General features: G+C 44.5%; 2 protein-coding genes and 1 pseudogene across 7 annotated transcripts; 2 read left to right on the forward strand and 1 right to left on the reverse strand.

The window, feature by feature from the left end:
* Positions 1-16,061: 16,061 nt before the first annotated feature.
* Positions 16,062-188,493, forward strand: BAHD1 (bromo adjacent homology domain containing 1). Of its 6 annotated transcripts, XR_014466180.1 has the most exons (11): positions 35,064-35,266; positions 65,775-67,371; positions 80,501-80,871; positions 82,050-82,209; positions 83,535-83,611; positions 89,763-89,854; positions 134,581-134,721; positions 171,426-171,581; positions 184,635-184,747; positions 185,029-185,099; positions 186,920-188,493. XR_014466180.1 is itself a non-coding variant. In XM_083166236.1 (8 exons), the coding sequence occupies exons 2-7, from the start codon at positions 65,883-65,885 to the stop codon at positions 134,717-134,719; spliced, it is 2,328 nt and encodes a 775-aa protein (XP_083022362.1). In that variant the 5' UTR covers positions 35,064-35,266; positions 65,775-65,882; the 3' UTR covers positions 134,720-134,721; positions 171,426-171,666. The 6 variants fall into 6 exon arrangements, 5 of the variants coding, with proteins under 5 accessions (XP_083022360.1, XP_083022362.1, XP_083022363.1 ...); XM_083166236.1 differs by lacking the exons at positions 184,635-184,747; positions 185,029-185,099; positions 186,920-188,493 and having other exon boundaries at positions 171,426-171,666; XM_083166237.1 differs by lacking the exons at positions 171,426-171,581; positions 184,635-184,747; positions 185,029-185,099; positions 186,920-188,493 and adding an exon at positions 135,127-136,700.
* LOC146049675 (lamina-associated polypeptide 2-like) lies at positions 68,222-76,837 on the forward strand. The gene is made up of 2 exons (XM_083166238.1): positions 68,222-71,487; positions 72,267-76,837. The coding sequence occupies exon 1, from the start codon at positions 69,920-69,922 to the stop codon at positions 70,634-70,636; it is 717 nt and encodes a 238-aa protein (XP_083022364.1). The 5' UTR covers positions 68,222-69,919; the 3' UTR covers positions 70,637-71,487; positions 72,267-76,837.
* On the reverse strand, positions 159,471-159,682 carry LOC146050930 (U2 spliceosomal RNA; annotated as a pseudogene).
* Positions 188,494-212,723: the final 24,230 nt, after the last annotated feature.

Here is a 212,723-nt window from a genome sequence, read left to right on the forward strand (position 1 = left end):
GGGAATCAGAAAGCCTGATAGGTGGTGGGAGGTTGTTCCAGTGCAGGGGGGCAGTGCGACATAAGTCTTGGCGACGGGAGTGGGAGGAGGTGATTAGGTGAGAGGTCATGCGGCAGTGAGCGGCCGAGAGAAGATGGGAGGGAGTGTGGATAGAGATCAGTGAATAGAGGTAAGGAGCGGTGGAGGAGGAGAGAGCCTTGTAGGTGGTGGTGAGGAGTTTAAAGAGAATTGGGAAAGGGGGATGGGGAGCCAGTGAAGATATAGACAGAGGGGGGAGGCGGAGGTAGAACGGCAGGATAGGAATATGAGCCTAGCAGCGGTGTTAAGAATGGATTGGAGGGGGCGAGGCGGCGAGAGGTACATAATTCTAGTCCAGTGATACTACTGGTGCATAACTCCAGTCCAGTGATACTACTGGTGCATAATTCCAGTCCAGTGATACTAATGGTGCGTAATTCCAGTGATACTACTGGTGCATAATTCCAGTCCAGTGATACTACTGGGTGCATAATTCCAGTCCTGTTATACTATTGGTGCGTAATTCCAGTCCAGTAATACTACTGGTGCATAATACCAGTCCAGTGATACTACTGGGGCATAATTTCATTCCAGTGATACTACTGGTGCATAAGTCCAGTCCAGTGATACACATGGTGCATAATTCCAGTCCAGTGATACACCTGGTGCATACTGTAATTCCAGTCCAGTGATACTACTGGTGCATAATTCGAGTCCAGTGATACTACTGGTGCATAATTCGAGTCCAGTGATACTACTGGGGCATAATTTCATTCCAGTGATACTACTGGTGCATAAGTCCAGTCCAGTGATACACGTGGTGCATAATTCCAGTCCAGTGATACAACTGGTGCATAATTCCAGTCCAGTGATACACCTGGTGCATACTGTAATTCCAGTCCAGTGATACTACTGGTGCATAATTCGAGTCCAGTGATACTACTGGTGCATAATTTGAGTCCAGTGATACTACTTGTGCATAATTCCAGTCCAGTGATACTACTGGTGCATAATTTGAGTCCAGTGATACTACTTGTGCATAATTCCAGTCCAGTGATACTAATGGTGCATAATTCCAGTCCAGTGATACAGCTGTGTAATTCCAGTTCAGTTATACTACTGGTGCATAATTTCAGTCCAATTATACTACTGGACCATAATTCCAGTCCAGTGATACTACTGGTGCATAATTCCAGTCCAGTTATACTACTGGTGCATAATTCCAGTACAGTGATACTACTGGTGCATAATTCCAGTCCAGTAATACTACTGGTGCATAATTCAAGTCCAGTGATACTACTGGTGCATAATTCCAGTCCAGTTATACTATTGGTGCGTAATTCCAGTCCAGTAATACTACTGGTGCATACTTCCAGTTCAGTAATACTACTGGTGCATAATACCAGTCCAGTGATACTACTGGGGCATAATTTCATTCCAGTGATACTACTGGTGCATAAATCCAGTCCAGTGATACACGTGGTGCATAATTCCAGTCCAGTGATACACGTGGTGCATAATTCCAGTCCAGTGATACACCTGGTGCATACTGTAATTCCAGTCCAGTGATACTACTGGTGCATAATTCGAGTCCAGTGATACTACTGGTGCATAATTCGAGTCCAGTGATACTACTGGGGCATAATTTCATTCCAGTGATACTACTGGTGCATAAGTCCAGTCCAGTGATACACGTGGTGCATAATTCCAGGCCAGTGATACAACTGGTGCATAATTCCAGTCCAGTGATACACCTGGTGCATACTGTAATTCCAGTCCAGTGATACTACTGGTGCATAATTCGAGTCCAGTGATACTACTGGTGCATAATTCGAGTCCAGTGATACTACTTGTGCATAATTCCAGTCCAGTGATACTACTGGTGCATAATTCGAGTCCAGTGATACTACTTGTGCATAATTCCAGTCCAGTAATACTAATGGTGCATAATTCCAGTCCAGTGATACAGCTGTGTAATTCCAGTTCAGTTATACTACTGGTGCATAATTTCAGTCCAATTATACTACTGGACCATAATTCCAGTCCAGTGATACTACTGGTGCATAATTCCAGTCCAGTTATACTACTGGTGCATAATTCCAGTACAGTGATACTACTGGTGCATAATTCCAGTCCAGTAATACTACTGGTGCATAATTCCAGTCCAGTGATACTACTGGTGCATAATTCCAGACCAGTGATACTACTGGTGTATAATTCCAGTCCAGTGTTACAGCTGTGTAATTCCAGTTGAGTTATACTACTGGTGCATAATTTCAGTCCAGTGATACTACTGGTACATAATTCCAATCCACTGATACTACTGGTGCATAATTCCAGTCCAGTGATACTACTGGTGCGTAATTCCAGTCCAGTGGTACAGCTGTGTAATTCCAGTCTTGTGATACTACTGGTGCATAATTTCAGTCCAGTTATACTACTGGTGCATAATTCCAGTACAGTGATACTACTGGTGCATAATTCCAGTCCAGTAATACTACTGGTGCATAATTCCAGTCCAGTGATATTACTTGTGTATACTTCCAGTCCAGTGATACTAGTGGTGTATAATTCTAGTCCATTGATATACAGTAGTATCATAGTTCCAGTCCAGTTATACTACTGGTGCATAATTCCAGTCCAGTGATACTACTGGTGCATAATTCCAGTCCAGTTATCCTACTGGTGCATAATTCCAGTCCAGTGATACTACTGGTGCATAATTCCAGTCCGGTGATACAGTATCATAATTCCACTCCAGTTCTACTACTGGTGCATCATTCCAGTCCAGTGATACATCTTCATAATTCCAGTCAAGTGATACAGCTGCTTAAATACAGCCCAGTGATAAAGCTGCATAAATACAGTCTAGTGATACTAGTGATGCATAATTCCAGTCCAGTGATACAGCTGCGTAAATAAAGTTCAGTGATACTACTGGTGCACTATTCCAGTCAAGTGATACAGCTGCTTAAATACAGCTCAGTGAATAAAGCTGCGTAAATACAGTCCAGTGATACTAGTGGTGCATAATTCCAGTCCCAGGGGCAAATGCAGGATTTTCAGAAGGGGGTTTCCAGAGGGGCAGAGCAAAGCACGGAGATGGACACTTAGGTGACCCATTATATGCCGGGTCAGTTAAAGTATTATAGATAGACCAAATGTATATAAATAATAATAATAATAATAATAATAAAAAATATATATATATTTAAATATATATATACATAACAGCAGTGTAGACCCCTGGGCATAGCAATGTATTGGGGCCCCTACCTATCCTCCAGCGGTAGGGGTGGGGGGTACTATGAGCGGAAGCTTTGATGTCCCGCGGGTGGTAGGGGGTATTATATCAACCGCTCAGCATGTAGGGCCTGGATCAGTAATTTCAACTAATTACCCCTTTACTGCACAGATGGTGGGAGATGAGGTGGGAAAAGGGGGCATTGGGCTGAATGAAGGGGGCCTGATACATAACTTCCAGGGTGGTAGAGGATGTTTAATACGCAGAGAAGAGGTGTATACAGTAGTGGAGTGGGCTTATTATTCATAATTTTCTGGTGGGAGGACAGCTTGCTTGACTGCAGATATCTCCAGTTCCTGGAAATAGATTTCTTACCTTTTAATGGAATTAAAAACTAGAGAATCCCACCTACCAAATGGTATTGGGTACTAGGGGATCAGATTTCAGGAGGCAGAGCAATCTGCCAATGAGTATATAAAACTACATACCAGGTGTGTGGAGCTGGAGCAGTAACCAGCTGCTGGAAGGCTGATATCTCTGGTTATGGGAACAGTAGAGACACGAGGCTAGTGTCCCTCAGAGTGGGAGAGTCCCAGCTTTTGGAATATACCCTCAGCAAAACTATAAGTCAGACAGAACCTGAAATATCTGACTGGGAAGAGCAATTAACAGGCTTGGATGGGGTCCACTGCTTTGAAGTCAGATATCTCTGGTTCCCCAGGGCCAATTTTTAAAATTCTTGTACCCATGGAAAGAGGGGACCCTCCGCTTTCAGACTAAGGCCCTCAGATTCCTGGGGGGTTTTCTGGGTACTCATAACCCCCCCCCCCTGAGTGCGCTACTGAGTCCAGTGATACAGCTGCGTAAATAAAGTCCAGTGATACTAGTGGTGCATAATTCCAGTCCAGTGATACAGCTGTACAATTCCAATCCAGTGATACTGGTGCATATTCCCGGTCCAGTGATATTACTGGTGCATACAGTAGTTCCTGGACAGTAATACAGCTGCATAATTCCAGTCCAGTGATACAGTTGCATATATGAAGTCCAGTGATACTGTAGATGTGTATAGCAACAGAATCACGACCACACATGCAGCATGAATGTAACACAGGTCTTTACTCAACATGATGCAGACACTAAGTAAAAGTGACATGAGATCAACAGGAAGTAAGTCCCCTCAGCATGATCTCATCTCCCAGGATGCAGAGCATACATTTACATCCCCCCTTTTAAACTGGAAGGAAACAAACATGAATGAAAGAAATACAACAATATTAGGTGTGAGTAAAAGAAAATATATAATACACTAAAGTCCTGAAACTTTGGGTTGGGTTTGGCACTCAGCCCGATCTGGTAATGGCATACTGGGAACCTATAGGTATGTCCACTGTGACACCAGAGGGCTCTACTACTTCAGGAGTGGCCTCTGGGGAGGGACTGTCCATGTAATGCGGATCATCACTGACATTGGTTGCAGCTGTGGTAGAAACTGATGAGTCAGGCTGTGTAGAGCTTTCTTCAGGTAGACGTAACAGATGACGACGGTTGTGCTCATAGAGGGCATTATCAGACTGTACCACGTAGCTATTTGGACGACCTGCAGGATGCTGAACCACTGCCATTCTGTCAAATCCTTGCTCGGTTTGCATGTGGACTGGCTGGCCCTGAGACAGTGGTGTGAGGATACGAGTTCTTCAATCACTCAGACACGGAGCAGATGAAACCAAAATACGGTTTATTTTTATCACAGCACACACAAGTAGATAAAGACAGGAGCAAGAGGCAAAATGTAGCATAGAAACCTCCAGGTAGCAGTCTAAGTCCTTTTTAGCATCACAGTTCCAAATCACAAAACTATCACTTATTCCACACAGCAGTGATAGCCGAAACCTGTGTAAATCCACACAGCACGGACGCTCCACACCAGAGCTTAGTAGGATGCCCCCCCCTGGGCAAACAATGTGTTCCACAAGATCCAGTGGTGGGTATGACCCCTGAGCCAGGATTGCGACTAACATGAGGAGCCGGCATGTGTACAAGTCATTTTAAAACCTTCTAATTTCCCACGGTACCTGAACTATCAGTGGACTTGCACTGGGTCCGGATTGGTGGATTCAAGAGTCAGGTTTATCCCCCCCTTCAAGCTGCAGCTGTCCCTCTGCTGCTGCCCCCCTGCTGGGTCCGGTTCCAAAGAGTCTACTAGAGTCCAGAAAGGCACAAAGGAGTGTAAATACAAGGAAGGTAATTTGGTTATGTCCTGATTACCCCCTGTGGACATAACCTTCCTGTAAATAGCAGGGGAATTGGATCCCCCCTGTGGACATTTCCTGTCTGATCATATTTGGGCAATATACAGTCTAATCATATGGTTCCGGAAATACACACAGATTTGGGGAATAGAACAATCTACGGAGAGGAAGAGGGTACAGACGGACTAAAAAGTACATTAATCACTACACCTAATAAAATATAATAATTACAGTCTTACAGTGAGTCTGATACCCTCACAAGTGGTATGATGATCTGTCATGAGAAGCTTTGGCAGCCATTCTGCACTTTCTGGTGGTCAGGGTTGCAGGAGCTGCTTTGCCATTGGGATGCCTGTGCAGGTGCACCATGCTAATAGGCATTGTGCAAGTGATGGGAGTCCATCTTGTGGCGTGTTTCTCAAGTTTGGTAGTGCCAAGTATATGTCTGATCCATCTTGTGCACACTTCTCCATAAGGTGCTTTGCAGAGCGGACTGCATTCTCCGCCAACCCATTGGACGGTGGATAGTGCAGACTACTAGTTATGTGCTGGAAGTCCCATGTGTTCACAAAGTCCTTGAACTCTCTACTCTTGAATTGCATGGTATTATCAGTGATCAGCTGTTGTGGGTGCCATGTGCTGCAAAGTGTCTTTTAAGCTTTACAATGACCATATGACTTGTGGTGCTGGGCAAGTAGTTTATCTCAAACCATCATGAATTGGAGTCAACTAGTAACAGGTACTCCTTCCCCCTCCATTCGAATAAATCAGCTGCCAGAATGGACAATGGAAGATCAGGAATGTCATAGAAACAGCAGATAAGAACCACTTGGCCCATTTAGTCTTCCCCTTTTTGACCTCAAACCATATTTGATCCTTATTTTTTTGTAAGGATATCAATATGCCTATCCCAAGCATTTTTACATTGTACTACTGTATTTGCCTCTACCACCTCTGATGGGAGGCTATTCCACTTATCCACTACTCTTTCTGTGAAGTTATTCTTCCTCACATTTCCCCTGAATCTTCCTCCCTCTAGTGTCAGTGCATGTCCTCGTGTTCTGCTGCTCCTCTTCCTGTGAAGAATGTCTCCCACCTGCACCTTCCTCCCCCTAGTGTCAGTGCATGTCCTCGTGTTCTGCTGCTCCTCTTCCTGTGACTAATGTCTCCCACCTGTACCTTGTTAAAGCCCTTGATATATGTGAAAGTTTCTATCATGTCTCCCCTTTCCCTTCTCTGCTCTAAAGTATACATATTAAAAACTTTTAGTCTTTCCTGGTACGTTTTGTGATGTAGGCCATGCACCATTTTAGTTGCCCTTCTTTGTACAGTCTCTAATGTATTTATATCCTTCTGGAGATATGGCCTCCAGAACTGAACACAATACTCTAGGTGAGGTCGTACCAATGACCTATACAGTGGCATTATTACTTCTTTCTTTTTACTGCTAATACCTCTCCCTATGCAACCAAGCATCTGACTTGCCTTCTTCATTGCTTTGTTACATTGCCTACCTGCCTGTAAGTCCCCTGAAATAGTGACACTTAGATCCCTCTCTTCCTCTGTAGTTTCCATTATAGTGCCATTTATACTATATTGAGTCTTTGGATTTCTGAGACCCAAGTGCATGGAGCAGCATGTCCTGTGGCTGGTGTGGACGTAAAGCACTGCAGGGTGCACAAAGGGAAACAGCACGGTTAATGTCGCCATACATGGAGGGCCAGAATGTTGTTTCATGGGCCCTACACCTGGTGGCCTCCAGACTGGCATGGCCCTGGTGCATCTGCTGGGTATACTGTAGGATGTTTGAAGGGCAGCCGGGATCAAAAAGCGATGACCTCGCAGGATACCATCAGACACGATGAACTCATCTCTCATACAGTAGAAGGGGTGAAGACAGTGCGGCAGTTCTTTAGAAGAGAATGGCAGCCATTGAGGGTCATGGCAGAGAGACACTGGGAAGGATCATCCACAGCTCTTCCAGCTCTTCCACCTCCACAGCCATGACCTCATAGTCATCCTCTGCATAGTTCATGTCAGTAGTCGAATGATAGGCTCGAGATAGAGCATCAGCAACGTACATTTCCTAGCCTCGCTTGTATATGACATCCAGGTTGTACCGCTGCAGATTGAGCATCATGCCTTGAATACGGGAGGAGGCAGAGTGGATGGGCTTCTTCAGTATATTGATGAGTGGCTGATGGTCTGTTTCCACTGTGACAGGATGGCCATATATGAAATCATGGAAACAGTTGCAGGCAAACACAAGTGCCAACAATTCTTTCTTAATTTGTGCATACCTGGTTTCAGTACTGGTGAGGGCCCTGGAAGCAAAAGCCACTGGCCTGTGGTGTTGGAGGCATACGGCCCCTAGACCACTCTGTGAAGCATCGGCGGAGAGGACAACTGGGTCATGCACGTTAAAGAATTGCAAGACCGGTGGATTTGTCAGCATGGTCTTTAATCAATTAACAGCAGCTGTGTGTGTGTCCAGCCAACACCATTCTGATTCCTGGTGGAGCAGCTGCCGCAGAGGCAGAATGATTTCATTGTATTGCGGAACAAACAAGTAGTTGGTCATCCCCAGGAAGTGCTGTGGTGCCTGTTGGTCAGCTGGAAGCAATATCTGCAGGATGGCAGTGACCTTATTCGGGTCTGGTTTGATGCCTTGACTGGTGAGCACGTGGCCCACGTATGCCACTTCTCTAACTCTGTCTGGTTTGAGCTTGAGGTTGAAAGCACGGGCCCGTTCAAGCACCTGGCGCAGTCGCTGGTCGTGTTCTTCCATAGCACGGCCCCATATCAGGATGTCATTCAAAGAGACAATAAAATAATAAAGAAGCCTCTTTGTCTCTTATTTTAGGAGTTGTAATAGATGCTGACACTGTATTCTTTGTCTTGAACCGGTAATAGATTCCCATCCCCACTACAGTATATACGATCAAGATAATATGAAGCAAGTCTCACAGCATAGGAATGTCTATTTACCAACAGACACCAAATGAGGAGGGGGCGGGTGGGGGAGCAGGACCCTGAAACAAAGATTCAGTCTCTCTCATGTATTGATCTAAAAGATATGGAAACTGTTTATGCAGGTATACAGTGGCGTAGCTACAAATTTTGCTCCCCCCCCCCAAACCCCCTTATACACCGCTCACTTCACTCAGTGTAAGTGGTGTGTGCCCCCCCTCCCACAGTGTGAGCAGTGTGCCCGAGTGTGAGCCGTATCGCCCCCTTCCCTCAGTGTGAGCCGTGTCCCCCCTTCCCTCAGTGTGAGCCATGTCCCCCCTTCCCTCAGTGTGAGCCATTACCTGCAGTGTGAGCCATGTCCCCCTCCTTCCCTCAGTGTGAGCTTTGTCCCCCTCCTTTCCCCTGTGTGCTATCCTCTCATCCCTTTGGGTCACGTACCATTTATTTTCGATTGGCAGCACCCACTGTTGCTCTCCTAAGTCCATTTCAGTGACAGCGCGGCACCTCCTCTCTGCTCTGTCTCTCAATCTGCAGCTCTGGACTCTTCTATTAAAGCAGTTGGGGGGGACAGCCGGCAGATTTCAATCATAGCAGCAGCCAGGGACCCGGGAGTTCAGCGCCACACTGCCTCCCTGCTGCAGCTGCGCGCAGAGCCAGCCTGCTTCGGCTTCCCCACAGAAGTGAGGCGGGGATTTGTTTGTCTGACATGACTGCACGCGGCCAACTCGCCTCCCGTGCTCTGCCAAAGCACAGGCAGCGGCATGCAGCAACATGTCAGTCAGTTGGATTGTCAGTGCACCGGGCGGTTTTGATAGACAAGCCTTGAGAAAGATAGCTTGTATATCGAAACCGGTCGGCCATAGACTTTTTGATGCAGAAGAGGGACTCCACCTTGAGGGATCATAAGGACTGCGGGGACACCTGTGTTTGAAACATCTTGTGCCTTTATGTCTACCCCACTTGGTGAGAGTCCGGTCTGCTTTGAGACCTTGATGTTTTGAATATTTTATTTGGTACTTGTGGACAATCACGGCTCCCACGATGTGCATCGCATAGCAAAAAAATCGCATGCGATCGCATGCGTTTTTTAACAGAAAAGCATCCAAATGCATTGAAATTAGTATCAAACATGTTCAATGGCCCCCAAATGTCATTTTTGAGGCTGTACCATCCCCACTATCAACGCAAACCCAAAGCGTGGCGAGCGCAGCGGTACGCGTCCTACGACCTTTTCATACCCCCACTATCCACATCGGCGTGGAGTTGATAATAGAAAGTGTGGTGAGCGCACACAGGTATCCGCGTCCCCTCGCGGGCTTCACAGGTGTCCGCGTCCCCTCGCGGGCTTCACAGGTGTCCGCGTCCGCTCGCCACACTTCGGGCTCGGTGGCTCGCTGCGCTCGCCACACTTTCTATTCTTGACTCCACACCGACGTGTATAGTGGGGGTATGAAAAGGTCGTAGGATGCGTACCGCCGCCCCTCGCGGGCTCGCTGCGCTCGCCACGCTTCAGGTTCGCTGCGCTCGGCACGCTTCAGGTTCGCGTTGATAGTGGGGGTGGTACAGCCTCAAAAATGACATTTGGGGGCCATTGAACATGTTTGATACTAATTTCAATGCATTTGGATGCTTTTCTGTTAAAAAACGCATGCGATCGATTGCATGCGATTTTGTAAAAATTGGTTAAAACTGCAAAAATCGCATCCAATCGCATGCCATCGCATGCCACTATATATGGCATGCGATGGGAGCCGTGATACTCCACAAGTACCGAAAGCGGCTAAGAAAAGGTATATCCCTTAGCTCAATAGTACAGTCATTTATGAAATCTAATTAGTGGGTTGTCATTATTAAAACCTAGGACTGGGTGTATATTCAAAGCTGTATTAAAAAATAGCAAAGATTGGATGTTTGGGGCTATCCATACACACTGTCCAAGTATTGGATGGCACAATATCCATATGTGGTAACATACACTGCTCAACTGCCTTACAAGAAAATCATATATGCATGATACAACATTGTAACTTAAAACACTAAAATAGGACACTCTTTCTACTTGCAATATATAGATAACAGTGAAAGCAAGCAGCGAGTAACACACAGAGATACTGTTTGAGCGGGGACAATAGCCGGCAAACAGAAAGCGGCTAATAAATCATATGTCCCTCAGCCAATACAGTTATGTGAAAGCTAATCACTGTGTTTTCATTATTATAACCAAGGACTGTATGTAAATTAAAAGCTATACCAAAAATAGCAGGGATTGGATGATTGATATTATAAAAACCGACAGGGTTTTTTTGAGCACTAGGGGCAAGTATGCTGTGTTTTGTACAGAATGCTGCCCTCTGGTAGAGGGTTGCCGCCCTCAAATAGGAAAGCTTTACAAAAAGGAAAACCAGTGGGCGCCTTCTGTACACTAAAATAATTTAATAGACAATACACAAAACATAAATCACAAAAGCATAAAACAATAACTTTTCATGCATGCAAAAAGCAAAAAATATATATTAAAAAGCCATTTCAATGCGATTGCATAGGGGTAAAATATGTAACAAATAGTTACCAAGTCCTGATTGGATGGTGTGGTTGCTGAGGTAGAACCGATGTTACAGTCCCGCAGTTGGTATGGATTTTTTCCAAAAAACACAATGGTAATGTGGGCAATGTTGAATAGATCCCAGATTGGATCGAATAGGGGCCATCATACCTCTTACTCACTACCCTATGTGGGATGCCCAATGGTGGTTAGTGGTGTTGAGCTGTTAAAGCTGGGTGGCACTGTCTCCCACAAGATGGATACTTGTGGGAGACAGTCAGGCAAGTTACTTTGCGGTGTCCAATATTATGCAGCTGCTGCTCCGGCCAGCACGCCGATTGCAGGTAGAAGTACACCGGCTCCTGTGCTTGTACCTCCTTATTGCGGTGAGCATGTACTCGGCTCTCATGTAAGGTCATGGTAAGACAGTCCTCCGTGTGTGCGGCAGGCTGTGGGGAGATGCGCTGTGTCAGCTGGGGATGTCTGCAGCAGGGATCGGGTTCTTGGGGGAAAGACGCGACCAAATAGCTGGTTGATGTTGCCGGTCAAGTGCCGCTGGTGTGCCCCACAGACCCTTAGCTGCAATTGCTCATATAGTACTCCTCACAAAGACGCGTTTCGCCGCGCTCAGGCGGCTATGTCAATTCAGGAATCTGAACACTGTCCAATTATCGGATAACACGACATTTATATGTGATAATATACGCTGCTCTACTACCTTACAAAAATCATCCATGCATGATAAATTACTGTAACCTACAATACTAGAAACACATTGGGGCAGATGTATTAACCAGCGTTAAGTGCAAAAATGCACTTAACGCTGGTTAACTGGGGGGGATTACGTCTGTCCCTAATGTATTACTAGCGCACCTAACGTGTTACGAGTTACGCTCGGCGGGGCTGTCCCTGCAATCCCCCCCAGGGATTAACGGCCGGGGCGATGTATTAACAGCCTTCAAGGCGTTAATTCGCCCCGGCCGCTTCGCCAGCTCAGGGCTAGCGTTGTCCTATCCCCCACTATGGGGACAACGCTAGCCCTGCGTCTGGCTTGGGCTGCGCTGGAGATCTCGCGGTTTTTGCGAGATCTCGCGCATGCCCAGTAAGCCGGGCAGGGGGGTGACGGGGAGTGCGCATGTGCGGGGCGGCGAGGGAGCCGATAAGGAGAGCCGTTAACGCTGGGCATAACGGCTCTCCTTATCGGCTTGGGGGATGTTAATACATCTCCCCATAACGAGTGCCCGCTTCTCCTCGTTATGCAGGAGAAGCGAGACTCGTTATTTCACAAACGTTACAAGGACAATGATACATCTGCCCCATTGAACTTTAACAGATAAAAGTGTGATATATAGAAACCTTATGGAAGGCTATTTAGCCTAAGTGATATGAGTCAAAAATAAAAGATACTTTCTATTGCTACAAATATAGAAAAGTAACTATTGTCTCTGAGAAAATATTCAGAGACAAAGTATCCATATAGGACACCAGAGACAACATACAGGGAGAATTTAACCCTGCAGGACAGAGTCGAGCGATGGTCATTTTTTGTTTTAAATCTTATTTCTACTCTATATTTCCTTCTAATATATTTTAATATTTCACTGATTTTTTTGAAAAATTATTAAAGGTTAAATTCTCTGTACCATTTATTGACTTTCAGTGCACCTACATTATACTTTCTTTTCCTGTTTATGTTATGTGTCTGTATCTAAGTAGTAGGTAGCACCTCCAACTGTCAAATTGTGGGAACACTATCCCTGATAAATACCGATATTGGAGGAGATAAGAAAGTCTCGTTATCAAAAGACTTTTCTGTGTATAAATATAAACCTACCTTGAAATGGTGACAAGTGTAGAAAGAGAACCTTTCAATGTATTTCGGGGCTTGTGTATGGCTTGCAGGTAATGAAATGAGCTATTTCACTAAATAGCCTGCAGCATAGGTTAATATTGCAGTCAGGTGTATGTAATTTACTTGTATTTGGTGTTAATTAGCAGACCCAGGGCGTCCGTACTCAGACGGAAAGTCTAAAGGTGGCCATACACACGCAGATTTATCTTCAGATCTGTCTGGTTGGAACAAAAACATGGTTATGGATGAGTGACAGTTTGTCAGTTTTCCAGCATTTCCAAGCAAATGGTCAACTGTCATTTGCTCTCATCCATAACCATTTTTTTATTCCAACCAGCCAGATCTGAAGATAAATCTGCGTGTGTATGGCCACCTTTAGAGTGGTATGGAGCACTCTTTAGAGTCCGCCTGTTTTGGGCCAAAAATGCACCGTGCGCTTGCTGAGCAAGGCGGTTGCCCCTCTGTGCAGTTTCAGTACACACCCCCGTGTACACCCAGGTATACGCCCAGTTTTGTCTACTTTTCTGGCCTCTCCCCTAAAAACGCCCACATTACGCCCACTGTGACCGTGTGCTTGCGGACATGATTTTTTGCTCGGAAAGGTCCGCTCGTGAGTGGAGTACTGTCGGCGCACATGCGTATAGCGCAGAAGAAAAAAATCTACGTTCCGTCCGAACGCGGTCCGCCCGCAACAGGCAGAAAAAGGGCCAGAATCACAAGTGAAATAATTAGCTCCACCTGTGGGTCTGTTAAAATGTGTCAGTGAGTAATTAGTATACCTCTGCAGCAGATTGGTCGAATGGAAAATGTGCACTGTTGGTAGCTCTCGAGGACTGGAGTTGACTACCACATCTATAGTAACCCATATGATCTGTCAAGACAAAATGCATTTTTGTGTATACCGGTAATTGGTTTTAAATGACATTTTAAGTTGCAATTGTGAAAACGTTTTGTTGTAAGTGTTCTGCATTATTCTGGTATGATAGATAGATAGAGGTTGAGTATCCCTTATCTTAAATGCTCGGGACCACGAGCATTCCGGATAAGGGATTTTTCCGGTTTTTGGAATAATTTTTTTAGGCATACTTACCTGTCCACTGGTGGTGCCCCGACGGTGCCTCGGCTCCCACGTTGTCCCCCGGCGTCCATGGCAGGCCTTCAGCACCATCTCCGGCGTCTCCAGCGGTCCCAGGAGTGCATCGCGCGAGTTCCCAAGCGTGCTGGTGATGTCACCGGCACACACTCGCGCAATGCACTCCTGGGACCACTGGAGACGCTCGAGAGGATGCTGAAGGCCTGCTGTGGACACCGGAGGACTTGGTAAGTCTAAAAAAAGGGTTGGGGGCGGGGGGATACATTTGAATTGTTCCAAAAAAACACGGTTTTTGGAGTAATTCGGATATGGGATGTACGGGTACGGGATACCGTACCTGTGTATATATATATATACTGTATAGATAGGTAGATAGATATATCATCCATCATGGCACTGGCATGCTACTTACATATTTCGCTTGGATGTTCTTACATTTTCCATACCCTTCTATAGCATAGCACAGTGGTTCCCAAATGCGGTCCTCAAGGCACCCATTCGTGCAGTTTTTAAGGATATTCCTACTTGTGAACAGATGGTATATGCAGACTGACTGAGGTACAAAGTCACCTGTGTCTAAGCATACCTTCCAACATCTGTGTCTCGCTAATCGGGACACTCGTGAGGTGGAGCTGTGTGTGCACCAAAAGGGGGTGTGACGTATGGAAGGGGCATGGCCACATTGGATGTCATGGCCTCAGGCCACCCCCCCCTTTTTAGCCCATCTGCATCACTGAATAGACATCTAATCCCCTTCAGGCTGGGGTGGGACTCTTAACTGCCCCCCTGCAGCGGGACACTAGCGGCCCCGAGCAGGACGTCCCCAACAAATGTGATGTTCCCGCAGAGAGCAGGACAGTTGATGGTAGGGTCTAAGCATGGATATTATTAAAACCTAGACTGTTGGGGTGCCTTCAGTACCATATTTGGGAACCACTGGCATAGCCGAATTACTCTATATTTACAGTACTGGCACTGTTTGACACTCTTATATACATTCTTCGTGTGAGCTCTTATACAACCTCTGTGCAGCCCTCCAGTCCTATATAGTCACAGTGACACAGTCTCTGTATGTGTCCTTCTTATATACAGCCGCTGTGAGACCCTCAGACACATACACTGGCCCATATTCTGTCTCACTCGCAAAGGCAAATTCCTTCTCAAATGGACAAAACCATGTGCACTGCAGGTGGGGCAGATGTAACATGTGCAGAGAGAGTTAGATTTGGGTAAGTTATTTTGTTTCTGTGCAGGGTAAATACTGGCTGCATTATTTTTACACTGCAATTTAAATTTCAGTTTCAACACACCCCACCCAAATGTAATCTCTCTGCACATGTTACATCTGCCCCACCTGCAGTGCACATGCTTTTGCCCATTTTAAGAACAACTTTGTACTGCGATCAGATCTGAATAAGGGCCACTGTGTGTAATCCCTTCATACACAGTCTCTGTGAGACCCTCAGACACATACACTGTGTGTAATCCCTTCATACACAGTCTCTGTGAGACCCTCAGACACATACACTGTGTGTATTCCCCTCATACACAGTCTCTGTGAGACCCTCAGACACATACACTGTGTGTAATCCCCTCATACACAGTCTCTGTGAGACCCTCAGACATATACACTGTGTGTGACTCCCTCATACACAGTCTCTGTGAGACCCTCAGACACACACACACAGTGTGTAATCCCCTCATACACAGTCTCTGTGAGACCCTCAGACACATACACTGAGTGTAATCCCCTCATACACAGTCTCTGTGAGACCCTCAGACACACACAGTGTGTGACTCCCTTATACACAGTCTCTGTGAGACCCTCAGATACACACACAGTGTGTGACTCCCTCATACACAGTCTCTGTGAGACCCTCAGATACACACACAGTGTGTGACTCCCTCATACACAGTCTCTGTGAGACCCTCAGACACATACAATGTGTGTGACTCCCTCATACACAGTCTCTGTGAGACCCTCAGACACACACACAGTGTGTGACTCCCTCATACACAGTCTCTGTCAGTCTGAGGCGCTGCCATCAGTGTGAGGAGCCTGTCTCTTGCACTCCTCTCCACCTCCCATCTGGATGCTGCTGCCTCTCACTCCTCCTCCCTACAGATGGCTGCTGCTGCTGCTGCTGTTGCTCTCCTCCTACCCTCCTCTCTTCGTGTGTTTTCTTTTAATGCAAATTGATTCTTGGGAAAATCCAGGATCCCCGGAAAGATGGCGCTGCCAGGCTGCCTCCGGGATATGCCCGACTGTCACTGCCTATGTGTCGGGTAAGAACCAGAGACTCCATGTAGATTTGCTCTACCGCTGCTGTAATAATGTCTGTAGACGTCCACCTCTACATCCCGTTTTTCATGCATGCAACAACCCTGGCACCACCATGGCAGATATGTGACATGGGCATGACAGGCGATCGTCCCGTGGGGCATGTGATGCCAGGGCTTACAGTGCGCTAATTCATATCAGAATATAATTAGCCATGTTCCTGGGGACTGTACTGAAGGGTGCTTTGGCCGGAGTACCTCCCACAGGATGGATGGGGCACCCTTGGGTGGCACACACCTGTTACCACGCGATCTGTGCGTGTGTTCTGCATGGTGGCACAGTCAGTGTTGTGGCATTGTGTCCTTGCAGGATGTCACCTGCACTCTGCCGTTCAGGGCTTGGGTAGGATGATGGCACAGAAGATCCGCCTGGCACTGGGTGCAGGCTGTGTGGTGCCAGGTAGAAGCTACATTATGTGGTCTTGGTGCTTTGTGAATGCAGACAACATGGGGATTTTAGGGAAGGCTGCCTGCTGCACACAGTATGTCAGAACAGGTCAAGCATGGTCTTGTTGTTGGATAGAAAGGATTGGGCCTGAGGCTGCCGATAACAGACATTAATGTCCCGGGATTCGGGTTATGCACTCTTTTGGCCTATGTGCCAGTCTAAGAGCAGGCCACAAACCACTTATGTAGTGCATGTGGACAACCCACCCCTAGCCCTCACACCCTCACCCACCCCTCCCCGTAATGTCACCTGCCCGCCTCTGTTTACCACGAGGATATGGAAATGAAGGGGTTAACACGACCCCTCCACTTATTTATGCGTTTATAGTCCAGCAACTGGTGTGATGTCACATGTCATTAAAGGTGTGTCAGGGACTGTGTGACGTCACTTTGTGGAGTAACCTCTCAAGTGCTAGACTGCTCTGCACACCTTGTGGGGATCACTGACACTGACATTATTCATTCATGTAGTAGAGAGCAACATCCGTGTCAAATGTATCATTGGAAAATGAAAGTAACACCAGATTATTCTGAAATCTTGTTTTAAAAGAAAGTTATTTGGATATACAGAATTGAAATGAGATGAATATTTTATGCTTTAACAGTTTCATTGCTGGTCTGTGTTGTCCAGAGAAGTTTGCTTAGACCAAGTTTATGGATCAAAATGCAAAATATTAGCTGCCAATTAAGTTGAACACTATGGCTCGGAACTATGTAAAAACCGGACCCGGACTACACTCCGGACCGCCGGACAGGACATCAAAATCTGCAGTCCAGAGCTTGTAGGGTCCGGTCTGGGGGGTGTCCTGTCCGGGGGGTGTCTTGTCCGGGGGGGGGGGGGGCCCTGTGATAGCTATCACCAGGGACATGGGGGGGAGGGGAGATTACAGCCTCCCCGGGTGGTCCGGACCGTCCGGTTTTTGCTACATGCCCGGACCATACAGGGAGGCTTTATTCTACCCCTCCTCCTCTACCTGGTGACAGGTGTGACAGGCAGCCCCCCAGGACAGGACACCCCCGGACAGGACATGGCTCTGTTGTGTGCAATAAAGTAATTATTATTCAGAGAGTAATTGAATTTTGTATAAGCCACTATTTATTAACAATAATATACTTAAGAAGATCATAGAAATGTAACTAAAGTAAATTTTTAGTAGAGCAAATTATTCGTTCAAAATCTGATTCATAATTTGTGACATGCCCGATAAATGCTAATTGACTCATAAAATACTGTACTGTATATGTAAATAGTCTTTTTGCAGTTCATCTTCCTACAAAATTATATGTATTTGGAGTTTATTCCTGTCTAATACGGCCTACACACATGCCGATATTAAGGCATTTTCTAAGCGATTTTGCTTAGTTTTGCAAAGTCGCTTAGCAAATGCCCTCACATCGGTGTATGTGTGGGGGCTGTATCGGCATCCGTGCGCGTCCCCGCGCGTCTTTATCGGTGGCCGAGATTGATGGACAGTGTCCATCAATATCGGCATCGGCAGTGTTCTCCCACCGGAGAACACTGTCGCTGTCCGCTCGCTTAGCACACAGAGCTGACAGCTCGCTCTGTGTGTGGGCTGTCAGCTCTGTGTGCTAGGCGATAGCGGCGCAGAACAGCCCGACCTAGCATAGCTAGGTAGCCCTGCACACATCGGCATGTGTGTAGGGCCCATAAGAACGCAGTCTGTTTATACATTTATTTTATATCATGTAATCTGTATATTTAAAACACTTTGAGCTGAACTGGGAGAAAATCTCTCTATAAAATTATTATTATGAATTTATGGAAAAATGTATCATAACAACAGTTTTGGCCAAACTCTGACTTTTTTAAAGCGGCAATCATTTACAAGGCAAAACCATGCTTTATAAATGATCGCCTCTTTAAAAAAATTCGAATCCCCGATTAGGCAGTGCTGTCGCTCAGCACACAGAGCTGACAGCCTACACACAGCACAAGCTGTCAGCGCCAGTGTTCTACGGTAGAGAACACTGAGGACCAGCGGGATTGATGGACACTGCCCATCAATCTTGGCCAGCGATAGCGAGGCACCGGGGACGCGCATTGCTGTCGCTGTAGCCCTTACACACCGATATAGGGGGATTTTCTAAGTGACTTTGACAAACTAAGCAACGTTGCCTAGAAATTGCCTTATATCGCCATGTGTGTAGGCCCTATAGACTTGGAGCACGTTCTATAGCTCCAAATGCGACAACATTGACCATTCTAATGATGCCCTAGCGATTTGTTAAATAAAAATAATTTTCTAAAAATTGCCCATTAGATGGTGCAGCACCCACTGGGCAGCATCATAATGCCATGCGTACACTGCCGGAAACCACCTACATATCTATACATTCTTAACATTATATCATTTTCATATACATTCTTAACATCATATCACTTTCAGACGCTGGGAGGAGAGCCGGAGAGTAACCCTCCCTGTGCGCAGCTACTGAACTAATAGCCTGTGCCATGGACAGCTCCTCCCACAGCTCGCTGTCTCTGTACCAGGGAGCCTCCTTCTGCTTCCTTATCTCTGTGAGTGATGCCAGAGGTCTGACATACCAGATTCCAGCCCCTGTGCATTTTTTTCCCATAAGATGATGCTGGGCTGCTCTCTACAGCGTATAAGCCAATTGAATATTTATTTTTACCGCAACTTTTTTGAAATTTTTGAAATAAAAAAATATATTTAACAAATCACTAGGGCATCATTTGAATAATCTAAAGTTAAAATTTGCATCACATCCAGAAACATAGAAAGCGCTCCGGGTGCCCTCTGAAGTGGGTAACTTATTTTTTGCTAACTATTTATTTATTTATACAGTTTCTTATATAGCGCAGCAGATTGCATTGCGCTTTACAATTGGAAACAACAGTGATTAAACAAACTGGATAGATACAAACTGACATGGAGGTAGGAGGGCCCTGCTCGCCATCTTACAATCTATAGAGATATATAGTGATCAGGGGACGGCAGGGTGCTAGGGTTCTCCATCTTTGGGGATGGGCCCGAGCCACCGATGTCACCATTGGTGGGGGGTGGGCCAGACACGTCAAAGTCACTGCAACTCTGCTAGAGAGCACCAGGCATCTGTGGCGGGGACGGACAGCAGGCTGTTCTAGCAGAGTGATGCTAGAGGGGCACTAATATATAAAGTGAACACTAATAGATATATGTATAACCTTGGCCTGCATGACACTGCCCTCCTCTGGTTGTCCTCCTACCTCTCTGACCGTTCCTTCTCTGTCTCCTCTTGTGACTCCACCTCACCACCCCACTTCCACTAACAGTAGGGATCCCCCAAGGGTCTGTTCTTGGTCCTCTCCTTTTCTCTCTCTATATGTCATATTTAGGTGTACTCCTTAGCTTAATCTCTATGTTGATGATACTCAAATCTACCTTTCATTCCGTGACCTTTCTTCTGCTCTCCTTACTCATGTCTCTCTGCCATCTCTTCTTAGATGTCCCAGCGCTTTTTTACACTTAACATGTCTATGACTGTGCTTATCATCTTCCCACCGTCACACAAAATCTCACCTTCCACAATCTCATTGTACTAGCAATCTCTAGCCCTCAAGTGCGCTGTCTTGGAGTGATCATTGATTCCCTCCTCTCCTTAAAACCACACATTCAGCACCTCTCGCATACCTGCCCTTTCCATCTAAAACATATTTTCAGGATCAGACCCTTTCTCAAACAGGATTCTACCAAGACTGTTATCCACTCTCTGGTCATCTCCAGACTGCACTATTGTGATCTCCTCCTATGTGGAATCCCTGACAAAGGTCTCTCTCCACTCCAATCTATCCTTAATGTTGCAGCCCAGCTCATCTTCCTCACCAAACAAAGTACATCCACCTCCCCTATTCTAAAAGACCTTCACTGGCTTCCCGTCCCTTTCAGAATCCAAATGAAGCTTCTCACACTCACTTACAAAGATCTCACCTACTCTTTTCCCACTTATATCTCTGACCTTATTTGCCTTTACACTCCCATCCATCCTTTCTGCGCTGCATGCTGCCTTTCCTGCCAACTGATTACTCCCTTCCACTCCTACCTCAAAGACTTTTCAAATGCTGCTCACTAGCCCTGGATTTCTCTACCACACTCCCTCAGACTCTCCACCTCCAAGACCCATTTCTTCATCAGACCCAGACAAATCTCACCTTAACTCTCTGTTTTATGCTTACTGACCACCCAATCTGTGTCACTCCTGTTTGTCTACTCTCACCTCATATGCGTTTTCCTTCTCTTACTTAACCATCTTTGATGGCACTTAATCCTGCAGTTTTTTTCAACGCTGAAACTTATTTCAGTGTCCTCTGCTGATGCAGCTCTGGATATGTACCCTGTAATTGTCCTTTATTGTATTCAAATGTAACTCACTGTTTTGCGTATTTGTTTATGTACTCTGTAATTGGGCACTGTGGATCCTGTGTGGCACCATATAAATAAAGTATAATAATAATTGTATATTTATTGTAGCATGGACAGCATATTTCCCATGAAGGTAATGTGGACGATCCAGTCCAGGTTTTAGAGCAGCAGCAGGAAAATTAGATACATTCCAGGTTTTCTAAACCGATGTGATCAAGGTTTGACAGATTAGCAGCACCTGTGGCTTCCTGTTATATGTGTGTCCAGGGCAGGATGTCACTGCTCCCATTGCTGAAAAGCAGCTAGGTGATGTGACAGTAATGTAATTTTACGTTAGGTGCTTTGGACTGTACCCTGACTGTGAAATCTGTGGAAAACCCTGCAATGCTTTAACCTTGTTTGCCGAGCAGTTAACCCGGTATTCAATTTAACGACTACACAATAAAGACCCAGACTTTATCAGGGGATGTGATCCCTTGTCACTATATATATATATATATATATATATATATATATATATATATATTCCAGAAGGTGGGCGGCACTCAGATAAAGAAAAAATCACACAAACTCCATAAGGCAAAAAGAAATGTGTATTAAAGCGCCAAGCACTTTCGGGGTTGCCCCCATCCTCAGGGCACAAAATACACGGGAGAGATGAGAGAGTTGCTGAATGCATGCTTTTGAAAGTTCCCTCGGAGTGCCACTGCTTGATTTCTGTCTGTACTCATTGTATCCGGAGGGCACCAGGGCATTTACCCATATTGTGAGAGTACCGGCCGTACATCTCTGATTATATATATATATATTACCCAATTGTCGGCACCTAAAACTTATATATAATGTCCATATATATGGTGATCCAATATTCAGTGAAGCAAAGAGAAGTTCATCCAATATTTATTTGGTCCTTCAACGAGTTGTCATAGGCAAAACAGCAATATAGAAATGCCCCAATGCGTTTTGTCTAGACAGACTTCTTCAGGGGAACAGTATTAAAATCTTTCAATATGCATTGATTCTCTAGAAAATTCTGATGGGAAAGCTGCTAGCCTTCCATGTAGGAAACAGAGGTTGTATTGAAAGACTTTTCTTTGCTGTTACCATTCCGGGATGCACTGATATCCATCCTTATCAATGGTATTGGTAAATAGCCTCACAGGGAAAGGTTTGTTTGGACGTATCCAAAAACTCCCATGGTTTTTTACTTATGCAGGATGATTATCCCTTATCCAAATATCCGTTATCCAAATTACTCCGAAAACCAAAATATCCAAAATATACTTTTATTTTTAATTTTTTTTTGGTACTTGTGTACTAGCACGGCACCCACGATATTTGGTTGCACTACATATAATCGCATCGCATCGCATGGCATACACCCAATGCACTGCGATGTGATTTAAAATTGTATAAGCCCCCTATACGATGTTTAATTGTATAAGCCCCCTAATGGGGGCTTACAATGTTAAATGCATCCCCACGCCACCCCCACTATGAACGTGACCCCGAAGCGTGGCAAGCGCAGCGAGCCCGCGAGGGGCGGCAGTACGTGTCCTAAGACCTTTTCATACCGTCACTATCCACGTCGGCGTGGAGTTGATTTTATATAGTGTGGCGAGCGCAGCGAGCCACCGAGCCCGAATCGTTGTGAGCGCAGCAAGGCCCGCGAGGGGACGCGTATTACTTTACGCATATTACTTAACATGCAAATAGGCGTATTGAATATCTATGGACACCAGGAATTCTCCTGGTTCCAGGCGTACTGATCTCAATGACTCCATCTTGAAAAGATCCACCCATAAAAGCAGGTTTAGAGATTTCAAGTTTAGAATGGGTTTGAATGACTGATCCGGTTTGGGCACTAAGAAGAGAATGGAGTAAAACCCCTTTCTTTCTTTCCTCCCGCGGCACCGGTACCGCCACACCCTTTTCGAGGAGAGATCTCGCCGCCCCCATAAGGGCTTGTCTTAAGCGAGCCCCTCAGGGTAAGGACGTTGCAAGAAATCTCCTTGGAGGAGACCCTTTCAAGTTGATCCTTTATCCCTGGGAAACTACGTTGAGAACCCAGGCATCCTGACTCGATAGGGCCCAAGCGTCCCGGTACTGCAAAAGGCGACCCCCCACTCCGAATTGAGACCGGGGAGCCTCCAGCCCGTCATGCGGAGGGCTTCTCCTCCCCCTTAGGAGCCGGCTTTTTTTGCAAAGGCACCAAAACGGGATCTGGAACCTTTTCCTTTCCCAGCTCTGTATCTCCCTCTTCCTCTGGAAGAGCCTCTAACTGCGATGATCAAATCATCTACACCAGGGACAGAGACATCAACATCTGTCTGATCCCACACTATCTCCTCCAAACATTCCCCTTCTTCCACTGATCCCATATTAGGGACAGGAAGGGAAGAAAATGACAACCTGGGAGAACCCTCAGATTCCTTAATAAACTGCTCCATAAGGGTATTGTTTAATGTTTGCACCCCTAGAGGAGTATCCTGCATCACCTGAATAAAGGCAGGGTCCCCTTGAGATGGGGGAATTCAGCCCATAGACAACTGAGAGGATGACAATGGTCTGGGAGATCTCACCATTTCATCTCTCTGCCTGTTTAACACCTGCACTAAGGCAGACACAGATTTTCCCAAAGCAACTGTCCACGCCGGCTCTGGTTGCTCAGCCCTCTGGGCTTGCGCTCCACTGGGCACAGACTCACATATAGGGCAAATATCCCCATGGTCCATCTGTTCAGGGGTTAATTTTAAACCACAAAATCTGCAGTTATCCACCCTGGTCAACACTCCCTCCCCAAACACCACAGCATCACACCTTTCAGTCATGTTAAAACAACACAGTGAAAATAAGCCAGGCGTCAGTACAAAGTCGATATACGTGGTCCCGGGGATGGCGTCGCCTCAGGAGAAACACGATCACTCTGTCATCAGGATATATCCACTCCTTCCAGCTACGCACCGTGCAGTAGAAAGGGCGCCAAACAACAGAGTTAGGAAAGAGACCAAGTCCCTGCTACAGTAGGGAGTCCGGGTTTTAGCACCTTTTCTCCCCCTGTAAGCCGCTCCCACTGAAGGGGTGTGGGATATTTGCCCGACAGTCGGGATTCCGACAGTCATCGCTGCACTCGCCACGCTGCGGGCACTGTGGCGAGCTGCGCTCGCCACCTATTTTATTCTCATTCTATGGGGGCCGTGGACCCCCACGAGGGAGCAGTCGGGATTCCGACATCGGAGGAATGACTGTCGGAATCCCGACTGTCGGGGAGCCGTCCGGCACCCCACTGGAGGTTTCTCTGATTCCTGTGACTCCCCTTCAATGAGGATCACATGGAATTGCCCAGCTCTGCTGAGCTCCTGTACCAGGCTGCAACCTCCAAAGAGTTCAGCTTGGAAACCCTTACAAAATGGCGGGCGCCATCACGGGGTGCCCGTCACCCAAGATCCCCCCCCTATGGAGGGAGCCAGCTACAGGGTCCCCCAGGGTCCAGAAGAACCCCTCCAGTGAGGGATTCTCCAGCGCTGCACCGACAGACCAGACAGTGTCTCTTGGTGCACAGGGAGCTGACAGGATGCACTTCTGTCAGCCCCTGCTGCGCTGTCAGTGTGAGAATTCTCACACTGGGCCTTATTCTAGTTCACTGTTTCTGACAAAATCCTTCTTAGATGGACAAAACCATGTGCAATGCAGGTGGGGCAGATGTTACTTGTGCAGAGAGAATTAGATTTGGTTGGGGTTTTACTTCAAAGGGAGATCTATATTGCAGTGTACAAATCAGTCAATATTTTCCCTGCACCGAAACAAAATAACTCACCCAAATCTAATTCTCTTTGCACATTTTACATCTGCCCCCCTGCAGTGCACATGGTTTTGTCCATCTAAGAAGGATTTGGTCAGAAACAGTGAACTAGAATAAGGCCCACTGTGCCTGCACTAACGAACGTGAAACATTAATAAAAAACAAACACCCTAGCTAATCTCTCTATGGCTGCTCTAGCAGCCCTTCAGCATAGCACCCACTCCAGTGAGCACCTAAAACGAACTGAAGATTGCTGGGATGCAAAAGGGAGGAGCCTGCCTCTCAAGTCTTTAGCATAGGTGCCTGCATCCTTCGGACCCTCCTACATCCCAAGGTTGAGCTGTGTCACCAGGATGAGTGAAAGAGAAAGGAAAATTGGTCCAGCTGCGGGAGCAAGTGGACTTCTCCGCATGCCCAGTTTACAGAGGTCAATGCCTTTGTGGGCCAGCAGGTGGGCAAAGCAGTGTGGCAGATGGAGGTCAGATCGCTACATAGAGAACGTCAAGCCTGTCGGCGGCGGAGTAACAGCAAACTAACGATTACTCCCCTCTGCTGGACACGCAGACCACGGCGCTTATGGAGCGTGGTCCATTCCAACCTTCATAAGGCGGCAATCAGAGCCGTTGCCAGGCTCTATGGGAGGCAGTTAAGGTGGGCAATGAAAGACAGACAAATACTTTGATCCGGACGAAAGGGGGCGAAGTGGCACATGGGCACATTGTTGTGGTGTAAGGGAGCGTCTGTTAGCCCTGGCATGATAGCGGTACATTTCAATACTTTGGGAGAAGTATAGTCTCTTGATTGGAAGACAGTGGGGTGCACTGACATGGCAGGGGCGAAAGAGCACTGGCAGGTGGCATAGGTTACAGGTATGGCATCATCCGTAGGGGGCCCAGCAGAAAGCGCTGGAGTGGCAGGAAGAAGGGGCAGCTGAGGGTTTTATAGTGAAGGGGGGGCAGCTGAGGTTTGCAGAGTCTCCCTCGGTAAGGGGCCTTACGACAGTCTTCAGCTGTCGACGGTGGGTGCCAAGGTGCGGGTGATCTGTGGGGCTGGCTTTATAGCGGGTGCCCCATCATAAATCAGTGAGCATCATTGACAGGTGTTGCCTTGCCCACTGTTCTCTGTCCTCTCCCTGCAAGTGTAAATAAGGTTATGAGAATAAAACTGTGGCCAATGATTCAATCCCATATACTGTCTCAAAGTATGATTTCGCCTTGGGGGGGGGGGGGGGGGGGTATTGTATTAGAGTTGGTTTAGCAGGGATGCAGCAGACCGCCCTCTCTCCTTTATTCTGGTGGTATGACATGCTAGTGGTAAATAGCGTGCATGCTGGTTGTATGACATGCCAGTGGTGAGTAGCTGCATGCTGGTGGTGTTACATGCTAGGGGTGAACAGCGCACATGTTAGTGTTTTACCTGCTAGTGGTGAGTATCCTGCATGTCAGTGTATTACATGCTAGCGGTGAGTAACCATATGTCGGTCTTGTATCCTGCAAGTTACTGGTATTACATGCAAGATGTGAGCCGCAGGCAAGCTATTAAATACTGGTGGTGGGTATCCCACATGCTGCAGTTATAACATGATACTGGCAAATATGCCACATGTTAGATAAAGCTGCTTCTTATTAATGATCCAGCTTGGTATTCAAAAAATGTTGATATCAAAACAATTACATTAGGTAGGATCATTTAATTATTATTATACAAAGAAAAAAATATCCATTACATAAATCTCAATTGTATTTTGCCTGTGCCAATCCGATTTTAGTCATGAAATAGGCTGACAAAGGGGGCATAGGTCCCAGATTTAATCTTTTTTGAATAAGTAGCTGGTGTCTTGCAAGGGTTAAAGAGCGTTTCTCAAACAATATGAATATTGAAACCAAATCAGAGGGGGGTCACTTGCATATGACCCACCTGCAAATGACTTTGACCAACAAGGTTTTGGGAAAAATAGGGCACTAAAGTGGGCATAGGTACCAGATGTCATCTTTTGGAATAAGAAGCTAGAGTCCTGCAAGGGTTAAACAGCGTTGGTCAAACAATATGACACTTGAAACCCACAAAGGGGCATCACTTAAATATGACCCACTTGCAATTTCTTTTGACTAACAAGGGTTTGGGCACTAAAGAAGGCCTATAGGTCCCAGATGTTATGATTTTGAATAAGTAGGTGGTGTCCCTGTATTCTGATGGTCAGTACTCCGACATCAGAATCCCGACTGTTTTAATGCCCGAGTCGGAATCCCGACTGACAGGGGCTATTCTCCATTGTAGGGGTCCACGACCCCCATAGAGGAAGAATGGAACCTGTGGTGAGCAAAGTGAGCCACCGAGCCCGCAAGGGGCTTCTTTGCGCTTGCCCCCGTCGGAGCACCGCCAGTCGGGATTCCGATGTCGGGATACTGACCGTCGTTATCCCGATTGGCGGATCACCGTCCTGCAGGGGTTAAACAGCATTTGTCAAAAGAGACGCTTAAACTCCACACAGGGGGTCACTAAACATATGACAACAGATACTCCTGGAGAGGGGCATGTCGGGAGGTATGAGCACAGGGGATGGCAGGTATTCATTCAGAGGGAAGTGCAGGGGCAGAGCATCGTGTCCTCCTGGAGAGGGGCATGTTGGGAGGTATGAGCACAGGTGATGGCAGGTATTCATTCAGAGGGAAGTGCAGGGGCAGCGCATTTGGAGAGGGGCATGTCGGGAGGTATGAATGCAGGTGATGGCAGGTATTCATTCAGAGGGAAGTGCAGGTGCAGAGCATCGTGTCCTCCTGGAGAGGGGCATGTCGGGAGGTATGAACGCAGGTGATGGCAGGTATTCATTCAGAGGTAAGTGCAGGAGCAGAGCATCGTGTCCTCCTGGAAAGGGGCATGTCGGGAGGTATGAACGCAGGTGATGGCAGGTATTCATTCAGAGGGAAGTGCAGGGGCAGAGCATCGTGTCCTCCTGGAGAGGGGCATGTTGGGAGGTATGAGCACAGGTGATGGCAGGTATTCATTCAGAGGGAAGTGCAGGGGCAGAGCATTTGGAGAGGGGCATGTCGGGAGGTATGAACGCAGGTGATGGCAGGTATTCATTCTGAGGGAAGTGCAGGGGCAGAGCATCATGTCCTCCTGGAGAGGGGCATGCCGGGAGGTATGAGCACAGGTGATGGCAGGTATTCATTCAGAGGGAAGTGCAGGGGCAGCGCATCGTGTCCTCCTGGAGAGGGGCAGGGGCAGAGCATCGTGTCCTCCTGGAGAGGGGCATGTCGGGAGGTATGAACGCAGGTGATGGCAGGCATTCATTCAGAGGGAAGTGCAGGGGCAGAGCATGGAGTCCTCCTGGAGAGGGGCATGTCGGGAGGTATGAGCGCAGGTGATGGCAGGTATTCATTCAGAGGGAAGTGCAGGGGCAGAGCATCGTGTCCTCCTGAAGAGGGGCATGCTGGGAGGTATGAGCGCAGGTGATGGCAGGTATTCATTTAGAGGGAAGTGCAGGGGCAGAGCATCGTGTCCTCCTGGAGAGGGGCATGTCGGGAGGTATGAACGCAGGTGATGGCAGGTATTCATTCAAAAGGAAGTGCAGGGGCAGAGCATGGAGTCCTCCTGGAGAGGGGCATGCTGGGAGGTATGAACGCAGGTGATGGCAGGCATTCATTCAGAGGGAAGTGCAGGGGCAGAGCATCGTGTCCTCCTGGAGAGGGGCATGCCGGGAGATATGAGCGCAGGTGATGGCAGGTATTCATTCTGAGGGAAGTGCAGGGGCAGAGCATTGTGTCCTCCTGGAGAGGGGCATGTTGGGAGGTATGAGCACAGGTAATGGCAGGTATTCATTCAGAGGGAAGTGCAGGGGCAGAGCATGGAGTCCTCCTGGAGAGGGGCATGTCGGGAGGTATGAACACAGGTGATGGCAGGTATTCATTCAGAGGGAAGTGCAGGAGCAGAGCATCGTGTCCTCCTGGAGAGGGGCATGCTGGGAGGTATGAACGCAGGTGATGGCAGGTATTCATTCAGAGGGAAGTGCAGGGGCAGAGCATCGTGTCCTCCTGGAGAGGGGCATGTCGGGAGGTATGAACGCAGGTGATGGCAGGTATTCATTCAGAGGGAAGTGCAGGGGCAGCGCATCGTGTCCTCCTGGAGAGGGGCATGTCGGGAGGTATGAACGCAGGTGATAGCAGGTATTCATTCAGAGGTAAGTGCAGGGGCAGCGCATCGTGTCCTCCTGGAGAGGGGCATGTTGGGAGGTATGAACGCAGGTGATGGCAGGTATTCATTCAGAGGGAAGTGCAGGGGCAGAGCATCGTGTCCTCCTGGAGAGGGGCATGTTGGGAGGTATGAGCGCAGGTGATGGCAGGTATTCATTCAGAGGGAAGTGCAGGGGCAGAGCATGGAGTCCTCCTGGAGAGGGGCATGTCGGGAGGTATGAACGCAGGTGATGGCAGGTATTCATTCAGAGGGAAGTGCAGGGGCAGAGCATTGTGTCCTCCTGGAGAGGGGCATGTTGGGAGGTATGAGCGCAGGTGATGGCAGGTATTCATTCAGAGGGAAGTGCAGGGGCAGAGCATCGTGTCCTCCTGGAGAGGGGCAGGGGCAGAGCATCGTGTCCTCCTGGAGAGGGGCATGTCGGGAGGTATGAACGCAGGTGATGGCAGGTATTCATTCAGAGGGAAGTGCAGGGGCAGAGCATGGAGTCCTCCTGGAGAGGGGCATGCTGGGAGGTATGAACGCAGGTGATGGCAGGTATTCATTCAGAGGGAAGTGCAGGGGCAGAGCATCGTGTCCTCCTGGAGAGGGGCAGGGGCAGAGCATCGTGTCCTCCTGGAGAGGGGCATGTCGGGAGGTATGAACGCAGGTGATGGCAGGTATTCATTCAGAGGGAAGTGCAGGGGCAGAGCATGGAGTCCTCCTGGAGAGGGGCATGCCGGGAGGTATGAGCGCAGGTGATGGCAGGTATTCATTCAGAGGGAAGTGCAGGGGCAGAGCATCGTGTCCTCCTGGAGAGGGGCAGGGGCAGAGCATCGTGTCCTCCTGGAGAGGGGCATGTCGGGAGGTATGAGCACAGGTGATGGCAGGTATTCATTCAGAGGGAAGTGCAGGGGCAGAGCATTTGGAGAGGGGCATGTCGGGAGGTATGAACGCAGGTGATGGCAGGTATTCATTCAGAGGGAAGTGCAGGGGCAGAGCATCGTGTCCTCCTGAAGAGGGGCATGCTGGGAGGTATGAGCGCAGGTGATGGCAGGTATTCATTTAGAGGGAAGTGCAGGGGCTGAGCATCGTGTCCTCCTGGAGAGGGGCATGTCGGGAGGTATGAACGCAGGTGATGGCAGGTAGTCATTCAGAGGGAAGTGCAGGGGCAGAGCATGGAGTCCTCCTGGAGAGGGGCATGCTGGGAGGTATGAACGCAGGTGATGGCAGGTATTCATTCAGAGGGAAGTGCAGGGGCAGAGCATCGTGTCCTCCTGGAGAGGGGCAGGGGCAGAGCATCGTGTCCTCCTGGAGAGGGGCATGTCGGGAGGTATGAACGCAGGTGATGGCAGGTATTCATTCAGAGGGAAGTGCAGGGGCAGAGCATGGAGTCCTCCTGGAGAGGGGCATGCCGGGAGGTATGAGCGCAGGTGATGGCAGGTATTCATTCAGAGGGAAGTGCAGGGGCAGAGCATCGTGTCCTCCTGGAGAGGGGCAGGGGCAGAGCATCGTGTCCTCCTGGAGAGGGGCATGTCGGGAGGTATGAGCACAGGTGATGGCAGGTATTCATTCAGAGGGAAGTGCAGGGGCAGAGCATTTGGAGAGGGGCATGTCGGGAGGTATGAACGCAGGTGATGGCAGGTATTCATTCAGAGGGAAGTGCAGGGGCAGAGCATCGTGTCCTCCTGAAGAGGGGCATGCTGGGAGGTATGAGCGCAGGTGATGGCAGGTATTCATTTAGAGGGAAGTGCAGGGGCTGAGCATCGTGTCCTCCTGGAGAGGGGCATGTCGGGAGGTATGAACGCAGGTGATGGCAGGTAGTCATTCAGAGGGAAGTGCAGGGGCAGAGCATGGAGTCCTCCTGGAGAGGGGCATGCTGGGAGGTATGAACGCAGGTGATGGCAGGCATTCATTCAGAGGGAAGTGCAGGGGCAGAGCATCGTGTCCTCCTGGAGAGGGGCATGCCGGGAGATATGAGCGCAGGTGATGGCAGGTATTCATTCTGAGGGATGTGCAGGGGCAGAGCATTGTGTCCTCCTGGAGAGGGGCATGTCGGGAGGTATGAACGCAGGTGATGGCAGGTATTCATTCAGAGGGAAGTGCAGGGGCAGAGCATCGTGTCCTCCTGGAGAGGGGCATGCTGGGAGGTATGAACGCAGGTGATGGCAGGTATTCATTCAGAGGGAAGTGCAGGGGCAGAGCATGGAGTCCTCCTGGAGAGGGGCATGTCGGGAGGTATGAACGCAGGTGATGGCAGGTATTCATTCAGAGGGAAGTGCAGGAGCAGAGCATCGTGTCCTCCTGGAGAGGGGCATGCTGGGAGGTATGAACGCAGGTGATGGCAGGTATTCATTCAGAGGGAAGTGCAGGGGCAGCGCATCGTGTCCTCCTGGAGAGGGGCATGTCGGGAGGTATGAACGCAGGTGATAGCAGGTATTCATTCAGAGGGAAGTGCAGGGGCAGAGCATCGTGTCCTCCTGGAGAGGGGCATGTTGGGAGGTATGAGCGCAGGTGATAGCAGGTATTCATTCAGAGGGAAGTGCAGGGGCAGCGCATCGTGTCCTCCTGGAGAGGGGCATGTCGGGAGGTATGAACGCAGGTGATGGCAGGTATTCATTCAGAGGGAAGTGCAGGGGCAGAGCATCGTGTCCTCCTGGAGAGGGGCATGTCGGGAGGTATGAACACAGGTGATGGCAGGTATTCATTCAGAGGGAAGTGCAGGAGCAGAGCATTGTGTCCTGGAGAGGGGCATGTTGGGAGATATGAACGCAGGTGATGGCAGGTATTCATTCTGAGGGAAGTGCAGGGGCAGAGCATCGTGTCCTCCTGGAGAGGGGCATGCTGGGAGGTATGAGCGCAGGTGATGGCAGGTATTCATTCAGAGGGAAGTGCAGGGGCAGAGCATCGTGTCCTCCTGGAGAGGGGCATGCTGGGAGGTATGAGCGCAGGTGATGGCAGGTATTCATTCAGAGGGAAGTGCAGGGGCAGAGCATGGAGTCCTCCTGGAGAGGGGCATGCTGGGAGGTATGAGCACAGGTGATGGCAGGTATTCATTCAGAGGGAAGTGCAGGAGCAGAGCATCGTGTCCTCCTGGAGAGGGGCATGCTGGGAGGTATGAACGCAGGTGATGGCAGGTATTAATTCAGAGGGAAGTGCAGGGGCAGAGCATTGTGTCCTCCTGGAGAGGGGCATGTCGGGAGGTATGAACGCAGGTGATGGCAGGTATTCATTCAGAGGGAAGTGCAGGGGCAGCGCATCGTGTCCTCCTGGAGAGGGGCATGTCGGGAGGTATGAACGCAGGTGATGGCAGGTATTCATTCAGAGGGAAGTGCAGGGGCAGCGCATCGTGTCCTCCTGGAGAGGGGCATGCCGGGAGATATGAGCACAGGTGATGGCAGGTATTCATTCAGAGGGAAGTGCAGGGGCAGAGCATCGTGTCCTCCTGGAGAGGGGCATGCTGGGAGGTATGAGCACAGGTGATGGCAGGTATTCATTCAGAGGGAAGTGCAGGGGCAGCGCATCGTGTCCTCCTGGAGAGGGGCATGTCGGGAGGTATGAACGCAGGTGATGGCAGGTATTCATTCAGAGGGAAGTGCAGGAGCAGAGCATCGTGTCCTCCTGGAGAGGGGCATGTTGGGAGGGGGTATGTTGGGAGGTATGAGTGCAGGTGATGGCAGGTATTCATTCAGAGGGAAGTGCAGGGGCAGAGCATCGTGTCCTCCTGGAGAGGGACATGCCGGGAGATATGAGCACAGGTGATGGCAGGCATTCATTCAGAGGGAAGTGCAGGGGCAGAGCATCGTGTCCTCCTGGAGAGGGGCATGCCGGGAGATATGAGCGCAGGTGATGGCAGGTATTCATTCAGAGGGAAGTGCAGGAGCAGAGCATTGTGTCCTGGAGAGGGGCATGTCGGGAGGTATCAGTGCAGGTGATGGCAGGTATTCATTCAGAGGGAAGTGCAGGGGCAGCGCATCGTGTCCTCCTGGAGAGGGGCAGAGCATCGTGTCCTCCTGGAGAGGGGCATGTTGGGAGGTATGAGCGCAGGTGATGGCAGGCATTCATTCAGAGGGAAGTGCAGGGGCAGAGCATCGTGTCCTCCTGGAGAGGGGCATGTCGGGAGGTATGAGCACAGGTGATGGCAGGCATTCATTCAGAGGGAAGTGCAGGGGCAGCGCATCGTGTCCTCCTGGAGAGGGGCATGTTGGGAGGTATGAACGCAGGTGATGGCAGGTATTCATTCAGAGGGAAGTGCAGGGGCAGCGCATCGTGTCCTCCTGGAGAGGGGCATGTTGGGAGGTATGAACGCAGGTGATGGCAGGTATTCATTCAGAGGGAAGTGCAGGGGCAGAGCATCGTGTCCTCCTGGAGAGGGGCATGTCGGGAGGTATGAGCGCAGGTGATGGCAGGTATTTATTTAGAGGTAAGTGCAGGGGCAGCGCATCGTGTCCTCCTGGAGAGGGGCATGTTGGGAGGTATGAACGCAGGTGATGGCAGGTATTCATTCAGAGGGAAGTGCAGGGGCAGCGCATCGTGTCCTCCTGGAGAGGGGCATGTTGGGAGGTATGAACGCAGGTGATGGCAGGTATTCATTCAGAGGGAAGTGCAGGGGCAGAGCATCGTGTCCTCCTGGAGAGGGGCATGTCGGGAGGTATGAGCGCAGGTGATGGCAGGTATTTATTTAGAGGTAAGTGCAGGGGCAGCGCATCGTGTCCTCCTGGAGAGGAGCATGTCGGGAGGTATGAGCGCAGGTGATGGCAGGTATTCATTCAGAGGGAAGTGCAGGGGCAGAGCATCGTGTCCTCCTGGAGAGGGGCATGCCGGGAGGTATGAACGCAGGTGATGGCAGGTATTCATTCAGAGGGAAGTGCAGGGGCAGAGCATCGTGTCCTCCTGGAGAGGGGCAGAGCATCGTGTCCTCCTGGAGAGGGGCATGCTGGGAGGTATGAACGCAGGTGATGGCAGGCATTCATTCAGAGGGAAGTGCAGGGGCAGAGCATCGTGTCCTCCTGGAGAGAGGCATGTTGGGAGGTATGAGCACAGGTGATGGCAGGCATTCATTCAGAGGGAAGTGCAGGGGCAGAGCATCGTGTCCTTCTGGAGAGGGGCAGAGCATCGTGTCCTCCTGGAGAGGGGCATGTTGGGAGGTATGAACGCAGGTGATGGCAGGTATTCATTCAGAGGGAAGTGCAGGGGCAGAGCATCGTGTCCTCCTGGAGAGGGGCATGTTGGGAGGTATGAGCACAGGTGATGACAGGCATTCATTCAGAGGGAAGTGCAGGGGCAGAGCATCGTGTCCTTCTGGAGAGGGGCAGAGCATCGTGTCCTCCTGGAGAGGGGCATGTTGGGAGGTATGAACGCAGGTGATGGCAGGCATTCATTCAGAGGGAAGTGCAGGGGCAGAGCATCGTGTCCTCCTGGAGAGGGGCATGCTGGGAGATCTGTTATTGGTGTGCATTCCTATAAGCACAGGTAGCTTGTTGTCATTTGCTGCTCCCTCCATAATGCAGGACAGCGTCCGTGACGTGACGGTAGATAACAAGTGATTTTTGCGAGTTTCCCGGGAGGGCACCGGGCCGGCACTGTGCGAAATAGTGTGTGACAGATGCATTTCCTGTGACCATAGATCGCTGGCGGCAGACAGTTGGCTCTGGATGCTCATAGAGGGGGTAACACTACGTGACAGGTTAACGGGATGACTATACAACGGAACACTCGCGCATCTATCTCCTGGGTGTGGGAGCCGGGCGTTGAGGGCGAGAGCCACCCACGGGTCGTTATTGGAGGGCCGTCATACTGCGTTTCCCTCCCCTATTGGCCACCTCTCGAGGGTCACCCAGCTATTGGTTGCCTGCTCCGTCCCTTATTTTTTCATTGGTCAGTTCCACCGTCCGTCTCCCATTGGTCAGTGTAGTTGGGAGAGCGACCGTAAACGATTGGCCTGACATTTTTTCATGCGCATCCATTGGCTGCAGGGGGCGTAGCAGGAAGACACCATAGTCATTACAAGCAGCGGCGTAGCGGATCCCGGAGGGCTCCGACCCTCCCTTCGCTGTCACCCGCAGGAGCCTCCCACCAGCACCTCGCCTCATCGCCCCGGCAACCGCCCCCCGTCAGAGCGACGCCGCCGTGTGGTGTGGTTCAAGCGTGACAGGTGAGCGCGTGACAGCGGCGTGGGCGGGAGTGTGGTGACAGCACGAGGGACCCACGACACCCGGGATGGGGGGGACAGCAGAAGGGGGTTAGATGACATTAAGGTGGGCCACGGTGTACGCATTTGGGGGAGAAGGGGCGAGGCTGAGCAGTGGTGGGGCACCAGGTGGAGGGATGGGTGTCTGTGGCAGGTGTCACTCCCGGAGGGGTTGCCAGCAGCTGGCTGGGCGACACGCACTTACAGCTGGGCTATAGATCATGCGGAGGGATGGGAACAATTGTGTCCTTCTGCTACAAAGTTCCCCTAACAGAGTCTTTGTAAATATTCCCATATATTGTGCCATGCATAGGGGTAGGAACCATCTGCGTATCATGACTGGGGCAGCTGACATTGCCCCCTCCTTTGAGCCTTACACAGATATTGGGGCAGCTCCTGCACCCATACAGATGGCAGACACCCTCTGCTAATAGGTAGCTGCTGTAATGTACATGGCACTGGCTTTATCAGGACTACAGTTCTTTAAACTTTCAAAGAACTATAGATCATGGCCACATGGCATTTTGTTGGCATGTAATCAGTTAATTTCTTAATAATCTAGTTAATAATTTAGATAAAAAGTAGTATTATTAGACTAAGTAAAGGGGGATAAGGGATGATAACTTATTTTTCCCATGGTTTGTATTCTTACTACAGTATGTGGTTATTTTTATATTTTGCACTGGTTTTTAGTTTCTAGTTGTTTAATAATGCTGTATAATAATAATGCTGATACCGCCTAACTTGTGTATAGCATTTTTTTTTTTATGTTTGAGCTTTTGGACTAGATCTACGATCTGAAAGTTTATCAATACCGATGATCAACGTTTTTGGTCAATGTATTGAAAGTGGCAACAGAAATAAATGCAAAACCATTGTTTAAAACTGCAAGAGAAATGCTGTGAATGGCTCTATTTCAATGGCTTGAAACGTGTCCCTTGGGGGTTAAACGGGGTTGAATTTTGAATGGTATTAAATGATTTTTAAAACGGTTTTCACCTGCAATGTGAAAGGTCTCAAGGCTCAGACCCGTTTTAAAGTCCCATTTAAGAATACCGTGTCATTACCTATTTCTGCAATGTGAAAGCAGTATGACCTTGTTCTACCTGTCATAATAGAATGCAGTGTTCTCCCCCAGCACTGTTTTTTTTTCGAGCTCAGCATTGCCCTGGCTGGGCAGAGTGATGCGCATGGCCAGGCAGATCAGTGGACTACTCAGCCAAGAGGTCAGCGGCTATTTAAAAATGTATGCTCTTTCAGTCACAAGGAGTGGCGTAACTATAAATGTAGCTCTCCCCCTGCCAAAAAAATTGTGGCGCCCCCCTCTTCCCTTCTTTAGTAAAACATGACAATGGTGCAGACTGGTTACCTGGACCACTGTGTGCCGCCATGTGTAGTGCTGCAGATCCCCAGGAGTGACGAGCGCCCATGCGGTGTAACAGGGAGGACATCCCGTCCTCTGACATACTATAGCCTTCTGTCACCAGCCTCAGCTTCCAAGGACTGACCGGGGATACTAGAGAAAGTGTGTGCAGGTAATGACACCGGCTGCCTCCAGGGGCAGAGGAGTACACAGTTTGTTGTCACTCAGTAGTAGGCCACCCACTACTACTGAGTGACAGCAAACTGTATTCGTACAGGACAGCAGGTATTTTTCAGTGCGCCCCTGAAACCGCTGGCTCCCCCAAGCCACTGCTGAGGCTGCCACACCATAGTTACGCCACTGGTCACAAGCCAATCAGACCTCACATTCCTACAGCTAATCAGGAGCTCTGATGCCGCTGACCTGCCGGTTGAGTTGTCCACTGCACTGCCTGGCTCCCTCTCACGGCGCCAGGGCTTCCCTCTCACAGCGCGCTGTCTCCCATCTCACTGGGGCTCCCTCTCTCTGGTGCGGTGAGGGGGATGGGTAATCCCCCCCCCCCCCCATGGCATTAAGCATGCAACCCGTAGCAACGAGCATGTAGGTAAGGGACACTTACGTGGCATAACGTTACAGCCTGAGGTATATGTAATGGACATTCTGGCATGTGGTACAATAGGTATTACAGCATGGCATAATGTGTAATGGTCATTATGGTGTGTGGCATAACGTGTAATGGGCATCACGGCATGTAATGGGTGTGTGGCGTGTAGTAGGCATTACAGTGTACATTTTTGGTGCGCATACTGTCCTTATTTTTAGTGTGTGTATGGTAGAGACTTTTCTTTTTTTAAATTGCAGTGAGTGCCAATAGGCAGTGATAAACACACCTCTCTGACCGTGCAGAGCTCCACTTTTTTCTATTGCGAAGACCCCCACCCAACTACTTCTTGATGCCACACGACTCAAAAATACCTTTCTCTAAGTTTTATTTGCTTTGTGTTTCTAAAATGTTTCAACTTTATTATTTGCATAAGTGGTTCCCAAACTGTGTGCTGTGGCACCCTGGGGTGCCTTTGAACACCTGCAGGGGTGCCCTGTGTTGGTGGTCGAGGACCAATTCAAAATAATTATGGTCAATGTAATAGGCAAAACCAGTGCTGGTGGCTTCCAATAAAAAAATATGTGGCCAAACAGAAGCAAATCCTATCACTGTGATCAGTATGAAATCCCGGTGGTCGAAATACCCAGACCGGAAACCCGACTGCCGCAATGCTGACAAGAAGGGGCCGTGGATCCCCCCCCCCCCCCCCCCCCCCCCCCTGCGGACTTGCTTGCCTCTATAGGTGGGAGAAAGTGCCAGCATTTCGACCTCCGGTATTTTGACCGCATCCCCTATCACTCGACGCACTACTGACCCTAAGGATGACATATAAACACAATTTACTTAATTTAATTTATTTTTCTAAATTATACCACAACAATTTTTTGGGCCATGGGGTGCCACAACAACATTTCTGATACTATAGGAGCCATGATTCAAAAATGTTTAGGAACCACTGATTTACATGACTCTTCCAAAGGCTAATTACATTTTGTGCTGTGTTATGTGAAAGATACAAAATAATTATTCAGTATAAACGTGGTAATAGTCATATGGCCATATACTGTAAAATGTTACATTTTTTTTTTTTGTATATTTTTTCTTTTTAGTCTTTCAGCTAGTCGTGTTGTTTTTCGCCTGCACCTTTTGGTTTATTGCTTTGTCTTGTTTGAAACCCAACAGACATTTCATGGTACTACATAAATGCATACGTTATTCAGTAGCTTTACTTTATAACAATTCCCTGGGTGGAGTGTGACATCTATAAACCATGTAGAAAGAAAAGGTTTATTGGTCAGGCCAGTGTTTGCCTACTTTGTTATTCCCAGGTTTGAAAGGAATATTGGTCATGTTAATGATCTAAACAAAGATTTTGTTACTGCCTATGTTTTCTAGGCATAAATGCAATTCTCTCTCCCTCTCTCTATCTCTCTCTCGTAGTTTCTACTTTGATCAATATGATGGGTATTGAAGTGTTTGTGCCAGCAGCTGCCAGTGCCAGTCCCCAGACAGAGCAGTTCAATTGTTGTTCTGTTCATGCGCAAACAACTGCCTGCGCTGACATTTTTTCTCTTAACCCCACCCCTAGCTAGCAAACAGAATTACCAAAAAATTACAGATTTTGGTGCCCAAATGTAGTGTTCATTCTAGCACCCGCTATCTTTGAAAACCCATGCAGTTTCTGTTCCCTGCCTGGAGTGTCGCTGTCTGCTGTGTGTGCCTAGCACAGGTCTGGTTTGCATATCAGTGCTGATATACAGATCACACTGCTAGAAGCACTACAGCAAATAGCGCCACCCCAGGCAGGGAAGAGGAACTGCATGGGTTTTCAAAGATAAGGGGTGCTAGAATGAACACAAATGGCATGTTTCATGTTGCTTGGGTTTATTTTACCTTGTAAAATGGCAATATAAGGAGGACCGTCACTATTCTGTCCTTAAAGACACAATTTAATTGCTCCTTATGTGCAGTAAAATCTATCATCCATTTGAAAATAATTTTACTATAATGCTTCCAAGCCCCTTAGCGTAAGCAATCTGAAATGTGATCTTATTTGCACACAAATAATTAACAAATATTAACTTTTTCCACTTAGTTTTTGAATAATTGCACACTAGAATATCATAATTTATTTTCAGTCTTATTGTATACAGCAGAAAAAATATATAAATTCCAGGCATGTGACAAGGAACTGGATTTGCCCCCCCCCCCCCCCCCCCCCCAATATTTTATGATTGAAAGCCACAAATACTGGTTTGGCCTATCACACCGATAAATTATTTGAATTGGTCCCATGCCATCAGCCTGAGGCACCCTGCCCGAAAGGCTATCCGGGGTTCTACTGCACCCATTTTGGGAACCATTGTGTTATTCACAAAACTTCTATTAATTTCATAGTTATTTTTCTGTATTTACAGTTTGTTATATAGCGCAGAATATTCTGTTGTGCTTTACAACTGGAAACAAGTCAGCCGTATTCAGAGACGCACACACAAGCCTAATTATTGGCACTGTTTGTGTGACTAGGTATTTCATCCACATATTCTAAAGGTAACCCAATGACACTATAAAATGTGCTACAGTTTAATATGTATGTCCTATCAAGACAATGTATTGTATTGGAATCTATTTCAATGCTGTCAATTTAGAAACGGAGTACCATTAGTGATGTGAATTGCGCTGTGGGGTGGGCTTGGTTTAGTTGCTGTGGCGCAAGGTTAGTATGTAAAGGAGGTTAGTTACACAGAGCCGCAAACTGGGTAGACCGGGCAGTAACTCAGATTATTTGTACAGTGGAAAATGAGCATTAATCAAGGTGATTTTTTTTTTCATTTCGATGTTGTTGTTCATAAGATTATTCATTTAAAGTGTTCATATCAGAAACCATATATCAAGAAAAATGTATTTATTGGCTGCTGATAGATGTGCTAAATTATACAGACTGTCAGGTATATTCTGGAATGCTCTGATTCTTGTTTTGACTTGACAGTGTTGTATAGTTCTGTGATTGCCATAGGTTTTCTCACCCTTGGTATGTTTATATTCGGGTACCGCAGACATAAGGCCCATACACGCTGGACGATTTTGAGCTGAAAGCTGCTCAAACTTGGAGTTTTGAACGGCTTTCAGCTCAAAGCCACCCAGTGTTTACGGCCCGGGGTAGAGCGCTGCTGTGCGCTCTCGCATCATCGCCGGGAAAGCCGCTCATCTGCTGGTACCGTATTACCAGCAGATGAGCGGCTTTGTGGACGGCTTAGCAAAGCCGCCTGCCCCCGCTGACAGCACTGGGCAGGGGGAAAGCCACCCAGTGTGTATTGACCTTTTAGGCATACTTTTATATTACACTCATCATGGCAATTGAATTCATTTATTTTGAATAAAGTTTTCTTAAGTTAAAATATATATAATTTTTAATTAATCATTGCAACCTATTTCCATGAATTATTCTGTATATTGGGAGTGGCCTTTGTACTGAGAGCGGGATCATTGTAAACAGCTACTTAATATGGCAGGTGATGTGGAAAACTGTGAAGGTGTTGGAGATTGTAGTGAAGATATAGTAGCTGGTTGTCTCCTGCTTGCTTGCTATGGAAGCTGAATTAGATACTGATTACATTGAAACTTACCAATACTGGGGAGACACATACCTCCCAGCATGCCCCTCTCCAGGAGGGACACAATGCTCTGTTCCTGGACTTCCCTTTTTTAATGTATGATTGCCATCACCCATGTTAAACAGGTTAATTGATAAGAAAGGTGTTTAAACACAGATGATGGTAATCATACATTATGAGTGAAGTCCAGGAACAGAGCATTCTGTCCCTCCTGGAGAGGGTCATGTTGGGAGGTTTGGCGATGCGAGACCGAATCCTGGTAAAAACAATTATTTGCAACTAGCGGTGACTGCAGTGCAGACACTGTAGTGCAGGGGGATCGACCGCTTTAACATACATGTGATTATGTAATATATTTTCTGGCTAGTTCTCCCGGGATCTGAAATCGGCTTCATCAGCACTGCAGCTGCCTTCGTTTGCAACCCATCATATCTTGTACACTTTTATATATGTACAGATATGCTCATAAGGCAGCAAAGAGAAACCAAATAGTGAAAGTGGCGCTGGATTCCTGTTCTTCCACTTAAAGTGCCCTCAGAGATGGTCAGTCGAGATTGTATGGGCAGGAAAAAAAGAAAGAAAGATATACTATATCAATAAAAGTCAATGGACTAAGCGGTAAGTGTGATGGGAAGGCATATAGGTGAATGGGTTCCCAGGTAGGTAACTCGTACCATTACTCACTCGAAAGTGATATGTGTACCAACATATAAAGGTATCTTTATTAGGGTCACCTCCGTGTCGATATACGTCTATAAATCAAAGGCGAAGATGCGTACCGTACTCACATGTACGCACGTAGTGTTCCTCCTATCAGGGTATCTTTAGGGTTCAAGTAGTAGTAGCCCAGACACCATTAGATATATTCTCCAATCCAACCCGGTATATAAAGAAAAGTAGGATTGTCTCAGTAGGAGTATTTTATTAGGGTAGGATAAGTGCAAAATAATACAGCCTGTATTACCAAGATGAAAAGTAAAATGGGACTATACCTGAGGGAGCGGTGTATGGCCACCCACCGCTAACCAGGAGTTCCAATGATACAGGTAGATAGTTGCACAATCCCTCTCCACCAACGCGTTCGACAGTCTAGCTGTCTTTTTCAAGGTAGGAGACTGACCGTGACCAGTGGAGGTATTTATACCTGTGGCTAATGACATAAGGTTCACTCCCCTAAACAGGGAGGGGATAAAACCGGAAGTGTCCGGAAAACGTATTATATGGTATTCTAAGGACCACATTCCGCTCCTGGTGTAAGTGGAGACTTAAAGGAAGTAAAACACTGAATAGTGTTTATACAAATGTGCATATTTATGCAACACAAAGTAAAGCAGAGTTAAAGACCCCCGTCCCGGAAGCGGCAAGCGACACGCATGTGGACCGCATGCGTCGCTTCCGCCGCCGGGTATCTCTGGATGTTTAAAACGCGGCGAGAGGTGGGCGGTGAGTGACCCGCATGTGGACCGCATGCGTCTCTTCCGCCATCTACTTCCGCCGCCGGGTGTATTCCGATGTATTAAACGCGATGGGGGGAAAGCGGTGAGTGAACTGCATATGAAACACATGCGTCACTTCCGGTATTCAGTAACTCCCATCACATGGGGACAAGGGCATAGGGCTGGACCGCACAATGGAACGCACAGCCATGACTTCCATTCCCGGAAGTCTGGCAGCGTTACCCAATATCTTTCATGGGCAGGTCTGGCAGCATTTACCAGTTCCATAAACAGACATACAGTAGGAGCAAGTTTCATCTTTGCTCCTTTGGCCATGGCTAGCCATGTATTGCAGCTGAGAACAATAGAATAGACATGGCTAGCCATGGACAAAGGAGCAAAGATGAAACTTGCTCCTACTGTACTTAGTGTGGGAGATGTGGGCATTGATGTATTAACGCACCACTCTTCCTCTTAATGAAATGTATATAAGTATTAAAGTGCAAGGTAGCAGATTATTGCACATGGATATAATAAATATATATGAATTATTATAGAAAAATACATATATAAAAAATACATATATAAAAAATACTAAAAGCCACATATAAATACCTACACTGTTACAAAAAAATGCATATGATTAAAAACACATACACAGAATACAGGACTATAAAAACCACTTCAATTCAAAATCAGAATTCAATCCATGTGGGGACAGAGTATTAAGGTCATAAATCCACCTCATCTCTTTTTGTGCTAGACGGCAATCTTTTGTATTGTCTCCAATTGTCTTTAATCAGTTCCAACCCCCAAAAGCCTATAATCTCAATTGGTGAGCCATGGTGATGTGTCTTAAAGTGCATGGAAAAGGGGTGGTCAGTGAATTGTCTCTTAATATTACGTATGTGTTCTGCCCACCTTATCTTAAGGGTTCTTGTAGTTTTTCCTACATACAATTTATTGCACGAACACATAATTACATATATGGCATATTTGGAATTGCACGTCATAAATTGCTGGATTTTAAAATTCTGATCATTTAAAAACAGGTCTGTAGTTTTCTTATCTGTGGAGCTGCATGATTTGCACATTTGGCAGTCCCCACTTCTATAAAGACCTTTGCTTCTAACTGAGCCACCTATAGGTTTACTAGTGAAGGCACTTGACACTACTTTATCTTTTACAGTTGGTGCCCTACGATAAATAAAACGAGGTTTATCAGATAAAAAGGTGTTTAAAACCGGGTCTTTCAATAAAAGGTTCCAATTCTTGTGAAAGACTTGTTCTATATATTTATCATGGCTCGACTATTGTAAAATAATCGGGACGTTGGAGTTAGTGATGACTGGTTCATTTGGTCCCTTTGGGGCTAGTAAAACATCCCGCGGGAGTTTCTCCACTTCTTCTAGGGCGTCATCAAGTATTCTTTTCTTATAACCTTTATTCAGAAATTTTTTCTTCATAGTGGCACTGCTATACTCATATGTCTCTGTCTTTGAGCAGTTACGTTTTAAACGGATACATTGACTCTTTGGTACCCCTGTTAACCACCGTTTAAGGTGATTGCTACTGGGGTCAATATAGGTGTTAGAGTCAGATGGTTTTATGTAGACAGAAGTTTCTAAATGGTTATTTTCCACATAAATATTTAGATATAAAAAGTTCAAAGTTATTTTACTAATGTTAAAAGTTAATTTTTATATTCAGTTGATTGGAATTTAAAAAAGTACAAAAAGTGTTTAAAATAGACTCTTCCCCATTCCAAATAAAAAGTATATCATCAATATACCTCCACCATTTGACCAGGTTTGCCCCCCATTCATGGCCCTGCCATACCATAAGGTCCTCCCAGCGTGCCATGAAGGTATTGGCATAGCTGGGGGCAAACCTGGTCCCCATCGCAGTTCGAATTTCTTGGTTATAAAAGGACCCATCAAAATTAAAATAGTTGTTATGCAAGATAAAATCAATGCCCTCTAAAATAAAATTCTGGAGGTTGGGATCCATGTCAGTGGTTACCATGGTATTCCTTACAGCCTCAATACCATCACTATGATTAATGATAGTATAAAGTGAGGTAACGTCTGCCGTTACCAGGTAGCAGTTGTTATCCCATTCTACCTCTTTGATTTTATTTAAAATATCTTTGGTATCTTGCAAGTAGGATCTGTTGCTGATGACCAACATCATGCCTGTTAGATGTTATAGAATTAGTGCCAGCAATTATAGGGCGTCCTGGAGGGTTATCGAGGCTTTTATGTATTTTAGGCAACATGTAAACCACTGGGATCGAATAATCCTCTTTAATCAAAAATTCTGCAGTATCTTTAGTTAAAGTGCCGGGTACTTGTTTCCTAGCACGGCCACAACGATTTCTATCGTGGTGGTCGTGTCGGAAAAAATCGTGTCGGTCGCGCCGGGTGCATACCAAAACGCACACGACGCGACCGACGCGATGTACCCGATTTCTCCATAGGCTTCAATGTTAAAATAATTTAACATTGAAGCCTATGGAGAAATTGGGTCCATCGTGTCCATAGGGTTCAATGTTAAATTATTTTAACATTGAAACTGAGTCCATTTAACATAGGAAAAAATGGGAAAAGGGCCAATATGGGCCATTTCTCATTGGGTATGGCCCCGGCATGTGTGTGAAAAATAATGGCCCCCCATTGTGGCCGCCACCCCCACGATTGACGCGAACCAGAAGCGTGGCGAGCGCAGCGAGCCCGCGTCCTCCGACCTTTTCATTCCCCTACTATCCACGTCGGCGTGGAGTTGAGAATAGATTAGTGTGGCGAGCGCAGCGAGCCCGAAGCGTGGCGAGCAACGCGAGGGGACGCGGATACCTGTCAAGGCCGCAAGGGACACCCCTCGCCGGCTTGACAGGTATCCGCGTCCCCTCGCGGGGCTCGCCACACTAATCTATTCTCAACTCCACGCCGACGTGGATAGTAGGGGAATGAAAAGGTCAGAGGACGCGCACCGCCGACCCTTGCGGGCTCGCTGCGCTCGCCACGCTTCGGGTTCGCGTCAATCGTGGGGGTGGCGGCCATAGAAATGGCCCATATTGGGCCTTTTCCCATTTTTTTTCCTATGTTAAATGGACTCAGTTTCAATGTTAAAATATTTTAACATTGAAGCCTATGGACAAATCGGGTCCATCGCATAGGCTTCAATGTTAAATATTTTAACATTGAAGCCTATGGAGAAATCGAGGGCATCGCGTCGGGCGCGCATAGGCTTCAATGTTAAAATATTTTAACATTGAAGCCTATGGGGAAATCGTAGGCATCGCGTCGGTCGCGTCGTGTGCCTTCTTAAGGCACACGACCGACGCGATGTACCCGAGTTGTGCTTTTTTCAAAGGAAATCGCGGGCATCGTGGTCATCGTGTGCCTTAAAGTTAAGGCACACGATGCCCGCGATTGTGGCCGTGCTAGGAAACAAGTACCAAAGTGCCTAATTCTACATATTTATCAATCAGCAATTTAAAACTCTTAAAAACTTTGAGAAGGGTCCGTCCGTAATTTCTTATGTTTTTCCGTCTCTGAGCTGTTTAAAAACTTCCTCCATATATCTCCATACATTTCCCCCTATCTAAAATAACGACCCCTCCGCCTTTATCGGCGGGTTTTATAATAATGTCGTCATTGGTTTGTAGGGCTTTTAGTGCTTCCCTTTCTTTGCCAGATAGATTATGTTTGTGGGCGGGGAGATTATCTTTCAGAGAAAGTAGTTCTTCATATACTATTTTCTGAAATGTATTTATAAAACATCCCTTGATGTAACTTGGATTAAAGGTTGATTTTTTCTTGAAAGGGGTTATAGTAAGAGTTTGTTCATTAGGGTTATCAGCCTCTGGGGTATCTTTTAGGGCAAAGAATTTTTTCAAAGAGAGTTTTCTTATAAACTTCTCCACATCTACATAGAGGTCGAAAAAGTTCACATGGTTACTGGGACAAAATTTAAGACCTTTCTCTAAGACTGCTGTCTCTTCAGGTGTGAGAATGTATTTACTCAAATTGAAAATTTTAGTACCCAGATCTGGATCCGTGGGAGAGGTCTCAGTACATCTTGAGGGTTTACTGGTGCGTTTTTTTTTTTTGAAAACATAGATTCAAGTTGATTTATATCTGAACGGGTCAGTGCTATTGGGAGCATCTGCATTGTGTCAAATATTTTGGGGGAAATAATCGAATTGATAATTGCCAGTCTGCCTAATAATGATACAGTGAGAACCTTCCAAGCTGTCAATTTGGTCGAAATGGCAGCTATAATTTTAGAAAATTAACGAATATAATTTGGTCAGGTCGGCACTAATTTGAATTCCAAGGTATTTAGAGTGTGATTTGGTGAAGGTAAAAGGGATCTTCAGGTGCTGTAGAGATGACTGGTTTGCTCCCCCCAAAAGTAAAATATCCAATTTAGAAAAGTTCACCTTGTATCCCGAGACTTCTCCGGAATCTATTTAGCTGTAGCAATGCAGGGATGGATTGGGAGGGTTTAGAAAGAAATATCAAAGTCTCATCAGCGAATAGTATGACTTTTAGTTCTTCTGAGTGAATTTTTTATACCATGTACAAGGGGGGAGGATCTATTTGTGACTGCTAAAGGCTCAAATGCAATTGCAAAAAGCAATGGTGATAAGGGGCATCCCTGTCGGGTGCCTCTGCCAAGCTGAAAGTATTGAGAGAACTCCATTCCAAGATATAGCTGATTTGGGGGATGAATAAATAGTTTGAATTACTTAAATGAATTGGGGGGGGGGGGGGGGGGGGGGGAGCGACCAACTGTTTCAACTGTTTTTAATTGCCCACGATACCTCTTCAGTAGTGATCAGAGCAGTCAGGGATATTCGCAAATGGTCTGGGATTTGTGGGAGGGATAGTGAGTGCCAAAAAGCTATATACTGTTGTAAGGGAGGGGGTGAGGAAGAGGGGGGTAAGTCCATTGATTCATTCCCAGAGGTCCGAGGAGGCGAGTATAGCCTCATGTAATAATTTCGCAACACCTCTGCTATTTGCTCATTGGAATCCGTGGCAATACCATTGTCTCGGAGCAGTGGGTGTACAACTGTTTTTTGTGTAGATACATGAAATAGGTTAGTCAGCATGGACCCCACTTTATTGTCGAATCTGTAAAATTTCAAATGTACATTGAAGAGATATTTACCTCCCTGGGTACAGAGATATTCTTCAAAGTGCATTTTGGCTGACTGGTAAGTTAGCCTAGACTCCTGAGTAGGATTTTGTTTTAAAGCCTGGAAGGCCTCAGTGAGGCGCATTTGAAGATCTAGGTATTTTGATTTCTGCTGCCTTTTAACCCTAGAAATGTAAGCTATCATTTCCCCCCCTAATCACAGCCTTAGCTGCTTGCCAAACATTTGTAGGATTGGAATGCATAAAACACTCATTTTCAGTAGAGTAACTCTGCCATGTGGATAACAATTTCTTACGTAATTCCTGCGTTTGTGAGATGGGAAGGGAATCTCCAGCTAGGTTTAATATGGGACGAAGTAGATAGTTCTAAGATTATGGTTAGCAGCCCATGGTCTGATAGGACTGGTGGGTGAATATTAGCGGCTTTAATATTCGGGAAATGAGGATCTGCAAACAGAATATAGTCTATTCTTGACCATGTGCTGTGGGTAAGGGATAAACAGGTGAATTATTTTTTGGTGGGGTGTAAGGACCGCCATGCATCAACCAGGTTGAGCGTCTTGGTAATATATGGCACTCCGATTTTTGGTAACAAAATATGGTGTTTAGGTGGAGGAGATCTGTCCTATTATGGTCACTGTGCTGACTGTAATTAATTATGCACTATTATGGCCTCTGTGCTGACTGTATTTATGCACTATTATGGCCTCTGTGCTGACTGTAATTATGCACTATGATGGCCACTGTGCTGACTGTAATTATGCACTATGATGCCCTCTCTGCTGACTGTAATTATGCACTATGATGGCCACTGTGCTGACTGTAATTATGCACTATTATGCCCTCTCTGCTGACTGTAATTATGCACTATGATGGCCACTGTGCTGACTGTAACTATGCACTATTATGGCCTCTGTGCTGACTAATTATGCACTATGATGCCCTCTCTGCTGACTGTAATTATGCACTATTATGGCCTCTGTGCTGACTGTAATTATGCACTATTATGGCCACTGTGCTGACTGTAATTATGCACTATGATGCCCTCTCTGCTGACTGTATTTATGCACTATTTATTTTTTTACAAAATAAATTTTATTAGAGATGTAATGAATACAAAGAATTGGCACCACAAGAAAACCTATGCAGAGGTTTCATAATAAAAATAAAAATACTAAGCAGTACACTTTACATATTCTATAGACAATTATTTTGTTTTTAAGATATTATTATGTTGCAGTAATAAAAACTAGTAAAGTAAGAGGAAAAGTAAGAAGAAGGGCAAAGGAGGGAGAAAAAGAAAAGCGAAAAGAGGGGGAGTTGGGTAGGGTGGTAATAGAAAAAGGATCCAACCTGGCTGGACAATATAATCACCGGAAGCTCATGCAAACTAGCACAGGGTCATTTCTCAGGTCATTTAGTGAAAAGCCGGTGGGACATTGAAGTAAGTGGTCCAGGTATCCCAGGCTTTAATGAATTTTGGACAAGAGCCTTTCAAAATGCTGGTAATGTTCTCCATAGAATGAATATTCCAGATATTTCAGCCAATGTCGGGAGATCCGAAGATCTCCAATGGTCCGCAATACAGGATCTGGGTGCGAGAACTATGAGTGAACAGTTTAGATGCCTCTGGGATATCCATGGAAAGGAGAAAACAGCCAGCCTTGAAGGGAATATGTATAGATAAAATGGAGTTAACCAGAGCTGCTATATTTTGCCAGAGAGGGATTAAAACCAGACAATCCCACCAAATATTTAGAAATGTGCCATCCATACATTTACATCTCCAACAAAGGGGGGAAATCTCTGCATTCAGTTTGTTAAACCTGACTGGGACATAGTACCACCTATTAAATAATTTGTATGCGTTTCTTTCAATCTTGCACATATCGAGCTAGAGGCTATGTTTGTGTAAATATCGGACCATTCATCTTCATATAGCGTCTCCCCAAATCACGTTCCCACGCCCTTTTCATGCGAGTCTCTGGTGTTTGAACTATGAGGCAACAATAAAAGGTGTAGAGAAGAAATACGGCATTTAGTGGATGCTTTACGGAAAACTAGGTCTTCTACTGAAGAAAGGGGCCTAGCAGTGATTTATGATATGTCCGAGAAGTGGGTCTTCTCAGTTAGCACAGTGACCATAACAGTGCATTATTACAGTCAGCACAGTGACCATAACAGTGCATTATTACAGTCAGCACAGTGACCATAACAGTGCATTATTACAGTCAGCACAGTGGCCATGATAGTGCATTATTACAGTCAGCACAGTGACCATAACAGTGAATTAGTCAGCACAGTGACCATAACAGTGAATTAGTCAGCACAGTGGCCATAACAGTGCATTAGTCAGCACAGTGACTATAACAGTGCATTATTACAGTCAGCACAGTGGCCATAACAGTGCATTATTACAGTCAGCACAGTGACTATAACAGTGCATTAGTACAGTCAGCACAGTGACTATAACAGTGCATTAGTACAGTCAGCACAGTGACTATAACAGTGCATTAGTCAGCACAGTGACCATAACAGTGCATTAGTCAGCACAGTGGCCATAACAGTGCATTAGTCAGCACAGTGACTATAACAGTGCATTATTACAGTCAGCACAGTGACTATAACAGTGCATTATTACAGTCAGCACAGTGACCATAACAGTGCATGATTACAGTCAGCACAGTGACCATAACAGTGCATGATTACAGTCAGCACAGTGACCATAACAGTGCATTATTACAGTCAGCACAGTGGCCATAACAGTGCATTATTACAGTCAGCACAGTGGCCATAACAGTGCATTATTACAGTCAGCACAGTGGCCATAACAGTGCATTATTACAGTCAGCACAGTGGCCATAACAGTGCATTATTACAGTCAGCACAGTGACCATAACAGTGCATTATTACAGTCAGCACAGTGGCCATAACAGTGCATTATTACAGTCAGCACAGTGGCTATAACAGTGCATTATTACAGTCAGCACAGTGGCTATAACAGTGCATTATTACAGTCAGCACAGTGGCTATAACAGTGCATTATTACAGTCAGCACAGTGACTATAACAGTGCATTATTACAGTCAGCAGAGAGGCCATAACAGTGCATTATTACAGTCAGCACAGTGACCATAACAGTGCATTATTACAGTCAGCAGAGAGGCCATAACAGTGCATTATTACAGTCAGCACAGTGACTATAACAGTGCATTATTACAGTCAGCAGAGAGGCTATAACAGTGCATTATTACAGTCAGCACAGTGACTATAACAGTGCATTATTACAGTCAGCAGAGAGGCTATAACAGTGCATTATTACAGTCAGCACAGTGACTATAACAGTGCATTATTACAGTCAGCACAGTGACTATAACAGTGCATTATTACAGTCAGCAGAGAGGCCATAATAGTGCATTATTACAGTCAGCACAGTGACCATAACAGTGCATTATTACAGTCAGCACAGTGACCATAACAGTGCATTATTACAGTCAGCACAGTGACCATAACAGTGCATTATTACAGTCAGCACAGTGACCATAACAGTGCATTAGTCAGCACAGTGACTATAACAGTGCATTATTACAGTCAGCACAGTGACTATAACAGTGCATTATTACAGTCAGCACAGTGACTATAACAGTGCATTATTACAGTCAGCAGAGAGGCCATAATAGTGCATTATTACAGTCAGCACAGTGACTATAACAGTGCATTATTACAGTCAGCACAGTGACCATAACAGTGCATTATTACAGTCAGCACAGTGACCATAACAGTGCATTAGTCAGCACAGTGGCCATAATAAGGGCATAAAACAAGTTAACTGTGCTGCTATTGATTAGGATCAGCTAAAGTAGTAACATGTTTAACAAAGAAATAGTGCTACAAAGTGAAAAAGGAGAGCAATTCTAATATATACACAATAGGAGTTCCCCATGGAAACCAATCGGCTTTGAAGTGCATTCTATAAAATTCTTTATTATGAGGGATTGAGTGTGTTTGAATGTCCGCAAAGGTGAGAAAGGAAGAAGTTTGGGAAATATCATTGAGATATATAATCCCACTTTTCCACCAATAACCTAAAGAGTTTGGGGAACACCCCGGGGCGAAAGCTGGGGTTGTTAAACAATGATACCAAAGGGCTAGGGAGGAGAACAAAATGTAATTGTCTATTGGTCGCGTCCCAGACATCAAGAGTGTGAGAAATTATGTACTGCAGGTGGGGCAGATATTACTTTTTTTACTTCAAAGTGAGATCTATATTGCAGTGTAAAAATAAAACAGCCAGTATTTACCCTGCACAGAAACAAAATAACTCACCCAAATCTAATTCTCTATGCACATTTTACATCTGCCCCCCTGCAGTGCACATGGTTTTCTCCATCTAAGAAGGATTTTGTCAGAAAGAGTGAACCAGAATAAGGCCCTCAGTCCCTACCCAAACCCTCTCTGATTTGGGTCTGTTCCAAAGGACACATTGTGCCAATCTCGCAGCTAGGTAATAGGATTTAAAGTTTGGGACCCCATGCCGCCCTCCGATGAATGTCTCTGAATTACCAAACTGTTCACTCTAGGCTTTTTCTTGGACCAAATAAAGTTCATAAATGTTACGTTGAAGGAGCTTAAAGACATTTGGAGGAAACCGTATCAGTAGGGTTTGAAAATAATAAAGTAGTCGCAGTAGTAAATTCATTTCTCCTTCATACTTCATGGCAGCCATTACATTGGGTTCATCCCTTTCTCTCTCTCAATTAGACAGGTAGTTTTTTTTCTCCTCTGACCATAGTCTTTTTCCTGTCTCCTCTGTCTGTAAACAGGTAGTTAGGTTAGCTAATCCAAAGGAGACAAATTCTAAAAAATACCTGGCAGCGTGGGGATGGCGGTGCCTTGTCCTTTATATATCCGGGCCGGCGGCATGGATAGCTCCAGAGCATATGGGTTGGCGGCGCCTATAACCCTGAGGTAAAACAAGCAGTATGGCTTGGGGACTCACCACGCTCATATGTCCGTGTGGCGGTAGCGGGACGCTCGTGGTGCAGTCCGGAGCGGAGGGAGAGGCGTCAGCAGCAGGTCAGCAAAGTTACAGTTCCCGGCGTGTGTTTGGCTATTACGAGCTGCAGACGCCGGCGGAAGTGACGCGCGGCTTCCGGTGCTCGCGCACGTGTGTGCGTTCCACGAGCGGCCGCGTGCGTTCCAAATACCAGAAGTGCCGGTATTTATAGCACCTGGTCGGTGTAACAGGCGCTGCTGCTGTCTGGCTCTGAGGAGTCAGTGTGTAAGGTGTACGGAGCACTGCACATTATGGAGGATGCCTCTCCCAAACCAAATGTACCGCTGCCCAGGTAAGTCCTCTGTGAGGACTGGTTCTGTTACTTTTTGCTGAGGTTAGGAAAGTTAGTTAGTTCTTTCTTTCTGTCGTTTTAGTGTGCCTGTAATTGCAAAGAAGAAGTCAGCCAAGAAAAAACTGGATAAAATATGCCCTGAATGTGACAAGTCATTTATTGGGGAGGATGTTTTATGCAGAAGTTGTTTGCAGAAGAAAGAAACTGTTTCAGTATCTAATCAAATCGCTGAACTTAGAGAATGGATGGAAAAGAATTTTGTGTCAAAAAAGGAGTATTCTGGCAACAAGAGGTCTAGGTCTCAGACCAGTTTAGACCTGGATGATGATGGTGGCTCAGCTGTTTTAGGTTCTGACGATAATGATGATGGTGGTTCTACTGCTGAGTCAGGGGAAATCACTGAGGAAGAGCGTTTATTTGATTTAGGGTTAGTGGAAGTAGTATTAAAAAACCTCTACAAAACCCCTAATTACAAGCAACCTGCAAAATCTGAGTTGGATACCTTGTTTGAGGACAGGTCGAGGAAAGGCCGGTTCTTCCCAGTCCATAAAGTTGTTAAAGACATTTTGGCCAAGGAATGGGGTAATGTGGATAAACGAGTAGGTTCCTTTAAAAGGGTTGAGAAGATGTTTCCTATTGAGGATGAGGACTTTCTAAAATGGAGTAACATCCCCAAAATAGATGCGGCAGTTTCCGAGGTAACTACTCGTACAACCATACCGCTAGAGGACGGTGCGTCCTTAAGAGACCCTATGGAAAAGAAGATGGAAAGTGCATTGAAGCGTTTGCACATATCCACTGCAGTGACAATGAAGTCAGGGGTAGCCATAGCCTCACTTTCTAGAGCTTTGAGAATTTGGTGTGCGAGTTTGCAAGATGACCTGCAAGACAGAACGTCTCGTGATCAAATGAGTAAAAGTCTGGCACAAATCCAGATGGCCATAGACTATATTTGTGAGGCATCGCTAGACGCTTTGGATTTCTCGGCCAAGTCTCTGACATCAGGAGTAGTGGCCAGGAGAGCTCTTTGGCTGAAATCTTGGGCGGCAGATTCGCACTTCAAGAAAAAGTTGGCAACACTTCCAAATGAGGGATCCTTCCTATTCGGAAGTAAACTTGACCTCATGATTCAAAGAATGTCAGGTGGCAAATCTGTGAGGTTGCCACAAGATAAGAGGGGTAGGTTTCAATCATACTCCAATAGGCAGTCTTATAGACAAGCCAGGTAGGCCATTCCGCGACCGATATGCTGCAGGTACAACGCGAGCATTTTTTCGCCAATACATCAAGAAGAGATGCGAAAGTTCTGCCGCAAGCCAAAAGCAGTGACGCCAGAGCTCCCATGGAACAAATTCCAGTAGCAGGAAGGCTGTTGGAGTTTGCTCATATATGGGCGCAAAACATTACGGACAAATGGGTGCTGGAGATAGTGGCACAAGGTTACCGTTTAGAGTTTCTTTCAAAGCCAAGATTGGCAAAATATTTAAGTTCAAGAATGCCTCTACAGGAGTCAGAAGAGGAGGTTTTAAAACTGAGTTTGCAAGCTCTTGTCGACACAAATGCGGTCGAAAAAGTCCCAGAGGTAGAAAGGGGACTAGGCTATTACTCCCGTCTGTTTGTAATAAGCAAAGCATCAGGGGGGTTCAGAACTATTCTCGACTTGAGAAGTTTAAACGATCGCCTAAGAAAGAAAAAATTCCATATGGAGACAACCAAATCGATCCTAATGGGGATCAGAAGAGACGATTTCCTAGTGGCAATCGATCTAAAAGATGCATATTTTCACATTCCAATCTTCCCAGGCGACAGAAGATATCTAAGATTTGCCATAGGAGACAGCCATTTTCAGTTTACATGTCTGCCGTTCGGCCTCACCTCATCACCCAGGGTCTTCACAAAGGTGCTAGTTGTCCTAATAGAAAGGTTAAGACAAAAGGTGTCTGTATGGGCGTATCTGGACGACATATTGATAGCAGCACGCTCCATAGAAGAATGTATGGTAGCACGAGATCACACTATCAAATTTCTTCAAGATCATGGGTGGATGATCAATTACGAAAAGAGTCGACTCGTTCCTTCCCAGTGCATTCAATTTCTAGGCATCCTGGTGGACACGGTGTCTTATCAAATATCCCTCTCAGAGAAAAGGTGCGAAAAAATCCAGCAGTTGATCTCACGGGTCAACAGCGAACCTCGCATATACCTAAGGTCCGCAATGAGTTTACTGGGGATGATGGCCTCAGCAGTGGATGTAATTCCTTGGGCAAGATGGAGGATGAGGCCACTCCAATGGTTCCTTCTAAGGTTCTCCAAGAGTCACGTGTCATTAGACCAGTTAATAAAAATCCCAGAGGCAGTAAGAAAATCTCTGGTATGGTGGAGTCACGAGCAGCTGAGGGAAAGAAAAAGAGCGCTAGAAAGCCCAACGTTCGTAGTGATAACCACGGATGCCAGCGCCTCCGGTTGGGGAGCACACGGATTAGGCAAGTCATGCCAAGGAAGGTGGTCACTGCCAGAAAAGAAGTGGTCTTCAAATCACAGAGAATTGAGGGCAGTGTGGCAAGCAATGAAATTCTTCGTGGAAGACATCAAAGGGAAACACCTTCGGGTGTTTTCAGACAATATCACTACGGTCTCTTATATCAACCGTCAGGGGGGTACAAGAAGTCAGGTGCTGCTGGACGAAGTAAGAAACATAATGTCTTGGGCAGAGGTAAACCTTCAGTCTATCTCGGCTCTGCATATTCCAGGAGAAGAAAACCAGGTGGCAGACTACTTGAGTCGCAGTACATTAGTTTCAGGCGAATGGGAACTAAAACAGTCAGTCTTCCAGTTAATCGTGGAATACTTCGGCATGCCAGAAATAGACCTCATGGCATCATCAGTCAACAAAAAGGTCCCTCGGTTCTTTTCAAGATTCCAGACGAAGGGGTCGTGCGGGATCGATGCCTTGTCACAGAGCTGGGATTATGCCCTAGCCTACATATTCCCACCCTTCTCCCTTGTGCACAGGGTACTCTGGAAGATCAGGACAGAGAAATGTCAAGTCATCATAGTCCTGCCCTTTTGGCCCAGAAGGGCTTGGTTTCCGATGCTGGAGGGCATGGCAGTAGCAGGGCCTCTGTTTCTGCCAGTGTCACTGGATCTGCTGTCCCAGGGACCAGTCAAATGCCAAGACCCTCAAAAATCATCATTGACGGCGTGGAAATTGAGAGGCAGCAATTGAAGGAGAAGCATTTGTCAACAGAAGTAATTGAGATATTGCTCCAAGCAAGAAAAAAGGTGTCATCAGAGATTTACTATAGGGTCTGGAAGATCTTTGCCAAATGGTCTGAAGGGAAGTTTCAATTTCCTAAAGCAAACATAGCGCAGGTCTTACAATTCTTATGTGATGGTTTCAGCAAAGGATTGGCAGGGTCCACGCTAAAGGTGCAGACATCAGCATTAAGTGTGCTATTGGATCGTAAGCTTGCGGATCATAGTCTGATAAGGAGATTCTTTCAGGCTATCAAGAGGATTCGCCCGAAGATTCGGTCTATGATTCCACAATGGGATCTTAATTTGGTCCTGAATGGTCTCATGTTACCGCCATTCGAACCATTGGATAGAGCGAACCTCAAATTCATGACGTGGAAAGTAGCCTTCCTGGTAGCAATCACCTCGGCTAGAAGAGTCGGAGAGCTTCAAGCATTAAGTATACTAGACCAATATTTGAAAATTTTTCTGGACAAAGTGGTCCTAAAGACTAAGCATTCCTTTCTGCCAAAAGTTGTATCATCTTTTCATTTGAACCAGGAGATTATATTACCATGTTTTTATCCAAATCCGACAGATAAGAGAGAAGAAAGGTTACACACGTTGGACGTGGTCAGAGCTATTAGAATTTATTTAGACAGGTCTGCAGCGTTCAGACAGTCAGAAAATCTGTTTGTGATTCCGCAAGGGGCGAAGAAAGGATTCGTTCCTGCAAAACAAACGATTTCAAGATGGCTCAAAGATGTAATTGTTTTTTCCTACAAGAAAGTGGGGCGTCCAGTCCCTGAAGGTATCAAGGCACATTCCACACGGGCAGTGGCGGTATCATGGGCAAGAGAGGCAAATGTGTCAGCCAGAGAAATATGTCAGGCAGCCACGTGGTCATCTCTACACACGTTCTCTAAACACTACGCTCTGGATGTGGCGGAAGTGCGGTTTGGAGGTGAAGTCCTGAGGCAAGCCTTGGCCTGAGGTATTGTATGCCCTCCCTACTGCTTTGGTACATCCCAATGTAATGGCTGCCATGAAGTATGAAGGAGAAAGCAAGGATTATACTTACGATAATGCCTTTTCTTCGGAATACTTCATGGCAGCCTATATTTTTTAGCCCTCCCTGTTTCTGTTTTTTCCCTAGGACATGGGCGGAGACATTCAAAAGACTATGGTCAGAGGGGAGGTGCTCAGTTATATAGGTTATGGAAGAGGAGGAGTCTGGTCCTAGGGGAAAAAAACTACCTGTCTAATTGAGAGAGAGAAAGGGATGAACCCAATGTAATGGCTGCCATGAAGTATTCAGAAGAAAAGGCATTATCGTAAGTATAATCCTTGCTTTTGGTAGCATTAACTCTGCCTATCCAAGAAATATGATAACCACCCCAATAAGTCTGATCTTTTTGTAGTCGAGCAATTAGTTTGGGATAGTTAGCCTAATATAGTTGCCAGTCATTTTTTGTAATAGAGATGTTGCCTATGCCAGCGAAAATCAAAGGATAGTGCTAATGTATCTTTGACATTTTGTGGGATATAAAAGTCCAGTACTTCTGTTTTTTTTGTGGGTTAGTTTTGTAGCCTGATACAGCTCCAAATTCTTCAATTTCACGAAACAAATGGGGAAGGGAGTGGGTTGGGTCAGAGATCGTGAGCAAAACGTTGTCTGCGTAAAGAGAGAGTGGACGGAAGACAGTGACCCGGACAGCAGGCTGGGCACCACATCTCTTCCTGGACAGCGGGAGGGTAAGCGCTCTCAGTGAGAGCTCAAATCGCTGTTCTGTTTGTGATCCTGTGGGTAGCGGTCACAGTGCTGGCGTGTACACTGCCTCCCATAGTACGCATTCCACTAGACCACCAGGGACTGGAAGCGCAGGCTGGAGACAGTTATCCACAGAGGGAAACTGTCCTCCATTTTAAGATAGGCTCCATGTTACCGGTGGGGGAAGTCAAGCATAGGAGGAGGTGGTGCCCGCCTACGGCCCCTCCACCCAGCTTTAGGTACCAGTTCACCTCAGTGCTGGATGCCTATTTGCTGCAGATTCGTACTTCCAGCTCCTCTCCCAGATTCTGGCAGCCATCTTTACCGCTGTGCAGACCCTGGAAGGCTGAGCGCTGCTCCCCTGTAAAAATGTTTCCTGCTGACAGGTTTTTACAAGCATTCACTCTCACTTAGCCTCTGGTTAAGGTGGTGGACATAGTGCATTATACAGTAGCGGGTGTGGACTCTCTCTCTCTCTCTCTCTCTCTCTCTCTCTCTCTCTCTCTCTCTCTCTCTCTCTCTCTCTCTCTCTCTCTCTCTCTCTCTCTCTCTCTCTCTCTCGCCAGTGAGGAGCACCAGCCAGCATCCCCAGCACTGCGTTCATGTTCTTCATGGCGCAGTGGGGTTGTCTGATCAGGATGCGCAGGATGGCCTGTGTGTTACTTGCCATATTCCAGCGACTCATTCCACCCCACAGTCCCAGCAGCCCCCATGGGCAGCTTTTACACAGTTACTGGGCACTTTAGTGGATAGACTGTCACCCGCAGCGGGCCCTGCCCCCTCACCTACTCATGCAGTTCAGACACCCCTCTGTGGGTGGATTCATTGTCTGAGACCATGCTTTCTTTAACTCCGTCTCTGGCTCCTCAGAAAGCTCCTAAGGGGATTGCTCAGGGCTCTAAAAGGCCCAAAAAGATTAATCATCTCAGTCTACATTAGTGACATACCACTGATTCTTCGGAGGGGGAAGCTGATAATGATGCGGACACTTCAGATGGTGATCCTGAGGTGAGGTAGGCGGCTAATCTGAGGAGGATGAGACCGCACCAGTGGCGCAGAAAGTGGGCATATTTAAATAACGCAAGGTGATTAAAGCTGAACTACCACATTTAGATCACTTAATGGGGATTAGAACAGGGATTTGTAAAACCCCAGGAAAGAAATTCCCAATTCCTAAAAGGATGACCAGTTGATACCCTCTGCCGGTGGAGGACTGTAAGTTGTGGGAAACTCCACCCCCAGTGGACTCCCATGTGACCTGGTTGGTTAAACCATCGGTGCTACCAGTAATGTCGACTGCCTCCTTGAAAGACATCACTGATAGGCGTTTGGAAAAGTGTCTGAAATCATTATTTTCCCTGGCAGGGGTGGTTAACAGACCGACTATTGCTTCGTCCTTGGCCGCAAGGGCCATTCAGGACTTGTTAAAGGTGATAGAGGATGAACTTTCTGCGGATGCTTCTGAGGAATGATCTGCATGCCTATCACATGTGCATCAGGCTGTGGCATACATTGCGGAGGCCATGATTGATGCTGGACAATTAACTGCTAAAGTGTCAGCGGTATCAGTGCTTGCCAGACGCATCCTCTGGTTGCATTCTTGGAAGATGCACATGGAGTCCAAGAAGGCCCTGGAGGTTTTACCCTTTTGTAGCAGAAGTACTGTTTGGAGAATAGCTAAACAAAGTAGTAGCTTCTCTGGCCGCAGCCAAGACTGCATGTCTACCCTCAGCCTCTAAATCTTCTCTGCCTAAGGTCCGTTCCTTTCGTCCCACGGGAAAGAGTAAGGGACAGGTGTTTGGCAGACAGTCTGGACAATCCAAGTCTATGAAGCCCAAGCAGAGACAGCCCTGGGCAACCAGACAGGCTACTCCCAAACCAGACAAGCCCACCATCTGACGGGGCGGGCCTCCCCCTGGGGGATCCCTCGGTGGGGGGCTGGCTACTCTTCTCGGAGGAGTGGCTCAAGACGTCATCAGACGCTTGGGTGAGAGAAGTGGTGACCCATGGCTACGCCGTATCATTCAAAGGGCGCCCCCAAAGCAATGCTTGCCCACTAGTCTACCCAGAGACCCACAGAAAAGGTCCTGTTTACAGCTGGTAGTGGAGTCCTTACTACAATCCTAGGTAGTAGTGCCTGTACCTTAGCATCAGCGAGGCCAGGGGTATTATTGTACCTTATTTTTAGGCCTGAAACCAAACGGGACATTCAGGCCTATACTAAACTTAAAATCACTGAACAAATCAGTAAAGGTTTCCAAGTTTCGCATGGAGATGCTCAGGTCCATTGTACTGGCGATGGAACCAGGGGACTATATGGTGTCTTTGGACATCCAGGACGCGTACTTACTGTACATGTTCCCATTGTGCTGTCCCACCAGAAATTCCTGCGTTTTGCGATTTTTGCTAGACCATTACCAATTTGCGGCCCTCCCTTTTGGGTTAGCCACGGCCCCCAGGGTCTTTACAAAAATTGTGGCATTGATGTCGGCATCTCTGAGACGGCAGGGGGTCAGAGTGCTCCCATGCTTGGATGACCTGCTAATTCTGGCCAACTCGCAGGAAACCTTGTTGAACCATCTTTAACTGACACAGAGGGTCCTTCGGTCTCACGGTTGGTTAATAAACTGGAAGAGATCAGCTCTGGTGCCTTCCAGACAGATGATACATCTGGGAGCCCTGCTGGACTCTCATGCCCAGAGAGTGATCCTTCCTCCGGAAAAGGGACAGCAGGTTCAGGCAAGAATTCAGAGTTTTGTTCGGCTACATCATGCAATGAAAATCCTGAGCCTGATGGCTTGCACTTTTGACATGGTCTAATGGGCGCAGTTTCACTCTCGCCCTCTACAGAGACTGATCCTAGCCCCATGGGACGGCCTTCCCCAGTCTATACGCTCTCGAATGATTAGCCTAACTCAAGAAGTGTGAACATCTCTTCAGTGGTGGCTGTTGGACTTCCATCTGAGCGTGGGAAGACCCTTTTGGATCCCACAATGGGTGATCCTTACTACAGAAGCAAGCCTACAGGGTTGGGGAGCCGTAGTAGAATCCCGATCCTTGCAAGGAAGGTGGTCCTGGGAGGAGTCCAGGTTGTCCATAAACCTGTTGTAGCTACGGACTGAATTCAATGCCCTTCAGTTGTCCCAGGATCTATTGCAGGGCCAAAATGTGCAGATAAGGCCCGATAATGCGACCACGTGGCCTATATAAACCACCAAGGAGGCACAAAAAGCATTAAAGCAATGAGGAAGGTATCCAAGATCCTCCAGTGGGCCGAAAGTCATGTGCTGGCCATATCGGCGGTATTCTTGCCAGGAGTTCTGAACTTCCTGAGTCCCCAGGACAGTTACGCGGGAGAATGATCCCTGCACCTGAAGGTGTTCTCACAAATAGCCGAGAGGTGGGGCACTCCAGACATGGACCTGATGGCTTCTCGGTACAATCACTAGGTGCTGTTCGGTTCCAGAGCCAAGGATCCTCGGGCAGCATTTACGGACGCTTTGTCAGTTCCTTGGAACTTTTGTCTGCCTTATGTTTATCCGCCAGTGTCTCTTCTTCCTCGAGTCCTCAGGAAGTTCAAGCAGGAGGGAGGAGTACTATCGGGTGTGGCACACTTATTTTGCCTGGTGTAGGGCAAGGTCGCTCGACATCAAACAGTTTAGGGTGGCTAGATTGTTGTCCTTACTTCAGAATGGTCTTGATAAAGGTCTGCGTCTGGCTTCTCTGCGAGTCCAGGTATCCACCTTATCGGTGTGCTTTCAGCGACAGTTGGTCACCCTTCCTGATGTACAAACATTCTTTCAAGGGGTTCTGAGGATTCAGCCCCCGTACACTCCCCCGGTTGCTCCGTGGGATTTATCTGTGATCCTTTCTGCTCTCTCGCGGCTCGCCTTTCGAACCTTTGGACTCAACTGAGTTGAAATGGCTTATGGTAAAGGTGGTGGCAATTGCCTCTGCCAAGAGAGTCTCTGACCTAGGGGCGTTATTTGTGGTTCCTGCCCTAAATTCCAAGTTATCCATCAAGGAGAGATCCTTAGACGTGGTATGGGCTCTTTGGATCTATGCTCAAAGAACTGAATCCATTCGGCGTTCAGACGCCTTGTTTATTCTCTATGGGTTCCATAGAAGAGGGTGGCCTGCTCACAAGCAGTCCTTAGCACGTTGGATCAGGATGGCAATCCAACAGGCTTATGAGAAGGCTTACCTCCGTTGTCTTCCTCCTATCTCTGCACATTCCACTAGATCAGTTGGTATGTCGTGGGCTGCTAGGCGGGTGCTTCCGCGGATCAGCTGTGCAAGGCAGCTACGTGATCCTTGGTCCACATGTTTCTGAAGTTCTATGCCTTCGATACATTTTCTTCCCAAGATGATGTGTTTGGGCGCCAAGTTCTTCTGGCCCCTCAGGCGTCTTCCCACCCTTAGTATACTGCTTTTGGGACATCCCGATGTAATCCCTGTGGGACCCAGGAACCCCGAAGAAGAAAAGAGGAGTAATGGTAAACCTTCCTTCGGTTAACTCCCTTTCTTCGAGGTTCCTGTTCCATGGCTCTCCCAGGCATCCATGGCTCTGTCCCAGGCATCCATGGCAACCGCCAGATTCCCTGTGTTGGTGGACACCGGCGGAGAGGAGCTCTAGCTGTCTGAGATGCAGGTGTGTCTCAGATGCTCCTGCGTCTCAGTAATTATTGTGGCAGGGTACAGCAACCCTGCCCGTGTCTGCTTCATGAAGACGGGGTTAGGGGGTTCGGTAGCACGTGCGTCTCCTGCACAAATTGGGTTATGCGGACCCAAGAGCGTCTGATGCACAATAAAGGAGGCATTTGCCAGTGCTCCATGTTACATACTGGCAAATGAAACCCACACTATCCACGCCAGCCCAAAGCGTGGCAAGCAGATTCGTTACTCGTCCTCCCGACCTTTTCATACCCCCACTATCCACGTCGGTGTGGAGTTGACCTTATAAAGCGTGGCGAGCGCATTCGGAATACATGTAAAGTAATCTGCGTCTCATCGCGGGGCTCGCTGCACTCGCCAAGCTTCGGACTCGATGGCTCGCTGCGCTCGCCACACTTTGTATAATCAACTCCACGCCGACGTGGATAGCGGGGTTATGAAAATGTCGGGAGGACGCGTTACACGTCCCCTCGTGGGGCTCGCTGCGCTCTCCATGCTTTAGGCTGGCGTGTATGATGGGGGGGTGTTTCAGGAACACCTTCACACCTGCCATATCATACATCTGAGACAGTAATGACGACGTGTTAACTGGTAACTGGATATTAGTTAATAATAAGAAGAAAGCAACTTAAAGTACAATAATATAGAAATTATCAAGAAGAAAGAAAAAAATGAAACCTTCGTCTGCGCTGAATCAGGGATGCTGACTATGCTGGCCGAGGAAACCCTATGCTACTTCTGACAGGGACGCTAACAACGCTAAGCGGCCGCGGGAACACAACGCTACTTCTGACTGACTACGCTGGCCACACGAACACTACGCTGATTCTGACATGGACGCTACGCTAACTACGTAACGGGCGCCATGCTATTACACAAGCACCATAGGTTATCATCCAGACGCCACAATCAAGATTTATGTTGGAACGAAAGGGAGTCTATAAAAATGTAAGGGCTTGCATGGTCTGTCCATGAAAATGGGGAAATACCTGCTGCCGTAACCGAGGAGGCAATTGATCTCGAGACCAGAATCCTATCTATTCTAGAGTACAATTGGTGAGGGCCATCATAATGTGTGTAGTCTCTGGCCATCAAATTTTTAAGACGCCATGAGTCCAAAACAGACAGTTTGGCCAGACCAGTGGTGAGGTTGTGTGAGGTGTGTATTACTTCAGAAGAATGTTTTAGAGGTTGTGCTGCGGTTTTGTCAACGTTAGGATCTAAGACCGAATTAAATTCTCCACCTATCAGCAAGTGACCTTGGAAAAGTTTTTCTATTAGTTTAAAAAGTTTTGAAAAAGAAAGGGCTTTGGTTAACATTGGGGGCATAAAGATTAACTAAAGGGATTTTCTCTGAGCCGGAGTCCGCGACCTTCTTTTCCAAAAAAATAAAATCTTGAAAACAAGATAGCCACTCCCTGTTTCTTACAGGAGGCCGATGCAGTGTGTGTGCAGGAAATACCTGCCCTTTAATTGGGAGTGATCACCAGTCAAGTGCGTCTCCTGCATCAGGGTTATGTACTTATGTACTTTGTAATTTTGCACTATAATCGCCACTGTGCTTACTGTATTTATGTCGTTTTGTAGAGTAATGTCCAGTGGAGATACAGTAGTTGTGCACAATATCAAGGGAGACAAAGGGCCGTGGTTTTGTGATTGAAGACAGAGTTTGGGATAGCAGGGTGTGTAGAGAGTGCCTTGTAATTCCCTGATTAGTCATGCTAACTTTCCAGGGCATTCACAATGCAGAAAAGTGGAGGGAAGAGGACTTGTGGAATTACAGAAGTGCAACATTGCTGGCAGCTGCATCGACCCACGTAGTATGGCATCACATAGCATTATCAAGATTACACACTGTTGCCGCTACCTGATTTGCCATAAGGACAAGAGACCAGGTTTGTTAGTGTTTAGGGACATTTCTTAAAGTCCTAACTTGAATTTCTAATTCACAATCCTATTATGTGTCTTCAATTTTTGCTGCATTATCCCCCCCCCCCCACACACACACACACACGCGCACACACTTTAAATGTCTTAAATCAAGTATAACATTAGAATGGTCAGAAAAACAACATAAGCTGGGTACATGGACAATATATATTTTATTTTTTTACTGGTACCATCGGGTCGGAACAACCAAATGTTCATTTAGTTCAGTATGAATGGATATATACAGTGTTACTTGCCTATACCGTAGCCCTCTGGCTGCTGTCATGATCAAGTGTGTATGTACTTGCCAATGCTGACACCACCACCTGGTCCTGTCTACTGCGGTGTTGCTGGGTACACTCATAACCTATTGTGTATACAGATTTACACAACACTGGCTCGTTTCTAATTTTTTGATCCAGAGGTATATTGGACTTTAAGTGTAATGTTTTAGCGGCAGAGAGGTTGGCTTTAATATATAGACTATGTTGAGTTGTATTGTTTCGCTACAAATTTTGTTTGAAAATAGATTTTGTTTATGCTACACAAAATTATTGCAAAAAATGTATACCAGCAAACTAATATACTGTACTTAATAACACCATCTTGTGGATGTCAAGCCCCATTTTATACAATATTGCTCATTTCCTCGTCTAAGCAATATTGTTTAAAATATAGCTTTGATATGTATACTAAATATTGTCAAGGATGTGTGCTCCCATGGGTTGTTAATGATGCCCTCAGTCATCCTGCATGTACAGATGAGGGAGCACATCATTAACGAGGGCTCCCCCTGTCTCTTCCTCCCGTCGGTAATCTCTCCAGGTACACACATTGGGCCTTATTCTAGTTCACTCTTTCTGACAAAATCCTTCTCAGATTGACAAAACCATGTGCAGTGCAGGGGGGGGCAGATGTAAAATGTGCACAGAGAATTAGATTTGTGTGAGTTATTTTGTTTCTGTGCATGGTAAATACTGGCTGCTTTATTTTTACACTGCAATATAGATCTCACTTTGAAGTAAAACCCCGCTCAAATCTAATTCTCTCTGCACAAGTAACATCTGCCCCACCTGCAGTGCACATGGTTTTGTCCATCTAAGAAGGATTTTGTCAGAGTGAACTAGAATAAGGCCCATTGCGTAGTGTAACCCGGCTTCAGTGTCCACATTTTAAAATTCCCAAATCAGTAATGTAAACTTCTACACAATGGTTTTGCCTTTTTTTTAGACTGCATTTTCTTGGTGTGTTTTTTTTGGGAGGGGTGGCGGGGGTATTTTGTGTATTGTCTGTTTACTGACCACTTTACTTATCTATATTTACTTATCTCCACAGGTACAAAAAATAATCACCATGTCTGAAGAGGAGCATTTTATTTTCTGCTGAAGAGAAAAATAGCTTTTGTATCTGCACACCAAAGTGTGACACCCTGCAAGCTTTAACATGGATAGTACCCAGGCAGATTACACAAGTCGTAGTCTTTTCAAGAACTTAACTTACCATGGACGGGTTAAAAATAGAGCCAAAATAAATCAGGATATACGAAAATCATACAAGTTTCATGGACAACTGTCACCAAAAATGAAAGAGAAGACCTGTGCTGTTGTTCTCACTAGGCTGGAAGATGTGACTGGGTCCTGTATTGTGGAGAGTCAGGGTGGGACATCACCCAGCATCTCATGCTGGGTGGATGAATTTGGAACTCTAAAAGTTCATACTGGGCTTCCCTCACAACCACGTAGGATAAGTTCAAAAGCAAAGGTTTTTCCAGGGGTTTCTACTGTGACAGGTACGATAATGGATTTTCCAGAACCCCGAAAACGTAGGCTAGCTTCTCTAAATGCTGAAGCAATGAATAACTTGCTTTTTGAGAGAGCTGATGGTTTTTCTTCCAGGAAAGTTAATAAGGATCTAAATAAATCTGATGAACACTGCAAATCTATTGATTGGACTTCCTTAAAAAAGCCAGGTCATCAACCTGTCGGCAAGAAAAACAAGCAGAGTTGCATACCCCACCTTAGGTCACCATCAGATGAAGTGTTTGGTGATGGCATAAAGAGAGAGGTTAATGAAGTGTCTTATTCTCCGGCTCCAAAGAGGTTGGCGAGTTTGAATGCTGTAGCTTTTTTAAAGCTTACTAATGAAAAAGTCCATCCTTTAAAACAAAGGAGCAAGTCAAGCGGAGACGGTGGTCGTTGTTTAAACACTTGCTTAAAGTCTAAACTGAAATCCACAAGATCTCCTAAAAAGATCTGTATTAAGTCTAAAAAAGATTTATTGCATCATAAGTCTGAGGATCGCCATGGTTGGCATGGGGGATCTGAAGTTGGATTTCTGAAACCGGAGTGTCAGGAGTCCTTCGATAAAATGGATCGTGTTCATGTGGAACCGTCTTCCAAGCACTGTAATGGCTCAGAACCTTTGTACCACAGACTGCCTTTGTTAATGGGAGGACAGGCTTCTATGAAGCCGGAGTATGGAAGACCAGGAGAAAAGTCTCCAACTCCCAAACAAGACTTCCAGCAGCCTTCATTTCCAGTGCAACAGCTTCATCATTTACCAGTTCCAGGCAGTCACAAAGATTGCATTTGTCTCTGTGGCTCTTCAGACATAGCTTCTTTGGACGGAACCTATATTTCTTATGGCCAAAGCGGATTACCATATGATGGGTATTCAGATTTCTCCATGTATCCAAAAGATGATGTTTTTTCACAGCCAGTGCACTGTGAAGAACTCTTGGTATCGCAGAGCTCTTTACACCGCAGTGCAATGTTTGAGCATCTTCCCTGGTGCAATTCTCGTTATTCCCATGGAGAAGACACTGGGACCAACACAAATAGTCTTTACGGTGTAATAAGGCTGCCACTTGGCAGAGTTGGCAACACTCACACAGGATCTAGTAGCTATCCATATAAGAAACCTTTAACAGCAGGTATGCAGTTCTCATCCTAGTCTTACTCCTGTTTTTATTTAATGCTTCATATTATACTGTGTGTTCTATTCTAATTTAATGTTCATTATGTGAAATGCATGTTATGTTGCAGATAATTAAATGGTAAAGAGGTAGTATTAGTTGAACAAGAGACTGGAACAGATTAGTTCAGAAAACCGCTGTAGAAGCACAAATTTAGCAAAGTTTCCAGAAAAAAAAAGTACTTATTTCCTAGCACGGCACCCACGATCTAGATTGTATATGTCGGGCCAATATCGCAAGCATTGCATGCATCTTATGTGTTTGTGCGGCATAAGATGCATGCGATGCGATCGACGAGATTTTTACATTGGAATCAATGTGAAATGGTCCCTGAGACCCAATTTTACATTGATTCCAATGTAAAAAGCCCCCCAAACCCCAATTTTAATTGCTAACCCCCCTCATGGGTGAAATCCCCCCCCCCCCCCCCCATTGTTAACGCCAACCCGAAGTGTGGCTAGCCCACGAGGGGCGGCGGTATGCGTCCTCCGACCTTTTCATACCCCCACTATCCACGTCGGCGTGGAGTTGATTTTATATAGTGTGGCGAGCACAGCGCATTACTTCACAGGTATTACGCGGGGCTCGCTGTGCTCGCCACGCTTCGGGCTCGGTGGCTCGCTGCACTCGCCACACTATATAAAGTCAACTCCACGCCGACATGGATAGTGGGGGTATGAAAAGGTCGGAGGACGCATGCCGCCGCCCCTCGCGGGCTTGCTGCGCTCGCCACGCTTCGGGTTGGTGTTGATGGATCTTTTATCTTATGGCATCTTATGGATCTTATGCATCTTATGGATGCATGAGATCCATAAGATGAGATCCATAAGATGCGATATTGTACATACAATTAAAAATCTTTTCAATTGTATAGATTGTATGCCTTAATTAAGGCATACAATCTTATGCGATGGGCGCCGTGCTAGGAAATAAGTACCAAAAAAACTATGGTCATTAAAAGGCAACAGTCCAAAGTTCAAATAGGGGAACCACACCTACTTCCAGTTGGTGTGGCCGCCCTATATGACATTTAAACTGTGCTGCATCCCCAGCTCTCGAGCCGCCACTGGTAACTGCTCTAAAGCTACTTTTATTCATTAAAAAAGTTAAAAAAACATTAGGTTATTTAGGAATAGACTACTAAACCGCATACACATATATTAAGTGACATTAGGGCTGTTTTACAATACAATTCAGCATTACTTTTCAGTGCAGAGTTTGCACTTAATCAAGCTAAATAATTATTAGCTTTTGTCTGTCTTGTTAGACAGTGTAACTAGCTGTCATATTTCTTTGTGGGTTAATACTGTAAATGGCTTTATTTTGTTTACAAAGTATTTGGCGATCATTGCCTAATAATTCCTTTTACAATGGACGATAGTGCTTAAATTTGAGAGCAGATTCAGTGAGAGTGATTAAAAAAAATTTTTTTTTAAAGCACTTTTTCTTAATTCTGAAACACTATCTATAGGTTGATTTGGATAACGAATTAGTTTGTATTTTATCCAAAATGTTTTGGGTACTTGTGTATTATCACGGCGCCCGTTACGTAGTTAGTCCCTGTCAGAATCAGTTGAGTGTTCGTGCGGCAAGCGTAGGCAGCGTCCCTATCAGTATCAGCGTAGTGCTTCTGCCCGTTCACGTGATAGCCGCTGGACCACCAGGACTAGTCATGTAGTTTTGCATGTTAAAAAAACGCTGTTATGCCAGTATAATCTTATGGAAGCGCCAGCTCCGTGTAAAAGGGGGGCGGGGCTTTACTCAGAGCGGGACCAGGCGCGCTTTCTTAATGCTTCCTGCTTCTTCATGCTCCCTGTGGGCGCCATTACAGCTCCTCAGCGGCGTGGTGGATCCTGAGTCTTGTCCGCGGCAGAGACAGCAATTTGAAAGCTATTTAGCGCTGCAGCGCGACATAGCATTGTATTTGCACTGTGTATAGATGATAGCACTGTGTTTATTGCATACCAGCTCTCTCTAATCCGTGAGCTAAGGTTATAGGGTGTACTGGTCCACCAAATAGGTCTGTTTTTCTACCCCACTGGCTAGTTAAGCACCTTCTTTTTACACTCTGCATAGTCTCTAACACATAATGTCTATAGACCCTCATACTGTGTACAAATATCAGTGTGAGTGCAGTGTGTGTGTTGTGCTATTCTGTGGTAGAGGTGCAGCTTCATCATGGTGAAGAAACTGACCTGTATGGTATGCAGCACTAAGTTCATACCAGCTTCACAGTCACAGGTTACCTGTGAGCCGTGTATGGTACCACAGCCAAGTGGTGTAGGTCAGTGGTGTACCCCCACAACTTGTTGGTGCGTCGCAGGTGGATAGTCAGTAGCCTGCTTGGGCCAGCAGCATTAAAACGCTGCTAGACTCTGTCTCTTCCCAGCTGTCTACTAATACTCAGCAGACACAGAGAGTGCAGAGAGAATTGGCCATTTTGTCTGCAAGGGTCGATATTCTCACCCCTCCTCCTGCACAGTCTCATAAGAGGCCTGCTACAACAATGGCCCCTGATACTGAGGATGATGAGGACATCTTAGAAGAAGGGGAGCAGGAGGATGAACTTCCTCTGGAGGAACCCACTGAAGGGGATCCTTTCTTTATGACCCAGAAAAGACAGCCAGTGTATTTTCCTGAACAAGCGCAGTTAGAGAACACTTTTAAAGGTGCCTGGCAAAACCTTGAAAAGAGGTTCCAGCTCTCAAAGAGGTTTGCTAATGCATACCTCTTTGATCCTGCGGGTAGAAAGAAGTGGGAGGAGCCACCTATTGTGGACTCATCAGTTTCCCACCTTTCAAAGAAGGTACTGTTACCAGTCCCGGGTGTATCCGCACTCAAGGACGGTGCGGATAGAAGACTTGAAGCTACGCTAAAGTCCATGTACACAACTAGTGGGGCTTCTCAACGCCCAGTACTGGCCAGTTGTTGGATGGCTAAGGCCATTTATACTTGGTCCATGCAAATCCAGGAGGGTTTGTTAGGGGACATGTCTGTGGCTCACATAGGCGAAAATCTGCGTCACATCCAGGACACGGCAGAGGTGCTTTGTGAGGCGCAGAAAGAATTGGGTGCAATAAACGTGCGCAATTCAGCCATGGCTGTGTCGGCCCGGAGGGCACTGTGGTTGCGTCAGTGGGTTGCTGATGTGGATTCTAAGAGGAGTGTGGAAAGCATTCCCTTCACAGGTGAAAGGCTCTTTGGAAGTGAGCTTGATGATTAGATTTCCAAGGCTACTGAAGGAAAATCCACTTTTCTCCCGTCAGCACCCATGGTTGTAAAACGCCTTTTCACAGGCCAGTCCTTTCATGGGTCTAAGTTTCGGCCCAAGGCTAGAGGTGCCTCCAATGCCAACCGAGGCACAAGAGGAAAATTTAGGAAGCCTAACCCCTCAGGTCACCAGGACCATAGAAATGCTGCAGCTTCTTCCAAGCCTGCTGCATGACGGCATACACCCACCACGAGAAATTCTCGAGGTGGGAGCTCGGCTGTCGCACTTCAGCCAAGTGTGGGATGCCTCGTGCCTAGATTCCTGGGCCCAGGAGTCTTTTGTTGCTAGGCTACAGGCTTGAAGATACTTCAAGTCGGCCCTTCTAGCCTCAAGGGAGGATCGGATTCTCCTACAGGGCTTCACAGGCTCCTTCAGTCAAGGGTGATTTTTACCGGTTCCAAGGCAGGAACAAGGTCAGGGATACTATTCTAACCTGTTCCTTGTACCACAACCGGACGGTTCAGTAAGGCCCATTCTGAATCTGAAATCACTGAACCCCTTTCTTCGAGTGTTCAAATTCAGAATGGAGTCACTATGTTCGGTAATTGCCAGTCTGGAACGAGGGGAGTTCCTAGCCTCCATAGATGTGAAGGACGCCAACTTGCACATCCCAGTTTGGCCCCCGCATCAAATCTTTCTAAGATTTGCACTGGGAAACGACCACTACCAGTTTCAGGTGCTACCTTTCGGGCTGTCTACGGCTCCGCCCGTCTTTACGAAGATCATTGCGGAAATGATGTACCTTCTCAGGCTTCAAAGGGTAAATGTGATACCTTACCTAGATGACCTGCTAATCATGGCAGGTTCAGAAGAGGATATATGGAGATCTGATACAGCGCTCGGGTATTTACTGAATTTATTACAATATTAAAAGAGATGAAATACAAATTATATACAATACATTACATATGAGAATTCTCAAAAATGAAAAAAATGATGATAAAACTGTATTTAAAAAAGGATGATTTCCAGCTAGCAATCAATGTCGGGGCAAAAAATGGATAATTTTAGTCCAAATCAACACCAGGATGTATAGTTACCATATATTATGGGTGACCTTAAATGGGAGTGGGTTTTCAGAGTCCCGGAGATTTCCCGGTGGTGGATTCCCGAATCTCTCACGGTTGGTGAAATAATGAGGCAGTCCTTAAGGTACGGCTGGTACCAAATGTATTGGCTGCAGATTTCAGGGGATCCAAAGTGGTAGATACAACAAAACTGGTCCGGGTATGGTGTCCTCTGAGATTCCAAGGTTGTGAGATGGATGGCTCTCCAATAGAGTGCTAAAGCAGGATCTGGTGGCTCAACGCGTTTCGGCGTGTTCACACGCCTTCATCAGGAGTTTCCAGCTCCTGATGAAGGCGTGTGAACACGCCGAAACTCGTTGAGCCACCACATCCTGCTTTAGCACTCTATTGGAGAGCCATCCATCTCACACCCAGTTCCATTTCAAAACCTTGGAATAAATACCCGAGCGCTGTATCATATCTCCATATATCTTGTTCTTGCACTTTTGGGAGCCTTACACCCTCCCGATACAGCAGCTATAGTTACACTGGTGGTTCCTTTCTTTTTATACTAGGTTCAGAAGAGGCCTTGAGGAGTGCACTCTAATCTGACCATGCAGCTTCTAAGAGACCACGGGTGGATTTTAAATATACAAAAGTCCTCGTTGATCCCGAGCCAAATAATTGTGTTCCTAGGCATGATTCTGGACACGACGGAACAAAAAGTGTTCCTGCCTGTGGAAAAGGCCACTGCACTACAGCAACTGGTGAGAGAGGTCCTAACAGACACTCTGGTTTCAGTTCATCTTTGTCTCAGGTTGTTGGGCAAAATGGTGTCTTCGTTTGAAGCTATCCAGTTTTGCCGTTTTCACTCCAGAACCTTCCAGCTGGATATTCTGACAAAGTGGTCAGGGTCCCCCCTGCAAATGCACAGGAAGATTTGCCTGTCAACACAGACTAAGCTCTCTCTACAGTGGTGGCTCAATTCGCCCCATGTATTGGCGGGTCGGTGTTTCCAGATCCAGGACTGGCTTCTGTTAACCACGGATGCCAGTCTAAGGGGTTGGGGAGCTGTGACACAGGGAGTCCGTCTCCAAGGCTGATGGTCTCCACTGGAATCCAGGTTGCACATAAACAAGCTGGAGTTAAGGGCAGTTTACTATGCTCTTTAAAAGGCGGCTCCGATGTTACAGGGCAGGGCGGTGCAAGTCCAGTCGGACAATGCAACTACAGTTGCGTATATCAACCGCCAAGGAGGGACGAAGAGCATGCCTTGCATGAGGGAAACAATCAAGATCTTTTCCTGGGCAGAGCACCATGTCAAAGCACTGTCAGCAATCTTCATACGGGGAGTCGACAACTGGGAGGTGGACTTCCAAAGTCGTCACAACCTCCATCCCGGGGAGTGGGGACTTCACCCTCAAGTGTTCAGTGCCATCGTGAATCATTGGGGGCTACCTCAGATCGACCTCATGGCCTCACGGCTGAATCACAAGGTGGACAGGTACCGTGCATGGACCAGGGATCCAGGGGCGGTAGCTGTGGATGCCCTGACTTGGTCGTGGGATTTCCGGCTAGTGTACCGGTTTCCTCCACTCCCATTACTGGCGCGGGTGCTGAAGCGGATTCGGCATCAAAGGGCAGAAGCCATCCTAGTGGCACCAGACTGGCATCGAAGGGCCTGGTACTGTACGTGGACATTAAGGCCATGCAAGTGGAAGACCCATGGCGTCTTCCTCTAAGAAAAGACTTACTCCTCCAGGGGCCGTTCGTCTATCAGGACTTACAGCGACTGCGTTTAATGGCCTGGAGGTTGAGCAGCAGATCTTAGGCCGCAAGAGCCTACATCCCTCGGTCATTGCCACCATGACGAAAGCGAGGAAGCCAGTTACAGCTTCTCACTACCATGTAATGTGGCCTGGTGTGAGAAGAATGGCTTACCACCAGCCGTATTTCATCTGAACAATCTGTTGAGATTTCTTCAGGCTGGCTTGGAGCTGGGACTCAGATTGGGTTCCTTGAAGGTCCAGATCTTGGCTCTGTCATTATTTTTTCAAAAGAAACTGGTGATCTTGCCTGAGGTACAAACTTTTCTACAAGGGGTTCTGAGAATTCAGCCCCCCTTTATACCACCCACTGCGAATACACTAGGAGACAGGGTAGGGATTGTCACGGGTGTGGTGCACCAAGGGAGAAAATAACTTTTAGACTCTAAAATATACCTTTTATTTGGTTTATTTAAAACTGCGAAATATATACAAACTAACATGAAACATTGAACAGTGATTACAGTGATTATTTAAAAACTGCGCGCGTGCTGTATTGGCATGCAGTACCTCCTAGTATGTTGATCACTTCTTCTGATATCACCTCTAGTACTGACCCTTAACGTATCTGATGGCTTGATATAGCCTTTGTAACAGATATCAACGGGTATGGGTGCATACATCAATATATCGGGTGATCCGGGTTTGTGCTGGGTGTCTGGATTACTACTAAGTGTGATTGTGTCCCTATGTTCGTGCTAGGGGTGGCAGCAGTCAGTCGATGTTTATCAAGGAACAATTCCTTATTTTGGAGAGTGGTAAGTTCAGGTTGGATCAATTTCCAAATCTCCTGGTGTGTATAGATTTGGTGTACGTTTTTAGGGGCAGATTGGGTAAAGCTCCCAAAAGGTCCAGTGTGTGTAGCCCTGGTGCACACCCAGATTTGGAGATAGACCTTTATTGGGTATGCAGTAATGCGCCTTGGGACTTGGTTCTAACCTTTCTGAAGTCCTCTTGGTTCTTTCCATTGGAAGAATCTGAGTTAAAACATGTTACTTGGAAGACTGTGGTCCTGATGGCGTTGGCTTCGGCCAGGCGGGTGTCTGAGCTTGGGGCGTTGTCATGTAAGAGCCCTTACCTGGTGTTTCATGAGGATCGGGCGGAACTCCGGACAAGGCCACAATTCCTACCAAAGGTTGTGTCGGCGTTCCACCTCAACCAACCGATTGTGGTTCCTTCCAGCGCGGCACATCCGGATATACCTCTTTCCTTGGATGTGGTTCACACTCTAAAGGTGTATGTTAAGCGCAAAGCTAGAATCCATAAGACGGATAGTCTTTGTGCTTTATGATGCGCAGAAAAAGTGCTCTCCTGCTTCTACGCGGACCATAGCACGTTGGATTTGATGCATGATCCAACAGTCATATGCAAAAGCTGGTTTGTCCCTTCCACCATCGTTGAAGGCCCATTCAACCAGATCCGTAGGGACTTCTTAGGTGGCTGCTCGGGGGGATCTTGGCCCTGCAGCAAGGCCGCAACTTGGTCAGGTCATCCCACATTTGTAAGATTTTACAGATTTGACACTCTGGCCAGGGAGGATTCCCAGTTCGGACAAGCGTTTCTACAGCAGACTCCGCACATACCAGCCCATTCTGGTAGCTTTGGGACCTCCCCATAGTATAGAACCCAGTATCCCATTGGACGGTAGAGAAAATAGGATTTTCTCGTAGTCCATATGGGATACTGGGAGCCTTTCTCTGTGCGGCATTCCTGCTGTAAGACACTGTTACTCTTACTTTTGTTAGGGCTTGTTGCCTTGTTGTCAATTATGACCTTATTCAAAAGTTATAAATGACCTCAGCTGTTGTTATGATTCACCTCTTTTATTATTTTTCTGTTTGGTTTGGGTGTGCTGTTACGAATCTCACCACGTTTACTTATTCACATACTTCCTCACATTACTCTCCCTCGGTAGTTTTTCATTAACTGACTAGTGGAGGGAGATAGAGGGGAGGAGCCATTGCACCCACACTGAACGTTTTAATGTGCCTGTCTCACCTGCGGAGGATCTCTATCCCCATAGTATTGAACCCAGTATCCCATATGGACTACGCGAAAAGGATTTACCGGTAGGTACCCAAAATCCTATTTTTATTTGCATGAAACAAGGTTTCAGAACATGAAACCATTTGTGTACAATCTCAGGAACAGTGTTTGAATGTTACAGTAAGCAATCATTTTCTTGAGTGCCAGTTACATGTGCTGTTACAGAAGTCCCCAGTAGTGCCAGTTACGTGTCATGTCGCCAACAGTACTGTTACAGAAGTCCCCAGTAGTGCCAGTTTAATGTCATGTACCCTGCAGTGCCTGTTGTGTGTCATGTCTACAGCAGTGCTTTCGCTTATTTTGCAGCTAACTTGCCAGTTTTATTCTCCTCCCAACTTTTAGGTTTTCTGTAATATAATATTTTGAACAGAAAAGGGCATACAGACCTTTTTGGCCGAGCAATGTGCTTCAGCACAATTGCACAGCACCCCCCCCCCCTCCCCCCAATGCTGGATGCTGAGCAGGGGTCTTACCTATTTTGTAATAGGCAAAGCCCCGCGATCGGTGGAAAGCCTGTGCAAGCCTTGACTTTCCCTGCACGTGATAGCGACACCCGGGACTGTGCATCGCCATCGCTGTGGGGCTTACACACAGAGCAATCAGTGCTCCATTTCTAAGCGATATAGTTAGTAGACCTTCTGGGTGTTTACCCAATTCGGCCAGTAGCACGCAGCAGAAATGCCCGTCATGTGTTACCTTTCTGCTGTTATTCAATGGTGAGCAACCATCAAATGATTTAACCTTTGTGTGTGCACTTGCGAGCAGATGTGTAAGTGTACACATCAGCTCACAGCGTAGCCAGGATTTGTGCAGCGGGGGTGGCTCCGAATATATGCAGCCTATCGAGCAGGTCTGAATCGGGCCCTTTATTGTCATCTATCATCGTACTAAAGGTCATGACTATCAGAGACACTCAGGTTGGAAGCTGTGATGATTTGGCATGGAATGGCCTTAAATATTTATATGCAGACTCCTATTTCAGACCAATGAAACCAATTCTAAACTTGTGCCTCATATTGCTAAGACCCGGATTCTTAGGTTCTAACCTATTCTAATAGCTCCCATTATACTCAATATGTTAATTGTGCTGTTATGTTGTATGAAACAGGGAATAACATAGATTTAATTTCTACAGGATCTAATATGACCCAATCTGGGAGTTAGTACCTAATATGACCCACTCTGGGAGTTAGTACCTAATATGACCCACTCTGGGAGTTAGTACCTAATTTGACCCACTCTGGGAGTTAGTACCTAATATGACCCACTCTGGGAGTTAGTACCTAATATGACCCACTCTGGGAGTTAGTACCTAATATGACCCACTCTGGGAGTTAGTACCTAATTTGACCCACTCTGGGAGTTAGTACCTAATATGACCCACTCTGGGAGTTAGTACCTAATATGACCCACTCTGGGAGTTAGTACCTAATATGACCCACTCTGGGAGTTAGTACCTAATATGACCCACTCTGGGAGTTAGTACCTTATATGACCCACTCTGGGAGTTAGTACCTAATATGACCCACTCTGGGAGTTAGTACCTAATATGACCCACTCTGGGAGTTAGTACCTAATATGACCCACTCTGGGAGTTAGTACCTAATATGACCCACTCTGGGAGTTAGTACCTAATATGACCCACTCTGGGAGTTAGTACCGAATATGACCCACTCTGGGAGTTAGTACCTAATATGACCCACTCTGGGAGTTAGTACCTAATATGACCCACTCTGGGAGTTAGTACCTAATATGACCCACTCTGGGAGTTAGTACCTAATATGACCCACTCTGGGAGTTAGTACCTAATATGACCCACTCTGGGAGTTAGTACCTAATATGACCCACTCTGGGAGTTAGTACCTAATATGACCCACTCTGGGAGTTAGTACCTAATATGACCTATATTGACTCTTAGAACCTCAAAAGACCTGTGTGGAATGAGTAGTTTTCATATGTATTTATATATACAGATGCGTATCATACACAGCATGACTGACTGCTCCTGAGATTCGAGGGGGCGCGTGCTCGTACCTGAGTATCTGGGGAGCCAGCAGTCTCATGTTTACTTCTGTGTGCAAATAGATCCCAATCATGCGGCATAGAGCTTCCGCGATGCGAGAGCAAAAGATGCAAGTTAGTAGCGGAACACATCTGCAGTGGCATCACAGGACGGCACAGGCTGCAATGGGCTAGGGCTATACCAGTGCCAGCTCATTTAAAGGAGTCTGGTACTGTACTGTAATGTTACTGCACTGCAGTCATGGCTTTCATAGCGTTCATTCTAGCTTTCTGCACCTTTCAAATTCTGTGCAGTTCCCCTTTTCTGCCTGGGATGTGACCTCTCTGCTTTGGTGCTTCTAGTCTAAAAAATACAAACCAGACTGTACTAGAAACACCACAGCAGACCGCAACACCCAGATAGCAAATAGAAAGGCGCAGGCTGCTAGAATTAACACTACTTTAATCTGGGGTCAGCATACATCTCCCAGACTCCTGTAGTGACAAAAACAGGGGCCAGGGTGTAACCCCTGCCCTGTGAAGGGGTTGGGATCATTTGGGCTACAGCAAGTTGGTCAACGGTCATTAGGTCGACACCATTGTATCCACATGGCTATAGGTCGACATGGCATTAGGTCAACGCAAGCATTAAGTCGACGTGGTCTAGTTCTACAGTCAAAAGGTCAACATTGGTTTTTTTACTTTTTTTTTTTTACCCGAATATCGACCCACAATCGACATGGACATTGATTAAAGTGCACCGCTTCCCCTCGCATTCGGTTGCGGTGCCTCGCTGCGCGTGACACACTATTTTATTCTCCCACCAGGCCCTAGTGGATGGTAGGGCATGAAATACCGCCTGGAGGCTCAAAGTCAAAAACCCCATGTCGACCTTGAACCATGTTGAGGTGTCGACCAACTTGTATATCTGTAAGAAATGTTGCATGGGTTTGTTTTATTTTCATTCAATGCATTTAATTCTTAAACTGGAATTTTTAAAAGCTATAAAATCCTAAAACCTCATTTTAGTTTTTTAGATTCTCAAACCTGGAACTTGTTAATAACAGATGAAATAGCAAAAGTAATGTGTCTTTGGTAACATCCATAGCTGGATTTATCTGTCTGGTTATTGCATTCCATCAGTAAAGGAGCCCACACACGCACCGATCCCGGTAGTGCGATGCTATGCGATGGGGTGCATGCTCCCGCGGCACCTCATCGCACAGTACAAAAAGTATGTGCTGCACATACTTTTTGTACTAGCTTTTTATAGCATCGCATCGCATGCACATCGCATGCACAAGGCATACGATGCGATGCTATGTGTGCTAGTTAAGCCCAAAACGCACGCCGGGATCGATGCGTCTGTGGGCACCATAAGGATGCCGACAGTCACAAGACTGACACTCCTCCTAAACCTGCTAGCTAGTGTCTAACTCCTGTACCACTCTGCTTAAACCTAACTCGCCCCGCAGCCTTACCCTAACCCCCTTCTAAGTGCATAAACCTACCCGCCCCCCGCACTACTGATCGGGTTACCGGCTGTCTGTATTACGGCATTGGTATCCTGATGCTTTTCGAGGTGCTGGTCTATACATTCATCCTAACCCTGTCTTGTTACATGAATACCGCATTGTATCATAAAGTATATGTTTATTGCATTCTATTATGGCACATAATTCTGTTTTCTGGTAATCTTTGTAAATAGCAGCTGTCTGTAAGAATACTTACCTGACCCCAGGCGAGATTCCCTGCTTCGGGATGCCGTTTTCAGATTTCTGAATGACAGCATCTCAACTATCGGTCATCTGTATATATAAATAAAGTCTATATAGTATCTAGTGTATATATAATAAATCTGTATATATGTCCCTGTGTAAGACCAGAATTCTTTCTTTTAAAGCCTCTCAACCACATAAAACCTTCATAACATTATGGTGATACATTGTTATATGATAAATGCGTTTTATCCCAAGCCAACCAAGGTTCCGTTACTTTTGATCAGTGTAGTTACTTGAGGACATACAGTATATTTAAGTGTTGCTGGACGTGTTTGTTACACGTGGTTAGAACACACTTATATGTGTATTTTGATGAATTGGGCGTCTATTTTTCTTCTTTAGTCCACTGTCTCTTAGCGTACATAAATGTAATACTTTCTCAGCAGGTTTGGGTTGATAGGTAGACCGTTAATAGGTTGACTTGTATATGGACGACATTACAGTGGTCGACTCGATTTTTGTGATTTTCTAGTTTTGCATACATCCACATGGACTATGATTGGTCATTTGCTTTAAGCATGGTGGGTGAAGCACTATTTTTTTTTTTTTTTGTGCTGAAACCTTAATTAAATTAAAGAAACATAAAAAAACGCATGCCGACCTTTCTTCTGTCTACCTTTTTTGCATGTTGACTATTTAGGGTTGACCTAGACAAATCCTTATTACTGGTTACCTTATGAACCACATACAGATGGAGCGGGCTCTTGCAGGGGATGGGGGAAGATTCGCCATCCGCCATCCCCCGCCAGCCGCCGCAAGGGGACGCGCGCGCACGCATCGCCTTACAACGGGGTTCCCGCTGCCTCGCCGAGGGTCGCCCCGGATCCTCGCCGCGCCCCCCCCCCCCCCCCTAACCCTGTCCGCCTCCCTGAAGCGGAGATGGACAGGGTTCCTGTCACCCCGCCGACGGGAAACTGAGATGCGTCTCTTCGCCAGATTCTGGCGCAGTGCCAGCAATGAAGAGACCAGCTCCACCTGTACTCCTTAACAGAGCATATTATATTCATTGTTTATCTACATAAGGATCAGTGGACTAATTATGAGCGCCGACATTCGTATACAGTGGGACGGGCGGCACCCTTTCTTAAAAAAATCTATAAGATTCTTTCAACTGTTTTATCACTGCATAATTTTTCTTTATCTCCTGCCATTTAGAAGGATACAAGTCACTAGACCAGCTCAGCATAACAATCCCCACAGCAGGTCACCCTGTCTCTCCTGCTCACCCGCTCTCAGGATGCCCGGTTCCCAGTGCCCCCCCTGCTGCTGAGCCTGTCCCCTACCTACAGACACCTAACTCGGAACCTCCGACAATGGCCATGCTGAAAACTGCACGTGAATGCCCACAGAGCTCCAAGCCCCCAAGTGGCTCCAAATCGGGTATTCGGAACACAACGGGGTGTGTCCATGCAGCTGACAGCAAAACAAGCAAAAGCCACCCCAAGCAGCAAAGGATCAGCAAAAGAAGAGCTACAAATGGCTGGATACCTTTGGGAACCGCTTGTGAAAAAGCAGTTTTTGTGGTGGTATGTGTTTCATTCAATTCTTAAGCCACCTCTAATGTGGAGTGTGAATAGAGTTTAGCAATTTTATATCTAATATACAAAAGTATAAAGTAAAGGCAAAAAACGTTACTGAAACACAGATAAACCTGCAAAAGTATTTTGGACTTGAAAGTTGAAGCATTGGAGAAAATTTAAGATAAAGGGCTAAAAGTAATGGCCTCCAGGTTGCCGGAGGTTCGGGTTTTTGTGGCGTCTGCCTTATTTTTATTTTTTAAAGCAGCATTTTTTTTACAAGGCAAAACCAACTGGCTTTGCTTTTGCTGCTTTAAAAATAACGTGCAGACTCCTGGGGGCAACAGGGAGGTGTCTTAGCACATATATGGGGTATAGTCTGTTTTCTGGGCGTGTTATAAATGTGTTGTGGGCATTTCTGTAAAAGTGGTTGCACACTCAGATGCTCAACCGCTCACTTGTGAGGCCATGCTTGGATGGAGAAACTGCAACTGCCATGGGCCTGGACTCTGCAATCAGACTCACCAAGCAGATACTGATGCTGAAAATTCATGTCTCAGTCCTTAAACATTTGGATGTACGAAATGACACCAGGGTTGGGCTTTCTATTGGCATTTGCACAAATTTAAAGATGGGTGACTGACCCCAATTGAAGCAGCACTGTAGATGCTTATGTGTCCACCTCTTAAATAGGCTCTGTCTGTCCTGAATGTCAAGACTTTAAGCTGGCCATACACTAGTGGGATTAAGCCGCTTTATTTTATCTGATGGATTGGGTCCAGAGATCCGATGAAAAGTGGCAAATTGGCTCTTTGTGGAGTTTTATATCTGATTCTGATCTAATACCTTGTCCCGTGTGCGTCGGATCAGACAGTCTTCGGTAGCATTGTATGGGATAGCATATGATCTATCGTATTTAGTCCTTTCGCATACGATATATCGTATATGTGATCCAGCCTCAGGGGAGCTGCGGGGTCACCTGCCGGGATATCGCATGTGATTCTAGCATGCGATACATTGGCCTAGTGTATGGGTGCCTTCAAATTACCAGCTTAAATCTTTATATTGAGGTGGGTTTAAGGTCTGGGAAATCTCTTCTGGAAGTCTGTTGTATTTTCAAGGTGTAACTCGCATAAATGGGACCTCCTATACTTGTTCTTTACACTCTGCTTTTTCTTTGTTCCCAGAATGAGCCTGAGCCTGCCCTCAGAAGGAGTTATCAGGCTGTGGAGAGGAATGGAGAGATTATTAGAGTCCGCGACACTGTCCTTTTAAAATCTGGTCCCAGGAAAAAATCCATGCCATATGTGGCAAAGATATCTGCCCTCTGGGAAGAACCCAAAACCGGTACTGGAAAGCTATACTTGCCAATAGAGATGAACAGATTTGAAGTATTACTCCATGAAACATTTGTTTAAGTTTTTGCCAGACAAATTTAGCATTAGGTGTCCACTGTCATTCCCTCACAACCTCACATAGAACAACGTCTTCCCTGTTATCATTCCAGCTCTGTTATAAGGCTAAATTGTCTAACATTTACATTCACAAAATCTTTGCTGAATGGCATTACATGGAATGATTACAGAGAAAGATTGGGTCAATATAGTCTCACCTCTGCAAAACACCATGTGCTCTGAAGTTGGGGCAAATGTATCCTGTTCAGGAAGAGTTATATTTGGGGAGGGGGAGGTGTGGGGGGGTCGGAACTGAAATCTAAATTGCAGTTAAAATATAAAGCAGCCAGTATTTACTCTGCACAGACAAAAAATAACTCCCACAGGGGCAGATTTATTAAGCTTGGAGAAGAGATAAACTGGAGATAAAGCGGAGAAAAGGTAAAAGGAGATAAAGCACCAGCCAATCAACTCCCAACTGTCTTTTTTAAACACAGCTGATTGGCTGTGCTTTATCTCCTTTTACCTTTTCTCCGCTTTATCTCCAGTTTATCTCTCTTAATAAATCTGCCCCAGATCCAAATACACTACAATGATTTCGCACAATTTCATTTGATTACGACCTTTCAGGCCGATATATGATTTGTAAAGTGGCAAATCGTATGTATTTTCTATCCGATCCAATTGAAGTGCAGTCCCGCGAGTGTCAAATACGGCACCATCGATTTATCGGAATCTGATGGATGTGGTTTTTCACCTTTTTTTGTGCCGAGAGGCGGTTTTTCATGCCCTACCATCCACTAGGGCGTGGTGGAAGAATAAAAAAGTCAGGGTCAGCCATATAGTTGAAGTGTATGGGGCCCTTAATTCGCTCTCTTTCGGCACATGTTACATCTGGCTCAGCTGCAGTGCACATGGTTTTGTCTTGCAAATTTGTCTTGCAATCAGGTCTGAATTAGGCCTTAGGTTCTCCTGATTGTGTGGTACCTCTGTTTTATACTGCATATCTTATATAATTAAAGGCTAACTCTAATCCTCACCTCTATGGTGGGAATTCAAGTGTTTTGCTCACTGGAGGTCACTAGATAGTTCCTGTTGGAGCTATTAAAGAGTTGTTCTGTTTGTGCAGAAACAGCCATCAGTGCTAACTTGACTGTTCTGATGTTCTGTCATTTTGACGAGCAGGTACTGTAACTAGTAAGGCTATAAGTGTTACAAACATACATTTCTTCATATACAGTGTTACTGTTATTAAAGCATTGTTTCTTTTTCAACCAGGTGAGCTGATGATGAGTCTCTTCTGGTACTACCGGCCAGAGCACACTCAGGGAGGACGCAATCCCAGCATGCACCAGGTGAGTATGCTAACATACTATAGCGCCACCTAGCTGCTCATGTATGTATTGCTACTTATTTATTTACTTCTTTAAACAGGTAGTAACATGATCAATTCACTTGCAAGCAAAGCTCACAATGTACTGTTGCAATAGCGTTGGAAACACCTCAGTGTCATGCCTAATCACCTCCCATTTGACTTAAAATCAGGAATATATTTGAGCAAGCCAATTTTAGTCTATTCTAGAATATGCATTCTTGGGGATACTATGCATCATGTGCCCGCACTAGATCTGCCTGCATCACTAGAAGTTAAATTGACCCATATTTATAGTTTTGGAGTGGAAATGTCCCCTGTGAGACACTTTTCCAACCAGCATTTAGGTTTTATAAAACCCTTGTCATGTTCTGAGATACCTGAACAGCACTTATAGTTTGATAACACAGCAAATTACCATTTCTCCCAGAAACGCCTCTTTGGCTTGGCTAGTAAAATGTTGCGCCATCTAGATAGCAGATAACTAGCAAACAGCATGATAATATTTGCTTGACACACACGTATATCCCTGCTATACACCAATGAAAAGGCTAGCATGGAATACGGAGTTGCTGGATTGGTTAGCATATTCATACCCGTTGTAATTTGCCCATCTTTTGTATAACCAGGGGCAGGATTATTGGACGGGGAATTATATATATATATATCAGGGCTCGACAAACCCCGGGGGCCAGGTCGCCACGGCGACCAGATTCTGCTTCCTGGCGACCAGATTTTCTTGGGGAGGAAGCAGAATCTGGTCATGGCGGGGTGCACTTGCGGTAACAGCCGGACAGAGGGGCTTTCAATCTACCTGGCGGTATGAGAGCTAGTTCAGATGCCCATCCCTGTAGCTGCTCGTGCCTTCCCTGGCAGCTCTGCAGAGAACTGAGCCGCCTCACTGCCGAGCACCAGAGCTGCCTGCTCCCGATAGCCCCCCTTAGGCAGCCAGAAGCCCCTTCCTCCGGCGCAACTCTCACCCGGCTGCGCGGTCAGACACTCAAAGCCTGTCTGTTTGTGCTGCTCTCTCCGTCACTCACTGCCCGCCGGAGAGAGTGCACCCGGCGGCACAGACTGCACTGCAGGTCCGGGTCCTCCTCCGCTCTGTGCTGCTAAGCGCAGGGGGAGATCTCAGACACTCCTCCACTCCCAAAAGCGGCACTGGCAGTGAGGCCTCGCTCCAACACATGGACCAGAGGCTGAGACTCCTGAGAGGGGGAGCTTCTGCTGAGGGGACCAGGTACTAAGCACAGTATGTGTCAGGGAGGGGAGGCTCTGCAGGCTGCAGCACAATATGTGTCAGGGAGGGGAGGCTCTGCAGGCTGCAGCACAATATGCATCAGGGAGGGGAGGCTCTGCAGGCTGCAGCACAATATGCATCAGGGAGGGGAGGCTCTGCAGGCTGCAGCACAATATGTGTCAGGGAGGGGAGGCTCTACAGGCTGCAGCACAGTATGTGTCAGGGAGGGGAGGCTCTGCAAGCTGCCATATCAACCCCTATCCCCTCTCACAGTACAGGCTGCTGGGCTGCCTAAAGAACGCATCAGCGCACAGCGCCAAACTTAGGAAGAACCCATATGTTGCATAATATGTAATATTCATTACGACATTTGGTATTATATGTGATGGGCATTACAGTGTTTGGTATATGTAATGGGCATTATGGTGTGTGGTGTAATATGTTTTTTTGTAAAAAGGGGGATAGCGAAATTATACCGGTGCACAGGTTATGAAGTTTCAAAATATGATGGTAGAAGAAATGTGGTGTAATATGTCATAGGTATTACGGTGTGTGGCATAACGTATAATGGGTATTATGGCATGTGGTATAACATATAATGGGTTTTGTGACATGTGTAAAAGGCATTAGTGTAAATTTTTGGTGCGCGGCTTTGGCACGCACTGTCCCTATTTTTAGTTTGTCTGGCTCCTACTTTTTCATCCTGGCTCCTAGATTTTAAAGAAATTTGTCAAGCCCTGATATATATATATATATATATATATCTATCTATCTATCTATCTATCTATCTATCTCTATCTCGTGGTGGTAGGGCCGCACTCCGGCGACTTTTCAGAATAAAGAAGACAGACGCCTGCTTACATCCGTCTGTCTCCTTTATTCTGAAAAGTGTCTGGAGTGCCGCCCTACCACCACGATATATTTGGGGATGTGCTTGTCTTCCAGGGGAAGGCACCTGGTGCTGCTGATTCTACACTGAACCGTGGAGTGCCGGCTATCCCACAAGCTATATAGATAGATAGATATATATAGATATATATCTATATACATATATATACATATACATATGTCTAGTGTCTGTTTGTGTGTCTTCAAAACACTGCCATCTGTTGGCAGCGAGTGAAACTGCATCTTTTTCCTATCAGCCTATGGTGGATGCTGGTACATTGGGGTATGCTTGGGACTGGGTCTTTTTAAGGAAGTTGCTGGTTTTTTTTCTATTTTTTACACAACGCAGCTGCTGACGGCTCCCTCACCCAGCGGACAGTGAATTAACCTGTTGGCGCACTCACCGACCACCTCCTTGCGCTTGGTGGGAGCTGCGGCCGAGTTGCAGGAGCAGGTAAGCGGGTCTCCACTCGCGGGGACCCGGTGTTAGGGGCTCAAAGCGCCGGGTGTGGAGGCATCCCCGGTGGGCTAGCAGTGTGGCTGTCGTTTCTGTTGTCTTCGCCAGACCACCATGGTTTATCGCCGCAAAACAAGGCTTAATGGTGGAGGTCCTGGGGGGGGGGGCCTCACCTCCATCCCCTCTGCGACATTGTGGCCTGGTTTTCCTGCTGTGGGCTGGATCTCCTCCCTTCCTCTGGGCAGCGGTGCCCATTTATTTATTAACAGACCTGTGCGCTCAGCTGACCAGAGATCCAGCGCCTGCCTCACTCAGAATCTTCGCTGTCACGTGTTTCCCCCATACCCCACTTCGCTTGTTGGCGCTAGTGTGGGTTACAAAGTGACTCCAATTTTCGAAGTCTGTACTGGGTCTGTTCTCTCTTTTCTTGCTTATATCACTGTACTTTCACTTTCAGCTAACATATATACAAGTATAGCCCTAACTAAGTATATATAATTTGTGAGGGTTTGCAATTGCAAAGCTGTATAGCATAAGGCGGTTTAGTATTTTTCATTATGTCTTAGGCTGTTTATTTGTCATATAAGCTGTATAGCAGCCACATAGGCTTGTTTGCCATATTACTATTACTGCTCTGTTCATCTACAGCAGAAGTTCATTGTGTCTTTTCTAAGTCACATTATTCAGCATCACCTTCCGCTTATTTGTTTATAAGCTGCTATTAGTACAGTACTTATGGTTTCACAAGGCGTTTGTGCAGATCACAGCCCATATGTGTTTGTGTAGCAAACAGCGTGCAGTCCTATATAAACTGTATCACTATGCCTGCTAAGGGGTCAGCAATTTCTGCAGGAATGGGGCTTCTCCAGATCTGCATGCTTGCACTTCACGCAAGGAAAATTTTAGGATCATACAGTCCTTTGTGAGCGTTGCATCATGGGGGACCCTAGCGCGCTATCTAGTAGTGAACCGGCTGTCTGTGAGCTGGAATGGGCTTCCTCTTTAGCCTTGGCAATGAGAGTGCTTGCTTCCCAAATCAGTCTCTCTTGCCTCGGCTCCTCCAGTGCAACAGACCCTGTCTGTGGCTCAGGACCCACAACCTGCTTGGCCGCAGGGTCTAACCCAGTGAGTTTAGGGGTTGGTCCAGGTGTCAGGCTCCCTGCATCAGGCATTAAGACCGTCTCTTCGCAAGGCATTGCCTTGTGAATCCTCCCCATCTTCTCAGGTTGAAGAGTCACAATCTGAACAATCCTCTGCAGAGGACTCTGAGGCTCAGGATGATGACCCGTCACCTTCTACTGAAGAACATATGATGCAGGTCAGAGTGTATGCACTCATTAAGTCAATTCAGGCAGTGCTAAACGCCAAGGACAATGAGTCACTGCTCCCTCAGACACCCCTTTTTAGGCGTACAAAGAAGGGCCCTGAGGTGTTTCCTCAGTCGACCTAATTGAATAATTTCTTCAATGAGGCATGGAAGCATCCTAATAAGACATTTTAAAGTCGCTAAGCACATTGCTTCCTTCGATCCCCTATCTGAGTATAGGAAGGTCTGGGAGCTACCCCCACCGGTGGACTCCCATATTTGCCAGATTTGGTTAAATCCACCACTCTGCCTATCTTACGTTACCTCTCTCGGGGACCCTGTGGACAAAAAACTGGAACAGTTCCTCAAGTCCATTTTCATGCAGCAGCATGAACCTCTTTAGCTATAGGCTTTTGGGCAGACGCCCGCACTGAGGGCTTACAGTCAGGAGCACGGCGCTCTGTGCTTCTGTCTCTGGTTGGTTGACGGTATCAGAGAATCCAGTACATACCTGGGCGAGGCTACTGTGGATATGGGGATATTGCATCGAAGATATCAGCTGTATCTGTGGCTGCTCGCAGAGCTTTATGGTTGCACTCTTGGTAAGTGGATGGCGAGCGTGTTCTGTTTGGACCTGACCTCTCTAAGAAGCAAGCTCCTGCGACCAGCGATCATAAGGGGGCTAAAAACGGGAGCGCGCACCGGTTATCGCCGGTGCACACTCCAATCGCTGGCAATATGGTTGCTCAGCGACCATATTGCCAGCCATTATAGCTCGTTTGTATGCACCTTCTGTCCTCTTTCAGAGGCATTGTCTACTGTCTGTACCTTTCTGCAAGGCTTTTACATATTCAGCCTCCGGTTCTTCACCCAGTTCAACCTTGGGATTTACCTTTTTAGTACTACGCAAACTGCAGGGTGCTCCGTTTGAGCAGCTAGAATCTGTAGAACTTCCTTGGTTAACATGACGACTTTTTTCTTTTTGTTGGCCATCGCCTCGGCCTGCAGAGTTTCTTCTATAGCGCACACAGATTCCGCAGCGTTTTACAGAGAAAATTTAAACATATCAGTCCCTGCCCCAATGGAGCTTACAATCTATATTCCCTACCACATGTACACGCACACACAGACATTCTAGGGTTATTTTTTTGGGGAGCCAATTAGCCTACCAGTATATTTTTGGATTGTCGGAGGAAACCGGAGTACCCGGAGGAAACCCACGGGAATATGAGGAGAATGTACAAACTCTGCACAGTTAGAGCCATGGTGTGAATCGACCCCAGTGCCGTGAGGCAGTAATGCTAACCATTACACCATCCGTACTTTTTAGTGTTTTATGAAGACCGAGCAGTGTTGCACACTCGCCTGGATTACCTACTAAAAGTTGTCAAGTTTCTAATATTAACCAGGAAATTGAAGTTCCTACTTTTGTTGCTGAGTCTCCTGCTTCCTTCTCTTCCCTGCAGACCCTGGATGTTAGGGTTTTGCAAGTCTACGTTCAACAGACTGCCCCACTTTAAAAGACTGATTCCTTGTTCATTCTCAACGATGCTCAAAACAAGGCTGGTCAGCTTTGAAGCAGACATTGGCGTGGTGGTTGCGCTGCGCCTGACAATCCTACAGGTTTATCTGTTTGCACAAAAGCCAGTGCTCATTCTACTTGGTAAGTCTGTGTTTTTATTGGCTTGTTAACTAACTAGTCCCTGAGGACAGGGAGGGATATGAGGGAGGAGAAGCCACAGGCTGCACTTCTCTAAAGAAGTTATCTCCTTGGTGTCCGGGTCCTCCAGTCCCCATCATACCCCAATGTACAAGCGTCCACCATGGCTTCAGAAAAAAGGATTTTACAGGTAAGACCCAAAATCCCCTTTTCTCTCTCACACATGCACAAAGACAGAGGCAATCACAAGGTAGCAGACAAGCTTTCTAAGCATTAGTTTAGAGCGGGCTTACTAGTACTACAAAAGGCTGTATTTAACAGAAGAGGACTTAAGAATGACAGATGTGATCGGTCCTTTGTAAAGTTGGCGTCCAAAGAAAATAGACAAATTTGTTGCAGTTTTTTCCATGTTCTCTACAATGAAACACAAAAATGTCAAAATGTTATAACAAATTACGCAGTATTCTTTTTTTTTTTTTTTTTTTTGTAAATGTAAAACTCCTTTTCTATATCGGACCTAGTACTGTTCTACATTCCCTTTTTTTTTTTTCACTTAACCAAACTAAATTCCTTGTTTTCCCAGTATGAGATCTTTGCCTCCCGTCATCAGGATGAGAACAGTATTGCCTGTATTGAGGAAAAGTGCTATGTCCTGACATTTGCAGAGTACTGCAGGTATGTGCTGCTCTAAAACATTAATACAATGGTCCCCAAACTCAGTGTCATTGGGACATTTGCAGGAATGCCATGGGATGCTGGTACTGGACCAAGTGTACTAGTGCCTTTGGCTTCCTATCATAAAATATGTTGATAAACAGTTTTGAACACAATTACACTATTTAATATTTTTCGCTGAATTTCAATGCCGTTTAGGCGAGCTATGACGGCAAGCAGTATCTATTCCTTGCTGTCATATCCTGCCCTCAGTATTCAACCCACCCCCCTTCACTTGCCATTTCCTCCACGCTTTATCTAAAAAGTGAGGTTGAAACGGCGAGTGTGGCCCTCAAAATGGCAAGGCTCATGGCTATATGCACCATGCTTACTGCATTTTTGGTGAACCTTTTCCCCGGAACATTGCATACGGCGAGGGGCCGGTGAGGGGGTTCACCAGCAACGATGGCTTTTCCTCAGCAAAAGAAACCATCCCTGCTGTAAAAACCCCCTTGCCACCGCTCGCCGGGACCATTGAATACACCCCAGTGTCTTCTGCTTTGCAATAACGGGGACTGACTCATAATAACCAAGTTGTGCTACTGCTATTCAATGCCTCTTTTGGCTGCCATTTATATGCTCACTTTCCCCTGCACCACAAAATCAAGGAGGCTCGAGCTGTAAGGAAATGTCACCAATGATCTAAGGAAATGATCTAGTTCTGCAGTCTGGGGATGTGTAACATAGTTAGTCTGTTGTGCAGGCATTGGTTGAATTGTTCCTCCTTTTGATATTTTATAAGGTCCCTGGTTCTTGAATGATATAAAGCAATGCACATAGTACAGACACATAATGCACAATTGGTGTAGGCATATTGGATGATAACTTCCATGGATTATATATTCCACCCTCACAAGGTACCAGCTGGGTGCACTGTGTAGGACATCACTTGGTGGAATAGGTTACCCCAAGAAGAGATGACACAAAATGGGTCTTTTTTAGTGTTACACTATGGGAGGTAAAACTTACAAGGGCCCAATGCACATATGGGAAATCTGACACTTTGTAGTAGGATATGGGAAGATCCACTTGAAGCACATCCTGCCTGCAGAGGAACTAGCAGCGGTAACCATATGAAGTGCACTGCATAGGTCACCACTGGTAGGACACCGTTCCTTCTATTTGGAAAACGTATACTTCTGCCGGACATGAGGAGCATTTAATGGACGTTTAAGGAACATGCAACGAGATCAATAAAATAATTTGGTTGAAGTCAGAAATAGTGAATTAGGAACCCATTTTTAAACCATCTTTACTTGAAGCGTTCATTTAAAAGACATAAAAATAAAATCAATGTAGTTCACAAAGGACAAAAAGGAAGAGAAACAATAGAATGGTTCCGTTTCCAGATTAAACACCAAGGGCAGATTTATCAAGCTCGGTGAAGTGATAAAGTCTCCGGTTTTTATCACTGGCCACTTAGCTCCTACCTGTGAAGTTACATGCTGTTTTTGAAAAAATGCTAGTTAGGAGCTGATTGGCCTCAGTGATAAAAACCAGACACTTTATCACTTCACCGAGCTTAATAAATCTTCCCCCCCAAGTGTTTATGTTACTTAATATGTATTACCAGTTACTTATATAGCGAACACATTCTGCAGCGCTTTACATTCCCTGCCCCAGTGGAGCTTACATTCTATATTCCCTAGTTCATTTTGGTGGGAGCTAGTTAACCTATTGGTATATTTTTGGATTATGGAAACCCACGCAAGCACGGGCAGAATATACAAACTCCACACAGTTAGGGCCTTGGTGAGAATCAAACTCATGTCCTCAGTGCTGTGAGGCAGTAATGATAACATTACACAAACTCACACCAGATATGAAACCCATTTACTCAACAACAAAAAAAGAATTAATCCGAATAAAAGAACAAATACTGTAGGGCATGTATTGAACAACCAAATTTGAAAAAGATTGGAGTAACCAATTTTCAAACATTGTAAATTGGAAACCTTTGTGATTTTGGGATTTTGAAAGAAGGTGATGAGATACAAATACAACGTTCCTTAGCGTGACATCATTTTGCATGCTTTTTCTCACCCAATCCATAGGTCAAATGTGATCTAATTCAGTTCTAGAAAGAAGCATTGTATTGGGAGAGGATTCTATCCTAATACAGTATGCAAAACTATTTCACAGGATGCTAATATTATTTTTTTGGAACCTTTCTGAATACCTTCAGACAATAAAACCAATGTGGCCAAGGGGAAAGGGACTAACTAAATAAATAGCAAATTTACAAACCTTAACCCAGAATTTCTTAATATCAGGACACAGCCAAAGGCAATGAAATAAGTCAGTCATTGGCTCTTTGTATTTTTGGCATGTTTTTTTCAGCAACGTAAGAATGCTTTCAAAAATATAAGTGGTAATAGTTTGCATTTTGGTAATAAATGTAGAGAAATCTAAATGAAATGAATGTTTAGTGTGATCACCATTTGACTTTTAAAATAGCATCGGTTCATCTAGGTGCACTTGCATAAAGCCAGGGATTTTGTAGGATTATAGTCAGATGTATGCTTAACCAATCACACCAAACAAGTGATCATAATCAACATTTTCATATGTAGGTTAAAGCTTTCATTAACTTAAACAGAAACAGCTGTATTAGGAGGCTTGTAACTGGGTGAGGAACAGCCAAACTCTTCTACAAAGTTGAGATTGTGGAATACTGTTTTATATCACAGTACAATACACCATGATCAGACTGAGCACAGCAATGAGAGACAAGCTAGTAATGCAGAATGGTCTTCAAGATGTTCTTTTGAAGAAGCACAAACAAATGGGCAATGATGAGGACATAGACTCACCCAGTCAAGGAAACGTGTGCATCATGCTTGCTTCATTTCAAACTCTGAAGATTTTCAGCAGTGCCATCATCTCCGAATTGGCAGAAATAAGTGGGACCCGGGTACTTCCATCTACTGTTCAGAGAAATCTAGCCAGAAGAATTGTGGCCAAAAAAGCAAACATTTGATGTGGAAACAAGGGCAAACAACTCAACTAGTAATGAAAGCATAGCAACTGGGGTGCCGGAAAATGGCAGAAAATGCTCTGAACTGAAGAGTCAAAATGTGAAATCTTTAATCTGTAACAGAAGGCAGTTTGTTCACTGTAGGGCTTTAGATTGGTACAATAATGGGTGTCTGCAGGTAACAGTGAAGGTACAGGTAGGTACTTATCCACTATGCAGTACCATCAGGGAAATGTATTCTGCTGGGAAAAGGTTTTTAATTCCACACTGAGTGCTCTTTTTGTTCGTGTTCATATGAGTTATATTTTCATATTATTTACCACTTTTTCAATACATTTGTTTTAAATCAGTATATTCACAGAACAATGGTGCTACCCTTCTCCCATATAATAGTTCACAAAAGGAAAAAGAGAAAGGATGGAGAAATGCTGGGTGCACTCAGAAAATAACTCAAGAAGACATCCAACTGAGATTTCACAATTTCTTAAAATATAACTTTTATTTACATATTTTAAAAAGAGGTGTACTAATTACCCCTCCTGATTAAGACAATAATAAAGATGTGCAAAAAAAAATTCTATTGATTAATCCTCTTATATTGTATGGAGTATCTCTCCTGAGTTGACAAGTTGATAGCAGTTTGTTATCCATGAATTATTAAACAATGTTGCAATCACTGATTATTATTATTATTTATTAACAGTTTCTTATATAGCGCATACATATTCCGCAGCGTTCCTCGTGTGCAACAATTATTAGTGACACTTTGTTTCCTTTTATTTATACACCGTGTTTGAGTTCATACACTGTCAGAGTTGTGATTTTTAAACAGTCTGCAAAGTGATTATATGTGCATTGTCTTCCTTCATTGGCTTAAGACAATAAATAGCACTTAACTGATGCTGCTTTCCCACTGCCAAACCTGCTCTGACCCGGTTTTTTAAAAAGTTTAACCCCATTCACATGTTAAATATCCTTATTCTTTTTTTTTTTGCACATCTTTATTATTGTCTTAATCAGGAGGGGTAATTAGTACACCTCTTTTTAACATATATAAATAAAAGTTATATTTTAAGAAATTGTGAAATATCAGTTGGACGTCTTCTTGAGTTATTTTCTGAGTGCACCCAGAATTTCTCTCTCCTTTCTCTCTCCTTTCTCTCTCCTTTCTCTCTCCTTTCTCTCTCCTTTCTCTCTCCTTTCTCTCTCCTTTCTCTCTCCTTTCTCTCTCCTTTCTCTCTCCTTTCTCTCTCCTTTCTCTCGGAGGAAAGGGGATTTTTGTAAGAACTTACCATTCGAATCCCTTTCTCTGAGTCCATCCTGGTGACACAGCTTCAACCTTGGGATGTAGGAGGGTCCGCAGGAGCAAGGCACCTATCCTGACTTCTTTGAGAGCAGGCTCCTCCCTCTGCATCCAAGAGTCCCTCAGTTCAACTTCTAAAGCACACTGGAATACGTTACTCAGTACAACGCCTAAACATTTTATAATGCACAATCAACATAACCAATAACATGACAATGCATGAACAGTATACTTACTGAGCGTAAGGGAAGGATCGCTGTGTCAACAGGATGTACTCAGAAAAAGGGATTCTAAAGGTAAGTTCTTCCAAAAATCCCCTTTTCTCTTTCGTCCATCCTAGTGACACAGCTTCAACCTAGGGACGTTCAAGAGCTGGTCCTTTGGGAGGGTACGCTTAGGCTTATAGTTCTCATAACTGCTTGCCCAAATGAAGCATCCTCCGACACGAACTCATGGAACCTATAGACTTTGGTAAAGGTATGAAAAACATATGATCAGGTGGCAGCCCTGCATGACTTTTCTACTTTGGTCCCATAATGCACAGCCCAAGAAAACTAACGTGGTATAGTCATTAATCCTATGGGAAAACAAACAGCCTACCATAGTGTAAGCAAAGGCAATCACTGATCTTAACAATCTAGCAAAGGTCTGCTTGAAAACAGGCCACCCTCTCTTATGTACGTCATATAGAACAAATAGCAAAACAGTTGTTTTTGCAAACATCCTTTACACTGTCCACATTAATGCGCAGAGCGCAAAGAATGTCTTTTTTTTTTTTTTTTTTGTCTCCTCAGGAGGAGAAAACTCCTGGTTTAAATGGAAATTGATACTACCTTAGGTAGACAACTTCGTTACTGTTCTAAGAACCATCTTATCATTATGAAAAAACAGAGATGGAGACTTGCAAGGCAAGGCCCCCAAATCTGAAATTCGCCTAGCTGAAGCCCAGGCAAACAAAAAGTAATTTTCCACGAAAAATAGAATCAGCCGAGCTTAAAGGCTCCAACGGAGGTTTTAGTAAAACCTACAATACCAGAAACAGGTCCCACTGCGCCACCGGCTGCCTATATAAGGTCTTGAATCTTTTAACTCCCTGTAAAAAGGTCTGTACTTCTGGCCAAGAGCCACTCTATTCTGAAAGAATATGGATAAGGCAGGCAGCTGAACCTCTAAAGACTGCAGGCTAAACCCAAACTCCATCCGTCAAATGACCTAGAACCTAGATGTGTGTACCTTCTGCCGTTCACGCCACCTGATCTAAATCTTCCAAACACAAAGGAGATTAACTGCCAATACGGCTTGCGACCCAAAGCATGGTTTGGATAACAGCAACTGAGAAACCTGTCTTCTTTAAAAAAGATGTCTCAAGAGCCAGGTTGTCAAATCTAAGATGAGCAAGGTCCAGGTGTAGAAGCAATCCTTAATTGAGTAAGTCTGGGCAAAGAGGAAGACAACCGTATTCCGTCGACAACCTCAGTATGTCTGAATACCACAACCTCCTGGGCCATTCCGGAGCAAAAACCGTATGACTTGCACAGCCTGGCTCTACTTAAGAATCTGAGCAATAATTAGAAAACAAGGGGAACACATAGGCCAGGGTGAAACACCCTGGAACTGTCATGGCAACCACTGCCCCCACGGTCGGACCCGTAGACCGAGAGCAGAACCTGGAGACCTGACGCTTGTGTCTGTATGCGGTCAAGTCTATCTCTGGGAGACCCCAAAGAGATACTGTTTCCTGAAAGACTTCAGTGTAACTACCAATCTCCTCACAGCACATCTGCCCTGTTGAGGATGTCCGCTTCCACATTACGGATCCACGGAATGAACACCACTGAAACATCTGACATGTTCACCTCTTTCCACTGAAAAATCTGCAAGACTATCTGCATAGTCATCCTGCTGCAAGTACCGCCCTGATGAATTAAGTAAGCCAAAGCCGTGTTCTTGTCTGAATGTATTCATTAGATTTGGATTTTTCTTTGGACCACATACCTTTTAAAATCTGAGGTGCAGGATCATCACCTTCCCATCCCCTGAGACTGGCATCGGTCGTGACGACCAGCCAATCCCAAGAGCGAAGGAAAACGCCCCATTTGTACAGATTCCAGATCTGCCCACTTGATCAATGAGCTCCTTGAGAGCCTTGAGAGAAACCACACCTACTGGAAAGTTTCAAAAGATGTTACCATATTTCCCAACAGTTTTAAACTCTGCCAAATTTTTAGATTCAGCGATTGGAGAATCGACCGCACCAACCGGTGAAAGTTTATTGCCTTAGACTCTTTAAGGAACACAATGAAGATGTGCGTCCAAGATCACATCAAACAAAGAAATTTCTGAGAGGGTGTTAGATGAGACTTTTAAAGAATCAACATCCACCCCTGAGATCTTTTTACTAAAAAAAGTGATTCAACGTGCACTATTTGCCAACGGCGAACAGTGAATGACGGACAATTAGCCGTCTGATAGTCTCCGCAATTCGCTGTGGTTTTTCAATGGGTCTTTAAATGTGATTTAATTCGATGTAATGTATGAGTGTATTCAATGATCAGATTGTGAATTGCTTTCTAAGTGATTTTCGCTGTGTCTCACAGTGTAGCAATCGCCATCTTTTTATGGTGAACTGGAATGTGAACTTTAAAAAAAAAATTTTGTTTTTTAAATTTGGTGTAAAAAAAATCAAGAATTTTATTATGTGAACGGACATGCTATTTTTATTCATGTGCTTACAGCACATGAATATATTCAATTTTAATATTTTTTTTATTTTTCCTATTTTACACATAAAAGCAAGCAGGGGTCCGGGAGTCGAGAGCTGCTCAATACATATTCACTTCACAAAGCTCCCGCTCATTACATATGCGGGAGCAGTGCAGTGGCTCCCTACCCCAGTCCCCTGCCAGCTCTCGCAGGGGGCAGCTTCTGCTGCCTGTGTCCCCGGGAGCCCTGCTTCTGCCCCACAGTGTCTGGCTCAGGCAGGGAGGCTTCCATCTCCCTGCCTGGCGCTGTCCCCCAGCTCCCTGCGGCATTTGCCGCATGGGTTAAGAATCGCCGTCAGGGGCAGCGAGCCCCTGCGGCGTTGAATAGGGCGACAGGGAGGGCTGGCAGCGATTCGCTGCACATGCCGAGTATTCTCATTCAATACTGCCCAATGACTCCAAACATATAGACAAAAACATTAATAATTATCTTCAGAAGAACAAGGACTTCTGGAACTGATAAGGCCCCACGGATTCCTGATGTCAACATAGTCTATCTGGGATTAAATGATATATGGTTAGTTGTTCCAAGATATTTAGAAGAACCTCCCTGCCAAGTTCCTTCAAATCTTTGTGCAAGTGAACCTAGAAAATTGATGCTGTTTTCAAGGCAAAGGCTAATCAAATAAAAAATAAAATAATTCGATTTAGATACTTATTCTGTTCATTCTATCTATTAACACTTTTATTATTAAATGCATGTTTAAGCTGGTTTTCCTCACCTGCCTAAACCGTTTTCATAGAACTGTAAATTCTAAACGTTTCCGTGTATGCTATGGGTGGAATCATACGGAAGGATGTAACGAAGGAATGCAACCAAATATAAATGGTTATATTGGGGAGAGTCATGTCATAATACATGTCAAAGCTTTTGTTTAGTTAAGTGTGGAACACAAGTGTACAGCAAGTTATATTGTATAGATATGACCTTGCTGGAGGGAATATTAAATTTTGAAATCTGGTCCGCATGCAACGGTGTTAATCGATGAGCAGTGTATGGTATACAGCTAGCCTTGGCAAATCAGAGGTTTACCAGTGGACTTTGTGGATTCTTCCTTTGCTCCTGCCTTGGGCTTGTTTACTAAAACTGCCTGCCTGAGGGCAGAGGCGGGGTATAGGAGGGAAGGAGCCTGGTTTGCCCGGAGGCAAATCTTTTAACCCGTTTGGTACCTCAAGCGTCAGCCCTGTTTCTTCCATGGATCTCGAAGAGAGATTTAACGGGTATGAACAGAAATCAAATTTTCTCAATTTAAACAATTTTTAACAATAAAAATTCATACTAAAATATAAAAGCAATACATTAGTATCAATAATCTAATAGGGCGAAAATCCACTGGACAATATGTATGGGTATATCCCAGGGGTGCCGGATGGGGTCCAGACAGTCAAAACCCAGACGGCCACCGGCTATTCTCCCTCGTGGGAGGAACCATAACTGATTTAATGAGCCATTCGCGGCTTCACTGTACCGATACAATAGGTGGCGAGCGTAGCCACCATGCCTGCAGTTTGGCGAGCTCAGCGAGCCCGCAAGGGGCTTTGTTGCGCTCACCATGTCGTCTGGGTCCGGCCAGTCGGGATAATGACTGTCGGAACCCCATCCCACACCCTATCCCAGGGCGAATACTTTTTCCAATATCACTAGGCAGCATGTAAATATTACCCATTCCTATATCATAAACGGTCGTATCCAAATCTCTAGTGCTTTAGGAACATCCTGTGGTCCCACAAATGTTAGCAATATGATTGTTCCTCAGGTAGAGCGCAGGTTATCGATCAATATTATACCTCAGTTATTCGATCCTGTTGTGATTTAGGAACATGCTGCCAGCACAAGGACGATTCCTCTGGTGTCACAAAGATGGTCAAAGAAAGCTTTCACGCCAATCTGGATAATACTTGTCCCAGTGGAAAAATATACAGCTCAACGCGATTCCCTGGTTAAATGGGATACCAGATTCTTCAGGAGCAAATGAATTGAGGCCCTATATATACCCCTTCTAATTAGGAAAGGGAAACACTTGTAATAGGGTTTGATTAATAACCATGAGAAAACCGTCAATAAAATTGCACATTAATTCTATTCGGAAAGTTCCACATGCCACATAAATATATATCCTAGAAAAAAATTCTAAAATATAAACCGTAAAACAATCACAATAAGATACCGGTATTTAATTCAGTATAAAACTGATACTGTTTGGATAAGTTAATCTGATTTGTTCTAATGAGTCATGTGATAAGAATAGTTCAAAGACCTTCCTGGATTTGTATAGAGAAGGGGAGCAGAGGTAATTCACATGGATCCCTAACATCATTTCTACCTGCTATGAAAGCGCAAGGTCATTCAAATCCTCTGATCTCCTTCATAAAGGGTCCTTGATCGCGCTCCATTGCCGCTATATCCCGTTCCCTAGTTGCTGGGATACAGTGTCTGCGTCACCACTTCGTCAGATCACGTGCCCATGAGAATTGTGGGAAATGTAGTGCATAAGGATGTCAATAGCGGAAATCCCATTTGCTAATGTCCAGTCACGTGACACGGATGTGTGTGGAAAAGTGTGTATTGTGGTCCATTGTAATTCTATTATCACTAAAGCTGTGTACACATGGTGCAATATATTGCTCAGGGACCAGAGATGGTCGCTGATGAAAAAGGAGCCAGCGACCATTAGGAGGCTGAACACGGGACCGCGCACCCGGCAATTTATCGCTGCAGCACAAACAAATCACTGGCATATTGCACGGTGTGTACACAGCCTTAAGGCGCCCATAGACGGTCCGTTCCCGGACCGTCCGTTTAGTACTATGCGATGCGCGCTCCCGTGCATCACATAGTACGGTACAAAAAGTATGTGCTGCACATACTTTTTGTACTAGCTAAACTTCGCATCGGATCGCAGTGCACACCGCATGCACTAGGCATGCGATCCGATGCGAAGCGTGCTAATTGAGACCCGAACAGATCAGTTTAACGGACCGTGTATGGGTCCCTTAAGGCACTTATTCTGGTTTACTTGCAAAGGCAAATTCCTTTTTAAGTGTACAAAACCATGTGCACTGCAGGTGGGGCAGATGTAACTTGTGCAAATAGAGTTAGATTTGGGTGGGGTTTTACTTCAAAGTGAGATCTATATTGCAGTGTAAAAATAAAGCAGTCAGAATTTACCCTGCACAGAAACACAATAACTCACCCAAATCGAATTCTCGCTGCACATATTACATCTGCCCCATCTGCAGTGCACATGATTTTGTCCATTTGAGAAGAAATTTGCCTTTGCAAGTGAACCGGAATAAGGGGCATAGTCACGGAGAAGCCAGGTCACATGACTTAGATTCATAAGAATCCTGTAGTTCTTATTTTCAGTATAGTCATTTTAATTGTCACATACAGTGTCACATAAATGCAATGACAGTAATGCATATGCAGATTGATCTCTGAACCCTGACGAGGTCCGACAATAGAAAGGGACGAAATAGGTTGGGTACTACTTTCCTCTCCATCCCCACTGGCATCAAATCATATAAGCTTGTCTATTTTTATGCTATTGTATGGGTTCACTATTACGGTTATCCTTTTTTTTTTTGTGTGTGTGTTAATGTGTTTTTAATAAATGTGTTTTAAAAACAATATCACGCTATGAGCATTTGCAGGGAGAATTTTTTTGGTTTGGTTTTAAGGGTCCTTGCATGGCACCTGACGGGAAGTTCGCCTGGATGTAATTAATACCTGTGTGAGTTATTCCTATTTTTTTTTATTTTTTTTTAGCTGTCACGGGGTGATCACTTTTAGTTTTGTTTCATTTAACAGCCACAAGATGGCGATGTGTACCTATCTCTTAGCATACAAGCACTTTCAGTGTGTAAACTGGCGCAAAGCTATTTTTAATTAAGTGCACATTATTAATACACTCCTCAAACTTTTTTCCCTGGTCGTATTTTTCTAAATGGGAAAATGTGGAAGAAGGGAGGAGATAAAGTTTTGAAAGATACTGCTACGAGTTATAATTTATTAACAAAAAGTGTCTGCGGCGCTAGGGAATACCCATTAAAAAAATGGGTACTTCTTTCCTAGCACGGCGCCTGCGATTTTGATTGTATCCATCGGGTCCTAAAAAATTGCGTCCATCGCAGGCAACCAAATCGCATGCGATGCGATCGATGCGATTTTTACATCGGAACCAATGTAAAATGGTCCCTGAGACCCGATTTTACATTGGGCCCAATGTTAAATGCCCCCTAGACCCCAATTTTCATTGTATACCCACCCTGATGGGTCAAATGCCCCCCATTGTTAACGCCACCCCATGATGAACGCCAACCCGAAGCGTGGCGAGCGCAGCGGCACGTATCCTCCAACCTTTTCATACCCCCACTATGTACGTCGGCGTGGAGTTGATTTTATATAGTGTGGCGAGCGCAGCGAGCCCGAAGCGTGGCGAGCGGACGCGCATTACTTCACAGGTATTTCGCGTCCCCTCACAGGGCTCGCTGCGCTCGCCACACTATATAAAATCAACTCCACGCTGATGTGGATAGTGGGGGTATGAAAAGGTCGGAGCCCGCGTACCGCCGCCCCTCGCGGGCTCACTGCGCTTGCCATGCTTTGGGTTGGAGTTCATCGTGGGGTGGCGTTAACAATGGGGGGGGGGGGGCGCATTTCACATGTAAAATACCCATAAGGGTGGGTATACAATGAAAAATCGGGTCCATTGGCCCATTTAACATTGTTCCCTATGTAAAATCGCGTCCATTGCATCGGTCGGTTAACTTAAGGCATGCGATGGTCGCGATTTTTTAATTGTCGGGGAAAAGGCTAAAAATATCCCTGAAATCGCATTGGTCGCGTCCATCGCATACCTTAAGTTAAGGTATGCGATCACCTGCGACGGGCGCCGTGCTAGGAAACAAGTACCAAAAAAATGTTGGCCAGTATTTCAGGAGCAGATTTATTAAGCTCGGTGAAATGATAGTGTCTGGTTTTTATCACCGGCCTAACTGTGAAGCTACAGGCTTGGTTTGAAAAATGACAGGTAGGAGCTGATTGGCCGGTGATAAAAACCACTTTATCACTTCACCGAGCTTAATAAATCCACCCCATAGTTACAGATAGAGCCATCCTCATCTAGCCAGAGATGCCTAGAGAGCCGGAGCTGTTGGACTTAGGGGGGTATTCAATAATGTGCCACGACTGTCAAGCTGGCCCGACAGCCGTGACCCTGTCTCGTTCTCGGTCTGCTCGACTGAGAAAAAGCAGGCATGATTCAATGTGCCACCTGCAGTGGGACGAGAAGGGGGCGTGGCCGCGAGCTGCGGATGGGAAGAGGCGAGCTGCAGCCGGTAGCTAGTCACTTCCTGGCCGTTCTCGGCAGAACGACCCCGACTGCTTGTGAAGTCGGGCTCGTTCTGCTGAGATACCCTGCTCAATGCTGTTGGGGAAGACCACATTTGAATAGGACCCCATAGCCATCTCCCCTGTCGGGTGATTGCATTACCCCCCCCTATCCTTCAACTATCCTTCTCCGGAGAGCCATGGCTCTCCGGAGAAGGATAGTTGAAGAAGACTCCATCTGTTTTAATATCTGATTTGACAAGTAAATTGCGTACATTTCTTAAATGTTAATTGGTTGTCAGTCTTGACAATCGGCCAGTGTATTTTTTTTACTACTTGTTGAATCTGTATAGATCTGATCAGATTTTTCTAAATCTTTAGGTTTTTTCTTAAGTAGATCATTATGATCCATATTTAAAACCTCGATTTTGGAATCAACCCCTGCAGTGGTGGTATTTTTTCTTTAGGGAGCGCTCCCCATTGGGCAACATGTTTTTGGGGAGATTGCTCCCTTACCCCCTTCCCACACACACACACACACACACACACACACACACACACACACTGTGTTTCCCGGGGCCAGGCATTCCCGCTGAGCACTCAATCAGCCGATGCCTGGCCCCGACCTCATTAACCTGGCTGTGTACGACGTAACGTTAGCAAGATCACGCCGCACACAGCCGGGGGAAGGAGGCAGCATGCGTCATGGTGCGGAATTACCATTTACAGGCTGACTACGTCTGCACATACCAGCCAAATGTCTTCTGTTATATGATCAAATAATGCCAGTTGATTCAAAAATGAAGTGGTGTCCAGCAAAAAGTTTTTATGTTGTACAAGGGGCTGCAGGATCTAATCTAAATAGATCAAAATGGGTTATAGCAATGATCCTCGAGATGATTTAGGCCTTGATCCACCTTAGGGAGGGTGTGAAATAGCATCCAAATCTACTCCCAGGGTAAGAAGATTTCTTAATTCTTGTTTAAAAGTTTGTCAGATCCTTGTCAAGCAGACGGTAGGTAGTAACGTCACTGAGATGTCGCATGGCTTCTGCGATCTAGGCATCATGATCCTGCAGTACAATGGCCCTGCCTTTTTCCACTGGGCGATAATTAAATTGCTGCTGTTAGACAATGTTTTAATAGCTGCTCGTTCAGCCAATGATAGGATGGGGTGGCATTCAATTCCTGCCCCAGTAGAGCTTACAATCTATATTCACGATCACATGTACATATGTGCACACACATTCATTCTTGGGTTAATTTTGTTGGGAGCCAATTAACCTCTGTGTCTTCCCAGTGCAGCTAGATCAGTGATAGCTAACCTTGACAATCCAGCTGTTGTTGAACTACACATCCCAGCATGCCCTTCTACAGTTTTACTTTATTTGGCCATATTAAAACTGATGCAGGACATGCTGGGATATGTAGTTCAACAGCTGCAGTGTCAAGGTTCACCATCACTGAGCTAGATGTTTAGTCTCCACGTCTATGATCTTATCTTTAGTTAGAAGGGATTCTTTCTTTCCTTGTTCAGTTACGAAGCAGCATTAAGTCGAACGAACATTTATTTAAAATCCCTACCCACTTCTTGCAAAATAGGTGATCATATCGCCCTATAGTGGGACAGTTTTTCATACAAAATCCTCTGGGAATCATTTTAGAATGATAATCGCTGAGGCAAATACCATTTAGTTGGAAGTCATCTCCCATTTTTTCAAACTTAATAAGGGGGGTATTCATTCCTGGTCGTGCTCCCGCAGCCATCTCCCGATGGGGGAGATGGCTGCGGGGCCCTATTCAATGCTGTCTTCCCCGACAGCATTGAACGGGTTCTTCGCAGAACAGGCCCGACATCACAAGCTGTCGGGCTCGTTCAGCAGAGAAAAGCCGGAAATAGGCGAGCTCCCGGCCGGAGCTCGTCTATTTCCGTCATCAACTCGCGGCCACGCCCCTTTCTCGCCGCTCGGCGGCCAGGACATTGAATCCCGACTGCCGAGCTCCAGTCGAGCAAAGCGAGAACGGGTCAGGGGCACGACTGTCGAGCTTGCTGGACAGCCGTACCCCTGACATTGAAAACCCCCCTAAATCTCTATAGATAATTTCCAGAGATGTTGATTCAGATAATTCATTCAGGCATTCTTTCTCAAGAATGTTTTCAGCCTCTGTATTGGTGTAGCTAAAAATATATCCTACTGTACACAATGTAGGGTTGAATGGAATATCTGCATCCACAATGCCTCTTTCAGCCATACTAATAAACAGACACTTCACTTTACCCAGATAAGCATTCAGGGAAAAAAGAATCTTTCATCACCAGAATAGTGTATTTACTGAAAGTGTGGTAACTGAATCCAGCAGACGTGATGAAAAATAATACGATAGGTAGCGGGGTGCCTGGTCAGTTACACACAGCCGCCGGATGGGAAGGCGTGAACGGCGGACACCTCAGCAATCCAAGCACAGGTGGTGTTTTATAAGGTATGAACTTTTCTATGTTTTTGGATCCTGGTGATACAATAAACGACTGTACTGTCATTGATTTCTGACAAAAATGAGTGCCATACCTATGCATCTATTATTGTGTGTGTGAATATATATATATATATATATATATATATATATATATATATATATATATATATATATATAATCCTCAATCTCTCAAGAAATTAATGACTCAGGCAGCACTCATCAGGCTTGAATTAATTTGTATTAGTAGTGCATTAATGAATTACCATAATAAAGTAGATCAAGTTGCTAGAGAAACTTTGACGTCTAAAAGTGCAAATGAAAAATGACTCCATGATGTAAAAGTACTATGTGATGAGTGATCAAATTGTATGCAATTCTAAACGTTGCGGCCTCACACTGGTCGTCTACTAACTATTAGACATGTACAAGATACACTATTAACCAGATTTTAGGCCAGTGCGGACTTGCCTACATAGGTAAGACCCAGCAGGCGTTCCAAGAAAGCATGACCTCTCATTGGAAGGCGATGAAAATTGCAATTAATTCTGGTAAGGGCAACCAAATTAATTCTGGTAAGGGCAACCAACCGGTCGCGCAACACATTTTGGAAGCAATCCGTTATAGGACGATCGGCCATGTGCCGGCAATAGAGGCTTATTTCCTTCTATAGGAGTTGTATTTTCTTTTTTTCTCTAGATAAAAAATGACCCTTCGTCTTTAGCATATAACTGTTTCATTGCTATGATATATGTAATCCAGCTCTGGTCTATTTGTAAATGGCTTTATTTGCGCAGTTGAATAGGAACCTCTAGCAACATGTCTTGAATTCTATAGTGAACTAAAATTGTATAAATACTACGAATATTACGTTATAACTGTTCTACATCTATAGCAGGAACTTTATGACTTTGTATTGTTTTATTGTATTTCATTACTTGGAACGGGTTGCCATAGTTACCTGGTTAGCGTGCCAACTTATACGGGCCGCTTGTTGATGATGTTACATGTGGGACTCCGGACAGGGCAGAAATGTGTTGCTGTCCTCAGCGAGGTTGGTTTATTTATGTCTTTGTTAGCCTGATGACAACATGTTGAAACGTTGCTGGTTTTTAATTAAATACTTTCTACATTTATTATGAAACTTGGAGTGCTGCACGCTTTGTCTCCTGTATAATGCTGTTGTGTAGTGGAATTGGTGGATTGCTGTGCCACATATATATGTGTGTGTGTGAGTAAAATGATCCTATGTTTGTCCACTATATATCATTTTCATACATATCTTTATCACCATTGCGCTTTAAAATTATGATTATTACAGGAAATGGTCTTTATAATGGGCTTATGAATTACTGTCATTGCACTTATGTGATACTGTATGTGATGCTTAAAATGACTATACTGAAAGAGCTAAAATAACTACATTACCCAGTATTCTTATTAATCGAAGTCATGTCATGGGCTTCTCCGGGACTAAGTGAGAATAGAATTACAATGGACCACAATTCCACACACATCCGTGTCACGTGACCGGACATTAGCAAATGGGATTTCCGCTATTGACATCCTTATGCACTACATTTCCCACAATTCTCATGGGACGGGGGTCACGTAACCGGACGATGTGGTGATGCGGACACTGTATCCCAGCAACTAGGGAACGGGATATAGCGGCAATGGAGCGCGATCAAGGACCCTTTATAAGGGAGATCAGAGGATTTGAATGACCTTGCGCTTTCATAGCAGGTAGAAATTATGTTAGGGATCCATCTGAATTACCTCTGCTCCCCTTCTCTATACAAATCCAGGAAGGTCTTTGAACTATTGTTATCACATGACTCATTAGAACAAATCAGACTAACTTATAGAAACACTATCAGTTCTATACTGAATTAAATGACTTATTGTGATGGTTTTACAGTTTATTTTTTATGTGCTTTTTTTATTGACGGTTTCCTCTTCAGGTTCCTGGTCCCACAGGAATGACATCGGGTTTGTAGGCAGATCCAGAGGATTAGTCACCAATCTCCAAAGCTTTGGGGCCTTGCTCCTCTCCCCTATAACCCTGCGTCCGTGCACAGAACATCAGTTTTTTGTCTGTACCTGGAGCAGGTGCGCTATTTTTTTTCTCCAGGAATTGCCTTAGGTTATCCCCAGCTTTTTTTTTTTTTTTTTTACTAACGGTTGGTGCTGGAAGTCAGAATTACTCCTGCGCTGCCACTCTGACACCCTTGCCGGTGTCCATTATTTCAATGCAGCTAACGATGCCTACCGGGGACAGTGGACGGAAGTGCTCCCTGATGTTGGCACAGCCAGAGCTGCGCTTCCAGGACCGTGTGGCCGGAGATTTGGGAGGGTATGTGCTTTCTACGCAGAAATCGCTGTCCATGACCGTGGACATTGCACACAATAGCAGGGGCTCCACTATACCACCAGGGTACGGAGCGCAGGCAGGAGACTAATCCCCATCGGGCAAGGAATTGGTCTCCATTTGTACACAGGCTCATTATACCAGCGGGGAAGACCAGTAAGTGGGAGATGACGCTTGCCTGCAGTCCCTCCCCTCGGCTTTTGGCGCCAGTTTTACTCCAGTGCTCCTGCCCAAATGCTGTTTAAATCAGCCCTCAAAGAAGTCTTCTCTGAAAGTTGGACAGGTCTACTGTATGCCAGGCAAGTCTCCCCTGTAAACCAGTCGCTAGTGACCTACTCTGTTGCTGACCATGTAGTGTTAATAGTGCTCTACCGCTGTAGATTGTACTTGCTGTTGCACTTTTAATTTCTGCTGTGTGTGTGTGTGACTGCAGAAATTGTGTTCATAACATCAAACAAACATCTGCTAACTTTGTTATAACTGCTATTTCCCTACTGCTGGTGTCAATCACTACTGCTCACCTGGGACCAGGTGTACTAAGGGCCAGGGTTATTATAGTCATCCATTTAAAGGCATAGAGGCTCATTTGTGGCCGATACGAGTGTTGTTTGCTAAACATGACTAGCAAACGCTCTCCTCCTACACTGCTTTCATGTGTTTTATGTGTAGCAGGGTTAACTGAGCAGGATATTATCCACGAGGGCCGCTGTGCCAATTGCTGCGGTTCTGCAGGTCTCTCAGTGGCCTCCCCATCAGACTCTGCCTACCCCATAGGCTGAGGAGCCTTCTTGGGCAGCATTTTCACAACTTATAAGTACCCATTTAAATCCAGTTGTGGCCTCTGCGCCTCAACTTGTATCACCAGTTGTTCCCCCTTGGGTGGAATCCCTAGCTGGTTCTGTACAAGCTTTGACACAGGTTGTCAAAAAACTTGCAAGAGGGTCTAAAAGGCCTAAACAAGTGTTGTTATCTCAGACACTGAATTGAAAGGGGAGGAGGTAGATACCTCAGAGGAACGTGACACAGACAATCTATCTGTGATCATTATAAATATTCCAGATCTAATAACAGCAATTAAACCAGTACTTCTCCCTGATGAAGAAGAATCTGCCCCTGTTACTAAGAAAACTGTATTTAAATCACACAAAATAATTAGATCTAAGTTGCCTCACTCTGACAAAATTATGAAAGTCCGACATGAACAGTGGAAAACTCTGGGGAAAAAATTGGTACTTGTGTATTTGCCGGGCGCCCAATTCGTATACGAACGCTGGTGTTCTGAAATCGCATCGCATTGCATGGCACAGTTTCGTGCCGTGCCATGCGATCTCACTAGTTAATGGTACTTGTGTATTAATATGGCGGTCGCCGCGATGCGATTGAAGGTGAAGTGACAGTGTAATGGATGCAGAACCTGTCAGTTTTCAGCTTGCCGCAGACAGAGGAGTCGTCAGTGGTATTTTTCCAGCAGCACCATTTGCTGCCACGGACAAAAAATTGTATAAACGGACACCCAATGCGCCTCAGCATGAAGGAGTGCACGTGGCACTGCCATATTAAATTGTGCCGTAAGATGGTGAGCCTGCGTGAGGCACATTGGTTCCTTGGTTGCCGTTTACCTTTTTTGGACACTTGTAAGGTTTATTTATTCATGGGCGGAGGGGCTCACAACTATCTCTTTCTGTGAGCGTCAACTTAACTTGTCCAATAAAACAGTATAATAATCTTATGCGTGAGACCTGCACTGTGGACCTGATGATGCGGCCTGGGGAAAATCGTAGAAGTCGACGAGAGTCTCTTTGTACAGAGGATGAGCCATGTGGGACGGATGCTGCCTCAGCAGTGGCTATTCGGAGGCATTTGCAGAGAGACTGGTGAGTGCTTTGCGACACCTGTACAAAGATGTGAAGCCAGTACCCTGATGGCCGCCATAAACCAAAGCATTGAACCGGGGATGAACATCTACGCCGATTGCTGGCGTGCCTATAATATGTAGCAGCTGGAGCAGGCAGGGTACCACCATGCTCTGGTGAACCACTGGTTCAATTTCGTAGATCCGGAGACAGGGGTTCACACACAAAACGGCTGTGGGGATCCTGTAAATGGCGCAACAAACGTCAACGAGGCACCGCGTGCCAGAATCTCGAATCCTACCTGCAGGACTTTATCTGGCGAAAGGACTGTAGGCGCACAAAACTCTTTTGAGCGTATTCTTTATGCCCTTTCACTTCTACCAAAGGCTGATGGAGAATCAGAAGAATGACTGCTTTATTATTTTCTTTTGTCATGATAAATTGATATTATTATTTGTTAATGTGATCTTTTCTTCTTTATTATTAACTAAAATACAGTTAACACATGTCATCATTAATGTCTCAGATGTATGATATGGTATGTGTGAATGTGATCCTGAAACACCCCCACTATCCACGTCACCCCGAAGCATGGTGAGCGGACGCATTACGCGTCCTCCCGACCTTTTCATACTTCCACTATCCACATCATCGTCGAGTTGATTTTAGAAAGTGTGGCGAGCCACCGAGCATGAAGCGTGGTGAGCGCACACTGATTATATTACATGTGTTCCGTGTCCCTTCGCGGTGCTCACTGCGCTCACCATGCTTCGGGCTCGGTTGCTCACTGCGCGTTTGTCACACTTTATAAACTCAACTCCACGCCGACGTGGATAGTGGGGGTATGTAAAGGTCGGGAGGACGCGTAATGTGTCCCCTCGCGGGGCTTGCTGCGCTCGCCACGCTTCGGGGTGACGTGGATAGTGGGGGTGTGCTTTATCCCATTACATGACATAGACATGTACACTGAGGGTGTTGTTCTAAATCGCAACGCAAGCATAATCGCATGCAATTTTGTGTGACATGCGATGCGATCCGCCTCCAGGGTGCAGTGCATAAATTAACTAGTGAGATCGCATCCCATCACACGGCACTAGACAACCCCCTGCTAAGTCAGACAAACCTACAGTCTGATGGGACAAGCCTCCCTTTGGGGGACCCAAGGTCGTGGGCCGTCTTCTCCTTTTTTGCCCAGGAATGGCTCAGAACCAATACTGATGCTTGGGTAAAAGAGGTGGTGACTCATGGATATGTGGTGTCCTTCAAATAACGGCCACCACAGCTCTTTTTTTTTTTTTTTTTTCATACGAGCCTTCCAAAATCTTCACGAAAGGCAGCTTGCATAAAGCAGATAGTGGAACCCCTACTCCTATCGCAAAGTATTGTTGCAGTACCTCCACAGCAAAAGGGACAGGGTTATTACTCAACCTTATTTTTGGTACCCAAACCGAATGGAACATACGGACCCATTCTCAACCTTAAGTTTGTGAAGGTATCCAAATTTCACATGGATACGTTGCATACCATTGTTGACAATGGAGCCGGGGATTACATGGTGTCACTAGACATCCAAGATGCTTTTTTGCATGTTCCCATTGCAGCAACACATCAGCAGTTTCTCTGCTTCGCGATTATGGGTCCCTACCGTTCGGGTTAGCCACTGCTCCCAGAATCTTCACAAAGATAATGGTGGTTATCATGGCGTCATCAGGGCATAAGGGTGACTGCCTACTTGGATGACCTGTTACTAATAATTTCCAAATAGGTCCTTCTCAGCCTTCAAATCACTAGGACTTTTCTTCAGAGACACTGGTGGCTGATCAATCTGAAGAAATCTGCTTCCATCCAGACAGATGATACACCTGGGGGCTCTCCTAGACTCGGAGCCCCAGCTTCTTTTCCTACCTCAGGAAAAAAGTTGCTTTATGCAGGAAAAGATTTGTCAATTTCTGCATCCGCACAGGGTCACTATTCATCATGCCGTGCAGGTTCTAAGGCTCATGGTGTCTTCATTCTACATGATTGAGTGGGCTCAACTTCACTCTCACCCTTTTCTAAAATGAATCTGACAGAGATGGGATGGTCACCCGCAACATCTTTGGTCTCTCTAACGTGGTGGTTGGACAAGAATCCTCTCACTGTGGGGCGTCCCTTTTGGATCCCACAGTGGGTACTTCTGACCAAAGACGCCAGTCTGTATAGATGGGGCACTGTAGTCAAATCACAGTCCTTCCAGGGAATATGGACTAATGCATCAATGTCCTGGAGCTGAGAGCACAATACAATGCAGTAGCGATGGCTCAGAGTCTACTACAAGACAGACCTGTCCAAGTCCAGTCGGACAATGCAACAACAGTGGTGTATATCAGTTGCCAGGGTGGTACCAAAAGTGTAAAAGCATTAAAAAAAATATCCAAGATCCTTCTGTGGGCCAAAGTCATGTACCAGCCATCCTGACAGTGCTTCTCCCGGGAGTATTAAATTGGGAGGCGGGCTTCTTAAGTCACCAGGACATACACCCAGGAGAGTAGTCTCTTCATCCCGAGGTGTTTCACCTAATTGTACAGAAGTGGGGCAAACCAGGTGCAGACTTCATGGCATCCCACCACAAGGTACCATTGTTCAGGGCAAGGTCCCAGGACCCTCAAGTGGCTACTTATTTTTCATGCTGTGACTCTATAGGTTACAACACTAAAGTCGGTACTTGTGTATTTGCAGGGCACCTACTAAGCTATTTGCTTAGTGGGCTATTCTGCATAGTGAATTCACATCGCATGCAATTTTGCGGTGCAATGCGATTTTCCTTAGTTAATTTTTACCTTTTTAAGGTGCCGTACATATGTAAATTGGGTGCCCTGCATATACACAAGTACCCTAAAGTCTTTAGTACAGCTAGACAAAACATGGTCTGGATTTGGGATTGCATCTGGCATCCTTAATAGTTCAGGTCTCTGCATTATCAATATGGTTTTAGAGACAGATCGCATCTTGCCAGATGTGTGTACCTTCTTTCAAGGGGTACTTAGAATTCAGCCACCATATATGCCTCCAATTGCTCCTTGGGATCTTTCGGTGGTACTTAAGGCTCTTTCTTAGCCTCCCATTGAGCCTTTAGCGTTAGTGGACTTAAAATGTCTCACGGGTAAGGTGATCTTTTCTACTGGAAATTGCCTCTGCCAGGAGAGTTTGGGATTTACAAGCATTATCTTGTCGCTCTCCATTCTTGGTTTTCCACATGCCTTCCCATCTGCCGAATGTAGTGTCCAAATTCCACAGTAACTAAGAAATTGTGGTTCCGGCTTTTAATGCTTCATCTTTATCTTTGAAAGAAATGTAGTGCAATCTCTTCAAACCTATGTTGCTCATACATAATCTATTAGATGTTCAGATTCTCTGTTTGTCATAAAAGAGGTATGGCCAGCACACAAACAGATGTTGGGTCGCTGGATCAAACTGGTTATTGTCCATGCTTATGAAAAAGCAGGTCAACCAGTTCCTAATTCTCTCTAAGCACATTCCACTAGGTCAGTGGATCCCTCGTGGTCTGCACGTTGGGCTGTTTCTGCTGAACAGCTGTGCAAGGCAGCAACATGGTCCTCGGTCCACATGTTTCTGAATTTCTATGCCTTTGACACCTTTGCTTCTCAGGATGCTGCTTTTGGTCGCCAGGTCCTTTTTGCCCCTACAGGCCTCATCCCACCCTAAATAATACTGCGTTTGGACATCCCTGATGTCATCCCTGTGGGACCAGGAACCCTGAAGAGGAAATTAGGAGTTACATTTTTCCTGGAGGTTCCTGGGACCACAGGGTGCCCACCCTGATACGCCTGGGGTGGTGGGGACGTCTGCAACTTGGTCATTGGTCCCTTTTCTTTGTATGAGTAAGTATGATTCAGTGTCCATAATCTCTCTTCTTTCCTTCTCTGCTTCCTGCTGGACTTGTTACTGAACTGATCTGTGCACGGAGGCGTGGTTGTAGGGGAGAGGAGCAAGGCATGCTTGGAGGCCCCATAGCTTTGGAGATTGGTGCCTTCGGATCCTCCTACAACCCCAATGTCATCCCTGTGGTCCCAGGAACCTCGAGGAAAAGGAGTTAACCGAAGGTAGGTCTACCATAACTCCTAACTTTCTCATTGTTACTAATCCACCTATTGCAGGTGCTTCCCTTTCCTAATTAGAAGGGGTATATATAGAGCCTCATTTCATCACAAATACACTTGCTCCTGAAAAATCTGGTATCCCATTTAACCAGGGAAATGCGTTGATCTGTATACTTTTCCTCTGGGAGTATTATCCAGATTAGCATTCCAGCTTTCTTTGACCATCTTTGCGACGTCTAAGGAATCATCCTTGTGCTACTATCGTGGGATTCCAGCATGTTCCTAAAGCACGACAGGATCTAATAACTGAGGTATAATATTGATCAATAACCTGCGCTCTACCTGAGGAATAATCATATTGCTAACATTTGTGGGACCACAGGATGTTCCTAAAGCACTAGAGATTTGGATACAACCGTTTATGATCCAGGAATGGGTAATATTTACATGCTGCCTAGTGATATTGGTAAAATTATTTTTCCTGGGATATACCCATACATATTGTCCAGTGTATTTTAGCCCTATTACATTGATACTGATGTCTTTCTCTTATACTTTATTATGAATTTTTATTTTTAAAAATTGTTTAAATTGAGAAAACAGTCTTTTATACTTCATTCAGCCTGCGCTGGTATACTTTTTCCTTTGTATATCTCCAGTAGGGTGCTGACTACCCCCATACCAAGTGCAGTTGTTTGCGTACCTCAAATAAATATATATGTGTGTGTGTGTGTGTGTAATATTATATATATATATATATATATATATATATATTCTTTAAAACATGTGTTTGTCTAGTGTATTTTTTTGTAATATGCATCTTTAGAGAAAGAAACTATATTGTTCTGACTGTGCAATTCCTTTTAGATTTTGTGCCTTGGTAAAGCTTCGAAAGGAGGGCTGCTCAAACAGGAAGGCCTTGATTGTCCCTCCCTCAGAAGAGTATTGCACCCCAGTACATCGCAGGGTTCCAGACAGCACCGACCCAGAGCTAGTATTCCTGTGCCGACATGTGTATGATTTCAGACATGGCCGTATCTTGAAGAACCCTCAGTAGTTACAGCTTCCGAAGGACACATTGACATGCATTAGCGGCGTCAGAGTACAAGGTCTCTGCGGCCCAAGACTGTTTCAGATATCGTCCCAGCAGCATCCCCAAGCACAGAGGGGAGATGGGAAACTCCTTGTAGTAGCCTCTTGGCTCTGGATTCAGGAAAAGACACTGGCTACAGCACTCAGCAGATGAAAGCACAGCACTTCGTTAGAGATGAGCAGTAATAAAAAAAAGAGAAAAAATATAATAACATAAATATATATATAAATATAAAAAAAAGTATATATATTAAATATGTATATATATATATTTTGGGGAAACATAAGCCAGTACATCAGGTCAGAAGTCATGTTTGCAAGGATGTGTGTTAGTGCATGACTGGACCAAGCTTGGTTCAAATGCCTTAATGTGTCACACAGGTCTCTGTCAACCCCAGACAGGTGTCACTACTTCTGCCAGGTCAGGCAGATTTTGTTTTCCTTTTGTGTTCTTGCCTTTCTCATTTGTGTTTAAAATGACCTGTTGCAGACTGAGAATGCCCTCTTTTATTAACTTAATTTATAATATTATCCAACAATTAAATCACCAATTTGTTAGCATTTTGCCAGCACTTCCCATTTATGTAAATTCCTGAGTAGATATTCGCTATCGTCATTTTTTTGCCCATAATTTTTATGCATTCAACCAAATTATTTTTCTAGTATTCTCTATGATAAAAAAATTCTCTCAGCTGTCAAACTGGCTTGTTTTTTCAGGCCATTCTTTTAGTGGAAAGAAAGTAAATTGGTTACTGAATAGTGTGTGTTTTATTACACAGCAATTGTCCCCTTTTCTCTATGTAAGGGGGAAAGTAGTAGTACAAGGTAAATGTAACTTGTGTAACCAGTACTGGCTTGCTCTGTGTCTGATTCAAGTTCACTAACTGACCAATCACATTACTCTTGTTCTAAGAAACTGCTACCTGATTGCTCAATATATTTGCCATTTGCCTTATGTGTATACAATCTAGATATACTTTTGTTTATCAGAAGAACCAGCTATTCAATTTTATTAGTAAAACAAATGAACAAAAACACCAAAAAAAAAACCAAAGGACATTTATACCTGAACACATTAAATTAAATATGAATAACTGGTAGATAGTCTGTCGCTTGCACTAATTCTAAGGTCGAATTATCACACTGTTTTCATACTTTTGCAGTTATCACTGATTTTAAATTAGAATTATACATTTTCAGTTTTAATGCCCAATTTTAAACACAAAAACTAGGGTTGCAGGGACACAAACCTTAAAAAGTTAACAAAATGTTAAAAAGTATTTAATGCTATACAAATTCTGTGTAGCCAGAGAGCATTTGGATATTTGTTTTATTGATACCAAAGAGGTAGATGGCAGAAGCTCTATGTATAAGACATTGCTATCTATTCCTGTGATTATTTTATTAAATTCTATTTTCAAAATTGGAAAAATTATGCGAAAATTCTAAACTGACCAAGAACAATACTATCAGTTCAGTGCTTTCTAAATAAAGGCACTCTTATAATTCTGGCACCATAAAGCAAATAACCGTATATACTCGAGTATAAGTCGACCCAAATATAAGCCGAGGCACCTAATTTTACAACAAAAAACTGGGAAAACGTATGGACTCAAGTGGGACCCTCACTCGAGTATAAGCCGAGGGGGGGCTTTTTTTAGCATGTTCTGAAAAAGTAGGCTTATACTCGAGTATATATGGTATAGTGTTGTGTTTTTGTAGTTTATATCTACAATTCTAAACCATAGCAAATCTACAATTCTAAACCTTGGGGACAATATTTTTGGGGTATATATAGAAGCTTAGGGTAATTGAATTTAAAACTTTTTGACACTGTTGGTGATTCTAGAGATAGTCTATTAGAAAAGTTTACTATAGATGAAATAGAATCCAGAAGGTTCCTGGCAAGTGAGAGTATGCCTTATGGAGTATGGTGATAATTACCCTTAAAATGTATTTTAGGAGACCATTAGTCACATAGGCAGGACACATGGGCAAAGTAACCTTAGTAGGATAATACCATTTTAGAAGGCGAATTCCACCACATTCTAACAAGATACATTTTGTAGAAATAAATGACATGGAATAAAGTTCAGTGTTTTACTTACTGGCCTTTCATGGTTAGACCAGGGTATCCTTCCTCAAACTCTCTTGGAGCAGAATTATTAAGCCTGGTGGAGTTATAGTGTCCGGTAATAACGTTCCTCCCAATCAGCCCCTAACTGTGAAGAAACAGTCTGAGTTTAACAAATGACAGTTATGAGCTGACTGTCTGGGACGTTATCACCAGACACTTAAGCACAAATTAGATGTTTTTGCAGAAAACCTCTTTAATGAGTTAAATAAGGCACAATCAATCAGGGGAGCTGATCTGCTGGTATTACTGGCACCAGGTTGCTGTGGTAATTGTATGATTCACTATGTGAGAGGTAAAACTTTTCATTGTTTTCAAGTCATTTAATTCCAGGCAAAAGGTTTTGTTTTTTGTCATGTTAAAATTCTTATCCAAAACATGAAATGAACACTTGAACATTAAATTGGTCAACATCGGCTATACTAATGTGCACTAGGACCTATACCTCCTTTATTAAAGTGTAAAACTTGGCAAGTCCACACAACTTTCAAAGTTTAAGATGAGTTGTGTTTTCTGTGCCAAAATGTATAATCTGCTCTTGATCATTTTACCTGGTAAAAATATGCCAAGATCTTCCACTCACTAATTTATGAGTATCAATAATTACAAGCTACTCCGAATCTGCAAATTACTTCTATATAAGCCTATTTTGTTTTCAAAGATAATAATGGCAACAACAAAAAAAAGTATAATATATATTATAAAATACAAGTAGCAGTTGTCTCCAAAGTATTTTTCTAATGTTGTGTGGGATTTCAGTCTTGCTTGTTCCAAATATTTTTTGTGAGCTTTCTAAAATTAATTTCAATTGGGTTGTCTGTCTTTTACCAAAATAACTTGGGGTATTCACTTATATTTTACAGGGGCTTTTAGAGGATGGTGATTTTATTTTAGTTTTAAAGTAATTTAATCTTTATTTAGAGGAGTAACACCTGACGCCTCCCTAACTGACATTTTCGGGGTTTTTTTTGCTCTTAACCATTTGAGAAATTACATCATGAACGATTTTCAAACTTAATGTACCAGAGTTTGCAGCTTTAAGTGATGTATTATGTTGAAGGTTTTTGAATTCATTTTGTTACAATGACTCGTTTGAATAATTTAGCATCTAAGCAATTTGTGAGGTTTGTCAGATTATTCAGTTTTCTCCTCTAGAGTTTAAAATTGTATACAAGCATTTGCCTAGATTCCTTAATAGAGAATGTTTTTTATTTATTTATTTTTTAATTTGGATACATGCACACTTCTGCAAATTTTTGTATGTTTAGTAATTCATTCTAATGTGTAGTTCTGAAAAAAATCACAATGTCTTTCTATAAATTGTAGACATTTGTTCTTTTGACTCTTATATTATAAAACATCAATTTGCAGCTGGTTTATTAAATGTCCACAGAAGTCCATTTCTTTATGATAAACAACCCTCCAGAGTTTCAGAGGATAACTAAGCTCCTCAATGGGTAATTCAGCTACAGGTAGAAGGAGAAACTCATGTTTTGATTTATTATCAAATAGAGAACTCAAAGTCAATTCAGTTATGCCATTTGGCACATGCTATATTAACACCACCACCTGAGCGTGTCAAAAGTTTGTCTCTTATTAAAATAGAATTATGCAGTTAAGAAGAATGTACAGGTCAATCTAGGGCCATTTTTTGTTTTTCATTATGGTCAATTTACAATAAAAAAACATTGTTTACATGTTTTAAAGCTTCAAAGAAAAATTAAACCGCATTTATGAATTGGGATATGTATGCTGTAAGAAGCCAGGGCAGATTTGTGAGGTGATTGGTGGAGATTCATAGAGAGCTGTATAAAACAGAGAGGATAAGTGAAGTTGTTCATAGCAAATCAGATTGTATCTACTATTTTATAGGGTGTACTACATACATAATAGCTAGAAGCCAATAGATTACAATAGGCAACTTCTCCACTTGTCCTCCGTAGAAGGTGTAATGTGTCCCCAATTAGCCTACAGAATTATACACCTAACATGAGACACCACAAAAGAAGGAAGGCCTGTGCTATTGAAATTGAAAAAAATATTTATATTATAAATAATACAATACAGTTTTAATATACTGGCCGACAGAAATAACAAAACTGTTATTAGTAATTGTACTAAATAGACTGAGGCTTGCATAATTTATCTAAATGTCATTATTATTATGTTATATGTCCATAGAAGCAGGATGTTAAATGCTTTGCATAGCTCTCACATCTGGAATTTTGGTAGAATCTGATTAGCAAGATGTAAAGTCACACTTTCCTCAGCTGGGATTTTGTTTTAGTTGTAAGCTGACAGGATGGTAGTCAGACGGAAGCAAGTTGAACACAAATTTCACAGAAATGCCCAGAAGGGAAGGAAATGCTTTAGTGTCCTTCCATAGTAGTTGTAAACATGTTAGTAAGGAAGTAATACTTGGTCTGTTTTAGCTGCTTTATATGGTTTATTCTGAGGAAGCCGCCGACGATACTTAAAGGCGGTGAAACGCGTCAAGGACCCAAGGGACTTTGTAACTTACCGGTGGAGAGCCAGCTTGAATCCCTTAAGGTACTTTCAGATATAGCTGTATTCTAGGAGGCACCAGCATCTGGGAAATACATGCGGTGATTGGAGGCATCACTGGACTCGATAACCATATAAAACAGCTTTTTTTTTTCAATTTCAATAGCGCTGCCTTCCTTTTTTATTTCTGCCTAATTTTCTAAAAGGACAGCGTATCCCTTTAAGGCAGTAGCAGAATTTAAATGAATGATCAGACCCAAAATCCGCTCTTTGTTTTTATACCTAACAGGAAATACTAATCTCATTAAATGTGCATATACATACGTTTTTTGCTGAGCAAATTATTGAGGCATTCCTTTTATAAATTTTTTTGCTGTTTTTCATACATTAAATACCAATGCATTGTATAGGGGTCTTTCAGTTGGTACTTTTATAAAGATACTGTGCATGATTTTTTTCATTGAATGTTAATTTTCACATTTTTTATTACCGTTAAAATGCTAAACTGTACACTTAAAACTATTTTAGGGCATAAGTAAAAAAATTTTTTTAATATTCATGACTACAAACAATATGATTTTAAAAACATCTGTTTTTTTAATCATTTGTGTTGACTATTCCTGAGTCTTTAGGACACGTTTATTAAAAATTTTCAAACATTCAGTAAACTGATAGACCCTAGCCACATTTCCCCATTTTACTTCTATTCACGTGTGCGCGGAAAATATATTAATCATTTTTTGGTAACAAAAGAGACCATGAACTATGTGACAGGACCGTTTTAAAAACAAATAGTTTGTATTGTAGAATGGCACTCAATTATTGTACAATTATATTCAGTACTGAGCAAATGTTTTGGCCAGGTGTGGGCAAATTGCTACAGTAAGCTAAAATAAGAATGCTTTCTAAAATAGAAGTGTTAATAGTTTATTTGATCAATTAACAAAATGCAAAGTGAAATTTAAATCAATATATGGTGTGACCACCGCATCAATTCTTCTAAGTACACTTGCACACTGTTTTTGAAGGATCTTTGCAGAGATCTTCTGTGGATGAAGGCCTGCTCAACTCCTACAGTTTCTTTATGTAATCCCAGACAAACTCATAATCTCATCATTTCCAGGATTCAAAATTCTTCTTTATGCTCAAGATAGTTCTTAACATTTGCTGTTTGAGGGTTTTTCTCATGCCACTTAATAAATTTGGAGCAAGTCAGATGCCCCCATGTTTGTAGAGGATGATGTATAATACCTAATAAAGTTTTTATTTCTCAGCATTGAGGACACTATTAATACTGTCCATATCCCCAACTTCATTTGCTGAAGTGATGCCCCAACTTGCAAGGAACTTCCACCATACTTCACCATGGTGTATGACATGTGACCTAAATCAGTTTTCCATAACTTCACCTTGGTAGCCGAGTTTTTAGTGGTTCCTCGCCCAGTTTAAAGCCTACAGAGATATTTCAATTGTTGATGGGGTTTAAACCTACATATGAAAATAATGATCATTATCACCTGTTTTGTTTGATTGGTTAATCATATTCCTGAATATAATCCTACAAAATTGTTGACTTTATACACGTGTGCCTAGAAGAATTGATGCTGTTTTGAAGGCAAAGGGTGATCACAGTAAATATTGATTTAATTTAGATTTCTCTTCTGTTCGTTCTTTGAATATTAATAATTGATAAAAAATAAATTATTAACTTTTGAACACATACTTTGTAGCATTATTTTCACACCTACATAAAACTTTTGCACATCATTTTATATGTATAGCAGGAGCAATAAAATCTCTGAAAGTAGTCCTGTATTCACGCTTCCATGAAAACATACATGTTTAAATAAATCTGTGTTTTTGCGAGAAAATAAATTTCGATTTGCTCTTGAAAAATATTCTCCACAAATTAGATACCCCCCAATGGCTACATTCCACCTATAATTGTAATTTATGCAGCAAAACTTTTGCTGGTGACACTTCTGCTAGGCAAGATCACAACAAAATAGATCTGAGAAATGGTATGTAAGAAAAATCTATATTGCTAACTGTTATTTGTAAAACAAACTGGAATGCAATTTATTTTAAATGTATTACATTTTCAAAATGTATAAGTAATTTATTTTACCTAAAACCTTAGAGACATGCTGCGAAGTACACCACAAAACATGTTGAAAAACATGTTTACGACATTTAAGCCATAAAATAACTTGGTTTGGCTAAAGATTAAATAATATATAGTACTAAAAATAGTATATAATTTACACAAAATGCACCTCTGTCAGGCCTTTTATTTAACAAATATCATATGTATATTATCTGGAAAGTAATCCCTTTTTTTGTTACATATGCACTGTTTGGGTATTAAACCAAGAGGTTTAACACTTTTCACCAACTGCAGGTGCAAACGTAAAGTTTAAAAATGTTAGTTTTTGGATCAAAGTTTAAGAAAAAAAATGCTGCAATAATAATAGCACTATCTATATAAATGTTGCAACTTATGTTGAATCAAAGGAATAAAACCTATCCAAAACAATGTAATTAAAAGTTTTTGGTACTTGTGTAGTTTCAGGGCGGCAGTGCCCGCGGATCGCATCATACTGTATGTGATTTGCATGCGATACGATTTAGCACATCCCCACTATCCAAGTCAGCCTGAAGTGTGGCAAGCGCAGCGAGGCCCACGCGGGGATGCGGTACGCATCCTCCTGACTGGTTCATACCCCCTCTATCCACATCGGCGTGGAGTGGATAAAGTGTGGCGAGCCCAGAGCGTGGCGAGGGAACACGAAAAATGAGCCCGAAGCATGTCGAGGGGAAGCGGATTACTTGGCGTGTATACCGCGGCCCATTGCCATGCTTCGGGCTCGTTTTTCGCGTCCTCGCGGGGCTTGCCGCGCCCACCACACTTTATAGAATAAACTCCATGCTGACATGGATAGTGGGGGTATGAACAGGTCGGGAGGACGCGTACTGCGTCCCCTTGCTGGACTCGCAGCGCTCACCACACTTCAGGCTGACGGGGATAGTGGGGGTGCCGCCATGAAACCACACAAGTACCAATTTTTTTTTATATGAAAAATATGTACAAACATCAATGGTGTATATATCATTGATCAGACCAATGCGGGTATCGGGGAAGGTGAGTACAGTTTTTGTGGGGTTTTTTTGTTTTTTACATTTCCCCAGCAGGTATTCATCTCTGCGAGCCATCAGGAGCAGGACTGATGTCGAGCATCATGATCAGCAGTCAATGTCAGCGTGATCGGCACTCAGGGAGGAAACTAAGAAGCGGAGGGACTGGAATTCCAGCAGCTGCACAGAGGGCAATTCTGACTTAGGATGTTACCACTCCACAAAAGTGGTTAAATATTTACCATCTTACCAAATTAATCTAATGCCTTGTAAAGGACTACATATTAATATCTATATTTCTGTGTATGTATTTATATGTATCTATATGTATATGTGTGTGTATATATATATATATGGAAGAGGTGTCTGGCGCTAGGGATTAGAGTGGTGTAATGTGTCACCCTGCTGCCAAGCCACCATGCTGGAGGGATGCCAACCTCCAAATTTTAGCACAAACGAAGAAAGAAGCCTGTGGCGCTCAAAAGTACAGATGGAGCGGGATTCATCTGTCCAGGGGATGGCGATGGCGACGCCAGCCGCCATCCCCTGCCCCGCGCCATCTGTATGCCGGAAGGGGATGCGCGCACACGAGGTGCGCGCGCGCCCCCTTCTGACGGTGCTGCCCTCGGTCACCCGGTGCCCACACCGGGCGACCGCGCCCCCCCGCCCCCTCCTCGGGTCCCCCCCCAGCCCCCTTGAGCGGGAGGCGGACAGTATTGCGTCCGCCTCGCCGCCCGGATACTGAGACGCGCGTGCGTGGGGGACGCACCCGCGTCTCAGTCAGATGGAGCGCCGTGTTGCTGGCGATTCGCCAGCAACACTGAGGCCGGATTCATCTGTACACAATAATTGAATAAAAATACACCTACACAAAACAATACATATAATAAAAGGTATATACACAAGTAATACATATACCAGCTAATACTTGATCGCTTCCAAAAAAAATCTTTTATTTTGATCAGAGAACGTATTTAATCCCTTTTGGGTGCCAGTTGAAAGCTGGTTTATTTGTGCAGCTCAGCCTCAGCTGTATTAAATGGCAAGTGTCTTTCAATAACTTGGAGCCATTCAGTAAATAAATATATAGTAACAATGTCTCTGTTTGGAATTGAAACAAAACAGTTATATTACCTCCAGTGTTCTGGGTACAAAAGCCAATTCATAATCGGCAACAGTTGTCAACTCCAGCCGCACTAGGGAACTTGCACGGTTCAATACAATGAGCAGGCACTATATTAGATAGCGTCACTCGCTCCGTTTGGAGTCCCTTTTGTTATATATTGTTTTGTGTGTATGTCTATTTAATACATTTTATTCAATTATTGTGTACCTTTGAGTGCCCCACGCTTTCTTCCTTCATACATACATATATATATATATATAGATACAGAAGTACCAACACACTCGCCATTCCTAGGAATGGGGTGCAAACAGCACCCACATCCCAGGGTGGGGTGCGGTGGCCAGTGACCACACACTCTAGTAAATACAAACACAGGGGGCCCAGCACTCACTACAACAAACTAACTCACCTTAACATTCAAATCAATAAATAAATAATGGGGTTTTAGTTCATGAATTGATCAATGCATTTAAGCTTGCAGTCCATCGCCAAGGGACCCCATTTCACTGCAAGTTCTACACTGATCCTAAAAGAGATCTTTGCACCTTGATAAAAAGGCCGGACGGCCTTGAAACGTCGGCTCTACAACTGCCTCTGGTGTTGTCATTTCTAAGAGTGCCGCCGTCAGGAAAAATATATATTCACCTATTTCTCCTTTCCTACTTAACCAATATCAATAAATGAGGTACCAGGGTTATTTATTAAATCCGAATCCCTGTATACCTTTGCGGCCAATGCCAGATTTCATAAATATGGCAAAAAATCTAGCAAACTCCTTTCAAACCTACTTAAAGGTCACCAATCCCCATCTGTAATTCACCCCCTAAGGCGACCAAATGGCAGACACCCTAAATAAATTCCATAGCAACCTTTATCCAGCTCCGACTTCAGACCAAAACCAAGCCACAGAATTCTGCGAAGGCCTCCCCATCCCCCACCTATCGCCTAATTCAGCAAAAACCCTCTGCAGTGAATTTACCCTGACTGAAGTCCAATCAGCCATAGCCAGCCTCAAGCCAGGGAAGGCCCCTGGACCAGATGGTTTAACCGCTGACTATTACAAATTATTAGCCCCCAAAATAGCCCCAACTCTTGTAGAAGTATACAACTCAATCCTTACTACCAACTCCACTCCTTCCTTCTTTATTATGGCAACTATAAAACTATTTCTTAAACCTGGAAGGGACCTTTCATACCCCAGCTCATATCGCCCCATATCACTCCTAGACATAGATTATAAAATACTCACCAAAATAATTGCCGAAAGACTAAAGCCCTATTACCAACTCTAATACACCCTGAACAGACAGGATTTGTAATGGGAAGAAACCCAGTCACCAATATAAGAAAGGTCCTGTCAGCTTTGCAGATCTCCCAGGGGGGCTGTGTCGGACGCCCCCCTAGCGGTTTTAGCTCTGGACACGGAGAAGGTGTTTGACATGGTCCACTGGGACCATCTTTATGTTGTAAATTCTAAAGTAAATTCTCATTCCCTAGCAAATTCATTTCCCTTCTATCTACGTTATATAAAAATTTCACTTCCAGGTTAATGTGTAATGGTATACTCTCCAACCCATTCCTCATATTGAGAGGAACTAGGCAGGGATGCCCCATATCCCCCCTCCTGTTTGCCCTGAAACCATTGGCCATAGCTCTACGGTTTTTTCCTCTCAGCCTACAGTGTCATTCACCCTGAACCCTCTCTCCTCTTCTTTAAGTCTCACTCCATCCGTCTGTACTACCCCTACCACCTCTGTGTCGCTGCAATCTACCATCCCCCTGGCCCTATCTCCCAATTTCTTGACAACTTCCCCGCCTGGCGCCCACACTTCCTCTCCTCTGACCTACCTTCTGTCATTCTTGGTGACTTTAATATCCTCTTGGATAACCCCACTGATTCTGGCACTTCCAAACTCCTCTCTTGGCCTATCTCAGTGGACTACCTCTCCCACCCACATCCAAGGACACTCCCTCGATCTCGTCTTCTCCCGCTCTTGTTCCCTCACTGACTACACTATTTCGGCTTTTCCTCTTTCTGACCATCTCACTCACTGCTTCCCCCTCCCCCCCCCCCCCCCCCAAGCGCATTGTCTCACGACATAACGTCAACACACTTGATATTGCTGCCTTCTCGGACACAGTGTCCTCTTCTCGCCCCAATCGCCACCATGGGCAGTATTCAATGAGGAAAATTTGCCGTGTATTATGGTGAAGTTCTGCTTTTTTCGCGTTGGTCGGAGAATTTTGGTCTCAATAAGCGAACAACCCTATTCAATGTGATATTTTCGCTGTCGGCGAACCGTGAATAATGGATGGTTCTCCATCTGATACTCTCCGCCAATCGCCGTGTCTTGTCAATAGGATTTTGCATTGAGATTCGCCGTCTCTCGCCGTCACTCGCCATGAGTGTATTCAATGAGAAGACGGAGAATACATTTCTAGGTTAATTTCTCCGTACCTCTCCGTGTATCACTCGCCATCTTTTCATGGTGAAGTGGAATGTGAACATTTAAAATAATGTTTGTTTTTTTTATTTGGTGTAAAAAAATCAGGAATTTTATTCTGAGAAGGGGCATGCTATTTGTATTCATGTGCTTAAAGCACATGAATATATATTTAATAAAAAAAAAGTTTTTTTTTTACACATAGCAGCCGGCAGGGAGCTGAGAGCCGCTCATTAGATATTCATATATTCACTGCTCCTGATCATTACATATGCACGATCGGGTGCAGTGAATACCCGGTCCCCTGTTGACTCTCCCGGGAGCCCACCTCCCCCCCCACATACGTTCTGGGGCATGCAGGGAGACTTCCATCTCCCTGCCTGCCGCCGTCCTCAGGCGTCCGCCGCAGTGGTTCACATTCGCGGTCAGGGGCAGCGAGCCCCTGCCTCATTGAATAGGGGGACAGCGAGGCTCTGGAACACGGTGACTGTGCAGCAAATCCTAAACAGGATTTGCTGCACGCCGTGAATATGTTCATTGAATACTGCCCCATGTCATGACGAACCTCGCTGCCTCCCTCTATAACAACACCCTATCTTCGGCATTGGACTCTGCCTGCCCTCTCTCCTCTATCCCCCTTCGATGCTCCAACCCCCAACCATGGCACTCGCATATCACCCAATTCCTCAAAAAGTGCTCTCGCACTGCTGAGCGCTTCTGGAAGAAATCACGCTCCCTCGCGGATTATCTCAATTTTAAATTCATTCTTTCCTCCTTCAGCACTGCCCTTGCTCTGGCCAAGGAATCCTACTTAAGTCCCTCATCCTTTCCCAATCATCCAACCCCCCGCAGGCTCTTCGCCACCTTCAACTCCTTGCTCTCCCCCCTCCTCCAGCTCTTCTGTCCTCCATTGTAGCCGCTGATTTTGCTACCTACTTTTCAACCAAAATCTCCTCTCAGGATTGCCATCACTGCTGCCATGACCTCTCCCTCCTCCCCTCCTACATCTCCTCTGCCCTCCTTCCCACCCCTGTCCTCATTTAACCCTACCACTGCCGCTGAAGTCCATTCTATCCTTCAATCCGCTTCTCCCTCCACCTGCCCGTTCGATCCTATCCCCTCCAATATTATCCGTCGTCTCAGTCCATCGGTCTGCTCTCACCTGGCTCACTTCTTTACTCTTTCCCTATCCTCTGGGATCTTCCCCTCCTCCTTCAAACATGCTCTTGTCTCCCCAATTCTCAAAAAAACTAATCTGGGCCCCAACTCTCCGTCCAACTACAGGCCCATCTCCCTCCTCACTTTTGCCTCCAAACTCCTAGAACGTCTGGCCTATAATTGTCTCCAAAGACACCTTACTGCTAACTCCATTCTAGACCCCCTCCAATCCGGGTTCCGCCCTTTACATTCCAATGAAACTGCCCTGACCAAAGTCACTAACAATCTACTATCGGCTAAATCCAAAGGCCTCTTCTCTATCCTCATCCAGCTTGATCTGTCGGCTGCCTTTGACACTGTTGACCATCCTCTCCTGCTCAACACCCTCCGCTCCTTTGGCATCACTGTCATGGTCTTATCTTGGTTCACCTCGTACCTCTCCGATCGCTCCTCTGTCTCCACTCTGATCTCCTCCCTCTCACCCCCCACATTCGTGCTCTCACAGTCTTGCCGCTTTCACCTCCGCAACATCTCGCGCATCAGACCATTCCTCTCCACTGACGCGACCAAAATTCTCATTCACTCTCTTGTCATCTCCCGCCTTGACTACTGCAACATTACTCTCTCCGGGCTACCTCTTGCCCCTCTCCAATCCATTGTTAACGCCGCTGCTAGGCTCATCTTCCTCTCCCGCCACTCTACCTCCACCTCCCCCCTCTGTATTTCTCTTCACTGGCTCCCCATTATTTTCCGAGTTCTCTTTAAACTCCTCCTCACCACCTACTCTCCTCCACCGCGCCTTACCTCTCTTCACTGATCTCTATCCACACTCCCTCCCGTCCTCTTCGCTCTGCCGCCGACCGCCGCCTGACCTCTCACCTAATCACTTCCTCCCTCTCTTGTGTCCAAGACTTCTCTTGCGCTGCCCCCCTGCACTGGAACAACCTCCCACCACCCATCAGGCTTTCTGATTCCCTTACCTCCTTCAAGCATCCCTCAAAACCCACTTCCGACTAGTCTATCCCTCCTCCTAACCTCTTTCGCTCCTCCTATCCTGCCTACCCTACCTCTCCATCTGTTCCCATCCGTTCTTACTTATCCTATTGTTTTTCGTTCGTCCACCCACCTCCTTTTAGTCTGTCAACTCTTATGAGTAGGGCCCTCCTTCCTCACGTACTTACCCTACCTATTTGCCTCATCAGGTCTCCTGCCCTGTTCTTCCCTTCCTCTACTTCATCTTCAGTCTCCTCGACAATTTCAACACCTACTTCAGAACTGTTGCTGATTTTAGTTCTACCAGCTATACCCCTATTTATGCTGTATTTTATCAACACACCCTGTACGTTACCTTTGTCATTTGTTTTTTTGTTTGCTATGTATGGCGCTGTGGACACTGTGGCACCTTATAAATAAACAAACTACTACGCCAATCTCCCACTTATCAAGGTATAACTATAGGTACACCCGACCTCCGCGTATCCGTGTTCACAGGTGATATGCTGCTATTCCTGACATCCCTTGAATATTCTCTTCCTGCAGCCTTTTCTATAATACAAACTTTTAGCTCCTTTTCGGGATACAAAATAAATGTGAACAAATCCGAATTGATGATTTTGAGAGGCCCTCCTGACAGGGAAGATCTTAGCACTATCAAATGCAAAACTACACAAATCAAATATTTGGGAGTGCAGTTCCTGCACACGTTTCTAAGCTATACAATTTAAACTATACACCGCTAATCATGTCCCTATCCAGGTCAATGGACACGTGGACCAGTTTACCCTTATCCCTGTTAGGAAGAGCAGAAGTCATTAAGTTCCTGATACTACCAAAACTCATGTACATTATACAAATGCTGTCCATAAAGTTATCCAGGAATTGAATTCGCGCATGGCACGGTTTTTGTGGAATGGGAAGAAGGCAAAAATAGCCCTGCACAAACTGCATCTTCCCAAAAGCATGGTTGGCCTGAACATCCCAAATCTAAAACAATATATAAAAGCCTTGCTCTGTCGTTTCACAATAGGATGGCTGCTGGAACTAGATAACTTCTCAGAGTACGCAATTGATCGTGCTATGTTCGCCCCATTCTCCCCCAGAGCTGTGTTACACTCCCCTCGTGCAAATATCGCCTCACATATTCTAAAAAACCCCTCTCTTCACTGACACGGTTTGGTGGTCTGTCTCCCGCTCACTGGAATGCGAGCCTACCGCATCCCCCTGGCTACCCATCTGGGGCAACCCTCTATTCACACCAGGGGTGGATAGCTCCATCTTTCATAGATTACAAAATAAAGGTCTAAAGAAAATCTCCCAGGTCTTTGACCCTGGGGGACGCTTATATTCTATTTCAGAAATCCAGCTAATTTATAGCCTTCCCTCAAGCAGCTCCTTCCCTCTCTTTCAATTACGTCCAGTCACTCCCAATTATCTACCCTTTATCTTTAGCCTCCAAGAAAATGCATTCTATCACCACTAAATTTCAATTGGGAAAATTTAAAAATACACATATATGGACAATTGTCAATAATACCTGCTGAACGCATCTGGAAAGAATGAGCACAAATGGTATAAGGATATTCCTTTATTGACTGATCACACAACAATACTATCATAAAACAATCAAAAGTCATCAGCCCTTCAGGAGGTACAAGTTAAATTTGTCCATAGAGCGTTCATTTTCCAACAGAGGAGTTACTATGTCCCTGAAGAGACGGGAAGCTGCATGAGATGTAAATTCCATATTGCCTCCTTTATCCACAACTTCTGGACCTGCAGACACACAAAAAGATTTTGGTACAAATTGATATACTTTATACGGATCAATTTTTACATACAAGCCCATCTAGACCCCCTTCCACTTCTAATTTCAAACTTTGATGGCTGGCTCCTCCAGCCATCTGATCTCCACCTACTACCTATCCTAATGGGCCCCATACATCAGCAATTAATTGTGACAATCGTGAGATCTGGAGATGATTGCCTCAATTAATTTTAGATGTGTGGGCTCCCCCTTTTGGCAATCCCAATCAAAAATTAATAGGGATCGCCAATTGATTGCTTAATCAGATTTTTAAACATGCTTAATCTGGTATTATCTGCGTGTGGGCATTCCCAATTCGTCTTCATCTATTTACATTATGAACAGCTGAAATGACAATCGATTGGGCAATTTCCAGATATGAAGATGCAATGCTGCTGATCACTGAAATAAATCTGTAATATGTGGGCAAGTGAAATAGATTGTAGAATCCATTTATCTGGGCAAAAAATCCCTGGATCTGGAAATCTATTCATTGTGATTGCTGATGTATGGGGCCCATAAGAAAGTAATTCTAAATTCTTGGATCACTTCTCCTATTCCCAACGTCATGGAAGTGGAACAATTATTGCTTAAATATATGTACTATAACCGGTATGATATCCTAAGACACTCCGAAATCCCTGTATCAAAGTTCTACAATACATGGACTCCTTTCATCCAGAGTCGCCCTCCTGCATTAAGAAAATCCCTTTATAACCTTTTGAAAACTACCACCAACACCCTCCATTCTGGGACAAATTAACTGCATAATGATGCATTAGTGTTGCTTTCGACTGTATTACCTACCCCTACATACTTTCCTAATTCCTTCTCCATGTTTAGCGAAAAATTTGAAAAATGTTTGATTCGTGATATTGTTAAGACCGACTTACCGGTGAGCACAGAAGGATCAATTGCTCGAGAAAGCTGTTTTCCCAAATTTATGTTAACGCTCATTATGTTTGTTGTACAAACAATCCTATGGGATGCAGTTAAAATCCCGGCGGTCGGGATCCCGGCGTTCAGAATCCCGACGCCGGAATCCCGACCGCCGAAATGCAGACACATTCTCCCTCCTGGGGTGTCCACTACACCCCTGGAGGGAGAATAAATGAGTGTGCCGAGCGTAGCGAGGCACCGGGCCCGCTGCGTGGTGAGCGCAGCGAGCCCGCAAGGGGGGGCGATCCACGTCCCCCCCTTGTCGGGATTCCGGCGTCGGGATTCTGAACGCCGGGATCCCGACCGCCGGGATTCAATACTGAATCCCAATCCTATATGTGAACCAAAATAAACATATCTAAAAAAAAAGAGGTACCATTTGAAAGATGCCACCTAGTGTGTGGGTTTGTGTATATATGTGTGTGTGTTAAATTAATATATATATATCTCCAGAGAATCCCCAGAAGGGGATAAATAGCACTCCCCAGACTTTGAAGAATAAGCTGTAATAACGGTAAATGGGTTTATTCTATATTATCCTGCAATAGCCGATGTTTCGGTCCTACATGGACCTTTCTCAAGGCTGGCAGTCAATTGAATAGAAGAACAAAAAAGCCACAAGTGGAAACAGGAAAATATTCCTGTTCCTACTAGTGGCTCTTTTGGAATACTGGCAGTAGTCCATTTTTTCTGGATGGCAGCCCAGCTGTTGGCTCCTTTTGGGTGTGAGTACAGGTTTGTGTTCTTTGGTTAGATAGATCTGTTGAAATAGCGGCAATCGGAGACCGGCAAATTTCAAAAAGATTTTTATCAGGTAAACGTAAAAGTGTGCCAATGTTTCGGGGAGTATTTCGCCCCCTTTTCAAGGTGCAGAAGTAACAATAAAATCAGACGACTCTTACCTTTTAAATAATGCAAGAAAAAAGTGACCACTCTCCACCATGGCATCTTCCCCGGGAGCTGGTGCAGGAAACACAGCACATGTAACTTCCTGTCCAGACCCTCCCGACGGGGGATTACGAGTGACTGTTATCATGTGTTGCCTTGGCAACCTCTGTAAACAATAAATCATATGTGAAATCCAATACAGTACTTTAAGCCAAAAATGCAATACAGTCCTTGATATAACAACAAAACGGGAAACCCATGTCATAGTTACATAGTAGATAAGGATGAATAAAGACTTGCGTCCATCGAGTTCAACCTGGGTTTTAATATCTTATCCCTTGTAAAAGACAGTGTGAGTCATTTTTAACTCATGTTTTTATTCAATAAATGCTTGTCCAATGTTTATTTTAAACGTATTTATTGTGTCCGCCGACACCACCTCTCCAGGAAGTTCCACAGTTTGACTGCTCTGACCGTCAAGAATTTTTTTCTTTTGAGGGAACTAAATTTTCTTTCTTCTAATCTAAACTCGTGCCCTCGCGTCCTAGATTCTTTTCTTGCAGTAAAAAGTGTGCTTGACAGTTCCTTTTATTGGCCCTTAATATATTTGTACATGTTGAGCATGTCCCCCCTTAAACATCTCTTCTCTAGTGTAAATGTCATTGTGTCAGTGCATATATAAGCATCCAATGTGTTGTAGGCTAAATTAGAGTTGTCTTAAATATATTGTATACTATATGTCAAGCATACAGCCAGGTTTAAACTTAAATATAGCTCCTTTGGGTATACAGGAGTCAATTTGTTAATTTTTAAAACACGTTCCAGGGCATATTTGTGTTTAGACCTGCCAGGTGTACCGTTTTAAGTTAAAAAATCCATCTTGCATCTCTATAACATTTAGCTCTGTCGCCTCCTTTAGGATTTATGGGAATATGGTCAATGACTTGTTGGTGAAAATTGCTTACTCAAGATGGGATGGAACTGCACAGACTTAGTACTGTATATCCAAAAATCATTAAATAAACCAACTTATAAATGTATAAAACTTAATAACAAGTCATTAATAGTGGGGCTGGTGGTGCTCCCAGATTCCAGTTACTAGTAGCTATAAGCAAAAAATAGTGCTGAAGGCACTGAAGAAAGGAACTCTTTGCTGGGGCACTTTTTTTGTTATATTGTAATAATAAAACAGCTTTTATTAAGACAGTAAAAAATAATTTAGACAAATAAACAACATATTACATATACACACAGTTTTTAAAAAAATCAGGCAAAAATTACAGTGGGGATGAAAATCTCCTTCATTCAAATATCCTTAATAATGGAGATTTGTAATGCAATTTACCCCTGGAACTAAACTTCAAACCAGCAGTGAAATCATACCGTGGATAAGCAGGTATTGCACTATTGGAACTGATATCCTTATAAAATCCTGTAATATCATCATGTATGTCAATGTCCTTCACGCTCCTGTCTTTATTGTGACACACCATGGATAATTTATCTTTGAAAAATGGCAGACTGTTGTCTGTTGACGCGATGGTCCATAGAGCTTTAGTTGCCCCCCCAGAATAATCAATTGTATGTGGTAAATACAATAGTATTGTGTCAAATAGTGTCACTTCTACTTTTCTGAAAAAAGCTCCCGGCTGTTATCAGTGCATACAATGCACCAGCTGTAAAAGTATGTTGACTGGTCCTACATTCAAAAATCCTTTGTCTCCAAAATTATATAAAAATAAATATGTCCTCTCCTGCACTTCATCAAGTCTTATCTATCTACTAACTTGCCCATGTGGGCTAGGATACATGTGAAAGATCATTCGCCCATTATGGGACAGAATGGCATTGCACCGCTCTGCCATTAAATCAGCAATTTAACCCCTTCCGTGGTGGGTTTTTTTTAGGGAGCGCTCCCTAAAAAAACCAACGACTGCCTCCCCGGGTTTGGGTGAACTGTCAATCAGCCACTGCCCGGCCCTGTACCCCACCACCCCATCCCTTCTCCCAACAGCCGTCTTGTGTCATAACCCGGCGCCAGAGTCTTCTATAGAAAAGCCGGAGGGGAGGAGGTACGGCAGAGGGGAGGGAACCGGGCAGCACTGAAGCTGCCCGGCTCAGCAGCGCTGCCCGGCTCTAAACCATGGCAATCCTGAGAATTTTCCGGGCTTGCCAGACTGGACACTGAGGCACAGCCCAGAAAAATCTCGTGATTGCCACTGAAGGGGTTAAGGTAGACTTACAGGCAAAATATCAGATCAATTAGTCTCCAAGCATTTTGCTACCAACCATGCAGAAAGCGATCTTCGCCAACAAGTCATTGACCATATTCCCCTAATTCCTAAACTGTTGTTACTGATGGAAGCAAGATGGATTTTTGAATATAACACTGTACACCCGGTAAACAAAAAGATGCCCTGTAACGTATTTTAAAAATAAACAAGTTGACTCCTATATACGAAAATGAGCAATATTTAAGTTTCAACCTTGCTGTATGCTTGACATGTAGTATACAATATACTGTATTTATGCTGACTCTAATTTATCCTACAACACATTGGACACTTATGTATGCACGGTACTTATGTAGTATCTGGGCTGCCGATTTTTTGATTGTATGCCTTAAGTTAAGGCATACAATCAGATGCGATGCGATATCGCATCGCATCGCATCGCATCGCATCCGATATCGGATGCGATGACCCGATTTTTCCATAGGAATCAATGTTAAAATGATTCCTATGGAAAAATGGGTCCTTTTCATACCCCTACTATCCAAGTGGGCATGGAGTTGGATATAAACCTGTGGCGAGCGTAGCGAGCCACCGAGCCCGAAGCGTGGCGAGCGAAGCGAGCCCCGCGAGGGGACGGTATTCGTCCCCTCGCGGGGCTCGCTTCGCTCGCCACGCTTCGGGCTCGGTGGCTCGCTACGCTCGCCACAGGTTTATATCCAACTCCATGCCCACTTGGATAGTAGGGGTATGAAAAGGACCCATTTTTCCCATTGAATTCCATGTTAAAATGGACTCAGTCCATTTTAACATTGATTCCTATGGAAAAATCGGGTCATCGCATCGCATCGCATCGAATCGCATGGTCGCATGCGATGCGATCTCCCGATCCGACCCGATTTAGAAATCGGCAGCCCAGATACTACATAAGTACCGTATGCACAATGACACAGGTTTCTCCTGTTTTGTAACAAGTACTGTATTGCTTTTTTGGCTTATGTGATTGAATTTCTATGTTCTCTTAATTGCACACGTTATTTCGCTTATGATTTATTGTTTACAGAGGCAACACACGGCAACAGTCACTCGTAATCCCCGTCAGGAGGGTCTGGACAGGAAGTTGCATGTGCTGTGTTTCCAGAACCTGCTCCAGGGGAGGATGCTATGGTGGAGACTGGTCACATTTCTCTTGCATAATTTAAAGGTAAGAGTCGTATTATTTTATTGTTACGTCTGCACCTTTTAAAAAGGGGTGAAATACTTCCTGAAACTTTGGTACACTTGCTCCTGGGCAATAAACAGAGGACAAAGGAACTTGCTTTCTTTGAGCCAGTACAGAAGAAAACTGTACACAAAACCAAACATTAAGGATTAATAATAATGGTGTCCATTTTGATGGAATCAAAGCGCTTTAATACTTAGAGTATAGTAAATATAGCAGCCTGCGGGTTGCAGTCCCCTGCGTGTTTTCTTAGATTTACCTGTAGATTTTGTAGAAGAATCTGTAATCTATTGAAAATGCAGTGTCTGTAAACATGACCTTTAAAAACAATACATGAAGCAAAGTCAAAAACGATTAATTCACCTTCCTCCTTTCCTTGTAACGTAGAATGTGTGGGAACCATCCGAATGGAGCGAAGCTTAACCACTTTAAAAATTAGACTTATGGACATATTTTGAATTGGACTGTAATCCAATTGTAAGCAATTTGTAAAATGCATCATGAACTACTTATACCTGACTATATTTCTGTGTATAGGCTTAATTTAATGGTGTGAAATGAATGATCATTTAATAATGACATCCTTTACACATACAGCTTTGCTAAGGAGTGAGTGGGTCTGTATTATAAAATGTCACAAAACACATTTTCCCTAGTGTACATTTTCACAGTAGAATGTATACTTACGGATGATGTAATGGTTAGCATTACTGCCTCACAGCACAGATATCATGGGTTCAATACCCACCATGGCCCTAACTGTGCAGAGTTTGTATATTCTCCCCATGTTTGCATGGGTTTACTTCGGTTTCCTCCCACATTCCAAAAATATACTGGTAGGTCAATTGGCTTCCAACAAAAATGAACCCTAGAATGTCTGTGTACATGTGGTAGGGAATATAGATTGTAAGCTCCACTGGGGCAGGGACTGATGTGAATGTTGATCAATGTAAAGCGCTGTGGAATATGTATGCGCTATATAAGAAACTGTCAATAAATAAGCCAATGTCACCACTAAATATTTCTAGGCCCTTCTAGCATCCTGTTGTGGGTCGCTTAGAATGTTCTAGTGTTATCCGAGAAGTGCTTTTAGATTTTTTTTATTTTTTGATATCACTTAAACTGTTAAACATTTTTTTTAAGTGCAGTTGGTAGTGAAAAATACTAAATACATGTAAACCTTATTTTAATTGATGATTTTGTAAAATGCACTTTTATTGGTCTCCCAGATCTGTATGTCAATGTTTACAGATGGAATGGTAAACATTCAAAACAATCTGTGAAAAATATATAATAGAATGTGAATTCTTTCAAATAAAATACAATAAATGTCAACAATTGTATTGATTTTAGAAGTTATATATTTGTGTTTTGATTCTTGATTTTATTTATTTTTTGTATTGTCATTTTACAACTGTTATGTGAAATCATGCTTTTATTGAGGACTTTCCCAGCATTGCTAACAGGAAAGCTAGTTTGGCATGGCAAAAATATCTCTGCAACAGTACCTTAGGGAAATATTCTTGTTAAGAGGTTTGTGATCATAATGTAATCTTTTTATTGCTTTCCTTTGGAATGCTGTCCTGTAGTTGACAATCAATATGTATACAGTGAGTATCTCAGCATCACACTTAGTGCTGGGTAAATTATAACACCTACAGTAAATGGGTAAAATGGTCTATGTTGTAAAAGTTATGTCTTTTATCCTTGTTTAAAATGCTCTATTTAACCTGTTTTTGGATCCAGGCACCGGCAATATCCGGTTGACATACTTCAAACATAGTGTTACCATCTCCACACAAGCCTGTCCTGTCTAATCAAAATGTTACACTTGATTAAATATTACTTGTTTAAATAAAACATAATCTGGAGTTTTCTGAAGGTCTATTTTCAGTATTTGTTTCTGTGTTCATTGGAAACATTAATTTAAACAATTATCTTACAGTAGATTCCATTTTTGTGTGGTCTGGCGAAATAATATAGACAGACTGTATGTATTTTGCCACTTTCCTATATGTTGTGTATATTCATACTTTCGGGTGTTTTTTTTTTAAATGCAAATAATTTGTATTGAAAATTTTGTATATTTGGACAAAAGAACTATTATATACTATTGCGATCCAACGGAGCAAGAATTGGATACTAAGCAAATTTAATTCTATAAATACAAAAAGGAAAATCTAGCAGCAAGGTGCTAGCAGTGATTCAAAGTATAAGAGGTGAGGGAAGCCCAGGTGGCCAGGCAATTATATCATTAGACGCGGAGAAGGCTTTTGACCTGGTCACCTGGGATCACTTATTTAAATGCCTGTCCCGATACGGATTTCCACCCCCATTTATAGTAGATCTGCTTAAGAATCTGTATTGGCACCCGCGGACCCAGATCGCCTGCAATGGGTATATCTCTGCTCCGTTCGAGATACAGAGGGGCACTAGACAGGGCTGCCCTCTGTCCCCCCTCCTATTTGCCCTGGTGCTAGAGCCATTAGCGGTCGCATTACGCACTAGCCAAAGTTACAAGGGAATACAAGTAGGCGATAGAACAATATAAATATGTCTCTTTGCTGACGACATGCTCCTGTTTGTCTCAGACCTGGAGTCCTCTATGCCGGCCATATTGGACATAATTTCATCATTTGGGTTGTTTGCTGTATATAGGGTCAATGTAGGTAAGTCCGAGATCCTAAAGGTGGGTGGCCAAGAATCACCCCGGGGAGGATCCCCGATACTTGACCGATTTAAATTACCAGAGACTCCATTAGATACCTAGGAATCAACAAACCGAGTAATTTATCTAGATTATACCAATTGAATTATACCCCTATAATTGAAAAAATTGTTGCCAAGCTGGAAAACTGGAGGAACCTCCCACTATCTATGATGGGCAGAGCAGCAGCCCTGCAATCCATAATATTCCCAAAGTTGTCTTATTGAATTCAAATGTTACCCATTAAATTAACAAGGAAAGATATAGCCAAATTAAAATTTGGAGACTGTATGATGCCTACCATAAAATTTTTATGGCAGGGGAAGAAACCGCACATTGCTAGACAAAAGACATTCACAAAAAAGGTAGAGGGTGGGTTGGGGGTCCTGAACATAATGGCATTTACCCAAGCAGTGTTTCTAAGATACAATGGCCATTCTTACACACATAGGGCTCTTGAGGGAGAATTGGTGGCGCCTTACTCTTTAGCGACACTATTACATATGCCACGAAAAGCACTCCCAGCTGGGTTTCTAGTTGGGTTAGCAAGAATCTGCAATTTGACTTGTGTTGATTGTCTGTTTCAGTTAAATAAATCCATTTTGTTTAAAAGCCTTCACGACAGTATGTTCTTTTGTGTTTTTAAAAATAGACACCTTACCAGAGTGTTTGCAGCACTTTCTCTACACTCCTCACCCCTTGAAAAAGATTATTTTTCAAGGGGAGAGAAGTCAGGAGAAGTGTTGCAAAGAGGAACCATACCTGTACATAATAGAACTTTAAATTAACAATAAATAACATATTGAAATGAAATGACACCATACCATGTTTTTTAAAATTTACTGAAAATACTGTTTTAAATATATTAAAAGTATAAAAGTGAACACCACTGGGTTTATCAACAATATCAGGCCAAGAAATGCCCCTGGGCCAAAGACTTTACAAACCCCCCAAAAAAGGGATCAGGCCAACAAATTCACTAGACTATACTAGAGCCAATAGAAGTGATGACTCACAAAATGACCAAAGAAGAGACAGCAAAGGTAAGGACAGTCTTCAGTGAAGGACACACAAGAGTGACTGATATCGCATCATTCTGGAGTCAGGGCCAAATGACGTATCCAAGCAGACATTAGAGTTTACATGGATTTGAAAACGCATGGAAGAGCAATTTTTTCAACTGTAATAATTTCGAAAAAATTATTTATAAAGTTTAACAATTCATAATGGTAAAAAAACAGCATTATCCTGTGCTTGTGTACTCAGCATAGCTGAGTACACTCCAGTGGACAGAGTGCTGGTGGTGACTGATGTGACCGGGTTGGGTGAAGGGGCTCCAGTCATGTTAGGAGAGGCAAGCTGCGGAGGAATTCCCGGCGGATTACTATAGGGTTTGTGGTAGGGATACTGTGGCGAGGGTCCATAAGATGCGTAATGCATCGGGTCCCACATTAATTTCAGGTCATCAGGAATGTTTATATCCCGAATTATTGCATCGTACACGATGCGTTTGAATTTTCGACGGGTGTCATCATCCATTGAACGCATCTCTGAGTCTACTGTATTTGAAAACTGCCGAATTGAATCAATAGGCTTATAAAGCCTTGCCTCTGCAAATTGAAAAAATTGCTCAGAACTGCCGGCTACAGATATTTTGGCTGTCTTCTTCCTCTGCCTGGGTGGTGGCATTGCCAGGGGGGTGGAGGTTGAGGTTTCTACTTCCTCACACTCAAGATCTGCAGCCTCTCTAGTCTCGGACGTCTCCACAAACTGCTCCTGAGTAGCATCCTGTAAAATAAAATAAAAAACGTAAGGACCATGAATAATGATGACATGTCGCATATCTATATGTGTTCAAACTTACCAGATCCTGGCTCTCCTCCTCTTGCCTAATTGGAGGCACAGGATCCATGTTATTCTGTCCATGCGTTTTCGAATCTTTCTCCAGCAGGAAGTGCATCTGGTCGTAGTACCATAACGTCGGCTTGTACACGTCATCGGCACCGCTCAAGAACTCTGAGATTCAATCACTTTCGCGTGCTCCTTCACAAAGACTGTCCTCAAATTCGCTATTTTCTTCTTCACACATTCCATGGTGGCATCACTTCGGTTGGCTCTAGCATAGGCCAGCAAAACATTGTAGGCCTGATCCCTTTTCTGCTTGTTTGAAAAGTCTTTGCTGGTAATTTGCCACAGGCATTCGTGGGCCCGATAGATGTCAATGAACCCAGTGGTGAATTTTTTGGAATAATTTTGCTTTGTCATTTCTGTGTGAATAATATGGTAGAAAATGTAAATACATAATTAACATACTGTATATGCATCCACCATTATGTACATAACAGTCCAAACTGAAACCACATGTACATGCACACACATTCACTGTTGTTTTTTTTTGTTTGGTTTGGAAAGACAATTTACCCCATCAACCGTCGACATGCAAGTAAACACATGACTGGCTTTTGCAATGTTCCATCACCCCAGGACATGCAAAAATGAAACACATGACTAGATTTTGCAGTGTGCCATCACCCCTGGACATGCAAGTAAACAACACGTGGCTGGTTTTTGCAGTGTGCCATCACCCCTGGACATGCAAGTAAACAACACGTGGCTGGTTTTTGCAGTGTGCCATCACCCCAGGACATGCAAAAAAACAACACATGACTGGCTTTTGCAATGTGCCATCACCCTAGGACATGCAAGAAAACATCCCTCCCCAAACAACCTCATGCTCAGATACTTGCCTAGGGGGGGGGCAAGGGGTGCAGCTGCCGGCACATGACACCCTCACCCATAAGCATGCTTTTTTTATAACATTGGCGGTGGACCCCTCTCATTACCACCCCACCTGTAATCATGCGTTGGTGGATCGGATAGTACTTACCAGCGCCAGAGGGTTCACAGCGCGTGATCTCTGGCAGCATCAGCATGTGCAGAATGGAGAGGAGGGCTCAGGGAGTGTCCAGATGAGGAAAATCGCTGGTCACTAGAGCACAAAAAAAAGACCCCACACAAAAGGCCCCCGATTTGCAGGGTCTTGCTAAGCTATATGACTAGATTGATGGGACATGCTCATTCTTCTTCTTACAGCGATACCGACATGCGGGGCCGCGCATCTATATAGCTATAGCCTACACACACACACACAGATGTATGTTTACTTTCTAAGCTACCTAGACAAATCGCTTAGAAAATGGCTCCAAATCGGTATGTGTGTAGGCCCCTTTATAGTCACAAGTGCAGGAGTGAAATTACTTGAGAGTATTGTAAAGAGATCTCAGCGAAGTTTACACACCAAGATATTTTAAGTGCATAGGGTGCCATTTTTTAAAAATAATGATAATTGCTAAAATATCATCAAGTGCCAATTTGTACTCTGGATCAACAACTTGTAGAACTGTGATACTGGTTGGCCCATATGGCTCTTGCCGTGACAATGTACAGCCTTGTTGTGTTCCATTCAAAAGCCGAACAAGGTCCAAGATGTCCTTATTAACCTTAACACTGGCAGAGGGCTCGCTGTACAATGCCAGAATGATATATGAACACACAAACCCATGTGCTCTAACATCCTTGCTTAAATACTGTTGCATGCCTATTCAGCATTGTTTAACAGGAACATCGCAAGTGTAGATGATTTGGGCTGCTTAATAAATCAGATTAATCATTTTAGCGGTGTCCCAAGCTTCACGGGCGAACACACATCCCACCTGGTCAGTATGCCGGCGGTCGGAATCCCGATTATCGAAATAACGACGCCAGAATCCTGACTGCCAAAATGCCAACAAGGGGAGCCGTGGATCGCCTCCCCCCCCCCTTGCAGACTCGCTGTGCTAGCCACGCAGCGAGCCCGGTGCCTTGCTATGCTCGGCACACTCTTTTATTCTCCCTCTATTTTTTTATTTATTTACAGTTTCTTATATAGCGCAGCAGATTCCGTTGCACTTTACAATAGTAGACAGTGATAAAACAAACTGGGTAACAACAGACAGACTTGGAGGTAGAAGAGCCCTGCTGCAAGCTTACAATCTATAGGGATATAGGAGGGAAACACAAGGACAGGCACCAGTAATAGCATAGCAGTCCCACCAAGTCCAGAAGGGAAGCTATATAATACATAAGTGCCTCAGAGGGTTATGCGTGTAGAACTTAAATATGATAGGCTTGCCTGAAGAGGGGAGTTTTAAGGGAATGCTTTAAAGTTTGGCAGCTAGTGGAGAGTCTTATTGTGCGTGGAAAGGCATTCCATAGGATGGGAGCAGCCCAATGAAAGTCCTGTAATAGTGAATGGGAGCTAGTGATCCGTGCAGAAGAAAGACGTAGATCTTGTGCAAAGCGGAGTGGTCAAGATGGGAGATATTTGGTGATAAGTAAAGAGATATATGCTGGTGCAGTATGGTTATTAGCTTTATATGCGAGTAGAAGTGTTTTGTATTGAATACGGCAAGATACAGGCAACTAATGGAGGGACTGGCAGAGCGGATCAGCAGACAATGAGGGTCTTGCAAGGCAGATCAGCCTAGCAACAGCATTTAAAATGGATTGCAGTGGTGACAGTCTAGGAGACTATTGCAATAATCAATGCGGGATATAATGAGTGCATGGGTAAGAGATTGGGTAGTGTCTTGTGTGAGATACCATTGTATCTTGGATATGTTTTTTAAATGCATGTAACATGATTTGGAGACAGATTGAATGTGGGGAAGAAAGGACAGTTCAGAGTCGAGGATGACCCCTAAGCAACAAGCTTGTGGGGTAAGGTAGATTGTTGAGTTGTCAACAGCGATGGAGATATCAGGATGGTAACTGTTCTTAGTTGGTGGGAATATAAGTAATTCCGTTTTGGAAATATTGAGTGGAGTTGGCGAGAAGACATCCAAGATGAGATGGCAGTGAGACATTCAGAGTCTCGGCCCACAACCATTGGTGACAACTCTGGGGTTGATAGATAGATTTGAGTATCATCCGCATGAGAGGAAGTACTGTATATATTGAGAAAAGCAGAGGACCTAAGACTGAGCCTTGCGGAACTCTGACTGACAAAGGTAATAAAGAAGAAATAGAGTCAGAGAAGCGAACACTGAAAGAGCGATCAGATAGGTAAGATGTGAACCAGGAAAGGGCCGTATCATTAAGACCTAGGGAGTGTAGTGTTTTTAAGAGTGTGATCCACAGTGTCAAACACAGCAGAAAGATCTAGAAGAATAAGTAGTGAGTAATGGCCTTTAGAATTAGCAGTTACCAGATCATTCACCACTTTAGTCAGTGCTGTCTCAGTGGAGTGTTGAGAGTGAAAGCCTGACTGAAGCGGGTCTAATTGGGTGTGAGAGTTAAGAAAGTTAGTGAGGCGAGAGTAGACAAGTCTCTCCAGTAGCTTGGAGAGGTATGGGAGCTGAGAGCAGTGGCGTAACTATATAGGGTGCAAGGGATGCAGTTGCTATGGGGCCCGGCAGCTTGGGGGGGCTCTAGGCAACCCACTGCACTCTCTATAGTTGGGAGTCCAGCATGTTACTTACTGGATGGAGGATGAAGGTAGGAAGCAAAGCTGCTTCGTGTTCAGACTCCGAAAGGTAGCGGCAGCGCTGGCGGTGCACAGCTGACAGACTGTCACTGTACAAGGTGGCGGAATTATACAGACAGTCCCGCCGGGCCCGGCTTAGTGTACACTGTGTTCAGGTGCGCTGTGCGCATGTCTGACTGTGCATCTACGCTCTCGCTGAAATTAGGAAAATGGAGGAGTGACGGAGTTGCCTATTATATTACTACAGCAAACAGCTGAGCAAGTTAAGTGTCCGGTCTCCATTCCCCAGCCAGCCGGTCCCCTTCCCTCCCGCCCGGCATGCGATAGTGTCAGTCTGACTTTAACTGACTAGTCCTCATGGGTGTCAGCTGGCTGCCCACTCTCCACAGCCACAGGCAGTCACACAGCACTCCAGCATAGGCGGGCAGCCAGCAGGTCACAGGGGGGAAGTAACGGAGGAGAACCTGGTATGGATCCTGCCTGACCTCCACCGGCAATAAAACAGCAGGGCGAGTTGCACGGCTCGTCCCACCAGTCAAGTCTCGGCCCTGCTAGACAGATAAGGTGATAGTGAGCTTCTGTGAATTGCCAGGCTGACACCCAGCCACCACCCCCCTCCCCCCCTCTTTTCAATCCTCTTCTCCTTCCAGGGATTCCTCACTGATCATGCGGGGTCAGGCACAGAACAATACTGTACAGGGTTCTCAGGTCCTGTGTTTTGAATCTACCAGCCATCCTATTCACCCTGGGACCCAGTCTCTCCATCCCCATCCTACCGCCCTGAGTCTCTCCATCCCCATCCTACCGCCCTGCATCTCTCCACCCCCATCCTACCACCCTGCATCTCTCAATTCTACCACCCTGCGTCTCTCCCCCTGCCCCATTTTTTTCATGTGTAGACAGATGTGTTTTTCTCTTGGAGGGGGGGCTTTCGCTTCTAGTTATGCCCCTTGCTGAGAGATAGGATGATAGAGAGAGTTAGGGTCAGAGTTGTGTTTTTTCAGAATGGGAGTAATCACTGCACTTTTGAGCAGAGATGGAAAAGTACCAGTAGCAAGAGAGAGATTGCAGATTTTAGTTAAGGTTGGAATAAGCACAGGAGATAGATTTTTAATGACTTTTAATACCTAGTGCAGGTATAGGATCAAGAGGAGAGGTAGTAGAGTAAGAGGATAAGAAGAGTGCGGATACTTCCTTTTCATTTGTAGGCTCAAATGAAGAGAAAGTGCCAGAGGGTTCAGGTGGGGAAGAGAGTGGGGTTAGAGGTTGTGGAGCATACCATTTCATCTTGGATGTTATCAATCTTGTCCTTAAAGTAGGAGGCAAGTTCTTTTGCACTGATGGTAGCCGGTGGGGGAGGGTACAGAAAAGACTTAAAGGTGTTCAAAAGTCGCTTAGGGTTGGTGGCATGAGAAGAGATGAGAGATTCGTAGTATGTTTGTTTGGCAGTGTCCAAAGCATTGCAGTAGGAATGGTAGCTAGTCTTATATGTGAGGAAATCAGTCATATTACGAGATTTACGCCATTGTGTTCTACTTTACGTGACTGATTTCGCAGTTGTCTTGTTGTTTTGGAGTGCCACGGTTGGACATCCATAGAGGGACAAGGGGCCGGCATTGCGGTGGTCGGGATGCCGGCATCAGTATTTTGTCCGCCGGGATTCCGACCACCGGCACATTGACCGCATCCCGGTAACATGGGCTTCTAAGGAGTGTTGAGAAATACTCCTTATAATGGGCAACCCTTACCAGTTTTTAATAGGCTATTCTTGATGGAGAAGCCTTGCTTGCCTCAGAGTTCTTCCTGAGTGAAAGGCCCATCTACCACTGATGCCTCTTCCACAGGTAGCTTAGTAAAAATCTATATTTTTTAAGATATGCCACAATCACCTCCGCTTTCCCTTGATTAGCGTTTCCCAGGGAGCCCCCTGATAAGTTTAAATAGCCTAGAATAATAATAGTGAAAGCAACATTATGTTAAAATAAGAATGCTTTTTTTAAATAGAAGTGTTAAAAGTTTATTTATCAATTAACAAAATGCAAAGTGAATGAACAGAAGATAAATCTAAATAAATCAATATTTGGATTGACCACCACATCAATTCCCTTAGGTACACTTGCACACTGTTTTTGAAGGATCGCCGCAGGGAAAGTTGTTACAGACGTCTTGGAAAACTAACCTCAGATCTTCTGTAGATGTAGGCTTGCTAAATTCCTATTTTTTCTTCATATAATTCCAGAAAAACTCATAATCTCATAATATCCAGGATTCCAAATTCTTCTTTATGCTCAAGACAGTACTTAACACTAATAACATTTGCTGTTTCGGGTTTTTTCCTGCCTAATAAATTGGGAGCAAGTCAGATGCCCTCCTGCTGGTATAGGAAATGTATAATATCTATTGTACCTGCATTCCTCAGCATTGAAGACCAGTATTAATCCTGTCCATATCCCCAACTCCATTTGCTGAAATTCTGCCCCAACTTGCAAGGAACTTCCACCATACTTCACTATGCTGTACAGTATGTGACATAAAGCCTCAACTTTGTAGCAGAGTTTAGTGGTTTCTTACCCAGTTTTAAGCCTGCATAGCTGTTTCATTTGATGATGGTGTTAAAACCCACATATGAAAAGAATGATCATTATCACCTGACTATAATCCTACAAAATTCCTGACTTTGTGCAAGTGTACCTAGAAGTATTGATTTTTGTTTTGAAGGCAAATCACACTACAACAAAAATCATATCAGCCGATATTGGAAAGAAATTAATGGACATATCATAAATACACACAAAAAAAAGGAAAGCACACTACTAAATAAACATACACTAAAACACAAATAGATCCTTAAATATTTATGCAGTTTTTCAAATTTCTGGATCATGCATTATTTCCGCATCCCTTTATTCTGCATTTTTATATGATTGCGCTTAGTTAGGAAGAACTTTCTCCCCATATATTTTTAAAGAAGACAGCAGAAGTCACAATGATTGCACACATATGTCAATCAAAACATAGAAGTAGCCAACATAATATGTTAAATGATATATTGAAATGTACAATAATAGGTGTGTAGGGAGCCGTACACGTGTTTCTCACTCAATTTCTACTTTCCTCTCATCTTATATCATAGGATAAGAGCGTCGGGGATACATACAGACCTTTGCCACATCACAAACACACTGATATTTCTCAACATTGCAGTGCACATGGGTCAGGGAGTGAGAGAGGAGTGAAAAATAGACAGGCAGAGATAATTATGTGGTTAAGTATCCATTAGTCTCTTTAGTAAGATTATTAACTACACGGTATCCTTGCTATGGATTATAATATTTTCTCATAGGTGTATATATAATCATAAGATATACAAATAGTGTGGCGCTCAATAAGAAACAAGTTTATAAAAAAATTCACAATTTATTGTACACCATAAGTCATATGCACAAAATACAAATCTATACCAAAAAAAAGCCTACCATGGAGTATCCAATCAAGAATTCAAAAAATATATATAAATAACGTTTTTATATTAATAATAGCATGCACAGTCTTTTAGATAGATTTTGAACCAATGTATAATGCGCTAATATAGCAGCCTAAGGTCCCACTACCAATTAATTGGTACAAAATCATGTGCACTGCAGGGGGGGGGGGGGGGGGGGGCAGATGTAAAATGTGCAGAGAGAATTAGATTTGGGTGAGTTATTTTGTTTCTGTGCAGGGTAAATATGGACTGCTTTATTTTTACACTGCAATATAGATCTCACTTTGAAGTAAAACCCCACCCAAACCCAATTCTCTCTGCACAAGTTACATCTGCCTCACCTGCAATGCACATGGTTTTGTCCATCTAAGAAGGATTTTGGCAGAAAGAGTGAACTAGAATAAGGTCCTATGTCCCTACCTACAGTATATCATTAATGAATATATTAAGGTGGGTCCCATTATTGAACCTTGTGGGACTCCACTTTGGACCTTACCCCAGCTGGAATGCATGCCATTTACCACCAATCTGTCTCCAATTATGCAACCAGGTTTTAATCTAATTACAAATGTTATCTCCTAACCCTAAATTACCTAGGTTTATTAATAACCTTTTATGAGGCAATGTGTCAAAAGCTTTAGCAAAATCAAAAAGTATAACATAAACAGATTTCCATAAATCCACCCCCTACTAACTTCCTATAGAAGTTAATTAACATAGTCTGACATGATCTATTTTTTACGAAACCATGCTAAGCCTTACTTAACACCTCCTTTTTTAAGAAATATTGGATACTATCTCTAGAATTGTCAGGGTCAGTTTTGCTACCTTTCTGCCATATTGGAACTACGTTAGCTATGCGCAAGTCCCTTGGTATCGTCCCCCAGTTTATTGATTCCTCAAATATCAGATATAATGGTAGTGCTATGGCAGAACTCAAGATGCTATATCAAGATGCTAAAATATAGCATCCTACGGTGTATTTAATTCGGGCCAGGAGATTTGTTAGGTTCTGAAATCTATTTTTGACTATTTCCTCACTCAAACATACAGTTTGGGAGCAATCAAGAGCCGAGCCTTTAATCTGTGGGAGATCCTCTAAAAATTCTTCCCTTGTAAAAACGGAAGCAAAACAACTTAATTGAATATTCTACTGTCTCTTTTCCTTCTATTACCAGGGTACCCTGCTTATTTTTTGGTGGGCCAATATATTCCTTCCTTAACCATTTCCCGTTTAGAATTTTTTGGGATTAGATTTGCTATCTGTGGCTATTTTTCATTGTCCTTAATTTAGCCATCTTGATTGTATTTTTACATTTCTTATGACATTCTTTATATGCAGCAAATGATTTGGGTGTCCCATCTTGTTTAAATGCCCTGCTTTTTTTTTTTTTTAGCAATTTGCTGTTAAGCCACATCGGTTTCCTTTTGACATTTGTTCTTTTATTTACCCTCTGAATAAATTTATCACTGCCCTCCTGCAGTATTTTTTTAAAGTTTGCCTTTTAGTAGTATCCATACCTCTAAAAAAAATTCCTTCCAGTGTATTTCTTTTAAGGACTCCTCAAACTTATCAAAGTTTGCTTTACTGAAATGAAGGACTTAGTTGCTCCAAAATATACGTATCTGTTCAAATTTTAAACAAACATGGTCATATTGTGAACACTCCTCCCCTATGTCTCCCTTATGGTTATGTTAGTAACAATGTCCCCATTGTTGCTTATCAAGCGAGCCCTGATATTGTTATTTATGGTTGGACTTTCAATAAATGTATACAAATAGTGGCCATTTAGGGCATCCAATAAAACATTTCCCTTAGTGGTGCTACTTGACCTACTGTTTCTTTCATATTTATTTCTGGTTAGTTAAAGCCACCAATAATAATAATGTCCCCTAAGCTGCCCGCTTTTCCCACCTGTAGAAAGAGGTCTTTGTCCTCCTCCGTATTTATGCCGGGTGATTTATAACATGTTCCTAAAGTTTTTTTAGCCCCGTTAATATCTGTGATTTCTACCTATACCGATTCTACTGACTCCATTGTGCTTTTGTATATGTATTCCTTTTTGTATGGTTTTAAGGATGGCTTAACATATAAACATACCCCCTCCCCTTCTACCTAATCTATTTTTTTCTAAACAGACTCCCACTCGTGATTTATCCCACCAAGTTTGGGTAATACCTATGAGATCAAAACCTTCCTCCAAAACTAGGGTCTCTAGTTCCCCCATTTTACCAGTTAAACTCCTAGCAGTCAGATAAAGGCATTTCAGGTCTTGTTTTTCCTTTGCCCTTGTTGTAATACCGGTTACAGTTGCAGAAAGGATAAATCAGTGTCATGGACAATATGTGTATTTGGCTGGGTGACGCTCATACACCTTTCATATACCATGTTCCTCTTTTCCTCCCTTCTCTTTGCTTCCTCCATAATGTAGCTGTTTTTGCCCTCTATTCTACACTCATGTATTGGTTTACTGTTTTTTACTATTCACGCCCTACCTACCGCCTGGTTTAAAATATCCTCTAGTCTTCCCACCATTCTACTCCCAAGCACTACTGCCCCCTATTTGTTCAGGTGCAATCCATTGTGGCAAGAGATGGCGCCTGACCCAGAAGTCCATCCAGTTTTCTAGAAACTCATATCCCTCCAGCACCAATCTTTGAGCCACACACGTTAACCTCCCTAATCTCCTCTGTTACCCTGGGCTAGCTCGTGGCACAGGCAATATTTCTGATCATATTACCTTAGATCTCCTCACCCTAATTTTATTGTCTAGATCCATAAAGTCTTTTTTGAGGACATCCCATCTCTCACTAACTTTGTCGTTGGTGCCAACTGCAAGACTGCTGGGTCTTCTCCAGCCCCTCCCAATAATCTGTGCACCCGGTCCACGATATGATGTACATGAGCACCGAGGAGACAACAGAATACATCTATCGCGGTCACAATAACAGATTGCTAACTTTCCTAATAATTGAAACCCCTACCACCACTTTCTGACTTGGATCCATCCTCTCTTAATTACTCTCCATGACAGAGGGGGTATTCCTCTGGTTGCTAGAGTGACCCTTACCTGCCAGCTCCTCACTCCCAACCATAGTTTCCTTGTCCATTCTGGCATACTGTATCTACTAGGGTTTGGTAGCTCAGAGCTTGCCTGCTGCTTCCTCCATCATCTATTCCCCCTAGACTACCTAACTTTTACCCAGCTACTAAGCCTCTTTGCTTTACTCAACCTCTGACCCTCCCCCTCCTGTTCCTCTAATGCAGGGTCAGTAAGCTGCAAACTCTGCTCAAGGTTAGAATGTTGCAATGTGTTGCTCTTGATCCTTAACATTGGCTTCCAGAGCGATCACCTGCTTGCATCTTGTACAGACATACTCGCTTTTGATCACATGGGCCCTTATTCTGATTGAGTGGAACGGCTGCGTGTTCGGTCGGATGACTGATGTATTGTGTTTGCGCATGTGCAGAGGCTTGAATGCATGTCTGAACACGGCGTGAATTCCGTGCAGAAAAGGATCATATGGAACCATCCGAGCAGGGGGTGGAGAGGGCCGTGAATGGCTGTTTGAGCTCATTACCATATTTGTATGCCCTGCGTTTCATGGGCGTTCCCTTGAAAATGCTGGGCATACATATGGTAATCCGGCCGTGAAGCACATGCGGGGGGGGGGGGCAGACAGCTGACATAGCTGGATGTCAGCTGCCCGCCCATATGCCTGCTTTCACATGGAAAAAAAATTCTGAGTGGTTTGGAGCACTCAAGGTGCCCATACACGTACCAATTACCCGGTACTTTTTGTGCTAAAATAGTATCGCATCACATGCACAACGCATGCACAACGATGCTATTTTAGCACAAAAAGTACTGGGTAATCAGTATGTGTATGGGCACCTTCAGGGCTGCCTGGCCACTCGGTCCATCATTCCATGGTCGGCGACTATCGGAGAATGGGGGAGGTGTTTGCATGAAACATCCACTCGCGGTCCATTTGCTTGGCGTCTTACCGCATTCGGACAGTGTGAGCGATCCGTATGGTAGGCGGGGCTAAGAACACTCACTGGCTGTCCGAAATACGCATCCGTCCGAATCAACTACAATAAGGGCCATTGTCCATCAGCAAATACAGTACATCTGACAAGATGCACACTGATGGAGATTCTCAACAGTGTTCCCACACATTTTACCTAGTTGGAGAAACTGCTACTAAATCACACCACTTAGTATTAAATACCAGTGCAATAGTATTACAGAACAGTAATTAGAAAAAAAGGAAATAGCAGCGCTAAAACAATTAAAACAATAAATTGGATGATCTGTACATAAAGAAATGTTTTACTTGGAAAATAACACAACATACAATATAAAAACAGCACACCTGAGTGTGTATATAAAACACATTTATAAGTGTCGGGTACCCCAATACCACAATGGGGAGAATAATGTGAAGAGTCCGGTCCTAGTATGCCCAGAATAAAGAAAGGGGATGAATATTTACCACTCCAGTCAGAAATTTGCGATAAATGAATTTGTAGGTGGAGAATGTCCAAATGTCCTTGTATCCTGGTGGTCGGCCCAAGTTGGCACAAATAACCGTACCACTGGAGATGTTAGGAGGACGGTTGTTTGGTCACCTTTTGCATATGGAGAAATGAAGCAATGATCCTGGAGTGGATAGACGTCTCGATGGAGTGGTAGTTTGGAGAAAAGTTGAATCTTCCGCTGGGCTGGTTCGGACTCCAATTCACAGGTAAGGGTGGCAATTGGGGTTAGGAGCACTTCCTGACGCGTTTCGCCGGTCCTGCCAGCTTTATCAAAGGAATAGTGCTCATGGTATCTAAACTGGGTATATATACCCTCCATATTGTGGTCACATGACAAATCAATTAGACCTAGATCATCCAATTATAAAATGTATATATAATAATAGAGTGTTGATATAGGAGGCAGACCTTAGAAACACATTGCTTTTAGCTGGTTAGGAAAAAAATAAAATAATATTTATTTAAAACATGCATAGATAACATTGTGCAACAGGGCAAACGGAATACTTCCGGTTTATAAATGATCGCTGCCAATCATTAGTAGCAGAGACAGGGAGGATTTCCCAGTTCACAGGAGAGCGAGTCACGTGACCGCGATTCCTGTATAGGAAACTACATTACCCATGTAGTCTGGGTCGCGTGTCACGTGACCGCATCTCAATAGACAGCGTTTGGTGCTGCAGCCGGGCGCATAGTCCGTCTGATTGATCGTGGGGAAGACTTCCCATTATTACGTGAGGACAGGTCACGTGACCGCGGCTCCTGTTGAGAACTACATTACCCATGAAGCCAGTCGCGCATCACGTGACCTATACCTCAAGCAGCGATGTAATGTGGGCTGCTTACAGCGAGCGTAGCCCTATTCACTGACATGATGGTCACGTGATTAACGTGTATTGGTGGTCATGGTAACAGGCACGCAGTAAAGATGGCTAAAGGTGCTGAATAAAGCCCTATTCAAAAATATATAAGAATCATGTGACATAATGGGCGGTCGCCCAGCGCTGGAGACTACAAACCCCATAATTCCCGTTATACTTGTGGCATAACTAATAACAAATAAACATGGGAGATAGAGAATTAAAATAATGACACATTATGTATGGCATAGGTTTATAAATTCACTATGGAATATACTCAAACGACCGTAACATTGATATTTCATAAACTTTAATTTGAAATTGTAAACAGCAAGAGTAGCAGATACTAAGTAGATGTGTATTGAGGTGCAATGAACCCTCCGATAAACATACAGCAATTTAAGCTTTTCCTGAGTGCATGGGGGAATTAAATTGCCTATAATGCCCATGGGTAAAACGGTTGGGATGCCTAGTATGTAGCTAGTAAAGATAAGTAGGAATAAAAAAAAAAAAAAAAAAAAAGGGAGCCGAAGAAGGGGCAGATGGACTGGTTCACGGGTTTTTAGTTAGTTTGGATGCATTGAGGTATCAGATGACCATATTCAATTCCACCATTTCATTAAGGCCATCTGGATGGATGGAGCCCATCAAATGCATCCATAAAACCTCTTGTTTACATAATTTTCTAAACCGGTCTCCACCCCTAGATGTGATGGCAATGTGTTCAACGCCCCATAGTTTTAAACTAGCTGGATCTCCATGATGGATTTCTGCAAAGTGGCGGGGTACACTGTGGGATAATGAGCGGTTAAGGATGTTACGACGATGTTCTAAGAACCGTATTTTAAGTTTTCTGGTGGTTCTTCCCACATAATGGAGTCCACACCCACAAGTCAGAACATACACTACATAAGTGGTGTTACAGTTAATGAAACTGTTGATATTCCAGTTTTTTTCTCCTATTGGTACGGACAGGGTTTTGCTCTTTTCAATATGCGAGCAAGTGATGCATCTTGTGCCGCAACATTTAAAAAAACCTTTTGGTTTTGAGGGGAGCCAGGAGGAGTCTTTAGTCGAGGAGGTTGAACATAGTTTTTTTAAATGACTAGGGGCCAACATATTTTTGAGTGATTTGTTTTTCTTAAAGATAAAACGTGGTTTGTCAGGGATATTGTTTATTAGGAGAGGGTCCTGTTTAAGGATATTATAGTTTTTTTTGAATAATGGCTTTGATTTCCGGACAATATTTGGAATATGTGGAGATGTATGCAACTCGCACATCCTGTTTACATCTTTTTTTTGTTGTGCATTTTGGTTTTAAGAGAGACGGCCTATTCATAGCTGAAACCTCCAGGAGAGCATTGTCAACCAGAGGAGGAGGGTATCCTCTTTGTTTAAATGCAGATGCCATTGATGAGGCTTGTCGGTTAAAGTCAGATGTTGAAGAGCAATTCCGCCGAAGGCGGATAAATTGACCCTTGGGGATGTTCCTTTTCCAAGGAGGGTAATGCTCACTCTGGAAATGTAGGTAAGCCTGCATACCTACTTCCTTTATATAGTTTTGTGTGACAATCTTGTTGTCAATTACTTCAAGGGCCACATCCCTCCTCCTCTGGTTGACAATGCTCTCCTGGAGGTTTCAGCTATGAATAGGCCGTCTCTCTTAAAACCAAAATGCACAACAAAAAAAAGATGTAAACAGGATGTGCGAGTTGCATACATCTCCACATATTCCAAATATTGTCCGGAAATCAAAGCCATTATTCAAAAAAACTATAATATCCTTAAACAGGACCCTCTCCTAATAAACAATATTCCTGACAAACCACGTTTTATCTTTAAGAAAAACAAATCACTCAAAAATATGTTGGCCCCTAGTCATTTAAAAAAACTATGTTCAACCTCCTCGACTAAAGACTCCTCCTGGCTCCCCTCAAAACCAAAAGGTTTTTTTAAATGTTGCGGCACAAGATGCATCACTTGCTCGCATATTGAAAAGAGCAAAACCCTGTCCGTACCAATAGGAGAAAAAAACTGGAATATCAACAGTTTCATTAACTGTAACACCACTTATGTAGTGTATGTTCTGACTTGTGGGTGTGGACTCCATTATGTGGGAAGAACCACCAGAAAACTTAAAATACGGTTCTTAGAACATCGTCGTAACATCCTTAACCGCTCATTATCCCACAGTGTACCCCGCCACTTTGCAGAAATCCATCATGGAGATCCAGCTAGTTTAAAAATATGGGGCGTTGAACACATTGCCATCACATCTAGGGGTGGAGACCGGTTTAGAAAATTATGTAAACAAGAGGTTTTTTGGATGCATTTGATGGGCTCCATCCATCCAGATGGCCTTAATGAAATGGTGGAATTGAATATGGTCATCTGATACCTCAATGCATCCAAACTAACTAAAAACCCGTGAACCAGTCCATCTGCCCCTTCTTCGGCTCCCTTTTTTTTTTTTTTTTTTTATTCCTACTTATCTTTACTAGCTACATACTAGGCATCCCAACCGTTTTACCCATGGGCATTATAGGCAATTTAATTCCCCCATGCACTCAGGAAAAGCTTAAATTGCTGTATGTTTATCGGAGGGTTCATTACACCTCAATACACATCTACTTAGTATCTGCTACTCTTGCTGTTTACAATTTCAAATTAAAGTTTATGAAATATCAATGTTACGGTCGTTTGAGTATATTCCATAGTGAATTTATAAACCTATGCCATACATAATGTGTCATTATTTTAATTCTCTATCTCCCATGTTTATTTGTTATTAGTTATGCCACAAGTATAACGGGAATTATGGGGTTTGTAGTCTCCAGCGCTGGGCGACCGCCCATTATGTCACATGATTCTTATATATTTTTGAATAGGGCTTTATTCAGCACCTTTAGCCATCTTTACTGCGTGCCTGTTACCATGACCACCAATACACGTTAATCACGTGACCATCATGTCAGTGAATAGGGCTACGCTCGCTGTAAGCAGCCCACATTACATCGCTGCTTGAGGTATAGGTCACGTGATGCGCGACTGGCTTCATGGGTAATGTAGTTCTCAACAGGAGCCGCGGTCACGTGACCTGTCCTCACGTAATAATGGGAAGTCTTCCCCACGATCAATCAGACGGACTATGCGCCCGGCTGCAGCACCAAACGCTGTCTATTGAGATGCGGTCACGTGACACGCGACCCAGACTACATGGGTAATGTAGTTTCCTATACAGGAATCGCGGTCACGTGACTCGCTCTCCTGTGAACTGGGAAATCCTCCCTGTCTCTGCTACTAATGATTGGCAGCGATCATTTATAAACCGGAAGTATTCCGTTTGCCCTGTTGCACAATGTTATCTATGCATGTTTTAAATAAATATTATTTTATTTTTTTCCTAACCAGCTAAAAGCAATGTGTTTCTAAGGTCTGCCTCCTATATCAACACTCTATTATTATATATACATTTTATAATTGGATGATCTAGGTCTAATTGATTTGTCATGTGACCACAATATGGAGGGTATATATACCCAGTTTAGATACCAAGAGCACTATTCCTTTGATAAAGCTGGCAGGACCGGCGAAACGCGTCAGGAAGTGCTCCTAACCCCAATTGCCACCCTCACCTGTGAATTGGAGTCCGAACCAGCCCAGCGGAAGATTCAACTTTTCTCCAAACTACCACTCCATCGAGACGTCTATCCACTCCAGGATCATTGCTTCATTTCTCCATATGCAAAAGGTGACCAAACAACCGTCCTCCTAACATCTCCAGTGGTACGGTTATTTGTGCCAACTTGGGCCGACCACCAGGATACAAGGACATTTGGACATTCTCCACCTACAAATTCATTTATCGCAAATTTCTGACTGGAGTGGTAAATATTCATCCCCTTTCTTTATTCTGGGCATACTAGGACCGGACTCTTCACATTATTCTCCCCATTGTGGTATTGGGGTACCCGACACTTATAAATGTGTTTTATATACACACTCAGGTGTGCTGTTTTTATATTGTATGTTGTGTTATTTTCCAAGTAAAACATTTCTTTATGTACAGATCATCCAATTTATTGTTTTAATTGTTTTAGCGCTGCTATTTCCTTTTTTTCTGTTGTACCACATTCCTACAGGAGTAACTAACCTGTTTTCAGCAGCTGCTCAGAAGCCACTTGTGTCAAAGCGCCCCCCCATCTAGACTTCACCCTTTTAGGGTGTCCTCTAGTCCCTTTCTTTGCTTTTCAGAACAGTAATTAACAGTAATCAAATGAAAATGTACTTATCTGTCCTGCAGACAGCCTGACCCGTCTCACAGTGGGCCAGATTCACTAAGCTTCAAAAGTGATAAAATGGAGAGTGATAAACAGCCAGCCAATCAGCTCCTGCCTGACATTTTTTAAACACAGTCTGTTACATGACCGGTAGGAGCGGATTGGCTGGCTGTTTATCACTCTCCATTTTATTACTTTTGAAGCTTAGTGCATTTGGCCCAGTGTCCGGTCATGCTCTGTGGTGCGAGATTGCGTGTCCATCTTTATGTGAAGATTGCTATTGAGTACTGTGTAGACCCTTTAACTGGTCAGGTGCCTGGGCCCCTAGCAAGGAGAAAATAACAACAAACAAAACAGTGGGGACCCACACCTCTTGCAACCCGGTTTAACCTCTTCTTGGGCTTAACTCCACACTTAAACAATGGCACTTGAACCAATGGCAGTTGAATTTGCTTTAGTCCTGATATGAGCCATTTGTAGTAGCAGTCTGCAGCTCCCTACAGTAGGATCATCCTACTACAGGGAGCTGCAGACTGCTGCTACAAATGGCACATATCAGGATATTTTACCACTATCAATGGCCAGATGCACTATTGCCATTGATGGCAATTGCAACAATGGCCATCTCTAACCAACAGTTTGTTCTATTTTACAACTTTTTACTGGGACCTAACAATAGTCTTAAACCAGCAAGATGAACTGTCAACAATGCATTTGATATCAGCCATCTGTAGCTGTGTCTTATAGGTTTTAATATACAGTACCCTAATGTGAAGCACTACCTTTTTGTGTTATGGAGAGCAAAGAAAAACTTATGTAAATTAATTTTAAAACGACATCTGATTGGCTGAGGAGTTCAGAAATGAGAGCTTCTGATATTGGTTGATGCAAATGAGTTTGAAAATAATCACCTCTGGTCTTTGCAATTTTAACCAACAGTAGGGATGTCCATCGACCATCAATGAGTCAATTTACCGATGGTTTATGGCTGATGTTGAAACTTTTGCCATGAATGGGGGAGAACCAGATGTTTTCCCTTCATCGAGGGCTCGGCAAAACCAATGTTTTGATTTTTTTTTTTTTTTAAAGTGCTGAGACACGGAGCATAGCTCTGCCCCAACACCCATGAAGTCCTGCCCCCATGTTTTTATTGGCCCACAGATCAATCAGTCAATAAACCCTATGTTTTTGCTTCTATCCCAGCTGTGTCACCCCAGTTTGTCTGCCCCGTACCTTTAGAATGTAAGCTCTAATGAGCAGGGCCCTCTCTCCTCGTGTGCTTTACTTAGAATATATCTCTGCCACTGTTATAATTGCATCAGTGTCCACTGTTGCAACTGTCTTTTTTATTTACCATGTACAGTTCTTGTCCTAATTTGCATTTGTACTGTAAATCACAATCTTTCTTGTATTGTTCTTTGCTCATCTATGTATTGTCAGGCACTGCGGAACCCTTGTGGTGCCTTATAAATAAACGATAATAATAAAATAATTTAAAAAAAAGGGGAGATCATCAATAGGTAAAAACATTGATGGTCATCCAATGCATATTTTAACACTAGCAATGGAGAGTTGCACTATTCCCATCGAAGCAAGCATCGATGGCAATGGCAACGATGTCCATCCCTAACCAACAGTTTTTTCTATTTTGCAACTTTTTGCTGGGACCATCTAACAGTAGTCTTAAACCAGCAAGATTTTTTGGTACTTATGTAATATCTGGGCTCCCGTTTTTCTTATGAGACCGCGTCCCCTCGCGGGGCTCGCTGCGCTCGCCACGCTTCGGGCACGGTGGCTCGCTGCGCTCGCCACACTATATAAAATCAACTCCATGCGTAGTTGGATAGTAGGGGGTATGAAAAAATGGGGTGCATTTAACATGGGAGCCCAGATAATACATAAGTACCGATTTTTTTTATTATTTTTTGGAGCCTGAGGTGGTGCTACAAACACCCAGTGCATGACCAAAATCGTGCATAGGGGGCATACATCCATATGGACCCGCTCCCAAAGGAGAAGGGCCCCATTACTCCCCTAACCCCTCTCAGCCAAAAGGCCCAAGAGGGTAAAATAGGGATTGGTGGGTCCTTACTGAAGCTCGGAGAGACCCACTTCCCTTAACCCCTGGAATGGTTAGGGCAGGTGGGTCCTCCTTGCCAAAGCTTGGAGAGACCCTCTGTGGGTTTCCCTCCACCTTGCGGCTCAGGTTCGCCCTTGGGGGCTGCAGCTCTTCCATGAAGGAAGGGATTTGGCACATGGGGAGTGGGGATCCCATAAGGGTCTTACTTATAGCCCAAAAAATGTGACAAAACAAATGAAAATCAGATGAAAATTGACAAACGAGTGAAAAATAGTGATAAGTAAATAAATAAAAGGACCCCAGCTAAAAGTCCATGGTGGGGGTGTGAATAATTGTTCTGCCCAAGCCAAAAGTCCCAGGGCAAGGACATGCAATGCATACTTAAAGGGAAGTGCACAATGCTAATGACAAAACATGCTGGTGGGGGACACCAGTGAATGTTTAAGGCACCTCTGAGTTTCCCCGGAAGCATGCTATACACAGTGGCGTAGCTACGTTTTGGGTGCCCCCCCGCCGTTAGGAGGGGGGGCTCCCCCCGCCCCCCATTCAAATCCCCCCCAATCCCCCGCAGGCTTACCTATTTCGCTGGTCCCGGCGGCTCCGTTCTTCTGCTGAGGACCACCACAAAATGGCCGCCCCCATACAGCAGACAGTTTCAGAGAACTGTGTGCTATATGGGGACGACCATTTTGTGGTGGTCCTCAGCAGAAAAACGGAGCCGCCGGTACCAGCGAAATAGGTAAGCCTGCGGGGGATTGGGGGGAGGTGTAACTATAGCACCGCAGCCCCTGGCGCCCCCATATGCACAGCGCCCCCCCCGCGGTGGCGGGGCTGCGGTGCTATAGTTACACCACTGGCTATACATCAGTCTCTAAGCAGCCAGCCAATCAGTGTCCAACCAAGCATTTCTCTGCTCCACCAGTGGGCCATTTCCAGCCCACGCAATGGGAATGGATACTCCACCAAGCTTTTCAATGCATCTCTACCCCGGGGACCATAGTTACCCCAAAGAAGAAGAAAACACCTACTCAATCCCTATATTTATCGCCTCCCAAGTATTGAGTACTGAGTACTGGGCTTTTCACTGTCTCTCCATCAGGGGCTACGAACCCCTGGAATTAGAGCAATCTACTAATTTGCAGCATTTCATGTCCTCCTGGTATTGAATACTAGACCCGGCATTTCAATGACTCTCCCCCAGGGGCTACAAATCCCCAGGAAAGAGACCCAACTACTAGGCCCGATGTTTCTCACCTGCCTACCAATGGGGCAGCGTAAAAACCCTGGGCAGGGTGAGGTACTCAATTGAATATTTCTCTGCATCATAACTAGGGAAAACTGTTGAACCCAAAATGTGCTCGATACTAAGTTCAGTCTTTCCCATTCCTGCCAGGGTCCAGTTCATACCCACTGATAGGAACATATACTACACTTGATCTTAGCCAAAAGGCAGAGAAGCTCAAATTTAGTTTTACAATCACTTTCACAAATTTAAATGCAAAGTTTTTATTCTTGTCATTATCCGTTTCTATCACAGCCACAAAGAAACTCCCGGACTACGCACAGACTGCAAACACTGGAAAAATCATTCTACGATGAGAAATCATTCACTTGTGAATGTATTTGCAGATAATTGACGATCCAGCAGGCTTGTACTTGGTGGGATTTTACTCTGGCAGGGTGACGTATATCTCATTGCAGGACTCTGCAATTTAGCAGAGCAGCAATGAGATCTGAAAAAAATCTATAGTCCGGCTTTTCCTATCTAATTGTGATCATCTCATTGTTAATTTTTAACAGCCCGCAGCAGTACATAATTATCACCAACCCTCTGTTGCTTAATAATATTTATGTACATATACTAGGGATGTGTGAGTTTGGATTGGGGAATCCGGACACCCCCAATACAAACTCATGCGCCGAGCCTGCTCAGGAATTCCCGCCCAGATCCGGTTGTCAGATTACGCAAGATCCTGACCCTTTAAAGGGGCGTGTGGCTGGACACCATCTACGCTCCAGTCTAGGAGAGTAGAGAAGCAGCACGTGCTTTCTGACAGCCTGCTCGCCCACCCACCAACCAGTCCAGTGGTAGTGCTGTCTGCTGTATATGCTAGTCCAGTCCAGTGAAAGTGCTGCATAAGTCCAGTCCAGTGGCACTGACTGCTGCCTAAGTCCAGTAATTCTGCTGTTAAAGTCCAGTGTCAGGGCCAGATGTATCAAACTTCAGAAAGTGATAAATGGAGAGTGATAAACAGCCAGCCAATCAGCTCCTAACTGTTATGTTACAGACTGGGTTGGAAAAATGACAGGTAGGAGCTGATTGGCTGGCTGTTTATCACTCTCTATTTATCACTTTTTTGAAGCTTGATACATCTGGCCCATAGTGCTGCATAAATCCAGTCCAGTGATACTTCAAAAAGATAATGGAGAACAAAAATATGGAGGATAAAATAGTGGGGAAAAAAGAACCACTTCCTCCTAGTGTTGCAGTTGCTACCACTAGTCATGACATGAAATGCTAGCAATGTCATCTGCCAATGCCTAATGTCATCATAGAGGGCATGTAAATCCAAAAATGGATTTCAGTAGTCCAGTAGCTTTAAGACAAAAAATAAATGTAAATCCTTTGAGGAGAAATGAAAGCTTGCCAATATGCCATTTATGATGCGGAAGGGCAAAGAATGGCTACGTCCCTCGGTTATGTTCATGACTAGTGGTACAGCTTCACATGACAATCTAAGCCCTCCTCTTCCCCACACCAGAAAATTTAGGAGAGTTAAGTTGTCATCAAAAACACATCAAACAACTGTGCCTTCTATAGATATGGTATCACAAATCCCCAAGGAGAGTCCAAGGGGGTTGCTGGTTGCGATGCCTGACCTTCCCATCACTGTTCGGGTAGAGGTGGCTCCTTCCACCATTTGCATGCCCTCTGCATATGCTCGAAGAATCACCCACAGTGCAGTTACTGATTTTGATATTGAAGGTGTCAATGTTGTACACCAGGAGGAGGATATTGATGTAGCTGAAGCTAAGGAGGAAGTTGATGAGGAGAATGCTACTGATGGTGATGTGGTTTGCTTAAATGAGGCACTGGGTGTTGTCCGTGGGATGCAAATAGCCGTCATCATGCCTGGGCAGAAGACCAAAAAATCCAACTCTTTAGTCTGGAATTATTTTTATCTAGATCCGGACAACAACTGTCTTGCCATATGTAAAGCTGCAATAAGCAGGGGTAAGGCCATTGGCCACATAGGGACATCCTCTCTCATGCGCCACCTGAATTTAGTTTATAAGTCACTGTTTAGTTCAGAAACTGTGGCTAGGACTGTGAGCATCCAGGGACACCTAAATCCCTTGATCCTGTTATATCCAAGCACCTGAAAACTACACCAGCAAGTCAATTCTCATCAATTTCCTCCTTGATCCAGATCGGAGGTAGTCCTGCAGGCCATGTCACTGGCATGAGTGACTCCTCTTTTATCCAGGATTTCTCTGGAGGATCCTGCAGAGCTACTGTTACTGCTGGGAGTCATTCATCATCCCAGAGGGGAAGTCAGAACACTGCTATGTCTTTCACTAAACAATTGACTGTCCAACAGTCATTTGCAATGAAGAAGAAGTACGACTGAGGTCATCCTATGGCAAAGCGGATAACTGCAGACTTAACATCTATGCTGGTGTTAGACGTGCATCCGGTATTCGCCATCATTGTAGTGGAATTTAGACGATGGATGGAGTATTGTGTCCCTGGTACCAAATCCCATCTAGATTCCACTTCACTAGGCAGGCGATACCCAAGATGTACAGAGATGTCCAAAAAGGATACATTGGGATTGGTAAACTTTTTCAGACCAATTCATGTTTAAATAAAGTGCCACAATTAAAAACAATAAACAAGTAAAAATACTGTACCTAAATAACAGAGTGTAATGCATTCTTTACTGAACTTACCATAGCATTCAGTAAAGAGTTGGGCATTAGACGACACAGAGGTGCACTATTTTATTAAGGGCAATTTACCCTGATTTTTTGCCCCAAGTTTTTCTCCTTGGTCACTGCAATTACAGAGCATCTTTCCCCCCCCCCTCCACCATAAAAAAAAAAGAACTCTTTTGGGTGAAAACACACAATATTCGCAACTGTAACCATGGAAACGGGTTAGTTATCAGGGATTCTTTTCTCCCGCCAAAGTCAGTAAATTTGCACTAGGACAAGCTCGTACTGGAAGCGAATGTGCAAAAGCTAAACGCTTTTGCACATTTCTTATTCAGCTCAAGTCACAACTTTTTCACACTAGCCGATTTTGAATATCTCAATTTCAACTTTTTCTATGCTTTGTGGTGAAAGAAACCGTGTGGAGCCTTTTCTCACCACTTTGTTCTCACACAGACACATGCAGCCAGCCTCATGCAATTACCTGAAGCCTCACGTAAATACCCATGTAGCCATTCTCAGTTTAGTGCTGGTGTTGAGTTCATACTACTGCTTACTCTCAAATGATATGTGGCATATAAACTGCTTATGTCATAGTGTTAATCTGTTCTCAAGTTATACAAATTGTACATTGATTGTTTGGAAATGTTGGGCTGCTCCCACCCTATGGAATGCCCTTCCACGCACAATAACACTCTCCACTTTCCTCCAAACTTTCAAGCGTTCCCTGAAAACTCAACTCTTCAGGCAAACCAATCATATTTATATACCGCACACATAACCCTCTGAGGCACTTATGTATTATATAGCTTCCCTTCTGGACTTGTAACTTGGTGGGACTGCTATGCTATTACTGGTGCCTGTCCTTGTGTTTCCCTCCTATATCCCTATAGATTGTTAGCTGGCAGCAGGGCCCTCCTACCTCCAAGTCTGTCTGTTGTTACCCAGTTTGTTTTATCACTGTCTGCTATTGTAAAGCGCAACGGAATCTGCTGCTCTATATAACAAACTGCAACGGAATCTGCTGCGCTATATAAGAAACTGTAACGGAATCTGCTGCGCTATATAAGATGCTGTAACGGAATCTGCTGCGCTATATAAGACACTGTAACGGAATCTGCTGCGCTATATAAGACACTGTAACGGAATCTGCTGCGCTATATAAGATGCTGTAACGGAATCTGCTGCTATATAAGACACTGTAACGGAATCTGCTGCACTATATAAGAAACTGTAACGGAATCTGCTGCACTATATAAGACACTGTAACGGAATCTGCTGCGCTATATAAGACACTGTAACGGAATCTGCTGCACTATATAAGACGCTGTAACGGAATCTGCTGCGCTATATAAGATGCTGTAACGGAATCTGCTGCTATATAAGACACTGTAACGGAATCTGCTGCACTATATAAGAAACTGTAACGGAATCTGCTGCACTATATAAGAAACTGTAACGGAATCTGCTGCGCTATATAAGACACTGTAACGGAATCTGCTGCGCTATATAAGACACTGTAACGGAATCTGCTGCGCTATATAAGACGCTGTAACGGAATCTGCTACGCTATATAAGACACTGTAACGGAATCTGCTGCGCTATATAAGAAACTGTAACGGAATCTGCTGCTATATAAGACACTGTAACGGAATCTGCTGCGCTATATAAGAAACTGTAATGGAATCTGCTGCTATATAAGACACTGTAACGGAATCTGCTGCGCTATATAAGACACTGTAACGGAATCTGCTGCGCTATATAAGACACTGTAACAGAATCTGCTGCACTATATAAGAAACTAACGGAATCTGCTGCGCTATATAAGACACTGTAACGGAATCTGCTGCGCTATATAAGACGCTGTAACGAAATCTGCTGAGCTATATAAGACACTGTAACGGAATCTGCTGCTATATAAGACACTGTAACGGAATCTGCTGCACTATATAAGAAACTGTAACGGAATCTGCTGCTATATAAGACACTGTAACGGAATCTGCTGCCCTATATAAGACACTGTAACGGAATCTGCTGCGCTATATAAGACGCTGTAACTGAATCTGCTGCGCTATACAAGACACTGTAACGGAATCTGCTGCGCTATATAAGACGCTGTAACGGAATCTGCTGCCCTATATAAGACACTGTAACGGAATCTGCTGCGCTGTATAAGAAACTGTAACGGAATCTGCTGCTATATAAGACACTGTAACGGAATCTGCTGCACTATATAAGAAACTGTAACGGAATCTGCTGCTATATAAGACACTGTAACGGAATCTGCTGCCCTATATAAGACACTGTAACGGAATCTGCTGCGCTATATAAGACACTGTAACGGAATCTGCTGCGCTATATAAGACGCTGTAACGGAATCTGCTGCCCTATATAAGACACTGTAACGGAATCTGCTGCGCTGTATAAGAAACTGTAAATAAATAAATGTGTCTGTATAGGCATTGCTGGCAGGGTTATGTAGAATGATTTGTAATCCATCATACACCTTGTTTAGAGAATGTCACCATTTTATATATCTTTTATCTCTGATGTAGGAGACAAACTACTACATTTTGAGGGGTACAAGCACCACTTGACGAATGCGTATTTCCCACCTCTGACCATCTTATTTTTTAAATCTTTTCCACTTTGTAAATTCTATTATAGTTTTTTGGTATACTTTCGAGCTCGAAAACGGATGGTTTTACCTTCACCGGACAGATCCACCGGTGAATAAAGCAGCTTCAGGCTTTTAACGTTCATGCCTTGTATTACAAATATTTCCTCAGAAACATTCTGTTCATATCTCTTCTGAAATATACCCTTAAATTTGGAAATGTGGACATGGTCACCAACAGCTAATCATGCAGCACAATTTTTTTTAGTTTTAAAGCAATCGCCATACTTATAAGGGATTCACGTTGTACACTTTATTGTTCTATGGTACTGTATGTGTGATTACAACTGTGGACAAAGTCTTGTAAAACATCTACACGTGTGTTTTTCAAGTCCTATTGAAGCCACAGCTTTTACAACACTATTGATTGTGAAGTGCTGTATACCATATTTATTAGAAGGGAATGTTTGGTGTGTGAGACAACCTCACCCACTCACAGTTTTCTGGCGCTTGTATATGAATTTTTTGCCTTTATCAGTTTATGGGAAATATATCCACTGCTGCTGCCGGTGTAACAGTGAGTCTGCTAGAACTCCCAAAAAAAGGAGAATTGAAAAAGTTTTTGTATACACCATGCTCTGCGAGCTGGATTTAATGAATAAAATGAAATACCGCTGAATAGCACTGGCACTCAGTGGCAAACGCAGGATTTTCAGAAGGGGGTTTCCAGAGGGGCGGAGCAAAGCACGGAGATGGACACTTAGGTGACCCAGTATGTGCCGGGTCAGTTAAAGTATTATAGATAGACCAAATGTATATAAATAATAATAATAATAATATATATATATATATATATATATATATATATATATATATATATATATACAGTATACACACACACACACACACACATATATATAAATATATATATATATATATATATACATACATACACACATATATAGGGGCGTCAACAGCAGTGTAAACCCCTGGGCATAGCAATGTATTGGGGCACCTACCGATCCTCCAGCGGTAGGGGTGGGGGAAGCTTTGATGTCCCGCGGGTGGTAGGTGGTATTATATCAACCACTCAGCATGTAGGGCCTGGATCAGTAATTTCCACTAATTAACCCTTTACTGCACAGATAGTGGGAGATGGGGTGGGAGAAGGGGGCATTGGGCTGAATGAAGAGGCCTTGATACATAACTTCCAGGGTGGTAGAGGATGTTTAATTTGCAGAGGAGGGGTGTATAGTGGAGTGGGCTTATTATTCATAATTTTCTGGTGGGAGGACAGCTTGCTTGACTGCAGATATCTCCAGTTCCCAAAAATAGATTTCTTAGATTTTAATAGAATAAAAAACTAGAGAATCCCACCTACCAAATGGTATTGGGGACTAGGGGAGCAGAGTTCAGGAGGCAGAGCAATCTGCCAATGAGTATATAAAACTACATACCAGGTGTGTGGAGCTGGAGCAGTAATCAGAAGCTGGAAGGCTGATATCTCTGGTTCTGGGAACAGTAGAGACAAGCTACTAGTGTCCATCAAATGGGGAGATTCCCTGCTTTTGGAATATATGCTTAGAAAAACTCGTCAGACAAGACCTGAAATATCTGACTGGGAAGCAATTAACAGGCTTGGATGAGGACCACTGCTTTGAAGTCAGATATCTCCGGTTCCCAAGGGCCGATTTTAAAAATTTTACCCATGGAAAGAGGGGACCCTCAGCTTTCAGCCTAGGGCCTTTAGACTCCTGGGGGGGTTTCTGGGTACTCAGAAACCCCCCCTGCGTGCGCTACTGCTGGCACTGGACGCACCTTAGTTGTATCAACTGTTTTATATATAAAATAAAAAGAAATTTAATACATGGTTAATCAATCAATAGCATGATTTGCACGTATATGAATACATTGAGATAAAAATACAAATAATATAAAATTCGAAATGAATAAAAATATGGATAGCAATAAACATCACGTTTGCAGTGGGTCTCCGTATGTCCAGTTAGTGAGGTTAGTAAGGGGTTAATTGAAATGGGTTATGACAATTCATCAGAAATAGCAGCAAGTTGTTGGATTCGAGCAGGTTTGGAAACACTGTGGTTTGTTGCGCACAGCCAATTAGCGTATATAGCTGACACGCATGAGACAGTTATTGGCCGCTGTAGCACAAATGGCAACACAATGAGTTAGTTTGTATCTCACCCTCCTTGAACGATGAAACTTTGTTTAGGAGGACGGGGAGCTCATCCAGTTTGTAGCTCTACCCTGTGGGAAGCCGATAAAGATGGAGCCTTGTATGGTAAGTAGGCTACCGGAAAGTTCGCCCTCTGGAGTGAGGGGCAGCGGGAGATCCTGCTCGACCGCTGATTCGAAATCTGTGGCTGCTGCCTTGAAGATGCGGCTCATTGGGTCGGGAGCGCGGCAGACCAGCTGGGGGACTGGAGCGTGGAGACACGGCAACTGCGGGCATGAGGCGGAAGTGACGTCGACGCGTTTCATCTCTATGGTAACCAGAGACTTTATCAAGACGGATGGTAGCTTCCTGCTAGCCGCGTTTATTTAAAGGCTGCAGTGAACAAGGTGATTAACCAATTAATTAGTTCATTGTCAATCAAAATCACTCATAAATGTATATGGTGCGTCCAGTATTTGTTCAACATACATACAATTAACATTCAATAACAATTCTATTACAGCGCATTTTTTTGAAGATAGATTATGCACTATTAAAATGAGGTATAACGTAAAGGAGGCATTTACTTTAATAGCGCATATATTATTTCAGGTGATACACCTTTGCCTAAATCACATGTCCATAGGTTTATTCGGAGGATTAGATGACTAGCACAGGGATAGACTTATGGTGAAAGACAGAGTTACGAGAGATAAGGTAAGTATTCAAGTGAACTTGATTCTAATAAGTTTTAATATAAATAGGAATGCAATAGAGGTAATAATACACAATAACAATGAAGCTGGTAAATAATGATCAATAAAAAAATAGCTAAAAATCTACTAAGAATATATATATATATATATATATATATATGTGTGTATGTGTATATATATATATATATATATATATATATATATATAGTGGCAATGGGGGGATGGCGGCACTCGGCAATGAAGAAATAAATTCACCCGCACACAGGCAGTTAGAGCCAACGTTTCAAAGCCTCCTCTGCTTTTTTATCAAGGCAAATACAGAGAACGTTCTCTGTATTTGCCTTGATAAAAAAGCAGAGGAGGCTTGGAAACGTTGGCTCTAACTGCCTGTGTGCGGGTGAATTTATTTCTTCATTGCCGAGTGCCGCCATCCCCCCATTGCTACTATATGCTGCGGACCACCCAGTGGATCCCCACTCTGGAGGGCACTGGATTATTGTGCTCATAGTTTGCTACCTTGGGTGTGCCTGCCTAGACTGATATATATATATATATATATATATATATATAAAAAAAACGGGGATAACCCCTTCACTGCACTAAGATAGTAGGCCGCACCTCTATAAGTCCCCCCTGTTAGTGGGGGAAGGAGGACAACAGATACAACAAAGATATAGAGTGCGCCTTTGTTTGTGTCACCACCACCACCAAAAGACAGGTGTATAATTGACACTTTTTTGTAATTTTATACAATTTATTAAAATGAATAAAAAGTGTTTTCAGCAAAATTTCATCCGTATGCAGTCATATTTTCCATCATTCCAATAACCCGACGCGTTTCGTCATAATGACTTCATCAGGGGTATAACAAAAAATGACTCGGTAGAAACAAGCTTCAACTTAAAAAAGACTGGTTCTTCTTTAATTCTTGAACCGACTAAAGTTTTAAAATTCTGTAATAATTATATAGCAACATAATTAGAAGGTGAGCTTTTTGATGGTAAATTCATAATAATAATATTTCATAATAATTTCATAATAATTTCATAATAATTTCATGAGGAGGTAAAGGGAGGTATAGGTACATACCGATAACGATGTTGAAAGGGGGCAAAAATAGGGTGATGAGTGGAGAATTCAGACGAATTCACCTCTCCACTCATCACCCTATTTTTGCCCCCTTTCAACATCGTTATCGGTATGTACCTATACCTCCCTTTACCTCCTCATGAAATTATTATGAAATTATTATGAAATATTATTATTATGAATTTACCATCAAAGAGCTCACCTTCTAATTATGTTGCTATATAATTATTACAGAATTTTAAAACTTTAGTCGGTTCAAGAATTAAAGAAGAACCAGTCTTTTTTAAGTTGAAGCTTGTTTCTACCGAGTCATTTTTTGTTATACCCCTGATGAAGTCATTATGACGAAACGCGTCGGGTTATTGGAATGATGGAAAATATGACTGCATACGGATGAAATTTTGCTGAAAACGCTTTTTATTCATTTTAATAAATTGTATAAAATTACAAAAAAGTGTCAATTATACACCTGTCTTTTGGTGGTGGTGGTGACACAAACAAAGGCGCACTCTATATCTTTGTTGTGTATATATATATATATATATATATATATATATATATATATATATATATATAGATGCATTATAAAAATTATTATTAATGTGTAAAAAATCACATACAGAAAAAGTACAATCTGTACACAAAATATATATATATGAGAGAGTATTTTTATTTTTATATTTGATATTATAATAAGTATATTCATATTAAATCAAACCGAAAATTATCTATAAATATATGACAACTATTTCAATCTATCTATGTATATTTTGTGAAGTGAATCTTTATTGAGATCTATGTATTTTCTGTTTCATACATAATACAATACATCTGTTATTATAATACCGGAACTTCCTTCGTCTCTGGGCTAATAGCAATCATAGACATGCTGGATTACTAACATTGCTGTAACACTATATAGGTTAAAGTAAATTCAAACTGCAAACTTGACAGTGTTTAATACCTTGTAATGGGCCTTTTTTGACAAACTGCACTGTGTGACATTCTGGGGCTTTTCATCCCGTTGTACCGTCAAACTTCTTATTTTCAAAGCAATTATCGTTTAATATCAAATTTATATGACATTTATATAAAATGTAGGTACTTGTGTACAATCACGGCTCCCACGATGTCCATCATATAGGAAAAAATCGCATTGCATGCAATCGCATCGCATGCGATTTTTAACAGAAATGTATCCAAATGCATTGAAATTAGTATCAAACATGTTCAATGTCCCCCAAATGTCATTTTTGAGGCTCTACCACCCCCACTATCAACGCGAACCCGAAGCGTGGCGTGCGCAGCGAGCCCGCGAGGGGCGGCGGTATGCGTCCTATGACCTTTTCATACCTCCACTATCCACGTCGGCGTGGAGTTGAGAATAGAAAGTGTGGCGAGCGCAGCGAGGCGAGTGGACACGGATACCTTCACAGGTATCCGTGTCCCCTCGCGGGCTTCACAGGTGTCCGCGTGCGCTCGCCACGCTTCGGGCTCAGTGGCTCGCTGCGCTCACCAAACTTTCTATTCTCAACTCCACGCCGACGTGGATAGTGGGGGTATGAAAAGGTCTTAGGACGCGTACCGCCGCCCCTCGCGGGCTCGCTGCGCTCGCCACGCTTCAGGTTCGCGTTGATAGTGGGGGTGGTACAGCCTCAAAAATGACATTTGGGGGCCATTGAACATGTTTGATACTAATTTCAATGCATTTGGATGCATTTCTGTTAAAAATCGCATGCAATCGCATGCGATGCGATCACATGCGATACGATCGCATGCGATTAAAAAAATGCTTAAAAACTGCAAAATTCGCATCCCATTGCATGCCACCGCATGCCACTACATTTGGCATGCGATGGCATGCGATGGGAGCCGTGAAAGTACACAAGTACCAAAATGTATATTAAAAAGGGCTGTGCAATCAGGGTGCTTGGAAATGGGCATGTTGCCTGTCACTTTTAGTTTGATAAAAAAGGCATTTGTTATACAGAAGCTCTTTGCCATAATATTTTTTTCATAATTCAATAGCTATTTAAACCTCTCAAACTAAGCATAGCACACCCACAACACTTTTTGCTGTACCCATTTTTCCGTTGCACGTGGCAGAAAGGCTGGCTCATTTGCCCCTAGGCTGGAAGTTGTCAGCCAGTCCCTGTATAAGGATCAATCTAATGGCCATGAGGGGAAGCAGTGGTCCACCTGCTCTGGTCTTGTAAGAAATTAAAAGGAAATTGAGATAAATGTGTAGTGTCCTCTAAGAATTATAAAAAACATAAAAATTAACCAAAACTTGTACTTGTGGTTCTCATTAGATTTTTTAAAAGCTATTTTTATAAACAACTGGGCCAAATCTATGTGAACATTGCTGCCCTAAACAAATGAATTAAAATGCTTTTATTGATGTACCTCATTTTTTTTCCTTTAATATAATTCTAAGAAACTCATGTCTACATTGATCACTACTCATTAGGTGTTCCAGTGCTGTTCCAAACATTCATTTTATGACTAGATGGAGAATTATTTGCATAAACAGGTCATGTTTATATGATCTATGGTTTTGTGTCACGAAACAGTATCTTTATTACTGCTGTCAACTCGCTTTTCACAAAGCTATTGCAGGAAGAGGAAAAACAGGTTAATTATTATTTCATTTGCTATATCTACAACAAAGATTTCTGCAATGAGAGGACATGACCCTTATGTGCTGAATAGACTCATTGCTGGCCCTGCAATCAACATGGATTTATGGACAAGTGGTCAAGAGGGAATATGGCAATAGACCAAAGAGGCATTTGAAAAATCAAAATTCACATTCTCATTTGAAAAGGTAATTATGCATTCCGTTATTTTTTCACTGAGCAGAGCATCAACGTGGTGTAACGGGGTTCAAGGGGCGATTCAGTGAGAGTGAAGGGGCTAGTATAAAATCAGCGACTAAAAAATCCGAAAATGCACAGCTTTTTACAATATTGTTAATGGATTTTATACGCAATACATCAGTTAGCATTGGATATATCATATTTTTAGCTATTTATATAGCTAAAAAAGTATACAAATTCCACTTCAATATACAGTTGTTGTTTTTTTTATTATACTCAATTTACAGTGGGACATTTTGCACAAATACCCAGAAAATAACTGTTCTCAACTGCATCTACAGATATAGTTGCTTTTATTGCCCCTGTGACTAGTCATGGGTGCAACCAGGGGCGAATTTAGGGGTCAGGCCGCCCCTAGGCACAACATTTTTGTGCCCCCCCCTATTTTAATGTAATCATATATGTATATGCATTGTTATTTATATATTTCATTAAAATGTAACTGTAGCCCACCTTAATATTTTTTTAAGCACTCTGGACTGCTCACTGTACGGAGGACTCGGAGGGAGGGAGGCACTTATTAGTACAGTGATTAGCACAGTGTCTCCATCAGTCTCTCTCCGGCTCACATACTGTGAGTGACTGAGCGCAGGGAGGATCTGCACACCGCTCAGCTCAGCTGCTGGATAGCAGCCAATAGACTGTGGGTGTGTAGAGTAAGCCAATGGGTGGGAGCCGGCAGCAGTGAGCCTGAGCTGTTTCGGGACGCGCAGGGGGACCGTCGGATCCAGCCACTAAGCGGAGATGTAATGTGCATGGCAGAGTGGGTTGGCAGTGGCGGGTGACGAGCGGCGCTGCCGCCGACATATGATAATTTATGTCTGTGGCGACGGCACTCGTCACTCGCCGCTGCCCACCCGCTGTGCCATGCTGCTATTTAACAAAATGTCAGCCTGCCTGACGCCCTTAATTGGTGCCGCCCTGAGGCCGGTGCCTCACGGGCCTAGGCACAAATCCGGCCCTAGGTGCAACTAGTTTTTTTGCAATGCATGTGCACAAATAGCCTGATTCAAACTCAGTTGTAATTTTGCAAACTTACAACTGCTTTTGCTAAGCTGCGGCCACCCTGCTCGCCAGACCCTCCCAGCAATGTGCCTGCAAAGCTCCAGCACATTACTGGGACCCCTGGTTGTCACAGGCACCACAACACTCCCCCTAAGCCAGGCATGTCCAACGTTGGCCCTCCAGATGTTTTGAAACTACACATCCCAGCATTTTTTAGACATTTGTAAAAAACGGCCAAAATCGCATGTTTTCCAAAAAATCACACATGTACTAGGGTTCGCATCCAGATGTTTTCCCATTGTAAAGTATCTAACTTGCACATGCAGTAGGGTGCGATATTTGGTACGTTACCAAAAATCGCCCAAAAATTAGACCAGGTTCTGACTGGCGAATTTGACAGAACCATGCACAGATCATTGTGATCTGTGCATGGTTCTGTCCAAAAAAATACAAAAAATAAAAAAAAATGGAAAAAAAATGACGTGGGGGTCCCCCCCTTTCTGAGCATAACCAGCCCCTGGCACAAAGAGCCGGTCCTGGTTTCATAAAATCACAGGGACAAACAAGTTGGGACTCCCCTGATTTTACAAAACCAGCACCAGGCTCAAGGGTCGGTCCTGGTTCCCAAAATACGGAGGACAAAATTACTAGGGGTCCTCCGTATTTCAAGAACCAGCACCGGGCCCAACCAGCCAGCAGGGTAATGCCACAGCCGGGGGGAGACATTTTATATAAGTCCCCCCGGGCCAAAGCATTTATCCTTCTGACTGGTCAACATGGGAAGGGGTCCTGGGGAAGTGGGGACCCCCCCCCCCAAAGAAGGGGTCCCCCTCTCCAGAACTTACCTGCCCATGTTGAAGCCTCGGGCTGTCCTCGATGCCCCTGGGTGGTAGGCATCGAGCTGATAATTGGTGTAAAAAATGGATAAAATCCTATTGTATATTGCTGTGGAACTTTGAGTCCCAGCAAGCCTGCACCACATGCAGGGACTTGGAGAACCACAAGTCCCAGCATGTGGGGCAATAAAGGGCCCGCTGGGCCCACAGTAGTACAAATCGTTAAATAAATACTCTTACACACTGACAGTAAAACTTTATTACACACAGAGCCCATTTATCCAATACTCACCTATGTTGCCACAAAGCATCAGTCCCCTTAAACATATAGAATTTGACGGCAGATAAGAACCACTTGGCCCATCTAGTCTGCCCCTTTTTTTAAACATGTTACCTCAAACCATATTTGATCCTTATTTTTTTGTAAGGATATCAATATGCGGTACTTATGTAGTATCTGGGCTGCCGATTTCTAAATCGGGTCGGATCGGGAGATCGCATCGCATCGCATGCGACCATGCGATTCGATGCGATGCGATGCGATGCGATGACCCGATTTTTCCATAGGAATCAATGTTAAAATGGACTGAGTCCATTTTAACATGGAATTCAATAGGAAAAATGGGTCCTTTTCATACCCCTACTATCCAAGTGGGCATGGAGTTGGATATAAACCTGTGGCGAGCGTAGCGAGCCACCGAGCCCGAAGCGTGGCGAGCGAAGCGAGCCCCGCGAGGGGACGAATACCGTCCCCTCGCGGGGCTCGCTTCGCTCGCCACGCTTCGGGCTCGGTGGCTCGCTACGCTCGCCACAGGTTTATATCCAACTCCATGCCCACTTGGATAGTAGGGGTATGAAAAGGACCCATTTTTCCATAGGAATCATTTTAACATTGATTCCTATGGAAAAATCGGGTCATCGCATCCGATATCGGATGCGATATCGGATGCGATGCGATGCGATATCGCATCGCATCGCATCTGATTGTATGCCTTAACTTAAGGCATACAATCAAAAAATCGGCAGCCCAGATACTACATAAGTACCCAATATGCTTATCCCAAGCATGTTTAAATTGTACTACTGTATTTGCGTCTGATGGTAGGCTATTCCACTTATCTACTACTCTTTCTGTGAAGTAATTCTTACTCACATTTCCCCTGAATCTTCCTCCCTCTAGTTTCAGTGCATGTCCTCGTGTTCTGTTGCTCCTCTTCCTGTGAAGAATGTCTCCCACCTGTACCTTGTTAAAACCCTTAATATATTTGAAAGTTTCTATCATGTCCCCCCTTTCCCTTCTCTGCTCTAAAGTATACATATTAAGATCTTTTAGTCTTTCCTGGTACGTTTTGTGATGTAGGACATGCACCATTTTAGTTGCTCTTCTTTGTACAGTCTCTAATGTATTTATATCCTTATGGAGATATGGCCTCCAGAACTGAACACAATACTCTAGGTGAGGTCGTACCAATGACCTATACAGTGGCATTATTACTTCTTTCTTTCTACTGCTGATACCTCTCCCTATGCAACCAAGCATCTGCCTTGCCTTCTTCATTGCTTTGTTACATTGCCTACCTGCCTTTAAGTCCCCTGAAATAGTGACACCTAGATCCCTCTCTTCCTCAGTAGTTTCCATTATAGTGCCATTTATACTATATTTAGCCTTTGGATTTCTGAGACCCAAGTGCATGATTTTGCATTTTTTGGCATTAAACTGTAGTTGCCATTCTCTTGACCATTTCTCTAATCTACCTAAATCCTCATTCATTTGTTTTACCCCTCCTGGTGTGTTTACCCTGTTGCATACCTTTGTGTCATCTGCAAAAAGGCACATTTTACCCTCAATTCCATTTGCAATATCACCAATAAAGATATTAAAAAGCACCGGTCCAAGTACAGATCCCTGGGGTACTCCACTTGTAACCTTTCCCTCCTTTGACTGTACTCCGTTTACTACAACTCTCTGTTTTCTGTCCTGCAACCACGCTCTTATCCATTCAACTATCTTAGAATCCAATCCCAAGCTTTCAAGTTTATTTAACAGTCTCCGATGTGGGACAGTGTCAAAAGCTTTACTAAAGTCTAGATAAGCTACATCTACAGCCCCACCTTGATCTATTACTTTAGTCACCCAGTCAAAAAAGTCAATAAGATTTGTTTGACATGATCTTCCCCCAGTAAACCCATGCTGTTTTGAATCCTGTAAATTGCTGGTTTTGAGATATTCTACAACTCTTTGTTTTAATAGTGTTTCCATCAATTTCCCTACTGCCGATGTAAGGCTCACTGGTCGATAGTTGCTTACCTCTTCTTAGCTTCCACTTTTGTGCAGTGGGACTACATTCGCTGTTTTCCAGTCCTCTGGGATTACTCCAGTAGCTAGTGACTGGTTGAATAATTCTGTTATTGGTTTTACCAGCTCCCCTTTAAGCTCTTTTAGTATCCTTGGATGTATCCCATCTGGCCCCATTGATTTATCCACTTTCAGTTTTGAGAGTTCATTGAGGACTTTCTCCTCTGTAAATGTACTTGTCTCTCCCTCAGTTTTCTGACTATACTTGCAACTTAACTGTGGCCCCTTCCCCTCTCTTTCAGCAGTGAATACTGAGCAGAAATAATTATTACTATTATCTGCTATTACATTGTCCCCCTCAAGAAAACTTCCACTCTCTGTCTTCAGTCTAATTATTCCACTTTTTGTTTTTTCTCCTTTCACTTATATACCTAAAAAAAGTTTTCCCCCCTTTACCCACTGACTGGGCTATTTTCTCTTCAGCCTGTGCTTTTGCACATCTGATTACCTTCTTAGCCTCCTTCTGTCTAACAAGATACACCTCTTTGTCCTGATTCTTCTGCGTCTGCTTAAATTTCTTAAAGGCCAACTTTTTTGCTTTCACAATACTTGCTACTTCTTTTGCAAACCACAATGGCTTTCTTTTTCTTGTGTTTTTCCTAACTCTTTTGACACAAAGTTCTGTTGCTTTTAGAATTGCACTTTTTAATTTTTCCCACTTATCCTGCACTCCTTCCAAGTTCTTCCACTCTGTCAAAGAATCCCTTACAGAGTTCCCATCTCTACAAAATCAGCCTTCCTAAAATCTAACACCTTTGTTTTTGTGTGCGATGAGTCAGTCGCTGTCTTTATTTTGAACCATACTGCTTGATGGTCACTGGATCCCAGATTTTCACCCACATTTATGTCAGATATTCTGTCACCGTTTGTAAGTATTAAGTCTAGTATTGCGTCCTTACGAGTGGGCTCCCTCACCAATTGCTGGAGGGATGCTCCTTGCAAGGAATTCAGCATGTCCCTACTTCTGGTGGAACTTGCAACAGGCAGCTCCCAGTTTACATCAGGTAAATTAAAGTCTCCCATGATTATCACCTCTCCTTTTAATGCCATTTTATTGATGTCCTGCAATAGGCTCTTGTCTAGTTCCTCTTCCTGACCTGGTGGTCTGTAGATTACCCCAATACGAGGAATCGCCTTCTCCCCTGTTTCTATGGTCACTCAAAGGGCCTCCGTTTTTTCTTCAATACTTTGTATTAAGGTAGTCTTTAGATTTTTTTTCACATATATTGCAACCCCTCCTCCAATTTTTCCCAATTCTGTCCTTCCTAAATAAAGTATATCCTGGTATAGCTATGTCCCAGTCATGATTTTCATTGCACCATGTCTCTGTAATAGCCACAATATCCAGTTCATCCCTTGTCATTATTGCAATTAGTTCTGGGATTTTATTTCCTAAGCTCCTAGCATTTGCACACATAGCTCTTAAAGTTGTGTTTGTGCTTCTCCTGCTGCTAGCTATGTTCAACTTTCTGCCTTTATCTATTCGGTTTTGATTGGCATTATCTTCTGTTGCAGTGGATAGGCTTCCTGTTCCATTTGCCTGCAGAGACAATACCTCTAGGTTGGGGGAGCAGATTGCTTCATTCTTATTTGGTTCACTGCCCCCCTCTGCTAGTTTAAAAAGTTGCTTATGAAGCTTCCAAACTTCTCACTTAATATTCTCGTTCCCCTTGAAGATGGGTGCAGGCCATCACTTTTATATAAGGCTCTGTCTTGCCAGGTAGCTTGACTTTGACCTAAATATCCAAATCTCTCCTCGTTGCACCAATTCCTTAGCCAAACACTGAAGTTTCTAATTCTCAGAGTTCTATCTTCCCCTTGGTGTTACAGTTACAGTGGTTGCCACCTGTTTTAGAGCAGTTCCTAACTTTCTAAATTCATCTTTTACGGCCATGACTTCAGCATTAACCAGGTCATTTGTGCCTAGGTGGACAAAGACATCCACCTCCCCATCTTTTCTTGCTGCCTTTACAATTCTTAGCATGCGTTCTTTATCTCTTGGAGCTGTGGCTCCAGGTAAGCACCTTACTTGTTTCTCTACTTTAGTAGCATTTCCCAGATGAACTCCTCTAATGATGGAATCTCCCAAAAAAAGTGCAGTCCAGTAGTATCCACTTGGGTACCTGTGGATAGAAAACATACTCACCAGCCTTCTTCAGTGCTTCTCCGGGAGCCCTGCACAACTCTAACTACGCTACGGTCTTCTGTTTACATCTGGGGCTCCGCCCCCCAACCGGGACTTAAGCCAGGTCTGAAACAGCGCTACAGAAGGTGTTAGCTGTGCAGGAGAAAGCCGGCTCACCCCACTGTCAGTGTGGGGTGAGCTGGCTCTGCAGCACAGAGACCAGCGCTGGACCCTGGATTGGTAAGAATGTTGGTGTAAAAGTGAAGTGTGTGGTTGTGTGTGTAATAAAAATATACTTTTCTGTGTGTGTGTTTTATTTTAACATTCTTTTTACAGGTGATCTGATCTGAGGAATCCGCCGACTCACTTTAGGCGGAGAAACGCGTATGTAAGCCTCAAAGAAGGAGACCAGTCATTGCTGCTAATTCATATACTACTGGCAAAAAGTTGATTGAGTGAAGATAATCTCTGATATTGTGGACCTGGTAACTTTGGCAATCCTGGGTGTGTGGAGTCCAGTATAAAGAGCTGAGAGGGGGCACATATACCCCATATGAAAGACTGCCTAAACTACACCAGGAAGGAATACCTTTATAAAACATCTATATGGCCAAAGGGAAAAATTAACTCTTTGAAGCGGGACTGGTAATCATGGGATTCCATTGCCTCATTTACATATCTAAATGCAAAGCCATGATTACCAAAGCCTCATTATAGTTATCATATAGCCTCAAAATAAGTGATATTGAATTTTATGTTTTATGTTGTCCGTCTTGTCTGTCTAGTTTTATTGTGTTAGAAGTGCACTTCAAAATTGTTTTTTAATTGATGATATTTGCTGAGAATAAATACTGTATATCGTGTTTATTAATCCAAATTTGTGCTTATTGTCCTGGGTTTAGTTGCGTCTCTTATAAAGGGAGCTGGTGATAAACTCACCGACTCCTAACCCTACAAGTTTCCCTTAGAGCTCTGACCGTAAGGGGCAGCAACTTGGACCCAGAGTAATAAAAGGATTCCCCCAATATAAAATATTAATATCAGCGCTTCTGTGTGACATATTGTCACCCCTCCAGACCTTTTTACAGGTGGACTGCAAGTCCCAGCGAGCCCATTAATGCCCTGCATTCTGGGACTTGTGGTTCTCTAAATCCCAGCATGCAGGGGATGTCTGCTGGCACTTGTAGTTCACCTGCATGAAGCAATGTTAGGAATGTGTGATTTAGTCCTATCAGGCCGGCATCCACTGGCCACGGACTCCGGCGACAGCCCCGGGCTTCAGCCCTGGACGGGTGAAGCCTGGGGGGGACCCCTTTATTGGGGAGTCCGCACTCCTCCAGGTACCCCGTCCAAGGCTGACCAGCCACGGTGCTCATATTTTGGCCAGGGGACCTTATGTAAAAAGTGTCCCCCGGCTGTGGCATGACACTGCGGGCTGTTGGAGCATGGTGCTGGTTTCAAAATATGGGGGACCCCCAGATTTTTTGTCCCCCGTGTTTTTGGAACCAGGACCGGTCCCAGAGTCCAGGGCTAGTTTCAGAAATACGGAGGACCACTACGCTTTTTGTCCCCGTATTTTTGGAACCAGGTCCGGTTCAATGAGCCCGGGGCTGGTTATGCTCATGAGGGGGGACCCCGTGCCATTTTTTTTTAGAATGAGATTTTGAGGCAAAATCTGAAATTGTTTTGCTGTTTTTTACATCTCATTAAATATGCAAATTCGGGAAAAAGTGGCTGGGAAAAAAATCTCAAAAATCACATTCTCGCATCTCGTTTAAATGTCACTCTCAGTTCCTTGTATCCTGAAGCTACAAAGCCATTACCGTGGAATAAGACATATGTTCAACTGAGAAACGCCTATTTTTTATTTTTTTTTATTTTTATTGGAGTTATATTTAAAACACAAGACACATAGAAAATTAAACACAAAGTATTGATATTATTAATGAAAAAGGCAAGAAATAAAAGAATAACAAGAAGAGGGAAAAAAAAATTAAAGAAATAAAATAAAACAATTTATACAAGAGACAAAAAAAATACGAATAAAAAATAAATAAATAAAAATCAAAGAGGAAAATGTACATAATGCACATGCGTAATATGTCAGGTAGTTCATGAAATCTACATACCCATTAACAAACAGAACAGACAGTGTGCACTCTATTAAGATAAAGTTACATCAGCGATTGCCGGATGTGTGATATTGCTAGGCGAGTACAATACTGATAGGTCCAAAGAGGTGTTGCGGTTACACGGATGTCCTTCCGATTCCCTATATACAGTCCATCTGAACTATTTGAAGTGGATTGAAGACGCTTTAGGGGAATAGGCTACATCAGAAGTTTCAAATAGGAAATGCTTATGTATCTTATTTTCAATCATTTGGATACTAGGAAGATCTGGGGACTTCCAAAGTTGGGCAATGGAAGCCTTAGCCGCCAACAGTATATGCCCGAGGAGGTATCTATCGCTAGCTGGTAGCATCCCTGGGTAGTAGTGAAAGAGTGCAACAAGAGGGTTCATAGGCATGGGTTGATGAAGTACTTTAGTTAGAAGATTAAAGACTACTCTCCATAAGGGGCTCAGGACTGGACACGACCAGAAAATGTGTAAAATAGACCCCACCCCACCGCATTGCCTCCAGCATAGCGAGGAGACAGAAGGCCAAAACTTATGGAGACGATCTGGTGTAAGGTATGCCCTGTGAACTAGCTTAAAATACATTTCGGAGTGATTAACACATTTTGATACTTTGAAACAGGAGCGAAAAATGAATCTCCATACCTCTTCTGAGAATACGTTTGGTAAATCTCTTTCCCACTGGTGTTGAGAAGGGAACTTGTTATTCGAGCTAATAGAGATCAAATGTTTATACCAGCGCGAGATACCTCCCCTTGCGGTTGTAGCATCAAAAAATGACAGTAAAATTCTAGGTATGTGGAGCTTAACTGAGGATTTAGGGAGGAAACCGCTAAGCCAGTGTCTTATCTGTAAAAATTTGTAAAAGTCTCGCTTCGGGACCTTATTCTGCTGTTGAAGTTGGGAAAAAGGCACCACGATTCTGTCTGAGAGGATATCTTGTATCGACACTAAACCTAAGGGCACCCAGGAATCTACATTCAAGTCAGAGATTAGGGCCGCTATGGACGTTAGAGTAAGTTGTGGGGAGGGTAGACAGATGTCTGTATCCACAGAGACTAACCCCCGCCATACCATAAGAGTTGTGCGGACCGCTTTACAGGTTGAGGACTGGGAAAGGGTAGCTGCTGGGGCTAATCTAAACAGATCCGGGAGGAGGATGGAGGACATTAGAGCCTGTTCTATTGCAACCCAGGGTTTGTTATTGTCCGACGAGAACCAATCCCTAGATTGGCTCAGGAGACTTCTCTAAGTTAGGGTAAACTACGCCACCCTCATCTTTGGCACATGATAGGGTGGTTTTCGCTATTTTAGGCCTGGCGCCACTCCATGTAAGAGGTTAACAGCTTATTAAATTTGTTACAGGTAGCAGTTGGAAAGGTTCGAGGGATAGTACGAAAAATGTACATCAGCTTGGGCAGAAGCACCATTTTCGCTGCTGCTATACGTCCAACCCAAGATACTTCTGTCAGGAACCAGTTTCTGTCTGTTTGGCATTTTTGCTCACTGGTGACCTCCAGTGGCAGGTCTGTTGCCATTACAGCTTTGTGTTCTGGGAGCTTAATTTATTCACTAGGCTGTGAGACATTAAGCTAATCAAGCACTTGATGGAATCACCTGAGGCCTTTATAAGCCATGCTCTCCTGGGGATCCGGGCCAGTGATAGCTCATTTCCTGTCAGTTCAGTTCCTGTCAGCTTCCTGGTTTAAGTTCCTGCTGCATGTGCAGAGAACTTCTGTCTGGTCCTTTGTTTCGGTCTCCTGTCTGGATCCCAGGATATCCTCTGCAGCTAAGCTTCCGGCAGCCCTGCATTTAGCGTTCTATATGCTACCTTGGTCCCTGGAGTGTTTGGGTTTCTCCCTGTGGCTCCAGTTGTCTCCTGCGTCAGTGTCTTCAGTGTCAGCGCCTCCTGTGTCTCCTGCGTCAGTGTCTTCAGTGTCAGCATCTTCTGTGTTCCCTGTGTCGACGTCTTCTGTGTCGGCGTCTCCTCACTCCTACGTTCAGTGTTCCTGTCCCAGGACGGAGTCCACGTGAATTCCACCTTCTCCCTCTCTTCGTGGGTCACGTAAGTGCTCCTGTGGAGCCCCGGTTCTTCTTTCATCTCTGTTGTGGCCCGCCGTGGCCGTTCCCCTCCGCGGGACTGTTTTCTCTTGTTGTCAGGTTATGGTTTATTCTTGTCTTCTATTTTTCCCCTTATCTTGTTCCTTAGTCTCCGTCAGGTAGGGGTTTCCCCTTTCCTCTCCGCATCCGGTTTTGGGGAATATCCGTTTTCTGTTTTCTTGGTTCCGAGGATTCCCTATCTCCTGTTGGGTTTGCGACTCGGTCGCGTTGTCCCGTCCTTGGCCTGGTGCCGGTTAGTTAGGGGTTCTTTCTCAGTTAGGCCCGTTAGTTAGAGCTGCCTCTTGAGATACCCCCTGGCGATCGCTCACCCCTTGTCTCCACGTAACACCTGGCTGCATCGGGGTCAGAGCCGGCGTAACTGGCTCTTTCGAACGCGGCGGCTACAGGCGAAGCCTAGCACTACCGCAGGGGTATTCCATCTGCCCGGGGGACTCAACAGAGTTAGTGTAGGTTTCGCTGTGGCCGTCCTAAACAGCGGTCCCAGCTACGGGCTCACGCCTGATCTCCAGCTCCCTGCCTCCTGCAGCACCACACCAGCATCCTCACGTCCCTGTCTCCGGACTTCAACCGTGGGTAACAACCAAATCCGTAACAACTTCCTGCAGCATCCAATCCTTAGTAAAAACTTCGAAAGCACGAAGCAGAGGGTCATAATTGGCGTCTAGAATATCACAGTCCCTAGCCAAGTTAATACCTAGATATTTATTCGTCTTAGCCTTCCAAGTATATTTATATTCCTCCTTCATACAAGCTTGCATGCTATCTGATATGTCCAGTGGGAGAGCTTCCGTTTTAGTGGTATTCAACTTGTAGTACGAAATTTTAGAATAAGTGTCCAGAATCGTATGTAGGTGGGGAAGGGAAGATAATGGATCCTTGAGACACAATAGGACATCGTCCGCGAATAAGCTAATCTTATGTGATATTCCCCCTATAACCGGTCCATGGATGAGTGCCTGAGTACGAATAGTCTCAGCCAGGGGCTCAATCGCCAGAGCAAAAATCAAAGGGGAAAGGGGGCAACCCTGTCGAGTGCTGTTTGTAATATCAAAATGTGAAGAAGAACAACCGTTTGTAAATACTCTTGCGCCCGGGGAAGAATATAGGGCCAAGATGGAACTGAGTATCCTTCCGCAGAAGCCAAAGCTCTGTAGAGTGGAGCTCAGGTAGCCCCAGTGGAGTCTGTCAAATGCTTTTTCAGCATCAAGTGATCAACTGGAGACCTATGACTTCAACTCCATAGTTGTATACCTACTACACTTACAAGGTAAGGGAGTGGTGACATTTTCTAATATACCTACACATTTGAACATTTCAATAGTACGAAACCTTTTCTGGCATAGCAAAAATATATATATTTTTTAAAATTGACCACAGAAACTTCAGTTTGGTGCATGTCATTTTTACTTGAAAAATTTCAACAAAAAGCCACTTTTTTTGTGGCCAAACATGAACAATGTGTACAAATATGTTTAAAGACAAAGAAGAAAAAGATGCAAAAATATACATGTACAAAATATCCCATAAATGTGATAATAAATGCTTTTTAAAATGCTTTATTTTTGAGATGGCTGAGAACGCGCACACCCTTCCTTGGCACTTGAGCCCAGGCCACCCCTGGTCACTCCGACGTAGGGGAGAAGTGGGTGAGCCACTCACTGGTGTGCTAGACACACTACTAATGGTGTGTACACACGGTAAGATGTGCCTTAAGATCCTATCCACGATCCGATCAGATAGGATCGTGGATAGGATCTTAAGGCACATCCGATTTGCATCCTATCTTGACTATATAGTGCAGATCTTCACTATATAGACAAGGCAGCCAAGACTTTCTGGCTTCCGATACGTGAACGCGCATCGGGATCAGATCGGGATCGCAAGGGTTTGCGATCCGATGTTGACTATAACGTCAACATCGGAAAGGAAATCGGACCGTGTGTACACAGCATAACAGTAGAGGTAGGTGCCCCTACCAAATTAAGGTCCATATGGTTAATTTGTGCCTGCATACCAATTAATGCATTTGTTTGCGCCATTAGAGCTATTTTTTGCCCAATAATGGTTTCAGTAAGGGTGGCAATATGAGTATTATGCTCCCGTATGCCATTACCTATTTCGGACAAACGGGTGTCTAGGGTAGTAGCCATCCGCACTTGTGTGCCCACAGCAACACGGACACTGCTGCTTAATCTTTTAACTTGTTGAAACAAGTTACGAATGTAGCCTTGGATGTTACCTATTTGGTGACTTTGCATCACCATAAACTCAAGCTGCCTAGTTTTAAAAGTATGCAATGGGTTAGCAATTTCTATGGGTGTAATTGGTGTGTGGGTCGATGTGGTGGGTGTGGGTTGGTTTGGGGTCACCACACTTGCAGCATTCTGAGTTTCTGATGTCGGCATGCTTTCTTCTTCAGGTGCCCAGGAGTCCACCGGGTGTAGAATGATTTCCATATCTTCTTCATCCACTTGGGATGATGTTGTGGGGTGTTGCCCTAATTGTGTTTGTCCTGTGGATACATAGAAAATGGTAAGTATTGTAGCATAATAGTGCAGTTTATTTGTAGTTAGATGTGTCTAAGCTATACTGAGGGTTATGTCACATACCAATGGGTATTATGTACGTACACATGTACCCTGTGACTTCATGTCATGGTAGCATTGGTAATAAGAGTGATGGCTGGTTGTCATTACATTCATTTCTGTAGCCATGTGGCACCTGTATATGAATGTAATGTTGGCAATTGTGTATGTGAAATGGGTGTGTGTACTGATGTGTAATGCTGCTTTTTTGCTTCCCCTTACATGCAGCCTCTGCTTCTGTGGCATGTTTTCTGGGGCGCTGCGGTGCGTTTGCACTTCGGGGCGGATGATCTGCAAAGGTAAAAATGGACAGACTTTATGGACCATGCATGGGCAGCATTTATGAAAATTATTAAAACTTATTGAGTGCCATTAAAAATCTTGCATTGGACTGTGGACTGGCATGATATGTTTGGTATATAGGCGATTATGGTATACCACAAGGAGACCTAAAAGTGTGGGCTCACATCCATGTTAAGCTGGTACAGAAACTGGTATACATTTGTAGAAATGCAGCAGGTGTGGAACTACATGGCCCAGCATAATGAACAGATTGTATTTATGCTGGGATATGTTGTTCCATACCAGTACTATTGTTATGCAATGTAAAAATGATGTAAAAAAAAATTATGTATTATGTAAAAAACATTGCAATGTATGGGTCAGTTGTACATTTGTTCAACTTACCAGCGCAGGGTGGCGTTGGTGGCCTATCAGCATCTGCCACATGGAGGCCAGGAAGCACCTCGGAAGGTATGATCCTCCTCAGTTTCTTCTCATAGCTGGTAAAAGATACTGGATTTGCAGGTCCTCCCCCAGTGCGGGTAGCTTCTTTGATCTCAGCGCCCATTTTGGCCTTCAGGTGCCGCTTAATATCATTGAAGCGCTTCTTCACATTTTGGACAGTGCGCTTGTGGTTGCTCACTGCATTGACGGCCTGAGTAATGGCCAGCCACATGGCCCTCTTACGCTGTGCAGTGCTCTTATTTTGGTGTTTTCCCAACAGCCAGTCATATACGGGTAGCATGGCCCTCACTAATGCCACATTCTCCTCATATGCGAATCTGACCTTGTGGCCACTTTGGGTGCGGCCAGTATCTCCATCCTCCTCCAGCTCCTCCATGGCCAAGTCCGCCTCCTCCTCCAGGCCAGTCTCCTCCTCCTCCTCCTCACCTCCATCTTCCCCCACTTCACCAAAGTCGACCTCTGAGATGTGGGCCTCCTCCTCTGTCTGGGTGATGAACACATCCTGGGTGAGAGAATGTGATAGCGATGCCAGAGGGTCCTCCACCTCCTCCATCTGGGACTGCTCCTCCGGAGCCTGTGCTGGCCTTGCTGTGGCCATGCTGCCTGCCACACTGCTGCCTCTCCCTCTGCCACTGCTGCCACTGCTGCCTCTCAGCATACCTCTGCTGCCTCTCCCCCTGGCTCCTCTGGTAGTGCTGGGTGTGACTGGCCCCCTGCTGCCTCTTACAACTCCCCTTCCACTGGTCTGTCCTCTCACTCCAATCGCTCCTCTCCATGCTCCTTACTCCCTATCAAAGATTAAAATGGTGCCAGTGCCCCTTTATATAGGGGGTGTGATGCATAATGTAGGGGACTTAGGTGGGCCAATAGGTTAGGGCAGTGGTTCCCAACCCTGGTCCTCAAGTACCACCAACAGTGCATGTTTTGCAGGTCTCCACACAGAATCAAAGGTGAGATAATAAGCTCCACCTGTGATCTTTTCAAATGTGCCTGAATAATGAGTGCACCTGCTGGGTGACCTGGAAAACGTGCACTGTTGTTGGGTACTTGAGGACCAGGGTTAGGAACCACTGGGTTAGGGGTTCTTTGGCATGCGGAGGCAGTGTTGTAAATCGCATTCCGGTTGGTCCAAAACTCGCACATGACCGGCGCATTAAATCGTACTTTTCTGTGTCATAATCTCGCACCACATTGCACCAAATCGCACTATATTGCACTTTTTATCCGCTTATGCGCATCCCATTAAATATGCGATTTACACATGAAAACTGCGGGGGGGGAAAAGTGCGATTTGCGGCGATATGGTGCGATTTTAAAAAGTGTGAAAAACTCTCATTCTATTAAATGTCACCCTCTGTCTTCATTTCTACAGTCGTCAAGACACAGTCTTCATTGCTTCAGTATTAAAAGCCACAGTCTCTATTTCTTCAGCCTTAAAGCTGCAGTCTTCATTTTTACCGCCCTAAAGCCACAGTCTTAATTTCTTTAGCCTCAAAGCTGCAGTCTTCATTTCTTTAGCCTTAAAGCCACAGTCTCCATTTCTACAGTCTTTATTGATACAGTTTTCAAAGCCAGTCTTAATTTTCTACTTATTTTCTACAGTCTTCAAGCCACAGTCTTTATTGATACAGTTTTCAAAGCCACAGTCTTCATTTCTTCAGCCTTAAAACCACAGTCTTCTTTTCTACCAAATTCATGCCAAAGTCGTCACTTCTACATTCTTCAAGCCACAGTCTTCATTTCTACAATCTCTTAGCTACAGTCCTTTATTCTTCAGTATTACAGCAGCAGTCTTCAACCTCTTCACAGTATTCTTCAGTTTCATTCTCATCACCAGTCAGCAAACTCTTTACAGTAATTCTCAGTTTGGAATTCTCCCATAACTTACAAATCTTCACAGTTTTCAAGTGCCTAGGTTGCTTCATCTTGTATTGCCTTACTTGAATGAACTATATTGTAAAGTCTTCATTAAATCTACTAAACTGTTTATTCAGTGTCCTCCATCTTCTAATAGTGATACTTCCTTTGGGATACCTCATTAAACTATTTCATGAGTAAGCATTATATATGTCCACCTAGTTTCCCTCCTGGTCTAGCTACTGCTTCCTCAGCTACACATCATCTGCCATTTCCCAAAACCAAGCCTAGTGTGACATCTTGCAGCCCAATCTGCCAGTGGTTAATAAACCTTTGGTAAATCACCGTATGACCGTTTCCCGCCATATTCCCCTCCAGAACACATGCAAGCCTGAGAGTATCGTGTGTACTCCACATCATTCGATGGTCGGTGACGCCCCATAGACTGCAAATAGATGTTTATGCTAAACTTCCATTCATAGCCCTGTGAGCGAATTCGCCCAGGGAAGGGGGACAGGGTCTGTGTGGGTGGCAGGTGGAATTTTAAGGACATGCAGCGCTGCAAACTTCGCAGCACTGCATGTCAACCAGAATCACCTCTAAATGCATTTTGTTGGCCCTGCTAAAAAGGATGCAGAATCCATGTTTATGAAATCTTGCTTTACTATAGCATACAGTACTTAGTTATGCATGAACAATATGAGGTGAATACATTACTTACTGCAAAAGTGTGGACAGCCACTTATATTCTTTTTTAAAAGTAGTCCTTGGGCTAAGAAGTGTTTCCTGATTATATTCTATGATTAAACTTTATTACCTTTGATTTGCTGTGATCAATCATTTTACAATAATCCTACTTTGCAAAATTGCTCAGAGGAATAATCAGCATCTGACACTGAAATAAGTCGCCAATCAATTGCTCTTAGTATTCTAGAATCCTGTAGACTGTCTTTTATGTTCGGAAATAAAGACAGTGAAACAAGATAGAACCCATTGCCAAATTCACTGCAGTATTTCAAAAAAGCTGCAAGCAAATTTGACAAGATTTGAATGTATCTCTACTAATATTGAAGTTAAACATCAGGGGAAATTTACTAAAGAAAATTTGTACAAAAATAGGTGTATTTGTATCCAGAAATACACTTATTTTTGACATTCACTATGCCGAAAATACGGCAATTCGTAGTCGTATTGATGTCCTATCAATACGAATACGAATTGCCGTATTTTCGGTATAGTAAATGTCAAAAATAAGTGTATTTCTGGATACAAATACACCTATTTTTTTTACAAATTTCCTTTAGTAAATTTCCCCCAAAAAGTCCACCAAAAAGTACAAAACATGCATATTAATTAAAAAGTACTTGCAAGTTTAACAATCCTATAGATTGTAAGCTTACAAGCAGCAGGGCCCTCTGACCATTTCAATGTCTGTAACAACCCAGTTTGTTTTATCCCTAATTATAAAAGCATAATGGAACCCACTGCACTCTATAAGAAACTGTTGTTAATAATAATAATAATAATCCTGTTGAAAAACCTAAATCCCTTGAAAAATATTATTATAGTCCATCAACCAATATATTGTAACCCTACAAGAATTTACTAAGAATTGGGTTTATGTAATGGTTATTACAGTACAGCTACTAATGTTCAAATCTCATTAAGAGTACATGAAAAATGACCAAACCAGGAAATGTTTAAGAAGTTGCTAGTAAAGAGAATTTATACTGGATCGCGTTTGATGAGACCTACAGGACACACATTAAAGTTGTATATGTTTATGTAAAAAAAAAATGTAATTGTATATTTTTTTTATTATTACAGAGTAAAAAAAATCAGAAAATGACACACTTTCAGTGTTATCTATAAACAAGGTATTCTGACATGCAATGTATTCCATGATGGATACCATTGCGGCCGCTGCGAACTGACAGAACTGACAGACCGGTGTCACCTCCAGCAGCTACAAAACACATGATTTTATAGATCCCGCAAACTGTGTCACACAATATTAGATTGGCACAAGACACAGTCACAAACCCCTGCTATCAATAAATGCAATGACGCGATGAGGTGTGTAATTTTCTGCATGGCTTTCTCCACAGGTATCATGGAATGTTTATTTTAGTTTCTGCTTAGTATTTGCACAAACCCTTAGGGGGCTTGATACATCCTATATGTATTCACATGACTGGTTGACAAGCAAAAAAAATATATTATTTACAGTATAGCTAGACTAACATTCTTGTTTTGAAATACTAGTTTATATGTAAATATTTTGTCATTACAGGTTGAGTATCCCTTATCCAAAATGCTTGGGAGCAGAATAATTTTGGATAACGGATTATTCCGTATTTTGGAATATTTTTATATTTGAATGAGGTATCTTGTATTTATGTTGTATAATCACATCAAACACATAAACAATACACACAATTATATTTTATTTGTGCATGAAACAAAGTTTGTATATTATCTCAGGTACCGACTTTGAATGCCAAGCAATAATTTTCTTGCACATATTTAGTGCCAGTTACATATCATGTCCCCAGTAGTGCCAGTTACATATCATGTCCCCAGTAGTGCCAGTTACATATCATGTCCCCATTAGTGCCAGTTACATATCATGTCCCCAGTAGTGCCAGTTACATATCATGTCCTCAGTAGTGCCAGTTACATATCATGTCCTCAGTAGTGCCAGTTACATATCATGTCCCCAGTAGTGCCAGTTACATATCATGTCCCCAGTAGTGGCAGTTACATATCATGTCCCCAGTAGTGCCAGTTAAATATCATGTCCCCAGTAGTGCCGGTTACATATCATGCCTCCAGCAGTGCCAGTTACATATCATGTCCCCAGTAGTGGCAGTTACATATCATGCCTCCAGTAGTGCCAGTTACCTATCATGTCCCCAGTAGTGCCAGTTAAATATCATGTCCCCAGTAGTGCCAGTTAAATATCATGTCCCCAGTAGTGCCAGTTACATATTATGTCCCCAGTAGTGGCAGTTACATATTATGTCCCCAGTAGTGCCAGTTACATATCATGCCTCCAGCAGTGCCAGTTACATATCATGTCCCCAGTAGTGGCAGTTACATATCATGCCTCCAGTAGTGCCAGTTACAGATGTACCCAGTAGTGCCAGTTAAATATCATGTCCTCAGTAGTGCCAGTTACATATCATGTCCTCAGTAGTGCCAGTTACCTATCCTGTCCCCAGTAGTGCCAGTTAAATATCATGTCCCCAGTAGTGCCAGTTACATATCATGTCCCCAGTAGTGCCAGTTACATATCATGTCCTCAGTAGTGCCAGTTACATATCATGTCCTTAGTAGTGCCAGTTACCTATCATGTCCCCAGTAGTGGCAGTTACCTATCATGTCCCCAGTAGTGCCAGTTAAATATCATGTCCCCAGTAGTGCCAGTTACATATCATGCCTCCAGCAGTACCAGTTACATATCATGTCCCCAGTGGTGGCAGTTACATATCATGCCTCCAGTAGTGCCAGTTACATATCATGTCCTCAGTAGTGCCAGTTACCTATCATGTACCCAGTAGTGCCAGTTAAATATCATGTCCCCAGTAGTGCCAGTTAAATATCATGTCCCCAGTAGTGGCAGTTACATATCATGTCCCCAGTAGTGGCAGTTACATATCATGTCCCCAGTAGTGGCAGTTACATATCATGTCCCCAGTAGTGGCAGTTACATATCATGTCCCCAGTAGTGGCAGTTACATATCATGCCTCCAGTAGTGCCAGTTACAGATGTACCCAGTAGTGCTTTTAGCAAAAAAAAGGATATTTGGATAAGGGTTACTCAACCTGTATCAGGAATTATAATGGCTGTTCAGTAAATGGATTGCAAATCCTGAAAGATTCATGTTAATTAATACTAGGGATTTGCACCGGCCACTTTTCGCATTTTGGTTTTGGGTTCTGATTACCTTCAGGTTTTGGGTTCTAATCGGTTTTGCCAAAACACCCCCTAAACGTTTTGGGTTTTGGGTTCTGATTTTTTTTTTTTTTTTTTTTAAAGGCATAAAATAACTGCTAAAATCGCTGAATTTTTTCGCTCCTACGCTATATTAACCTCAATAGCATTAATTTCTACTAATTTCCAGTCTATTCTTAACACCTCACAAAATAGTTTTTAGGGAAAAAGGTTGCACCAAGGTAGCTGGATAACTATGCTATGCCACACAAGTGTGCGGCACAAACACGTAACTCATCTAGGAGTGGCACTGCAGCGGCAGACAGGATGGCAGTTTGAAAACTAGGCCCCAAAAAGACCCCTATCTGGCTTGATCGTTTTTACCACCAGCCGAGGTGTAGTGGGCGATTGGTGCAGCAATGCAATATCTGCAAAGGAGTGGAACCTTCTGACCACAGGCGATAACCAGCCGAGGAGCAGTGGGCGATTGGTGCAGCAATGCAATAGCTGCAAAGGGGTGGAACCTTCTAACCACAGGCAGCAACCAGCCGAGTAGCAGTGGGCAATTGGTGCAGCACTGAGTTGGTCTGCGAGTGTGCTGTGCTGTTTTTACCAGTTTAATATCCAATAAGACCACTATCTGGCTCGATCGTGTTTTCCACCAGCCGAGGAGCAGTGGGCGAGGACATGCACACTTTAACACACCAAACTCTTCAGTGACAGGGCCTACAAAACTGTGCCTGATATGATTGGTTTGTTTGGGCCCCCACACAAAAAAAAAACAATTCATAATATCTCTCTGTATAAACTGGTTCTACCGCGATAAGATGTGATCCTCCTCCTCTGATTCCTCACCCCCTTCAGGGTGTACTTCCTCATCCTCACAGATTATCAATTTGTTCCCGCTGGACTCCACAATCACAGGTCCCGTTATAATCTCTGGAGGCAATTCCTGGTCTTCATTGAATAATTGATAATTTATTTTTATAAACATCATGTTCTCCACATTTTACGGAAGCAACCTCCTTCGCCGCTCACTGACCAGGTTCCCCGCTGCACTAAAAACTCTTTCAGAGTAGACACTGGAGGGGGGACAACTCAGGTAAAATAGAGCCAGTTTGTACAGGGCTTCCAAACTGCCTTTTTTTCCTGCCATTACAGTTAAGGACTGTCTGACATGTCTACTTGGATGCTGTCACCAAAGTAATCCTCCACCATTTTTTCAATGGTGACAGCATCCAATGCACCGACAGTAGACATGTCAGCAATCGTTTACAGAGAGGGTGAGCGACCCGCACCATATATGGTACGTAGGATGTTTATGTAGATTTTTAGTGTATATGTGAATGGCAATGGGCCCACCTATGGGAAGTCTGTTATATATAATCACTTTCCTCCTAGGTTAAGGGTGCCGTCTACTGATTAGAAAATAGGAATTCATGTAGAGAAGAAAAAGCAAATCAGTTTCACTATGACGCACTCCTAATTCACACAAAAAAAGTGTCAAAATTGACTAAAATTCAAATATATTTATTAAATAATTTATAGTAATGAGTATCACTAACAGGTCATCATTGTTTTGATAATCATTTCAAATTTTTAATATTTATTAAACAATGTTTGACCCGATAATTTGTTCCCCTGTGTCAGGGATTACAATGGCGAAAATGTTAAAATAAGAAGAATAATAGATATAGAGAAAAAGAAATTTGTAGAAAGATTAAAATTATTCTCTGTTGGCCGTTTAGTATAGAATATTTCTGAAATAGTTCCTGTCAGTAATTCAGGTAAATACAATGCAAATTGAAATGTAATAATAAATGGGTTTTTATTCCCAACTCTGCAGCTAATATCGTCTTGTCTTTTTGTTACTTTGTTGAGTAATCAGTAAAAGTGACGCATTCACTGTATTGCTCCCACCATGGAATGTATGCTATATTAGTATAAGCTTAATCACGTCGTTCCTGTGAGTGCGTTTATTTGAACCGCACATCAGCTCAACTTTGGCACTCTAATGGGCTTAGATATCATGTGTATCCTGAGGTTATTATTTCTTTCTCAGAGGGTGATTTCCACTATGCACATGTATACATTATATTCAAGAGGTGCCCATGTGCCAGGTGGGTACCAGATATGAGAGAGGGTGGTGACCTGCCGTACGGCCTAGTACACCACTTCTATCTTCAACACCTGTTACTTCAAAACCTTTTAGTCATATTCATATAAGTGGGTGCATAAGTTCACTAACAGTGCTTATTGTGTCCATACAGTGTATAGTTGCGCTCCTTATTATGCTTATCCTTGCATGTATTCTAGCGTACATCTAGCATGTATTCAGTAAGATACACCATGCATATCTATTACTGTGATGCTCATACGCGTCTAAGCCCATTAGAGTGCCAAAGTTGAGCTGATGTGCGGTTCAAATAAACGCACTCACAGGAACGACGTGATTAAGCTTATACTAATATAGCATACATTCCATGGTGGGAGCAATACAGTGAATGCGTCACTTTTACTGATTACTCAACAAAGTAACAAAAAGACAAGACGATATTAGCTGCAGAGTTGGGAATAAAAACCCATTTATTATTACATTTCAATTTGCATTGTATTTACCTGAATTACTGACAGGAACTATTTCAGAAATATTCTATACTAAACGGCCAACAGAGAATAATTTTAATCTTTCTACAAATTTCTTTTTCTCTATATCTATTATTCTTCTTATTTTAACATTTTCGCCATTGTAATCCCTGACACAGGGGAACAAATTATCGGGTCAAACATTGTTTAATAAATATTAAAAATTTGAAATGATTATCAAAACAATGATGACCTGTTAGTGATACTCATTACTATAAATTATTTAATAAATATATTTGAATTTTAGTCAATTTTGACACTTTTTTTGTGTGAATTAGGAGTGCGTCATAGTGAAACTGATTTGCTTTTTCTTCTCTACATGAATGTCAGCAATCGTTGTCAGGTCCTTAAGTCTGGACCAGATGTCAAAAATACCCCCTGCCTGCCCTGCATCTCCACCAGCGGTTGTGTGGGAAATCACAGCTGTTTCCTCACAGGCACAGGTGTGGGAGAAAATGAAGGAGGAGCTGGGGCCGTGACATGGTCCCCTTCAGATGACAATCCAGACCAGCAGGTTTTTGCACCTTTGTAGACTTGTGTCTGCCGGAAACAGAGACCCAACATAAGTTTTAACCCCTTCCCGACATTGCCTTTTTTGTTAATTTTTTTTTTCCTCCTTGCGTTCAAATAAGCGTAACTTTTTTAATTTTCCGGCTATATAGACACATGAGGGCTTTTTTTTTGCGGGACAAGTTGTACTTTGTAATGGTACCATTTACTATACCGTATAATATTCTGGGGAATCAGGAAATAATTCAATGTGGGGTAAAAAAAAAAAAAAACGCCATTCCACAATTTTGCGCTGGTTACGCTTTTTTTGGAGTTCATAGTTCGTTTAAAATGATGGGTTATCTTTATTCTATGGGTCGTTACGATTCTGGTGATACCAAACTTATATAGTTTTCGTTATGTTTTACCACTAAAAAAAAAAATAGCAACTTTTACGGTTTTTCTAATTTGCGTCGCGTCGCCATGTTCTGCGGCTTATAACTTTTTTATTTTTCCACCTACGGACCTGGGTGAGGGCTCATTTTTTGCGGGCTGAAGTGTACTTTTTAATTAATACCATTATGGGATATGGGCGACTTTCTGATCTCTTTTAGTTATTTTTTTTTGGGTAGGCGATGCGACCAAAAAACGTAGTTTTGGCGTTGGGAATTATTTTCCGTTTACGCCTTTAACCGTGCGGGATAACTAATGTTATATTTTAATAGATCGGACTTTTAGGAACGCGGCGATACCAAATATGTTTATTTTTTTTATTTATTTTTATTTGTGAAATGGGGAAAGGGGGGTGATTTGAACTTTTAATATTTTTTTATTTTTTTTTTATTTTTACTTTTACTACAAGGCCCCCTAGTGTACTTGACCACTAGGGGGCGCAATCGCCTGTACTAGGTTCAGCCATAGAGCTCTATGGCTGAACATAGTGATTTTCAGCACTTCCTATTACATCCTGCCTCAGGCAGGATGTAATAGGAATGCTGACACGGCCAGCACAGGGGTCTACATTAGACCCCTGGCTACCATGGCAACCGATCGGCACCCTCCGATCTCGCCGCGGGGGGCCGCGATCGGCGCCGGAGGGGGGCGCCCCCCTCCGATCAGCTATTTAAGCACTGCGGGCGCTTTGCCCGCGGTGCTTAAAGGGTTAAACGGCCACGATCGGCGAACTCGCCGCTCGTGGCCGTGAGAGCAGGTGCCTGGCTGTAATATACAGCCATTACCTGCTCTCTTTCAAGCCAGCTCACTCCGTGAGCTGGCTTGATTCCCCCGCAACCGACATATGACGTAAATGTACGTCATATGTCGGGAAGGGGTTAAACCGAGGATCGAGCACAATGGCCAGAACGTATTCCTCTGACTTTAACAGATTGACCACCCTCGTATCCTGGCACAATCCATCCACAAGACCAACATGATTTGCGGAATCACTACACTTTAGCTCCTCCTTCACTTTCTCCAACTGCTTCTGCAACAGCCTGATCAGGGGTATCACCTGACTCAAGCTGGCAGTGTCGGAACTGACTTCACGTGTGGCTAGTTGAAACGGCTGGAGAACCTTGCACAACACGGAAATCAGCCTCCACTGCATTTGAGTCAGGTGCAGCTCCACTCCTCTGCCTATGTCGTAGGTGGCCGTGTAGGCTTGAATGGCCTTTTGCTGCTCCTTAATCCTCTGCAGCATATAGAGGTTGGAGTTCCAGCGCGTCACCACCTCTTGTTTAAGCTGATGGCAGGGCAGGTTAAGGAGTTTTTGCTGCCGCTCCAGCCTTTGTCAGGCAGTGGCAGAGTGCCGAACGTGTCCACAAACTTTGCGAGCCACCGCAAGCATCTCCTGCACACTCCTGTCACTTCTGATGAAATGCTGCAACACCAAATTTATTATTACTGGCATTGTCTGACACCACAAATCCCCAGGAGAGTCTAAGGGGGGTAAGCCACTGGGAGATGATTTCCCTCAGTTTCTCTAAGAGGTTGTTGGTCTTGTGCCTCTTCCTGAAACCGGTGATACACAGCGTAGCCTGCCTTGGAAGGAGCTGGCATGCAGGAGATGCTGCTGCTGCTGTGGAAGGCGATGCATCTACCCAGTGGGCTGTCACAGTCATATAGTCCTTAGTTTGCCCTGATCCACTTGTGCACATGTCCGTAGTAAAGTAGACAGTGGGTACAGTCGCATTTTTCAGGGCACTGAGGACACTTTTTCTGACATCCCTGTACATCGGGATTTGGTACCGAGGACACAATACCTCCATCAACCGTCTAAATCCCACTCCACTGATGGCGGACACCGGACGCACATCTAACACCAACATAGCTCTCAAGGCCGCAGTTATCCGCTTTACCATAGGATGACTGCTGTTGTATTTCGTCCTCATGGCAAACAACTGTTGGACGGTCAATTGCTTAGTGAAAGACGTAGCGGTCTTACAACTTCCCCTCTGTGATGATGACTGACTTCCAGGAGCAGCAGCAGCGGCAGTAATAGTAGGCGTAGCGCTGCAGGATCCTCTGGAGGAATCTATGAAGTCAGTCATGCAGGTGACATGACCTACAGGACTCCCCCCGATCTGGATCGAGGACGCATTTGACGAGGAGGGAATTGGTGGTGTGCTTTTCAGGCGCTTAGCTCCAAATGGAGGACCAAGGGATTTAGGTGTCCCTGGACAGCTAGCCTCAGTTCCTGAACTAAACACTGATTTACAGTATGAAGGTTGTTTAGGTGATGTAGAAGGGAGGATGTCCCTAGGTGGACAAGATCTTTACCCCTGCTTATTGGAGTTTTACATACTGTAAGCTACAAATGGCACTACATTTGTTGTCTGGATTCAGATAAAAAAAATTCCAGACCGTAGAGGTGGATTTATTGGTCCTCTGCCCAGGCATGACGATGGACTTTTTCATCCCATGGACAACAACTCCCCCCCCCCCCAGGTGCCTCATTCCCCCCTGGTGCGTCATTTAAGCAAACAGCCACTGCATCCTCCTTGTCAACTTCCTCCTCAGCGCCAACTACATCAATATCCTCGTCCTGGTGGACAACATCACCTTCATTAATAAAATCTGGAAGTAGACTTTGGGTGATCCTTCCAGCATATGCAGAGGGAGTACTGCAAATGGTGGAAGGAGCCACCTCTTCACGTACAGTGATGGGAAGGTCTGGCATCACAACCACCGACACCCTAGGACTCTCCTTGGGGATTTGGGATATGTCTTTAGAAGGCAGAGTTGTTTTCTGAGTTTTTTTAGTCAGTGTCAGCCTAACTCTCTTAAATTTACTATTGGGCGGGGGAGGGGGGAGGAGGAGGACTTTGATCATCATGTGAAGCAGAATCACTAGTCATGAACTTAGGCCATGGCCTTAGCCATTCCTTGCCACTCCGTGTCGTAAATGGCATATTGCCAAGTTTAAGTTTCTCTTCCACCAATTTACATTTACTTTTTTGAATCCTTCTACGGAACTTTGGTTTCGATTGTACATGCCCTCTACTTTCACACTGGGCATCGACCGTGGCAGATGACGTTGTTGGCATTTCATCGTCTATGTCATGACTAGTGGCAGCAGCTTCAGAACTATGAGGAAGTGGATCTTCATCTTTCCCTATTTTTTTATCTTCCATATTTTGGATCTCCATTATTTTTGTGGAGGTATGTCACAGGACAGCACCACTGGAGTGCAATTAATATACAGATATGGCAGTACTAGGCACCAGACAGTAGATACGGCAGTACTAGGCACAAGGCAGGTAGATACGGCAGTACTAGGCACAAGACCGGTAGATACGGCAGTATTAGGCACAAGACAGGTATATATATACGGCAGTACTAGGCACAAGACAGGTAGATATGGAAGTACTAGGCACAAGACAGGTAGATACGGCAGTACTAGGCAGTGGGCACAAGACAGGTAGATACGGCAGTACTAGGCACCAGATGGTAGATACGGCAGTACTAGGCACCAGGCGGTAGATACAGCAGGAATAGGCTCAAGACAGGTAGATACGGCAGTACTAGGCACAAAGACTTACTAGGCACCAGATTGTAGATATGGCAGTACTAGGCACAAGACAGGTAGATACGGCAGTACTAGGCAGTGGGCACAAGACAGGTAGATACAGCAGTACTAGACACAAGACAGGTAGATACGGCAGTACTAGGCACCAGACGGTAGATGCGGCAGTACTAAGCACAAGGCAGGTAGGTACAGCAGTACTAGGCACAAGACAGGTAGATACGGCAGTACTAGGCACCAGGTGGTAGATACGGCAGTACTAGGCACAAGACAGGTAGATATGGCAGTACTAGGAACCAGATGGTAGGTACGGCAGTACTAGGCAGTGGGCACAAGACAGGTAGATACAGCAGTACTAGGCAGCAGACGGTAGATACGGCAGTACTAGGCACAAGACCGGTCGATATGGCAGTACTAGGCAGTGGGCACAAGACAGCTAGATACGGCAGTACTAGGCACAAGATAGGTAGATATGGCAGTACTAGGCAGTGGGCACAAGACAGGTAGATACAGCAGTACTAGGCACCAGACGGTAGATACGGCAGTACTAGGCACAAGACAGGTAGATACGGCAGTACTAGGCACCAGATGGTAGATACGGCAGTGTTGGGCACAAGACAGGAAGATACGGCAGTACTAGGCACCAGATGGTAGATACATTAGTACTAAGCACAAGACAGGTAGATACAGCAGTACTGGGCAGTGGGCACAAGACCGGTAGATACGGCAGTACTAGGCACCAGTCAGGTAGATACGGCAGTACTAGGCACAAGACAGGTAGATACGGCAGTACTAGGCACCAGACGGTAGATACGGCAGTACTAGGCACCAGACGGTAGATACGGCAGTACTAGGCACAAGACAGGTAGATACGGCAGTACTAGGCAGTGGGCACAAGACAGGTAGATACGGCAGTACTAGGCACCAGACGGTAGATACAGCAGCACTAGGCACAAGACAGGTAGATACGGCAGTACTAGGCACCAGATGGTAGATACGGCAGTACTAGGCACCAGAAGGTAGATACGGAAGTACTAGGCACCAGACGGTAGATATGGCAGTACTAGGCACAAGACAGGTAGATACGGCAGTACTAGGCAGTGGGCACAAGACAGGTAGATACGGCAGTACTAGGCACCAGACAGTAGATACAGCAGCACTAGGCACAAGACAGGTAGATACGGCAGTACTAGGCAGTGGGCACAAGACAGGTGGATACGGCAGTACTAGGCACCAGACGGTAGATACGGCAGTACTAGGCACAAGACAGGTAGATACGGCAGTACTAGGCAGTGGGCACAAGACAGGTAGATACGGCAGTACTAGGCACCAGATGGTAGATACTGCAGTACTAGGCACAAGACAGGTAGATACAGCAGTACTAGGCACCAGACGGTAGATACGGCAGTACTAGGCACAAGACAGGTAGATATAGAAGTAGTAGGCACAAGACAGGTAGTTACGGCAGTACTAGGCAGTGGGCACAAGACAGGTAGATACGGCAGTACTAGGCACCAGACGGTAGATACGGCAGTACTAGGCACCAGGCGGTAGATACGGCAGGAATAGGCACAAGACAGGTAGATACGGCAGTACTAGGCACAAAGACTTACTAGGCACCAGATGGTAGATATGGCAGTACTAGGCACAAGACAGATAGATACGGCAGTACTAGGCAGTGGGCACAAGACAGGTAGATACAGCAGTACTAGACACAAGACAGGTAGATACGGCAGTACTAGGCACCAGACGGTAGATTCGGCAGTACTAAGCACAAGGCAGGTAGGTACAGCAGTACTAGGCACAAGACAGGTAGATACGGCAGTACTAGGCACCAGGTGGTGGGTACGGCAGTACTAGGCACAAGACAGGTAGATATGGCAGTACTAGGAACCAGATGGTAGGTACGGCAGTACTAGGCAGTGGGCACAAGACAGGTAGGTACGGCAGTACTAGGCAGCAGACGGTAGATACGGCAGTACTAGGCACAAGACCGGTCGATATGGCAGTACTAGGCAGTGGGCACAAGACAGCTAGATACGGCAGTACTAGGCACAAGATAGGTAGATATGGCAGTACTAGGCAGTGGGCACAAGACAGGTAGATACAGCAGTACTAGGCACCAGACGGTAGATACGGCAGTACTAGGCACAAGACAGGTAGATACGGCAGTACTAGGCACCAGATGGTAGATACGGCAGTGTTGGGCACAAGACAGGAAGATACGGCAGTACTAGGCACCAGATGGTAGATATATTAGTACTAAGCACAAGACCGGTAGATACAGTAGTACTGGGCAGTGGGCACAAGACCGGTAGATACGGCAGTACTAGGCACCAGACAGGTAGATACGGCAGTACTAGGCACAAGACAGGTAGATACGGCAGTACTAGGCACCAGAAGGTAGATACGGCAGTACTAGGCACCAGACGGTAGATACGGCAGTACTAGGCACAAGACAGGTAGATACGGCAGTACTAGGCAGTGGGCACAAGATAGGTAGATACGGCAGTACTAGGCACCAGACGGTAGATACAGCAGCACTAGGCACAAGACAGGTAGATACGGCAGTACTAGGCACCAGATGGTAGATACGGCAGTACTAGGCACCAGAAGGTAGATACGGCAGTACTAGGCACAAGACAGGTAGATACGGCAGTACTAGGCAGTGGGCACAAGACAGGTAGATACGGCAGTACTAGGCACCAGACAGTAGATACAGCAGCACTAGGCACAAGACAGGTAGATACGGCAGTACTAGGCAGTGGGCACAAGACAGGTGGATACGGCAGTACTAGGCACCAGACGGTAGATACGGCAGTACTAGGCACAAGACAGGTAGATACGGCAGTACTAGGCAGTGGGCACAAGACAGGTAGATACGGCAGTACTAGGCACCAGATGGTAGATACTGCAGTACTAGGCACAAGACAGGTAGATACGGCAGTACTAGGCACCAGACGGTAGATACGGCAGTACTAGGCACAAGACAGGTAGATATGGAAGTACTAGGCACAAGACAGGTAGATATAGAAGTAGTAGGCACAAGACAGGTAGATACGGCAGTACTAGGCAGTGGGCACAAGACAGGTAGATACGGCAGTACTAGGCACCAGACGGTAGTTAAGGCAGTTCTAGGCACAAGACAGGTAGATATGGCAGTACTAGGCACCAGACGGTAGATACGGCAGTACTAGGCACCAGGCAGGTAGATACGTTGACAATACGAGTATACAGAATGTGCACCAGCAGAATTTATAATAATTAATTATATTGCAGTACGTACTGGTTGAGCAGTGCCCCAGTCCAGCAGAATTATTTATTATAGTTCCAGGCAGCACTGCAGGACAGGTATTATTTTTTAATTAAATAATATAGCAGCCTAGTAGGTAGGTAATACTAGTCTACTAGGTACTTTGGCAGTAGCACTGGCAGTGGGCACCAGGCAGGTAGATAGAGCAGTACTACTAGGCACAAGCCAGGTAGATACGTCGGTAATACTAGTATATGTGCACCAGCAGAATTTATAATAATTAATTATTAGGTACTGGATGGGCAGTGCACCAGTCCAGCAGAATTATTTATTACAGTTCCAGGCAGCACTGCAGGACAGGTATTATTTTTAAATTAAATAATATAGCAGCCTAGTAGGTAGGTAGTACTACTAGGTACTTAGGAAGTAGCACTGCCAGTGGCACAAGTGGACTGAGTAGGTACTGGCAGCCTCTATTCAGTGCAGGCACTAGCAGGCAGCACCAATATGTATGTATATCCCTAGAAGGGGAATTGTTTTTGGACGGATTAGCGAAAAAAGTATCCAAGAACCTTCAAATCCTAAGGTAAAGGTTCCAGTATATAAATAAATCACAGCTCCAGAAGGGGGGTCTGATTGTAATTCCATGCCTGGTATATTCTAATTTGTATATATGCCCACAGCTATCCGTTCATTTATATATGGACTAAAAAGTCCTCTGCACAGATTGAAATTTTGAGACAAGGTCTTAAAGCTACAAAATGTAATTGCCTTTCTGGACTATCGATTGTGAATGGTGTAATCACCCAAATAGAATTGACATAACACTTGTAAAGAGTCCTTCCCTTTAGGAATTCCCTATTTTTACGTAAATTACACTTCGAGTTATCAGAGTGATATCTAAAAAATGGTACATTTTTTCCACCAGGCACCTCGGAAAGGACTTAGTACATAAAAATCTTGTTGGAGTTACATCCTATTCAAGAAAAACTGTGGAAATTGTATCTATGCTTTTTGGTATGTCTTTTATCCACAAACCACATGGAAACCTGTTTTTCTTTCTTTCTTCTTCCTATCACCTGTTATTCTATCTTCCCGTTATGTATCAGATCATCAATCGATGTACTTAAATGTTAGTCTAATACTTCCTATAAAAGTAAAGTTTGTATACCATGTTATTATTAAACTAATGGATGTATGAATTGTCATATATAATAAAAAAAAAAAAAGAATATTTATGTATTTTTTATGTTCATAGCGAAACCCTGATGAAGTCCCATGTGGGGACGAAACGCGTCGGGCTCGTCTATTTGCTGTTGTGAATTGTACCACTGAACTTTTTATGGTCTGAAACAATTACCACTATCATGTGGAACAAGAGACATTTTAATAAATTTATATGAACTTTGGACTTTACTTTGATTGTTCTGAAATCTGTCAAAAGGCTATACAGACCCAATCACTAAAGGTCTAAATAAGGGGCGCCAACTTTCAATTGCTGTCTACATTCTCCTTGTCCCCATCCAACAGGGTTCTTTGTAAGTCCGGCAGCCCAAACGTAGTATTACAAAATAAGTGGAGCGAAACAAGAGTCTGTTCTCTCTCTCTCTCTCTCTCTCTCTCTCTCTCTCTCTCTCTCTCTCTCTCTCTCTCTCTCTCTCTCTCTCTCTCTATATATATATATATATATATATATATATATATATATATATATATATATATATATATATATATATATATATAAAATTATTAATAATATTCTAATATATTAGGTACAGCACAGCACCAGAGGTATGCCCCAGCACAGAGGAGACAGTAGTTCTACAAGTACACAGTTAGAGCCAACTGTCCTCCTTGCTAGGGAGAGCCCATCCTAAGCAGAGAGGAGAACAGAGTACACAGCAGCACTAAGGGAGACAGCCCCAGCAGACAGCCCCAAGCTCAAGTTTAAGTCCCAGCAGCAGCACCAACACACCCTCTCCCAACCCACTACTAGACTGGAGTGAAGATGGCGGGCGCCGCTATTTAAAGCCTCGCAAAATCTGGCGCCGGGCGATGATGTTTTGCCCGCGCAGCCGGACCCGAGTCAGGCGGGAATCTCTGAGCGCTGCTCAGAACCGTGCTCGGATTGATGACGTTCGTGGGGGCTCGGATCTCCGAAATCCGAGTCCGCACATCTCTAATATATAACATTGAATGGCACTCCAGGACTTTCATGAAGTAAGAAGAAACACTAGGAGTTAACCTATATATATCTGTTATATGTATATATATATATATATATATATATATCAGTATATTTTTTGGGGATGGTCCCGCACCCCGTCCCTTGGCCGGTAGTGTCTCGCGGAGGGGGCAGTTGGGAGTCCCCTTAGCATGAAGCAATACTATTCTAATCAGCAGTGCAGAGGATGAAAAGGGGCGTGGCCTGGCAGGGACATCATTTGCATAGGACCACGCTTTATACAGTGGAGAAGTTGGGTGCCGAGGTTTGAGGATATAACATCTGAGTTTATTTGCTGCAGCTTATTTATGTGCTGTAAAAACCACCTGTCAGTCATAGCACTGCAGTTGTGTTGTGCTACAGATTTGCTGCATATAGAGTAGCAGCTTACTGTAGCATGAACCGCAAGCATCCGCATCACTGCTGGCTCTCATTGTAGTGCACAGCATAGTAGGAACATGTGATCGTATATGTGTCGCTATGCTGCATGTTGTACCCATCTGTAATAAATGTGTTATATTACCAGGGCCGGTACTAAGGTGTTCGGTGCCCTCCTGCAAACTATAAAGTTGCGCCCTCCCATACTTTACAAAGGTACAGCGTACACCAAAAGAAAGACGTGTGGTCTCCCAAGGAAGGGGTGTGGCCACACAATAGTACTTAAACATCCTAGCATCTGATGTGTGTGACCTCTAGCATGTATATACATCACATTTCAAAACTTACAAACTAAACCTGAAATAAAGACTCGGAGACTTAGGTTTGGCAGAAATTGTTAGCTGATTTATTTTAGCACTTTTAAGCTAGATTAATTTATTAATAATTAATTAATTAATGGTGGCCCAGAAAGAACGGCTAATTAACTAAGCTCCACCCACACAATCTGCATACGTAATCAAGCCTACCCTAACAAGCGGTATCCGCTCGACCTACTGCATTGACTACCCACCCATCTGATGGGTTCGCTGCCCCCCGAGCGGGAGATCGAGCGAAGGCCTAAGCCAATGAGAGGCGAGCGCACCGAAAAGCAAACATATACGTAGCATCATCAATTGAATAAGAACTAATTCTATTCACCTGCCGTTCTTTCCCGCCTATCAGCCAACGCGATTAACACCCACCCAACCATAATAACACAAGGGAGGGAGGGCGGGAAAACTTTCAGGAAAGAGAGAAATACTCCTCCCTTTCCTGCCCTGATATCCCAGCTAACACTGCCCTTCCCTAAGTCCTTATTGGACCACCGAGTCACATGCTTCCCTAGGTCACACAACAGTCTTGGATGTTTAACCCACTCCATGCCTATTGCAGACATTACGTTATTCTAAACATCCTAGCATCTGATGTGTGTGACCTCTAGCATGTATATACATCACATTTCAAAACTTACAAACTAAACCTGAAATAAAGACTCGGAGACTTAGGTTTGGCAGAAATTGTTAGCTGATTTATTTTAGCACTTTTAAGCTAGATTAATTTATTAATAATTAATTAATTAATGGTGGCCCAGAAAGAACGGCTAATTAACTAAGCTCCACCCACACAATCTGCATACGTAATCAAGCCTACCCTAACAAGCGGTATCCGCTCGACCTACTGCATTGACTACCCACCCATCTGATGGGTTCGCTGCCCCCCGAGCGGGAGATCGAGCGAAGGCCTAAGCCAATGAGAGGCGAGCGCACCGAAAAGCAAACATATACGTAGCATCATCATTTGAATAAGAACTAATTCTATTCACCTGCCGTTCTTTCCCGCCAAAGCGGGGACTCTGAGCCCAGAATCCCCGCCCGGCCACCAACCTAACGCACTGAGCTACAACCAGAGATAGATCCTCCAAAATTAATGAACCATCCCTAACCAAATGCACCCCGTTAGGCAGGAAGACCTGATGGAACCAAAACCTAATCCTCTCCTGTGGGTCAACAGCACCTCTGGCAGCTAGAACCCACTGTGCCACCGCCGATATAGCTGCTTCCGAGCCTCATTTGAAGCCTTACCATTTCTAGCATCTCTCAAAAAGGAGTCGGGGAAACAATTGGAGACCAACCAAGGTGCAGAAAAACCAAGCTGTATTAATGGCTGCAAGATCACTCAAGATCAAGGCCGACAGCTTCAATCGGGGACATTTTCCCAAATTGTTGCCTCCAGCTGAAGTACCAAAGTCCTCAGACACTGGCGGATGTTCACCTCAAGGAACGCCTCTAAACTCAAGCCAGTACGGCCCTCGAACTCCAAGCCACCAGACTAACAGAGAATTCGCAACCGGCCTACCCCCAGATGAGGCCCAGCCGGCTGCCCAATACACAAATAAATGCTCAACTATGCACACTCTGAGCCTATCCTTCCCCATACCTCTAAAGGAGAAGCTATAAGAGGAGACTAGTAGTATTTATATTAAAGGGTTGACCTAAGTATAATAGGAGGATCTGCCAAAAAGAAAATAAATTTGTTCTGTTGAAGCACAATTTTAGGTGCTTAAGACATGCTCCAATACCAATTGAAGCCATACCAGGAAACAAAGATGGAAAGAGACAAATAGGGGGAGGGCAAGGTAATGGAAGGGTATAAGGAAAAAACGGGTGTACTCGGCCAGAGAAAAAACGACTGGACCTGCTGAGGGACTCTTAATTAAGACTATAGCCGAATCAGAGTGATCAAATTCAGTCCGTCAGTTCAGGCAAAAAGCGAGAAAACTCCGGACGCTGGCCCAACAGCAGAGCGTAGCTAATCCCCGAGTAGGATGGACAAGGATGGGGGAATAAACAAATGACCTCAATCAAACACATACATACAAAGCGCAAGGACCTACAGCGCAGTAGGTGAGGCCTAATGTACTATTTAAATTGGCGGAGCGCCATCTTCCTAGCGATTTAAAGCTCGACAAGGCCAATTGAGCGGCTATAGCCGATGTGGCAGCCCCAAGGCAGTGGGAATGGATTCCAAATTCCCAATGGAAACTCGCTGGACAACGCCACCTCGACCCAGCAAACTGACATCAGGTCATCAGAGAGCCACCAAACTGCAGGAGCCAGAGCCTGCAAAGGAAAGCCTGACCAGTGTATAAATGTTTGCCAAGGCCACTGGGAGGATGACCTAGGGCACCACAGGAACCAAGGACACACTTCGGCCCCCAGCCGTCAGATCCATCTCGGCCGCCTAATCTTAAACCCCCCGAACCCCCGGGGACTAGTCGGATATCTGATGCCAGCAAAAAACGCAGCGCGGGTCCTAGAAAGCACTACCAGATAAAAAATTTTTTTTTTTTTTTCATCTTCCTAAATACTCCTCCCTTTCCTGCCCTGATATCCCAGCTAACACTGCCCTTCCCTAAGTCCTTATTGGACCACCGAGTCACATGCTTCCCTAGGTCACACAACAGTCTTGGATGTTTAACCCACTCCATGCCTATTGCAGACATTACGTTATTCTTCAAATTACACCAATTATTCACATTCTACAGCACCGGTGCCTTAACTAGACATTTTGGTGCCCTGTGCCAGAAAGGGAATTGATGACTGCCCTTCCACCTTAGACAAAAAAAATGTAGGAGCGTGGCTTCATGGGAAGGAGCGTGGCCATATAAAAGTACCAATAACCACGTAATGCCCATTACACATTATGCTATACACCGTAATGCCAATTACACATTATACCACACACAGTAATGCCCATTATACATTATGCCACACATCATGATGCCCCTTACACAATATGCAGCACACTGTAATGCCCATTACACATTATGCCACAAACCATATTGCCCATATGACATAATGACACACATTATGCTACATGTAATGCCCCAAGTACTCCTGCACATGCCCTCAGTAGTATCGCTACTTATATAAAATGCCCACAGTTGCCAACAGTAGTAGCACTGCTGATACATAAGCCCACACCAGTTGGTGACAGTAGTAGTGCTGCTTATACATGATTCCCACAGTAACCGATGGTAGTAGTGCTGCCTATACGTATGCTCACACCAGTTGCTGACAGTAGTAGCGCTGCCTATATATTCAGTATGCCCGTACCAATTGCCGACAGTAGTAGTGCTGCCAATACATATGCCCAATGCCAGTTGCTGACGGCAGTAGCGCTGCCTGTACATATGCCCGCACCAGTTGCCGAAAGCAGTAGCGCTGCCTGTACATATGCTCACACCTGTTGCCAATGATAGTAGCGCTGCCTATACATATGCCCACACCAGTTGCCAATGATAGTAGCGCTGCCTATACATATGCCCACAACAGTTGCTGACAGTAGTAGTGCTGCCTATGCATATGCTCACACCAGTTGCTGACAGTAGTGCTGCCGATACATATGGCCACACCAGTTGCCGACGGCAGTAGCGATGCCTATACATATGCCGGCACCAGTTGCTGACAGTAATATCACTGCCGGTACATATGCCCACACCAGTTGCCGACAGTAGTAGCGCTGACGATACATATGCCCACACCAGTTGCCGATGGCAGTAGCACTGCCTGTATATGTGCCCACACCAATTGCCAATGGCGGTAGTGCTGCCTGTACATATGCCCACACCAGGTGCCAACGGCAGCAGCACTGCCTGTAAATATACCCACACCAGTTGCCGACGCAAGTAGCGCTGCCTACACATATGCCCACACCAGTTGCCGACAGCAGTAGCGCTGCCTATACATATGCCCACACCAGCTGCTAGCAGTAGTATGCCCACAAGTTACTCACCTAATTTAGGCGGGCAGCTCATCCTCGCCTGCTTCCTTTTTCATCAGACAAGCTCACCCTTTAGCCCTGTCCTTCTGTTCTGTGTAGCCACGCCCGCTCCACCGTCTAGCTGTGCCCCCTTTCCGTCCCTGCCAATGACCAGGTGATTTAAGGAGCCTGAGGGAGCTCTGTGCTGTCGGTGCTGCTGCCTATCATGTGACAGGTGCAGCAGCAGCCGCCCGGCAGCCACAGAGGACAGCAGGGAATGCAGGGCTGGGAGAGCGCCTCTCCTGCCTGGCGCCTACCTGCCTTGCATCCTCTGCTGAGCGGGTAGCGCCGGCCCTGTATATTACAATAGGACCGGTGTACCATAATAAAGCCTGGAATCTTTACTGAGTGAATATACATTACTAGGTGATTCATCGCGCCCTACGGGCGCTCTTCACACCGTCGTAAGGGGCTGCGCCCCCTTAATTTGTGAACGTTTGTATATGAGAAATATGGTTAGAATTGTATTAAAGATGCCCTGTATTGCAACTTAGGTGTCCGCGAATCGCGGGAGGGGGGTCGCGGAGGGTGCCGCGAATTGCAGGAGGGGGGGTCGCGGGGGGTGCCGCGAATTGCAGGAGGGGGGGTCGCGGGGGGTGCCGCGAATTGCAGGAGGAGGGGTTGTGGGGGGGTGGATGCTGCAAATCGCGGGAGGGGAGGGATTGCAGAGAATCGCGGGAGGGGGGTTGCGGGGTGGGTTGCCGCAAATCGCGGGAGGGGGGTTACGGGGGCGGGGGTTGCGGCGAATCATGGTAGGGGGGGTCGCGGGGGGCGTGCCGTGAATCACGGGAGGATGGGTCACGGGGTTGGGGTGCCGAGAATCGCGGGGGGGGGGGGTGTGTGTGCCGTGAATCGCGGGAGTGGGGGTTGCGGGGGGGTGTGACGCGAATCGCCACAAGAAAAAATCAACACAGAAAGGTCAACACATGTAAATGTTGACATAAGTGTGGCACTTCATTGGTGTCCATGTCGACACATGAGAATGAATATGAAAACATTCAAAAAATGAAAAAAAAAACTTCAAAAACTCATGTCAACCTTTTTCATTGTCGACCATAGCCATGTCAGTGTTTTCCATGTGCAATTTAATTCTGGAGCTGCCGCGAATCGTGGGGGGGTGCCGCGAATTGCGGGAGGGGGGGTCGCGGGGGTGGGTGCCACGAATCGCGGGAGGGGGGTTACGGGGCGGGGGTTGCGGCGAATCATGGGAGGGGGGGTCGCGGGGGTGTGCCATGAATCACGGGAGGGGGGGTCACGGGGTGGGGTGCCGAGAATCGCGGGGGAGGTGTGTGTGTGTGCCGTGAATCGCGGGAGTGGGGGTTGTGGGGGGGGGGGGGGGGGGGTGTGACGCAAATCGCCACAAGAAAAAATTTACACAGAAAGGTCAACACAAGTAAATGTTGACATAAGTGTGGCACTTCATTGGTGTCCATGTCGACACATGAGAATGAATATGAAAACATTCAAAAAATGAAAAAAAAAACTTCAAAAACTAATGTCAACCTTTTTCATTGTCGACCATAGCCATGTCAGTGTTTCCATGTGCAATTTAATTCTGGAGCTGCCGCGAATCACGGGGGGTGCCGCGAATTGCGGGAGGGGGGGGTCGCGGGGTTGGCTGCCGCGAATCGCGGGAGGGCGGGGTTCACAGGGGTTCCGGTGGGGGGTTGCCGCGAATTGCGGGAGGTGGGGGGTCACGGGGGGTGCCGTAAATCGCGGGGGGGGGGGGTTGCGGGGGGGTGTGACGCGAATCGCCACAAGAAAAAATCAACACAGAAAGGTCAACACATGTAAATGTTGACATAAGTGTGCCACTTCATTGGTGTCCATGTTGACACATGACAATGAATATGAAAACATTCAAAAAATGAAATAAATCTTCAAAAACTCATGTCAACCTTTTTCATTGTCGACCATAGCCGTGCCAGTGTTTTGCATGTGCCATTTAATCCTGGGGCTGCCGCGAATCGCGGGGGGTGCCGCGATTTGCGGGAGGGGGGGGTTGCGGGGGGTGGGTGCCGCGAATCGCGGGAGAGCGGGGTTCATGGGGGTTCCGGTGGGGGGTTGCCGCGAATTGCGGAAGGGGGGGGGGTCGCGGGGGGTTGCCGGGGTGCCGCGAATCGCCGGAGGGGGGGTTGCGGGGGGTGTGACGCGAATCGCCACAAGAAAAAAATCAACACAGAAAGGTCAACACATGTAAATGTTGACATAAGTGTGCCACTTCATTGGTGTCCATGTCGACACATGACAATGAATATGAAAAAATTAAAAAAATTAAAAATAAATCTTCAAAAACTCATGTCAACCTTTTTCATTGTCGACCATAGCCATGTCAGTGTTTTGCATGTGCCATTTAATCCTGGGGCTGCTGCGAATTGCGGGGGTTGCCGCGAATCGCGGGAGGGGGGTCGCAGGGGGGGTGCCGCCAATCGTGCAAGGGGGGTCGCGGGGGGGTTCTTTTTGCCGCGAATCGCGGGAGGGAGGTCACGGGGGGGGTGTTTTTTCCGCGAATCGGGGGGGGGGGGGTCACAGGGGAGGGTTTGCCGTGATTCGCGGGAGGGGGGGTCGCGGGTGGTGGTTTTGCCGCGAATTGCGGGAGGGGTCGTGGGGGGGTTCTTTTTGCAGCGAATCGCGGGAGGGGGGTCGCGGGGGTGTTTTTGCTGCGAATCGCGGTAGGGGGGGTCGCGGGGGAGCGGGTGTTTTTGCCGCGAATTGCGGAGGGGGGGGGGCGCGCGGGGGGGGGAGGTTTTGCCGCAAATCGCGGGAGGGGGGCGCTCACCTGGTGGCTGTGGAGTAGCAGTGCTGGGCAACATGGGAAGGCAGTGGGTGTCTGGCACTGTCTGTGGGCTCACTGGGCTGGTTCTCTGTCACATACCTCCCAACATGACCCTCTCCAGGAGGGACACAATGCTCTGTTTCTAGACTTCCCCTTAATGTATGATTGCCATCACCTGTTTTAAACAGGTTAATTTCTCAGAAAGGTGTTCAGCACAGATGAAGGCAATCACACATTAAGAGGAAAGTCCAGGAACAGAGCGTTATAGACACAGACACCCACTTTGAGTGACAGATGTAGCCAAATATATAGGAGATTGTGTGTGGCGTAATATATAATGGGCAGTACGGTATGTGGATTAAAATGTACCGGGCATTACGGTGTGGTTTTTTTTGTTTAACAATGGGGGACCCTTCCTATTGTCAGTCCTGGTCCCCACAATTTCTGATGGCAGCCCTGTCCACAGAACTTAAAAACTGTAATGTTGGAATCTTTTACAGATATGGTAGTATAATTCACAATTACTTAGATTTGGAAATCTTGCTCAAATTTGAGTCGTACCATACTTCATTATTTATTAATGCTGAATCATATCTTTGTAAATACAGATTTTTGTACTATGCTTAGCGATGTACAATTTATGTTTGCTCTTTCTTTAGAAGTGGATGTAATGTTGCTTCACATATGCACAATGCAATTTCAATTGATTCTTTTATGGGTGAAAATAAACATCAAAATGCTTTTTATTGCAGCATTTTACATTATATACATGTGCATTTAATTCTAAGAGAGACTCTTTATCATATTTAACCCCTTCCCGACATTTGACGTACATTTACGTCATGGTCGGGATGTACTTCCCGACACATGACGTAAATGTACGTCATGACTTCAAAGTGTCACCCGCGTCTAGAGACGCGGTGACAGAGGGACGATGTCTGCTGTCCCTGACAGCAGACATCTTCCCTCATTGCCCAGGGGGGGCAGCGATGCCCCCCGCCGTGGGCGATCGCTGCGATTGGCTGTTCAAACGTGAACAGCCAAAAGCAGCGTTTACTGTGCTATGAGTCAAAATTTTGACTCTGCTGCCCCCTAGTGTCCAAAAAAATTAAAATATATTGAAATAATGATGTATTAATAAAGTTTAGATATGGTCTATGTTAGTTATTAACTATTTTGAGTGGTATGATTATTTGTCTCACAAGCAGAAAATGTAACATTTTGCAAATA

This window comes from Crinia signifera, chromosome 12, assembly GCF_055691185.1.
Source record: "Crinia signifera chromosome 12, ASM5569118v1, whole genome shotgun sequence".
Classification (NCBI taxonomy): domain Eukaryota; kingdom Metazoa; phylum Chordata; class Amphibia; order Anura; family Myobatrachidae; genus Crinia; species Crinia signifera.

Bases quoted from the DNA above. Each gene is read 5' to 3' on its own strand.
- LOC146049675 (XM_083166238.1), top strand. From the start codon at position 69,920: ATGGCCCCTGATACTGAGGATGATGAGGACATCTTAGAAGAAGGGGAG.
- BAHD1 (XM_083166234.1), top strand. From the start codon at position 65,883: ATGGATAGTACCCAGGCAGATTACACAAGTCGTAGTCTTTTCAAGAAC. The intron at 82,210-83,534 runs GTACTGGAAAGC...TTTTTCAACCAG, and splicing joins CTGGGAAGAACCCAAAACCG to GTGAGCTGATGATGAGTCTC. The intron at 83,612-89,762 runs GTGAGTATGCTA...TTGTTTTCCCAG, and splicing joins GCAATCCCAGCATGCACCAG to TATGAGATCTTTGCCTCCCG.